This window comes from Spinacia oleracea, chromosome 1, assembly GCF_020520425.1.
Source record: "Spinacia oleracea cultivar Varoflay chromosome 1, BTI_SOV_V1, whole genome shotgun sequence".
In the NCBI taxonomy this organism is placed as follows: Eukaryota; Viridiplantae; Streptophyta; class Magnoliopsida; order Caryophyllales; family Amaranthaceae; genus Spinacia; species Spinacia oleracea.
In genome coordinates this window covers 132,627,506-132,882,766 of record NC_079487.1, presented here as the reverse complement: position 1 = coordinate 132,882,766, position 255,261 = coordinate 132,627,506, and the positions used below count along the sequence as shown (strand labels likewise).

The following is a 255,261-nucleotide window of genomic DNA, read 5'->3' as shown; positions in this document are numbered from 1 at the left end:
AGATATCAATTATCTGTTGGTTCAGTGGTTATTGGGGCTGATACTTCTTATCTCCTTGATATACTTCGTATCTCCTTATAACCAAATCTCCTTGATATAACTTGTTCTTGTTGAACCCTATTGCCACACACACACAAAAATAAATAAATCAAGGAGCTGATACTTCGTATCTCCTTGATATACTATCCTTAATACAAACCTCTACTAACCAAACACTCATATTAATTAGCTTATGACCAAATCTCTAATTCATCTCAAAAACTATTTTTCTACAAACCTCTCATAATCAAATACCCGAATGATATGGGTCCCACCTTCTTAATTCAAAGTTGATAATGTGCGTGATGCAATGTGTTTTGCTGATTATTAATTTATTATGGTCCCCTCGTTGTGTTTATAACTAGGGTGGGGGTGTAATCAACGGCTGTGATTTAGTCATTGCGTTGTAGCCTTGTAGCCTTGTAGGACAGGTGGATTCATTAACTTTTGAGTGTAAGGTAAAACGATATTGTTTTTCTATGAGCCTCACATATAGATCATCTATCATAGTACGGTAGGTAAGACAATAGAGTCCAATATTGAAAAATAATTTCAATTAAGGTAGGATTGAAATTGAATGTTTTTTTGATGCTGAAGAGGGTTCAAAATCCAAAAATTATAAACATTAAACTAATCAGGACGTAGAGATGCCAACTAAATCCTCGAACAGCAGACTGGTGATTTGGGAGGGGGGAGCCTCGAAATACACTAGTCTGTCTTAAGGTTGACACCTACATTGACAAGCTTGTCCGCCACCTTATTGTCTTCTCTATAACAATGAACTATTTTAACTTCCCAATCTACACAATTAATTAAAGAACGACATTTATGAATAATGTGAAAGCATTATCCGCCTTGATATTCTTGATTCTTGAGGGCTTCTACACACGCTTGGTTACGATTAGACCTGGTTATTGGACAGGGTAGTCCAATGGATATAGGGTTAGAGTCAAGTTAATAGGGCTTTTATTGGGTATGGCTCTTATTGGACAGGACCTTTATTGGACAGGGTCATTATAGGGTCAAACTTATACTACAATTATTTTGAAAATAAAAATAGTAATGATACAAAAAATTACGTGCATAGCTTCGTATTTAATTGTACTTGCACATGGCTCTTTTGTTTTTCATTTTTCATTGCTCGTTTATTGACCCGCCCACTAATGACCCGCTATTGACCCGCGACCCGCTTTTGACCCGCATATTATCGACCCTCTAAAAATGACCCTTTCAATACCCGACCCTCTTTTGACCCGCACCGACCCTGACCCGCCCCGCCCGATAACCAGGTCTAGTTACGATGGAGAAGTTAGAAATACGTGATGCATGTCTAATTTCAATCTTCAAATAAATGTGTTATTTGAATTGTGTTGAGGTGTAATTTTATAATCCATATTTTTTTATTATTAGTACATTACACACTTATACTCCGAAGTTATTGTTTGAACCGTTATTGACAAATTTAAAGGGTGAGAGAGGTTGATTATTAGATTCACATTTTAGCTTAAATGTAACTTTTAATTAGATAGACCAGGACTCATGAGGGATAAAAGTGTAAGTGTTTACAAAGATTCAAAAGAACGAAATTGAAAATAAAGATCGACAATTTAAAAGAACAAATCAAGTACTATGTAAGTAGAACTATAGATTCTCTCTCACGGTGACAAAAAGAAAAAAAGAAAAAAAAAATAACCGCAACATCATAATCACATGTAATACTTTTTGTATGGACCAATAACTGATATTTGTTTTTAGTGATTAATTGATGGTCTTTTCCACACAATTGTCCTTGATTAATCTAATCTAATCTAATATACATATATAATATATATAAAGGAGACATATTTGTTGAAATATTAGAGCGCCACCTAGGATAACTAATGGCTTCGGCCAATGAAAAATAAGATTTTTAATTTATTTTTGAATTAAAAAAATCGATTTTTCATGTAGATAATTAGGTGACATGTAGATATTTTAATTAATTAATTGTTAATTTACACAACTCCATCTAAAATCAAACACTCTAAAAATTAAAAAATAAATCTAAAATAAAATTCATCCAAAATCAAACACTAATCTAAAATAAAATAAATAAAATTCAATTTAAAATCAAACATTAATCCAATATTAGAGCGCCACGTAGGAAATATAATGGTTTCCGCCATTGAAAAATAAGAATTCAAAATTAATTTTGAATTAAAAAAGTCGAGTGCCACATAAATAAATGATTAATTGTAACTCTCATAATTAAAAAATAAATCTAAAATGAAATTCAATAAAAAATAAAAAAAACTAATCTAATATAATATATAAATTGGTATATATATATATGAGTTTTATTTAAACATAACAATTTAATAGAATTCGTGTATCACACGGGCTAAAATTTAGTCCAATAAATTAAAAGACGAAAAGGATGCACGTCGTACCTTAGAAGGGAAGTCTAATCTTTACATGTGAATTTGTGATTCTCCAATATTGATTGGTTGAAATTTGAAGGGCATGCGTATACACATTACATTACTCGGGCCCTGAAGAAAGTGTTCAAGGACATAAGCAACAATGAAGAAAATGTTCAAGGACACAAGCAACAATGATCATGTTGTGGGATTCACTAGCTCTTAAAACTTAAAAATAATTACCTAATTAATTATCAATGCTTTAGATTACCTCTTTTAAAGGGGTTTATTTCGTTTTTCTTTCCTTGTCAAAAAATAAAGTTAAAAGAATTAGACCATAGATCATATCAAATTGAGGCTTGCTAAAAGGAATCGAGTTAAGTCGTGGATTTCAATTACCTTAATTAGTGAAGTTTTGAGGGCTGGTACCCAAAAATCTTAAAATCTGATATTGAATTATGTCTACATCATTTCCCTTTGTTAGCTGTTTGTAGGGGTGTCAATTCTCAATCCGACCCAATGAATCCGATGAGTTTGTCCGACCGTTTAGAATCCGAACCGTTTAGAACCCGCGAGCTAAGATCCGAAATCCGATCCGGTCTGATTATATTCAACCCGAATCCGACCCAACCCGTTAATATTGATCCGATTAAGATCCAAATCGATAACAGGCCGATCCGTGACAATCCAAATCCGTTTAAACCGAACCGAAGCGATCCGAAATCCCTTTTATGATCCGATCTGTTTGAACCCGAATCCGTTCCAACCCGAGGAAAATCCGTTTAATTCGAATCGTTTCAACCCATGACCCGTTTAATCCGAAGCGTTTCAACCCATCACCCGTTTAATCCGAACCAATTTCGATCCGAACCCGTTTAACCCAAACCGTTCACAACCCATAAGAGAACATTAATTATGTTGCACTACCAATTAAGCGTATGACTATTAGTTATCCGATGTACTTGTACTTCATTCTCCCTTTATATACTCTGCTCAAATGAAACTTGTAATTGATGTAGATTTAAGGCGTAAAGAACTTTCAGGAACGGATGTAGTATTAAACTAAGTTTTATACTATATACTCAATAACTTATATTACTGATCTTAAATTCTTATTACTTTTAAATGTTAGTTATCATTTTCGTCTCCTACTTAAGTCATCGATATTAATTATAATTATATAAATTGGAACCAAATGGACCCTACCCGACTAGGCTAAATCCGTTTCAATCCGACCCGTGTTAGTCCGTTACCCGATTAATCCAATCCGATATGAATCTGAACCCGTTATAGTTCGGCTAAACCCGTTAACAATCGGTCATGTTCCAATCCGATCCGATCCGACCCAACTCGTTACAATCCGACCCGTTTACAATCCGATCCGATATGAACCTGTTCATAAAAAATCCGACCCGATTCGATCCGTTAAGTTTTCAATCCGATTCGATCCGACCCGTTAACCAAATTAATCCGTTCCAATCCGATCCGTTTCAAGCCGAATCCGATTCGTCCGACCCAAACCCGATCCGTTGATCCAATTTGACACCCCTAGCTGTTTGTATTGGCTGGTTTGACTAGCTGCTTGTGTAAAAGTGTTTGGTAAATTACCATTAATATGTGAAATGACCATTAAGGATATTTTGTTGTTGGATACTTTGTTTCTTATTAGTATTAGACAATAGATTATTATGTTAATTATCTTCTCTTTATTTTTTAAATAAGCATAGAATAAATAAATATTTTCCCTCATAAAAAAACAATTTTTAAAAAAAAGTATTATTAGTTTAAAGTGTTAAATACATACATTATTGATATGCAAACACTACGCCAGAAAATGCTTTTAATAGCGTTTATTAATGCTTTTTACAGCGCTTCTTGAAGCTCACTCTATTGATGGCTCCGCTATTAAAAGTAAAAGGTAATTTTAATAGCGCTTTTAAAAAATGCTATTAAATGTACTATTAGGATAATTCAAAATTTTCTTTCATAGCATAATATAAGCACTATTAAAGTTGTGCTATTAAAAATTTTGCCGCCAATTTTTAAATTATTTATAATAGCAAATGTATATGAAGCGTTATTAAATTGATATTTTTTTAATTATATCGGTGTTTGCAATCTATTACATTTTACACCACAAAATAACTGCACATTTCAAAATAACACCATATATTGAAGAGTAGAGTAAATAATTGAATATTAATTTCTAAGCCTTGATGAAAAGGATTTTGCAATTGTCACCCTAATAAAAACAATTACATAGTTATGTTCTAAAATAAGACCAAAAACATTAAACTAGCTAGGCAAAATACATTAATTAATTTAGTTGTTTCCTTCAACGTACATAACCTAGCTTGCTAATATACAGTTGTTGAACAACATGGCGTATCCACTGAGTTCTTACTTCGTCAATTAATTTGCTTTTTGTCAACTTGGAAAGTGATAATCTGAAAAGTAATGTGAAACATGTATATATATATAATATACTAAAAGAGAGGAAATCAATGCAGTGATGACAAATGTCACTCATTGATTGACCTCTCTTATAGATATTAAAAAAAAAAAAAAACTTGATGTTATAGTTATTTGTGTTAACTTTTAACTCGAAAAAAATATTTGATTCTCTTTTCCTTAAAATAAAAAAGATTTCAATCTATATATAGAGAATATTTTTTAAAACTATAAATATTTTTTATATTTGGTAACAAATATAACCAATATAAGAATAATAAGATTATCTTTTTTATATTTGGTAACAAATATAACCAATATAAGATTATATTTTTGTAAAAATTTAATCCATTGTACGGAGTACGCATTATGACTTTTATAAAAAATTAAAAGTAGTCTATTTATTTGTATTTCGTACTTACATAATTTGAATACAAATAAATTAGAAAATCAATCAAGTATGAATAAGAATGTATTAAAGAAATTACAATAGTACTCTATAACATTTTAACAACTAAATGCGATAAATATAACCGTCATTGATTGTACTATTTTGTACGTAGTATATTTAGCAACTAAATTAGATAATTATCACCACTATTGATAGTAATATTGTACTACTTAAAAACAAATATGTAACTTCTTTAAACATGAGCAAAATTATTTGTATAATCTAATCTATCTAGTATTTTACTACGTAACTCCTAGCTGGTGTCCAGGTCTTGCCCCGCCTCAAAGTCATCTCTAGCTCAATAAAGTATCTGGTCTAGATAGATGTTAAGTGATCGGGTAACCAGGTTGACGAGTGATTGTGCGAGTATTAAGTGAGTATTAATAACGAATTGAAAAGCGGGTGAGATAACTTTATGCTTGACACAAGTGGTTAATGAGAATGAAAATAATTTTATCTATGTACCTTTATTTGTTTTAATTATTTTAATAAGCAAGACACCGAATGATCAATAACAAATTTATCCATTATTAATTATTTTTTATTTAAAAAATATCTATAAACTCTGTATTGATCATAATTGTATACCAGATTTCATGATAATTTATATTTAGATTATAAATCGTGCATCGCATTCTAGTTGATATGCCTAAAATTAAAGTGTTACAAGCATAAACAAACATAAAAACTGAAGTATTGACTGCCAAAAATCAAACTGCATCGATTATTTTAAAACAGAAAAAACAATTCACAACACCGATTACTACATGAATCAGGAAAATAAGAAAACGAGCTTTTTTTTTTAATTTTAATATAAATAGGTGAGATATTACCCTAGATACCCTCTAATTGGTAAACAATTGTCCTCGAAATATCGTAAAAAAGTCTCTAACCCTAGCTCAAATCAACACACTCGCGTTTTCGATATTGTTACTTTCAATCATCATCAATTTCAAGTAAGCCTTTTCATCTAATTATTTTGTTTGTTTATGCTAATCTACAAGCTCATCAATGTTTTTTTTTTCTTTTGATTTATTTATTTAGTCGTGTGTTGGTTGTTGATTATTTGAGGTCTGGAGTGTAATATCTGTTTTGTGCACTAAATTTTATGCAGATTAGGTTTTGATGGAATTAGTATTATGTAATTCAGTTGAATTTTCAACGAATTCCGAAGTAATTTGTGATTTAATGTTGTAGTTGATGAAATTCACGGTCTCTCGTAGTGGAATTTATTATAAAGTTTGTCGATGTGATATTACCATGATTGTCGATTTGCTTTTGATTGTCATACCTTACGTTATGAATTTGATGATGCATCGAATTAGGAGTAATGATGCATTGCCGCATAGTGATTTAGTGAACTTGTGCATATTAATATCTGCCTTACTCTAGCTCAGTATTCTCTAAAACCTTGATTTAATTTAGAATCTGCATTGTTTTTGAGGTTATAATGTTATGTTTCAACCGAAAGATTGTCAATTTGTTTATTTTGTGTGTGTTAGTTTATGATTGATTTCAATTCATAGATGTGTTGGTTTGTGTATTCTATATTGTTTGCCTAAATAATTAACTATATTAAAGAGTTCTATCATGTAATTAGATATTCCCTAATATTTATTAGCACATGGTGATTGTTTAGGCCCGAAAGATCGAATCGTACCGAAACATGTAACTTGTTTCCGTAAAATTACCCTAGATTTGTGCAGATGCGAAACATAAATAGCTTTTTTTTGGCACTGTTTGAATTCATTGATTTTTGTGGTCTCGTGGTAAAGCATTGGTTCTGTATTTTAGGAAAGCATTGATTTTTCATTTTTGTGGTCTCTTATGGATGATTTTCAATTGAAATAATAGATTTTCTCGTTCTGGTTTTGTCCAAAAATCTATCTTATTGCGTTCAAAGAGTTTGGGTTTTTGTAGATTCTAATGGTTGTTTGATCAATGAAGTCATGGCAGGAGTTGCACCTGAAGGTTCCCAGTATGATGCTCGCCAGTATGACAGCAAAATGAGTGAATTGTAAGTTGACTAGTTTGCTGTAATACATAATCTGTGAAAGTTTTATTGTTTTATCACTGATTTTCATTTACTCCATGACAATGAAGGCTTTCTGAGGAAGGAAGTGATTTCTTCACTTCATATGACGAGGTTTATGAAAGCTTCGATAAAATGGGTTTGGCAGAGAACCTTCTTAGAGGAATCTATGCTTATGGTAAAATTTCAATCCTACATTCTTTTTTTGGTGTGTAGTGTTTACACTATTGTTTTAGTTATTTGAAAATGGAACTCTGTACGTTATCAGGTTTCGAGAAACCTTCTGCTATTCAACAGAGGGGAATAGTCCCATTCTGCAAGGGTCTTGATGTTATTCAGCAAGCGCAGTCTGGTACAGGAAAGACAGCTACTTTCTGCTCTGGTATCCTACAACAGCTGCATTATGAATTGTTGGAATGCCAAGCTCTTGTGCTTGCTCCAACCAGAGAGCTTGCTCAACAAATTGAGAAAGTTATGAGGGCCCTTGGAGATTACTTGGGCGTTAAGGTTCATGCTTGTGTTGGAGGAACAAGTGTGCGTGAGGATCAAAGAATCCTTGCTGCTGGTGTACATGTTGTTGTTGGTACCCCTGGACGTGTCTTTGACATGTTGCGCAGACAATCCCTTGGCTCCAATCAGATTAAAATGTTTGTTCTTGATGAAGCTGATGAGATGCTTTCTAGAGGTTTCAAGGACCAGGTATCTATGCTGTACAATATGTGTATCTTCCTTTGTTATTGTGTTCTCTGCATTTCCTAGATGGGAAGAGACAGAGCTAGCTGCCCCACTCTCTTTTAGTATTCCTTTGTCATCATGAATTCCTCATTCACTGTTAGCTCTTTCATTTTTCCTAAAATCAAGGACTAGTGATGTAACATTAATTCTTCATCAGAATTACATGTTGATTTTGCTGTATGTTAAATATTTTTGTTAACTTGTTTCAGAATAGGTGTTTCCTTGTCTACATGTCCTGCTGGCTGATGAATGATGATTTATGAGTAGATGATGTTAACTAAACTTAGATTCATTGAGAACATATTGATTAAAAGTCATGATGTTTATTTGGAGTAGATGATTTCTTTACTTCTATGGTCTGTGATGACTGATCAAGTCAGCCAATATTATGGTTAATAGGACTGATTAGTGATTTTTCTGCAGATATACGACATATTCCAGCAACTACCACCCAAGATCCAAGTGGGAGTATTTTCTGCAACAATGCCCCCTGAGGCACTTGAGATCACCAGGAAGTTCATGAACAAACCTGTGAGGATTCTCGTGAAGCGTGATGAACTGACTCTTGAAGGTATCAAGCAATTCTATGTTAATGTTGACAAGGAAGACTGGAAGCTCGATACACTTTGTGATCTGTACGAAACTTTAACGGTTAACCAAAGTGTTATATTCGTAAACACGAGGAGGAAGGTCGACTGGTTGACTGACCAGATGAGAAGCCGTGATCACACCGTTTCAGCCACTCATGGAGACATGGACCAGAACACTAGGGACATTATTATGAGGGAGTTCCGTTCTGGTTCATCCCGTGTCCTCATTACAACCGATCTTCTTGCTCGTGGTATTGATGTTCAGCAAGTCTCCCTTGTGATCAACTACGATCTGCCAACTCAACCCGAGAACTATCTCCACAGGATTGGACGAAGTGGTCGATTCGGAAGGAAGGGTGTTGGTATCAACTTTGTTACCAGTGATGATGATAAGATGCTCTTTGATATTCAGAAGTTCTACAATGTCACAGTGGAGGAGCTCCCTGCTAACGTTGCCGACCTTATCTGATGATTTTGGTTTGTGTTTTCAGGGAACAAGTTGTTTTGTCTGTCAAATTAGTAAAAATTCCACTACTTTTGTAGGAGACAAGTTTAAAATTGTACTTTTGTATTTTAGGTTAACAAGAGTTTTACCTGTTACCATTTTTGCTGTTCTCTTTCCTGAGAAACCACGCGTTGTCGGCATTGTAGATGGTTGAAATCGTTGATCGATCCGATTGTCAGTCTTGAGAAGTAAGTTTTATTTATTTATTTATTTTAATAAATTTTAATAGGGGTTAGAAAGCGCTATTATAAGTATCAGATATAACAGCGCTTATTTTATAAGCACTATAATATGTTATATTTAATATCTTTAACTATAATATGTTATATTTAATATCTTTAACAGTGAAAGAGATAAAAGCGCTATTAAAAGAACGCTATAAAATGTCATCTCTGTAGTAGTGAAATAAAGAAATGTTAGTAATGATATTACAAGTATGATTGCAATAGTTTTAATTAAATACTTTAACATACTAATATAAATTTTATTACACCAGTAACGAGTAGTAAATAGGGTAAATGAAATAATGAATACTAAGGTTGTTAAGTGTTGTAATTTTAGGCAATATTAGGACAAAGTACTAATTTTACATTCACTTTCTCAAACCTCTAATTGCCAAAAGTTCCTATATTGAGCTTTTTGAGATTTAGCTTTTTCACCCCAAAACTCTCTTTCAAACCTCTCCTAACCAAACACTGAAACACTTCCAATTAGCTTTTTGAAAAAGTCAAACCTCTAATTCACCTAAAAAAGCTCTTTTTTCCTCAAACCTCTCATAACCAAACAACCCAAGCCTAACGGTGGAGTCGAGTCCAATATGACATCAACTATACCATTAACATAGGCGCTTCGTGAGTCCAATATGCTATCGTTCGGTTCTTTGCTATCGGTTGGGTATTCCGTTGTTCTCTGATTCGACGTCGTGTTCTGCTAGCTCTCGGGTTTTCGACGGGGACATTTATGGGGATCATGCCGTGTCTTGTGCTGGGATTGTGGGCATCAAACATCGACATAATGTTGTTCGTGATACCCTTTTGGATATTTGCTATCGGTCGGGGACACTACTAGAAATAAACACATTAACGACAACCAAATAACGACAATGTGGAAAATATTGTCGCAATAACTAATATATAGAGGCGCGGTTAATCTAATTTTAAATTTTATGAAAAATAAAAAAAGCGGAATTTCATTTGTTTTCCCTGTTCGTCGTCTTTGCTTAGATAACAAAGGCTTTAAAGTTTATTATAACCCATTTCTAATCCTTCTAGAGGTGAACCCTAGCCACCGTATCCATCTCTCCTCTTTTGCACAACTTCGTTGATTTTTTCAATCTCAATCTTCTTCCCCAAAATCGAGGATTTGAGGATCTAATATTAAAATTGAGAAGGAAACAGTAATCGAATTCCATAGTCACCTGATCCAGGTAAATCAATGGTTGTCTTGATTTCTTTCATTGCTTAACTCTTTCGAATTCAGATTGTTGTTGATTCCGTTAATAATTTCCTATTTTATAGGATTTGGGTTTTGTGTGTTTATTTAACCTGATTTGTTATCTTTTTCCTGTTTTGTTGGTGGGTTCTCCTTTGAAGTTTCTTGTAAGGTACTGTTTTGAGTTCTGGTAGTCTCTAATTCCTGGGATTTAATTTGAATTTCTTTTACTGGTTTACGAAACCGTATTCGGCATCTCAAGTTATGAGAGTTGTTAATCTGGAGTAATTTTTCCCCAAATTTTGTGGGTACTGTTCAATCGAATTTCTAGAAATTTCGATTGAGCCTCTTTTCTTCATTTGCGACTGATTAGTCGTTCTCTTTGTTCGTTACTGCAAATTCAGATCAATTTGCAGCTTGATTCTTGTTCCATATTTTTGAGGGTTTTCTTTTGGATTCTTGATCGATTTGTAGAATTTTATTGAAGAAATTGGTGAGCTCTTTAATGGCGACTTCGTCTTCTGAAGAACAAAGTGTTCCGCAACATCATGTGCAGATTACGGGTAGTGGTGGAGTTCATGTTGCTGCATTTGTTAATAGTGCAGGTATCAATTCTAATTGTCCTACTTCTTGCAATTTGGCTTATGGTGATAGTTAGATTGTTGAATAAGAATTGTTGATCTTCTTCACAAGTTATTGCTGTAAACTTGGAATTGTTGTGAAATTGAAATTAGTATATGAATATGATGATCAGTAGCTCATGTTAGAGTCATGATTGTAAAAACCTATTGGTATTTTCAAGGAGAAGCCATTAAAGTAGCAGACATGAGAAAACTGGTATGTCATATATTGAATTTCGTTTGAGTATAATTCCCATAATTCTGTTTATAAATTCAAACAATGTTGTTCCTTAAAACATGTTTATTTGAATTTTCCAATGTAGAAATTTATTATTTAATTCTGCTAATTGTTAAGAAAGTCTGGCAAAGTGTTCATTACATATCCAATTCGGGCGAATTCCACCAATATTCCCCCCAAATTAATGTGTCGTATATTCTAAAAAATAATACTTAGTACGCAATTGATAATAAAGTTTGAATGACATTTAAAGTTCTATATATCTAATTAATCCTTATCAAGAATTTTTAATTTTGTTAGATTCTAATACACTCCGTAGAAATCGAGTTTACCAAAACCTATAACTTAACTCAGGAAATAAATAATTTTGATATCATGATTTTCATGTTCTAGTCATAACTAAATATGCTGCTATTTATGTTCTGTTCCATAAGTTAAAATATTTTTATTATTCGATAATCAGAATGGTGGTGAATAAGTTTTATGATTCTAGAGATAATAACCATTATGATTCTAGGGAGGTTCTTTTGTAATCAATAGGGAGTTAAGTAACTTGCTTTGTTGCAGGTTGGAGATGTCAATGTGAAGTCCGGATTTCTAGAATGACAATGACAATAATTCTACTGGGCTACTGATAATCTGCTCAAGTATTTCTCCTCAGGTCTAATGCTCACCATTCAGAACCTTTTCTTCCATTTTTTAACTTCCAAGCGTGGAAAAATTGTAGACTTTTGGGCATCATTGGTTAATTTTGAAGTCTAAAACAGAGGAATACATGATGTATTACTTATGCTATGGTTTATATACAGAGTATATGATCTTATATTTTATTTCTATTAACATTACTACTTACAATTTCCGATTTCTTTTACATTTGTAGGTATTTTACATTTTAACAAGGGAGCTGACATCAAGCCGTCAACAACTCGCTTTTTTACCACCAAATCATTTGATGTACTTATTATGTATTTTCGGGCTAATGTAGGAGAAAGAAGTCTATGTCAAAAGTGTCTTGTGTTCAAAATAGAAGCAAGTGCCAATACTAGTCATTTGTGGTATTAGTATTGACATACTCTATATAGGTACTAAAAATAATTGTATTGGGTGATTTGTCCAATTTGATCACAAGACGGTGGAGCTAACAGTAGAACTAAGACTGGGTGTTAGATCTTTTTTTTTCTTTCTTCGATTAGTGAAATGGAGCGAGATCTTTAATTTGTATTTCCATATTTTGGCTATTAATAAAAATATTATTTTTTCTATTGGTTTTATACGAATCGTTTAAATTTGTTACTTTTGATTTGAATCAGTAATGAAATATTTTAAGCGGTGTTATTGTTTTTAGATGCTAATTCAATTTCGCTTACTATTTGAACTTCTTTTTACGTCAACTTAGTTGGTCATTATTTTCTATTTGTTCGACGTTATTTCATGATTAATAACGGCAAGAAATTGAGTCGTCGTAATAAGTTAACGACGGACGAAGTATATTGTCGTTAATAAGTAACGACGAACACATGATTTCGTCGTTTAAAATTCACGACGAACATCGTCGTTATAACTAATAACGTCGGAAGCTGTTACGACAAAACCAACGACGAACTTGGTTCGTCGTTAAAGGTTTTAACGACGACTTTTTGGCCTTATAACGACGAAAAAGTTCGTCGTTATAAACCCTTTTTCTAGTAGTGGGATTTCTGCTCGCAAGGAGGTTGATGTTGGGCTGACTAGTGAGAGTGATGGAGCTCTTCGTCCTGCAGATATTTTGCTTTACTCATGGGATGGCGGTCTAGATGTGTGTGTTGACTTGACTGGGTCTTCCCCTATGACGCAATCGGGGTTGTCAGGATTCGTTCCGGGTCGGGTCGTGGCGGTTGCAGCGCAACGGAAGCAGGATAAGTATGCGGCACGTTGTAGGGCTTTGGGTTACGGTTTCTTTCCTTTTTCCTTCTCTTCTTTTGGGGAATTAGAGAAAGGGGTTGTTTCTTTGCTGAAGCGGGTCCAGACGTACTCCAGGGCTCAGGACATTGGGGCGCGGGCAGCTGCCCACATTTTCAGCAGGATCGGGTTCGCCATAGCTAGAGGAGTGGGGGCCCAGATTGTATCTCGGCTCCCCTCCAACTTCTTGTAGTTCACTTGTTCTTTGTAGCTTATTAAGCTTGTAACGTTTTGGTGTTTTCCTATAATAATAATAATAAAAATAATAATAAAAAAAAAAGTACAGGTTCTTCTTCGTGAGGTCCTCCCCAGCGCTAATTCTTCTTCGCACCGCCATGGCTAGAGGTAGGGGACGACCCAAAAAAGCAACAACCTGCACCATCAACATAGAAGACGAAATCGGCATATCTTGTACATGAATATATCGACATCTTTGGGCTGTCGTACAACCCCTAATGTTCCAATTTCACCGTTGCGAGTTCGATTAATGGATCGATTGTTGGTGATGCTGATGAACAATCAGTTAGAGGGGCCGATTATCTCTTCTAGGCACAGTTTGGTGATGGAGATGGAGCCAATTTCAGAAATTCTAATCGCAAAGCAGCCTTCATTTGAAGATTTTTTTTTTTTTTTTAATTATTCCAGTAATTTGCCGCACACAATTGGCTGCACCATATCATGGTGTGCCGCTCAGAAATGGGGGCAGCCACCATGGCTCAACTGCATATCTTGGGCGGCTGAGCCATGGTGGCTGCCACAGTGCCACCATTTCTGAGCGGCACACCATGGTATGGTGCAGCCAATTGCGGGCGGATCTATTTATAAAAAATAAAAAATTAATTTTAACTATTTTGTTTATAATTTCGATATTATAAAAAATATTTCCCAATTTTAGAATTTCAAATATTTTCTGAATTTTTTAATGAAATTAAATATTAGAATTGAAAAAAAAATTGTAAGAATTTTTTTAAAAAAATACAAGTCAAAATTTGAAATTTACTTATTATTTTCAATTTATAAAAAAAAATATGAATTTATTAACAATTTCTTTATTTTTTTAAAAAAAATCTTTGTTAAAATTTATTAATTTCATTTTTAGGTAAAGGGTATAATTGTCACTTTACTAGTAATACGCGGGCTTTATTAGCGAAATAGGACGTCAATTAAAAACCCCTTTTTTTTGGCTCAATTTCAATTCCAGTCTTTATTTTTCAGTTAAATTCAGTTAATCCCCGGAGTTAACTAGCTTGCTAACCTATTAGCACGCAATTAAGTGATAGTTCACTTTATCGCATGTTGTTATGCATAATTATTGTTAATCTACTCCACAGTTGAGAACTGAGACTTGAGAGGAAGAACATCACACTTCTTCATACATACTCCAACTCCTAAACCCCCTCCAAGTCTCTAACTCTCTACACTCTCAGCAATTGTGTGGATTGCCCTTGGTCCAATTCTTTGGAGTCCACTAGTGCTTTGGGCTCAGCCCACCACCTGTGATACGTTGAGCTAGAAAGCCCAGGCCTATTTCACAAACAAAATAAATAAATTAAGGCAAATTTGTTAAAAAGGACCTTTTATAATCCAAATTTTGCGAGAAAGGACCTTATATATTTTTTTTTGTGAAATAACACCTTAATGTAAATTTTTTTGCGAGAAAGGACCTTATATTAATTTTTTTTTGTGAAATCACACATTAATGTAATTTTTTTTGCGAAAGACAACCAAGAGTAAATTTCCGGCATTGACTGAGTTTTTTCCGGCCATTGACTTGCACGTGAGAAGCACGTATGGCATTATTTTGCTAATCACACCCAATTTTCCTCCAAAATTCTAAGCTTTAAAACCTAAAGTTGAAAAGAAAAACCGAAATAAAATCAAGTTTGAAAATTCAAGAGTCAGGAAAATCATTGTCTTTAGCCAACGTAAGCCACACGTGCTGCTCACGTGCAAGTTAATGGCCGGAAAAGCTCAGTCAATGCCGGAAACATTCCTTAGGTCCTTTCTCGCAAAAAAAATTACTTTAAGGTGTGTTTTCACAAAAAAAATTATATAAGGTCCTTTCTCGCAAAATTTGAGTTATAAAAGGTCCTTTTTGGCAAATTTGCCATAAATTAAAGCATGAGTAAACTTCTTTTGTCCAACCAATTATTTTTGTATCGTTTTTTTTTCACTAAAAAAGAGAGAGTCTACTTAACAAGTCCAACGGGGTTCCACCTTAAAACTGTTTGTCAATAAGGGGAATAGTCCATCGGCTTTATTAAGTGATTAATTCTCTCATTTTTTTAACAATGTAGAACACTCACATGTGTTGTTTGGAAAGATTTGCTTCAACACTTCCCCTCACGTGTAACTGTGTAAGGTCCCTTTTTTTTAGTTCGGTCACATGTGATGTTTCATGGGTCAGAGCGCGTTTCTCGACACTCTCACCCGTGACATTTTACTTTGACCTAGAGTATTAACGGTCCAAGGTCCAAGTCATAGACCTGGCTCTGATCGATACCATGTTAAAGTACAGAGAATATTATTCTCATTAATTTCTCATTAATAGATCTCGGACAGATTAAATAGATCTCATTAATTTCGATGCTTATTTATAACAATTAGTAAGAAAACAAGAAAGTAAATGAAAATGCAAATGCCATATATATATATAGGAAGACTTCTCAATGGCTCGTTCTTCGTAGTTAAAAACGAAAGGAATTAAACAGGTAAATTCCGTCTACATCATTTGTCATAAAAATACAGGAAATGATACTTCCGATCCGTTGGTTGTTTAGGTATCAGAAGTAGACTTATTGAAGGTTTCTCCAGTAAAAAAGAGGCCTGGCTCGAAAACAACAGCCATAGGGTATGTGGCATTAACACCCAATATCTGTCCAACATAATAGTCATAAACAAGACCAATACCTCCACACACAAGATCACTACTACAATGTTTGATCATATAACCAACCTCTTTATTATGACGTTCAATGGTGAATTTGATGTGCGAAAGAATCTTGGGCCGAACAACTCCGATCTCTACCACCCATTTGGCACCATCACTACCACTACGGACCACCTCCCAGTTACTATTTCCGTACTTTTGTACGGCCAAAGTACTGAAATTGACTTTGATATTGGAGGAAATACTTATTATAGTAGATGATTTTGAGGGGTTAATAGTGTCGAAATTAATAGGGTCGCCAAAGTTTGTGCGTTGCTTTAACTGTTCCACGTAGTACTTAGGGTACTTTGGCCATTTTGGGAGGCGTTTCCATGTAAAACCGCCTCCTGTGGCCTTTCCGCTAGTAGGCACGATATAGTAATTCTGCCCGGCTTTTAGTGGCTTTCCGTAGGTGTCTAAGACGGCGGTTGTCTTGCCGCCATTGCCGGCGACGGCGGCGGCGGTGGTCATTTGAATGGAAAGGAAGAGGAGTGTGGTAGTGATTACTAACGCCAGGAATTGGATAAGGTGTTTCATTTTGTGGTTTTTTGTATTAATCTCTTTGGTAGTAGGTTGAGGTTCTGTATTCTACGAGCTCATGGCTTTAATTTATAGACAATGGTCGAGTTGCTACGTACGCGTACTCCCTTCGGAGGAAGTCCAAATACATACCTGACATGTATTTGCAAAAACATGTCAACCCCAAATAAAAAGGTAAATGTAAATGTTAAATATTTTTGGGGGGAAATGTATAACGGAATTGTAAATTTGTAAAACGGGGTGGTGACTTGGCATTGCTGGGTTGGTATTGGTATTACAAAAATGGTACTAAACTTTTTTTAAATGAAATTCATTTTCCTTAAATGGTACTCGTTTTGTACTAAATTTTATAAAGTGGTATTAATATCACAAAAATGGTGCTAAATATTTTAAAATGGTATTCATATTACAAACGGGATTCAAGTTGGCAAACGGGGTTGACTATTCAACAATTTCAAAATGGATGGGAAATTACAAACAAGCCCATGGCATGTATTTCATAATACATGCCTGGCTGCGATTTTGACGCCCTCCTCCCTTCGTGCTTTTTCAACCACGGTTGCTATACGCAACCTTCAATTACTTTGGCGCACCCCTGTAAAAAACCAGAAATAGCCTTTTTAATTCTTTGGTTTCTGTATGAAATAGTTAACTATATTTTGTTCAATCTGTATGAAATAGTTAACTCTATTTTGTTCAATCTGTACGAAATAGTTAGTTCCACTATGTTCGATCTATACGAAATAGCTAATTATGTTTTGTTCAATCTGTACAAAATGGAAGTGTATATTTCATATAAGTTACATGAAGTGACTCGAAAAAACAGAAAAAACGGATATTACCTCAATTCCAAGGTCTTCCAAGTCAAAAAAATCGTCCATGTCAATCCAAATACGTATTATAATTTTATCACGTACACGTTACACTAAAAAAAATCAAGTTTATGTAAACAAAAATAATAGGGGAAAAGGTTGAGAGAAAACAATAAAAGTGGGAGTTAGATTTTTTTTTTTCAGAATGAAACAAATGAAAGAAAAAAGGGTTGCGTCAAGTAAAATCATGCTGCATTTAGCAACCCCCTTTTCACCTCTTGTGTACGTAGTTTTTAGCGCAATTTGGATTATACATCCGGGTGCACAATGCTCATTCTGCACCCTGTTGAACATTTATTGGAAATCTAATGAATATTGAGAACGATTCCAATTAACATGTATTAGTGAAATATTTAAACTATATGTTCTATGAATTTGAACTATATGTTCATTGGCTATATGTTCTTTGGGTGTGAACAATATGTTCTTTGTAAAACAGGGTGCACAGTGAGCATTGTGCACCCGGGTGTTTAAACCATATTTTGATTTTTTAGAAGTGATAACTGATAAGTTGACCGACATTTTTTTTTGTGTTAGTACCCGGTTCACCTTTATGGCTAATCCGAATTCGAGCCAATTCTGCGTGGTTAGGTTCCAGTCCCCTCCCAATTGTTATTGCGGGGGTTCGAACACAGATTCTCTCTATCAAGTTCAACCCTAATCACCACTAAACAACCAAACAATTGGTATATGTTGACCGACATAAGTATTAAGGATTGTATTTGTGTTCTGGGTTGTGGTTAATTATATTCTCTTAGGTAGGTGTTTCAGAGCTTTGATTTATAGACAAAGAGTTGTTACGTGTACTCCTTTCGTGATTTTTTATAAGTTACTCCTTCTAACTTTGTAGGAGTCACATGCTGACCGTCACAAGTATTAACGAATGTGAGTTGATTTTCTTATAATAATGATGCAAATGGTAGATGGGTAAATTTTTTATTTTTTGGTGATGATAAAGGTCGCAAGTTGCTACAACATTTTAGTTGTCGCAATCTTACGTGTCGGATTCTATTTGATACATATAGGCGTCATGTAGATCATGCGTTATCAAAATATTTTACCAAACCAATATTTTTACTATGAAAATATTTAAATAAAGTAGTCGGTATAAAAAAAGAAACAAATATTTATATATTCATATTAATTTAGAATATTAATTTAGAATATTAAAATTTTCCTACATTTTTTATAACATGTATAATAGGTTAAATATTTTAGTTTCCAATTACGCTCATTAAACATAAGTATGTCATGTCATCATTGTGGCACAGATTAAAGATTTCAAGTTGGGACCTTTATTGATTATTTTAGTTTATTTTAATACGGAGTACTTGATAGTGAAATAATAAATTATTATGAGAAATGATGATGTGGGTACATATTTGGGAACCATAGAAAAAAGATTTTAAATAATTGGGGAGTGCAGCTGGAAATGGTACATATAACTCCCAAAAATAATACGAAGGGAGTACATTCTATTTCATTTTTATAAGTTTTACATTAAAATATTATACCTAAAATCACCGCTCACCCATTATTTTCCCATGGATCTCATTGATATTATAAACTAAATTAGGTCCCGTACACGCACGGTTATTTAAAGATTATAATTGATCATCTTTTTTAACTGAAATATTTATCTCTTAAATTTATTCCGTAATTAATAAATCTCGAACGAACTCATTTTATCATACAGTTCACAATTTTCGCTCTATTACGTATTATATATTTTATATGTTTAATATGATGATTTGACCAAATTAAATATTTGATATGCTTAATATAAACAAAATATTGAGTAAGAATGTTTTCTATTATTGATATGACGATCTGACTAAATATTACAAAAATTGTCTAATAATGTCATATTTAATAATCTTACTAGATTAGGTCCCATGCACGCACGGTTATTTGAAAATTATTAATTGACCATTTTTTTTAACTGAAATATTTATCCCTTAAACTTATTGCGTAATTAATAAATCTCGAACATACTCTTTTTGTCATATAATATACAATTTTTTCTCTATTACGTATTATATATCTTATATGTTTAATATGCTGATTTGACCAAATTAAATATTTGATATGCTTAATATGAATGAAATATTGAGTGAATTTTTTTTTTATTATTGATATGACGATCTGATTAAATATTACCAAAAAAAATTCTAATATGTCATATTTAATACTCCGTAATCCTATTTTTTTTTTCTATTTATAAACATTTATACAAAAGGAGAGAAAATAAAAATAGAATAAAGTAATTTGTTTTTTTAGGAAAGGGTTTTTGGCGGGAAAAAATAGCACCAAGAATTGACACGTGTCATTCCTATGTCTCTTTTAGTATATAGTAATAGATAATTTTTTCTATTTATAAACATTTTTACAAAAGGAGAGAAAATAACAATAGAATAAAATAGCTAGGTATATTGTTTTTAGAAAAGGATTTTTAGCGGGAAAAAATCGTACCAGGAATTGATACGTGTCATTCCTGATGTCACTTTTAGTATATAGTAGTACTCCCTCCGTTCCTAAATAAGTGTCACATTTGGGCTCCGGCACGGTAATTAATTAAATTGTAAAGTGTGTAAGAGTTAATGATTGTGAATGTTTTTTTTGGGGAAGGGATAAAGTATATAATTGTTTAATTGAATAAAGTACAAATAAAAGTGTATGTGGGGATTGAAAAGGGGAAAAGTGTAAAATGTGTAAGTAAAAGTAATTATAATTTATAGAAAAGTGGAAAAAGTGTATGAAAAAGTGTGAAAAGTGTATGGAAAAGTGGGAAAAGCACATGTTCAAAAATAGAAATGTGACATTTATAAGGGAACGCCAAAAATGGAAATGTGACACTTATTTAGGAACGGAGGGAGTAATAGATAATTGTCCACCAGTCCATTTCCATCATTACTAAAAGAAGATCAATTTCACTTTCCTTAATTTTTATAGTGGTCAACGTAACACATATTTAATGTGCTTTAACAGTACAAATAATTATTTTTTTATTTTTTTTATTTTTTTTTGACAAAGGCTAAAAAAAAATATTATTTAGATAGTGAAAGAAACGTCGGTTCTTTAACTTGTACTCCGTAGGACCTAGCCTTGCTTAATTATATTCACGTGTTACACGCACAATTGGAATTGTACGAAGAAATTGAATTTGGGTACAGTCTACAGTAATGTACCCATGTGATTCAATTCATGTGCACCTTCCTGTTACACAATTAGCAAAGGACAAAGCCAAGTAAGGTTAAGGAAATTGAAGAAATGATGAACAAATCAGGCCCGTTCCTGAGTTTTGCGGCCCTAGGGCGAAATAAGGGTTTAGGGCCCTTTCGAAATGATATGTCTAATAGCTAACTGAAATATATCGTTTCATTGTTGAGGAAAAAAAAGATGCATAAAATTTTTCGTCTAATCCGCTTCTAGAATCCCCCGGCCTGCTCTAAGACATTGTAAATTATTAGTAACATAGATAATCACTTAAGTACGGTATTAGGTAGTCAATATGAATTTATTTTTTTTGATTCAAATGAGGAATAAATCCAAAGATAAAGAAAAATACAAAGAAACAAACTTAAGAACAAGAACTAACGCACAATTAAGGAGGAATTAAACGTGGATGAGCCACATTTCTAGCGTCCTCTCCTATAATCCTACCAAGTTCAGAAGGTGCAAAAGAAAATATATAGTTGTCAATGTGATGAGCTGCTCCATGGTTTACAAGCCAATCCGCTGCTCTATTACCCTCTCGATAGACATGGGTAATCTTAGTTATCCATGAGGGACTATCTATCAATTCCAAACACTGCTTGAAGATATAGGTTTATTATTAGATACAAGAAAATAGATTTATTTTAGTACGGAGTAGTTCTTTATTCTTGTTTTCAATAAATAAAGTTTGAAATTTCATTTTTCAATACTTTCTAACATAGACTCATAGTCCATCATACAGGTAAACTCGCCTACAACTATTACCTTAATTACAACTGAATATTAAAAGTTAAACTAGATGTCAAGCATACAAACAATATAATTAGAAAATGAATTCCTCATAAGTAAAAGTGAATTAAAAAAATAACAAGGTAAAACGTAAAACAAAAGAAAACAAAAATAAATTGAGCGAAAGAGAGGGTGGAAAGTTGTTAAACAAAAAACATAGTTGCAGGCATGAGGAATCGAACCCGCAAAACCCCAGTAATATTCCACCGCTTTTCCACTAAGCCAAAGGTTTTTGTTTTGATAGATAGTGCGTTTAATAATATTATATCAATAAACTGTGCAGATTTCTATTTTGGACCCCTTTTCACCTTAGGCCCTAGGCGGCAGCACTCCCCGTCTATTCTCAAGGCCGGGGCTGGAACAAATTATAATTTAATTATATATTTGTGATGGTTGTATTACCTCGTTATTTTTCTTCTAAAGTATTTCGGAATGGATATTACGTTCTCTTATTAGAATTTGAGAAATTCAAATATTCAATTCTTGTACACAGTTTTTTTTTTTTGTTCTACTACGAGGAGTTCCCACCACCTTCGGCGAGTGGAATTTTTTTTCCGCGGGATTTTGCAAGGGTATCTCGATGGGCAACATCCCACCCAGTTAAGGATTTTCCATTCTCAATGCTCGAACCTGAGATCTTGATTAAATGACATTAACCACTCATGCCAACCACAATTGGTTCAATTCATGTACACCGTCGTGTTACATGATTAGCGAAGGACAAAGGCAAGTATGGCCTAAGGAGATTGATTAAATGATGAACAAATTATAATTTAATTATGTATGTGATGGTTGTGTTTAGGGGTGTTCAAAAATTAGTCCGGACTGAAAAAATCGAGTGGGATCGGACCGACCCAGACCGTACCGGACCGAAGGCAATCGGTCAGATCTTCGGGTCGAGAAATATCAATTTTCAGTATTCGGTCCGGTCTGGTCCGGTCCAAAACACGATTTTGGACCGGACAGATTTTTCCTTAATAAAATAAAATATAATCTATTTAAAGATTTAATTATCTCCTTTAATATGTTGTAAATATCACTATATTGTGACGTATTTTATTTTAGATTCCGGAAAAGGAAACCCATTCTTCCCACCACCCCTTCCCTCAATCTACAACCACCACTGAACTTCATCCTGCCCCCTCCATCGCCTACCCACCCATCGTGAAGCATACTACGACACCCCGCATCCACCACCTGCTTACATTGTTTCATTGTTTTCGCGCCGCCTCCCCACCGCGAAGCAACTACGAGTTTCTCCTCCACCGCGAAGCAACTACGGGTGTCGCCATGCCCTCGGCCGATGTTGCCTCGCGCCCCTTCCCCCTCTATTTTTCATCTCTCTTTAGGATTTAGTTTTCCGGCAAAATTAGGGTTTGTGTTGGGTAGTTGGGGTCAATTTCGGGGGTTGGATACTTGGTTTTTGTGTTGGATAAGATGCTTTCAGTGGTTGTTTTGCTTGTGGTATGGTGGTTTTGGTGGCGGTAGAGTATTGTTGGGTGGTGGTATGGTGGTTGTACGGTGGTTTCGGTGGTTGTAGAATGGTGTTGGGTGGTGGTTCAGTGATTGTAAGGAGGCTTTGGATTTGGGGGGTTTCAGTGGTGGCGGCACAGGTGGTGGTTTGGTGGTCAAGGATGGTCGAAGTGGTAGTTAAGTTGGTTGGGTGAAGAGGAGTTTGGGGGTTAGGGTAATTCCTTGGGGGGGGGGGGATCATGGTAGAGGGATGTTGGGGAATCAAAGGGAATGATTGAATTGGCTAACAAACAACAAGAAAGGGAATGAAGGTAGTTGATTACCTTTCCCTTTCCTAAAGACCCCAAACCAAATGTCTACTTAAATTGTTAGTGTTGTCAACCAGAGCTAGCATAAGCATTAAATAAAGATATTGTACACATATGATACTCCCTCCGTTCCTTTTTAATTTTCCCTGTTTCTATTTTTGAACATATACTTTTTTCATTTTTTCACAAATCATGATTGTTTTTTCTTACACAAATTTGCCTTTTCTTAGGAACCCAATCATCCCACATGACCACATCCACGTTATTTGTACCTTATCCCCTTTCCCATAAAACCACTCTCATTTACTTTTTCTGCCCACTCTTCCCATTTCTTAACAGCCGTATTTCTCTCCAAACATAAAAACTAGTAAGAAACGTAATACTTCCTCCTTTCCGGAAATATTGCACCGTGGTTGACTTTTACTCCTCTAACCATTACTTTGGCTCTTACTTGATATCTCAAATCGCGTGCAAGTAAAAATTATAAAAAATTAATATTTAAAAAAAATATATCGATACGAATTTAACATGACCCAAATGACTAAAGTTTCCTTACGTACGAATCACAAAAAATAATCAAAGTCGTAGTGTGAATAGTGTAAAAAACAAATGGTGCGATATTCTCGGAACAGAGGAAGTATATATCTTTTAATCAATTTTTTATAATCTCATTGATGCATATTTGCCAGGTTTTCAACGGTCAAAATAGGTTGAAATAATCCCTGTTAAGCATAGTACAAGACAACAAGATTATGTTCTTCACACGTACAAATTAACTACACTCCTAATTCATCATTACCATTGTTAATCTCTACTCTAGCTAACACTAACATAAATCTCAGTGAAAGATCACAAAGAATAGTTAAATGAAATTACAAGTTTTAAGATCTAACAAAACCATTACACTTACTCTAAGCTAGGACGTACGTACACTTAATTTGCTACGACAAAGGTGGTGCACAATCCCACATCAATGGTGGCAATAACTCCGAAATCGGAATCGAACCAAGGCTCTCAATTCCATCCCACTGATGACCATCATCTTCAACATACAACATATTATTCAAATTTCCCAACAATGTATATTCATGAATTCGATCATCATCTTCAACGACGTTAACACGTTGCATATGTTCTTCTGCCAAAGTCACCGGTGCAAAATCATGGCATTGTACATTTATATTAGGTAACATACCAAAATCCACGTCCCCGTTTATGTTAGACGACATGTTTAGCAACATCGATGAGATATCGATGTTGCTCGATTTAGATGATGGTTCAGATGATTCCTCGAGTTGAGGCAATGTATAGCAAGGTGGAAAATCTAACAAGTTCCCAATATTTGGGAACAAATTAGTAACGTTATTAGTTGTTATATTATCGACGTTATTGTAATTGTTAGATGTAGGGTAAATTGGTTTGAAGGTTGGTATGTTATCTAAGAATGAGAAATTGTTAGAAGATTGTAACAATTTCTCTAACTCATTGATGCTGAATTGTTGCATGGGAGATGATGTAGTAGAGTTAGTTTTTAGTAGGTTTTCAGGGCTAAAGTTAGGGTTATTGCAAGATCCAGATGGTAGTGGATTAGAAGAATGGTTCGGGTGAGTCGGGTCGGGTAAAGAAGATACCCAAGAGTGGGAATGGGTTCTTGAAGTTATTGGGCCTGTTTTCTTGAATATCCTGCATATAGCCCATGAATCCTGCAATGATGTTTAAATCAAAAGCAATATTAGCAATTTGAATTAAATAAATAGATTATTTATGTGGAAAGATAACACGGATTATTATTACTTTTAACTAAATAAACAGATAACGAACATATTGCTAAGAAGCATGATCTCTAATTTCTTTTTGAGATCCATAAAATTAAAACTATTTAATTAGTCTTTCAATTTTGAATTGTGTATTTGAAAGTTGAATAATAATTTTGTGTCAACCAAGAAGTTTAGGTGAGCATAAAAAGAGAAAAATAATTATAAACTCGTATTTGTTCAAACTCAAAGCTACTTCCATGATTTTTCTTGGCATTCTTGGTTTTTGCTCCATGCAAGGACGATTGCGAGATCTATACCATAACATTAATTTATAACGGTCCTTTTTTTTCCTCCCACACATGAATAAACCATTACCTATAGTTAGGTATGTTATCGATAAAATACTAAGTTAGGGTGTGTTCTATTCACGTTATTTTCACTGAATTTATATGAAATCAATTGGAATAACTGAACTTATTAATATTTATATCGCATAACTTATTTTAGTTGTTGTAACATGAAGTTATCTTTCCTTGAACTTATTTTACTTAACCTCAACTTATCTTGTCAAAGTCGATATAAGGTGAACATAATTTCTTTAATAGTTTGTAATTGCATGTATTACTCTTATGTGGGATAAAAGTTTTAATTACCATACATTATTTTTTTATTTTTTAGGGTTTTACCATACAAAAAAGAACAATGGAATTACTCTTAATTATGTGGGATATGATAAATAGTAATTTCTAGGGTTTTCACCATACATTTTTTTTAATTCCTTAGTTACAACATTAGTAGAAAAAACTTAAAATGTGTAAAAGTTTAAAAAAACTTACATTAGTAGGAAGGGTTTTATCAACGAATCTTTTTAAGAGTGTAGAGTCACCAAGAGAAGGAAGCCGAAACTCATGCATCATCCAATCAGTCTTGACCCCTTTGGCAGCTCTACCTTGATAGAACACCAATGACTTCTTCAAACCAATGCATTTGTTCCCTTCCGACGAGTAGATCGGACGGTCTGTTCCCGTCGCTTTCCAAAACCCGGCTCCGGTGACCCGATTTGGCCGTGCACTATTTCTGTATTTTCTGTCCCTTGGACAATAAAAGTACCATTCTTTTTCTCCGGTTGATGCAAACTCTACATGCAATAAAAACATAACGTAACGTGGATTAGTTCCCTCTTATATACTATACTTTTTCCCCAACTGAAAAATATACGAAATATATTTATTCCATATGCGAAGTAGAAATGATTAACATACTTACTACCTTTGTTTTATAATGATTTATTTCAGTTACTATATATTTACACAAATATTAAGACTAAAAAGGTAGAGTATATGAAAAAGATGGATGAGTATAAATAATTAAAATATTGATAAAGTAAGAGAGAGTGCGTAAAAAATATGAGAGGGTGTAAGAGAAATATGAATAAAATTAAAATAAACTGAGTGAAATATTGTAAATATTGTGGGGCAAAAAAAAGTATAAATTACAATGTAAAAAACATTGTAAAATGAAATAAAACGAAAAGTGTAAAATAATTTTGAAACAGATGTAATACGTAGTACATATTTTCTATCATTTTTCAGCTTCCTAGCCAAATAAAAAAGACTCTCACTTCACTTTATAAAAAAAAATTAAAACACCGTAAATTTTTCTTTGAAGTAAAAGTTATAAAAGGTATAATTATATCCCTTACAAAAGCGAAAACATAACTTATTTAGAAACAAAATAGTACTAAGTACGCTATAAACCGAGTATTATCATACGATATATACAAAAGATATATTGAAAATGCATCTATCGCTATTATATTATATCAAGTTTAAAGGCTTTCTATTATTAGATCTAGGTTTTTTTTTTTCTTCTTTATAAGAACAAGAAAGGTGCATTATATTATGTAATATAAGTTGTTTGAGAAATCTTACTTGGAAGATCCCATGGATCAAATTTATAAATATCAAGTTGCTTGATGAGCTCAATAGAAAGAGGACGTTGTTGAATCTTCCTCTTCAAATAAAACCCTACAAGTTCTTCATCAGTTGGATGAAACCGAAACCCGGGAAGAAGAACTTCATCTACCTTACTCTCTCCTTCATTAATCTTATCATCCATAACTATATAAATTCTCTAATCACTTTCTCTTGCACGGTTTACGCCTCGCAATACGTTAAACTTTCCTTAATTAATCTCTAATTAATCTTTAAGGTATGAGAAATTTCAAGTCTAGAAATGGGAAAAGGCAGTAAAAAGTGAAAGAAAAACTAATTAAGAGGTTGAGTTCTAGAATGAGTGAAGTTATGGCAAAGTTTGAAAGCCATTATATGCTTCCTTGAAAGGGAGCTGCCCCCGAAGTATGAGCCGCCTTTCCTGGTGACTTTCATGAAGTATTTTTATCAAGTTTATTTATCGTACTTGTGAGCTCATTGAGTTGTGTGACAACTACCAAGAAACCGACTTTTAGTCAAATGAGGTTGAAAATATAATTTGTAGTTGTACTCACTTATTATTTCGATTGTTGTTTTAAGGGTATGTTCGATAAAACTAGTTGTAATTCTTGGTAGTTATGGTCGGACACTCGGACTAGACATGCAATGCTTGCTCAGCTCTAAAAGATCACTTTAGCTCCTGTAGATTTTTATCTCAATCTGTCCCACATTATTTGTATTATTTTTACTTTTTTTATTGACTCTAGTTTTTTTACTTTGCTGATACATGAAAATAAATGTTGCGTGGTATATAAGATGTTGGATGTTTATTTTCGCAATTTAGAAGGTGGACCATGGTGCACATAGAGCATGGTGCACCTTAAGAACATTAGTATATAATTAAAAGAACATCTGGTTACGTAAAAAGAACATGGACATATATTTTTTTATATTTTTAATAAATTGTGATTTTTTATAACAAAAAAGTAAAACATTATATTGCATGTTCTTTTGTCATAGTGTCATATTCTTTTGTTTATGCACATGTGTTCTTTTGGTGCACATGGTGCACCATGCTCTATGTGCACCATGGTCCATAGTCCACGGATTGGTTTATTTTCAAATTAAAATGTGTCCGTTCACAATTAATTAATGGTGCAAGTAGTATGGGATGGAGGGATTCACCATTAGTGTATATAACCAAAAAAATTCCATTCGATCACATCAACCATCTATTATAACCCACTGAACTAACATCTATCTCGTATTAGTTAGTCCATCTACGCATGTCCAAGATTTAACCACTAAGCAGGTTTACGTTTGAGTCAATCACAAACTAGTATCATAGTAGATGGGGGTCGACTTTGTAACAAGGTACGTTATTCACCAACTTTTGTGTTGGTTTCATCCATCTATTATCTATACCCATCCATATTAGTTTATGTAGAATATTGATCATATGTAGTACTACTATACGTATGAACTATGAAGTAGTACTACTATACGTAGTATGTATTTACAAAAATCAGTTTTAAAAAATTAATAGAGGGAATCTTATGCTTGAAGTTTACATCATTACCATGCACATATGTACTGTAAGTAAGAACCTATTTAATTTTTCCCTTCATCATAAGCTAAGGTAAACAAAAAAAAAATGTAATAAATATAAATGGTCGAAACAAGAAAATAAACAGGTCATTGAAAAAAGCATAGTGTTAGTACAGTAATTAATTTTTACATTCAAATTGTCTGATTTACCATTTAAGGTTGCATCAAGACAAAGCAAGGTCAGATTAATAAATAATATAATTAATTACCCACATAAGTTGAGTTTTGAATTGGTAGATATAAGTGTGAGGGACGTGGACTTTGAGACACAAGAAGCCAAACTCATACTAATGTTAATCAGCTTAACTATACTAAATAACAAATTAAGATTAATTAAATAATTAATTAAGGGGATTAATTACATAATCAGAATTAATAAGGGTAGGTAGCTAGAAAGAGTATGAGTTTCTCAAGATCCGATCAGATAATCTCCATTTCTATTCCATTCTTTCAGAGCTTCTATTCCACTGACTTGTCAGCTATTTGACCACCTTTTTTCTATTTTTTTTGACAAATACCTTTTTCTATTATCTCAGATTCCTTGCAATATTGTTACTCAACTCTATCACTAGACACTGTAATATAATAAAATAATCATAACTATTTACTGGCCCACTAATTACTCTCTAATTAAAAATTATTAATTAATCATAGTATTATAAAACTTTTAAGACTAGTACATATTTTGCCAACTATATATGGCAAGTGGATCTTGAGCTATATTGTCCTCTTCGTCGGACCTGCCATCTTTACTTATTAAGGAGTACTACAGATAATAACTTAGGCTTATAGAGTTAATAGGTGTACACTTATACTTACCGGTGTACAATAGGTCTCAGGTTCGAATCCCCCCGCCCCCATTTGTAATTTATATTGCCCTTGTGGCTCATTCGCACCAAAAAAAAAAAATATTTACCACTACTTTTTAAATGGATCTAGTTCATACTAATTTATTGTGGACCGTGATTTTAAAAAAGTCAATAACTTGATTCTAACCTATTTTCACGTGTTTATTAGAGTTATTATGAAAAATATATCAAATTGGTGTCATTAGTAAATGTTATGTTTGATTAATGTGATTTTAAGTCACGATTCTCTTTTAAAAGCATAAGGCTACTTTGATTCAAAAAATGATTATTATATAATTAAAAAAAATGGTGTTTAGTTTATCATAGTAATTACGTGAACATTAAAGATCATTATGTATGCATGTAAAATAGGTGCTAGAGTAAATTGTTGGCTTTACCCTGTTCTGTTCACTTTATTTTTACTTATTTCGGGAAAAATAAGTTCAGATAAGTTAAGTTCAGATAAGATAAGTTCAGGAAAAATAAGGGTTGACCAAATACAAATTACAACTAAAATAAGTTTTGATAAATTCAGATAAGTTCAATCAGTTCAGATAAGTTCAGATAATATAAGTTCAGAAAAAATAAGTGAAAATCAGGTAAATATAACAAACCTAAATCCACAATAATAGGATTATACACAGTGGCATATGTATGTTGCACGTTGGGTAGACAACTGTCTACCCTCCCAAAAGAAAGAATAAAAAAAAAACATAAAGGAAATTAAAGCAGTAAATAAAATGCATTAAGGCTTCGTTCTATTGGACTTATTTTGACTGAACTTATCTGAATTTAACTGAACTTATCTGAAAAAAACTTATTTTTCTGAAATAAACTTATTTGTGTGTCAAAATGTTTGAAAAAAACTTTTTTTTTCTGAACTTATCTTTTCTGAATTTATCTGAACTTAAGTGAACTTATCTGAATTTATTTTGTCTGAAATAAGTCAAAATAAGTCGAACAGAACAGAGCCTAAATATAAAATCATGAACAAATAAAACTTATGTGAACTTGTATCCTAGTGGTTTGTAGTAAGTTACATTTTAACTATTAATTTTTCTAGTCATTATAAATTTTTATCAAGGCAACATCTAGAAAAGGATTTTTTTATATAAGGCAAATACTTTTTCAAACATAATTACTAATATGATTAGATATTATATGCTTTATGGACATCATTTTTTACAAACTCTTTTTTATTTATGCAATTTGAGCTGATGTCAAAAAGAAATTTCAAAAAAACTTGCATGTTAATTTATTTATTTTCAAAGAAGAACTAATTTTATTTTACTACTTTTATTTCAAAATCCTGAATACGACACTGATTATACACCAAATCCACTCAAGAATAATCCTATACTTACTCTATAAACACTACAAAATTTTGTATCTTTTACGACAACCTTTGATTTCTTTTTATAATTTATACATAAAATAATACGCAGCTAGCCACGTGGGATCGATCTTAATTGTTAGATTTATTTTGATTTATATTTTCACCTTATTAATGTTTTTTATAACTTTTATTTAAATATAATTAAATATGTTAGTGGTTAAAATTATGAATTAACAAGCGTGAAAGTCAAAACATTGCAACTTAAAAATAATAAATGAAATATTAAATATAAGTTTATACGTAGTAAGTATACGTATCATTTTTCTTTAGAAGTAGAGGGACTAATATCATTTTTGTTTTCGTGGGATTTGGGATAGTAACTCACAAGCTAAATTGTAGGTTCCAAAACCATATACTCCGTATTTATTTTTAATGAATAAAAAGTTAAATGATTCACACCCAAGGTCTTGAAAATGGTTGACAAAGTAATTTATATTAATTCAAATTGTTGATTTGTGCACAAGTCAACTAACTTAAACTTAATTTGGTGGGCTTTGGAAAAGGATCCAAAACAAAACATGGGATTCCTCATTTTTTTGACATCGATACTACCAATTTTCACTTAACCCACATCGTTATCGATTAATCGTACAAATAAGTTTGAAATTTCATGGTTGATCAATTATTATAGTTTTAGTTTGAAATTTTGTGTTTTTGCACTACAAATTGCTCAACAATCACATTTATTTCACCAAATTTCTAGTAAAATGGGAATTTTCCAAGTAATAAATTAGACCCGAATTAGTCAAATGGAGCCAAAGTTGGGAACTTCAAATAGTATTATATTTGCAAAAATCTATGTCCCTCGTTTGCAACCCTTTTTGTCTGTTAGTCTTGGGTTTTGTGGCCCAAGCGTGCAACCGAACTTTAAATATTGGGTCAAACTTTTGAAATCCAAGCATTTCCCATTCTCAACCTCTATGTAATTCCATTGTCGTACTTTTTATATTTCAAAGTCCAAATTATATGTCCAAGTCCATTTACATTTACATTTGACATTTCCATACTTGGTTCTTTCTCCAAAGGACAATAATAGCATAAATAAATAAAAACTACTCCGCAGTTAGTGTCTTGAGCGATTTCCCGAATAACGTCTTGTTGATCCTAAATTTTGATGATGACAATGCAAACTTCCTGATTATTGTTTAAGTGTATTATTGTAAGGACCTGAGATCCTTTAATGAACAATACTAAGTTAGGGAGTGCATGTTGGACAAACTAAGCTTATTGAACAAATACAAACAACAACAGCAATATAAGGAGTTACTGTGAAAAATCAATCAATTTGCAAAAGTTGGAACCGGAGATCCTCAGCGAGATCCTAAGGAATATCCTATGGGAGATCCTAAGCAAGATCCTAAGGGAGATCCTAAGCGATTTCCTAAGCGATTTCCTCGTATATTATGAGGACCCTCGATGTTCCGGAGAAGGAACAATGTGTGAAGCCTTCAAGTGGAGCTTCCAGAGGTGCAAGCATGAAAGCTACAACATATGAGTTTATGTTAAGGTTTTATGTAAGTATTTTAATAATGTTTATGCATTATGTGGAACAAAAGGAACACGTGTATTTTAATATGTTTTTGAGAAAATATTATTTGTAAATAAAATAAAGTTTTATTAAGAAAAATCTTTGGAAAAAAAATAAAATAATTTTAATAAAAATAAACGTTGAATTCTGTTTCAGAACTCCTTGTTTTCCAAGCAAAAGGTTTTCCTTGTTCCTAAAACTACTCCCATTATTTTCTCTAACTAAACGTGTTAAAAGTGGTTTGAAATGGTCTCCTTGTTTCTCTCAAGTCATGTTAACGTTACTGCTCCCGGTAACTGTTAGTGGCAGTTGAAAGGAACTTGGGAAACTAACCTAGGGAAACTCCTCTATAAAAGGAGAAGTGTTTTCATTAATCAAATCACAACTGACAACACATATTATTTCTAAAAGAGCTTAAGAGCTTTTACATAAGTCAATTTACAAAAAGAGCGTGTTCCTCAAAGTTCCTTTATTATGCATAAGCTTTATTAATTGCTAGATTTTCATAATTCGAGTTGTAATTGTGGGGTTTGAGGGTTGAGTGATCCTTGAGTTGTGGGGTACATGTAAGGATTGAGTGATCCTTGAGTTTTGAGTGTAAGGATTGAGTGATCCTTGAGTTTTGAGTTTAAGGGTTGAGTGATCCTTGAGTGACTTAGAGTTAAGTCAGTGAGAGAGTGTGAAAAGAGTAGCACGGTAATCAACGGGGATTGCTGTGAGGAACTCGTGTTCGAGAGAACTTGGGTTATTAAGTGTATTGTATTCAAGGCATTACAATATATAAAAGAGGCTGAGGTTTTCCTTCTTGATTAGTGTCAAGAAGTTTCCTCATTTTCATATTCTACTTGTTTATTGATCGTTGTTCCTTTAACGTTGAAATTCCGCAAGGAACATCCCAAGTTCCTCGAGACAATTCACTCCGCCCTCTTGTCAGTGTTCCTACTGAAATATCACGTCTAGTGATAAAAAAAGTTGACATGTTAAGTTATTGCATGATATTTGAAAAAACGAAAAACGAAAAGTTATATAAACATGGGCTTGGGTCACGTTTGTCAGGAGGAGAGAGAGTTAACTTCACAATATCGAAGAGTGTTCCACCTTAGAAGTTAGAGCTGCACATTGGGGCTCTTGGAGTGCCTCTCCGAATAGCTCTCCAACTATTTTTCAAACAAGAACTATCTCTTGGCCAATATTGGGCCGGGGCTCTTGAGTAGATCTTTATGGAGAGCTAATTCAAGGCAGCTCTTGCCCAATAACTCTCCAGGAGTTGATTATTGTTGAAAATGGGGAATAACTTTGAAAAATGGGTAATGTTTGGGTGCCCAATTGATTCCCAATGGGCCTACTGGCTAAAAGCCCAATAGACTAAAAACACAACATATGCTTCAAACCCAACAATGACTCCACGCCTTATCCAAGCGGCCCACAACCCATCGACAATAAACGCCCGTACATATCCCTATTTACATCCTCCACATGTACAAGTGAGATTTTAATGAATGTGGGTGCACCTTAATTATTAACCATCTCCGGATTTTGCAGTTGTAAAACTAGAAGTAACATGCATAACATATTGCCAAAATGAAATCTTCTTCCTCAAATATATAGTTGCCAATATAATAAAGTTGGACTACATCCGTTTCATAAAGTTTTTTACGCTTTAAAAAATGTACCTAAAAATCAAAATTTTGACCATAAATTCTCACTATTATATCTATAAAAAAATTATCATGAGATATCTTAATAGATTCGTCCCAAAATGTATTTTATAAATATTAAATTTTTATAATTTTTTACCATACAAAATTGAATATATTAACAGTCAAACATTACACCGGAGTCCGTACACATAGTAAGTGTAAAGATTTTTTTGAAAAGGAGGTAATATATACGATAGGTAACAGATTTATATGGAGTAATTTGTATTGCTTTTTTCTTTGAAAGAAAAGCAATACTATAATACGGAGTACGTACTTACTTTTGTTGCTATGTACACCTCGACTCTCGTAGCATCATTGGTGTCCTTAATTAATTTCAGCTAATATTTGACACCTAAAATTAACATCCCAAAACACTCGTCAATCTGCATGCTAAGTCATGCCGTCATACACAAAATGCTAACACGTCCTCCCTACCACAACTTCTCTATAAACTTCCGCACAATTCAATTCCACACTTCAACTTTAATTCACGCATCACAATATCAAACAAAATAAACATATATAAAGTTTAAATTTATATATAATCATGAATTTCAAATCGAAGGTGACTTTGTTTTTGTTATTCCTTTCAATTATCGTAACATCAACAACCTTAGCAATCCGCCTTCCTAATCCCCTAAGGGATTGCCAACAGTGGTGCGAGAGGAAAGGACAAGGCTTCGAATGTCACGTGAGGTGCCACGAGGAGTTCCCAGATCAGCGGCAACAGAGAGGCGGCGGCGGCCACGGCCAAGGAGGACAGTTCGAGGACGAGGACTGCCAGATGAAGTGCGAGAGGTTAGGAGATGGACAAGGATTCCAATGCCAAAGGATATGCCAAAAAGAGTTCCAACTAAGGCACCCTATTTTGGCTAATTTCTTCATGGAGTGACTAAGACCCTGTTCCGCAAAACTAGCACTAGCGTGGATAGCGGTTGAGTAGCGGGTAATCGTTAGGGTAACGGTTAACGCTTAATATAAGTGAGTAACGGTTAATTGTCAAAGTAGTGGTAATGTTAAAATGTTAATCAAGAAATATTTAAATAATCTAGAATGTACTCCACAGAAATCTAGTAGTAAAGTGTGTGGAAAAATATAGATAAAATAATATCTAGAATTTACTTAAGAAATATCTAAATATAGATAAGTGTTTAGAAAAATCCAGAGGTAGAAAATTCGATCTAGAGAATGAAGATAACCTATATGTATAACTATAAATAGAGCTTTGTTGTATGGCCATAATGTGTGGAATGAAAAAATATAACATTTTATCTTCGCACTCTTGCTCTCTATATTAAACCATAAACACCAAATACCCACCCTGTGAGTATTGCAAAAGTACCGGTTGGTATTTTAAATATAATTAAAGCTATATATTGTACTATAAAATTTTACTACATTAATCAAATGTTACCCGCTACTTATGAAGTTACTAATTTTCTTTAAACACTACCGACGAACGCATCTGCTTTCTAAGTTCTAAGCAATTAGTGTTACAACCTATGCTGGTGTAATGCTGATCACCTTTTACGTTTTTGCTATGAGACATTCTATATTTCTTATCCGTCATACTGACTCCATTTCAAAATGATATTTAAAGTTATTATTTTACAAATACAAAGATCAGATAGAAAAAAAGTGAAAAATAGATGTGTAAAAAAGTAGCGTGAGTGTAAGAAAAAAAATGAATAAAGTAAGAGAAAATGAATAGAAAGTTGTAACGGCTCTGTTTGGTAACTTATTTCAGTTAACTTAAATAATAAGTTAGCTGAAATTTAAGGTATCTAAAATAAATAGATGTGTTTGGTATCAACCTGAAATGATATTTCAGGAACTGAAATTGAAAGAAGTTGACTGAAATTTGGATGCTATCTAAAGTAGCGTCTGAATATCAGTTACCTAAAACTGAAATTCATATTTACATTTCCTCAATATAAACCTTCGCTTCTCAGAGCCACGTAATTTATTTGGCCATAAATCGTTAGTCAACTGAGGCTAATCGATCAGTTTCAATGGCCAAATGTCAAACTTTACCTGAAATATGATACTATAATAAGTAATACTCTAGAATGGTGTAATGATATATACGAGTATGCAAATATGACGAGACACTAGCAACTTATATAATTGAAACATGTTAAGTGAGTTCCTCAAAAGCAAAATGTAAAGTGATTTTCAGCTAAATTATTATTAGGATTTACGGGTATGGAAATATGTAAACTATAACAATTTTACAATATATTGTCAATTCAATGCATATTTCACATTTCACCGAATAATTACAGCTAATTAAACATTTATTTTTACTAAACAGTGGTTGTAATTAGGTAGCTTATAAGTTTCAGCTACGTATCAGTTTCAGTTATCACCCATTCACCTTATTTGTTTCAGACAACTTATCAGTTTCAGCTTCATTTCAACTATTATTGCCAAACAGAGCGTAAATGTTGTGGATTAAAATGGATAAGATAGTAAACTTTTATATCCAAACATAGATTAAAGCACAATGTAAATAACATTGTAAAACAAATTAAAACAACCAGCGTAAAAATGAGGTAGTAATCAGATTACTGGGTTAGTAATTACATGTCCTTATGAATTCGAATCCCCATCCCACTATTGTATTTGTATCCCACACATAAGTAATGTGATGAGTAATATAGGGATGGGGCATTCGAACTAGATATGACAATAGATCGGATTCGGATTGGATGGGGCTTTACTCATATCCATCCGTTTATCAATTTACTTCATCCGTCACCCGTTTAACCCATCACCCGCATCCACCCACCCGTCATCCGCGTATGAAACAGGTGGATCGGGTGAATAACGGATGAATATTTATTTTACTATAAAAAATCACATCAACTTTTATAGTCATTTTCAACAATTAAAAAAAATTTGTTTAAAAAAATAACAACAAATACTTTAAAAAATATAATCTGCAACAAGAATTAAAAATATTTTCTTGATTGTAGAATATTTTTGTTAAAATTTAGGTGAAAAATATATTAAGCGGATGGTGGAGGATAAACGGATGGAGCGAGGGTCATCCGTATCCGACTCGATCCGTCACCCGCATGTCATCCGTTTAGTCCGGATATCTATCTATTTAATAATTGCGCATGGATCGAATAAATGGATATCCATTTAACTTTGCCATCCCTAATTCGAATTGATCACCCCTATTGGCCGAGTTTACAATATATCTTGGAGTTGCTCTATTATTGATACGACCTCATCCATATTGGGCCTTGAACTTGGGTCTAATGATAGGCACTTGTTAACAAGGTTGCCTATAATCTTTGCTGAACTTGAAGAGTACTGCCCTTTAATTTTAAGGTCCATGATCCTGCTAACTTTTTCCTTCTGAAGGTAAGGCATTGCCCAATTAATAAGGTCCCTCTCCTTGGTTTTTAGGGCAGAAATAGCCAAATTTCTAATTTGGTTTTTTCCGACCCGTTCTCTTTAATTCTATTTTGTTTTTGGCTTAGATCTCAATAAAACTACATATTGTTGTGTAATAAGTACCCCTATGGTGAGTTTCATTCTAGTTAAGTTTTGTGTGTTTATTTAGTTCAGGTTATTTTTTTGGTAAAGCTTTGTGCGGGATCGAAGATTAGGTCAATCTTTCGACTACAATCAGATGAATCAGACTAAAATCATATTTGTCACGACTACAACAGATCTATAGACCCCCTTGCAGAAAAAGGACAACCATATAAAAGAGGGTATACAAAATGTTTGATATACTATGATCATAGCTATGGTGAAAAGAAGTTTAATTTGATTCGTTTTTTATGTACTACCTCCGTTTTTATTTACATGATACAATTGGGTTTTGGACACTATTCACACAAGCTCCTTTGACTTCCTTTTGCGGTTTATACTTAAAAAAAACATAGTCGTGTGAGGTCTTGTTAGATTCGTCTCAATAAATATTTTTAAATATCAAATTTTATGTTTTTTTTTCTTATCTATAATTAGAGATAAATGTTTGAAATCATGCGTTGACAAACGTGCCTAAATAATTGTGTCATTTAAAAAATAACAGAGGAAGTATTTGTTAAATCCAAATCTTTATATAAATGTCGTATGACTTCTTATGAATGAATTAATTTGATTATCAAAAAATAAGAAGTAAAGCCTTGTTTTTTTAATCTGAATTGGACTGAACTAAATGTTACTGATTCTGAATTGAAAGTCTTGAAATTCAACCAAAAAGAACCGGACTTAACTGAATGTTACTGAACCTGAATTGAAAGTCCTGAAATTCAACCAAAAAGAACTGGACTTAACTGAATGTTACTGAACCTGAATTAAAAATCCTGAAATTCAACCAAAAAAACAGAGCCTAAAAAGAGGAACTCTTCTCTTACCAGTACCAATATATTCAGGAGCTGCATAGCCATTAGTACCTATGACGACTCTAGTGGACCCATTACCCCGGTCATCAAATTTCCCATTTTTAGCCAAACTGAAACCGTAAATCCTTGCATTGAAATCCTGTATTACGTATTAAAACTGTAAAGAAATGCAGAAAATTGTCAATTTAAGTAGCTTAATACTACAGAATCGGGCTTGACATACTGAATCAAGGAGTATCTTAGAAGGCTTAAAATCTCGATAAATGAATTTGATCTCTTGGTTATTGTGGAGGAAAGCAAGCCCCTTTGCTGCGCCTAGAACAATCTTCAATCGAAGTTTCCATGATAGTGGAGCCTCATCAGAAGTTGACCCTATTAAAAAAAGAAAACAATAGATTTCCACATTATAGAAGACATAATAAACCAGCAATCTACATCTTCACTCCATTGAAGTTGAAGATTATAAAACTTACTCTTAAACAGATGATTCTCCAAACTACCACACTGCATGAATTCGTATACCAAAAGGTGGTGCTTATCCTCAAAGCAGTATCCGATCAGGTGTACAAGATTAGGATGTCGTAGTTGCCCCAAGTAAATGATTTCTGTCTGTATTTCAAAACATACACACAATGATTTAAGCTTTGTTTTGTTCCTGATTTTCACTTATTCCACGAAAACAAGTTCAGATAATTTCAGTTAAGTTCAGATATGATAAGTTCACTACTCAAGGATAATTTATAGGAACACTTTTTGATGGCTACAATAAAATTGTAGCTATTGTATTTATTTTAAATCCCAGCTCTTCACTTTTTGGAAACTAATCTTGTCCATCCAATTGTTTGACTTAATATTTTCAAAAAGATAATTTTTCTTTTTTTAGAAATCACAATTTAAAAATAAAATGCATTCATATTTTTACGTGTGAAGAAACTGCTTTATACCTCCAGAATCTTGGATTTCCGTTAATGCATTTCCTAAATATCCCCATTAATACTCCACACCTTCTTCAATATTTCTATCACTATTTATCTTTCTCTTTCTCTTCCTCAATCTATCCTATTTGTCAAATCCAATTTAGGCTATTTGTGAAATCGGAGTAATGTTTTAATCTAAAATTTAATAAAATTAAGACTTTGAATCACATGAATAAGAATGGAGGCAAGGAAAAGATGGGGAAGAAGAACTCAATTACACCAACAAAATGAACGAAAAAACTTAATTTTTTTTTGTTACTGTTATTTTTTTTTTACAAAATATTTTATTATTAAAATATTTTATTGTTAAAATATTTTGAATACTCCGTATAAAGTAATCTCATCAATGTTCCTGATTTAATATTAATAATTCAAACGGATCTGATCAAAAAATTACAATAGCTACAAATAGTGTAGCAATTGTAAAATCATCTTAATTTATAAGTTATGATAAGTCTTAATAATAAGATAAATTTAATAAAAGTAACTGAAAATTAAGTGGATAGAACGCACCTAAATCAATCAGAAATATCAAAATGCCTTTTACACAAAATACTAACCAACCAGTCAGTGTGACCTTGGGATCTCTTGACAGCAATAGCCTGTCCAGAACGCGGCGTAGCAGGTGCAAAGGTGTGCACATCAATCCACCCCTTGTACACAGAACCAAACCCACCTTCTAAAACAAGACTATCATTATGAAAATTCTTAGTTGCTAAGCTAAGTTCTTTGTAGGAAAACATCTTCAAGTTCGACGATTGCAGCACCTCCTCCTCTGATCTTTGGTTTAGTCCTTCATATTTAACCCTGTCACTGCCTTTAATAGAACACACCAATAACTTAGAAATAGAAATAGACACACTAGCTACTTACTTTACATTAAACTAAACAAACTTAGTTTAAAATATAAAACATACTTCCTCCGATTTTTAATACTCGCAACATTTGTGAATTTTACACTATTCACCTATTATACTTTGATCATTGTTGGTGATTTATACGTAAGATAAAACATAGTCATGTACTCATGTGGGATCTTGTTAGATTCGTCTTAATGCATATTTTCAAAAAATGAACTTTTTATAGACTTAAAGATATGATCAAAATTATGCATTGGCATGCGTAAAAGTGACAAGCGTTGCGAGTAAAAATGATCGGAGGAAGTATTTAATAAGTGATAACTTACTATTAGCATGATGGAGAGAACTCTGATCAGCCTTAAGCTGAGTACTGGAACAACACCCCATCAAATTGAAATAAAAACTCTAGAAATTTCTCCTGCTAGTTTAACTTGAGCTAGAAGCTCCTCCTCCTGAGAAAATCCTCTGAAAAATAAACAGATTTGTAATAAAAATGGGATGAACAAAATCTATTTGAATGAGAGGGGAAATTGGATGTGAAAACAAAAGAATTTTCAACTAATCTAATAGTCCAAAATAATTCATTAGTAGACCTTTGACTTTTAACTTTTGACTTTTGACTTTTGAGTTGACTTAAAAGTTTACTAATATTTGATAAGTACGATGGTAATGTAATAAAAACATACGGAGTACGAAGTACATATTAATACTAATGGAAATATCAAGCAAAATAGGTAACAAAAGTGTGATTTTTTAATGGTGGGTAGGAAATGAAATTACAATTTTGAAATTGTATGATTCCACCACTTATCAGACATTAATTCAGTGGTTGATCTATTCGATGTGTGTGAATGTGTGAAAATGAAATAGAAGGAAGTGTTGCAAAATGCTGTCTGAAATCTGCATGAGTGTTGAGAAAAGAAAGATTTCTGAGTAGAGTATCACTGTGTTCTACAGTAGTGTAGTAGACCCATCAGAAATCAACCCGGACCTAACCTGATCCAATACACTCGTAAAACAGTTATGAGTTGGGACTATTATATTCAGACCTTAAACCTCATAACATTTGGGTCACATCAACCCGAACTATTGACCGACATAATTATCGTGTTTATTACTCGTAAAACCAAATGAGAATATAAGAACTTTCCGAACAAAAATTACTTTTGGTTAATACTAGCTTGTAAGGTTAAATTGTTTTTTACCACCTAAAAAAATTGATAAATTGTTTTTTACCACCTAAAAAAATAAAAGTTGTTTTTTACCACCTAAAAATAAAATAAAAAATTGTCTTTTACCACCTCTTAACCGCAAATATGGACGAAAACGTTATGCAATCCCATTTCAATGACTATATTTTTTATTTTATTCTCTTCTCCCACAATTTTCATGTATATAAGCTACTATTTTCCCTTCAAATTAATTCACATAACGTTTTCATCCATTTTGTAGTTAATAGGTGATAAAAGACAATTTTTATATTATTTATAGGCGGTAAAAAACAACTTTTATTTTTTTAGGTGGTAAAAAATAAATTGTCAATTTTTTAAGTGGTAAAAACAGCCCCCAAGGTATACAAAATGTCTTCTAAAAATGCTACGTAAAATAATCCACTAGTGGACTTTTGACTTTTGAGTGAGTTTTGAGTTGACTTAATTATTCCCTTTGTTATTGTTTGCTTGGGTAATAATCAAAGGGAAAGGGAATGGATGATATCATTCCCTTTGTTATTGTTTGTTAGGCATATTTCGCCATTCTGTTTACCCATTTTCGTTATTGAGTTTACCCCAAAACACTCTCACTCATTTTCCACCCCTCAAGACTTTTCCATTCCATTCCATTCCCGCCTTCACTTCCCGACCCCCTCTCTTCCTCCTCTAACCCTAGATCTTCAACCCACAACCAGACCACCAACATCTTTGCCGCCGCCGCCAGACTATTCACCACCGCTCTGGCTTCCTGCTCCAGCTCCTCCACCACCTCCGTCCAAAGAAATATCTAGCTAGTAGCTAAAAATATCTAGTAGCAAAAACATTCTAGATAGATGAAAGGAGTAGAAGAATCTAGAGCATATTAGAAAATGTAAGGTCACTTGCATGTTATAATACTACTCCTATATATATACCTCACATCTGATATGCATTGTGATGAAGTAATGAGAAAAGCAATACAAGCTATATAGTATTAGGGAGTATTTAATACAAACTCACTTCTTCTCTCCTTATTAACCCATCAACCTAAATACCTAATACCTAATACCTAAATTCTTATTTAAAACAATAATATTGTACATCGGAGTAAAATTTAAGGTCAAAATGTTTAAAAGTTACTATGCCATAATGCAAAAGATATTTTTTTTAGTACAATATTTTTTTTGCTTTAAAAAAACCATCTCTTCAAAATCATATGTATAACAATATCTATTTAACTCTTTAAAATGTTCTTTTTTTTTCCGATTACAAAAGAGGCAATGGATTCCAAAAGAAGAAGAAAATGACAAAACTAAAACAAAAGAACATGTTGTCCTCCTCTAAAATTCTAGCTAGTTCAGATGGAACCAAACAATCACTTTCAGCGGGCTCGAGTGCATTGCTCCTTGATTGGCCAACCAATCTGCTGCACGATTACCCTCCATGTAACTCTTTAAAAAGTTCATGCATAAAAAACTGCACGCAGAGCTAATTATAAAGAGTCATACAATCGACATCCATATATATATATATATGTAAGCAAGGGCACGACATGGCCCAAGCAAGGTAAGCAAGACCCAAGAAAGGTAAGCAAGGGCACGACATGGCCCAAGCAAGGCAAAGCATGACCCAAGAAAGGTAAGCATGACCCAAGCAAGGTAAGGCATGACCCAAGAAAGGTAAGCAAGGGCACGACATGGCCCAAGCAAGGTAAGCATGACCCAAGAAAGGTAAGCAAGGGCACGACAAGGCCCAAGCAAGGCAAGGCATGACCCAAGAAAGGTAAGCAAGGGCACGACATGGCCCAAGCAAGGTAGGCATGACCCAAGAAAGGTAAGCAAGGGCACGACATGGCCCAAGCAAGGTAAGCATGACCCAAGAAAGGTAAGCAAGGGCACGACATGGCCCAAGCAAGGCAAGGCATGACCCAAGAAAGGTAAGCAAGGGAACGACATGCCCCATACAAGGTAAGCAAGACCCAAGAAAGGTAAGCAAGGGCAGGGCCATGTATATATATATATATATATATATATATATATATATATATATATATATATATATATATATATATATATATATATATATCTAACAAATACATGAAAATTTGAATCAAAAAGTTTAATGTTCCTGTATACGAGTTGGGCCAGTCCAATACATTGCAACCCAACAAAACAAAGAAATAGGGTCAAATTGTCATTACAACCCAAACCCATATTTTCCCAATCAACCTATAAACCTAGTCGGCTCAACTCAAATTAGGGTTTTTATTCATCTCTGCATTTCTCACACCCTCTCCATCTCTCGTCTCGTCGGCTGCTGCAATTCTACCGAAATGGTCGTTTTCTCTCTCATCTCCCTCCTTCCTCTATGTTAGTTAGTTAGTTTGATGTCAATAGATTTATCGGGTTATAGCTTCGATTCAAACGTGTTTTAGGGTTAGAAACCTCTGGTTTTAATGGGATCTAAGCATCCCCGATCCTAACCTTGTTTCGCCTTGGCCTTGTTCAAAATTTCAATTTTAATTAATTTTTTATTTTTCAACAAAAACACTACGCAATAAGTAGTATGTATGTTTGAATTACATTAATTACCAAAAGTGAGAAAATATAGTTTTACAAATTATGAAAAGATGATATATACATTTGTATACATTTAATTTACTCTTATACTATATGATCATCTTCTATAAACACAATGCTATTTTGATTAAGAATATAAACAACTAAAATATTCACAATATACTACTCCCTCCGTCGTAGGCTAGTCGTTACACTATTTTGGGCACACAGTTTAATGTAATTTTATTAAAAAGTAGTTGTGATGGAAGTTAGCGGGGTATTTTAATATTAAAAAGATAATGTATGATATTTTTATATTGAAAGATTGGAAAATTGAAATTAAAATATTTGTGTGGTGAGCCAAAGTGAGAAAAAGGACATCTATTAAAATATAATAAAACTTTCCTAAACTGGGTTGGAAAAAAGTGTAACGAGTATAATGGGACGGAGGAAGTATATAAGAAAAATATTTACTACTAGAACCTATATTTAACTCGCTAAAAGGGAAATAAAGTTTAAAATGAGATTCTATGTTCCTAAATATTTTCAATTCTTAATTTGAATATCAATGTTTATAAATAAGTATTGAGTAATATAAAATGTTTAAAAAATGGGAGTGAATTGTGTGAATAGAATATTAGTAAAAATAAAAAGTGGAGTAAATTAAATTACTACCAACCCATGCAAGCTTACGTGGCAGTTATATATGGAAAAGAAACACATCAAAAACAATTTTTTTTTTTCAAAAATATGCTAGAGTCAAACCTGTGAGGCTGTGACCAGAGTGAAGTACTCCCTCCGAACCTAAATGTTATTCCCGTTTGTCATTTTACGCGGTTATTAAGGAAAAAAAACATTATAAAATTAAATATTATTAATGTAGTTTTATGGGGAATTGTTGCTTTTTGATTCCATTTTCACAAGAAAACAAAATAGTTGAACCAATAGAATTTAAGGAATAAAAATGTCAACTCATTAATCCATCCAAAGTTAAACCAACCAATTAGACTACAAGATTTTTTATTGATAAACCAATAGAATTACAAAGCTAAAATTACAAGGAAGAGATTAAAAAGGAAATAAAAGAAATGGGAAGATTATTTTGGGACACTAAAAAAGAAAACGGGAATAATATTTAGATTCGGAGGCAGTATGACTTTATAATTGTCACAATAACCATTGAGCGCATCATTTATTATATGTTCAATAAGTTTGTGGACCAATTAAGATTTTGGGCACCTTTCGGTCTTGAGCCTTATACTGTCGCATTTCTCGTCTATGCCCAACGTCGGGTATGGATTAGGGATGAAAATGAGTGGGATTTGGGTCGGGCTGAGCATCACCTGCATCTATCACTCGCTTCCATTTGCTCCACCCGGTCCACCCGGTCCATCCGTCACCCGCAATCCGTTTATCCATCATCCGCGGGTGAACCGGGTCCGGGTGAAAATTATTAACTATTAAAAATTCACCGTCTAATATTATGCATGATAATTAAGGAAAAGAAAAAGGTTACATACGTAGCTACACTTATTTCCAAAACATATGATCAGTTTTTATCACGCATAACTTATGACCAAAAAAAGAAAATTAAATAAGCACTAATTTTAATAAATAATGGATTTATTGATTAATACGGAGTATTTGTTTTGGAGATCATTTAGTCAAATAAGTATACCAATAATGAAAAATATATTTACTTTACATTTTAATATTTTGATCAAATTAGAATATTAAGCATATAAGAGCAACTCCAATGGTGAACTACAAGATGCTGTAGTTAAGTTTGTCGCATCAAATTTCTAACTATAATAGATTAAAACTACAAATTATCTAATTGGTGTGCTACAATACTTTGTAGCTCGCTGTAATATTTAATTTAAATAATTTATTTATTTGAGCTATATTTTTTTTGACCTACGTAGTCAAAAATAGGTGCAAGGTTTTAACAGCTCTTTATGTCATTGTTGTATCAATGGTTGACTACTTGCTCACATGCTCATTTTTTTTGTGAGCAGGTCCATTTTGTAATCATTGAAGTTGTTCTGAATTTATGTAGGACAAAATTTTCATAATCGATAATTAAATGAATATGTTCAAAATTTATTACTCCCTCCGTCCCGGAATACTTGACCTGTTTTCCTTATCAGGCCGTCTCTTAATACTTGACCTGTTTCTAAAAATGGAAATACTCTAACAATATAATATTATTTCTCACTCCATCCCTATTAACCCACCTACCCCCTACTCCATACAAAAAATAATTAAAAATTCAACACCTACTCTCATTTCCCACTAACTACATTAAAATAATACCCCACTATCAACTAATACCTATTAAATTAAATAAGTCAATTCAAGTCCCTTAAACTCTGTGCCGGTCAAACCGGGTCGAGTATTCCGGGACGGAGGGAGTAATTATGAAATTAACTTTAAGGGGAGAAATATTTATAAAAAATATGATCAAATAATAATTTTAAAAATATCCGTGTATGGGTCTTATGGGATATAATATAGTTGTTTTAAATGAGAAACACACTGAAAATCAATAACAAATTTATCCATCATTAATTATTTTTTATTTGAAAAATATTTATAAATTATATTTTGATGATAATTGATATTTATTTATAAACCTGCATTAGGGTTTTTATTCCGTTCTTCTCTACATTTTTCACATCCTCGCCCGCTCTGGTGTCGTCGGCTGCTGCACTCCTACGAAATGGTAATTTTCTCTCTCATCTTCGTCCTTCTTCTATGTCGTCGTCTCATCTTCCTCCGTCGTATCTTCCTCCTTCCTCTATGTCGTGTTTTAGGTTTTAAACCTCTGGTTGGGATCGGGATCTAAGGTTGCTTTAAATCTAGCGGTATATAGGGTTTTACATTAACTCCTTTTAAACCAATGCAGGCGCCAGAGAAGAAGTTGTCGAACCCAATGAGGGACATCAAGGTCCAAAAGCTTGTTCTCAACATCTCTGTTGGCGAGAGTGGTGATCGTCTTACCAGAGCTGCAAAGGTATAATTTCTTAAATGATTTCTTTTTCTGTATGTTTGATCTTAATGTGTCGCAAATTTTAATCCGGTATTTAAATCTTGGGTTTTTATTTTTTTAATTCATTAGGTGTTGGAGCAACTCAGTGGCCAAACCCCTGTTTACTCCAAAGGTACATCTACAAATAATTGCTCGAAATTGAATGGTTTAGTTTTCCTTATTGGAAAAATTGTTCAAGTGAAATGAATGTTGTTTGAGTGTTTAAATTGCGTTTATGTATATTCTGGTTTTTGGTATCGAGTTTTGTGTATGGCTTGGTGAATTTATATGATACTGATTCTATGTCTTATGATGATTTAACGGAGTTCTTATTTGTTAACTTTATAAATTTTTATGAAAGCCCTGGTATGGTGTTCCCAGTTTTGCTAAAGATAAGAACGGATTATTGGAGTTTGCCGTTTTCTAATTTATATATAAATGAAGGTTAACATTAGTAGTGCAGACATATATTCATATCGTGTTGCATGAATTAAGTCTTTGATGAAGAATTATTATGATACGTGCTTGCTGGGCTGATAAAAAGAATGTGATGGAATGTTTTACTTGAGTAATGCAGATGCCTTGAAATATCTTTTTGCTGTTGTTATTTATAGGCTAACATATGATGTTGGATTAAAGCAAGAAATGTAATCTTTTTTATTTTGGTAATGATGTTTCATTTGGGTGGTTTGTTGCTGTTCATAATGTGTTTGGTTAATTGTTTAATGGAAGAATGTGTATCATTTGTGAAGAAGTCTTGTTTGGTTTGCTTATGATGAACAGCAAGGTACACTGTCCGATCCTTTGGAATCAGGCGTAATGAGAAGATTGCTTGTCACGTGACTGTTAGAGGTGACAAGGCAATGCAGCTACTTGAAAGTGGTTTGAAGGTCAAGGAATACGAGTTGCTCAGGAGGAACTTCAGTGAGACTGGATGCTTCGGCTTTGGTATCCAAGAGCACATTGATCTTGGGATCAAGTGAGCTTTCTTGCTTATTTAACTTTCTGATTCTCTGTTTGTAGAATCTGTTTTTTGCTGGTTGTTTTATAAGCTTATTATCTAGAGGTGTATGCTATTCATAAGCTTGTAATTGTCTCCCTAAACCGTAGCCTTGTTTGTTAGATTATGCTTTATACAGCCAAGATTGTATGCTTTAGATTGTGCTGCCATTTTAGAGTATGCTTTATATTCTAAACAACAAATGCAGCTTTATACAACAAGATTATGCAATGTTGCATTTGTTGTTTAGAGTGCAGTTATTACTTAAAGCTTTAGGTAAAGTATCCTTCCACTGTTCCATTTTGGCAGTATGAAGATTTTTTCAGTTGATCACTTATTCACTTGTTAATCTTGTTGTGCCTATTGTTTTGTTTCATATCTCATTCTGTGACTTGAGTTGATTAGGCAAGTCAGTTATAGTTCTTTAATCTGTTTTTTTTCCTTTTTCAAGGTATGATCCTTCTACTGGTATTTATGGTATGGACTTCTACGTCGTGCTTGAGCGCCCTGGTTACCGTGTTGCCCGTCGCAGAAGGTGCAAGGCCCGTGTTGGAATTCAGCACAGAGTGACCAAGGAGGATTCAATGAAGTGGTTCCAGGTCAAATATGAAGGAGTTATCCTCAACAAGGCCCACAACACCGGTTCTTAACTTCTGTTCGAATTTATCCTAAACTTCTGTTCCATCTTTTAGCCTTTCCCCATTAGGGTTAAGTTGAATTACTAGTAAAAAGGAGTTTTTACCATTTTTGTAGTTTTCTTTGTACTGCTGGATCGTAGTGGTTCAAGAATTTTGTTCTCTGATGCATCGCGTTCCTTGTACAGTTGTCATTACCATGAATGCTCCATCGTGCTTTTATTTGACATCAATCGTGTTCTGTAGTTAAAGATGGCCGTGGGCTGGGCTGGGCTTTGTGCTGAGCCCACGTGCTGTGGGCCTGAACGGGCAGGGCCCAAGACAGGCTGACTCACCTTCGTGCCTGGTTGGGCCGGTTGAAAAGTTCAAAACATGTCCCAGGCCCATGGGCTTTTTGCTGGGCCGGGTCGAGCCACAGTGGCTAAGCATAGTTTTACTGAATTTAGTGTGCTGTGTCTTGTGCTTTTTCCAAAAAAATTGGCCCAGGCCTGGCCCATGACCTCGTGCTTGTGCTGTGCTTTTTTTGTACCTGTGTCGGGTTGGGCTTTTTTCGTGCTTGGTCGCGCCTTGTCCTGGCCCACAGCCAAATATCTGCTTTCCTTAATTCTGAGATTGATTTGTGGGGATGTGAAGAGGTTAATTAAATATTGGGGAGGCATTTCATTTGGTTGTACCGGTGGTTTTATGTTTGTTTGGGGAAAAGATGTTGTGCTGGGTTTTGTTTTCCAGTGCAGACAGTGGCAAGTAGTTTTACAGTGTAATTTGTCAAGGGTAAACACATGGTTGACTTTTGAGTACTCCATTCAAGAATGGCTGAATGGGAAGTTTCTGTTAGAGTTGGCTGCTTTTGGTTTGGGATTTTGTTTTCGCTCTTTCGTATGGTGTAAAAGGAACTAATAATCGAGAACGGATGGAGTAGTTAATTACGACCAAAATAAATTTGTTACTTTGTAATAAAAATTCGTATTGCAATTATTTTAATGTTTACTTTTTTCTTTGGAGAAATTCTACAAATAACTTTTCCTTACAAATAATTTTACTTTTCTAGTACTCCATATATCTTTGCACGCATAGAGTACATATGAAGACTAGTCATTATGAATGGGGTTTACTAAACCATGCCCCACCATTACTCACCCGCCTTATTAAATGTCCTAACTACCCCTCGTAATATTTATCCTTCACTTTTTACTTTTATCTTTCACCCACCAAAGAAACTTTTTACCTTCAACCTTCTCAACAACCATCTGACCCATTTCGGCGGCCACTAGACTTTCGACGGAAAAAACTCCGGTGGACTCAAAACCGGCTGCCACCACTCCGTCGAGGGTCCGACAAAACTTAAGGAGACTTCTTCATTTTGAGCTTCCACCATGGTGGTGACTTTTTCTGTTTGAGCTCCTACCATGATAAATATAGTAAGGGTAGTCAGAACATTTAATAGGACGGGTTAGTAATAGACTAATAGTAGAGCGGAGTTTAACGCTCCACTTATGAATTGAACTCGGAAAGAAGTAGAAGAATCAATATTTGGAAGCTATTCGAATAATTAGAGTAAAATCATCATGGATGACGTCAATGATGGCCTTAACATCTCAATTCCAATTTGTCCTCTCCTCTTTTATCTCATCTGATTCCATATTATCTCTATCTCTATAAATCTGTAAAATAATCGATCTTGACATTAATCTAAGTAACCATAAAGACAATGGCTGATTTGTTTATAAAGCAAGCACAACAATACGCAAATGCGAGGCCAACATACTCGACGGAGTTGTTTGAATTCATTGCCTCAAGAACTGAATCTCATGATCTTGCTTGGGATGTAGGCACGGGCAGCGGTCAAGCTATACCTCCGGTCAGCTCTTCCTTTTCTTTTCCTTTTCTTAATTCATTCTTAATTTAGCTATTCATGTTTTTATCCATAAATTAATTTGTTCCTTTGGAGTTGTACCATGCATGAGCCATTTGAAATGAACTACAATTAATACTTAAAGTCATACTATATCCGTTCCTAAATGATCTTTACGCTTATTATTTGCACGATAATTAAGGAATTTTGGTGAACATGTAATAATGGATAATAAATGGAAAATGAATGACTATAAATTGTCCAACAATGTGAGTGGGTGAAAATTAATATTAAAGTATTGTGAGTGGGCAATTAAGGAATTTTGGTGAACATGTGATGATGGGGTAACAAATGGAAAATGAGTGGCTATAAATTGTCCAACAATGTGAGTGGGTGAAAATTAATACTAAAGTATTGTGATTGGATAAGTTACGGTGGGCCAAATAAGAGTAAAAATTGAATAACGTAGAGTGTAAAGAACTTTTAGAAACGGACTAAAACGGAAAATGTAAAGAACTTTTAGGAACGGAGGTAGTATATGAAATTTGACTATGAAATTTGACTTAAAACTCAAAAATTTCAAAGCTTTCACCATTTACATATACTTATGCAAAATGATACAAGCTAAGCCAGAGAGATCCCATGAAATCTCTTTGAAATTGCACATAATTCAAGGCTTATATCATTTTATATAGTACGGAAGTATGTTCATATGAAGTATGTGCCTAGATGGTACTATGGACTGTATGAAGTGTGGAAATTACGTTGATGGTAAGAGCCTAGTATCAAATTTTCTGCTTCAGATTACATTCCATACAAATATGATGTTAATAGTCCGATTATACGAGTAGTAATGACTAATGAGTACGCATTAGGCCACTAGAAATTGACATCATTATTTGGTCAAATACGAGTAATTAGATGTGTGGATTGTAGTTTAATCTAAACATAAACAATTCTAGAAACGAGTAAAATTCGAAAAAAATTAAGGCCTAATGATCCATTATACGCGTTTTTTTTTTCCCAGTTAGCAAAGATCTACAAGAATGTGATAGGCACAGACACAAGCCAAAAGCAACTAGATTTTGCACCCCAAATTCCAAATGTGAAGTACCAACATACTTCTCCCACCATGTCTATTGAAGAACTCCAACAAAATGTAGCCTCTCAATCAACCTTGGACTTGGTAACAATTGCACAAGCAATGCACTGGTTTGACCTTCCCAAATTCTTTGACTTGGTCAAGTGGGCCTTAAAGAAGCCCAACGGGGTCATTGCGGCCTGGTGCTACACAGTTCCCGAGATCAATGATGAAGTGGACGCGGTCTTTGGGCCTTTTTACAAAAATGATTCAGGCCCATACTGGGAGGAAGCCCGAAAACTTGTGGATAACAAATATAGAGATATTTACTTCCCGTTTGAGCCATTACACGGGTTGGATCATACGGGTCCATTTGAGTTCAAGGTTGAAAAGGTGATGACTTTTGACGATTATATGATGTATATAAGGTCGTGGTCTGCGTATAATACTGCAAAGGAGAAAGGTATAGAACTTTTGACTGATGAAGTGATGGACAAATTCAAGCATGCTTGGAATATAGGAGATGGAGGAAATGAAAAGGTTTTGAAATTTCCTATTTATTTGAGGATTGGAAAAGTTGGGGATGCCAACAAAGGATAATTTTTACTCCGAACATGTTTCCGGTTATGGTAATTGTTTCGCAATGTTCTCAGAATAAGAATTAATGTATGGGAGTACTCCGTAATATTTTCGATTATGGTAATTGTTTCACAATGTTCTCGAATAAGAATTGATGTACACGAGTACTTCGTAATGGTGTATCAACTTTTTATTCTTGGTTAGCCAGTTTGCTACCAGTCTGTGTATAAATTATTTAACAAAAAAATTTAAATGCTGTTAAGTTTATTGAGAGATATGGAAAAGAGAATCAAATTACTAACAAACTATTTAACAAAAAATTGAAACGCAATTAAGTTGATTGAGAAATATGGAAAAGAGAATCAAATTACTAACAAAAGAAATCAACTTCCGTAACTTCCATAGGAGAAACGGAGAACACATCTAAAAAACTAGAAAAATATACTACTATAACCTTAAAAGGTTAATTATTGAACTAAAAATTGTCTGAAAAACTAGAAAATATATAACCTTAAAAGGTTAATTATTGAACTAAAAATTGTTAAACCTATAACATATTTAATTATATTTAATTGAGTCTCCGCATCTCCATAATCAATGTAAATCTTATAGATTGAACATGACTTTAATTGCATTGCCACCACGTGCGCTAGTTTCAAATGCCTCCACAACCTCTTCTTGTGTGAATCCAAACCTGTGAGTTATTACTTATTAGTGGCTTCACATCAATCTTTCCGCTACTAATAAACTCCAAGCATTGTTCCCATGTATTCTTGTACCGGAAAACTCCCAATACATCTACCTCCCTGAAATAAACAAAAATAAATCAGTAAATAAATACAAAATAGCTAGTTAAATCAATCTATTTATTTATTTAACTCTTTTAAATCTGGTTAATTTTTTTTTATCACCTTAAAATTTTCACAAATTGTTTTTTACCACCATAAAAAATAAAAAATGTTTTTTATGACCTAAAAATAAAATAAAAATTGTCTTTTTGGAAGTAAATAAATAAGTACAAATTAGCTAATTTCAATCTATTTATTTATTTTAACTCTTTTAAATCTGGTTAATTTTTTTTTTATCACCTTAAAAATTTCACAAATTGTTTTTTACAACCTTAAAAAATAAAAAATGTTTTTTATGACCTAAAAATAAAGGAAAATGGTAATTTAGGAGAAGAGAAGGGAAATAAAAAAATATAGTCGTTGAAATGAGATCGCATAATGTTTCCATCCTTTATTTTTAGATGGAAAAAAAAAAGTTATTTAATTTTTTTTAGACAGATTTGAAACTACGGTCGTACCAACCCTCGAACCCATAACCATTTTTAGGTGGTAAAAGACAATTTTTATTTTTTAAGTGGTAAAAAACAATTTGTTAATTTTTTTTAGGTGATAAAAAACAATTTATCAATTAAATCTATTTATTTGAACTCTTTTTTACCTTGAGGCAGCAGGGGTTAAGGGAACAGTCATGATGGAATGACCCATCCCAATTAAGCAAACTTTGCCACCATTACGAGTAGCACCAAAAGCAGTTGAGACAGTTTTTTCAAAACCAGCACAATCAAGAGTAACATCAATGTCTTTTCCCATTGCTTTCTTAAGTTTCTCAACTTCTGAAGCAACATCATCCTTATTAGTAGAAACTTTGACAACAGCATAAGCACCAAGACTTTTAGCAACAGACAAACGATGTTCATCAACATCAGCTACTATTATCCTTGGTGCTCCAAAAGCCTTGGCTGACAACAGTGTAACTAAACCAATTGGTCCTGCTCCGATGATCAAAACTGTTGTCTCTGCCCCGACCTCGGCACGACGGCAACCGTAAACACCAACGCTTAGTGGTTCACACATTGCTCCTTCTTCCAAACTCAGGTTATCAGGTAGTTTGAAGCATAAACTTGCTGGGTGCACAATCTGTAAAATCAATTAACCAATTAATAAATAATTATTATATCTTGGAAATTTTTTGTTTTAGCACCTACAAAAATCCGAATTTGTGTTTTACCACCTAAAATTCTCAAACTTTCATAAAAATGCATTTTATCACCTTGGCCCGGCTCAAGCGAACATAGCGGGCTGATTTTTTATGCATAGGCCCAGCCCAAACCCGGCCTGGCCCGCTGTTTGATCAGGTCTACGATACAACAAGGTTGTTTCTAATGAAATTTTGTTTACCCTTACCAGAAATCCGGTTAGTTACCGATAAAACAAATAGGTAAAATATAAACTCTGATTAAAGTTCATAACTGATAATCCCATGTCAATATGTCATAGACTCATAGCATTACATCAAAAGAGCAAAATATGTGGCTACCACCATGAAAATTTCATGTAAACCCCGACTTCATTGCAGTATCTACTTGTCCATTTACAGATTGTAGCTTGAATAAAAATAGTGGCTGCCTAATAGTCTCACAACATAACAGGATCTAAGAAACATGTTGAACCCACAGATCGAAAAACTAGGGCATCGTGAGTTGAGGTTGGAATTGGCTTTAAAGTCATGGTATAGTTGATCTGTTTCCCTACTGCAACAGTTCTTTGATATCATAGCCCTGGATCTGCAGAAAATAAAATAAAAAGTATATTACACGAGCGTGAAAATATTCAAGATCCAGGACTAAGAGGGTTATTTCAAAGCAACTTTACAAGTCATTTTATTGCACATCCTTCTTTTTCCTTGGGTTTTCCTAGATCATTCTCCCTCCTTATTTGCATTTAAGTAACATTAAGGCTCCGTTTGGTTGGGTGTAAAACATTTTCAGTGTAAAATGATTTTCATGAAAACAATTTACAATGGAAAACACAATTCCAAAATTAGTTTTCCGTTGTTTGGTTTCATGTAAGAAGAATGAAGAAACAAAAGGAAAATGAAAGGTAAAAGTAAGCAAGTAGTGAGAAGAGTGTACACGAGAGATAAGGCAAAAGGAAGGAAAACAGTTTTCCCTTCATTTTGAAGGAAAAATGGTTTCCATCCATCATTGGGAAAGCAACTTTACTCCTAGGGAAAATGGTTTTACACTCCTTCGCAAACCAAACAATGTAAGATTGGAAATAGAGGAAAACTGTTTTCCCGGAAAATGTTTTACGCCCTACCTAGGTGCATTTAGCTTTGCATATGCATTCTTTGCTTGCCTTGTGGTTTTCAGACACGACTGTCTCAGTACGTGTCAACAGGCCATGTCTGTGAAGAATGCGACTTAAATGGGGACGGTTTCCTCATTGCGGGAACTCCCTCTCTCTCTTTGTATAAATAGGCTTCTTTGTTCTGTTTTTCCCTAACTTCATAACTATTGGAAGTTCACTTTATAGAGTTCCATAGAATAGAATTTGCCACTTTGGAGAACTCTCCTGATAAAACTTAGCTCTATAATTGTTGGAGGTTTTAGTTTCTCTTTCCTTGAACTAGTTAACTACTTTGTTGTTTCAAAACTTCCAATTTCAATAGGATGAATTTGATGTCTATTTCAATTAGTTTCTTTTGCTTTCTTGCATTTAGCATGAGTGGAACCCCTCATGTGAGGGGGTGAATTGATTGCTTTGCTTCTCCTGTTGTGTTGGTAATTAATGGTAGTTTTTGGTTAATTGAAAGTAGTCCCAAAACCCAATTAGTTCTACTTGCGTTTATTGGTCATGATGTTTTAAGAGGTAATTGAAATGCTCAAGAACGGGTATAGATAGTATAATACTATAATTGCACTTCAATTGTTGTGCATTAATGTCCGAAGACCAATTGGAGTCGGATTTGGGTAGAATTAGTAGACTCTCTCTCAAATTTAACGTATCTATGCCATGATTATTCAACTCGCGGCCAGAGTAGGATAAGAATGGGGAAGGAAATTTACCGACTGGGCTGAATTTTGAATATATGAAATGCACAGATATACCAGTGGTTTAAAAGAGCCAATTACAGATTAAACTTAAAACATAAAAGAAGTGGGCCTACAAGAGTTACCTGGAGGAATGTAAGGAGCAGGATTACGCCAGAATTCCAAAGAGCATGAATTGTGATGGGAGTCAGCAAGTTGCGAGTTTGAGCATATGATAAACCCAAAGCAGTACCTGCACAAATTTGCAAACGAGTGATGAATGAATACTCAAATGCGTAACAAAACAGTGTCTCGAAATAATACAAGTTTCAAATAAGTTGAACTCAAAGAAGGCCAACACAAATACAAAGAAAAAATGTTGATTAACGTAAAGAATTTTCCTATTTGATCACCTAGAACGCTACATGTCTATATGTATGTGAATATATAAATGAGAGTATCCACGACACATCAATGTAAAGCAGCATAGGAACTAGCAAATATAATTGTTTCAAATGTTAGAAGAGCTGAAGATTGCAATCTCCCCGTTAAATACATTGTAGCCATTTTCTAGAGTACTTGGCATTGATGCTACCATCTCAATCAATTATATAAGGAGACAACCCATTTACTTTTACATGATACATGAGTAGTTGAACATAGAATTGAGGATAAAACAAGGCATACCGAGAACAAACAATTGTGGGAATTCTCCAGGAGTCAGATGAGCAAGCGCAAAGACAGCAGCACTAATTACCACAGCTACTGGAGTCGGAACCCTGCAGACCAGAAGAAGAAATATAATTGTTGACAGCAAAAAACTCTACACAAAAATCAGTCAAAAATATGTTACAGCCTGCAATAATATTATTTCTAGATTTTTATGTGACGGCAAAGCAATATTTTGTTGCAGAGTGGAAAATCACATATAGGAATGATGAAGAAGAGAATTTGGGGGGAAATTGATAGTTGATTGAAATTTAATGTGAATAAATCACCAAATGATGGCTGCAACCCACATCACCTTCAAGAGGTTGGACACTTCCAACTAAAAGCTAATCAACATAAAATAAAACTCACTCAATATTTGTAGCTTATTCCCTCCCTAACTGATCACCTCTATACATACCTTTCCTCGTTTCCTTTCCTCTCACCTCAAAGGGCTCTAGCTAACTAGTTGCCTTCCTCCCCAAGCTAATTATAACAAACTAATGCATTACGGAAAGTGCCCCTTCTCCCTAGTCTAGTCTATTACAAATTTGCATGAACCTAGGAAGTCTATTCTCTTTTCTTATAGATGTTGACTTTGTCATTAAAGGCTACCATGTAAAATTATCCGTTAAAAACCTTCAGAAAACTTTGGAACTCGAGATGAGTGCACAAACAATATGCAAACACAACACGAGCACCCAAAACTTGGCTGAGAAGAGATAATCATACCAGCAGCGAAAAGATGAAAGGAATATCCTAGACAGAGAAACAATCACAAAAGGAGGACAAAGTAGACCACATTTACTAAAATATAAGTTGAAAGAGTCAGTAAAGAAGTTGGATTTATTTTTAAACAACATTCATAATCTGAAATTTTTAGTTGCTCAAAGATAGTACAAACAGTACTTGGAAGAGTTGGAACTTATATTTTCTATGATGAGTTGATGACTCCCAACAATTCCCCTAGAAAAACTCATAAAAGTTCTCAACTTAACATCTATTGCATTGCTTCAATATTTTCCATCTAACCAATTAGCTCATAAACCAGTTGTGATCATATCTTAATTGTGTGAATTTCGGTGTATCATTTTAGATAAGATTACTTCTGTAAATTGTCAACAGAGTAATACAAGTGGGGCCAGAAGCCGCAGCGTGGAACAAAGAACAAACCTTCCAAAACTCATATGGAGTATAATATACCAGTAGGTTCACCAACCCACCTAATTTCAACAACACTTGATAAGCCCAAAGTAGACTAATCACCGTACAACTTAGAGGAGCATTACATCCTCACTTTAACAATTCAAGAATAACAATGAAGCACTCATCCAGCAGTATAAACACTACATCAAATCATTCCAAACACAAATTCAAAAAGGGTATAGATTTCTCGTGTACAAAAGAAGCTTGAGTTTCTAGAGAAATTATTCTGTTTTGAGCATACCATTTTGTCATGGATGCCATAAAAAATCCTCGAAATACTGTTTCTTCAAGTAACGGAGCAAGAACTCCAGTGATTCCCAACAAGCAGAGTGTGCTGAAAACAAGTTTAAAAAAAACACTGAGCGTTTAAATAGATGCTCAGGACTTAATAATAAACAGAAATTTTATGCCTAGAAGTACAGATGATGGGTCCATAGAACATAGTAATAGCTTACATTTGTACCAAAAGACAGCATTACTGAATCTTGATAGCACAATACATATAGTAAAAAGAATCTAAAGTAAGGTGTACTTTCTAAAAGATACCTGACTTCTGATGACCCAATCAATGGCATCAAGCGAACCAGAGCATCGGTCTGAAAAACCAACAAAAGTCGGTAAGCATTCCCTACAAAAGGCTAGAATTTAAAAACAAAATTCGCAAATTCCTCTTTTCCACTATGTCCAAGTTGACTTTTTAGGTAAAAACAAAATTCTTGAAATTATTTGTCAGATAATAAATTATGTAATTTGCAATATTTTAATGTTGCAGCAGAAATTAAGTATAGCAGAACTTTTAGCTTATAGTTATGAAAAAACATGAAGTTAAATAATATGAGAAGAAGAGAAGAAATGATCAAGCAAGCATCGTGGACACAATGAGAAATCTACTGGGACAAACATAGTGGGATGAAGTGGAGAGAGTACAAGTTAAGATAGCACTTCACTTGGAAAGACATAAAATCTAATAATTCCATCAATATCCAGCATAGCATATAATTCTAACCTCTCTTTGTGGTGTCTCGCCGCTAAAGAAGGACAGGGCTACTCCTGTCAAAGCAATGGCTCCAAGAGCCCCAGCAAAACCAATCCCAGCCCATAACAGCCATCCTTTCCGTAAATTGAATGGTTCCCTCAAATCTATTCATTCACGTAAAGCAAATACCAGAATATTATAAACTCATTCCAAATTTAAACTTCACATAAAAATCAGTAAAGACAGTCTCAATCTAGACCATTTGTTTGAAGATAACAGTTTTCAGAACATGTAATTCCCTTTTTACTATTTCTACGAGAAGCATTTGCAAATCCAAGGAATAGCCTAGATTTTTACTTTGTTAGATCGACTAGAGCCGAGTGGAACTTGAAAATGGCAAAAGAAAGTAATTAAATAGAATACCATATCGGTAGAGGTCGTCGGGAAGTGGCTGAAAGGACTTGGTAAGACTAAAAAGGATTCCTAACACAGCTGCTGTTGTTATGCTGCACAAGAAAGAAAGGTCATACACATTAGATTCGTCCGCTCAATAATAAATCTGAGGTAACAAAGAAAGACTAAAACTACAATCTCTGGGAAGTTCACCCAATGTTCATTTGAACCACACAGTTTTCAACTTTTGTTCTTTCACAATATCCCTATTTCATGAAGGCCCACTGCTGGTCATACACGCACGTACCAAGACCTACAAAATATCTCATCCGAGAAAGGAAACCCCTAAGAAACCACTATGCATTGAACCCTACGACACCAAAATGCTGCTTACAAGTGGCAATTTTCAATGATCAATCATTCTAAGTTGTACAATTTGATAGTTGCTCCCATCTAATTACAACAGGGCCTGACAGCATTTTGGTCAACAAAAATCTTGTAACATTATAATGCTACTTACCAGTCAAGAGCTTAATGTGCAAGAGGTCTAAAATGACATTTATATAGATGGAAACATTATTTCAGAATGATAAACAGGAAACCTGTTTTATGGAACAATTCAGGAACTTTCTACAGTACCTAATCTTTAGTAACATCATGGGATCATAGATGTTAGTTCAGTAAAAAAATATTTAATAGGAAAGATATTATTAACAGCAAGAGGACAAGGTAGGATATTGTCTATTACCCCATTACATACCTAATTCATTAAAAGTTCATAAGCATCTTAATTATACATTACACTCCTAATTCATTAAAAGTTCATAAGCATCTTAATTATACATTACACACCCAATTCATTAGAAGTTCATTTCACAATGTTTTTTTAGATCAAACAAAGATTGACATTCTTAGAATACAAACAGACTGAAGATGTTACACCAGCATAAACACTTTTCTTCAGTGAAGCATCAACAATAAAAACACGCAGGATACCTCAAGTTGACCCTTGTTTACTCAAGTAGCCGAAAGCTCACAAGTCACAACAGGTTTTACCAAGTTGGGGAATTCTACAAAGAAGTATCCCAAGTTTTACTTTACAATTCTGATTCAGGGTTTTTTTTTATCAAAAATCATGACTCCAGTCATTTGTCCCCCGAGCTTGAAGCTGCAATGACTAACTGCTAATATTTTACTTTTCAGCAATGGAAGCAGCAAGACAGTGACCTTCTATTAATAGCCATACTTCACTCGATGAAATGACGCTAAGCAGCTCATGGTGATTTAACTTTTGCGTGTTTCCAAGATACCCTCTGGTTTTTTTGTTTCTTCCACTAGTTTCTTGGAAAAACAAGAATTGGAAATTTCAACCAAACGTAAAATACAATACAAAGAGTAGATAGCAGAAAATAGGGTACAACCGTACAAACAAATAATGAAACTTTTCCACATTCTTACCCTTGATCCAGAAACAGTAGTTCTGCCTTTTCATCTAATGACAAATCCACAACGTTAATTCCAAGATATGGCAATGCTTGATTCTCTATCAAACCTGTCAGCACAAAACTGCCTGAAAATCAGTTAGTGACGTAACCTATTTTAGCTTAGGAACCTCTTTCCTGATGAAAAGCCAACACAAATGCATATGTGCACCTTAATTAACATTTAACCGTCACTCGCTCATTCCTCCCTTAAATAATATGTCTTCCATAATGGACACTATTACTACATTTTACAGCCACTGCAACAATCAACAAGCACATACGGTTTACATAAGATGACGTTTGAAGTGTGGAAATTACATTTCCGAGAACTACTTTAAACAGGTTTCCAAAAGAAATATTATTTCAGTCAAAAACCAAAATATATTTGAATTTATTAAATTGTATTTCAACTTTCTACGAAGGAACTAGGAAGGTCAATAACTATATAACGATATCCCTTTTTGCTCCAAATAAACTAGTTTCTGTCAGTCTTTTTACTTTCTTCCCCTTCCTGTAAACATTAACTATCCCCAAGAATACCAAGAATTTTAATCACAAATTGTAACAAGGAACTTCTCCAAGGATCTCTCACATAATCACACTTCTGATTTTCATGCTCGCAAAAAATGTTTATTTACTGATTTACTCTACATGCACCCTCCAAAGCTCCAATCCTCTATGTACTAAGCATTCAAAAAAATTCAACAATGGCAATGAATTGTTGGGGACTCGGACATTCTATCACAGTTCCTACTTGAAAATTATTCAACAAAACGAAGACTTCCATGCTACTATACAAACCTAAACCCAAGACAACAAGCACTTTTTGTCAGGGTCCAATTAGATATCAGTCCATCACATTCATCTATCTGCGTTTGAGGTTGAATCATAGCAAGAACACAATGGTCTACCAAATTAACTTCTTCTCAAAACAATATCACTAATATTTTTACTCTTCTTTTTTCTTCTCATACACCCTTGAAAATAAATGCAACAACCCCACCATACAAAAAACAATAAATAAAAATAACCCATTTTTTAGTTGAATCATAAGACGAATTGCAATATGCATGAAGAAATGGGGAAAAAACAACCTTAATCCACAAGCAAGCGAGGTAAGCGAAATGGTTTGCCATGGCCAAGGAACATCCCAACGCTTCAAAATTGGCCAGTCCAATCCATCTCCCTACATACCAATCAACAACAATAGTTAAATTCCAACTGAAATGAAGTCTCAATTCAAATCCCATCGAAATCGACAATCACTCCCAAGGTTTAGAAACAAACAATTCTCAAACCCAGAAACAAACACATTAAAATAACCATATATAATCCACAAAGCAAACAATTAAGCAATTAGTTCATAAGGGTAAATTAGGGTAAGCATACCTTCGGTTGCGGAGTTCCATTTTTGGAATTGTACGAGCATGCAACTGATAGTGAAGAATCCAGCTTTGACTTTCCATTAATAGTATACTTATGAAGTAGAAAGTTGTTAGGGTATGCATAAGAGGGATGTGGGGCCAAGAAGGTGCGGAAATTGCGATTGATTGCTGTAATCTGGAATGTTGGTGATAAGAGAGTTGACGCCATTGTTGGTGGAAAGAGTAGAGGAAAAGGAGGAGGAGAGAGAAAATTGCGAGGGAAGAAGATTGAAAGGCTGATGAAGTGATTGAAGATTAAAGTGCAAAGGGGATGATAAGGGGAAATTCTATGCTATTTTTTTAAAAAATTAATTAACTGATTTTTCTAAATCTTATGGTCAAAGTTTTTGAATTTCCCCATTTTAACCAATAAACTTCAATAAGTATTTGGAATAGTAATTAATTAACGAAGTATTGTTGAAATGAGGTCGTGTCTTGAATGGTTAATATTGTGTAGTAGGTTGAAAGTCGTGAGTACATATAAAATATAAAATGTGTGTATTGAAGATTGTGAAAGTTTTAATGTATTAGTAGCTTTAAATCGGATGGAATATGTTTTTGCGAATTGTAAATTTCAAAAAATCAAGCTCAATTAAGTCTTAGAACTATGAAAATTCAAGTTCTTTCTTGATTGGTATCGTATTCATATATCGTAATTTTTTCAAAAAAAGAAAGATTCAGAAGTGAAGGTCTTTATACACTCTGAAATTTCTAAGGTTTTAAACTAGTATCTCAAACTAGATATGGTCAAAGGTTACATCAAACTGGGATTTTGGCCTCAAATTGACCCATTTTGAGCTACTCCGTAATAAGGGATATGATCATGCTGAACTTTCGAGGAATGTCATTTTTCACGAGAAAAACATAAATAATGTTTTTTTCCCCAAATACCAAGTCAAACTTTCAAGCCCAAGATTTAGGTATATTATGGTTGATTAGTAGGTTCATCTTGATCAAGTTTATCTCATATTAGTTTCATTCTTAATGTGGTATTTTTGAGTAATAAAACTAGTGATTCACCTCGACAATGCCTTAAGGTTTTATTTACTAATACAAACTACAATCAAGGTTTTAACTATGTTATTATTCTTCATGCTATCAAATTCGTATTCAATTAACAACTTACCATTATACGAAAGACACATAATTCACATGCATATGTATCATGGATTTATATATGCATAAACTTATTATGGCAATGCATTATTATACCATCTACTAACAAATGAAAAAAATTGACAAAAAGTTAAAGAACTCTCGGTACCAAAAATCAAGTGTTTATCTTAATGGTATACTAGATTAGATCCTGTACACGCACGGATATTTAAAAATTATTATTTGACCATCTTTTTTATAAAAATTTTAATTGAATTATTTATCCCTTACGTAATTAATAATCTCGAATGTACTCATTTTATCATATTTTAACATACTACGTATTATATATTTTATATGTTTAATATGATGATCAGACTAAAATATTTGATATATTTATTATGATAATTTGACCAAAATATCGAGTAAGAACATTTTTTATTATTGACGTGACAATTTGACTAAAATTTTACCAAAATTTTAATAATGGCATATTCCATAATTCTATATTTTTTTTCCATATATAAACATTTATACAAAAGGAGATAAAATAAAAAAAGAATAAAATAAATATGTCTTTTTGAAAAAGAGTTTTTGACGGGAAAATTTTTCACCAGGAAATGACACGTGTCATTCCTGGTGTCTCTTTTAATATATAGTAAAATATAGTAATAGATGCGGAGAACAAATACCAAGTATCCACAATTGTAATTAATTTGCCGAATCGCAACTAAATAACTTATGCTTGAAGAAGGGATAGTGTTCTAGACTACGGATTACAACCAATCTAATCATATTCCCTAGTTGAGGCATGTTGCAATAGAAATGAAAATTTCCCAACAAATTTGGATTCACATGGAAATCATATGCTATCAACATTTTGAAATTATCACAGAGAAAATGCTAATGCAAGTACTTTTTATTTTTTTTAAGCAAGGGAATTAATTTGTCTATTACCATTTCAACTTAGTTATAAATAAGTTGGATTAGTGAATACATAACACTAAAACCTATTGATTGACCGCTTATCAATACCCATATTTCCAATTAAAAAAAAAAATCAGACACGTACAATTGTGGTATTACTCATTTTGATAGTTAACATTTCAATTAGCAATTAATGGGTGAATTAAGCGCCTAATTTTCTGAACTGATCTTATCTTATATTTACGAAGTAGGGAATATGAATTTATCTTATCTTAACTTAGTTTAACCAGGAAAAATAAACTTCTTTGTCTAAAATAAACCTATATTGTGTGTAAAGTTGAAGATGAGTAGAAGCTATCTCACTTTTGATCTTGAAGTACAACATACTGCAGTAGCTTGCAGAAAGGAAAAACATTCACAACATTTATTTGGAACGTGTTTTTCATAATCAGGTTATGGCTGGTATTTTGCTCCAAAGGAACAAGAAACTTTCCACCGGTGCTTGTGAGAGAGTAGTACACTCCCTCCTGAAATACTTGCACCGCTTTCCTTATAAAGTCGTCTCGGATTACTTGCACCGTTTCTATAAATGGTAAACTTTTATTAATATTATATCAACTACCCCTTCACATGTCGTTTTGTGGTCACATGCACCCTCTAGCTACCTTCTTTTAAAATTTGACACATATCCCATATCTATATTAAAAAATACCCAACTATCAACTACCATCTAATTAATTAAACAATAAGTCAATTACATTATATAAACTCTGTGTCGGTCAAACCGGTTCAAGTATTTCAGGACGGAGGGAGTATAAAACTATCCTCTTTAGGGGTTCTTGTCGATGTGACCATGTAATGAAAGAGAAGTTGATTAGGTGATATTGGCTAATGAAGTTCCTACTCTTAACCCTTCCTAGAAGGTGGAGTCACTGTGGGGAGCTTAGAAATTGAAGCCTAAGTTTTATTTTGTAGTTTGTTGACAAATGCGTTTATGGTTTGTTTTGTTTGGCTTTCCTTTGGTAAGTAATAAAATATAAAATTTACTTGCCAATAAAAATGTCTAGAAAAATATACTTATTTTATCTGATGTTATTTTGTTTGAAATAAGGCAATGTTCATTCCTCCATAAAAAAAATGTTCAATAGAAATAAAGTCAAACTCAGTTTAAGTTAAAGAAAAGATAAATGAAGTTCAATAAAAATAAGTTAAGTTCAACAAAGAAAAGTTTAAATCAGTAAAATTCAGTAAACGTACTCTAATGAATCCAAATCAGATCTATATTTCTTTAATTTCAAATTAGGGTTCCCGATTATCCATGAAAAAAGGGGCATGTAAATAGAGGGAGAAGGAAATTAACGTGTGGGGAAGCAAGTTGCAACAGTTGAAGACAAGGGCAAGGGCGGCGAAAGTTATTAAAGGAGGATGGTGCATGGTGAAGGCGGTTTTGGTGGTTGTCACATAGTGGTGGAGTTTCAGTGGCTTATAGTAAGTGGGAAGAGAGGAGAAAGAAAGGAGAAGAGAAGGTGATAGTGGTGGTGGCAATGAAGTTGATGGAGCCATGGAGGTGGGGGTTGGGTAGGGCCGTAGGGGTCTGGTTTTGTGGACGAAAGGTATGAGAATGAAGATGGTGAAAAAAAAACACTAACGAAAACTTGACGAAACCAATTCATTATTGAAAATATAAGGATATCCTGTACACTTTTATAAATCCTCACATACATATCTGTCGAAAAGATCGGTAATAGCGGTTATACCAATCAAGTGACCCAAATAAGATCATTACATTATTTTCATTCATAGAGTAAAATAGAATTCATGATATAATAATAATCATAATACACACTAGTAATTAAAAAAGTGAGAATGAGAATTAGAATGAGAATTATAATTAAGTTTGTCTTACAAAGAATTAAACATACTCCAAATGACAAAAATCTCCTAAAACATCCCTAAAAAACACAAGTTATCTTGTCTCACGCCGTTCATTCCGATGCCGCCAATTCTCTCTCCTCTATCTCTGTGGTTACCGCGTGGGACCCACATCAGATCTACTTCTTCAACTACTCTGTAATCTTCACCTGTAAGCCACTATAATTGCACACTCCCATCTCACTGCAGCTCCCCACTATCCCTTCTACTATTAGTAATTCCTATAATTATACTTCTAGGGAACAACATTATACTTCTAGGGTTTTCAATCATTATTTTTAATTGAATTTGATTTATTTCATTGATTAAAGCTTCCCCCTTTTGGTTCTTTCCCACTTTTTTTCGATCTTTTCGCATCATTGTGTCGATCTCTGTTTCTTTTAAGCTGCAGCAGAAGTTGAAGAAGAAGTCACCAATTGGAATTGTTCATCAATTTTCGTTTTGACTGAGTCTCTCTCCCTTTCTTCCCCGCTTTAATGCTTTTGGTAAGTTTTATTTAATAATTTTAATGATAATTCTTGCATAATTCTTTTCAATTCTTTTTTTATTTTTTATTTCTTTATTTTGGTTCTTTCGACAATGAGGTTTGATAATTTGCTGCATTGTTTATTTCTTTTTGATGGGTTGTTTGTTGATTACATATTGCAAGATTGGATTATTTTAAATATATTTGTAGTTTAGATTTGGATTGATGTGATTTTCCTTGATCTCGATCTGGTGGGGTTTTGCTCTAATTTGGGTAGTTATATTGGTTAGATGTCAATTAATTTGGTTAGAAATAGAAATCGAAATAAGAATTGAAATCGCAATAATTGAGTTAACTGATTGCTTTTGTTGTTTTCTAGATTTGATGAAGAAAATTCAACTTATTTTTGTTTACATTATGTAATATTTCTGGGATCTTATTAATGTGGATAATATACGTTTGTCTTATAATTAGCTACTGTAGCTTGATTAATGTTTCATGAGCCTAAAATCGAAACCGACACAGGATCAGTAGTGTGTGTATGCTGTTATTCTAATAATAGCTGATCTGATGATGTTTCTCAAAGTTGTGACTGATTGAGAAATTGAAATTACATGGGAATAATTGCAGGCGTAAAATGGCAAACAAAACGTCCGGTGACAATAGAACCAGGAGTTCTTTTTCTATATTTATCGTAGTCGGTTTATGTGGCTTCTTTTATCTATTGGGGGCATGGCAGAGAAGTGGGTTTGGGAAGGGAGATAGTATTGCTATGGAGATTACAAAAAGTGGGGCGGATTGTGCGGTGCTCTCAAACTTGAATTTCGAGACTCATCATGGCGGGGAGATTAAAACCGGGGATTCTAGTATTAACACGAAAGTGTTTGAGCCGTGCAAGGCTAAATACACCGATTACACTCCATGCCAAGACCAAAAGCGTGCAATGATGTTCCCGAGAGATAATATGGTTTATAGAGAAAGGCATTGTCCACCCGAGGAAGAGAAAATGCATTGCCTTATACCAGCACCAAAGGGATATGTAACTCCATTTTCATGGCCTAAAAGCCGTGATTATGTACCATTTGCGAATGCTCCTTATAAAGCTTTGACAGTGGAGAAGGCTATTCAAAACTGGATCCAGTATGAGGGAAATGTCTTCAGATTCCCTGGTGGTGGGACACAGTTTCCTCAAGGAGCAGATAAATATATTGATCAGCTAGCTTCTGTGATTCCAATGAAGAACGGGACTGTCAGGACAGCTCTAGACACTGGATGTGGGGTATGATCCGATTTCTCTTCTTTCACTAGATCTACATTGTCATCAGTTAGTTCTTGTTTATCCGCTAGAAACCCTTAACGGTCCTTTCGATAGCCGGTCATAAATGGTGTCAATGGCAATGAATTTGTATGTAAATTTGTAAGGAAAATCAATATCCATTTCCACGGTAATGCTAGTTCACTCAAAATTATCTATTTTTTTCCATAAATTTTCATTACCACTCATTAAGGGAGTGGTATTTGGTGGGAATGCAAATTTATGAAGAAACACACCAAGTTTGAGATAAGGTTTCATTACCATGGACATTGTAATGTTATTTTTCTTGCCAAATAACACTTACATTTATTCTCATTGACCATTTATTACAGGCTACCAAATGGGCCGTAAATGTTAGTATTTCTATGCTGACTTTGATATCTGTGATAGGTTGCAAGTTTGGGAGCATACCTTTGGAGCAGAAACGTTATTGCAATGTCATTTGCGCCTAGAGATTCTCACGAGGCTCAAGTTCAGTTTGCTCTTGAAAGGGGAGTACCTGCTGTTATAGGCGTTCTTGGAACAATAAGGATGCCCTATCCGTCAAATGCTTTCGATATGGCTCATTGTTCTCGTTGCTTAATTCCATGGGGTGGAAATGGTGAGATTTTGGTGTCTGAGCTGTCATTTAGATTGATAAATGATCTCTATTTTTGTAGCTTTTGTTTTCTTTTGAAGGGTTTATGTGATTGAAATATACTTTTGAAGGGTTCTTGAGAATCTATTGAGTTATGTTTGTTTTCATTTATACGACTTGCAGCTAATCTGGAACATTTTTGGTCTTTCCTTGTGCAGCTGGTATGTATATGATGGAAGTTGATCGTGTTCTTAGACCAGGTGGCTACTGGGTGCTTTCAGGTCCTCCTATTAACTATCAGAATAATTACATATCATGGCAACGCCCTAAGGAGGATTTGAAGAAAGAGTATGATAACATTGTAAAAGTGGCTAAACTTCTTTGCTGGGAGAAGATACACCAGAAGGGTGAAATAGGTGTGTGGCAAAAAAGTCAAGATGCTGATTCATGTCGTAGTAAACTAGAAGAGTCCCAGGCTACCGTTTGTAAATCCAATCCCGATGAAGTTTGGTACGCTTCTATCTTAAGATATTTTACTCGTAATCCTTCCCTCCTTTTTCTCTATCCTACTTTTGTTTGTATGTCTCAGGCCTTTCAGCTTTTAATATTTGGAACTAATATTTGATTTAGGCAATGCATGGTGCTTTCAAGCATAAGTTTTGTGACTCATAGATTTGTGTGCTATTACGGATTTGTTGCTATAAGTGTGTTGTACGATTGTACGAAGAGTCTTGTAAATACTAAATGATGCTCTGTATTAACATTCTTTGTCATAAAACAATGAACTCTTTATGTGTATAGAGGTGGTTGGTGCATGGATTTTGGAGTTAAGGTCAAAGGTTCAAGGCTTACCAAAACCGTCATTATTTTGAAGTATGAGAAGCACTAAGAAGAAAACTATAAAAGGTCCTTGATACAATATTACAATGTGATAATATTTGTGCAAAACAGGAGTGGCACATGGCAAGGTGTTTTAAAGAAGAAGCCTTATAAATTAGATGCTGTAAAAGTCATTTCCCCCTTGCCTATTGATTTGTGTTTGATGTGTTCTGATCTGCTTTGTTGCTCTATTAGTCAAGAGAACAGGAATCTCGGGGATTTTTCTTGTGTTAAAGCAACAACTCTCGTAGAAAATCCCTTCTCAGTGCTCTTACTCTCACCCATCATAAAACATGTTTTTTCTTTTGAGGGGTGGGTTGGGGGTTGGCTGTCAGGAGGTTTTCCTTTACTGTCACTAAATACTCCGTACTATTTAATACAGACTTACAATTCGACAGTTTAGCTCCCAAAACTAGTATAAAACCTTTGTCATTTACTGTGGGAGAAGTCCTTGTCTTCACAATTTTCTTGATGGAGAGATCTTTCATGTGCAGCTTATAGTCCATTTCAAGCAGCATAAGACATGTCACTATATCAGCAGGTCCTTGCTTTCTGTATCCTCCCTTCTTATCTTGTTTATTCCTCGACGAGAGATCGTTAGCGAAAATGTTGACCGTCAACTACATGTGGTCTTATAGTTTTCACAAATGTTGAAAAATGGGGATCAATAGAGTTCTAAATCAATAACTCGTATAAATAAGCATTCATTGAACCTCTTATCAACAAAGCTGACTTTTCAGTCTTGTCAGATTAATGAATATGTGTTATTTTTAAACTGCTACTATATGCAAGCTTTGACTATGCATAAATGTTGAATAGCGGCGATTAAAAATGTTTTAAATCATTAGTATGTGTACTAAGCATTCCCTGAACCATTTTGCTGCAATGAACCCTTGTTTAGTTGGCTTGGTTTCTTAGCTTGGTCCTTCTCTTTGTTGTTTTCAGGTATCAGAAAATGGAGACTTGTATTACACCGTTCCCAAGTGATGGTGCTGGTGATCAACTGAAACCATTCCCTGAGAGGTTGTATGCAGTACCTCCCAGGATAGCTAGTGGATCTGTTCCTGGAATTTCTGTTGATGCATACTTGAAGGACAATAGTATGTGGAAGAAGCATGTAAAAGCTTATAAAAGAATCAATAGCGTACTTGATACCGGAAGATACCGTAACATTATGGATATGAATGCCGGGTTAGGAGGTTTTGCTGCTGCAATCTATTCTTCCAAATCGTGGGTTATGAACGTCATGCCGACTATAGCTAAAAAGAATACCTTGGGTGTTATTTACGAGCGAGGACTTGTTGGTATCTATCATGACTGGTACGTGCTGATTTCCAGCTTTTTAACAAGCATAATTCTGTGAAAACTGATTATGCTATAGTAATTTCTCTGTACATTCTAGGTTTCCGTTAACATGGTTCCTCTTTGCTGTAGGTGTGAGGGTTTCTCTACATACCCGAGGACATATGACTTGATTCATGCTAACGGCGTCTTTAGTCTATACAAGAACAAGTAAGTCTTTCCAACGCTGCCATTGAATTAATTCATTAAAGCTACATGTATGATAAACTCTTCTTATGCGAACACTTAAATTTTGGTGCCTGATCATTTGCTTATAATTTCTTTCTTTACAAACCTGATACGATGAATATGTCTTTCCTTTATTATAACAAGGTGGATACGTAATCGTTCTACTATATCAATTTTTGACATGGTATTTGAGATTGTACGAGGTACCCTGTGGATTACTAAAGTCTTTTGATGAATTATGTCAGTCAGGAAAATGAGACATCAAAATGTGGTTTATGCACTCTGGTGCCCATCCAAATGAACATATAGTTCAAATTCAAAGAACATATTGTTCATACGCAAATTCAAAGAACATATTGTTCATACGCACCCTGTTTTTAAATGAACATATAGTTCAAATTCAAATAACATATTGTTCATACGTAAAGAACATACAGTAAATGTAACATACTACCTCCGTTTCAAAAAGATCTTTACGGTTACTATTTGCTCGGACTCCAATGCAATATTTAACTACTAATATATCCAATTTCGTATGTGAAAAAATTATAAAAAATTGATATTCTGAAAATACATCCCGAGACCAATCTAACAAGATCTTATATGTAACGTTTTGATGTATATAATGGTGAGAATTTACGGTGAAAGTTTTTATAATTTGGACACATTTTCCAAAGCATAAAGAACTTTCTGAAACGGAGGTAATATAGTTTAAATCCTAAGAACCTATAATAAAATGTTTCACTTGGACGCGTACATTGAAATCATTCTCCGTGTTCATTAGGTATTCAACTATTCAATGTTGAATGTTCATCGGGGTGCACGGTGAGTATTGTGCACCTGTGTGTATAATCCAAATTGCATTTTCCATTTCTTACTGTTCTGGTGGTGCTCGGATGAGTCGATGAGTGTTCCATTATGTTATTGCTGTTCCATTCAGCAGAACTTGAAGCCCAGTACTCACAAACTTGCTTAAGGTGTCTGAATGAGATTGAAAGAAGTCAAAATTGCTGTCTTCACCCCGTGCCCCAATCACCAGGACAGTGGTGGTCCAGATTTACTGTAAAGTCATTGTCTATTTTGTCCTTGTAGTTTTTAAGAACTGTTTTTGATCAATGCAGATGCAACTTGGAAGACATACTTATAGAGATGGACCGAATTCTGCGTCCTGAAGGAGCAGTAATAATTCGGGATGAAGTAGACGTGCTCGTAAAGGTGAAAAAGATAGTATCTGGGATGAGGTGGGACACGAGAATGGTGGATCACGAGGACGGACCATTGGTTCCCGAGAAGATACTGGTTGCTGTTAAACAGTACTGGACTGTTGATGGAGGTAACACTACATCCAACCAATAATCATAAACCGAAAACACAATATGTGTGTCTCATGCTTTACCCTCGGCATCTCATAAGTCATACCGGTAACAGACATTCTGAACTGAAAATTCATATTTTCTGTTACTAAATATGTGTTTCTTTAGCCAATGATATTATTCTTCAACACCCTTCTTGATGGCTTCCCGTGCTCGTCTCTTTTGACTTATGGCTACCCTTATTAGCAATAGATAATTATAGTACTCCGTTGTCGGGAGAAAGAGATTAATTAGTATGGAGTATCAGTTATTATCTGTCTCATGTTCTAATCTGTACTCCCCTCATTTTTTTGTTGAATCTGTATTACTTATTTATAATAGTTGCTCATCTGAGTTATCTCTGTATTTTAACTGTGTCCTTTCCAATTTTCATTTGCACACATTATTATTTTGATATTAGTATCCTAAAAAAGAAAAGGAAATAGAACTCTGTTTTCAGTTGAGAGTCTTGATACTGTTATACTTTGGCTGGATTAGTCCATTTGAGATATGCTAAACTTCAGTGAGCCTTTACAAAGTGATAGGCCATTAAAAACAACGGATTTACAGTCTGTTGCTTTTAACCATTCGGCCTATAGGACATTAACGAGTTCATGCAGTCTAGTCAATGCAGAATGTTAAGTTATCATTATTTGAGAAAAAAATATTGTACAGCAATCAGCAATGTATGGTTAAAAAAGATGGTAAAAGGCGCTCCAACGCCTCAGTAATCAAGTATGAGACTGTCTCATAAAAGATTTTGCTGAAAATGTACCAAGGATAGAACACACTTTGATCATGTAGTTCTGTAATAAATTTGATATACAATGGTTTGATTCTAAACCAAGCATTGAGCTTGGATCTCTTTTCTGATACTCTGTTTATTTGGGTTGAACTTGAATGGCCAAAAAGATCGAGTGCGGTGGTCTTTTTTACTCTTTAGAGACGATGTTTATCTTACCGTCTCAAAGTTATGCCTTTGTGGGTGTTCCTGTACCCTAAAGATGGCCGTGGGTCGAGCCGGGCCCACTCTGCATTGTGCCGGGCTGAAAAGTTCAAAACAGGGCTCATTCCCACTGGCTGGCATGTCGGGCCAGGCTGGGCCGTGTGCCTAAGCCTAAATTTACTAAATTTAGTGTGTTTGTCTTGTCGTGTTTTTCCAACAAAAAAATGCGGCTCAAGCCCGACCTTTGTGCTCGTGCTGGACTGTGCTGTTTTCGTGCGAGGCCCGGCCAGAGACCATCTTTACTGTACCCTATTCTCCTACGCCAAAAGGGTCTAGCATGTAAGATGAGATGGACGAACCCATATATATCCACAAAGATTTTTTTTGAAAGCGGCTTGTCAAAAGACCACATACTCAGGCAATGTGACCTTGTCGGATAATTGCTAGTTGCTACTCATGAAAGAACTTTCCAGGAATCAATTTATTACTGAATGCGGATAAATGTGTTCATCTACGTTACCCATTTTATGTTATTAAGTGGTGTCTTGGACGCAGTAAAAAGCCAAATAGAACAATCTTTTAAGGATGGAGGGAGTATATAGTGCCCTGTTAAAGTTTGCAGGATCTTTTCCAATTTTGTTTCTCCTATATTTTTCATGTATTGATTACACTTAGCTAACAAAAGGTAAATCCTCTTGTTTTCTCATCATGCACACGGCACACCCGATCATAATGGTAACGATAAATCAACTTTACAACAAAATGTCGTTCCTACCAATGAGAACCACAAGATCAATTTTGGGACTTGAGGAAGCCAACAAAACCTTAAATTCTCCATGCCCAATCATTTTGTGACTCAAAAACCCACTTTATTTTTTGCATAGTACAAATAATTATTTTGTGACTCAAAAAGCCCACTTTATTTTTACGTAATAATTTATGTCAAACTTTATATGATTCTCTCAATTTCTGGTCAAAGAAATTGTTTGTGAATTGTGATGTGTTCCTTTTAGAGAGAATAGCAACAAGATTTTGCGCATAGTCTTTTGTCATTTCTTTTGCCACATGAATACATTATCATGTGGAACTTGTTAATATAGTATTAGTCATATTATACTCCAAAAAACTTTAGTTCTTTTGTTATTTCATTTATCCCTCTTCTAACTATGGGTACATATGGGGATATTTTCTAAACCATTCCTATTATCACAAGTGTTAAATGAAGAAAAACGAGGGAGAACTGGAGACGCAATTGCTTAACTCATAAATTTTGTAGGAAGGGAATAGGTTGTGTTTGGTTGTACGAAGTATCTTGTAAGGTATAAGTAAGTTATGTTTTATTTAGTTATTTATTTTTTGTTGCACATTTGTTGATAAGTACAAGCTCATGCACAAATAGAATAGCCTAGCTTAGATATATAGTTTTGATGGTACATGGTATAACCAGATATGCATAAAAAAAATTAAAAAAAAAAAAATAAAACGAAAAAAAGAAAAAGAAAACAAGAGTACTATCCATAACAAAACGTCACAAAAGCAATGTAAATCAATATAATCATTAACCAACTATTAGTAGTTACTCCAAAAAGCCAACTAATACAAATTGTAAATTACTGTGAAACTAAATTTGTAAAATAACCGCAAAAATGTAGCTTGTAGATTCTATTATACACTTGAGTGTACCGTAAATTTAAAAGTAGATAAACTTAAGACCATTTTCTTGCTCGTTTGTAGCTTTAAGCGTACCATTCGATTGATTTGGGTAACAATAGAGAATTATAAACTTTGCTTAGCTAATTAAGTAAGTAGAGTTTACAAAAGCAAGTTAATAGAGTAAGAGAAGTAGTAGTAAATTAGGAATGTGGCTCATGGAATGTTCCTTGGGATGCAGAAGACCAATTCTAGAATAGTGATGGTGTTTGTTCCACTAAGAAACAAAGATTTAAGTAGACAAGGTCCTGTAATTTCTTCCAAGAATGATGATAAGCCAGCCAGTCCCACGTATCACGGGCAAATTATTTGGTAAGACTTCCTTGTTGTAGATAGCAACTTTTGTCGTCTGAGATAAACTTATTTGATGAAGTATATTTTTCTAATCGTTGAATGAGTAAAAATAGTACGTAATAGTAGAAAACAATGGATGTACTACTTCTGTTTCATAATGTTCGTAATAATTACTATAATGGTGTGGAGAGAAAAGGTAAGATAGTAAATTTTCATGTCAAAAAATAGTATAAAGCACAATGTTAAGAACATCACAATTGTTTTTATCTATGTGTGATGTACAATAAATATTGGACGGTGGGTTAAAACAATACTTTAAATGCTTAAAAGTTAACCTGATACGGAGTATAATTTAACAGTTATCTATGAAGTATTTTCTAGTGATAAATTGTTACTTTTATAAAATTATTCTTTCAAATTCACAAGTAATGTATAAAGGTAACCAACCCTTTAAAATGTTTATCTTTCAATTTTTTTTTCCATAAAATCAAAACATGTTAAATGTTATCAAAAATTGGGTAAAAGTTACTCTGATGTACAATCAATGTAATGTACGCGAGTACGAGCAAGATTTTTTTGTAAGAATATTATGAAACGGACTAAAACAAAAAGTATTAAAAAATTATGCGATGGAGGTAGTAATTTTCAGAAAAAATTACGTGTAGGTCGATTGTTTAATAGTGTCGAGGGAGACATACAACTTTATATTGGTCATCCAAGTTAAGATAGATCAAAATATGTGAATACTTAAGTAGGGACCAAAGTGTATATGTAGTTGCATTCATTCATGTGATTAATTAGATCATGCTTTATGATAATAACATCAATAATATAATAATTAGGAAATCAACCAACAAGTTTGTAATCTCATAAGGTATGGTCATTTTCATGCATGGTAAAAGAGAGCAACATCGCAATCCAAGTATTAAAAGCTCGAGTCCAACATCAAATTAAAGTTTTCAATAACTTAAATGTTTCTTGAATTTTCGTAAACTTCCAACTGTCATGAATTTGATGCAATTCATCAACAATCCAACATTTACTGGCTCTTTGTCATACCACATGTTTATCCGGGTTTTTTTTCTTTTCCCCATTGAATTATAACCATAAGGATAATACATTAATAATAAAGTAATAAACGGGAGATATGCGATTATATGATGTAGGGGAACTAATTTTGTCACACTAAAAATTGTTTTTGCCACAGTCGCTATGAGAGCACGGTTTTCTGCGTTCTACTTACTAAGTGGTGTGCCAAAATTAGTTTCTGATATAGGATATACAAAACGCTTATTTTAACCATTATGCCAAAACGTCAATACAACTTTTTCTCACCGTATGTTTATCATGTGATATGTAGTTGGCTCTTTCTTTTAAAAGAAAATAAAATATAAGACTAAAATCACCAATAGTCCAATATGGTTTGGAAAAGACAAGAGTCACAATTCACAAGACCCCTAGGCCATATGTATCACCCAATTGTTTGGCTACTACAAGATCAATTCCTTTTGGCATGTACCTTCATTTTGAGTATGTTGAAGGCAAGGCTAGTGGACCTAGCAAAACATATTTGTATTCATCCCACTCCAATTACATGACATCTAAACTCTTTTCGAAATGATAGATTTTACACGGCCTGACCTGAAATGATCCGATAATTAATTTGTGTAGTGATGGGTTATTTTTATAGCAGGCTATTTTAGGCATTTTAAATGATAAGCTTCTGAAACTTTAAATCGTTTTAAATGAATAGAGTTGTTTGACAAGCAGGTAAATAGAATTTAAGGTCCATAAATGAACTTGAACTGAGAAGTTACTTTGACGACTATCATCTCAATTTAGCTTCTAAGATTTTCATGTAATCTATTTTAAATTAATATTTAAAATAATTATATTTTAAAAAATTACTTTTTAAACAATTAATTTTACCGGATAAGTCATTCAAATAGGGACCTTATCAGTTTAACATTTTATAAGTTTCAGCTCTATTTTAGTTAGCTAGTGTTGTCAAACAAAGCTCAGATTCATTGACTATAGCTGAAGAACTTACGAACCCGAAATCAGTATGAATCTATCACCTGGACATGACCAAACTCGTTCTGAACGACCCGATTACCCTAAATCCGATCAAAACAACATGAACTTATCGGGATGTATCATATTAGAAATTAATACGAAGTATATAATTTAATAAAAGACTCCATCCATTAAATTTGATGGGAACCAAACCCTAACACTTATCACCACTCGAAGATGACCGTTACAATTCAACTGAACCTTTTGCCAAACATTCACACAATGTCAATTTTTTTTGACCTATGCTCATTGTCTATATATAGTCCACAAATTGAGGAACTTTCTTATCTTCTACTACCCCCGTTTCGCAATAGATGCATTTTTTTTCCACGTATTTCAACGTGTTTATTTGAATATTAATATCTCTAACTGCGTGTAAGTAAAACTTATAAAAAAATGATATTTGGAATCCTCATATTGATACGAATTTAACAAGATTCGTTTGACTATGTTTGTTTTTACATAATGTGAAAGAATAATTGTCAAAGTTAGTTAATGAATAGTGTCTAAAAGAGAAACGATGCATCTATTGCGAAATGGAGGAAGTATGAAGTACTCTGTACTACAAGTACCTAGTAAAATTTAGAGGCTTTACTCACCAATTCCATGTCTTCTTACCTGAGATAGCACCAAAAACAACTTATTAGAAAAAACTTAGGTGAAATTGACAATTCATTTTGTTGTGTCAACTGTCTAATTAACTCCATACACAAAATGTACAAGCCAATTCACTTAATCTTCCAAAAAAAACATCCACGTACCGTTAATATTTTGGGTTGGTGATATTTTGCTCCATTCTTGTACATACTGTCTACTCTCTAGACATATTCAGAGTATAGTCATTTTCGGTCTCTTGGTAGCTATCTTCCTGCAGCCCTGCTGTAATTATACAAGTGTATGTCTCATTACCCCTTTATATAACGAAATTCTCTTCTATTGTAAAGTCATTATCTCCAAACTTTGAGCTCTCTTTAGCTTAATTAAGATCTTCAAACCACAAATCCTTTGAATATGGCTTCATTATCATCATCATCTACTAACACCCGCCTCAGCCTACCGCCTTATTGGTCCTCTGAAATCAATAACACCAGTAGCCTTCGCGAAGCTTCCTTTTCTTCTTACCTCAATCCCAGTGAGGAAGCATACATCCGTAGCCTCGTTGAGTCCACACAAAACCAGCATGATCATCATCTGCATAAGTCGAGGCAGAAGAAGAAGAAGAAGGCGGAGGATGGAGAGATCGATGTTTTTACTGCTGATAAGTACTTCAGCAGTGGTGTAATAGATCAGGAGAGTGATAAATTCTCAACAAGATCAATAAGTGGAAGGTTTCAACAACAACAACAACACAGACATGATGTTGAAGACCGTACTGATGATGATCAACAGCAGGTTGTCAGGGTTAACTCGAACAATAAGCTGATAGTAGTTCAGTCTCGAGGTTCTAGCAGTCAGTCAGAGGTGAGTTCGAATAGCCAGAGTGCACTGTTAAGACGGCGTTTGAATAGGACTCCGTCTAGGACGACGAATGAACGTAAAACAAATCAGCAGCAGGGAAAGACAATGTCATTACTGGCCTGTTCTTGTTGTGTAGGGAAGTCTGTTGATACTGATCAAGAATTCACTGATCATGGTAGCAGAGGCAGAGGCAGAGGCAGAGGCAGAGGCCGCATCAGTGATGGAACTCAGACGAGATCGATCAAGACAAGCCTTGACACAGCTGAAATTGCAAGGATGAACAAACTGCGGCTAGATAACAATGTTGACCCCTTTGTCTTTCCACTCTCAAATTCTGCTAGCCTTACAGCAATTAACAAGGTTCAGGTACCTTCACAGACAGACAGACCCATTTTGTGATTTAAATTTGTTTTGGCTCAAAACTGAAATTTGTCAATTATTACCCATGCCTGTCTTTAGTAACTTTGCAAATTTCTACCTAGCTTGTTAAAAGTTACCAATTACTACCAGGACCGGCTAAAGGAGCACCGGGCACAAAATTTTGGGGCCCAAAAAAAGAAATTAGGTTGGTCAAACCCCCAAGAACAAATATTATATATTTAACAGCTGATTTACTATGCATTATCTAATCTTTGTCCTAGTTGATAAGGACTCATAAGTGTGGTAGTTGAGACCAGAGTTTGATTCTTCGCCTGCTCCCCCTAATTACTACTTATGTGTTTAGTTATTGTTGTCGATTATTAACTTAGGTCATATTCCAGCTAATTAGTCACTAATCATATCATATTATCATAATTAACCTAATAATACTTTTATCATTTTAATCAGCAATTAACAAGGTTCAGTTACATTCACGGGCAAAGCCATTTTGTCCCCTACTCCCAACATATTCCCTCTGTCTCATTTTACTTGCCCCATTTGACCAGTTTTTGTGAGAGTTTTTTGGTCAAAACGAGGGAAGTAAAATGAGACCGTTGGTTCGTTGTAGTATAATTTTTTTAAAAAGTTTTGTTTTGACTCAAAATAGTTAATTTTCTGTTGGATTCGCCATTTCAGTTAGTAGATGTCGATGAAGATGATGCAAGGAAGTCACTAGAAGTGTTTGGCAGTGATCTAGATGAAGGAAGCAAAAGGTTCACCCTACAAAAGAGGCTGAATATGCTATCATGGGATGCAATCCCAAGAGGAACTACAGAAGATCAGATTAGCACCACCTCAGACGCGCCTAGTGAGACGTACAAGGACACAGAGAGCGATGCTAGCTCCGACTTGTTTGAGATCGAGTGCCTTTCATGTACTTCCAACCCATTCAATCAGACACCAACTACAACTCGATATGCACCTAGCGAGGCTAGCATTGAGTGGAGTGTTGTAACTGCCAGTGCTGCTGATTTCTCAGTTGTTTCTGATTCTGAGGATTATAGATCGAGGAAATTAGCAGCCTCAAAATCTGCTAAACGGTCTATGAATAAGGAGGTTCAGAAACAGGGTTCTGGTGTTTTTTTAGGGTGTAAGAGTCAGAAAGCTGTGAATGTGGCTAAGGAAGTTCATCGAAAAAGTCCTGTTAGGGGGAAATCTGAGAGTCAGAGAATGAATAGGCTGTCAGATTCGTTTAATCCAGTTACAAGGTTCCAAGCTGAGGCTAAGTTGCCTGGATTTGGTTATAGACAAAGACATAGCTTTACTTCTGATCTTTTGTACATTCAATAATAGGGTCTTTTTATTATTATTATTATTATTATTATTATTATTATTATTATTATTATTATTATTATTATTATTATTATTATTATTATTATTGTTATTGTACAAGCATGTAGTACTGTATTATTTTTGTCAATCATGCATTTTTCTATTGTAAGTTTTTATAACCCATCGATTTTGAGGAAAACATGTTAATATTAATCCAATCTTTGGTCGATTTTCTTTTATTAAGATGTATTTTTTAATAATCTCACATTTACTATCCAACGACATTTATTGGGCCCAACAGGTCATAAACTTGTTGTAAGCGGTAATATATCTCTTCGTGGAAATACTCCCTCTCTTCTCCCTCGATATATTCAGCTAGCCATCATCATCAATTCATCACCATCTCGTTGACTTTTTCACCGGCTACCGATCACTTAAGCCCAAAAAAAATGTCGTTGGGTAGTAATATGGGATTATTAAAAATAATGTTGTAGGAATAAAAGAAAATCGGCCAAAGGTTGGATTAATATTACCAAATTTTCCTAAATTTTATTCGTCATTATTGGTTCTACGGGGTGGGAAGTTGGCTAAAACGGAAAGTGTTAGACCCCTTGCATATAGGTTGTGAACATAATTTTAACTTAGTAAAAATCTGATGAAGAGAACTGGGTTGCACCAAAGGTCATGATCGAGAGAGTCAGGGAGACTAGTTGTATCTGTTCCTAGCCTCCTAGGCTGAGTACCTAAGAGAAGGTAGGCCACTAGGCCTAAATCTTGTGTACTAAAAATATGGGATAAGTATACAAAAATTCATATGCTTTTGGTTGAATCAGTAGTGTAGTGTCCCATAAGGCCATAATGTACGGATGATTAATTAGTTTACCAAACTGAGTATAAAACAGCAAAGTGATTCATGCAGCTCAGCCCGTACCAGACTACTAACCACCTCCGAAAGGAGTAAACCAAAAAAAAATAAAAAAAAAGGAGTGTTACGAGTTGGTATACCATCTATCTTGTTCCCGGGGTGTATTTAAAGGTGTATTTATGTTTGTTTGATCAATTTTGCTAGTTTTAAGCTCTTTCCACTTGTGCAAAGCAAAAAAAAGAAAAAACACTTAAATACACCTAATTCTAAATATATCCGGAAACCAGAAGATGAGATCAAATCCCCAAATTAGGTGATATAATTAAACATTTTCATACTTTGTCCCCAATTCCAATCAATTAAAGATGGAATAATACTAAAATCTTGAGGAAGCAATGGATTTACGTGGAGGGAAACTAAACCATTTAGGAAAAACAATTATAGGCCATGCAAAAACGTCGGCATCTAATTAATAAATTTAACAAGGACTCAAGCTTTTATAAAAGAGAATATTTGTCAATGTTAATTGTTAGGGTACTCGTAGTACCTAATATAATGATGCATGGACAGCTTTCGATTACACATGACAAATGCGGTTGGGTGTGGGCCGTGTGACTATCAGGCTTGATGTATATATCATCGAATATGTTCAATTACTGGCTATTAGTAGATACGTAGTACAAGTTACAACTATACAGTTATAAAATTGAGGTAGTTAAGAATCGAACCTTATACCTCCTTACACCTCTAATTTTTAAGGAAAATAATCACTTGAACTATATTAGACATGTGTTTTTATAGTGCATATTTAATACTTGAACATATAATGTAGGGGGGCATGGCCCCCGCCAGCCCTCTCCTAATTTCGCCCCTGCAACCCCCCTAATTTTGCCCATGTAACTATACAAGTGGTCTCGGGCTATTTTCGATGGAGTTCAGACCACACTAGACAAGATCATGCCAGAATATAGGCCGGAAGTGCGTATAACCAACTATATATGTAAAGGATGAACGATTGAACGGCATGGTTTTATGCCGATCAAAGTTTATAGAGGTTGGCCATGGTCATTAATGTAAATTGGAGCCTATGGACATGTGTAGAATGCTCATTGTACACTTGGTTCAGCATATAACTATTATTGGCTATTTTTATGAGTTCTTATTCCTTTTATAATAATATACACATTTAACGTTAAAAAGACTATAAGATAATTGAATTAGTCTTTTGGAATGACTTTTCACGTTCTTTTGAATATATAAATACTACTTCATCCGTCTTTTAATACTCGCAATATTTGGACATTTGCCACTATTCATACCAAGTATATTTCGTACTCCGTTACCCATGTGAGAAAGGATGGTTTTCCCAAGTTAAACTTCCTCCATTTAACCGATTAAAACATTGAACAACATGGTGGTGGCATAGCAAGAATCTCGCAACGTGGCAATGATATGCAAAAGAAGAACACGTGTCCTTATCTCTTTACCGGAATATACCGGTGTATTTGTTTTTTGTAATAACCGTTTCTTCATTTGACGGTTGAGCAATTTTGTGAATTTGCAGAAACGCATGCAATCAGAGAAAATATGGGGCAAGGTGAAGAAGTAAAGACCAGGAGTGATCCACAAGTCGAGATTCAGGTCTTCTCTCTCTGTCACACTTATACACACTGTTACACGTACATTTCTAGCTTAATTGATTCATGTCTTACTGAGAAACTGTTTATTGTGCTAATATTGTTGCATGTTAAAAAATTAAAATAAGTCCAGTCTGTCCAGAATGTGAATTTTTCATAAGATAGTAGGTAACTGATTGTTTCATGTCTTATTGAGAACTCCATATTGTTATATGTAGTAGTATGTTGTTGCGTGTTAAGAGATTTCTAACTTCTCATAAATGATATGAATCAGAGTATGTAAACGTGTATTCAAGTTAAGAGATCTATGTTGTCAAAAAAAAATAAAAAAAAATTAAGAGATTTAACAAACGAACTTGATTGATGGTTTATGGAAGATTGAATAGATAGATTTTGGAAAATGGAAGGATAGATTTTAAAAGTCGAAGTTTTGAGTACACACAAATACACCATGCAAGCCTTATTCTTATGGCTTACTCCATATTAGATCAGACCAGAAAATAACTCAGGTCAGACCGGACAAAAATAAAAATAAAAATAAAAATAAAAGCACTCATGGACTACTTTCAGACCGTTCTGAACAGAAACTAGAAAAATCAGATCAGATCAGATAAAAGGAACAAAGACTAATGCCCAAACCTAAATAGTAAAAGCTCTATAAAAAAAAGTAACAACCAACAGTTATAAGAATTTAGACTATCAAGTGTTGGGGAACATTTTGAGTTTAAGGACAAAATATGGGAAATTGATTTTGACACACTTTAAGTTGATTTTGCGATCTTTGAGTCCTGTACATGGATTTGATGGGTTATGATGAAGCTACTATAGTGTGTTAGTGACACAATTAGGAATTTTGAATTAGCAAATTGTTGGCAAACTGGAAGTTGCAAGTGGTGATTTTTTGTCATCAAGCTAGGATGCAGGATCTTTGAGTGCCTTCAATTCTATTTAGATTGCAACAAATTTGTTGTGGATTGAAGGAGTGAAATATGAAGAAAAAAAATGTTATTACATGTTGCAGGAAAGAGGAGAAATATTTTTCTTCTATAGGCCGAAAGTAAACAGAGAAGAAGCTCACAGTGCAGACGATGTTCAAAGAATGTACATAGTTTTACGCCCTGAATCCGGTGAAAGGCAAATTGAAGAGAAGCAAACCCCTGATTCCGGCAAAGAAGGTGCCAAGTCAGAGCATAATCCTAGCTCAAGTCACGAGGACAAAGGCGAAAATGATGATGAAAATCGCCGTCTCAAGAAACATCCTGAGGGTGGTCATGGAACAAAGGTCCAACACTTGCATATATTTTCTATTTTGTGTGTGAAAACTTGTTACATGAAGTATTTTGATAGTTGGAACTTGATTATGCAGGAAGTTAACATAGAAAAGGAACCACTTTTGCGATTTATCGTCATGGGAAAGAAGAGTCTTCCTGATCCTGGTAAGAAAAGTAGGCCTTTCTGGGGATTTGTCGAATTGGTCACCACAAAGATTGATGATATCAAGGATGCTCTTCGCGGAGGTATAACCATCTTTCTCGTCGTCTTCTTGCTGGTCTAGGTCTGGATGTTTTCTCGAGTGTTTTTTGCTTTTTCTGGTCTATTCTAATAAGCAATAAGAATTAAGTGAAGAGAACAAAGTCTAATTGGTTAGAGAAGTCTTTCTTTAGTACTACAATTAATTCTAGATTATGGTGCATTGTGATGAGCAGAAGAATATGATACTGCAACAAGGGGACATCGGCACAAACCCAGTGCAAGGGCCCTAGGAGAAGGTGTATACCGCATCCTAAGACACAAATACTCTGAAGGAAAAAAGATGCACACTCATTTAGTATACAAACTAGAACTTCCCCCAAAAGACAAGGAAAACGAACCTCAAGAAGAGCTCAACGTAGAGCGTGAAGGCTCTTTTATCATCCAAATAAAGAGTCCAGAACAAGGAGGTGGAAGGTCTGAATTCCAAGGGGTTGGAAACAAACGCAAAGCCGTGTTTCCAGCACACTTTCAAGGGCAGTTCGGAAGTAAGCGATTTGTGCCAGCGGATCCTCCTGATTTTCTGAACTATGAAGGGTGTGAGTTCCTCTTGATTTCAGCATCTGATGACATAGAGGAAGAATTGGGTTTGGAGCTTTACACTGAAACAGAGGTACCAGATCCTAAGTGCTCGGATTTAGTCAAGACTTTCGGAGCAGATGTAACTCCAACTGCTCCGCTTTTTGAAGGTACCTGGTGTTGATGGTCTCATACAACTCTCCACCATCTTGGCACTTCTCGTGCTCGTAGACTCGTAGTGTAAACATGTAGTTATAGAAGGATGTATAGTATTTAGGATGTTTTGTGACTTGTGTTTAGAATCTGCAAAATGGTTTGTAATATGTTGCCATGTTGAATGAGCAACAGGAAATCTACTCAGATGTTTTGGTGTCTACTCCGATCCTCTATCAACTGAACAATGATGTATTTAAGCTGTGACCAAATCTTAACTCAGGAGATTATGGAACACGAAAAGCCGATATCTGTAAACCATGAAATACCCAGACAGCCCAAGTGATTTCGACTACAATTGAACAATCATAATCACCAAAATATACAGTTCTAGTAATATTGTCATTCAACTAATATCCAATCATCAAATTCATCAGTATCCCAACAATTGAACAATTATAATCACCAAAATACACAGTTGTAGCAATATTGTCATTCAACTAAAATCTAACCACCAAATTCATCAGCATCCCAACAAATTCGCCCTTTCATCTAAAATCTAACAACTATTATCAGCAGAATTTATCATCATTCAAACAATTTTGCCCTTTGTCTAAAACCTAACAACAACAACCATTCATCGCCATTCTTACATTCCTCCATTCAGCTAAATACAATCAACAAAACTCACAATCATTCCCCCTCTTCGTCTAAACCTAACAATTACAATTAACCTGATTAAAGAAAGTAAAAACAATCAAACTGGCAACAAAAACACGAATTAAAATGAAGATATATCCAAAAAAACCTAAAATTTTGTCATAAATTTCTGAAGTTTCATAACAATTTATGATAGTATTATAACAGCTTGATTAACCCAAAAAAACATAATACATGCTTTAAAAGGAGAGAGAGAATACATGCTTAAAAAGGAGAGAGAAGCTGAGAAAGAGTAGGCTTAGGCTCAGAGTTCATCCCGATGTAGATGATCAGAGGAATTAAACCATAGTGAGTGATAACTTTAGCCTTCTTCAAACTCCAATTAGTCCAATCTTGCACGCACTTCAAGGTATTGCAAGCTTCTTCTTCAACTCGAGCTTTTCTTCCCTTTCCTTTCGGCATCGCCATTTTTCTCTCTCCTCGAGATCTTGATCAACGATTCCTTAAACCCTAGAATTTGTCTAACCCCTTTGATTTTCTTTCTGAGGCTATTTAAATCTGGGTATTGCCACCCGTATTGCTACTTTTTTCGGGTCCATGTTTTTGGGCTTCACTTTTTTTGACAGCATTTGGGCTTCACTTAGTAAACCCAAGTGAGGATATTTTTTTGGTTAGGATTTGTGAAACTCAATTACACAGACCTTTAGGTGCCGTTTGGTTGGGGGTCTTCAGGAAAGGGAAAGGGAATGAGCAGGATTCATTCCCTTTGTCGTTATTTGTAACTCCATTTTAATCATTCCCATTACCCTCTCTGTTCCCCCAATCTCCTCTACATTGATTCCCCACCCTCCCAAGGGTTTGGTATTCCCTTTCCCCAGTTACCAAATCCATCACTTGCTGTCCCACCCACCCACCCAACTAACCCCGCCACCCTCCCAATCACTCGACCACCACCACCTCCGAGACCTAACAGCCACCTGACCCACCACCTCCACCTAACCAAGAACCACCGTCATTGGGCGGCAGCGAGATAAGTTGGACGGCAATCATTGCGATCTATCTGAATTTACGCGGATTCGATGTGAGCCGCATCTTATGCATGAGCGAACTACCTCTACCTTCGCCGCCGACGACCACACCAGTATGTTGCTCAACGAGAGAGATTTCTTTAAGGGCGGCAAGGGAGGTGCCCTTAACATGAAGGATCAAAGTGGTTGGCAAATTGCGAATTCAATCTGAAGAATTAATGGGTAGCTGTTGGTTGGCGGCGGCGACCACGGGTTGAAAATCTGGTGATGGCGGCGACCCACGGGAGGCGGCGACCCACGGGAGGCGGCGAGAGATGTTGGGAGGAGGGAGAATGAGAGAGGAGAGGAACCGTGGTGTAGCAAAGGAGGGTGAAGGAGAGAGAAGGAGAAATACGTGAAATTAAAATCCCACTCAAACAACCTAAGAAATCAAAGGGAATTCCTTTCCTTTCCCCCTCTTTTCCATTGTTGATTCCATTCCCTTTACCCCGTTCGAATCAAACGCCCCTTAAGATATTAATCCATACATAGATGATAAAAAAATTTATACGGAATATTATTTTTGTAGATTTGTTAGGGTACAGTGTTGAGAGTAAACTATCTTAAAATTTGTTGTATCTTTTCCTTTTGGACAAATTGTTTTTACCATCTAAAAAAATCGATTTTTTTACCACCTAAAAAATTAAAAATTGTGTTTCTCATCTAAAAAGTTGTTTTTTACCACCTGAAAGCAGAAAAAAAGATGAAATCGTTATGTGAGGCTTACTAATTCAATTTTCCTTCAATTTTATACACTTTCTCTGCGATTTTATTTAACTCCTTCACCCTCTTCTCTTCATTTCCATTGAATTTTGTTAATGTTGTAAATTAATAAGACAAAAAAATCATGTGAATTCATAAAAAAAATGAAGTAGGAGAAGATAATGGAGCTAAATACATGAGTTTGTGGAAGAAGAGAAAATATTAGATATATTACCCTTATTGTGACCCTCTACATAACGGTTTCATCTATTTTTTCCATTTTTAGGTGGTAATAAACAAGTTTATTTTTTTAGGTTGTAAAATACAAGTTTTAGTTTTTAGGTGTAAAAAACAATTTTCCCTTCCCTTTTCAAAAACAAAATTGCACAAACATCATTCAAGTCCACTTGGGGTGGGTATTTCGGATTTCCGATCCGATTCGATTAAATTTTATCCGATAATTTTTGGATTGTAAAATTTTGATCCGGATCTGATAGAATTTTTTTGAGATTTCCAATCCGAAGTATCCAATTTAATTTAAAAGTATTCGAGTCAAATATCCAGCTTTTCAGGATATTTCGATAATCCGATTTTTTCGGATATTTCGAAATCCATTTTTTTCGAATATTTCGGGTATCTGTCTTTTGCCGGACATTCCGGATTATCAGGAGCAAATAAAGTTGATTGTTTGAAATATTCTAGTCTTATATGCACGTTATGCGTGCTAGATTATATAAAGACTAAAAATGGTGTTATGACAACTGATGACAACAAATAATATGCTAGAGAAATTGTTCAAAAAGTTCATATGAAGAAAATTAGATATAATCACTAGTGAAAAGCATTTACATAGTTAAACAATGTAATACACATTATATGACGAAAAAACTAAATTGTAGTACTAAAGTAAAGGAAATTAACATATAAATAGTGTGTTTCTTAGAGAAATTGAAAAAAATGATTTCGAAAATTGATTGACTTTTTTCTTAGAGATCGAAATTGGAAAAAATGATTTCGAAAATTATGTTTTGATAGAGAGTAGAGAAAGAATATCGTTTGGTACGTGGATTATTTGGACCGCAACATTGAGCGTCGTTCCACCATTAATTAATTAAGCTTAGTAGGGCGAACCGCGTGTTCGATCCACCACAACACTTGGAGAGAACTACAACCTATCCACCCAGAACTCGCCCCAAATCCGGAATAACCACTAAGGATGAACCGGGTGGTAACAAGAAAAAAAAAAAAAAGTCTTAATTAACTACCCACAAAAAAATAATTAACTACCCTAAAAAAAAAAAAAATTAAAAAGATATCTCCATTCTTAACATACTCTTGGAAGACTTCGGTTAAGAAAGTGGTTCGTTGTTTTCTTCATGACTTCATTCCTTTTTTCATTCTTTCTTCTTTCTTTCCATTAAAGTCCCTTTCCTTTTCTTTCCCTCAAACCAAAGAGCCTCTTATCTTACCGGTTATGATTCCGTGAGAGGATTTTAAATTTTCTTTTTCCTCTTTGTAAATTTTTTAACTCAAAAGAAGGGATATGAGTAAGATTTTTAGAAGTATGAAAGGAAGTTAGAAAATTAATGGAGATTAGCTAGTTATAATTAGGAGTATTTGAATGTGATTAGAGAACCAGAAATGGGGGCCTCTACAAGCAAAGTTTTAAGTGACATTGGTTCTCTGGCCGGAAACGTAATCGCAACTCCATTTAAATCCATCTTTGGTCGATCATGCCAGTAAGTTTTATCCCATTTTCCGCATTTTCTTTGTGTAATACTACGAGTAGATCATCAGTTGATGTAATATGGTTTTTGTTTTTGTTTTTTGAGGGAATGTAATATGGTTATTTTATCATTAATTACTTTGATTGTACCAATGAGTTCTTACTTCCCTCCTTACTAAATTGTTTGGAAAAATTAATAATGATTGTTTTTCTTTTTGGGTGAGAATGAGCCACAAGGGCAATATAAATCACAAATGGGGGCGGGGGGATTCGAACCTGAGACCTATCGTACACAGGCCCTCAGTCTTAACCACTGGGGCAAGACATCATTGGTAATAATTATTGTTTTGATGTTACAGAGACGTGTGTGATGGAAGATGGGACGTCGTTTGTTTTATCGAGCACATCTGCATAGCCGACTTGGTGAAATTTCTACTTGCTTGTTGTCTCTTATACATATGTACGTAATATCCTTATTTTGTATCCTCTTCACCTATAATCGCTATAGATTAAATCGTCCTTTGAAATTATAAGTTGCATGTTTCAATTTTCTTTAAAATGTCTTACCTTTTGATTAATCCTGAATAGTTCCGATTTTGAGGGTCTCAACTAAAATTAAGTAACTTGAAGAGTATAAGAATAATACTCCGTAAAACATGGGTAAGTTTATATCATAATATCGTAACGTTAACTTTAAGAGGTTGAATTAATAATGGATTAAGAGTTAAAAGAGAAATGTAATTTACAAATGGGGTGGGACATTTGTATATGAGACTTATCGTATACAGTCTTAGACTCTTAGCCAATAGGTGAAGTCCTCATTGATAATGATGGATTAAATGTGACACCGTAACTATTTGTTTGTTTACATCTAATTTTGTACTTCTACGTTCATGTTTAAGTATTACCACATGTAAAGATTGTAACTTTTTTATTGTTGCAGGCCTAGTTTTCGTGTACTTATTATATAAGTTGGGATTATGCCAATGCATAGCAAAGACCCTATGTAAGCTATGTTGGGCTGTTTGTGAAACTTCATGGTTGACACTAGACTACATTTGTTGTTTCTGTTGGCATAAGATCCGGTACACCAAACGAGTTTATCGTGGCAGACGACGTCGTCTAAGGCGACAACTAAGTAGGGATGTTGAGTTGGGCTACATTAGTACATCCTCTATTTCAGCTGACGAGGGTGGTGGTTTCAATGACTATGGTTCGAGTCTTGGTCGAAAGCGTAAGTCGTGGAGAGAGACAAGAAGACGGCGAAGAATGCACCATTGTAAGAGTGTAAGGTTGAAGAAAGGACAAGTTTCTGTTCATTTGAAAGGTAAGTCACGTAGAAGAAGGAGGAGAAGGAGAAGAAGAAGGAATCAACTTAATGAAGTTGAAATGTCAAGTTTGAGAAAGAGTAGAAGAAGAAGTAATACTATCAAGTTTAAGAAGCAAAGGACAAGATGATAAATAACATCTTTGGATTATTATTTAGTTAAATTAATCTCCAAATGCTTAAGTCAAAACTTCATGGGTTAGGGGAACTGATTTGTAAATAATGGGAGGATTGTTCATGTTTTTTTTTTGTTGCGTATGAGCCACAAGGTAATATAAATTTTAGGTTTTTGTATGTGTTTAATAACAGGTATTGGAGTAAGGATTGATTGTGATTAAGTCAAAACCACAATGATATAGACAAAATTCAATATCAAGTCCCTAGTTGGCTAGTTTCAAGATTTTATCCAACTAAACTAGACAATATTCAATAATAAAGTTGAATTTAGTTGAACCAAATATTAACTTCAATCTGTTTGTTTTGACGGAAAGCATATTTCTAAAAAGTGATATTTATGTGTTTTTGTTGAGGGTGGGAAGCAACTTTTTCAAGGTGGAATACATTTTCCTTTTTAGAAAGAATATGTTGATTTTTCTTTAAAACTGTTTTAGAATTGCGTTTTTCCTTAAGAGTTATTTTCCATATAATTTTTTTTTCATATTAAAATAGGCAAAGCCTGAATGATTAAAAACTACCCTCTAAGAGTCTAAGCCTCTTACACCTAATAACCTGAAATGACAACCACTACAACAATCAACCTCTAAGATGCTTACTATTATGTCCATATGTTTGTCTAAACAACTCTTAATCACACTTAATTTAGTCCCTTTTGCCTTTTTTTTACACAAGTACACCCTAACCCCCGTAAATCTGTGATCATACCCAAGAACAAAATAAGATGCGCATAAAAAAGATAGAAAACCCTTTCTTTGGGTGCCAAATGACCCTATCCAGTTTGACCTTAGGTAACCACACAATCCACAACCCATATAAGTCAAAGATCATAGATTAGACCATAAAAGAACTCACTTACACTATCAAAACCCAAATGCTACTACTATAAACACCTTTATTGGAGGTTAAACAAAAGTATATTAATCTCTCACCAAAGAGGACCAATTTTCTACGTAATCTCTCCTCAAATACAGGCCTGAAGTTTATCTCGGAGAATTATGACCCTATTTGGTTAGGAGCTGTTAGCTGATAGCTGGTTTGACTAGCTGTTAGCGGTTAGCTGTTTGCATTAGCTGATTGCATTTAGCTGTTTGTGTAAAAGTGTTTGGTAAATTAGCTGATAGCTGTTAGCTGTTTAATATGTAAAATGACCATTAAGGACATTGACATACTTTGTTTCTTAATAATATTAGACAAATATTTTACCATGTTAATTTTTTGTCTCTATATTTTTCTAATAAACATTAACTAAATAAAATAAAATTATTTTTTTTAAAAAATTATTCTTTATTTAATTTTTTTAATAATATATATTTTTCAAATAGATAAATATTACCAATGAAATTTTAAGCATGATTGCAATATACTTCAATTGCTTCAAAGTACTAATATAAAATTTATTACAACAAAAAAGAATCTAGTAAATATGGTGAAATGAAAAAGAAAGTGTGATTAATGTTTTTAAGAGAAAAATATAGAGTACCAAGGTTGATAGTGGTTGTAATTATAGGCAATAATAGAACAAAATAGTCATTTTCATCCACTTTCTCAAACCTCTAATTGCAAAAAGCTCATATATTGAGCTTTTTCAAAATTAGCTTTTTAACCCCAAAACTCTCTTCCAATCCTCTCTTAACCAAACACTCACAATTAGGTTTTTCCAAAAGTCAAACCTCTAATTCACCCAAAAAGCTCTTTTTCCCTCAAACCTCTCATAACCAAACACCCCAATACTTGATTTTGGAGCAAAGTCAAGTTAGATACTCTTACGGTCATACCATCACAAAGTTGAAAGGTAGCCCAAATGCCCGAAATACCCCTTAAAAAAATGTGCTATGTTAATCATTGTTAACCCAATCTTGCCATAAGAAGAAATTCAACTAGTAATGACGAAAAACTAACCTCTCATTTAACACTAGTACTATTTGGATTAAGTTATACGGCAAAAACAGAAAAACTGCAAAAAATCCTACCCTTTTTTTATGAGAAAAAGACAAATTCAACGTTCTCACAGACTTATCAGACACCAAAAATTCTCCCCCTCTCTCCCTCTCGCTCTCATTTTCTCTCTCCTCGCGAGGAGTTACAGAACTGACATATACAGCCATTGATAGCTGCAGAAGCTTCTACGATATCTTAAGATCTCATCTCACATTTCATTCATCATCTTTTTGTAAGTTTTCATTTTCAATTTTGTTCCATTTCGACTTTCTGTCCTTGTTTATTTTTTGAAACTTTTATTTGGATCTCCGTTGATGTTTTACAGCATTTGACTCGTATGATTGTTGATCGAATTGAATTTATGAATACCTGATTTTTGATTTGTAATTCCAGTTTCTGTTTATTGATTTGATACTTTGCGATCATTTTTATTGGAGTATTTGTAGCTGAATTCGAATTTCTAGGGCTCCGTGCCTCGGTTGTTTGATTGAGATTCTTGTTTATGAAGCTTGATATTTGCTTAATCATGTGAATGTAGCGTTAGTAATGTGCCAGTATAAAGTAGTTCGTCTTTTTTGGTTAGTTACGGATCCGAATTTTATATGATTATTTTATAAAACTTTAATTTAAAAGAAAAAATATTAATGTAGAAAATTTTCCATGTAATTTTGGGGCAAGAACATTTTATTTGGTTTTAATGTGAAAATGTGATTGACGACAAATGACAGTGATGTTTAAATGAAAATGCAGTATGTTTTCTAAGAGAAAGAGCAATGTTCATTTTGTAATTAATGTTTTGGGCTTGTAGAATTTATTGGAGTGTGATTCATTTGCATCAGAGGTGTTAGTAGACGAGGTAAAAAAAAAGAGCGGAAGTCTTGTTTGGACTTGTAACTTGCTTGTAAGTGAGAAGAAGCTGGACCGGAGAGTTGATAAGGTTTCATAGAGCAGGTCATTTTGGAGCTTTGTATCTGAGGGAGGTGCCTCATTACAAGGGTCTGTGAGTGGGCGCTCGGGGGTGTTAAGAAAGGCATTTCAAGATACAGCGACCAAGTTCAGGGGGTGAGTTCCCCCAAAGTGGCGAGTTCAGTCCATTTCCAGTGGCTAGGAGGGTGAATTCCTCTCATTCCGTCATGATGGATGATATGGAGAGTGGTTCTATGGGGTCTTATCAAGATAGGCCCCGCACTTTCCCTGACATGCGCACCAAACCTTATACCCCTTTGGTAAGATTTCTTTCCCCATAGCTTGGCAATTTTTTTGGGCAAAGATGTTTTGATATAGTTTGTTTGTTTGGTACTTGATTGGGATCATTTCAGTTTTAGGTCTGATTAATCATTTGATGATCTATAGCCAAGAAAAGATACGCCATTACACGGTCATGAAAACTCTGAGCTGATGATGCGATCAGAAATTAGGCCTCAAATCTCAAATGTTATTTGATGCAAACCATGCAATCAGAAATTTGGTCTTTAGCTCTCAAATGTTATATAAATTTAATGGGCTATTTGTTTAAATGACCGTGGTACATTTTTTGGATGTGTATCGTGAAGCCATCTAATAGGTGTAGTTGCATGCTCGGGATAACCTTTTGTAGGCATTGGCAAAAGTTAAGTTTCGAGTATGGAGTGTTAAGCAAGTAAAAGTGGTAGATCACGGGTTAGGGAGTCTAGGAAAAGATCAGGTTGTTACCCTTGACTTCTTGAGCTTGTAATACATGTTTATGTGTTTCCAGTAAGAGAGAAAGACAAAAGGTAGAACTTGAAAATTGCTTCATACACAAAGACTCATGATATGAAACAAATGTCATACAGAGTATATTTAAAGATAAAATGGATGCTTTTAAGAGTAGGGATTCGGTAAATATGGGGCACAAAGGAGAAAACATACAAAAAGAAAAGCTCGGTCCAAGATATAAAATTCTGCTTTTCTAATTGGAACTTGAACCTGATTGAAGAAGTTATGTACCATATAAGGCTTACATACTATAAGTTCATAAATGTTTCGAGATTTTCAACTTTGAAAGAAGTAAAATCTCAAAATCTTCACCCCCAAATCCCAATGCATAGTATGTGAAAAATGAAAATCCATGTTGCGGAGCAATACCGTGCTTTAAGTTTGATTGTGCTTTTAGTTGTGAAATTGAGATCAGTGACTGACCTCTGCTGGCCTGTTAGGGAACAACTGCAGCACCGTTTTCTACTTTATTTTGGGTGATACTCCGTAACTGATAAGGCCATAAGGGGCTGAAACTTAATTATGTATTATCCTCAATGCATCTCACATTGTTTACCCCATTTCCTAGTTGTGTATCCTCAGTGTTCTATAATGCACTTATCACTCAAAATGTATTATTTTAGAGCTTGATGTTAAGGAAAAATACTATAAGGAGTACATAGGAGCTAGCAGGTGATTAGTAATAAACAAGCTTCTTCTTGTATGTTACACTTCTCTTTTGAAAAGATTGTGAACTTTTCAAACATTCTAAATTTCTAGTTCCAATAGGGATAGATTAATCTAATTTAGGCTGTGGAGAACCAGAAATATTATGGGTCGATGGACGCTTTGGGTGGAGAATGTGAGCAAAAAGATAGTAGCCTAAATTCTGGCGTTGTTTATCATGGAATATAGCATGCCAGAATCGTTGTTTTCTTGTGTCTTTACCTGTTGGTCATAATTCTGAAGTTATTTTAGTCTATAGTTTTCAACTTATGGATATGACTAAGAACTGCTTTCTGCAGGTTTTTCAAATCATTATGGGGCTAAACACTCGGTTTCTTTTTGTTCTTATGCTTCTGGCCTTCGGATTTATCTTCTATATTGGAGCTAGCACTTCTCCAATAATTGTTTTTGTATTTTCCGTCTGCATCATCAGCTTCCTTGTGTCAATATATCTCACAAAGTGGGTTCTGGCAAAGGATGAGGGACCTCCAGAGATGGTCCAGGTGCATATATAAACTCTGTATATTGTTAATATCTCTCACATATGCTCATTTTGTACACTTTACAGTTTTCAGTGCATTATATGTTTAGCTAGGTTGTCTCACTGTACTGATTAAACAGGTAATTTCTGTTGCTATTTTTGTAGCCATTAATGAGTTCCACTCAAAAGAAATAACTCCGGGGTTTTTTTAATTTCACCTTTTCTCCTACTTGATTATTTAAACAAAGGCTTATATGGAATTAGGGAGAACAGGCATTTGCTGAGAGACTTATATGTCAAATTTACCGCCATCACTGTTATTTAAAGATAATAGGGTCAGCCTCCTAATTTGATTTCTTTGTTTTAACATGTCCTGGGCTAATGTTTCTCTTGCTAGATATCATATGCTATACGTGATGGAGCTGAAGGCTTTTTTAGGACCCAGTATGGAACCATCTCTAGAATGGCTGTTCTGCTGGCCTTGGTAATTCTCAGTATATATTTGTTGCGGGAGAGAACACCACAACAAGAAGCTGCTGGAGTTGGGAGGTAAAAATGTGTTTCTTTTGGTATGATTGAAAATAACACGACTTTTCAGCACCATTTGTTTGTGCTTAATCATTTGGTTCTTTTCTCTACATGTTATGATGCAGGGTTTCATCTGCTTTTATTACTGTTATTTCTTTTCTGCTGGGAGCTTTGTGCTCAGGTATAGCTGGATATGTTGGGATGTGGGTGTCTGTTCGTGCAAATGTCCGGGTTTCTAGTGCAGCAAGACGGTCAGCCAGAGAAGCTTTACAGGTTAGTGGTGCCTCTAGCTTTTTTTAGCCTAAAGCATCTCTGCATATTCATGGAAATGTGATAAAATGTGAATACCAAATCCAGATAGCTGTTCGTGCTGGTGGTTTCTCCGCCCTTATTGTCGTAGGGATGGCTGTACTTGGCATCGCCATTCTCTATTCTTCCTTCTATGTCTGGTTGGGCGTGGATTCACATGGTTCAATGAAAGTCACAGATCGTAAGTTTTCTCCCCCCTACCCCCTACCCCCTACCTACACCTTTTTCTTTTCTTTCGCTTGTATGTTTGAACACAAGTTCTTATTAGATAAAGGATGTGATCTTTGACCTCCAACAAATTGTAGACAACTTCTTGTTTCATTATATGCCTTTGACCACCTTATGTTTTGTTGTTTACTTTTTCTTGTTGATCGAATTTTCAAATCAGTTACAGAAACTGTTTATTTTTCTTCTATGAAAATTATACTCCTTTTTATCCTCAATAAGTGTGTGAGTTATTCACATACAAAGGTGTTGATTAATGTTTGGAAAATCACCTCTTCAAAGTTATATTTGGAAGTGTACATCCTCTTAACATAAATTCAGAGGAGATATAAATAAATTGGAACTACCAACTGCATTTTAAAAAGAAATTAAACATCTTCGGTTTTTACCACTTGTTTCAGAACAGAGGGATAAAAGCTCTTCTCAAAGTGTGAAAGTTGGGTTTACCTTCTCATTTTTATTGTGATTTAGTATCTTTTCAATTGATGCAATCTGTGGGTTTATCAGTTCCTAGCCCAATATTTGTAAGAATTCTACATTATCGTATATTCGTATCCACTTATTGTGCTTCTAGCTTACATATTGCTTGACGGTCAAGCTGAATACTTGAATATGACTCCATAATGGAAGGTTGCCTAATTTGATGGTTGTAGAGTTTGTTCACTGTCCTTGTTTGATTATCTAACAACAGTTTTCATTATCTGCTCCTACTCACCCAACTACAAGGCAAGGGTTACTGTGAATATTCATGTCTTATCTTGAATTTCTTCTAATACAGTTTACAATGATAGTATTGTAATGTTGACTTGACGAGCTGTCTCTCACCCTCACAAACTGTACCTTTTGTTGTCCACTTGTCTTGCTATGTAGTATGTACTCCCTTGTTTCCTTATTTGTCCTCCCAATATTTTGATTTGCCCTAAATAAACTTTTCTTTTTCTTATTTTGTATGGTTCCGCCAAAGAAAACCTTATTCAGCCTTCCATCCTTTTCATAAATAAAATACAAACAACTCTCTTTCATATGTTAAGTAGTCCCCGATTTCTCCCTCCAATAAGAATGGAATAAACTATTCCCACTTACTTGATTTTCTTTTTCATTCTCCTAAATGGATATAACAATGAGCCCAGAAGTTTTGGGAAGCCTATTAAGTATTAAGTGACAGAGGGAGTATTTAAGTGACATAGGGAGTATTTCTTAAGCAGTTCAGAGTTTCAGACCATAGCCATAAGCGCTATACAAGGCGATTGAGGTGCCGCATACTCATCTCATTCTCGGTAAATTGGATGACCCCGTTTTGAGTTTGTGATGCCTATGACAACAACACTCGTGCTTCCAGTGCCGGTTACTACTTTCCAGTAGTTAGTTGATTACCACCACAAGTTTGTAATACCTATGACGGCCATGAGCTTTAAATAGATACTGCACCTTCAGTTGCAAACTTCACTATGCTTGGCTGTGGAAAAAAAGTTAGAGACTGACAAATCCTTCAATTAGGTTCAAACATATGGCACAAAGTATGTTTCTTATCATTTCTAAGCTCCATATTTTCTCTGGAATATCATTCCTGAAACATGAGAAGCTATTTCACTTGTGGAAATCTTCCAAATCTGGACAAAAAGTTGGCAAACATTAGAAAAGTTGTTTGACTCTACCTGCAATGCCAAGTTCAAATGAACTTCCAGTGATCTTGCTGATTGACACTTTCAATATACCAACTTAAATAACTTTCTATTTGGACATTCACCTTTTGATGGTTTCTTCATAGTTCACAATTATGCCTCCACTTGAAGAGTCAGAGACATAGATAACTGTAATCTTGTGTTGCAATTTTTATATCCCCTCATGCCGTCACCAATTTATCACTGTACGTACTAGTTCATTTATTTTTGTTTGGTAGTCAATGGAGTTTGAGAAGTGGGTTTGTATGTTGTTTATTCATGTTCCCCTTCTTTCTTAGATGGCTTTCGCTACTTAATGGAGGTGTACAAGGAAATACATATCTTCTGTGTAATTGATTCCTGTGTATGGTGTTAAAGTTGGCATGAGGACTGACCCTCCGCAATTTTTTTCCCATCCCAGTTCCTCTTCTACTTGTTGGTTACGGCTTTGGAGCTTCCTTTGTTGCTCTTTTTGCTCAATTGGGTGGTGGAATATTCACAAAAGCAGCTGATGTTGGTGCTGACCTTGTTGGAAAAGTTGAGCAGGGAATACCTGAAGATGATCCTCGTAATCCTGCTGTCATCGCTGACCTGGTATTTTTATTCTCTTTCTCTTACTTCTGAATTTTAGCTTTTAGATTGTGTAGTGTCCCTTGTAAAGGTAATATGTTTGCACATAATCACTGACTGACTGCAAGTTAGCTCCAATTTGTACTTGTCAGCTAATATGAAATCTTTCAAGTGTACCAGTTTTCAATTAAGACTTGTGTAGGCATATAACTCCAGACACGCGAAAGAAAAACTGAAGAACGTGCCGCCTTCCTTCCCCATTCTCCTCCAGTGGATTGCAATATATCATTGTTTCTCTATCCTGTTGCTCATATGTGATATATGATGATGAGGATTAAATTTGTGTTTTTGTTTCCCTCTCTTTCTTCATCTTTCTCATCTCTGTTTCTGTTGTGCTTCTTTAGATTAAGGGATTTAAAAATAAACATAATCATATTACACTTAACTTTGGAAGACCTAAGACCTTCCAGAGTCCAATGGCAAAAGAAGACTTTCCAGTTATCAATTTAAAATCTGTCACTAGTTATTGGCAGTTGCAAGTAGTTTGAAACATAAATTACTTTATACATAATTTAAGAATAAAAGTTGGTTAATCAACAATTAGTGAACTAAATTTTCTAGTAGTTTACTTGATTTGTGTAAAATTTGAATTTTGTACTTCACTCATAACTGATAAGAAGGGTCTTAAATTACAAATTGTACATTGAGTTACAAAGTCAATATATTATTTGGAAAAAAAACACATTTTGGTTGGCTAAAAAGTGCAACAACTTTTAATTCTTTTCTGTTACCTATTTTTAACAACTTTATGTCTAAATGAATGAAGAAAGGTTAAGTAAACTTTTGTTATCGTAGATTGCTACTAAATACTACCTCCGTTTTCATAAGTTCTATTTAGTATTATAGTAACACAATCAAAGGAGAACTCAAGAGGGCGACCACTCATGTGGGTACTTTTTCTTTTAGTTGGAGAGAGGTAGAGAGTAAGAGAATAAATAAATATAATTAGGTTCCACAAAATGAAAATCCTAATAAGAGAGTAAGAGAATAAATAAAATATAATTGGGTGCCAAGTCATGGTGTCGCGTGGAGAGATGACATGTGTTGCCTCAAAGTTTTAATAACAGTAAATATTTTGCGATGAAAATGGAAATGCTTCAACTTTATGTTTTTAAAGGAGAAGTACCCGTTTCCCCCTTCTATTTCCCTGTTCTTTCACTCAATCTGATATTTTTTGTTTGGGGCTACTTTTCATGTTTATCATTGTCAGCTGGTGGACTTTGTGAATTTTGAAATACCAAAGTTTTCTCTGCCCCCATTTTAATATTAAATATATTGAGCAGGACCTAAAATACAAGTGGCACTTTGAATGCTGAAACTAATGATGGTGAATGTGTAATTTGCAGGTTGGAGACAATGTTGGGGACTGTGCTGCTCGTGGTGCAGATCTATTTGAAAGTATTGCTGCGGAGATCATAAGTGCCATGATATTAGGTGGAACAATGGCACAACGTTGTAAAATTGAAGGTAAGTACACGGCTGTAGCTTTTGTTATTCCCTCACATTTATAGCAGGACATTTCTCTTGTGCATAAGATCCTGCATATTATCTGTGGTTATCTCTTGAAATGGAACTCCACCACTCAATGCACTCAACTCGAAGTTGCATATAGAGTGTTATTCTTACGCAATGTTTGGATAGCACTTGTGGAAGGAGGGGGGAGGGGGGGGGGTGAGGGGGGAGGAAATTAACTTGCATTTCCTTCCTTTCCAACATTTTAGGCAACATTTTAAGGATTTGGTTAATTAAAACAGAAATAGAGTGGATTAAAACAGAAGGTAAACGTTTTAAGGATTTGGTTAATTAAAACAGAAGAGGGGGTGGTGAGGGGGGAAGAAATTAACTTGCATTTCCTTCCTTTCCAACATTTTAGGCAACGTTTTAAGGATTTGGTTAATTAAAACAAAAGGAGAGTGGATCCTTCCAATTCCTTCCCCCCCTCATTTCTTCAAGTCATAATCAAACAAGGGAAGATAAATCCCTCGCTTTCTCTTCCGCCCCTTTCCATCCAATTACCCTATCCAAACACACTATTAAGGAACAAAATGTATCATTGCTTCTCTTTTGTGTGTGTGTGTGTGTTTGCAGTTCCTTGCTTCTCATAGACTAGCTGTTTTCTGGTTATACAGATCCATCTGGCTTTATCTTGTTCCCTTTGGTGGTTCACTCCTTTGACCTTGTCATATCTTCTGTGGGTATATTTTCGATAAGAGGCACAAGAGGGGCCGGCGTAGCTGCAGAAGATCCAATGAGAATTCTTGAGAAAGGATACTCTGTCACAATAGTATTAGCGGTTCTAACCTTTGGTGCGGTAAGAGCAGTTTATCAATTTCTTCACTGTCCCCCTTGCTGTTTACTGGTCATAATTGAATTCTTTTCTTCCATCTTTCACGTCAGTGGTGTATTTTGTTTTCTTTGGGAATTTGATGATTGAGTTCTAGGCTTTCTAACTGCTTGTTCCCCTTTCTGGTAGTTCCATTGCCAAAAATAATTTAGTTGTTTTGATTTTGTTTTTATGTCTTCATTTATGTGCAGTCAACTCGTTGGTTGCTTTACACAGAGCAGGCACCTTCAGCTTGGATGAATTTTGCATTGTGTGGTCTGGTGGGAATCATAACAGCATACTTATTTGTATGGATCACCAAGTATTACACTGATTATAAGTATGAGCCAGTACGTACATTGGCTCTTGCAAGCTCATCAGGCCATGGGACTAATATAATTGCTGGTGTCAGCTTGGGACTGGAATCAACTGCACTTCCAGTTCTTGTTATCAGTGTATCTATCATTTCTTCTTACTGGTTGGGTCATAGTTCTGGATTGCTAGATGAAGCTGGAAACCCTACTGGCGGACTGTTCGGAACAGCAGTGGCCACAATGGGCATGCTCAGTACTGCTGCTTATGTCCTAACTATGGATATGTTTGGGCCAATAGCAGACAATGCGGGTGGAATTGTGGAGATGAGCCAACAGGTATCAGTGGATTGTTGAGTCTAGATATTTTCATATGCAGTATTCACTCATGCTAACGGATTATCATATGCTTTTTTCCAGCCTGAAAGTGTCCGAGAAATTACTGATGTCCTTGATGCAGTTGGGAACACCACAAAAGCTACCACCAAAGGGTTTGCTATTGGATCTGCAGCACTTGCATCTTTTCTTCTTTTTAGTGCTTACATGGACGAGGTGGCTTCTTTTGCTCGTGTACCTTTTAAAGAGGTTGGTATTAATTTGCTCCTTGGCTTGTTTGCACATGTACTTCTGATATTTCATTGTTCCTAATTCTATTAAGCATTCTGCGTTTCAGGTTGACATTGCAGTTCCAGAAATTTTTGTTGGTGGCTTGCTAGGCTCTATGCTAATCTTCCTCTTTAGTGCATGGGCCTGTTCAGCTGTTGGTCGTACAGCTCAGGAGGTTGTAAATGAAGTGAGAAGGCAATTTATCGAAAGGCCTGGTATCATGGTAAGTATTCATCTCCTTAATCTGATTGGTATCATGGTAAGGCCTGGTACCAGTTAATGACTGTCGTTCAACTACAGGATTACCAAGAAAAGCCCGATTACGGCCGTTGTGTAGCAATTGTAGCATCTGCCTCATTGAAGGAAATGATCAAACCCGGTGCTTTGGCTATTATATCACCCATAGCGGTTGGTAAGTTATTTGCTCTTGTATACTGATATTTGTCACTGGAAGAAACTTTCTTTGTTACAGATATATGTGTGTTGCTCCAGTAATTGAATTTGTGGATACTTTAGTTTTCACTTTGCGTTATCATTATTAACTAAGTTTGTGTTACAGGTATTGTTTTCCGGATACTTGGACATTATATTGGACACCCATTACTTGGTGCAAAAGTGGTGGCTGCAATGTTGATGTTCGCTACTGTTACTGGCATCCTTATGGCTCTTTTCTTGAATACGGCTGGTGGTGCTTGGGATAATGCAAAGAAGTATATAGAGACTGGGGCTCTTGGAGGCAAAGGGAGTGAATGTCACAAAGCTGCTATTACCGGAGACACGTAAGTTTTTATAGAAAATATATTTTATATCTCCTTTGCCCATTTTTTGCAGCTCAACATGGTGCTCACATATATTAGATTTTCTTGTAACTGTGAGATCTGCTGGTTGGTGTGTTTTTTTTCTTCTTCTGTTCGACCCTCTTCCTGTACATCACATGCATATGATTGCATGCACTTTTAATGCTCCATGCTCCCTAGTTTTCATCAGTTGTAGGTTGTAGGTTTAATACTTTAATGGGGATACCATTAACCTTATTTTCTTAGGATGCATTCTTCGTTTTTCTGCTGTTTATTGAAGATTACAGGAAGAATAAGAATGCAGGTTTATTTTGTAATTATCTTCAATATAGACCTTCTCATGTGGTCATGGCTTGGAGCAATGCATCATGTTGTTCATATATCCTGACTATCCACACCAAATGATAAGATAGAAGGGAAATAGCTTCTTTAACATAAAAAGCTTTTCTTAAATGTATTGTCATATTGATATCCCTAAATTTCACAAATGAATATAAAGAAGTCCCCATGAGTTGTGCTATATTTAGCTAAACATGGTAATATGGTAGTATAGCTGTATAAAAATTGATCTCCAGGTTACTAGACACATCCAGAAACTTCTCATATTACTGTATAAGTGTATTTGTTTATGATAAATCTTACAACATATGACCAGCTACGAGGATTGATACCTTTCCTCTTGCCATTGTGGTCTTACAAAACTGTTCAAGTTGTTATGAGCCTCTATGCGTGATACAGATTAGAGACAGTAGTTTTTTGTAATGAAGTAGGCATTGGTGATTTGGTGTGGTTTGGTTCACACAAGGGAAATTTAAGAGCTAAAGAAAGGGTAATAAATCCTTATGCTAGGTTCAAACTGAAACTAAATTATCATTTCTACTAAACATGTTTGGACACCATTAGATAGGAGTTATTACCTTCTCGCCCCCTCCGCATCCTTTGTCCCAACTGACCAACTTCCAGCACACCAACCATTAGGCATTAGCATGCCATCCGTTCCACTCACTCTTTCTCCAACCCCTTACATCCCACTGTCAACTCTGTTCCTTCCACCCATCACTCTTCATCCCATGACCACTGCTCATACGACCAAGCAACTTCATCTCGGTCCCTCCATCTCTTTCCCTCTTTGTTAAATGGGTGCCTAGATCTAGTCATTTGATGTGAGATGGTGCTCGAATTCAACCAGGGTTTGCTCTTTGGCCATCAATGCTGAACAAGTCTTCCTTCCTTTTCTCCCTGTTGGTGGGTCTGATGGTTTATGTAGCGGTTCAGATTTGAGATTTTAGATTTGTATTGTCTCAGACGTAGGCACTTTTATTTGTTATTTGGCTTTGGCCACAACCCTTGTCATGATGCCTCAGTGTGTAGTCATTGTTGCAAAAGGTGGTATTGGTGGTATGGTGCTTGCGAATGGTGGTTGTGGAGGATTTCGGTATGGAGACGTACGTGGGCGATGAATTGATGTCAGGTGGTGGTCTAGGTTGTCGTTGTTACTAGAGGTGGCGGGTGCATTGATGTCAGGTGGTGGTGGTCAAGGTGATTATATTAACAGTAAATGAATGAAGGTGGGCTCAATGTTGGGTTGTGGAGGTATCAGGTATGGTTATGGAACACTAGCCTTGAAAACCCAAGTTAGGGGTATTGAATTTCCCAGGTGGGTGAAGGTAATCAATTTAACTCAGTGATCTTAAGAGTAACTATTTCGAGAGAATTTCAATACCCGTTGGTCACCGCAGTTCTAGCTGTTGGGGGTGAGATCAAACTTCTATCCTTTTCCGAGGCATGATCTTGTTTTCGGGTCTGCAAATTTCCTAATTATTATTCCTGTTAAAGATATTAGTTGTTCATCGGGTTTGTTTGAAATTTAAAACTATCTAAAGTTCTACACAAGTTTCATGATTAGTGTTTAGAGAAAACAATGATATCCTTATCTGCTTAAACTCATAGACTTGCAAGTCATTGAAAGCTTTAAATCTTGTGTTTTCTGCTGAACTAAAGTAACTTTAAATTTTGATTTACTTGCAGTGTCGGAGATCCTTTTAAAGACACGGCTGGACCTTCAATCCATGTTCTGATAAAAATGCTTGCGACGATTACTCTGGTTATGGCGCCTATATTCCTGTAGAGTTGTTAATACGAACGTGCAGATTTTAACTAGACAAACACCCCTTTCCTGTCTCCTTTTGATGTAGTTAGAGGGTGCCAAAATCATTTGCTGAGTTACTTTAGTCACAGAGGAATTTCTTTTGTTTTTCTATTTTTGAATAAAATATCTCTTTAGGCAGAATCTCGAATATCCTCTTTGTATTGGTGCTTTTTCTGTTGAGTATATGACAAGAAAAAATATCAAACAGTAGTTGGCCAGAGGACAATAGTAAAAGGTTTATATGAAGAGGTATGATAACCCAAAAAAAAGTTGCACCTAGACCTTGAGTTTAAAGCATAAGCTTTTACCACTACAATATGACATGTTTTATGTTATCATTGCCCAAAATAAAAACAAAAAAAGTAAATGTGAATGTTATTAATGTATTAACTGGGGCTTTGTTTGAGCCCAAAAGCTACTTTTGGTGTTAAATATTGTCATCTTAATGTTGCACTGACATTCTTTCCTACTCATAACATGTTAGATTTACCTTACTTTCCTTAATTTCATAAAAGATAAACGCAACAACTTGAAAAATGCAACAATTTGAAAATAGGAGGTCCTCGGCCCGGGAAGGGGAGAGTGGCTGAAAAACGTCCGCTAACGGGATAAGATCTTTTTTAGATCAGCTTCGTCGCTGACTTTCGTCAAGCAGGCCACGTGGATCTACCAGGGTCTTCTTCGGCTAATGAGGATTTACCTGGTGTGAGATATCATATTGTTCGAGGAACCCTAGATGAATCAATCACGCGGTTTTGCAATGTCCTCCAACTTGCTGTCGCCGAGTAAGAATGTGGAGAAGAAGCAAAACGAATGGTTTCGCCGACTCAAAACTAAGAAGAAATGCCGCCCCATTGAGTTATTTTTGGGGCATCTTTGAGGGTAAGCGGTTTCAACTATCCCTTAAATCTAAATTTAGTGCAGATATGATTGAAGAACTAGGTTAAATCCAGTCTATGTTAAATCCAGTGCTCCAATGAACAATAGTTCTCCGCTTTTTGAATCCTAGAGTTGTCAAGGCCCCAAGCAATTCTACTAGACAACTTTCCCCTTTCATCCGGAGCTGTCGTAACTTGGGTAAACAAAATTGCTTTACCTTAAGCTTTGGCTCAAATGCCGACGCAGAAATGAAAAGAGTCGCGCCATTCAAAGCGGAATTCTTTTAAGATCCATTGCTCTATTTTGCATGCTCTGCTCTCAAAATGCAGAGAGATTTTCGAGGGCAGATACGCGTTGGTCCAGAAAGCAGCAGTCCATTGCTTAACAATCAAATGCCTGCCTGGATTACAGACAACCTGGATTGTCCGATCTTATCTTTTCTTCTCGTTTGTTTTGAGTAGCAAGAACGGTTGTAGCTCAAGACAAACGGATCTCTCAAATAAGATTAATTAAAGAAAATTAGATAAAACAAATAATTACTGTAACAATATGGATTGTACTGTCAGTTTTTTCCATTGGCAAAAAACAACCCCAAATCATCCTCTTCTTTTCTCAAAACTCCCAAAAAAAGAAAGAAAAATCTTATCTCTAAATTCCCAATTTTCTTCCTCCTCCCAAAACCCCTCTTTTTCAAATATAGGGTTTTTCTCCCCTTCCCATCCCATCCCAAAAAATGGAGCAACCACAATTCTCCAATTCCTCAATTTCTTCGCCGCAACAGCCACCCTCAAACACCACCGGCACCGCCAAAAACACCGGCACCAAACAAAAAATAAAGCTTCCGACACCACACGAGCTAATAACTCACTATGAATCACAAGGAATGAACTCTCAGGAAGCCTCCATTAAAGTGATTGATGACCTCCAACACATGCTTTTTAAGGTTGTGACCTCGGGAAGAGGGAAGAAGGACAAATTCATGGCCGAAGCTTCTAGAAAGCTTGATACTGCCAATACCCGCCTCGCTATCATTGAAATGAAACTTGACTCTAAACCTGGTTACCCTGAAAGTGTCGCCATTGGTGTTGCTTCTGCTGCCGCCTTTCGCGGTGTCACCGCTATTTGGCCACAACTTGCTGCTGCTGCTTCTAATCTCTGGAACTCTGTTAAGGGCTCTACCAAAACCTAGGTATTTTTTGTAATTGTACTTGTTGTAGTTTTAATTTTGGGTTCATTTTGTAGAGAATTGAGAAATGAGCAATATTAATGAATTTTGATTGATTATATTTTCATTCTTTTTGGGTATTTTGTTGTTGTTGTTGACTAATTGGTGATGATGATGATTGATGAGTCCAAAGGTTTCAATTTTTGTTTAAATTAGTGTATACAAATATGAAATTGTCTTGTCACATGCACTGCAACAAATAAAATAGAATTCTGTATATGCATGAGTACGAGTGTTGAGTATCCAATACGGGTAACTGATGGCAAATGGAGAATTGGAGTATGCAAACAATCAATGGGCTGATCAACCTTTCTTCTTCATGTCAAGAAGAAAAAAACTTTCTTCTGCAAGTAGAATGGTGTTTTGGAAGTTGACTAACTAGTTTTCTGAATGGGTTGCCAGAGTCTAAGAAGTTATATCAAGTACAGTGTGAATTACAGACATTCAATTTGTTGATAATGAACAGAAAATGTATTCGATTTTAGCAGAGCAGAATACTTAGATACAACACATAGAACAAGATCATGAACATGAACATTACGGCGACTTTTGCTGTTTCTGCAAGTAGAATGGTGTTTTGGAAGTTGACTAACTAGTTTTCTGAATGGGTTGCCAGAGTCTAAGAAGTTATATCAACTACAGTGTGAATTACAGACATTCAATTTGTTGATAATGAACAGAAAATGTATTCGATTTTAGCAGAGCAGAATACTTAGATACAACACATAGAACAAGATCATGAACATGAACATTACGGCGACTTTTGCTGTTTCTGCAAGTAGAATGGTGTTTTGGAAGTTGACTAACTAGTTTTCTGAATGGGTTGCCAGAGTCTAAGAAGTTATATCAACTACAGTGTGAATTACAGACATTCAATTTGTTGATAATGAATAGAAAATGTATTCGATTTATCAGAGCAGAATACTTAGATACAAACACATAGAACAAGATCATGAGCATGAAAGACTATCCTAACTTTTATTGTATCTTTCTGTTTAAAAAAAAAAAAAAAAGATCATTAGCATGAACATTACGGCGACTTTTTTCTGCAAATAGAATGGTGTTTTGGAAGTTGACTAACTAGTTTTCTGAATGGGTTGCCAGAGTCTAAGAAGTTATATCAAGTATAGTGTGAATTACAGACATTTCAATTTGTTGATAATGACCCATGATTGAGCATGAGCATCTCATTTCTTGGTCGATAACAGAAAAGTATTCGATTTTAGCAGAGCAGAATACTCAGATACAAACACATAGAACAAGATCATGAACATGAACATTACATCAACTTTTGCTGTTTCTGCAAGTAGAAATAATGCCTTTGGAAGTTGATAACTGCCCAAACCAAATTCCACAACCCAAGCTCTGGCCATAAGGCAGAAGGGTTATACAACAGGCATCTATCAGTCTGCCAAAGAAGGAAGTTACTGAGTCTCGTCTCCCCTGAACTCCGGATCAAAATATCCGGCCTCGGTCCTACTGACATGTACATTTGTTTCTCTAATTCCGCCAACTCGATACTAAAATCATCAAAGGTGTTTTCTTGTTTCCTATTCTTTCCATGGTGAGGAAGAGATTCTTCAATAGCATGAACAATCTCATCTGTTGAAGTATAAGCAACACATACTAGCAGAAACGTTGTTGTATTCTTTGCTGTTGCTTCCATTGCTTTATTTGCTGCAGCTTGCAGGTCTTCACTTAACCGTGCCAAGTTCCCTACAAAGTATAATCGAACACCATACTTGTTGATGAAACTATCATCTTCCAGAAATGTTTCGATTTTTTCTCGCATCCAATTCATCAACCTCACAATTTCTTCAGGTTTTCTCCTGAAATTGTCTAGACTGAAGGCGTAGATTGTGATGTATCTTACACCAAGTTCATAGCAATGCTTGATAACAGACATTAGGGCTATGAATCCTGGTCTATGACTGTCCTCTGGTTCGATGTTGTTCCTCTTTGCGTACCTTCGATTCCCGTCCATGATGAAGGCGATGTGTTTCGGGATTGGACCGACTGACAGAACACGGTAAGTGCACTTGAGAAGAAAGTTGTAGGAACTTCTTAGCAGTTGTTTTGCATCACCTTGTTTGATTCTCGCAGCCATTTTTAACTCTGCAACAACAAGATCATAAAGGTTCTACAATACAAGATTTCCAAAATGAATGACAGGAAATCAAGAGCAATGAAAAGTTGAAAACCCAACTAAATAGTCACACTCTTTGCACAACAGAGAAAGTTGGAGATCTAAAGTGTGTTCCCAAAAGTAGCAGATTCATCGGAGATTTGTGCGTTGGAATGGCATACTTTAATCTTGCATGCATTTTTCATGGTGACATGACCCCAAGGTCTGTACCTGCATATATTATCATTGGAAATTGGAGTGTATAATTTCCCTTGGCAACTTTAGGTGCTCTTTGATGTAATCCATCAGCTTGGGACTCATCCAGTATGCTTAACTTACAATATCTCTATCGCTAACTAACCGTGTTGTTGATTTGGTGCCGGGTGTGGAACAGGAAGTACTTAAAGAATAAGTATTTGGGTGGGGAAGTATTTCGTACCCAATGGCGGAGCCGGATTTGATCTTAAGTTAATAGTACCCAACATTAAACACTCAACCATTGGGGCAAAGACAAGTTTGATAGTTTTTATTGGCATTTAATACTATATATATCATTTTTTTTTTTGGGGGGCGCCCCACCCCCTGTCTCCGCCTCTGTTCGTACCTTATAGCAATAAATGAGGTCCTCTTATATCGACATGCTCTGTAGGAACGGGTAGCCTTTCAGGACAATGACTTGCCTGATAGTGACCCCTTTGTAGGATATGATGACGTGCTTTGATATGATTTAGCCGGTTGGAGAATAAGATTAGGCCGGTAAGGTCGATTACCTTAAATTATTGGCTTAACTCTTATATAATATTTGCCACCCCTACAGATTCTTATAAACTCGGACTTTCAAGTATTCAACAACAGTATCTTGTCACAAATTCCCAATTTTTAGTGTATTATTATGTGATTTCTTAGGGGTAAAATCATTAATACGGAGTATGAGTATCTTCTAATATTTTCATTAATAGAAAAAGGCATAAAATGAAACCTCTTAAAATTAAAGTCAATGACATGTTTTCTCTCACAAAACCAAAGATAAAGTGGCTAAATTTTGTCGTAATTGTCAAACCTATAATGGCTAACAATCTAACATACATACTTTCGAATATAAAAAAGAATATCAATTCAATTGATGTTCATTGATGCTTTGATACTACATCCTTTGTCAAAAAAAAAAAAAAAAAAAATTTACATTTAAGATCAATAGATCATGATAGCGCATCATGCAGTCATGCTCAAAAATACGGTTTAAAATAAAACAAAGGGAACACCGAACCGAACATACAATAAAGTACGGAGTCCGGGTAGACTAGTAGGAGACAAAAAGAAAGGGGCGTAAAAAATGGCATTGACGAACTTCATTCTGACGGTGGTAGGGGTTAGCGCCGCCGTACTCATCCTCCGCAGCGACGTCAGGCATTCCTCCGCCATCTTCCGCCGCAACATCCGCCAGATTCGTAATTGGCTTGAAGAAGAATCTGTCTCCTCTTCCTCCAAGTATATCCTCCCCTCCCTCTCTTTTCAGCTTCCTATTTGATTTTTGTCAGTTAACTACGTTTTCTTCAAAATCAACCATTCAATTCAACTAGAAAAGAACTAGGTTTTATGCAATGTCGTTAATGTAGCTCAATTTTGAGAACATTGTTACAAATTAGCGTCGTGTTTCAGTGATGGGTTAGTTTATAAGATTTTTGGATACCAAATTGATTGATGATTTGTTAATTCACAAGAGAGATTGTCTACTTGTCGATTGAAGATTTTTAGTGTTGAACTATAAATTAGTGTAAAGTTGCGTACATTTGGACCTCCTCGTGCCCTTTCTTGATGGGAGGAGCTGTTTTGTGTTGTTATTATTGTTGATTTGGTGAATTGGTTCATGCTCATGGATGTGATAAAGTTTTACACTGGTTGCCACGAACTTAACACAACCCTCATTCTTTGTCCGGGCTTGGAACCGGCAGTGGCGGAGTTATTAGTTTTGAACATTTATTGTTGTTACACAGCTTGTTAATCGATCATTATAAAACCTTTTGATCAAATACTATATACTATATGTAGTTCATGTTTGACATCCTTTGGGTTCATGAGAAGGGGAATTCCCTGAGGCTTTTGCTACATAGGCAGAGAGTAGCAGGAAGCCATCTTTTTTTTCAAGTGAACCATGTTGACCCTGTCCCCTGCCTGTTTCGCTTTGAAATTAGCATTGCTCCATCCACAATTCTTGTCTTCCTTGGTATATGCTTTGTTGTAGGTTTGCTCCATCCGTGAATCTTGTCTTCCTTGGTATATTCCTTATTTCCTTATATATCCATGATTCTTATGTGTTTGCCTATACGGCATTGTAGTTATCTCAGACTTCGAATATGAAAATGTTAAAAAGAGGCACATTTGCTTATAGTGGAGAGAAATTTTTTCCCCCTCTGAAGATTGTAAACAGTTAAATCACTAGTTAAACATGGGTGGGCAAGTGGCCCATTTTTGAGTTGAACTCAACACCTGCTAACAGATACAAGTAAACTCAGGAAGAAAAATTGCTTGCTTTGATTAAGGGAAGAACTTAGAACAGAGTTTAGGGTTACAAAAGTAGTAGCTTGAGGCTACAAATCTCCATGTCAGTAGCTTTAGGCTACAAATCTCTATTCCTAACACCAAAATTCCCTGCCTTTCTCTTTCCTTTTTTTTTTTTTTTTTTTTTTTTTGGTACTACCAGATTACTACACATTTAATGCTCTGCTGTCCTCCTTTTGTCAGTTAGCTCCTACAGCCCTTGCTAGTGTTTCCACTTCCTCTGCTGTGTTGGGGGTGGTGTTGTGGTGCCTGCCGTGCTTTTTGTGGCACCTGCAGTAGACCAGTAGGGGTGTGTGGGCGTGTCAAGGTTGTGTTGGTGCATAACAATGTCTCACCAATGAGCAATTATACACTGTTTCCTTGCTCGTTGTCACCGAGTATTCTTACGTCTCTATGAATATGATGTTTGAGATATCACAAGTTTCACAGGCAAGTGAATGACCCTAAAAGGAGGGTGTGACTATCACATCTATGTCACTGCACGTCTGCAAACACATTATTCCTTGCTCTTAACTATATAATCTCTGTTACTAATCAGGCTGTAACATATTGGTTTTATCTATTCCCATCCAAGAATTTACAAGCTTTAGTTCAAATACCTGGCTCACTGTCAAATTAGTCATCATTTAGTCTTGTGTATTTCTGATGTAAAATGGTCCAAGTGACACAAAGGGGTTGAATTAGCCTTAGCTCATTCTTCATTGACCTGGAATTAATCAATATTTCAGTGATATTAACTAGTCTCCTTTCATTGTAAGACCATGTCTGGTGCACTTGATAGTTAGTAATAAAAGGCATGATCTAGAAGATTTTTTGTTCTTCGTGTGTTTAGTTTGTCTCTCCTATTGTCTTCACTTTGTTCTTTAAACTTGTTGCTTGACTAGGGTGTAACTTTTCTGTAGGGCAGCAGAGAAAGTTAAACCCAAGCAAGTGGAAGGACAGGTTAACCAGAAGGATGTTCACAAGGACAATTAGCACCAAAAAGTCGTCTGCATGAAAAACACAGATCTTTCAAGGTTCATTTTTTGAGAGTTGACCTGGTACAGGCCATCACAGTTCCAGGATTTCCAGCTAATGTATATACCTGGATTGGGTTTGTTTCTTGTAGCATGTTGAGAATTTTGAAATTTAATGGTGCTGCGAGTTTGTAGAAACTGTATGCCTGTTGCTTAATCGGCAGTTCTGTTGAGAATTTCAAGAGGGGAAAACTCTGGTTGGTTATCCTTTCTGGTAATAAGAGTCAACAAATGTACGAGTTGATAATTAGTCTTCACAGCAATGAATACAGAAGAAATGGCCAATGTTCATTTTGTTTGATTATGCATTTTAACAAGGGGAGAGATGAACTGTCTAGGTTATAGAGACGCCGAATGCTGGAGAATTCAATTTCACTGGGTCCATGTGAGAGACAGCGGCCGTAAGTCTCATTTTTTGTTTTGGGTCATAGGACGGCCGGGGATTCGTCTCTTTCGGCCGGCCGGGTTGACGAGACGGGAACGTAGTCGCCCGTATCCGGTTTGGGAACTCAAGTTTAAGCAAATCCCGTCTACCTCAATTTCGCTTTCAAAGGCAAACTAAGAAGGAACAAAGTCGTTTAACCTAAGCAATCTTTTTTCATCGATTTTGGAGCTCTGGCGGCAGTAGAAAGCAGAAGAGCTTTATTTCCCAAACCAGGCCCCCCATGGTGGGTAGGAGCAGGTCGAGTCCCTATCGCCGTGGGGAGAAGCTCATCTGAAACTAGAGTTAGAAAGTACTTGTAAAGTACGAGTTTTCAACTTGGTCTGAAATTCTGAAAAAAAGTTTTGGCTTTGAGTAGGGCTTTCAAAAATTGACCCGATCCAACTGATTTCTAACAAAAATCGAAGTGATCCGAAAAACAAAATTTTCACATTCAATCCACATAAGCATAATGGCTCCGCACAACTACAATATCCGATTATACCCGAATCAATTATACCAAACCCATAACCGATTGATGACCCGATTTAACACCCCTAGCTTTGAGCATGAGTTTAGGCTTGAAGGCCCAAACCAACCCTGCCCAATTATATCGGGTTTGTGCATAAAATTTGGCCATTATCGCTCATTTTCTGCTAAAGCCGACCTCAAATGCGTGCGGTGTTATTAATATTGATGATGCTTAACGGCTTAGCCTAAGCGGCTTAGCCATAACACCCGTAACTTCATAAGGGCCGCAAATATCATTACCCTTAAAATTTGGCCACTAAATTAATTCTAAAATTTTCCTCAGAAATCCAGAAACCCCGAATCAACAAAATTCCCGGCAAACAGCTTTCTTTCTTTATCCTCTCCACTCTCTTTTATCACACTGAAAACCAGCTTAAACTACAACCCAATCGAAATTTAGCAATTTCCCTTCCTTTGATCCTTTATTCATGTTATCCGTTGTTCATCACCCACTCTTGTTTCTACTTTCTGGCAACTATCTATCTGATTTTGTAGATTTTTAATCAAAATTTAATCAAACGGGTGAACTCCCAGAAATCTGTACGAAAATTGAAATTTAAAGCAATTCCCAGAATTAATAATGTGGGTTGCAGCAACCCCATTGAATTACTCGCGCTTCTTCATAATCAAACGCTGCAATCGTTCTCAATTTCGTGTTCAATGTTCAGATAATCCTCGTGGATTCGGCTCTCAAGATGATTCTAATAGTGTAACCCCTTTACTTTACTTTTTATTTATTAGTTAAAATACTTCAATCATGGGTACTTGAAATTTTGCTGATTGCATTTTTTTCATTTTCTTGGCTGAGTTGGGTGTTTAATCTTTTCAGACGAAAAAATGGAGCACTTCAAAGCAAAGGTTAGTTAATTACTCCGTAGTTATGGTGAAATTTCTAAGTCTAATGATGTATATGTGCTTTTGAGTGGGTTGTAAGTTGGTTAATGCATGAATGAGTTGTAAGTTGGTTAATGCATGAATCATGAATAAGTTGTAAGTTGGTTAATGCATGAATGAGTTGTAAGTTGGTTAATGCATGAATGAGTTGTGTGCAATTATAATGCTGTTTCAGTGGTTTGTTTCCTACTACTCTACTAGAATGATTAAAGAAGCGAATGCACAAAAACAATATATGAGGAAGTCTAAACCATAATGCTTGCATCCTAAATAAACGCGAGTGACTCTTATTGATAATATTAAGTGTTTTACTGGTACCAATGAGTACCAAATAGAAGTGTATTTGTATCGTTAAAACATACGAAGTAACTTTAAGTTGGTACCAATAAAAAAGTAATGATATCTGTCTCAATTTAGGTGTTACATATGCTTTATAGTTTATACTGAAAAAGTTGAAGGAAGAAAATTAGTGAGTGAATTTGGGGATCAACTACGGAGAAAAGGAAGAGAGAAAAGTATGCCATAAAGAAGTAACAACTGAATTCAGATGTCCCGAATAGGATTGTGTAGCGAGTAGTTTGGGTCGGAGGGAGTATCAATGAAGAGTTGAAGACAACTTCTCTTGTATCATCTGAGGTTTTTGATGTTTGTTAGAATGTAAAATGTTGGCAACGTGGCATAGGTGAGATTCACAATCCTTGTCTACTCTAAAGAAACTTAAAATTGTTTTGAAATGATACTAGGATATATGTGACGAATTTTATTTCTTGTTATTATGCTAGTTATTACTTGGACTCGGATTGAGGGGGCAAGGATTCGGTCAGGTGGACGTGTGGTTTATTGTTTTGAGTATTTTGGCACTACTATATTCTGGGAGTTCTATGTCTCTCAATTTTGAATTTAGGTGTTTTCTTATTCTCATACATTCATATGTTTCTGGAAGTTTCAAGGATTGGACTTATGTGTATAGTATAGAATCTGTGCAAAGTATTTTTGTGGAAAGAGAAGAAACAAACAGTGTCTTGTAGACACCAAAGTCTATTTGATGATTTGATTATGAAGATTATTCCCAATAAGTTGCTTTTATCTTTTTTGATAATGTTACCTGTGGATTTTTCATAGCACTTTCTTATCCTTTCTATCTTCTTTGATGCAGCAAATCAGCAAATACGAAACCTAGCTCCATGCCTGGTCGTAAGTGGGTCTTACCTCTTTACTTGTTTTGAATAGAAGCATTTACCTATTACAAAAGATAATTGCAAGAGGATTTTCTCAAAGTCGGAGCTTTAATTGTATGATGCTTCCATTTTGAGAAGTTCGGTGTCTTTTTTCCTGTGTCGGATTATTTTCCTTTCCTAGGTCATTATATGAGGACTATTGTGTAGACATCTTTTTGCCAATAAACATATTACGTCCTTATAATAAATTTCTATTAAGAAGTTAATCTAATTATTTACTACGTGGCGTACTTTCTTTCCATGTTCCTTTTTCTACATTGCCTTCACTTAAATCATAGGTTGTGGTTTTTGTAGAAGCACCAGGAGTGGGTTCAAAGCCTGAAAAAAAGTATACGCAAACGTTTTCTGATTTGGAGTTCGAGGGAAAGCTTCAAGCTGTCAAAAGGTGCAATCTTCTGGCATTTTACCTACTTTTACAGTTGGTGGTTGTTGGAAGCATCTGGACTTTAGTTTCAAAAACAATTTTGGTTAGTTAATTAATATTAGAACTGCATCAGTGATATTCAGCATCTGAAAATGAACCTTGTGTTTTCTGAGCCAGTAACGTCTTGTACTCCGCAATGCATCCTTGTAGCATATGGGTTCTCTGTCTTGAGTTGTGATTGTTTTTTATCAAACGTTCTTAGTACATATGTCCAAGTTTCCAATTAATAACCGATGTAATAAAATGAATACTTAGTTATTTCTCTTAGGAAAATTTATTTAATTAAACCGAGTCTTAATTTGATTTTTTATACTGGGACTCTGGGAGTACATCGGAGGGAAATGCACTTCTGAAGTCCAATTTTCTGATTGTGGTTGGTACAAATATTGTTATTCTCATCTCTCCCGGTCCCACTTTTTGGAGCACTGTTGGATTTTCTACGTAGGTGTCAGATGATGAGGCTTGGTTAACCTATGTTCCTGAAGGGGTATCAACTTTTCTCTCTCTAGTTCCTCTTGTTGCTATTAGTCTATTACTAATGTTTTCAAGATCTAGCAAAAGTTAACAGTTGCATTCTTGGCATTGCTAGTTGACGAAAAAGATTATTCTAGACCATGAAATGATGACTTGTGTGGATAATGAATTATCGGGAGTGAAATCGTTACTATGGCAACTTGTCGTTCCTCGGGAATATACAATGTGATTGTTTTTAAGTTATTTTTAAGATTTTAAGCTGTAATTTAAACATAATTCTGAATGTCTAAGATAAAAATCTTTAAAACCTTACTTCTTAGACTTTCAGTCTATGCTGCCACGTATGCTATGAAGTACAACAACTTTGTTCCTTTGTATTGATGAATTAAAATGTTGTCAGTTTCTGTTTGTGATAAGATAATGCTTCTTTCCTTTCATTTCTGGGGTTCTCTTTCCCATTTGCTTCATCCTGCGGAAGAATCTTAATATGTAGTTCTGATTTATTATTAGGTCAGCTCTTGAAAAGAAAGAATCAGAGACGACGATAGAGTATGGGGCAATTGATTATGATGCACCAATGGAGCCAAAGCAGAAAACAATTGGGCTCGGGACAAAGGTTTGAGTTGGAAAATTGTCTCATGCATTTGTTAGAGCATTGGTAGAGTTCCCGCGAGTGCTATGCTTTTTCTGAATGAAATTTGAAACTATGATAGATCGGAGTTGGAATTGCTGTTGTGGTCTTTGGCCTTGTTTTTGCTCTGGGAGACTTTCTACCATCTGGAAGGTACTAATACTATAGCATCATTAAGATTTGCTCCTGTTATTGGAAGTTGTGTTTTGTTTAGGTGTGGGATTTTTCTTCATTTTGTCTCAGAGAAATTTGAGCTAATCAAGTCTAAAATCCTTCTTTAGTTAGAGTATTACTATTGGTTTTTCTTTGTACATTCACATTCACATCCACATTCTTTTAGTATCTGAACAAGTCTACTATTATATGCTGTTTAGCAATTTATATGTACTATTTATACAGTGGATTAGTGGAATGTAGTTTTCTGTGTGTGTTCATTCTTTGTGCTAGATGGTCTCAAGAAGTGAATCCAGACATCTATTGGCTTTGATTTCATGATGCTTATGCTCTGTATGTTTTGGCTTCTTTGATATACACATGTGTGCCAATAGATATGTATACATCTGTCTTTTGTGGATACTGTCCATTTAAATTTACCATTAGTGCATCTTAGTGAATTTTTTTTGTCTTGGTGTTTTTTTGCTTCTCCCTAATTTTGCAGCCTAAATTCCAGTGAAGACAATGGCCCAGTCAGTAAAAAGCTGTCTAAAGAAGAGACAGCATATCTTCAGGTAAACAGCGAAAGGTCATTTTCAGCTTACTGTCCCTTGTATAACTTCAAGTAAAATAATGCAAGGCTATAACTTAATGTTCATGAATATCCTTGAGCCAGTTAATTGAATATTGATATTTCTTGGCTTGTTGATAATTATGAGTTGCTACTGCTAGTCCTGGCTGCCCTAGTTAAGCGTTACATATCTGGTTTAAATCTAAGACAGCTCTTAGGAATAGTCATTCCAAAAGTGTTTGTGGACCCTTGGGCCTAAGGCCTGCACTCTATTTCTAGCTTGTATCGTACTCATTTATCAGGCCATGCCAAAGCTTCTGAACTAGGTTGGTTACCAGTAAGTTGTTAGTTGTCAAATGCCAAGGCTGACATGGTGCAACTCTTTGTTTCAACTTTCAAGTTAATGCGTCACTAGGCTACTAGGTGGCCTTTTTTTTTCTGGAGGAAGTGGGCTCTTCTGCGGTGCTTACTTCAAACGCAACAACCTGTTATATGTCCCTGTCCCTTCCTCCTCCTAAGCTCCAACTTGCCAAGGCCTAATCTGAGTTGCCAGTCTGTCCAAATTACGCCATGGGAGTGTTTTCAGGGTTTGATCTTTTGGTTCAGTTGTGAAACTGGCAATGATAACAAGTGAGGCTAATGCTCATGTTAGTAAACTTTCAATTTGTTTGCACTGTAGTAAAAGTGGCATATGTTACAATGTGTTCTTGCTGTTCAATCCAAAGCATGTAATCATCTTTCTGACTTATATTTAAGCAATCCAAAGCACGTAATCATCTTTCAAGTTAACGCGTCACTAGGCTACTAGCTAATCAATCATCTTTGGGTGGTCCCTTAGACCCTAAACCCTAAAACCACGGAGCAGATTATAAGATTTATAACTGTATAAGCAGTAGCTGGTTGTCCATGGTTTCTCATGATTGCTTTGCCCAAGGTTTATGCTTCGCCATGGTTTAACATTATCTTGTATTCTTGCCACAACCTGCTTCTGTTGATCATGTTGAAACTGTTTGGAGGAATTTATCAAAGTTTCTTCCCTCTTGACAAGGGTTTATTTTTGTATGTTGGCAGAGTAGGCTTCAGCAGTATGAGGCAACCCTGAGCTCTTCGCCTAAAGATCCTGTTGCTCTTGAAGTGAGTGATGAATTCTTCTAATTTTTTGTTCCTAATTTAAAATTTCCGTCTTATGTGTATATGCTTGTCTTTTCCTGAACTTGTTATTCTTGATTCTGGACATTTTTTAAAATCGAGTGACTGTTTTTCTACCAAAAACCTTACCATTGATTTTATGCCAAGTTTTGTTGGCTTCTTATGCGTTCTCCATTTTAATTTGGCACAAATTTGTGGGAGTTCTAGTTAAGGAAAAAGGTTATTAAACACATAGTTCATTTAATCAGGTTTGACTTGTCAGCCTTTGCAGCCGAACGAAATCTTGATATTTTCAGCAAAATCAGTCACTTATTTTTGCATTTCAGCCTAAAATAATATCTGGCAATTATTGTTATAATCCTAAGTTGCTGTTCAGGGAGCTACAGTGACATTAGCAGAACTTGGAGAATATGCTCGGGCTGCTACTTATCTCGAGGATTTGACAAAGGTTGTTTGTTAGTTGTTGTTGATATACTCGTTAAGTGTTTCAAATGACTTTGACAATTTGAAGTATGCACTATGTTGTTCTGACTCTTCAGGAGAAACCAAGTGACCCAGATGTCTTTCGCCTGCTGGGGGAGATAAAATACGAGCTCAAAGATTATGATGGAAGTATTGCAGCTTACAAAAGTTCAGCAAAGGTTTTTATGCTTAAATATTATTTTTAGCTTTCTTTTGGTATTTCCTGTTAGCTGTAGGTTGTACAAATAATACAAAATCCTTTTATCTAGCAATTAAATTAAGGATAGCTACTTCTTAAGTATTCCTTCCCGAAAGGACTTCGCACACTATATTGGGGTGTTCCTCTAAAAAATATTCAGTTTCCGTCTTAAGCTTTATTGGTTGATAAGGCAATTTTCTGTTTCAGTATTTAAGAGTTAAGATGCATGCATGAACGTTCACTTCTGGTTGTGAATTTTCTTTTTTCTGCACTCATTTATAATTAGTTTAATTGGAGAAGGGGTTCTTATATGCTATGACACCAGCTATTCCCTCTCTAGGTTAACTTAAACAATGTATAGGGAACTGGAATTCAATTCTCTACTTCTCATGAAACGGAATACATGTAGTGACGCCATAATTTATTGAGCCCTGAACTATAACTTAATATAAGTTTCAAAGTGTAACGATGATATATGAAACCAGAACTGCCGAGCATGCTTCTTTTGTAACACTAACTATATTGCATTATGCTCATCAACTCATCATAGGTGAAAATGAGTCTCTTTAGATAGAGAGTGCTGGAAGCCTAGAAGGAAAAACAATGTGCTATTACAAAACATCAACATTTTTCTAATAACGTAGGAAAATTAATGGCTGTTTCACTTTTATTGTTCTGGGTACTCAGAGAGTCAGAGATGCAACCTCCTTTGTATTTAATTTAATTTCAATGAAGATTTATAATTGTCTTATATAGGAAATACCATAATACGTTTAATTTTTGTTGGTGCTATTTAGCTATATGCATGCTGACAGTAAAAAGCTCTGTTTCCTTAAAGGTGACCAAAGGTATAGATTTTGAAGTTCTGCGCGGCCTTACGAATACGTTACTTGCTGCTAAGAAGCCAGACGAGGTTTGTCATCTGGTTCAATCATATATTAGTTGTTTCTTTCTGTTGTGTAGAGTAACTCGATATACAGTATTCCATGACGGTCTTACTTCAGCATCTTAAACAATATTAATTGGAATAAATTTTAAAATCCCAGGTCTTAAAGATGGTATTGTTACGCTAAGATACCCAATCTTCCTCAATTTGTACACACGAGTGCATCTAGCCATCAATTATTGGATGGAGATTCATGGCTTAACTTATATACTTTATCCTTCGAGGAGTTGTAGGTTTTGGTGTAATTCAATATTGGAGAAGGTCATCTAGAGTGCTTGATTCAAGACTTTGTAGTATACAGTCTGCAGTCTTGTTCAATATTGGAAAAGGCATGTTCCTATCTTAGTGATCCACAATGCACACTGATATGCATTTTTTGGACATTTGTGAAAGCATTCTTTAGCCAAGAGACCCTTGATTTATGCATCATAATCCAAACTTAGATTTTGCTCAATCTGATGTTTGTAAGGATTATTGTATAATTTGTTACTAGTAATTAAACTGGATTTTGTTATTATGCATCATTATTGTTGTAGCTGAATACATGTAGCTAGCACCATATTTTGTTTCTGAATATTTAAGTGTCTTGAGCAACGAGACTTTGATGTTAAAATCATTGCATGAATCATTTCATTCGAGACTTTGTCAGAAAAACTGAATCGTTCATCTGTCTTTTGTTTTTGTTTTTGTTTTACTTCTAATACGTAACTTATATCTCTATGTTGACTTTGTTTTATTTCTATTTCTGGATGTAGGCTGTTCAGGTCCTTCTGGATTCCCGTGAACGTCTCAATAACGGAAAATTAAGTGATAGCACTATCAAGACTGAAAAGACTTCAGAGGGAAATGACACCCTGGATGTGGATCCAATCCAAGTTAGTCTGAATTCATAATTCTTTATGGACATAGAATTTTCGTAAACTTCTAACTTTTTATGGGAGAGTATTTCCTATTTGCACATGCTAATTGCTCTGGAACTGAGAATTAGGATGCTAGTCTGTATTTCAATTCTGTCCAAGGTGAGGCCTTCTTGGTGTGTCTTGCACAGAGTATAAGTGAAGATCTATCTGATATAAACCTACCATGAGCACTGGTTTGTTTTCTTCTGGGATGAGTGTCTGAATTTCTGTTCTGTTTGTTGCCTTTATGTGTTTTTAATCTTATTTTATGTGCTCTCAGAATTATGATCATTTTCTGCATCTTGGTTTTTTCGGTCCAGCTCTCAGCTTGCTGATTCAACTGATTTTTTTTTGGGGGGGGGGGTTATTGCGTTCAACTGTTCCATTTTCTTTTTAGCATGAGAGCTTCTTTCCATTCGAATTGGAATCTACAGTTTTTACTTTATAGTGACTTTACAGATTTATGATATCTGTTGTTCAGGTTGAACTGCTGCTTGGAAAAGCCTACTCAGATTGGGGTCATATCAGCGATGCGATATCTGTTTACGACCAATTGATTTCTAGTCATCCTAGTGACTTTCGGGGTTACTTAGCTAAGGTGATACTTTCAACATCTTCCATGCATTTTGAGAAAGCTGAAATTTATAGACGGCTTTAATTGAACAGTAATTTCTGTTTGTTTTCCTGGTGATTGACTCGCTAAGCGTGTTCTTCTAATAATCTAACTCCGGAATTAAGTCATAATTCGTGGCTTTCATAGTATATTTCTGTAGCTATCTGATTGTTACTCTATCTCAGTTGTTAAGTAATAAGTTGCCTAGTGGCTTCCATGAGCATAAATGATGATGGAAACCTAACACTTGTTATCGCTGGGAAGTGGGAAATGTTATTACTTATTAGTCATGCATGGGATAACCTTGTAATAACCTTATAGCATGTCACTAGAAATTAGAAGTTTGTGGAAAATGATGTCGGGAAGACTTTGCAATTATCAAGGAGTTTCTTAGGGATGCTAGGATCCTGATTGACCATTTGGATGGTATGTTGCGTGAGATTTGGTTATCACCACTGAGAAGCCTACTTTACAGGCTACAACTAGGAAAAGCTCATATCTATCAGTTGGTAAAAAAATGTCATGCTTATATTTGTCTTCAGAATCATCAGATTTCTACACCTATTTACTTTCTCAATAGTAAAAGTACATCAATAAGAAGAATTCATGTGTTTGCAGGGGATATTATTGAAACAAAATGGCATTGTTGGAGATGCAGAGCGGATGTTTATACAAGTAAGACATTTAAGTCCTCTGGTTACATTCTTCCATGTTAGTTGTTTTCCATGCTTATTACCTGGACAGTTTTGGTGCAGCTTTCACTTGAGCATTTTAATCGTGCATATGATAGAACTCTTTAGTCTAACCAAAGACTTTGATCACATAGTCTTTTCATAGTCCCTTCGGAAAAAAAAATCTAGGTTTACTATTCAAAAATATATATTTGTTAAACTTTTTATTTTGGAATTAGAAATTCGACAAGAATGGTAGATGAAAATTATCTTCATTCTAGTGAGCTTTGTGTTCGTGCTTTCCTAATCACTCTTCACCTATGTTTTTTTTTCAAATGATATGGTTGACTTTGTTATATGCAAGTATGATTTGGTTGATCGATCATCAGGTTAAAACCCCTACTAAAATGATATGGTGGACTTTGTTATATGCAAGTATGATTTGGTTGATCGATCATCAGGTTAAAACCCCTACTAGCTCAAAGGTAGTAAAATATACAGAATGCTCTTTAGTTTTGTAGCTAATATGAATCGGCCATGGACAAGGCTTTCCTGATAGAAATTTGAGGACGCACGCGGAAGTTTTGATGGACCTCAATTATATAACAAAATTGCATTGTTGTCATTGATTACATTAATAAGAATTGTACACCACTATTTGTTTTGGTAGAATATTTGTTTCTACCCCTCATATTTTGTGGGAGCTCTATTGATTAGCTCACCTCTAAACTTATGCAAATACAACCTATTTATAGTTGTTGTATTATAGTTTCTAGATTCTTCTACTCCCCTCATTTATCAAGATTTTTCTAAGTATAATTCTAGACATTTTAGTTACTAGATTTTTCTAGGCTAGCTCCTTGATATTTACTAAGATTATTCTAGATATTTACAATCACATATTTCTAGATTTTTATAGATTAATATTTAACATTTCCCTCTTTCAACAGAATGCTTATATATAAATATCACTTTCTTCAAATCAAATGTCTGCAAATTTTAGCGTTCAGGCCAATCTATGGTTTGTTTGTCGTGATTGACATATGATTAAGAGTTTTACCCTATTGTGTTGTCATATGCAGGCACGTTTTTTTGCTCCTGAGAAAGCAAAGGCATTTGTTGATCGTTACTCAAGAAACTAAGAGTAGATGTGAGCACAAACATCTTTTTTCTCTCTAACATAATGCTATCATGGATTCGTGGGTTGTGTTTCTTAATTTATTTCTTTGTTTCCCAGAATATCCTTCGGATTGCATAACGAGGAAGAAATGGAATCAAAGAGATACTCCTTTGTGTCCTAACATACAAGTCAAAAAAACTGATGGTAGAAAACTGTGTGCGCTATGTCATATTTTGGCTCTCACAACAATTATGGTACACTAAAAAAAATCACTACATTATTAAACATTAATGTGCCATGATCGTAATCCTTTCTTGCTCCTGGCCAACCTCTCTGCTCCCGGTGCTGACCACCTCCTCGATTGCAGTGCCAGCAACCCCCCTGTGTTCTTCAACGTTGTTGATCTGATATCTGGTAAAACTTAGTCAGAAGCATTAGATAGTGTTCATAATAAGTGACAATCCTATGTTTTTCATCTGATTTCCAATGTTTTTTGTTTTTATGAATTCTAGAATGAAGATCTATATATATTATGGAATGAATAAAGTGAATGTAAAATTTCTAACCTCGTGTCGCCCGCATTCTGTTTCTGGTTTTGGATATGGTTTTATGAATTTCAAAGCACTTAAACATAATCTCCTCAAAGTCATCCTCTTCACAGGGTATCTTCAGCCCACCCTGTTGCTCAAACCCGAATTCCTCAGCCACTTTCTCCACTAATCTTATGAAATCTGGCATCGATAAAAATGACATTGGGATGATAAACCTCTTCTCGGCTGGACCCACATAAACAGGTAAGGATCCTCTCGGTACCTTTTCTGTATGTGGGTTGCACCATCTTTTATAGGATGGCTCATTGTAGCTTATGTTTGGACCCTTGAATTTCCTGTATGAAATTAACGATCTACGATGATGATGATGAGCTCTGAGTAATACTAGCCGTCGGATGTTCCTACCCCGCGCTACGCTCATGGCTTTCATCGTGCTCGTGCACGAGGTTGGCGTAAGAAGAACAGGGGAAGGAAAAAGAACCCTGTTTAGAGAGATCAAATCAGATTTTTGAAAATATCGGCACGCATCGCGTGCATATAGTACTAGTTGGTTTATATCTTCATGGTAAGGGAGGGTGTTCGGGGTTGTTGAATGTGTCGACAAGGGTGTAGGAGAGGCTTCATTATGGAAGAGATTATAGACTGTGAATCTGGGACGATTACTGAATATGGTGATCTCTATGCAGAGGTTGATCTTCAACCATGCAAATCCCTTGAAAAGTTGGGGAGGCTAATTAATCTCTGATACACATACATTCCTTTACTATTTTTGGACTCAATACCAGAATCATAGAATATTGTTAAAGGTTTAATTTTGCTATATTAAAAGAGGTCTACCGAGTTAATCTCATATTCTCAGTGATAGATTGGAAAGTTTATTTTTGTAAATAATTGATGGTTTTATTATAAAAATGTTATTAAATATGGGCATCAAGTACAGTCATATGAACTTAAATGTAGGCCACATGAACAGTCAATGTTGTATTTTCATTATACATAAACAACTATATAATTAGTCAATGACTAGAAATATACAATAAACATGCATCTATTAATGAGTACGACTATAGTAGTTTTACTAAATTTGCTATTGGCAAATTCGTACAACCGTAGTAGTTCTATTGTTTTACGATGTTAATCTTTTATTGATAGTATATGAGGAATTTAGGAAACACACATATAAAACTGTTCAGAAACTTGTTTCTTGCAACTAAAAAAAAGTAAATTTATCGAGGTCGTCATATGCTTAAAATTGGTAATGTCAGTATTAAAATATATAATCATTTAACTAGAAACTTAACTATGTATTTGATTTAGCTAGAGAGCAAAAGTCAACCCTAATAAACACATTTTTTTCACTCAGCTTGTAATTTGCATATATTTATGAACATTTAAAGACATTTATGTGTTACACCAAAAAGAAAAAAAGAAAAAAAAACATTTATGTGTATATAGGCTCAGATTAGTTGCATGCCTTTCTTTATTTGTTTTCTATGAAGCCACTGTAAAGGATTCACAACTGTCGTGAATTGTTATATTCTTAATAAATGTGGGAAAAAAAAACAAAGTTATCCAGTTTTCTGACGGGGTATAGATAAATAGATAATAGATTATCAGAATTGTATGGAAGTGTGGCGATTGGCGAATAGTAAAATAGCAGCATGATTTAAGCTGCATGGTTGATGTTACAACTTGCAACAAATAATATGTCACGTAAAAGTAATGCATGGAGATGGAGTCGGTTACATTCAATTTAATTGGTTCTTAATCTTAACCCACCACTTTCCTCACCCTATCATGCGACATTTATACTACAATTTTTTAAAATTTCTAAGGGTTTCTTATTTGAGAGGTTACGTATTTATTCTGACCCGTTTTCAAAAGATTGTCCAATTACTATCTTACAGGTTAAATATGAAAAAGTAAATTTTTTTAGTGATATACTACGTACTTTGTAAATTGTAAGAAGTAATATAATCTTGTTAGAATCTTTTCGATTTATATTTTTTGTAATCTCAACTTTAGATCCAATAAAAGGTCTTGCGCGCACTAGGTGTACAATAAATTTATTGTACACCAAGATAACTTTTACCCATTTTTTTGTAACTTTAACCTAGTTTTGATTAACTTTTATATTAGTAAAAAACGTTGATAAATAAACATTTTAAAGAGTTAAATGATTAATTTTATACATTATTAGTGATTTTGAAGAAATAAGTTTTATTAAAATGAAAAAAATTATCAATAAAATTTGATAACTTTTACATATATAAGCTTAACTTTTAAACATTTTGAGTTAACTTTTACTCTGGTGTACAATATTTATTGTACAACCTTTGTAAATAAGAATTTGTGTAGATCCAGATATATTAATGTTTTAAATTGTATATCATGAAATATTATAATTTAAAAAGTTTTATGGGGCATCTTTAAAGGACAAAAGAGTATACTATATAATCTCATCACTAGCACACATTTGAGCCAATCAAAAGTGACTTGATCATACTTAATTAAAGGCGTTGGTTTCAGACAAATACCCAACTTAACCAAAAGCTTAAACTGATGGTACGTTGAAACCCAAATGTGGATGCAGCATGGACCTCTACTTCAAAAGAAGGAGTGGATCGATGAGATTTGAACCGATATGATGGCTCTGATACCATAACAAAACACCAACTCTAGCTATCAAAAGCTTATTAAGCTGATGGTTGAAGCCTAAAATTAATTATACACTTATCAATTTCAAATCTTGAAAGGATATATATAAAATTTAATAACTCTGTAAAGTCCCAGCCTTGCCCTGTTTCGAACTGATAGGTTATGAGATTATCTAATGAAGTAGTACTGTATAAGTGAATTTCAGACGATCTGATAGGTTCTGATTATCTGATGAAGTAGTACTGCGGCATGTCTAAGTTCGAGAACGTGAATTGAATAAAACAGTTAGAAATATCTCCTATCATATATCATATCCTACATCACTCATCAGAAAAATAAGCAAATGGCATGCATGCATGGGAAGTTGAGTACGTGTTGTTCTGGCAAAGTAATTAACTAACATTGGGAAGCCAATAATATGCATAAAAGTTGCAGGATGACGACCCAGGGACGGAAGCTGATACACATTTACCCTGGGTATGGAACAGTGGGATAATGATAGAGCTGGAGTAATCTTAAGGGTTGGTAACCCTTTAAACATTGAATTATGATTGGCTACAAATGCATTGAAACTCACCTTACAACACTTTCTCTCTCCAATTAATTACACTCATATATTATTTTATGTTATATGTATCTTAAGGGTTGCTAACCCTTAGGGTCAACCAAATATTTTCCGGAACAGTGTTATATCCTGGGTTCCCATTGGTTATTTTCAAATAAGCAATCTCACATGAAATTTAAATTTAAATCTAAAATAGCAAACCCATATGTAATTTATAAATCTAAACCAATTACAGCCCAGTGTATGACACTATTCTATACTCAGGGAGTATATGTAGCCTTTTCGCCCAGGAACTGAGGGAGAGCTTTATCCACAATTCAGTGATGTTCGGGAAAGAACAACGTACTTTCGACAACAACGTTAATTTTTACTGATTACTTCGTCTGTGTAACTGTGTTTGTTACACATGTTCTGTTTTGATATATATCTCATGCAATGATATTATCCCTGTTTTATAATATACGTACTATAACTCGATCTACAAAACTTGATAGTTCCAACTTTCAAAGATGGAATTAGTTATACTATATAGTTTTTGCAGTTTGCACGTACAATAAGAGATATATATTCACGATAATGATGGACTAGCTGTACCAATTGTTTTAATTTACGGCCTTGGGCAGCAGCCAAGTTAGAATATAATCCTAAGTTTTAAGGCTATGTTCTGTTCTGTTTTGTTCGACTTATTTTGACTTATTTCAGTGGCTATTAAGTTTAGATAAGTTCGATTAGTTACGTTAAGTTAAAATAAGTTCATATAATATAATTATCATACAAAATAAGTCGAATAGAATGAAGCCTAAGAGCAACTTCAGTGGCTATATAAAAAAGTATATGTTTGCAAAAAGTTAAAATGAAGTATGAGCAGTTAGCGTACCGTTGGTATAAAAATTACGTATACAACTATCAAGATATGATATATATTATAGCTCTTTTGAGCAGGTATGAAGGGGGGAAATTGAATAAAATTGTATATTAAGGGAGCTATAAGTTATTATAGCCAACGAATGTGAACCTTCTTAGATTAAACGCATCACATCGTAGCTAAAAATTTGTTGTGGCAATATTTAACTTAAATATTGCCATCTTGTAGCTAATCTTTGGATCGAGTTGCTCTAATAAGATCCAGTAAACGTACATATATACTCCCTCATTTTAATTTTAGTGGACCATAAGGAGTATATACAATCGAACTCGTATTTATCGGTAAAGATAACAATGCCTGTACATACTACATATTACGTACCTACGTTTCAAAATGATCTTTAGACTTTCCGTTTTAGTCCGTTTAATAATGTTCTTTAAAACTTTGTTTTATTCTATTTTTTGATATTAAAATTTACTACCTTACCCTTCTTACCCCACAGTAGTTATAATTTTTCACTCACTTTCTCTTACTTTATTCATTTTTTCTTACATCCACCCACCTTTTTACGCATTTCTCTTACTTTATCTATATTTTATTATATTCAACCAATGTTTCTACTTTTATCTTAATATTTGCACAAATAATAACCATAAATATCTTTATGAAATGAAAATAATACATAGTAGTAGCTAATTTAATGTTATCCGTAATATATTTTTTTATTAGGTAAGAAAAATAGACCCTATTAAACCATCATACTCAGGTTAGTTAGTCCATATATACCTCCTCCGTAGGAATACATAGGAATACTGTAGAAGGCTCTGAAATTGGGTCCACATGCAAAATGGGCCCAAAATGTTTTCAGTTGGTAAAGATAGTAGTTAACGTAAGAGCTGCATGTGAGCTGATGGTATTATGTAAGTTTAATCATCCACTTTTTTTTTAAAAAAATGTACTACGGAGTATTAATTAAAGAAAGTGTTTAAAATTAAATTAGTTGATTTATAATCCAACAGTTACCACTATCTCAGCTCTGCAGCATAACAGCCTGCCTTGCGGCCATTACATAAGCAAATAATAACTACTCATCTGAACATATCTCATGTGCCAATTTTACATCTTACACTCAAGAAATTAGAATAATTAATTAGTTATGTGTACGAAATACTGCATATAACACTATAAGAAATTGTACCATTAACGATAGAAAATCCCGTCATAAAAGGCCAATAATAGTTTATTAATGACGGGATTTCCTGTCGCGAACCCGTCATAAAAGAAGGCCGTCGTTAACCCGTCATAAAAGACATTTACGACAGTTGTTCCCGTCTTTGTTTGGTTGTTAGCCCCGTCGCAAAAGGCTTTTGCAACGGAGTTTTTGACCCGTCGTAATTAAATTGTCATTAAAGATACAAATTATTGTAGTGTGTTATTTATAATACAGAATATACATATACAGAGTAGTACTTCTTCACTGCATAAATTTCCTCACTAGCTTGTTTAATTTTTGTGTTTTCTAATGCACTACTTTAACGGTTAACTGTCAGTGAAAATAATTATAAAAATTTGATATTTAGAAATTTTAAATTGAAATTAAAATCCAATGATGTCTAACAAAGTAACAAGATACGAATAAATGTTTGATCTAATATCTTAACAACAAATTATGGTAAATATGAGAAACTTTATGGAAGGGAAGAAGTACCTTTTTTTTTTTTTTTTTTTTTTGAATTAAGGGAAGAAGTACCTATTATCCGCAATTTAGAAGGTGGACCATGGTGCACATAGAGCATGGTGCACTTTAAGAACATTAGTATATAATTAAAAGAACATTTGGTTACGTAAAAAGAACATCGACATATTTCCTATTATCACTCATAATGAAGTTTTGCTCTAGTGGTTAATGGTTAAGACTGAGGACATGTATGATGCGCAAATTAGGTTTTAAATTTGAACAAACCTCTTTTCCATCGTTTGTACTTTATATTGCCCTTATATTCATTCGGACCCCAAAAAAAAAATGCGGATTACTATTATAATACGTACGGAGTATATACATAACTTAAATACTTTATTGCTTTTCTTCAAATTATATCTTGAGCCAGCATTATTCTTTATGAATGATGGTTAATATGTATCGTGCATGCACTTTCTTCATGATTCATGAAGTATTATTGTTTTGTTAATTTTGACTTTCTGATTAGGAAATAATTCATGTTGCACTTAAGCTTCTATTATTATTTATTAATCATAATCTACCAATAATATTGGCTTAATAGCTAGCTGCACTTGAGCCAAACATATTATGTCAATTATCGGCCGGGTTCTTATTTGAAAATGATAAACTACTCAAGGTCTAAGATACGTTTTTTTTTAATAACAACTCAAAGTCTAATATTTTGACAATTCAAATTGTACATAAACTTAATAATACAGAAAAGAATAAATTAAAATTACATTAACATTCTTAATCCTCAACAAAGTGGTTCACTCAATATATTGATTCTACAACATTACCTAAATTGTCGTTTTTATCCGAAAAGGGTTCTCTTTTCCTTTTTTTTCTTTTTGGGGTTTTCTAACTCCATCTAAATCTTTATGATCCCCTCTCATCTGGTCTAATTAAAAAAGAATAAATAATAATTTATCGTAAATTTAAAGTGAACAAATTAGATTGAACCCTAAGATATCACATTTGTTAATATTGTTATGCGACTATCATGGGATGCTTAGCTTGTCTCGTGGTGTTTGTAAAGAAAATTACAACATGATTACCATTTACTCTACTCTTATTCCAAATCATATGATTTGATATCATAATTCATAAAATAAATAATGTCATGTGAAACTTTTACTTTTATTGCTTAGAATGAAAGGACAATTCAAGGACAATTCTCAATTCTCAATCATCTATTCTCACCATATGTCACGGATTGTTGATTGACAATAACCAAAGGGAATTGATTTCAACACTTCTAGAATCCAAATTTGTTTCTCGTATGAATATTTAACCATCTTCGCTAAAACTAGATAAGTTGATAAAGTATTCTAAAATCATTAACGATTCAAATATTTATTCAGTTGCGGTTCTTTTTATAGGTTCTTATTGAACAAAGTAAAATAAAATGTACTCTCTTTATGTTTTTTTTTTTTTGGTTATCCTTTAAGTTTTGTGGTCAAATGTTGAAACTTTAACCATATATTTTCAATCCCCGTATTACAAATAACGTAATATTATGTTTGAGATAATGTTAGGATTTTTATCAACTTTTTAATGTTAAAAAAAATATGCATTGGTAACCGTGAAAAACAAAGTGTAACAGAAAAAAAAATTACGATAATTAACGCGAAAAATGATGATAATAGTACATGAATGACTGATCTACTAAAATCTAATCAACCATTACAAACAGAACAAACATTGTAAAATTTGTTCTAATGAGGAAAAATCTACCTCATTCCCCTTAAATACATTTTCCTCCAACAAAAAAAATAAAGAGGGGAAGGGCAAACCCATTAATAATAATAAAAAAAAGAAAGACATTGTTAAAAATGATGGATCATCTGCACAATTGAGGAATAGAAGGTTGAAGAAGCTGTTCACAATCTGGAGAACAACAACCACTTAAAGTAGAACTCATAACATCAATATCAGATGCATGGAATTCAAAGCTTTCATGGAAGTAAAAAGACTCTTCTTCTTCTTCCCTTTGATTCTGGTTTTTATGATTATGTTTATGTTCCACCATTTTTAAGATCTTCTCAAACACAGCAACTTCGCAAGGGATTTTAAGAACACCTTCTTGATGAAATCCAAATTCTTCTTCAGCTTCTCTTAATAAAATACCAAATGCTTGATGACCTAAATATTCAGTTGGGATCACATATCTTTTAAACTCTTTTCCTACACAAACTGCTAAGTAACCTTTTGGTACATACTCTGTTGTTGCTGAAACAGAGGAAACAGAGTAATTGTCTGAAAATGAAAGTGTCTTTTTTAAGAACTTTATGCCTTTGTTTCCACCGCTGCTGCTGCTGCTACCACCGTTGTTTATGGTGGTTGCGGCGGCGTTTTGGGTGGTGAAGACGGTGGTGGTGTTGTTTTTTGTTGATGCATTTGCAACTTTTCTCCATTTCTTGAGGATTTGTTGTAGCCTTACAATATCCCTAATTTTGTTAGACTTTTTTGAATCCATAATTTTATTATTTTTTGTGAGTTTTTTTGTTTTTGTATTTTTGGTAGTGAAAAAGTGTGGTGAGGGTGATTGGTGAAAGACCATGTTAGGGGGGGATTTTAAAGGGGATGGGAAGAGTAAAGGGGTTGAATTATTTTATTTTTTGGATGAATTTTTTAAACATATATACCTAATGGCTAATACTCCCTCCGTCCCGGAATACTTGACCTGTTTTTCTTATCGGGCCGTCCTTTAATACTTGACCTGTTTCTAAAAATGGAAATATTCTAACAATATTATATTATTTCTCACTCCACCCCTATTAACCCACCTACCCCATACTCCATACAAAAACTAATTAAAAATTCAACCCCTACTCTCCCCCAATCCCACCCCTTTACACATTTCCCACTAACAACATTAAAATAATACCCCAATATCAACTACTACCTATTAAATTAAATAAGTCAATTCAAGTCCCTTAAATTCTGTGCCGGTCAAACCGGGTTGAGTATTCCGGGACGGAGGGAGTACTCTAATAATATTATTTTTTTATATGAAAAAATATATTTTTTTAATAAAATAATTAATTTAATGATGGGGAGAGTGGAAGTTTTGATTAGTTTTAGCAGTTGGTGTTGCAACTGCCTCAAGAGTCAAGAGTCGAAAAAATGAACGAGGGGTGTTTAATTTAGAATTTCGATGTAAGGAGAGCTTCCAGATTTTTCAACAACTTGACAGTTGGCTTCCCCAAGGTAGGTATACTTCCTTCTCTTTTTCATTTTGGCTGTTTTGGATAATTTCATGTATGATCATTGTTGTTTTTCTATTTCCCAAATGATGGATATACTATATGCTCTTCTATTTAGGATATCTACTAGACTCGAACTCATAACCTTCAGATGAAAATGTGAAATCTTTACTATGTCAAATATTGGAGTACTCGGTGAGGTTAAAGGTTAGTCAGTTTAAAAACACTAATAGTATGTTACGTAGTATGAAGTATATTAGACGCTGTTATATTCAATTTTCTAATTTAGTGGCCATAAGGCAAAGTCATCACTACCTAGCCAATCTCCCCGTTAAAGAGCCCCTATTGAGATTTGATCGCACAAGTTCAATACTTCATGATTGTACACATTTCACTAAGTCAAACCTTACTTGGCAGGTTTGATATAACGGTTACGTTGGAGACTTGGAGCGTTATGAGATTTTTTTTTTTTTTGGGGTGATAGCACCCGATTCACCATTAAGGCTAATCCGGATTCGGGGCGAGTTTATGGTGTTTAGGTTTCATTTCCCTCCCAATTATTATTGCGGGGGATCGTTACGAGATATTTGGGAGGCTCTTCCCACACTAATGTTAGTAAAATTGGAAAAATTTATATAAATCAAACAAATGTATAGTAAAACTTCACAAAATCTTAAGATTCTTAAGCTATATTCCGTATTAAACACCCACATGATTCAAAATTTCAGCTAATTTTATATAATGACATGTTGCATTTTCATATTAATACAATCATCATCAATCTATAATTGGTTAAACAAAGATTAACTCATATTACTTTAAAGTTTAAACCCTTTGATAATATGCATGCAACATTATTTATCTTGTTTCACTATCATATATACAAAACAACTACTTTTGTGTAAGACCGTCTAACTGAAAAGACCAATTTGATTGTTTAACTAATTGGTTCCATTACTTAACTAATTGGTTACATTTCTAAATTAATTAGTTACATTGGATAACTAATTAGTTCCAATGCATAACTAATCGGTTTCAGTGCTTAACGTATATGACACTAAAGTGGTCTTTTGTGTAACACCGTCTTATGTAAAAGTTTATACTTCATATACAAAATGCGTTTAAGCAAAAGATTATCGAAACGTGGATTATGAACACATGTGCACATGCATGATAACACCACCAATATATGAGTACTACTACTCCACATATTGATTAGGTTTAGAGTAGCTAGGCAGAGAGAGTGTAACAAATGTTGCATCAAATGTACCGCTTACAAATGTATGATCTCCCCGGATTGCATGGCAAAGTGCCTCCCATACCGGGGGAGCTGTATTATTATTATTATTATTATTATTATTATTATTATTATTATTATTATTAATTAGTCAAAAACCAGCAAACGCAAACCCCTCTTTCTTCCCTTTTCTTTGCATTCTTGTCCGTGACTCCAATTGCCCTTTATTGGACGATGATGAACACAAACACAAGTTTCGATACGATATAGATACGGGAAAATCATAGTATGTTTGTATGATCTACTTGTACTACGTACTCGTATTTGTTAATTGGATATTTTGTAGGATTTTTTGGTATTTATTACCTTAAAAATACACCACTTTTGTATCAATTTTTTTTGTATTTACTACTCCATCCGTCCCGGAATACTCGACCTGGTTTGACCGGCACAGAGTTTAAGGAACTTGAATTGACTTATTTAATTTAATAGGTAGTAGTTGATAGTGGGTTATTATTTTAATGTAGTTAGTGGGAGCTGGGTTAAGAGGTGGCGTTGGGGGAGAGTAGGGGTTGAATTTTTAATTATTTTTTGTATGGAGTAGGGGGTAGGTGGGTTAATAGGGGTGGAGTGAGAAATAATATAATATTGTTAGAATATTTCCATTTTTAGAAACAGGTCAAGTATTAAGGGACGGCCCGATAAGGAAAACAAGTCAAGTATTCCGGGACGGAGGGAGTACCACTTTAGAGTTTTCTCATTATAAAATTGAGATATCTATTTCGTTTCTTAATCAATTTAAGTGATTCAAAACCCATTTTTTCATTTATGTGTAAGGATTCAATTGGGATATTGCTTTTAACAATTTGTAAAAAGGTAAAACGAATTAAATATTATTTAAAAAAATTTAATTTTTTTATGAATTATCAAATGAATTATTTTGAAATGTCTTTCTCAATGAAATTCATATTGAAAAAGGAAAATAATGAACTTTTAATCACTTCAAACAATTAAGAAACAAAAGAGATATCTTAATTTTAAAATGAGAAAAATGTAAAGTGATAGTAAATAAATAAAAAATGAAAGTTTAAGGTAGTAATTTAAAATAAAAATTTCATACGATAATAAATGCAAAAGTGGTATATTTTTAAGGTACGTATTAAATACCAAAATTTTCCACTTTGTACTACCTTAACTTTATGAATGTCTATCCACATTTGAAATATAGTAGTAGTAGTTGTACTTAAGAAGCTATGAACCTAATAACCATACTTCAAATCTTTCGATACTCTTAATCAAGTTGGAGCATGAATACGACTACAAAAAACCAACTTGTTAAACGAAGGACAATTTAATAGTCTGGTGAAAATATCGGCTAACTGAACAAGTACTATTGACCAATCGATATGTGCACATAATGATAATCGATCTCAAAGCTATTTTGGTGCTAAAGACAATTACAAACCACCTACTAATCTCTCCATCTCTCTCATACAAGTAGTATACATGTACATACCAAAATTGTTTTAAAGAACACCAAATTTTGGGGAATTGGCTTTGAAGAACGTGGACGAAATGGCAATAGAAAGGGTTCCATGTGAGAACCCCTTACTGTGCTGCCGTGAGATAATACAATTAATAATTAATTAATAAAATTAAATAAACAACAAATTGAACCAAAAATTAATAAATTAATTAAGCAACAAATTGAAACAAAAATGATAGATCGACCCACCTTAGACTTTTTGCAAAATGTTTAAGGTGGGTTATTATTGTTGGCATGTGATAATGTGATTTGGTAGTATTACGTACTTCTATTCTATTATTAAGTACTACCATTTTCATCTTTTTTTTATGTTTTGTACGAACCCGTCCTATTAAAGGTGTTTAATCATTGATTAGAGAGAATTACGATTAATTATACTAATTTCCTATTTCTATCGTCCAAATCGCTCCGTTATCGATAAGATAAATGATTTGGTGTTGGTTTAATCTTAAGTTAAGGAGGCAAGATAGAGAAAATCATGTGATCTGCTCAAATGTTAATTTGCTCTATTAAGTTACTGTTAAACAAGTTTTAAGTGCAAAACAAAGTATTAAGTGCCCCAAAAGTCAATAAAAGAGGAAATCTTCTAGGGATGTCCTTAAGAATCGATCATGCATGTTAAATTTCTAGGGATAACTTTTTATGTTAAATTTCTAGAAGATGTGTAAAAATCCTGATAGGAATTCTCGTAGCGGGTCAAGGAAAAACATGTATACATCGATTTGTGTGTGTGTGTAATACTCCCTTCTATTCTGAATAAATAATGTTCTTTACGATTTCTAAGAAACCGATCGACTTTGATAATTTGTAATGCGTTTTAAGAATTACTTTTATGATATGATTTTTTTATATCTATTTACTAAATATATTGAGAGACATTAAGGTCAAAGATAAATCTCAAAATACAAAAACGACAATTATTTAGAAATCGTAATATACGCAAGTATGCGACTAAATGTGGGGACCATAGAAGGCCTTTCAACTTGACATTAACCAAAATAAAAAGAGTTGGGTTAATTTTAGTCAAAGGTGAAAGCCTTCAAAGGAGAAAACGGATCAAATGATTCTTAAACTGTATGTGTTCGTTAGTTTAATGACAACTTGAAAGTTGAAACCCAGGTGAAAATAGGTCTTCCTATAGGAAGTTATCAACTGATGGATGTCTTTGATGCCTCTCAGCGGAGATTAAGCAACAGAATTAAACATATCATGTGCACCAATTTTCTCACAATTGTATTCATTTTCTCAAAGCAACACAAATCTTTACTTTCCAAATATGTTTTCCAATATTTTAAGGTTAGGATCATATAGCCATGTAGAGTATTGCCTTAAAAATATATATACACAAAATTACAAACTAATGGTATTAGTTTGATTTAGTCCAACATGATTTTTTGTTATACGAAAGTCATACAATCAATAGGTCTTGCACATCCCTGTGTACGATAAATTTATTGTATATAAGGATTATTTTTACCTATTTTTTTGATAATTTTTACCATGTTTTGATTAACTTTTTATACTTATGAAAATAATTTTTTTTCAAAGTTACATAGTTACTCCGTAACTTTTACATGAAACAGGGTTACTTTCAAGTGTTTTTGGGTACCTTACTGCCTAACAATATTTACTCCCTCCGTGTTTTTTTTAAGAGTCACAAATTCACAATTATTATTTCCAGCAATATTTTTTAGGCGTCATAACCCATTTTTGGTAACTTTTACACTCATTCCTCCATTGTTTATTATTTTTTAACTTTTCTACGGGCCACTTAAATCATAAATAATTCCGTTTTTGATAACTTTTACACCTCACTTGTGTTTTTTATTCAGAGTATTTCTTTATTGTCAAATACCACACTTGTATTATTATTATATCAAATTCAACAATGTTTCCTTAATATTTGTGCCGATCAACATGCGACTCCTACAAAAATACAGAAGGAGTATTATACAGTAGATGTAAAACATGTTGGACAATACGGAGTAACTTACTATGCAACAACTTTTAGGGGGTAGTGTTATGCAATCAATACAAAAAATATTTGTTGGCATTGTTTAAACTACAACCCTACAATTAAGGTTATTACAACAACACACTAATTCTTATTTTCCGAACAAGTGAACAACACTTTAGAGTTTAGATCGAACGTCAAAATTGTTCGATCGCATAGAAAATCATTTCAAAAAGGATAAACCCTCGCTTCCATTGAAAATCGGTTCAAAAACCTAAAGTTATGAGTGTGAAAATAGTAAGAGAGTGCAAGTTCAATGTTTAGAGTGTAGAAGCGTACATTATGTGGGTAGCTTCACTAATAACAAGAGACATGTTCAATGTTTGGAGCCTCTCTTATTTTGCATTGGAAACATTCATAAGGATATTCACTTTCAACCGTAGATCCTTTCATTACAAACTCCCTCCGTAAATCATAACGCTTCATTAGTCTAAGCATCAACTTGGTTCTAGCTCTCACATGGTTGTTGATCCCAAATCACACTTAATTATTATTCCTTACCATTCTGTTTACACATGTATTTCAACATCTTGCTCAAATTTGGATCTTCCCTCCTCAATTATCTTCTCAAGAATCACTCTTTCTAGAATGTTACTGGTCATCAAATCCTGTTTCAAAAGTTGCGTTCTGCATATACGTCTCAAAAAATTGATTTTGCCACATCTTTAATTGATTTTAGCGAAACTCGTAGTGAGAACACATAAAAATGTACATTTTAATAAACCATAAAAATCATTGATTTACTCCATAAATTGGGCTCTAAACATATTTTCCCGTTTCTTTTTACTTGCAATATTTCCTTAAAACGGAAAGATCATAATACTTGCGACACAATGTGAGTTTAAAACTATTTTGTATACAATGACATTTATACTCTCACTTTTTTTCTTTTTGTAACTTCTACTCCGTAACAGCTCATCCATCAAATAAATTAACAAAGCTTTCCATTTATGGCCTCATATAAAAAGACTTGATTCCTTTTTCTTTTTCTTTTTCTTTCCCTTTTTCTTAAAGTGTGTGAAAAAAGTGTATCCCATATGTTACAACTATATAGAAACGGAGGTAATATCTGATCAGTCCCTTATTGACTGTCAATCAAAATTCACTTCAGTAAGAATTGTGTGTGACATGTGCACATAGATTAATAAATAGGATCAAATAACCATTGAAGCAATCTCAAATAGACACGCCAAAGAGGAATAACTGAATAAGGGACAATAAAAGAGTAAAGAGGGAATACGTAGTAATAGGTGCAACCATTGGGAGAAGCAAAAATACAACCTAAAGGCTAAAACATAGAACATTTATTCTAAAAAGTATCAAAGGTGCAGGTGTTAATCATTTGGTACAAATTCAATGTACCACAGAGGCAAAGGGAATGGGTTCATGAATTGCATATCTTACTGCTGCTCCAAATCTCCCCTTTCAATTATATAATCCATCAATAGTGAGCTACCCCAGCTAGGTGTCGACGAACACAACATAAATCCAAACTGTTTTGGTGAATCAATGGATTTTATGGAATCCGTAGAGAACAGTCTATTCACCATATAACCATCAACTTAAAAGACAACAAACATAGCACACCGATATACAACAAACATAGCACACCGATATACGTAGTCCGTGTACAAACTACAACACATAATACTCGTCCAAATAAGGTGTCTTTTAAGATTATGCACATATATTAAGGAGTTGTTAGTTACAAAGATGATGTTCAAGTTTTAAATAGTTATATTTCCTCGGTTCTATAAATATCACATCATGGTTGACTTTGACTCTTCCAACACATTGTTTTGACTCTTAATATCTCAATTCGTGTGTAATTAAAAATTATAAAAAACTGATATTTAGAACATATATATCGTTACGAATCTAACATGACCTCACATGACTACAATCTTCTTACATATAAATCACAAAAAATGGTCAAAGTTGTAGCTTGAATAGTGTAAAAACCCAAAATAGTGTGATATTTACGGAACGGAGGAAGAACCTTTTTTTTTTTGTGAGAGGTTGGGACAAAGTTACAACGAAGTCCTAAAAGATGCATTCAAGCATTTTCTAAATACAGGATGAAGTAAGGTAAAAAAGAAAAGCTACGGCAACAAAAATAAAAAGACAATTTTAATCCAACTGGGGTAATTAAGTAAGTTTATTGTATATACAGTAGTAGTACATCATCTGTTAATAATTTTAGGAGAGGTTTAGGACAAAGTTACAACGAAAATACATCATCATTCCTAATCAAGACACCACTTGTACATAAAACCTCCGTATCCTTTATGGTACACTAGTAGATAGGTCCAGTACCTAATCTAAAAACTCAAGTGTAGGTGAGTTGGTGACAGATTCCTCGTAGCTACCCCCATCATCCCACACAAATTTACAACTTTCAGCGACAACTTCAAGTTGAGACCAACGAAGACAGACAACTTTTTGGTATTAACAAAGTATTAACAAAGTACAGTTTTTTCTTTTGTATACCCAAAATAAAAAGCTTTCTTTGCTTTTGGATTTTCCGAAAAGGTACAATTCATTGAATTCATACTATTGTTTAATGGTCCGGCTAATGCAAAGCACTAATTAATCATGTAATTGCCAGCCAGAAGAACCTACTTAACTTGGAAATACTATGATTAGTAGCTTGACCGAAAACGGATGGTGCCGAAATAAATATTCAAGAGAGAGAAAAAGAACCTCCACGGTGCGCCTCCCATGGCCCATCTCAATCACAACCAAGCACACACACGGTATAATTCATTTTTCCTCAATCATCACTTCTGTTAGAGCGTCAGAAAGCAACCCTTTACTTGCTCCGCCAACCGCATTGCAATCATTTATGTATCAATCAGAATTCAGAAATCACCCTGCATCTGTGTAAAATAATTAGTTTGGTTAATAATATATATGACCCAAATCAACATGTCATCTATCAGAGTATCAGCAATTGATCACAAAGTGCAGATACACAAAATCTCTAGCCACTACAACCCAAAGTTACAGATTTTCTGAGCAAGCGAAAAACTGTACTCTGTATTTGATATTAATAATTAACAGGGGATTTTTCACTACTGGCTAACAGTAGGTATATCAAAATAACAGAGTATTGAAGATGGTGACATGGAAACAGATCTAGAAATCAATTTACAATTATACATACAGCTGACCCTGATGCTGTTTCATTTTCTCAGCCATGTTACAACTTGTGTCATTGGAACTTGGAAGTAACATCCAAATCATATACAAATAATGAGAAATCTCAAAGACCCAATTTAAAGGCCAAGACATGGTAGAAATCAATAGAATCCATAGCTGGAAGTTCGATCTATGTTCATAGATGCGGACTAGGAAGCAATGGTGGAAAGTAACACTCAAAATGGTATATTGTCTGAAAGAGAAAATCTACGGATAATCACCCCATAAACACATCATTACCGTTCTAGAAAATTTTCTCGTTAATTCTTGGTACCACTCGAATGATTGCTCAACTTTCTGAATCATGTACTGTAAACATATACAGATACATTATTCGGCAATAAATGCAGCATCATTACTTTCCCTTTTCCACTTTTAGAACTTGGCAATTTTGATGGATAAATCACCGGAAGTAGTTTAATATTACAAGTCCACTGCACACGGAACTCAATGTTAGCCCTAGAAGTTGCAGTATCGATAATGATTTTCTGTTTCTGGTTTTTAGAGAAATCAACCATGATTTTCTAACTACAACCGAGTAATTCAGAAGCACAAAATCCTGCAGCGGGGTTTTCTTAAACCAAAAATGTTTCTGACCTAGGAGATTCCATAACAAGCTTGGTTAACAAGATACGACAAGGTCAAAAAACATAGCCACTACTAGAATGTTTTCCACGGAAGATAAGTGGCCAATCTGAGGTTACTGTTAATTGAAAAATGTAAGACTCAGAGAGGTTCACAAAAAGAACTAACTCAATACCTATATGACGACAGGATCTTCATCCTGCTCCAGAGTACATCTCTAACTACTAACAGAAATGCTGGGTGCAAAACTGGATCAGCAGTAACATGCACGAGTTGAGCTATGTTGGTTCAACTATGAAATGCCAATATTTTCGATATGAACACAGCTATATCACTAGGATAGTGGGATAATTAACAGCAAGATAGAAGTAAGCATCTTAGCAGTTTGGACCGATCTTTGGCATAAAGGATGTTAACATCTTTCTTGACAAGTACACCAGAGAAGAACAAGGCCAGACTTAAAGTACTCTTTGCTGCTGGGGTTCAAGAGCCTGCTAACGAAAAACAAAAAAGGTGTCAACCAAGAGCCAGCTTATCAAACAATTAACTAGCTCCAAGCGATAATACATTTATACCTAAAAGGTAAAGGAAAAAAAGAAATATACCTTAACTTTTATCATGCTTTGATATGCCAAAAAGGACAATGGTTTTCTAGGAAAACATAAACAGATAGTCATCAGCTACAGGGAAATCTGAAAAAATGTAAGAAAATCTTAACAGCAAAAAGAATCAACATTGACAAATATCAACATCTACTCAATTGTGAAAAAAGAAAATTCAAAGATTGTGCATGAAATGGATTTCGTTAACATACAAAAAAGAAGCAGAACCATGAGATTTCAACTCTCTGAAAGTACTCAATACACTTGTATAAAAGTTCATGAAGAGTACAACAAGGCTGAAATCTATTACTTAAATCTCAATATATTCTACCCAAAAAAAAATCTCAATATACAACGTGAAAACTTGTAATCGGAGGTTCACCAACATACCTATATGAAGGCCATACAATCTGCATAGAAGGTTTTCCCTTCAATAATGGTTCTGCATGGAGGTTGTTTATCAGGCTATTTGACATGCAGAGCCTGGGAGACTTGCACCTTGTTCACTTTCCAGCAGCAGCAGCACAGTGTTCTGTCAAGTGATAGATATTTAGACAGCCCCCTTACACAGCAAATGACTCCCATAGTCCCATACCTGGGAAAGCAAAACAAGCTCAGATTACTAGAATTTGATAAACTATTACAAGGATACACAAAAGTTGAGCAAATCCCCTCAAAGGGCAGCAGTAAAGCGCAAGCAGATGGAAATCAGTCACAAACCTTATACAGTCATACCAATGGCAATCTTCCTCCATAGAATGATTATGAAATTGAACACAAAATCATTTCCTTTTACTGGATCTAAGAGATTACACATTCCTGTCCTTTTTCTTCCCTTGTTCAGCTTGTAGGCCTACCAACAAAACAGTAAAAAAAAAACACAAACTTGAAAACCCATCAGTAACTGACAGAATGACATCATCTTTCCTCGTAAAGAGGCAGATCACATAGAGGAATCTCCACTTCTTAAGAATTGAAGAAACAGAGTATAAGAAACACCGTACTGTATTTTAAATGCCCTTGTAAATATTATGGTATTAATAAGATTTTAGTTCATCCTTCAGATAGAAACTAGGTAAAGCATGTATACAGCTTATTGAGAGACTTTCACGAGTTTCAGCTAATCTTGCACTTTAAGCTACAAGATAAGCCATATTCACTAGATCAGACTCCCTAGCACGTTGTTTGAAGTTTTACTCATGTACTACCTCCGTTTCACAATGATCTTTACGCTTTCTGTTTTAGTCTGTTTCATAAAGTTCTTTACATTGTGCTTTCTACAATTTTTTGACATGAAAATTTAGTATCTTACCCCTCTTACCCACAACATTTACATCTTTCCACTCACTCTGTTTTACTTTCCTTAATTTTTTTTCTTACTCTACCCACCTTTTACACACCCTTTCTTATTTTATGCATATTTTATTATATTCACCCACCTTTTTACACACACACACACTTCTCCTTTGTCTAAATATTTGTGCAAATAGTAACCGTAAAGATCGATATGAAACGGAGATAGTATAAGAATGAATGCCTCGAAATACAAGACTTAAGGAAAGAAAAGGAAACTCATTCTTAATATACTTTCTCCATTCCTTAGTGTTCAACTCACTAATTGTACACTCTTGTTTTTAGGAAAATTTGAAAAAAGATAAGCGGGTGTAAGAAAAAAAAGTGTTGAGAGATGTAGTAAAAAAGTGGGTAGGTGTAAGAAAAAGGGGGATAAAGTAAGAGAAAGTGAGTGAAAAAATATTGTTGGGAAATGAGGGTAAGAAGTGTTCGCTTAAAGTAGAATAAAATAGACGTGAGTAGACCTTTATGAAATAACTCAAATTCGAAAGTGAGTAGAACATTAAGGAACGGAGGGAGTAGTCATCCTAATATCTTCATAAGTTATCTTGTAATGAGGACGATTGGTTTTTTAACACAGAAAAAAAGAGGATAACAAAAGAGATAGATGTTAATTAAAGGCTTTATAGCATCACTAGAAGACAACTGTACCTCTTTGTTGCTTGGTGGGTTTAGAAACGCCACCTGTAGATGATGGAGAATGAGGCCTTTTGTGGGCCTTGGCTCTGGCTGAAGTTTCGGATTTCTTAGAAGGTAAAAGGGATGAAGAAAGAAGGGCGTCCACGGCTTCTCGCTGTTGCTTTCTTTTGGAAATCATGTCCTTTGGTTTCTCAATCTCAGCAGAAAGCTTCCCGCCAGCATCCATGTCTTTACTTCGTACCTTGCAGCTAACATGTGACCTTAGACCAGCTTTATCTTCCTGGTTTTTATTCAGTGCAGGTTTTTCAACTCCTTTTGACTCCACTGTATCAGATATGTTCTTAAGGCCACTATTTTCACGCTCAAGCTGGTGTACATCACTAGTTTTTTTAACTGTTTTCCCACTCCTATGAGCATCCTCACTTGACCCTGGTGGATTTGAGATTTTCACAAGACCACCTTTTTCTTGTTCAGGTAGGTCGACACTCCTACTTTTACTTTTTTTCATTCTCTTATGATTATCTTCTGAAATTCTCTGCTGCTCAGCCTTCTTCTTACATTTCTCAGTAGTCTCAACTTTGCTTTTGGTAGTTTCCAAGCCTTCACTTGTAGAAGGTTTATTGTGTTCACGTCCATGCTTCATTTCCTTGTTCTTACTCTTCCATCTACACCCCTCACGATTACTTTCTATTGGCATCACATGATGACTTTTCTTTTTTTCTTCACTCAGCGTCCCACGATAATCATCAGAATATTTAGTGTCGGGGTTTTTACCCAATATGTTCTCACATATGGACTTGTAAGGCCTTCTCACAGAAATAACCAAATTCCGCTCCCTGGCATCCTTCAGAAGAGCAGCCCAATCACTATTTTTCTGCAATGTCCTCCCATTGCCCAAAATCCACAGAGAAAGCCTTGCCCTTGTGAGAGCAACATTCATTCGCCTTATATCAGCAACAAACCCAATACTGCTAGAGTTCATTTTGGGTGCTTTAGAATATGTATCTGAACATCTAACTGTTGAAAGAATTAGTATGTCAACCTCCCGACCTTGGAAGCCGTCTACAGTATTAAACTCCATTTCTGAAGAAATAGATGATCCAAATGCACGGGAAAATCTTGAGCGTAAGAGGGAAAGTTGGCTCTTGTATGGCGTAATAATTCCAATTCTTTCACCAACAAACTCAGAAGAATACCTGAACAAAGCATTAAAAAAATACATAACCAATTTCAACTAAGTGGATAGACCGATAGATATCCAAAATAAGAAGCTCCCTGATACCTTTCCTGAAGAAATTTCACTATTTCAATAGCAGCATCTGCCTCACCCTCATTATAGAGGGATGAGGACCCAGCATTTTTGCCATATAACTCCTGACCATCACTGACATCATAGAAGACATAAGGTCCAAGACCTGGAGTCTTATGAAAAGGTGCTGATTTACTTGATGACTGAACACCGTTCAGCAACTTGCCCTCATAAAAATGCAAGGATGGAAAACAACTTATCTCGGGATGCATCCGATACTGCAAACAAGTGACATAAATATCTATAAGCTACAACATTAGAAACTGAACAATTTAATGAAACCGTCTGAAGGGGGATTTAGATAACAATCTGCAAAAACGCTATGTACTCCTATCAGCAATGAAAGCACCAAAAGTATCATAAATTTAATAAGCAGTTGAGTTCAAGTTACTTGTTCAGTGAGCATGATGACTGGATAACCAGCTCTCTGTAGGCGCTCAAACATGCTGCATTCGTACAAATATCTGCTGGCAACCTTAGAAAGGACTGTTGCAGGAAGTTGCTTTGGATCACCAACCTTCAAGAAAAAATTTAGATGTTAACATCAGTTTCTAAATAAGCCAACAGATTCTTCTCCAAAACAAATAAGCCAACAGATTCTTTATTAATCACCATGATGCATTTTGTGCCACTTGATTTTAAAAGTTGAAGAGGTATAAGAGTGGCTGGTTCCAAAGCCTACAATAAAGAATTCCAAAGTTTAGCAGACATCAGAAAGAAATCAGGACGACCCAGGCAAACTTCAACAAACAACTACACCAAAAGCAGCATTACTTACCTGAGCAGCTTCATCAATGACAACAGCATCAAACAAGTTATGCTCAGACAGGCTTGCAATTTTACTATTAGACATGGGCTCAAAGCATGCCGAATATAGATCTCCACCGCAGCCACTCAAGGTTGTAACCACTATTTCAGCTTCCCTTAATATTGACCTCCTCAGTTTATTCCTTAACACTCTAATTTCTTCACTAGTCTTCTTTTCCCGTGCTTGTATTGCTGCAAGCCTCATATAGATCTCCTTTTTCTGATGATAAAGGCTTCTCAATCTAACCTCCAGCTCTGAATTAGATAATTTCTTTCCATTATCAAATTCAAGATGTTCATTATCGGGAGCACCATTTTTATCTGCACCTTCATCTTTCAAATTAGCACGTTTAGATTCGTAAAATTTAATTCGGTCTACTGTCTTTTCTAGACTATCACGTAGTGTTGTCGAAGATTCTACAGTCGAGTCATCTTTTCCATCTCCCACAGCCATCTTTTCTTCAGCGAGACGATGTTCTACTAGTGTGTCAATGAAAAAAGGTAATGAATTTGGATGTATTGTTTTTGCATTGCCAACACGTACAAGGTATGGTTTGTACATGTTTCCATCAATACCATATAGACCTTCACCAGCTAACCTTGAGACTAATTCATCAACTGCAGCATTTGATTGAGCACAAACAAGCACCCTCTTTCTCATAGAGGTCCTTGGCATTTTCATATCCTTCCCAGCATTATCATTCAGCTGCCTAGCCAAGGCAGCATCCTGCCATGCCCTCGCAACAGCAGCAGACTCGCTTATACTTTTCCTGAAATTGGTGAATGGAGTAGAATGGAGTTTCAAACTGCTACTCAATTGTTTTTCCGTGGTATTTGGCCGTAATGATACTGCAAGCAACGCACTGATAAGAGCCACAATAGTGCGTGTCTTCCCAGTACCTGTATATAAATATCATCACATAACAAGAAGTAAATCGTTAAAGTGCAAACTAATGTTAGATAGGAGAGCCACAAACCTGGAGGACCCTGAACAAGAGACAAATCGAAATCATTTCTAGAATCAGGGGTTTCTACAACTGCACTGATTGCTTGAATCTGACTCCCATTGAAGGTTGACTTAAGCACTTGCTGCATTGGTCGTGACAGCTTGCTCAAATCTACCTTTCTATTCTGACTAGAAGCATGTGAATGGTCAGCAGGATTCAATATAACTGGTACAGCAGGGATGACCTCAATTGAAGAAAGTGCTTGAAATTCTCGAAGTTGAGGTGTAATGCTCATAATACGACTCAAATACCATTTGCTTCTCTCAAGAAGCTGTTTTCTAGCCCGATTCAAACGTGAACATCCACTTACAAGATAAAATCTTATCAGAAGCATGTTTAGCCTTCTTTTGTTGTCTTTCTCACGTCTCTCCACCTGCAAAACATACCGAAGAAGAACTATATAAAGTAGAGGCAAGAATTGAGAGAAACTGAAACTGACAAAATGCAATTATTTAAGCATATATAGAGCATTTAGATTATTAGTCCATACCTTTCCTACCAAGTGAACGTTATGAGGAGAATTCTTTATGGGTTGTTTAGTGAGTAAAACTAAGTCATTCTCAAGACAACTGCTAGATACTGAAGAACCATGCTCGTCATGGACACATCGAACAAGATGGAAGTCATCAACTCGTTCAACTGAAACCACAGACAAACTGCCACAAGACATCTCCTCTAATAAAGACACATCTTGGAAAGAACTACGTAATTGGGCTTTAAACTCTTCCAAGACCAAGGGCTGGAAAATGTCCAGATACTGCTTAGGTGACTCAAAACTTACTGGAATCTCCTTTAAACCAAGAGGGGTCTTAATCTTCTCTTCTTGATCAGTAGCTATTCCGACGGCAGCAAAATAGTCCATCTCCAGTATTTCCCTAAACCATCCATCCATCATTGGAGGCTTCGATCGTCTGGCTGCTGCCTCCAGCTTCCGTAAGTATACAGATCTGCTATCAACAGGATCTGCAAGTTGAATGAGTTTCCGTTTAGGAAACGAGGAACTCTGTGTTTTCAGAGATGAATGATTACGTCCAGCAGACTTCAATGCAAATTCTAATGGATCTTCAGTATCACGCACGATTTTCTTTAAAATTGAGTCATTTGAACCAGAAACTATCTTTTTCTGGGCATTAACCAAGTGTTTGTTTTTGGCTGCTTCAGCAGGGGATGCTCTAGCAGTTGCTTTGTCAAGAGATAAGATGGGTTCATTTGCAATACTCTTTAAAATGTCCTTTTCTCTAATCTCCTTGTCATTTATTTTGGTTAGAGATGTTGGTGTCAAGGCATGTTTTGTCACAACAGATTTCTGAGACATTGAAGCAAGAGCAGCATCTTTTATGGAAACTCTTTTCCCAAAAGCATCTGACAAATTCTGTGTAGTGCTAGATTCAGAAGTCTTCTTTCGAATGTTGGATTGCAAAACAGGCTTATCGGCAGAAGGAGCCAAAACATCTTCCTTACTTGGTTCTATAAAATCACGAACTGAAACAGGAGATTCAACATCTTCTGTCTCTTCATCTGACAAAAGAATTACAGGGTCGTAATTTCCCTTGCTTCTATTGTCCACAGTGTCCAAAATTTGCACAGAGGACTCAATATCGATAGGCGAGCTCTTCTTCCCAGCTTCCAATCCATCTGATGGTGGTTTTGACTTCCGATTAGATTTATCAATATATGAAACTCTATCTGACAATGAAGCAGAAAGAAGTGATACTTGCTCCCGCAACGAAGCCATTGGAACCGCATCTGCTCAACAAAGCATTTGACATAGGCCAGCAAGGAAACAAAGTGAATAGTATCAGTTAACATAATTGCGAAGTCGTAAAAGAAAGGCCAAAAAGAATTAATAACTTACCTGATGCAATTAACTTTTCAATAGATGTGACAATCGCCCCAGATCTTTCATTGCATGAACCCTTCAGCAAAGCAAGCAAAGAACTCACTGACTGCTTCCAGTATCGAACCACCACTTCCAGTGCAGACTTTCCCCAATCTACAAGATCATGGAGCCAGCTAAAGTCGGAAAAGCCATTCATCTTCCTCGAATATTTCCAAAGAGACCCATCAGATGATTGTATAAATTCGCCAAACAAAATGGGCAGGATTTCAAGCAAACGGACACAAGACATCTGCAGAAAGAAGTAACAAAACTGAGCACATTAGTCTAACCATAACAGACAAGATTTGTATTGAGGACGCAAACAATTAAGGAAGCTCAGAACATGGAATTTAGAGATTGATGATTAAGGCAAAATCTAATATAATTTTGAGCTTTGGAGCATTATCAACTAAACCATATCTCACTAAAATGTTCTATACAGTTTCACTCATATACATAGATGCCTCATCCTCATACATCATGTGAAAAGGTACGTCTTAATGTAAGAAAATTAGAACAAAAGCACACATGCACGATTTTAACACATAACACACTAATTCCTTTGCTGCTACTGAATTTTCTCATGCATCTCCAAAAAGACAAAGGGATGGGAATAAAATAGAGAAAGAAATTGATGATTTGGTTCAACATTTAACTGTTCACTTCCCATGTACCCTTGACTGTAAAATCCTGGCCCAGATTCCAGAACTGTGCATACACCTGATTCTGTTCCCCACCCTCCTATCAAAGAATCCTGCCATCATTGAGGTGAAGGTGATGTGGACCATGGAGGAACTGTGGAACTCTCTTTCACCTCCACCCAACACCATATCAAGATTATGTAAAAAGAAAAATGGAAGGAGAGGAGAGGAAAGGTGAAAGGAAGAAAAGAATGGCGGAACTTGGAAGCTGCAGAATGTGGATATGAATCATCCCGAGAGACACCCACATCAACATCTAATCAGCGAATCCTGACATATATCAGTATTGTACAGACTGAACTTGGTCTGAGGTCATGAAAGGCTCCCCATGGCTACCCTAGGAAACATAAGTCAGGACAATCATTTAGGAAACAACCTGTAGATGAAGTTCAAACTTCACAACAGCTAAGTTAATAATCTGCTGACTGCTGAGCTCAGGTCAGAACCCAATGAAATTTCACCATATCAGAATGAACAGGAAAAAAAAAAAGCTGATCTTGAAAAAAGTTTAAAGCTCTGCAGAAGTTTGCAAAAGTTGCAGGCATCCATCTCACCTATGGAAAAATAAACACTGCCTAGTATAGTAGTATCCTTTGTATCCAATACCTTCCAGAGATCAAGAAAATTTACACACTTACGATACGAAAGAAGTGATGTGAAGTAAAACAAGATATCTTGTCTCGCATCACATGTAGTCGATTTAAAGACCAGAATGGACCTTACCATCCTCCCTTGATTCCATTCTTTCTCTTATCTAAGAGGGTTCAAGGAAGGTTAATATGCAGGAAGATTGAGCCTAGTTAGCTAGTTGCTACTGAGTGCATATTCTTCCACGTTCATGGAGGCAAAAAAAATCATGCACTGTGTACACAGCCCACATTGGTCATATGAATACTGGTAAGAACACTCTTTCATTCTTTTAACAGTAATTATGCCACAAGTCCACAAAATAAATAAATAAATCCAACAAAACCCCAACAGCATTATAGATAATACAGCGAAATAATAAAAAAGGAAATCAGCAATAATTAAACAACAAGTGAAGTTTGTGTAGTATGAGGTATGTCGAACTGGTAGTCAGTGAAACATGGTTATACTGTTGCTATTCTACAGTAGATATAACAGAAAAATCTGACTTGTCAAAAGAGTCAACATAGACAGAACTTTTTTAAGTTTCTGAGAGGTTACACTCTATGTATCCATGTCCATATGATATAAGGAATGTTTCGAAAGTTTTCAACAGCGGCAAGAGCCATGGTGGAACCATAATTTTTTGTATTAGGGGGCCAAGGAATTTTTTTTTTATATCAACTTTCTAAAAAATATAAAACATACTTTTAAATAAATATTTATTTTACAACGACATACTCCAAAAAAGATCGCATTGTTTGATGGAAAACTGAGTTAACAACTGCTTCTTCCAACTAAGACAATGTGAGGGAAAAAGAGGATTGAACGGGAATTGAACCCCTGACCCCTTACAGTTGATGGAGGAAGCTTTTGCACACCTAAAACTTATCAGCCAAGCTAGATTTTATATCTATCGAAAGCATGTAATTAAAAGGTTTTAAGTTTTTAACCAATATTTGGGTTGGTTGGGGAGGCCATGGCCCCCACCAGCCACCCCCCCCCCCCCCCCCCCCCTCCCTCCCCTATCTCCAACCCTGGGTAAGAGAAGACAATCAGAGAACTGTCAAAACTCATAGGGTGTGAAGTAGCTGATTATATAAGTGGTTATGCTTCTTTCTTACTGTGTAATAGTAGACAGTTATTATGACCCAAATCAGGGGTCAACAAGAAACAACCTTTCTTATAACAAAAGACCACATTTATATTTTACGCTGTCCCATAAGAATAGGTCACTTTCTAATATTTAACGTTTAACTTAGAATTTTACATACTTAATGTTAACTTAAACAAAAAAGGTCAAGGAAAAAGTATGTGTATATTGATATGATGATGTTAAAACTTAAATAACAATAGGATAGTTGTGGTAATTTAACTAAATCTCTCTTAAAGGACCTCCAATTACATGCGGCATGTCATTTAAGGACAAGGGTAGTAATCAGCTAGAGATTTAAGTGTCGGGCGTTCCAAAAATGCATGTCCAACGAACAGGGTATGATAAAATGCAACCTGCCATATTCAGAACATAGCCTATGCTGTCTATTGTTCAACATTAAGAAGTTCTACACAACTCTGTATTATATAGTACCAAAACAGACATCCAGAGGCATAATCATACACAAAAAGAAGGGAAAGAGTTAGTCGAGATTACATAATCGGATATTCCTTTCAACGAATGGCATAACCATCTAAAAAACTTAGTAAATAAAGTGGGGTTGCAAAAACCATTGGAATCGATTACGCACCTGTGAAATTCTGAAATCCATGAAAGTCATTCCTTTATGCAAACATTTCTTCACAGGAGCCCATGCAACTTCAGCAAGCTCAGAGCTGAAACTCTCCCAAAGTTTCTTCTCAATCTTGAAGAACTGTTTTCTGTCATTCACTTGCAAACAGTTCAGGGTTGTCTGCTGCAAGAACCCACCTTGGGATGCAAACTTAAGACTCATCTCATCCGATGAAGTTCCCACTGGATGAGCAGGAGTTGAAAATCCTTCTTTAAAAATTTTGCACAGGAGAAAAAAGAAGTGATGAAGACTCTGGAAATTGACAAGAACGGAATCCAACTGTACCTGAAATAGTCGAAGAAAGGACTTCCAGTTTAAGGAAATGGCTGTAGTCATAAATTTAAATCTCAGCTGCTGAAAGCTCCCCAGTTCATGATAAAATAGAACAGTTGAAAAATGTACATCTACAATGGTAGTTATGTGAGACCTTTGGTGAAGTTTTCTAAGGCACATCACTAGATTAGCATCCATAAGATCATAACTGGTAGTTAAATAACTAAATAACAGAATATAGCATGGCATGAACTTAGAGAAGAATGACCTGAATTCGAATAGAAAGAACTTATAGCAAACCAAACAAAGTCAAAATTTTACCAGCTTCAAAGCATGCTTCAAGCCTTGAAAAAGTGCAGTCAATGAAGATCCTGAACTACAGAGGAACTGTAAACCAGAAGCTAGGCCCCGCGTATTTGAGACATACTCCAAAATACGCCTTCCAACTTGCCTGACATTCTACATCAAGAAGTGAGCTCTTCAAAAATCAGAGAATTCAAAAGAATGTATAGTATGTACACAAGTCTATGTTAACATCATAGATATTGAAACAGAAAAAGGAAAAAATATAGTATTAGACACTACGCAGATAGCCAATTAATATATTTCTAATTTTGGGGGCACACTTTGACCTCTTTTCACAATGCACGTCCATGTGTTGTACTGTGCGAAACATAATACTCCCTCCAGGTTTTTATTTTTATTTTTTCTGCACCCAATACTGTAGACTCTTGTTTCTAGAAGAGGTGAGCGAGAGTAAGAAAGAGTAAAAGTGGTAGTAAAATTGTGGGCGGGTGTAAAAAAGGTGGGTAAAAGTAGGAGAGAGATAGTGAAAAGGTGTACGGGGTAATTATTGTGGGATAAAGGGGTAAGATAGTAAAAAAAAATATGTTTGTAAAAAACCGAGGACAAAAGAAAAACACCCCTTTTTAGAAGTGAGTACAAAAAAAAATACGAAGGGAGTACAAGAGTTAAATAAAGCGATTGTGAATAAGGAGATTTAGGCAATTTTAGGGTGTGTTCTCTTTGCCGAATGAAACCTGATCTTATCCAAACTTATTGGAATTGATTAAACCTGATTGAACACACCAATGGGGGCTTCAAATAGGGGCTCAAAAGGAGAAAAAGTGTTGCGAATCTGAATACTCCATGAGTGATAACGGAAGGAAACAACAATAAGAGAAAAGAAATATCACTCCTTCAGTCCTTCCCTCCCATAACTCCCACTTTAGTTTGAGCCAGTACAAAGGAAAGTTTGTTTAAAAAAAAATTGAAAAACATTCCTTCATTAATAAATGAAAAATTACTTTTAAGAGTCTCAGCATTGGATGTTTGAGTTTCACAAGGGTCTCAGCATTGGATGTTTGAGTTTCACAAGGGGTTTCAAAAATAAGTACTCACAATTGTAGGAAAAGAAGCAATTATGAAAGGTTTTTGAGCCCCAAATGAAGGCTCACCAATGGTGATGCTCTAATAGAGGTGTGTATGTGTGGTGGGGGTTTCTGTATTAGGTCAGTAAAAAAATGCAACAAATTCTTATCAGGCAGTTCCCCATAAATTTCTACAATGAATGCAATTAATTCAACAATGGAAGTTTCGAGAAGTACATCATTAGGGTCTGAAAGCAAAAGAATCAGGCTTTCACCCATCTGTGGCTCCCAAGTCCACTGCTTTCGTAGCTCTCTTTGCTCCAATTGAATTATGAATTGTGCAGCTAACCTACATGAATAAATTGCATAAGAGGCCAGTCAAAAAAAATTCCACAGGTAAGTTCAACATGAAAACTCTAATAGCACCAACCTCCGAAAGGTTCTTATCAAAGGGATACACATAGTTGACACTCTTACTGAATTTTTTGATGTCTTCCCATCTCCACTATCATCAGAGCCAGTAGGGGATTTCCAGCCCAAAAAAGCTGCAACTTCAACAGCCCCTGATGAAAGCCAAGTTTTAACAGGAAGTGATAGCTCAGAGCTATTTTCAGGCTCCACCATGGAAAAACGAGATAAAGCCCACAGGACAGCTTTGGCAATTGATATTGGTAGAATAGAAGGTTCAATGTCAGCCAAAACATCAAACCACAACATAGGAACACACATCCATTCAGTGTATTCCTGACAGACAATATTGCTCTGAAAAGTAAATTCATTCCAGCAACAAACATGTTTCTTGTCATCCGGTACAGCGCATGAAGTGACATCATCACTTTCTTCACTCAGTTCAAAAAAATTGCTACAATCTGATGGAGTTTCGCAGTGCATTAAGGAAGACAGCAATGCAGTACCATCGGATACAATAATCGTTTGAATAAGATCAATGGCAGGTTGCCGCAGAGAAGTATGGAGTGTCGAATCTTTCAAAGAAGACACGAGAGGAGGGCCCCTGCAGAGAAATAGCACCAAAATTACTATTGATGATGTTCAGAGGAAAGAAAAAAGAACATATCCAATCAGGGCGACCACCTTAACAACCATATACATGTAGTATTGCAAGATGAACAACCACCATTGAAATATAGAAACGACAATGGTATACGCAATGATAGTCAAAGGTCTATTTTATATTTGATGCACAAGAAAATCATGCACAGCCAAAAATATAAACTGCGTGGAGAATCTTAATTTTGCATATTTTCTACATCATAGAAAATAAATTATGCAGAGAATATATGCTCCCTACCACATGTGCGCACACTCAGAGGGTGGGCTAGGCGGATTCATTTTGTAACCACGAAGGATAATAAGAAAAGCAATCTGCGGTGGACATAGCAAACAGACATATGTTACATATCTAGCCAGACAGAAATTAAAGGGCCAATATATTCAACCTATACAGGATAATAACGCAAGCGTGATGATTGGGTTTTGGGGGGAAAACCTGGCAAGCCTTTTTCCTCATCAGCATGCTAAAGTTACTACTCCTTGTTACTTGATGCAAGAGAAAATATAAAAAATGTCTGCGTTGCTTTTCGAATTCTCCATCGTGCAAAGCTTCCAGAGACTGCATAGAGACAACCCCCATAGATTACAGCTACCAGAAAATAAAGGAGATACTGTGATAGCTATGGTGAAAGTGATATATAATCAGTTACATGCCTGCAGAAATGGTTGGAAAAGATCAAATATTTCTTTATGAGTTTTCTCATTTCGAGTATGAAAACATTGGCTAAGTAGTGAGTCGCGCATAACACTTGGAGGTAATGAAGTTCTCAACCAAAGCTTACAGCCTTGAAATAATTTAGGAAAAATCACAAACTGGTTAATCCATCACCAATAAAAACAAAAGGGGGAAATATCAACAACAAAAATCAGCTAAAACGTACCCAAAATCTCAAAGAGCAACCTCATGCAATTGACTGCATGAGAAAACTCAGGAGAATCATCACTGATGTGATCCAGCACAAAATTGAGAAATACAGGATGTGGTTCCAATATTCCGTCTTCTAGTGCAGGAGGTTCCAAAAAGGAAAGCCTTCAAAAAAACAATATGAGGACATAATTAACTAATGAGTACAAAAAGTGGAGTCCAAAGCTTTAAATAAAACCATTAGTCCAAAACCACATTGATTACATCCTTAGATTATTATTATGAATTCATCATTACAATGATAGAAAGCTAAATGGGTTACATACAATGCTTTGAGTCCCAACCATACAGTAATATGATCTATCTGCACTCTTGGCCTTGAATTTTCAGAAGTTGGTTGCATCACATCACCAGTCAGAAAGCCAATGCATCTCTTAAGGAAAGGCTGAAGAGGTTCCAACTCTGCCGCAGACCTAATAATAGAAGATATTGATGTAATTTTCCATTATAGAGAATGGACTCGATCGCCATGCAACTTATCACCAATGAGAAACTGTATCTTACAGAATATATTTAGGAGATATACTAAACAATCATCAATTTGCAGCTCCTAGGAGCCCTACCTATCAATATAGCATATATCTAGTGGACTACAGAGACAATGCAGATAAAACAACAGTGTGTTTACCATACAGAAACAACAGTGTGCCTACCATACATGCACTCACTTCTTAAAAGCACCAGGAATTTGAACAGAAACAAGAATTAGCAGTTTATCTTAATAAGGATGAGGCTCCGAATCCTATAACTTAATTTCGAATTACATTTTTACCATAAAGATATCAATCCACATGGAAACACACATCAGAAGCTTAGCCAACGAGATTGCCACCAGTGATCTTCATCTCTAATAATATTTTGTAAATATAAAATAAATGACTTTGGCCACGCTAGACTGTAATGATTTGACAGGAACATTGGACATGCCTACTGTATTCAGTCATTTACAGTTTTACACAACAACAGCAACACGAATATCAAATTACTTATGGAGAAGTACTACAATTTAGTTCTCATCCCAAGTCCTAGACATGCTTCAATCCAGATCTAAGACTCCTCAAAATAAGCATCAAAAGACACTTCTCACGGCAGTAATTTTGTTAAAAAAAAGAAGAAAAAAGGGCCAAGATCCAAATTAATTCTCTTGGTTGTAACGGGTGCCTCACATTTCATGTTACATGGGTATAGCAACATGTAGTACTACGTCGCCTGTGGCATTTGTCACGAGATTTTAAGTTTCAACCAAAAATACATAAAATGATAGAAACCAGAGCAATACAAAGGATGAAAAGTTGCAATCAGAAACGTAACATATTTATCAGAAAATATGACATATTTATCAGAAAATATGACATATTTATCAGAAAATATGACATATTTAGCAATATTACTCCAGAGGTCAACAGTTAGCTTGGGGTACCACGTTTAGCAAATCGCACAAAGCAATTCCCCTAGAAGGATTCAACTACTACCAAAACATAAAAAGATTCAAAATGACAGGATTCAATACCTCAGCTTTCCCAAATTACCAGCTAACCGATGGCCAATAGATCGTGATTTTCTGCTTTTGAAAAAAAGCAACGCGTAGACACCCTAATGACAGCCAGAAGTATATTCATAATCAATAGAATCACATTGCCACTTCAAAAATTTATGCACACCAGACAAAATATCAGACTTAAAACTAAGAATACCGGAAAGTGTTGTTGCTTAGCTAGTGCTAATTCATGAGCATCATCAACTGCCTCAATCAATTTTTGGAATTCGTTGACAATGAAGTCATTATCCAACAATGTAGGAAAGGTTAAGACCTGCAAATGAAGTAAAGATGGCGACATCATCACAAAGCATAAAGAAAGAGCTTCCATAAATTGTCAAAAAAACCTTTCCCAACCAAGACACAATCCTACTTAAAAAAATAATGGGAAATAATTTCTTGAAAAATAAAGTAAGAGTTACTAGAGAATTATATTTGCATAGGACGGCAATATAAACAAAAATAATTATACAAGGTTATCAGGTCAAGACAAGGGATAACAAAAAATCATATTCAAACAGGATCTAACCACAAAATTAAGGTACAATGTTCCTTGTTGTATTCATGCACTCAGATAGACAAGCACGCATGTCTACAATAACCATGAGAACAGACAGGCAAAGGCATGCAAGCAAACCCATAAGAGTTGTTTTCATGAGGGGAAATTTTCTAAGTGGACGTTACAGAAACACAATTCTCAACCTAGAGCTGGAAAAGAGGACATAATAAACAAGTGTGCCAGTGTTCACATATAAAAGCTATAGAATGGATGGAATAGAAAATAAATGAACTAGAGAAATTGTTCCTCTATTGGAACCAGATATAGAATACAGATACAAAATATAAAATACTGTACCTTAAGTTTAAGATCCTCTAAATAAACCAAAATCCACATTTCAATGTCTTCTATGCATAATGATCAATCCAGAAAAACCAACGCAGCATACCTCAAACATTAGACTAACGATCTCAGCATTGTCAAGATTATGATACCCTCCATTTGCAAGTCTTGAGTTAGCTTCTTTTAGGTGTTCAGAGACTCTTTCTTCATCAAGGGACTGTAATGTATTAAGTAGGGGGGAAATAAAACTTGACTCATATTCAGCTTTGTACATCTCTTGGGCCTGGTGGTGCCGAGAAATGCACTCCGTACACTTCCTCATATCTCGAGATATTTTTTTCCATAAAATTTTAAGAAGTGAATCATCGCTCTCAACCTTGTAGTAATTAAAAAATGTCTCTAGGAAAGGACTCATTATATCCCAAAACCCACACCAAGGATGACTCTCTCCGGAAAGAAGAATCAAGAAATTGTATGCATCTGTAAACCTGAATCAGACATACAACCAAAATTTTAGAAGAGATAAGAGCAAGAAGACGCCAGTGCCATGCAAAAAAAAATTATGGAACATGGAATAGCAAACTCAGTGGACAACCTTATGTATAATGAGAATTTTTTTACTAATGAGATAAGAAAAAATCCTTGAAATTTTTGTAATGAGCATTTTTAAGAAAATTCTTCAGTATCTTTTTGTCCAAACTTCACAGTGCATATTATATGACTTGACCTTTCACATTTGAGGGGTTTGTTAAATCCGGAGAAAAACAGCCTCATAACATCAAATTTATGCCACACGAAAAGCATAAACAATATGAAGAAACTAACACAAACACAAAACTGAAAAGCAATCCTACCTCAACAGTGTTTCAGCTGTCACCTTTTCAGCTATTACCTTATCAATACTTCAAAAGTGAGTAACCTAGAGAAACCAAGCTTATCAAAATTATCACAATTTCAATCTTTCCTTCTGTTAATCAGATTCCGATGCCTAAAGTAACTAAGAGCTGAATCAATCAATGTCAGTCTAAATACAACTATCCCTCTATTAATACCATAGTCTCTTTTACACAAATTAGTTTTCTTAACCTTCATTATTCACCAGTTTTATGCATTCGCAATATTCGGCAATCATACATACATAAGATTAAACTCAACACACACATAATAGATAGTTTAGTCTATTGAATCCTTGAAGATGTGAAATTCATGAAACATTGTCACAAGCCCTCGTAATTTCAAAGGTAAAATTCATGCCATTTCACTAAAATCGCCTGTCATAATAGATGTTTTCTTCAATTTTAAGAAGCTGCACATTAGAAAATCCAATCATAAATCGTTTCTACTACAAGAAACACTGACAACTTTGTCCGAACATCTTATATGGAACTATTATTTCCCGAAGAGGGAATTCATACCTAACTAGAAATCAGGACAAAAACGAAATTAATCACTTAATATAAAGTGTCGACTATTAAGAATTAATAAGCAAATCAACTGGCATTCATAATCATCAAAATTAGACACAAAAAAAATATCAACAAAACGAACCAAGTCTCTTTAGCTTGTTGAATTCGATTAAGCCGTGAAGAATCATCACAATGATTGTGATCATCTTCTTCTTGCTCTTGTTCTTGTTCAATAGCTCTCCATTGATCGAGAAGTTCGTTTCTGGCAATCGCTCGTCTCTCCATTAATTCGGGCTTTGCAACTCTGCAGCGGATGAAATGACGCGGCGGTGGATTAGAAGAGAGAGAATGGCAGTGACGATTGTTCTAGGTTTCCGACGCCGGCGATGGGAGGAGAGAGAAAGGTTTTCAACGCCGGCGATAGGAGAGAAAGCGCGGGGAATGGGGATTTGGGGGACAAGCGAGAGAGGGAAGTAAGGAGTTTGATTTTTCCCCAGATATTTTGTTTGCCACTTACAAAAACGATAGGCTTGCCTGCGTAGCAGTTCAAGCTCAACCTATTCGGTTTATTTCCCTCTAAGAAATATATATATAACTACTCCGTTATAAGTACATTGCATTAATTCAATCAAAAAAAAAAAAAAGAGTACATTGCATTCATCCTACAAAGTTGCAAATTCTGACTCCGTCCTAAGAGTATATCAGCGGACGATTACTGCGTGGTGTGAGGTGAGAGAAAGACAAAAGAAATTATAAACAATAAAGAGAGATGCGTTGGTGACTAGGTCGTGCTCACGACCCAAGCAAACTTCTTATTGGCATGCAACATGAGCCTGCCACGTGTAAATTATGTTGGAGCAAAAACCAAAAAGTTCTGCCACGTGTAACATTTGGTTCCTCAAACCAAAAACAACGGTCGTGATGGATGAAAATCAATGGCTTTGATTTTATGCAAATTATTAACATTAGAATGTATAAAAGGCATTGTTGGTCATAGGATTTGGTCATGGTTGAGTTGGAAGAGTAGAAAATAGTTATTTATTTGATGATCAAAATATTTACGTCATCCATAGCTATGTTATAAAGATGGTTTAACGGTTTTATTTCGGCACACAGTGTATAGTTACATAAAAAGGTGCTTTGACTAAACAAGTAAAATTTGCCACGAACAGGTTCAATTGTTCAAATGTGGTTTACTTTGCCAAAAAGTATTTGGTCAAACTACCTAACAAAAGACATAGTTTTTAATTTAGAAAAATAGATAATTCATGTATCAAGTTCTTAATTTCACCTAGTATTATTTACTTCTTCGTCTTGTAATAAAAGTTATTCATCCAATCAACTATGATGTACCGATAACCACAATTAAAAAAGTTAATGTGTGCACACACCAGGTATGTACAAGTGACCTATTATTGTCATCCAGTCCTCGTTGTTTGGTCCGTTTAATCATTTTCCAAATAGAGCGTTCTCCCCTTTCCCCCTCCTCTTCCTTTGATTTTTCTTGTCTCTTTAACTTTATAAGGAACTACTTGGGTGAAACTTGATTTTTGTAGGCATATGCCTTTCTTGATAAATACAAATCAAATCAAAATAACTGTGAATCATCAACACCCTAATGATTATCCATTTCACACAAAGTACTCAAATTTTTATACCTTTGAATCATCAACACCATAATGATTATCCATTTCACACAAAGTACTCAAATTTTATACCTGTGGATCATGATAACTTCAACTACATTGACCTTAAAAAATGTTACAGATTGGATTTCTGTCTAAACATTCTATACAAACTGGAATGAGCAGCATAACTCACACCAAATAAGAGGACATGAGATTCCAACTAATTTTCATGTGGGAAGGCATTGATGCAACAACACGGAGGACATTCGGCTTTTCACTGAGCTTAGGACGATAATCTGAAGACTTCTGTCCCAAAACTCCGAGGAACTTAGCAACATTAGGGAGAACAAGCTCTCTGCAATGGAGGTGTAACAATGGAACTTTAGATAGAACACTTCCTTTTTGGACATCCAAACCGTCTGGCCGCCGCAACTTGTAAGGCTCGCCACTTATTGGCTCGATGTTAACTTGAGGTGTCTGCTTCCACTTCTGATGCACAAACCAACCATACTTGTAGTCACCCACAATAGGTGTGCCAAGAGCTTCAGCACAGTGGACTCGCAGCTACAGTTGGCAGAAAGATAGCACGAAATTACCACCATTTTAAATTTGCATAAAATAAATGCTTCAGTTTCAACTTCAAAAACTGAACAGTTAAAAGCTGAATCAAGACATGGCACTATAGAAAAGAATTTTCTTTAGTCTGAGAAGAAGAAGAGTTGAAAGTACTGAGCTCTGATCCTTTCTTAAATGTCCTTTCAATGACATTTTATCCATATTCATCATGTTGTTATCTGCATTGTTCCAACTACAGCATCAAAAGAGACAGAACTCTAAAATCTCAACTGCATGGTGCTCAATTCCACTGAGTTTCCTCAGCCCAGCAATTTAAGCTTCTACCACAGCTAATTGTACATAAGTTTTTATAAGCAAACATGGCACAAAGTAGTATTTTACACAAAGTGCAGCAAATAATACGGCTTGCTTCTTTACTACTTACACAAAAGGAAAGAAGTTCCGCATTCCTAATTGTGGAGGTGGCATCAAGAAAATTCCTCATAGCCAGGGAATTAAATCAGCAATACGAGTGGCTTAACTCTTATTCCATGCATCACTTTTAAAGGCCAACAGATTTAACAGCTACAAAATGAATAAGAGATACGTAAGAGAGTAAATTTTACCTGATGTTTTCGGCTGGTATGTGGGCGTAGCTCAATCCATGAACACCCATTTATCATAGGGCCAAGTACCCGATATTCAGTCATAGCTTCTTGAGAAGCTTCTAAACCTGATGGATGAGCCAACATTACCCTCTCGGTTTTTCCATCATCGAGAAGCACCTATAGACAAAACTTTTGAATATAAATAAACTGCAATGTGTTCCAACAGCACATTGCAAACTTTATATTTTTTCAAGGGAAAAATAAAATAAAAAAAATGTGTTCCAACAGCACAGGGGGGCGATGTATGTATGAGAGAGAGAACCTTCGTGAGAGGAGCACATATTACACCTTCCTTTTCTCTGGGAGATCCAATCACTAATGCCCAATATTTCATGAATGTTGCTCCACATGCATCATTCCAGGCCTGTGTTGGCACAAATACTCCGAAGTTAGATTTTAAGATTTGCACCTTCAAACATAAAATATAGACTAATTATCACAATATTTGTGACAGATGGATAAATATTAATACCAGACATGATGTTTTTGCCACATTCATGTTGCTGAATAGTTGTTGAAGATAAGAAGTGCTCTCCTTTGTCCTTCCCATCAAGAGAATACCACTACTTTCTCTGTCAAGACGATGTACCTGAAAAGAGACAGCGCTGGTAAATGATAAGATGGATCCACTAATCCAAAAGAAAATCCATATTTTCTACCATGGAAGCAACTGGCAAGAGGGAATATAAAAGGCACTAAATGACATAATAAATATGTCAAGCTAAGGAGCGAAACTTATCATTGATAACATCACGTAGACTATAGTACCCTAGACCCAAAAGGCCACAAACAATGGCAACGATGAGCAACAAGCTTTCGCTTAAAGAACAAATAACCTACTCAAACGAGCTAGGAATCAGATTGCCTACTTGAGGTACAGGTGAGACCCTGAGAATCGTAGCACTCGTTTACCATTCCCTTAACTATGACCTCATATAATGCAAGATGGACAGAGCGCTAGCATACTTAGATAGCATGCTATAACAAGGGGTGGTACACTACATTAAGAAAGGCCGAGTAACTCCAAAAAAGATTTTCTCTAATTGGTTGGACCATACAAGTGATGGTCTACGTTAGTGCTAGATCTCTAGTTCAAGTTCAAAATGCCTTGGTGAAAATCCTAGATTTGATAAAGCGCTCCAATAAACCATGAGAATCACGGACAATAAACAAGCAACAAACTGTTTTGTGCAATGGCCCAAATGAAACTGATTTGTTTTACAATTTTGCGCAAGTGGCTCATGATGGTAGAAACCTAGAGGTTGAAGTATATGCTTTTACTCAGAGGCCAAACTCCCTCCAAAACACAAGCCAGAAATTCTATCTCAAACATGTACCTCTCTAAAGTTACCTAAATGCTTCAGTTATAACAACCTAAGACCTTAAAAACATAAAACCATGAGTAATTTTGGGCTAACAGTCGGCCTGGGACCCTTGAGAGCCATAAAGTTGATTTGTTAACAGGAGACTCCAAGTATCATACAAAGAGTAAATGACATAAAAATAGTTCTTACTTGTTCAAAGTAATTGTACATGGAGACAACAATCAAATGAACACTGCCGAGAGGCCCGAGATAATTTTATCATCTGATTTCCAAATCAGAGAAGCATTAGGGTAAAGATGGAACAGAATACTCGCCCGTCAGTTACCATAGTCTGACCCCCAAACATAGACTAGATATGACTTCTAACTCATAAAGGTACTCATACTACTGAAGAAATAAGCAGGCGTTGGTCATAAATAATACTCAATGCAAAGCATTTTCTAAATACTACATGCAATTTGACGCAAGCTTACCAACTGAGGACCCTCCTCGTAATCATAAGATAATGCAGCAGCAGCTAGAGCATCCATGCTGTTATGAATTGGCAAATTCCCCTGCCACGATGCAGTAAGTGAAAACATGAAAAACTTTTACAAGCCAATGTTATTAGTGAAGTGTAGACATGTTTGCGTATGTAGTCACCTTCACAGGTAATTTTGGAGGCTTGTTAAGCACAATAATAGCAGAATCCTGAAATATACAACAGAAGGGGAATAATCAGAGATAATCAATACCAAAATATGACATAGAAGAAAGAAAGAAAAAACTCCTAATATAGACAACTTATGAAACACTACAAGGCTAATATATGCATCGACAAAGGAAAAACATCTCACAAGTAATTCTATAATATAAAGAAAATATGAAAACTGAGGACGTGCCTTGTACATAACAAGCCTCTGCAAGTAAGCTATTTCATCAGCATTTGGATACAATGTTCCACATGGTATAGGATCAAATCTCCTGGAAATCCTACTTTCAGCAATTGACACAGGTACATGAATTTTCGCACCTGCCTTCATGGGTTCGTTGTGCTTAATCTGTAGGTTAGCTGTAGAATTGTAGGGAAATTAAACCGACATGGGAAATACGAGCAGGAAGGAACTGCAAGTGTTCACATAAAAGGACAACATTTGCAAACAAACAACAATGTGGAGAATTACCTTCCTTATGGATTTCTTCCCTTGGGTGCTCGATGAGCCTTTCATACTCGGATATTCTATTTGCACCTATAACCAAAATAGAACATGAAAGATTAGCACGATTTGATTTCCAAATGCTTGATCAAATGCCCCCATTTTAATTTCCCGGCTCATAGATCAATTCCCTTCATATAAAACCTAAAACCATCATTATACTTCGTATTATATAGGGATGCAAGCAAGCAACAACTCTCAATCTTCACTCTTTTTAGCTACTAGATACTTTCATTGATATATTTGGTAAAATTCTAGCTAACCTACCGCTAAAGGAGCTCCTAAGAGTTAAATCGTTCAGATAAATGATTAGTTTTTAAAAAACTATACTTTGCCCCAATAAGTTTACCTGAACAATACCCTGAAACCTAAAGTTTATTAATTCAGATGAATGATTAATTTTCCAAAAAACCTGTAATTCACACCCCCAAATTCTACTTGAACAACACCCTGAAGCCCAAATTTAATTATACTTTCGCACCGTTCATTATCATGATTGAACATGAACAACGCCCGAGGTTAATTCATTGAAATGATGATTTTCTTAAAAAACTATACTTTTCCTTCGAATGATTTTTATGAGCAATACCCTGAAACCTAAACATGATAATCACACAACCAAAGCACATTTCAATTCACAAAAACAAGAACTACCAAATCAAATAGAATAAACCAACAAATAGGAAAACAAACTAATGCACTCACAAGGCCTTTATTAAAATGGGATTGGATAACGGAATCATGAACTTCATCAAAATAATACTTGACCCAACTGATTGCAGTGACCCGGGTACGCTGATTCCCATTGAGGCATTTCGTCGAACTTTTGTCAGGCAAGGGGTCGGACGGGAACGGAGGCAGAGAGAGAAGCTGACGGGGTTTAGGACCCTCTTTCGGGCTTCCCAATTGGGCTATATTATTCACCACCCGAATCACTTGGTCCGGTCCGGTGGGCCGCGGCGGCGATATCCGGGAGTAGTGTCGTATACTAGTTATTAGTTGGTATGGTAAGCGGAGGTAACGGTGGTTCCGATGGAGAGCGATGGACATGGTTTGGTATGTGGATGATTTGATGTGAAGAATGTGAAGGGTTGTTAGTTACCACCGGAAGACGGTACCAGAGACGGAAGAGAAGAGAGAGGATGAGACTTTAGCAGTGACGATAGTTCTAGGTTTTCGACGCCGGCGATGGGAGGATAGCGAAAGGTGTTCAACGCCGGCGAGAGGAGAGAAAGCGCGGGGAATGGGGGTTTTGGGGACAAACGATATAGGGGAGTAAGGAGTTTCGCGGACTGAAGCCGGCTGCAACTGCAACCTTCTCAGCAGAATAGTTGCCTCGTGACTACTCCAGTCTTGACTCTTGACCTGGACTGAAAAATTTACAAGTTGATCAAGTAATTAAATTTGTCTCGAAAAGTAAACATGTTTGAAAGTTGCAATGATTTTTGAATGTTTTAAACTTGACACTATTGGCATGAAATTCAAAACGAAAACGACAATTTCGGGAAAAAATTTGTCTACTCACCGGGTAAACTGCTCACTACTAATAGAGAGTAGTGTTAGTGGAATTCACGTCAGATTTATTAATTGTTTTTTCAGCGCGTCTCATATGTGACCAGTCACACCATCAATTTAATGGTGCGACGCGCGTAGGTAATATGGAGAAAGTTTTTGACGGGTGTTACTTGACTTTCTATTATAGTGTTACTTATACATTATATTCGCTGTAACTTTTTTGTTTTTCTGCAGTTTCTTGAATTTCATGTTAGAGGTTCCTTGTATATAGACCGGTGTTACTTGACTTTCTACGATAATGTTACTTATACGTTGTATTCGTTGTTATTTTCTTATTTTACTACAATTTCTTGAATTTCATGTTCGAGGTTCCTTATATAGACTGGTGTAACTTGACTTTTTATGTTGGTGTTACCTGTTAGTTATTGCAGTTTATTCAATTTCATGTTATAGGTTTATTGTATAACTGATGTTATTTGACTTTCTATGCTAGTGTTACTTATACATTTTTTTTTCCCTGATACTTTTCTTGTTTTATTGCATTTTCTTCAATTTTATGTTAGAGGTTCTTTGTATATACTGATGTTACTTTATTTTCTACGCTGATGTTATTTTATATTCTTTATTGATGTTACTTAATTTTATGGGTTTTAAAGACGTTGGGCTTATAAGTGTGAACATGTCACACCATCAAGTTGATGGTGTGGCTGGTCACATATAAGACTTGAGGTTGTTCTTAATGTTCTATTACTAGTGGTTGCCTACCCAGTGGGAGATGTGGCAATGTCCGACAATTTCATAATAGTAATAACAAACTAATAAAGTAATAGTCACCACAATTCATTAAATCTCAGCCCTTGAATAAAAGTGAAATAATTATTTTCATTAATTTTGTTGACTTTTAATTTATTATAAAACACTTTTTATTTTCAGTGTCACTCTTATTCACCAATAGATTACCAACAACTATTTTCTTTCAAAAGTCAAGACTCATGTACATAAGAAATTTCAGCCTATCACAACCAAGCAATTACCCATTTAACCAATCGAACTAATCCACCCTATGTAAAGTTAACTATTTAAGCCATTGTCTTTAAATATTGTATAGGAACTCTCAAAAAAGACTAAAATTTAGCAAAATTTATAATATCTTGCCACAATCATGAACAATTTTATCCTTTAACTCCTTCAATTTCTTATAAATCTCCCGTTTACCATTCAAAAACACGTCTCTTAAACTTGTCAACCAAAACAAGCATACACCAAACTCATACATACATCAATTACATTACTATAAGAATCAATTTAAGCACATTACTATCTTTTTTTTCAAGTTTCACCCTGGTAAATGCTCAAATCATCCGCATTCAAAAGTTCTATATCCAACCAAAGTTATGTAATTTTTTTCTTTTCTTGCAGCTAGGCTTCCACCTTTGAATAAAAAAAATATATTATAAAAAAAATAACTACTCCCTCAATTCCTAAAGAACAATATTTAAAAACATGTATTTGAATATTTATTTGTTGTTCTACATATCCCGTGTTTTTTTGTTTAATATTTATTTGTTGTTCTAATCAATATCCGTATTTTTTATTTGCAATGTTCTACATATCCTGTGTTTTTGTTTAATATTTATTTGTTGTTCTAATCAATATCCGTATTTTTTATTTGCAACATTCTATGTATCCCGTGCTTTTACACGGGTATATTCTAGTAATTTAAGAACATAGTAGTAGAAAGTTGTGACAATTATATGGAAACACACATAATACTCAATATAAGTATTTGTGGACATAGATAAATCACTTTGTAACTCATAGAGAGTCAATAGTCGTAGACTTGGTCACAAATGACCCATGAATAAAATAAAAAATATCCATCCTAAACCGCTTGTAAATCTACTTTCGAGCATTAGATTCATTTTTATTATATTTCACCAATTTCATATATTAAGATGGTAACATTTAAATTATTCCCTCCGTCCCAAATTAGTTGTTACACTTTCTTTTTTCATCTGTCCCAGATTAGTTGTTACACTTATAAATTAGGAATGATCCCACAATTATTATATTGTCTCTTTCTTCTCACTATTTTTTTTGTCCGCACACCCTCTTTCATTCAATTAAAAAAACTTTGTGCAAAGGTAAATGTAACGATTAATTTGAGACGGAGGAAATACTTTATTTTAGGAACTAAAAGAATCCAAACTCCACCGTTTGATATTGACAAATCCGTTTGAAACTCATCTAGAATCAACCCTCATAGTAGACTTGAAGTAACAAGTTGTCTCATCTTGTACAAAATCCATAAAATCAAAGCATCAATCCAACTAAAAAGAGAGAAAGAAAAACAAAGAATGAAAGAATTAGTGAACATAAACAAACTAACAAAAGTGCACAAAGATGCTCCTCACCCCTACTCGTGTGACGTGTCACTCTAATACACACTTTCCAGTTACAGACGTTACACACACTTCAAACTTCTCAGAGACCGCGGCACCTCGACCAAGGTCGTCGGTCCCACAAGACTCCTCAAAATCCGCCAAACTTTTTTCAAGATTTCTCCCAAAATTATTAAAATCCCATTCCAATTATTTTTTATTTTTTTTTGAAAAACCCATAAACCCTAACAAGAACAAATAAGAATTGTTTCTTTGACATTCTTCTCCTCAATTTCCCGCACCTCTTCAACTCAGTGAAGAGGGAGCGACCAACAAATTAATATCTTCCCGAAAATTAAAATCTTTTTCAAATGATCCAAAAGCCCCCAACTCAGGTATGCCCTACAATCTTTCAATTTTCCCGAAAGTTTGATTTTGATTGTTTTTTGTTGGGCTTTTTCTCGGGTTTTTTTGGTCTTTTTTTTGTGTGTGTGTTTTCTGAACTGGGTATTTGTTGAATTGCTTGATGCTTTCTGAGTTATTTTTTTAATAAAAAAAATGGGTGTTGAATTGAATTTGCAGAATAACAAGCAGTTGGTGTTTGGGGATGTCTATGGAGCTGTTTTGCTTCCTAAACAGGTGGAGCTTGAAAAATCCCAGAATATGGACCTTAAATTCCAAGTTCCTGATGTTGGCAAAGCGTTTCAGGTATAATTTGTAAGTTCAAGTGGTTTGGTTTGGTTAGCTTTCAAATGTGCGTGATATATTAGACTTTCAGACTACGATTTTATATGCTCTGTGGTTTTCTGTGGAAAGATTAATTTGTCCGAATTTATTGTTTCTTTTGCTGCTAAATTGTTGGCGGTTTTGTTTCAATTGATTAGCATCAGATAGCAAATTCGTTGTCTAATTGGTTGAATTGATGTGTGTCTAACTTGACTGAAATGCTGCTCTAATGTGGCTCAGGATTTTATTGGAACCAGAGAAGTAGGGGAGTTTCTTAGTGGTGCTTTGGCCGGGGCAATGTCGAAGGCGGTTTTGGCACCTCTTGAAACCATCAGGTCTGCTTTCCTTCTGAACCACCTTCATTGTTTTTTAGTCATCTTGGCTACTTCTCGTATATTGCATCTACATCAACTTTGTTGGTTTTGAATACAATGTAAAAGTTGGGAATTGTTTCCTTTATCTGAGAAAAGGATTTCCCCTCTTGATTCAACATGGCCTGGTGTACCTTCGCTTTTGTTTCAAGAATTTTGGAATTATATGATGCGAATTAGCTTGTCCTACATGCTGAAACATCGCCTTGCTGTATGGTCTATTATTTTATTAATTTTGATGCCACTCCATGTGTTTCACTCTTCATGAACTTGGGCGTATGTAGTCATTGTGCTGAAAATAACATCATATAGTTATGGTTGCTCTTACCACCTTGGTTTCAGTGAGTGTTTTCTGTTTTAAATTATCAATACACCTAACATGGCTGTGCTTTGGCATTTTTACATCATGACAACAGGACAAGAATGGTTGTTGGTGTTGGATCAAGAAGTATAGCCGGAAGTTTCATAGAGGTCTTTCAGCAGCATGGATTGCCAGGTCTCTGGGCAGGGAACACAATTAACATGCTGCGCATTGTCCCTACTCAAGCTATTGAGCTCGGAACATTTGAGTGGGTCAAGCGAACAATGACTTTAAACCAAGAGAAATGGAACCGTGATGGAAATCCTAAGCTCCAATTTGGCGACATTACTTTGAGCATTCCTCTTTCATGGCTGTCCCCAGTTGGCTTAGCAGGCGCTGCTGCTGGAATTGCTGGAACACTTGCTTGCCATCCTCTGGAAGTTGTTAAGGTACTTAACCTGCAGATTGCCGTCTGTTTAACTTCTTCCCTGTTCTTTCTTATTTGGTTCCCGTCATCAGCATGAAAAGCCATCACTTTTTTTTTTTTCTTTCCTTTGATTTTATTGGAGATATGGTGGAGATTATAGTCATTCTTGAATACCTGGGGATTTGTTCTATGTTTTCAATATGCTATAGATTCTTTTCTGTCGTTTTCTCTTTAAAAAAACATTGGTTGCTGGCTTCTTCATGGCAGGATCGATTGACTGTGCGACCTGAGGATTACCCTAATTTAACAGTTGCTCTTAGTAAAATTTACAAAGATGGCGGTGTTGGTGGGTTGTATTCCGGTCTTGCTCCTACCCTTGTGGGTATGCTCCCATACAGCACATGCTATTATTTCATGTATGACAAATTGAAGACGTCTTATTGTGGTGCAAAGAATAAGAAAAAGCTGAGCCGTGTTGAGATGCTTTTGCTTGGAGCTGTTTCAGGTGAAACACTAGATTCCATATTTTATTTGTCTTATATAAAAGCCCTTGCCCTGCTTTCTGTGCTTCTCTTACGAAATCAATCTTGTTTCTGGGTACACTTCGGACCAAATGTATTGAAGCATGTTATTTTGCTCATTTCATCAGTTCTGCTGATTTAAATTTTTCAAATGAGCAAAACTGAAATGATAAAAAGTACATCCATGTAGGGTTCGTCCCTATACCCGGGAACAAGATGGAGGTTCTCTACTTCTTTATTGTTAAGAGATCACTCTAGCTCAGCGTAACATAATTCCCTAATCTCCCTGCGAATTGCGATCCGAAAAGAGCGAATTATGGTCGGTTTTCGCCTATATTTGTCCCATTTTGGGCGAACCGCGAATTGAAAAAGCGAATTATATAGCGAATTATGTTACACTGCTCTAGCTTTATAAGCTTAAGCTGACTTGTGGCTTTTTGGATTATACCTCTGTTTGTTTTGCAGTCTGAACTTAAGCCTTTGTTAATCCTAGACACATTCATATTACTCCCTCTGTCTTACTACTTTTTTACAATGTGTGAAATAGGTTGTCACCTTTCTTAGTGCATCAAATTAGTAATAGTTTATTGCTTTTCCATTATGCCTCTGTCTGAATTAAGTGATAAGAATTGATCCAACTATTATCAAGGTTCATTTTGTAAAACTATGTGATAACTAATCTCTGACAGAGTGAGTATTAATATATATGTCTGGTAATGATATTTACTTATTTAGTCTTGTTTATTATGATAAAAGTGCTGTTTGTTATATATGGTAGGTCTTACAGCAAGTACAATTAGCTTCCCACTCGAGGTAGCTAGGAAAAGGTTGATGGTTGGAGCACTGCAAGGAAAATGCCCGCCAAATATGGCTGCAGCACTAGCAGAAGTAATTAGGGAAGAAGGTATAATGGGGATTTATAGAGGTTGGGGTGCAAGTGCTCTGAAAGTCATGCCAAACTCAGGCATCACCTGGATGTTTTATGAAGCCTGGAAAGACATTTTACTACTCGAAAGACGTCATTTATAAACGTCCTAAAAACCCTAGTCCCCTGTTTTATGATGGGATGAAACTTGATAATGATGACATTTTTGGTTTCCTTCAACCAGAATTTTGATACAAAAACCATGATATGAGGCTGTCAGGCTTCATCAAGCGGGAGCGAAAGTTAATTATGAGTGAAAATAGATACTTTCATGTTCTTTGGAATTTAGAAGTTCTAGTTTACATTGACTGATATACTAATCTTGTTTTAGCTACAACTTCTTTGTTACTGAAGAGTATCTGTGATGCTGTTCTAGTCAGTTCTGTTTCTTGAAACACATATTCTGTCATGGTGTCTGGTTATTGACAATAAACTTTCCGCCTACTTAAATTTCTCTGCCTTTAATTTGTTCATCACTTTCGTTAACATCATTAAACAATGTAGTTCAGGGTCGTATCTAGATCTGACAAACGGGTTGGTCGGGTTGGGTTGTAAAAAATTATTTGTGGGTTCGGGTCAAATTGGGTCGGTCACTTCGGGTTCAGGGTTGTAAATGCTTGTTCAAGACCTATAACTTTCGGGTTCGGGTTAACTCAACGGGTTGAGAGACTTTGAAATGCGTATTATATTTTCATTAATTTATATACATAATACAGGCACAAAATTACAATTTTTTCTACATAAGTTTATTAATAGTCAAATTCAACCATGAAATGACATAATAATTAGAATCATATTACACCCAACAAATAATAAGAGCGTGTTTAATATGCTTAAAATTCCTTATAACTTCATTTATTACTATAAATACAATGATCCCAACAAATAATAAGAGCGTGTTTAATATGCTTAAAATTCCTTATAACCTCATTTATTACTATAAATACAATGATTTTCAATCGGTCGGGTAAAAAATGGGTGATCGGATTTTGATCCATTACTTTTCGGGTTCCTCGAGTTCGGATAAAATTCAGTTATGGATCACAAAATCTCGATTAAGACCAGTACTTTCGGGCCGGGTTTGGGTTGGTTTCCGGGTCTGTACGATTTTGACAGGTCTAGTCGCAGCATTAGAAAAGTTAAGAAGATTGCCAAATATCAACAAGTTTCTGGCTGGAAAATTTTAAGAACACATACAAATCCACAAACTCCTCCAAAAATTACAATTCAGCGCAAGCTTCTTGAGACCATGTAACAACACTCGTTGATTTGTTTTCTCATAAATCTGTTCAATTTACCAATGACTATCGTATATCAAATTGAAACACATACATCTAAAATTAAATGATAGCTACAAAACACGAGTAGACGCTACAACTAATTTGATTTTCATGTACAAGTATGGCAGAGGGCACGATGACTGCTGTGTACATTAATCTTGTGCTTCTACTGCATTCTCTCTTCTTGCTAAATACTGAGATAGTCGACTACTGAGTGGCAGTGAGCTCTCCACAAACATGTAGAGACAAATTAAGCACAAACCTGAGTGAAAACAGCACCATAAGTTAGTCAAGTACTCAAATACAAGTGATGTTTTTGATATACTTAAATCTGGGTGTAACTAGTACAAATAAAATGGTAATTGTGACCAGTAGTTTAGATACTTGTATTTCAAGCACTGGATTGGTAAATATAAGCAATAGGGAAGAGCATAAAAAGGGATGACAGAGGAAAAAAAAGTAGTTGGACACCATGCACAGAAATCCTTCTGCACATAGAATACAGATTAAAGGGGTGATATGGAACTGTATGCTGAATTTAGCTAGTATGGTGCGAAATCATGTTCAAACAAACAAACAAGCACACATTCTAGTCCTGAAAACCTTTTAAAAGTCTTCAACATGAACCTAAAGATTTAACTGTTAAAGAAGTATGGAATCCAAGTGAATGCAGATCCTGGAGAATGAAACTTCAATCGAGGGAATTAAGAATGCATGATGAAAGGCTACTCAAAGATGTTCCCATGCCACAAGTGAGAAAGAGACCACAAACACCATACGGTCTGCAAAAATATTTCCCTAATTACCGGGATCTACGTTTCATAATGTAGCTGAAAAGTACAACCATGATCTAATCGATTTAAACAGCAATATGAATGCATTAAGAAACTTATTACTTTTTGATGGAAAACAGCAAAATAAGGCACACACACTCTTAACTGGCCACAAAGAATCACCATTAACTCTGATCATCGTAACCAACTGAAGCACGTAATACAGAAGGGAAAAGGTAAACGAAGGTACCAGCATAAGCAACTGTCACCCCAGAGACGATCCTTCCAAGAACAGACAGCAAATAGAGGCAGATAACAACCTGCAAAACATACAAAACGAGAATGAAACATCAATCTGAGACACCAAAATCTTCTTCTATACATCCACATCAAATCATAAACAATGCTTGGGCCATTACACAAAATACTAATTAGAGCAGCTTGAAAACATAGCTTCCATCACAATTCAGCTATGACAATAATTTCGAACACAACGAGACAAGCATGTTCAATGAGTAAAATTCACAAATATCATGAAATTTCTGTCATAAGGTTTGCATCATAGATGATTAGAGTCACTTTAATGAGAACGCAATTAGTCAATTACCGTTAATTATGTCAAACTTTTCTGTCTACACTTGACTTTGATACTCATCCCCACTGTTGCATACTCCCTAACAAATAGCCTTATACTCTAAATATGCACATCAATGTAAATCAGCAAAATCATGAAGAGGTATTAGTGATGTAGCCTAACAAATAGCCTCGTACAATATTACAATGCACATCAATGTAATTCAGCAGAACCAAGAAGAGTTATTAGTGATGGCTAAAGTGATGGAGTATACCCTAACAAAGAGCCTCTTATCGTGACCGGTAGCCGCAACTCGAAGAACAGACTCAGCAGCTCCAACAGTATTAGCCAAACAGGCGAAAATGTTGTTAGCAGTATCTTGTGAAATCTGCCATTCTAATGGATCCACAGGTGCCCTGCATATTCAATCACAACCAAATACAATCATTCTTTTCGTAACCCCAGCAAAATGAAACCCAATCCATACCCAATAAACATAATTTAATTACTCTATATTTCTCCAATAATTCCAATGCATATCATATCAAAAACACCGATTACTAAATTCAAAATTCATCAAAAACCCAAAAAAACAAAGAAAATCCCATATAATTATAGTAAAAAAACTGAAAGATAAACCCAGATTCAATTTTGAAACCGATAGAAGCAAACGAAGATTTGGGGGAAAGTAGAACCCTAAAAAGAAATGGGGAAATCATAAATATAAAATAAGAGAGAAAATAGAAAAATTAAAGGAGGAAAGAATGCATACGAAATGTTAAAGTGACGGAAGAGGAGACCGAGGATGGCAAGAGAGCAGAGGATGACGAGGAAGACGTCGGAGAGAAGAGAGAGAAAACTGGAGTTGCGGAAGGAACAGTGGTAGTATACTAATGTTCCGCTTATCAACATTACCATTGCCTTTCCTCCTTGTCTTTGCGCTTGTTCTTGCTCTTGCTGCTGCTGTGCGTCGTCTTCCATTTTTGAGTTTCTGTCTCTTTTCTGTGATCAATGTGTTGCAGTTTTTTTTTTTACAGTTCCTTTCTGTTGCGGTTTGGGGTACTGCATTTTTTTTGTTTTATTTAATTTTATTTTAATCCTTCTCTGTTTACAAATCAAGCAGCGATAACCGTATGTGGATGTCTCACGAGTTGGTAACATTTTGAGGAGGTGGTACTTGAGTCTTCTATCATACCTCGTCCAGAAATTTCAAAACAATCCCCTTGATTGACATATTAAGTGGCATTTTCGTAATTATAATAAGCAAATATACAATCTAGAAATTGCAATGTACAACATATTTGATATTTAAAAAAATTAAAAATAAAAGAAAATAATGTTAATATAAAAAGATATTGTACACTTAAATAAGTAGATTGTATATTTTGATAGTTATTTACGAAAATACCCCTTGATATGTTTATTTGCCAATCAAGGGGATTGACCGGTTGGAGCTCATACCTCGTCTGCATCATATGATAACACAAATTCTTGTTTACAAAGGGTGTACAATAAATATTGTACACCGTAGTAAAAGTTAACTCAAAATGTTTAAAAGTTAAGCTTATATATGTAAAAGTTATCTATTTATTAGTGATAATTTTTTTTCATTTTAGTAAAACATATTTCTTCAAAACTACTAATAATGTATAAAATTAATCATTTAACCATTTCTATCAACTTTTTTTTTTTACTATTATAAAAGTTAATCAAAACTAGGTTAAAGTTACAAAAAAATGGGTAAAACTTATCTTAGTGTACAATAAATTTATTGTACACCTTATGCGCGCAAGACCTTTTGGTATGATAATTAAAGTTGGATCACATCGAAATTGAACTACACCTGTTTTAGAAAATTTTCTATAATAAAAAAACATTAATGATAATTCAGCAAAAAAGAACAAATAAATAAAGGCTAGCTTTTCTACGTGATGTTTCTTTCGGTCTCACCTCCTTATCTACACCAGTGTATAAAAAAGCGCAAAGCGCACTAAAGCGATATGAGTCCTAGAGATTAAGCGCAAAGCGCAATCGCAAGGCACGCGCTTCATCGAAGTGAAACGCACTTTTTAAGAATTAAAGGTTTTTACTATATATACGGAGTATCTTACTAAAATAACCATAGACATCAGATTTGCTTCCAAAAATATATTACTCTTTGCTTTAACAAAAATAAAGCATATAACATAGTGTTTATCCAGAAGCTAGGATCGGCTGTTGTGATTGTTGTCTTCTTCTGCGCTTAAGCGCCCTTCGGCGAGCTTAATCACAGGAGCTTCGCTCAAACCTAATTAAGCGTTTTGCCCGTTTGCCCTAGAGCTTCGAGCTTAAAAGCGCGCTTTTTGAAACACTGATATTGATTAGTGATTCGTTATGATAACGATCTGCAACACATTTAATATTGATGTTCTCATCTTTTAACAATACATACCATTAAAAAAACGATGATTTTATAACGAATATAGGACACATGCCCACATCTATACTACTCCCTCCGTCTCTTTTTGTTTTTTACGTATTCCATTTTGGGTGTCTCATTTTGTTCTTTACATTTCTTTTTATATTATCACATAATACATTAATATTCTATCAGAATTTGTGCCCAAATATTATTTTAACCAATTAAATCCATTGGATATTAAATATTTCTCATTTTCCCAATGTCAGATTTTTGATAAAAGTGAAAACATTATAAATTAACGTAATTTTTATTGTTTAAATAAAAAAGTAGAGTAATTTCAATGCAAATTAATTAGTCATTAAAACGCGTGTAAAATACCAAACGTAAAAAACAAAAAGAGACGGAGGGAGTAATATTTAATAATAAACAAATTTTAATAAAAGTTGTACATGGCACAGGATCAGTGTTTGTTTTGTTTCATTTGTAAGGTCTTGCATTAACCACTACAACAATTTTTTACATTTTAGCAAACTTATCAGTTCCACCTTTATTTCAGCTAGTGTTGCCAAACAGAGTCAAAGTATTGATCTAGTCTTTGAAACTGAAGGTCTGTGTACATAGATTACATAGATTACAAGTCCGAACCCCTTATTTACAATACCTTTTGAAAATATCTTGACATAGCACCCAAAGCAACTCCATAAAAAATAGGATACACCACAAACACCATAGTAATTGTGGTAACCATTCCTATGAACATCAGGGCATTCCAGTGCATATCTGTAAATACACAAGTTAACCCCGCAGAAAAACCGACTGTCATGCCCACGAGCCCTAGGTAGAGGAAAATCCCTCCTGTATTCACGGTGAAATTTCTGTGCTCTTTATGTTCCATAAACATGGTAACAATCAGCAATAAAGCCGATGTTATTGCACAGAAACAGGCTAGACTGTTAGCCTGTAAAAACACTTTGAAACCTCTATTTGATGACAAAAGTGGCAAGCCTGTGTCATGATTGTAGCCACCAGGAGGGTGTAATGTCGCGGAAAATGTTGCGCTGATTGTTAGTGTTGCTACCACCAACAGGAAACTCGCTTTCTCCTTGATAGCCTTTGATTTCATTTCCATTTCCGTGGTGTTGTTGGATGATGAATCGTTGTTCTTATTAGTTGCTACACTTGCTTCAGCTTCCTGCTGCTTGTTTAAGTTGTACTTCTTTTCTTTACTTTTATGTCCATGCTCATCATTTCTTGTTTCTATAATAAGACAAGTTCTTTTCCCATCGACTCTTCTCAACAATGAGTCCATACGTTGGATCTGCATTATGATCAATTCAATTCTTGTAAACTTGATCTACTCATGTATAATGCTTCTTCATTTCTTAATATTTGCAACAATTCGAGTTTTGCAATATGTGTATACTAAGGGTGCGTTCTATTCACCTAATGATTTTCACTTATTTTTTCTGAACTTATCTGAACTTATCAAAACTTATTTTAGGTATAAATTGTACTTGTCAGCCTATTTCCTAACTTATCTGAACTTATTTTCCCTGAAATAAGGGGAAATAAGGTGAACTTAACAGAGCTTAAGTTATTATGTAAAATGTGAAGGTATATATGGGAGGCAAAGAAGGTGAGCATGTACCTTCCACTTTGGATATTCGTCTTCACAAAACATTTGTCTAGCTATAGACAACTCGTTGTTGATTGCATTGCTGTTGATATTATGTTTTTCCTTCATCAAACGAGCCACAGTTCTCAGATGAAAGCCTTTCACAGCCAAATGTAGTGGAGTGTTACCATCATCATCACCTGTATTGATTAGCTCCTTAAACTCTTGCAATTTCAGCAAATACGCAATAACTCTCCATTTGCCTATGTCTGCTGCTACATGTAGAATGTTTTGGCCCCTGTTAGTCAGCAAACATATTGTGGGATGAAGCAATTTGATGATCTTGACATGCCCCTCTTTTGCAGCATGATGAATTGGAAAGGATCCATCCTCATCTTTATCACGCTTAAATTTAATAGATGGAAATTTTGCTAGCAATAATTTAACCCCCTTAACATAACCAATGTGAGCTGCGTAAGAAAGTGGGTTCCTCCCTTCACTGTCGAATGAATCCACCAGCTCCGGAGCTATTTCAATTATGCTCTCTAATATAGCTGCATTATTTGAAAAGAATTTAGATTAGAATTCAATTAATCGCAATATGTCCAGCGTTTAGGAACGTGCCTAAAGTTCAATTGCAATAGCTACAGTTTCCTGGCAGCTATTGAAAAGTCATCCAAATTGACGACTTTTGGAGTGCACGTACACATTTTCCTGCTCACAAACTAAGCAACATAGCATATGATCAAGCTTGTCTATCTTATTTCTGGGTGCGCATACAAGAAATTTCACAAATAATTTGCAAGTCTAATTCACTTACCCGACTTCTTTGCAGAAATTCCTACGTGGACTACTGATTTCCCCCTTATCAGGTTATAAAGTTGCATATTGCCTTGCAGTCCATGGATCATACGGTTGACTAGATCGTTCTCACCCCAATTGATGATGGCCAGAAACAAGGGGCAAACCTCGTTCTTGTTTAAGCAGTATGCTGCTTGTGGACATTTCTCATACAAGTAGTTGGCCAATTCATTATGATTTCTTAGCACCGCAATATGCAGTGCTGTGTTTCCTTCCATATTCGGCCTTTTACATACGTGATCCAAAGGGAAGTTTGACCCCAGAAAAAGAGCTTCAAGGGACTGCAACTTGCCTGCCTTTGCAGCTGAATGAATTGGTAGGTTACCCTTATTATTTGCTTGCTCCATTAGTATGCCGCATCCATACCGCTGTAGAAGCTCACCTGCAAGCTGATGCTGATCCAAACTAGCTGCAATGTGAAGTATAGTATTGCCGTCTTCAGGGCATCCAAGGTCCTTCAGCTTAAACCCTTTGTCTAAAACCATTTGATTCAGTTCACTCAATTTCCCATGGAGCAAGACTTGATACATCTTGTCATCAATTGGAAAACTCTTAATTTTACTTTTAGCCCTTTCTAAGATCAAAGTTAGTCTCTGCGCCACATTTTTGTCTAAACCTTCAATCCTCAATTTCTTGGCCAAGCCAATTGCTGCGAACCCTTCCTTGTTCATCAGTCGAATATTGACCCGTCCATCTTGAATAATGAATTCAACAATCTCAACATGCTTAGCTAGAGTTGCCAAGTGCAACGGAGTGTTGCCATCTTCGTCTTTCTGATTGATTAACGAGTCCATACCAGGTAAGTTTTTCAGCAGATGAGAGACTAATTGAGAGTCAGCTGTCAATGTTGCCAAATGAAGAATATTCTGACCCTTCGCATTGAGCAGGAACATTGTGCTAGCTAGCTGATCGATGATACTAATATGGCCCCCAAGAACAGCCAGGTGAATTGGAAAGGATTTATCTTTGTTGCATATAAATGCACTATGTGGAACTTTTCTTTGAAATATTTCAACTTTCTTCAAATAACCCCTACAAGCTGCATAAGTTAAGGCTGTCCACCCTTCTTGGTCTGTTAAATCGATTAGCTTATCATCATCATAGCTAAGCAAGTACTCCAACATTTCTGCAGTGAGTTGGTATAAAAAATCGATCACCATAAAAACAATACGGGAAATGTTTTTAACACACCAAATGTTGATTTTGGCACACCCACTGTGAGAGTGCAGTTTTCTGTTCTCTACTCACATAGTCACATAGAGTGGTGCTGAAATCTTTATGTGATGTGCCAAAATCAGTTTCCAAACAACACATATATGAAAGCATGAAACTAGTTTGGCTCGGTGGTCAATAGATCCAATCCGATTTCAACTCTCCGCCGAGTAAGTATTTTGAAATAAATCAAACAAAATCCCTCATAAGTCATAACTTTAATTTTCCTTACATATCTCATCAAATAATATTTCAAATTAAGATTATAATATTCATTCTTCTATACTCTGGATTAGCACGAGAAAAATCTAGTTTACAAGTAATTAAGAGTAACAAACTGATACCAAATAATAAAGTGGAATAGTGCACCTGTTCTCTTGGCAGAAACGGCAGCATGTAGTACCGACTGACCTCTTGCCAAACAGCCAAGGACATCATATTTTAGAGGTTGCAGCCTCTGTAACATGTCCTTGACCAAATCTGTAAGCTCTTTCTTGATGGCTAGGTACAAAGGAAAAAATCCCTCTTTGTTCATAACATAAGACGCGGGTGGATACAGTTCAACCAAGTCCTGTGCTATTCGCTCTTCATCATATTCCAAGGCAATGTGCAGTGCAGTGTTCCTTCCACCATTGTTGTTCCACCCCAGTACTTGTTCTGCTTTGTTGTTTTTCTGTATCCAGCAAGTCAGGGCTTTGACAGCGGCGAGTTCACCCGTCTTCAAGGCCGAGTGAATGGGAAGATCTCCTTGAAAGTTCCCCTGAAGCATCAGTGCTGGCCATTTTCTTAGAATGTAATTAACCAGATCTACTTGTCCAAATCTGGAAGCAATATGAAGAACATTACTCTTATCCATTGCACACTGAAGCTTAAGTACATTAACTTCTGATGAGACGGTGTTGTGGAAGTCGTTAACTTTTCCGGTGACCACGTACCGGTACATCTCAGCGTTAATAAACGCATAACCCTCACCACCCTCATCTTTAGATATGGATGTCATTGTGTGCAAACTTTATATTTATGTTAATCAATTTATGTGTATGGTTTTTCCAGCGAGTGTTCATGGACACTTGTTAAACTTCATTTACGTCATATTTAAAGCTGAACAACATGGTTGAAGTCAACGTAGAAAATATTAAACCAACACTATTTGATTAGTTAAATCGACAACAGCATGTGATTTCTTGACTGGAACACTGGAAGTAGACAGTATTAATTAATTAGATTAATTAATTAATTAAATACTCAGTTAACAAACCACAGATAAGGCGATAATTTAAGTGATGCAGAGCGGCATTGGTCAATAGAAGTCGCCTATGTGTGATGGAGTAGGTAGCCATCTAAGTTATCTACTCTGTCTCTAATAGATTTTTTAGAGGGAAATCTAATTTAAATACATTGTTTGCCATCTAAAGTAGTGTTATTTGCAAGTGCGAGAACACATCACTCAAACGTGCAACCGGTTTTACCTTGAAAGGTATAACCAAAACTATTTCCAGGCACATTTGCTCTCAAAGTCCAAGTATATGGACAGGTAAATAGCTTTGCCTATACTATTCTCGTTGGTACAACCAGTGGATGATGGTACGAGAAAACTGCCACTGACTAGATATTTAATTACTATTTACTAACTGTTTATAAATAACCGAAAACTTGTACAATGTTTTATCCCTGATGTGGTGGGAATTTTCCCATTTCAAATGCATCCAAACCCTCATAGATAAAACCAATTCTTCATTTTCGGGGCGATTTTCGGGTACAAACACAAGTAGTAAGAGTACTACAAACAGTGCAAATTGGCAAGAAACACAAGGAGTAAAAGTACTACATAAAATGCACATCAATGTAAATTACTATTAGCAAAATCAATAGAGGTATATATGACTAAAATGATATACCTAAAAAGGAGCCTCTTATCATGGCCCGCAGCCGCAACTTGAAGAACAGACTCAGCAGCCCCAACAGTATTAGCCAAACATGCGAAGATGCTGTTAGCAGTATCTTGTGAAATTTGCCATTATGGATTCACAGGTACCCTGCATTTTCAAAGACAACCAAATAAAATCATTATCTCCATATTCCCAGCACAATAAAACCCAATCCAAACCCAATAAACAGAATTTAATTACTCTATATTTCTCCAGTAATCCAATAGACAGAATTAAATACTCTACTCTTTTAAGTATTTTCATCATAACAAAACACCATTTGCTGAATTCAAAATCAAAATTCAGCCAAAACCCAAATAAATAAAGAAACTTCTACAGAGAACGGAGTATTTAAAATCTGAAAAATAAACCCAGATTCAATTTTGAAACCGATTGAAGCAAACAAAATTGGGGGAAAATAGAACCCTAAAAAGAAATGGGGAAATCATAAATACTAGTATAAAACATTAAAGAATAATAAAAGTAAAATTAAAGGAGAAAAGAATGCATACGAAATGTTGAAGTGGCGGAAGAGGAAACCGAGGATGGCAAGAGAGCAGAGGATGACAAGGAAAACGTCGGAGAGAAACCATTGTCTTTCCTCCTTGTTCTTGTTCTTGCTGTTGCTGCTGCTGCTGCTGCTGCTGATACTGTACGTCGTCTTCCATTTTTTCTCTTTCTTCCCTGTGATCTAAGCTGGAGTCATACTAAGAATCAGTTTTATTGGACTTAGTTTGACTAAATTTATATTATCTAAATTTATCTGAATTTATTTTATCTAAAAAAATTATTTTGTCTGGAATACACTAATTTAGGTGTGAAAAATGTCTGAATAAACCTAAATCCTAATTCTGGAACTTGAGCCCAGAACCTCTGTCTAACTCGTCGTCTCTACCGGACGACTCATTAGTCAAGGATCCCCTATATTTGTACAGAAACACACGTAATCCAATGTGCTTCTTTGGACGCTAATATCTCTAATTGCGTTTAAGTTAAAATTATAAACAATTGATATTTGAAATCCTCTCATTGATATGAATTTAACAAGATTTCACCTGACTATTTTTTCTTACATAATGGTGAAAGAATGATTGTCAAAATTGAATAGTGTACAAATGAGAAATGATGCAATTATTGCGAAACAGAGGTAGTACTAGATTGTATTATCAGAAGAATATAATTGCGGAAGCGTATCTTTCTCCCTCGGATCGATGAATGATGGGTTTTAGATCTTCCAATTCTATATATATGAAGTTTATTTATTGAGAGACCATAAACCTAACACCTATATGCTATATATATAGGGATCTTCCATATCTCCTATTAAGCCAATCATAAAACAAGAGATATAGAAGTGAGTCTTTACACATATTGGCCCTTACCAATAAGATACTAAAAGGCTATAAGCTCGATATACTTAAATATAAAATCGATCATTTTTAGGTAAACTATATCTTTTAATTAAACAGGGAAAAAGTAATAGTTAAACAAAACTTGATTAAGCCGACAAGAACTAGATGGTCGGACGGGCAAGAGATGGGTCCGGCGAACGTGACTTAGCACGGGTAGCCAGCTGCATTGAAGGGTATTCCTTGTTGTTGGTTTGCATCTGATGAATTATTGTACTAGGTAATTTGGTTTTACGTGAAATGAGGTGGAATTGCGATAGACTATATGTCTATATCGGATAGTGAGTTTTGTTTATGGCCAAGAATCGGCAGCAACTTGATGAGAGGTACGTGTACTACGTATTTGCATTACGCATTAAACGAAGTGTTGGCGTACATAGCAGGGCCGGTTTTGGGGCGAGCTAAGGAATAGGGCCGCCAAATTTGAATTTTAAATATAGTGTAATTAACTTCCTAAATATACAAAAATACCAAGTTGGAGCATTGGTTAGGGTATTTTTTTTTTTTTGGTTCTACTACGAGGAGTTCCCACCGCCTTTGGCGAGGTAATCTCCCGTGGGAGTTTGCATGGTTACCTCGATGGGCAGCATCCCTCCCAGTTGAGATTTTTTCCATTCCCAAGGCTCGAACCCGAGACCTTGGTTAAGGAGCAAGAGACCCTTAACCACTCATGCCAACCTCAATTGGTATATTGGTAAGGGTATATGACAGCTAACAATATGTACATTGACTCATTGTTATTTTTTTTTACTTATTTTTATTACGGAGATCTATGTTCGACGCACCTAGCTGTACTTTAACTTTTTTTTAATTTTTTTTTTAATACAAAGATTCCTATGTACAATTGATTATGAGAGCCAACAATTTTGACACATTAACCCATTTTTCCCCATTTTTCATCCAACTATCGGAAAACTTTTCATCTTTAAATTACTTATCAAATCTCGTTTTCAACGGCTAAATTTTCAATATTACTATGAAATTGAGAATATTATATAATTGTTTCTCTCTCTAATTTCATTGTATCTTCAATTTAATTTTGCCAAAATTTTAATTAAATTATGCGAATATTTATTAACTTTTGCCAATAATTTTTTAACGTGAAATGGGTTGGAATTGTCAATAACTAATATAGATAAAAAAATTACTCTCTCTAAAAACCCCTTCTCCCAAAAACTCAAACCCTAGCCGCCGCCACCGCCCTTAGCACGCTCGTTGGTGGCCGGAGCACCTCTGCTCGCTCAGGTCGCCGGCGAGCCTGCTAATTTAGCGCTTCACCGTTCCTAGTGAGTTAATCTTTGTAGATCGTGTAGTTTTCCGGCCGAGAAGTGAAAGAGGAACCAAGCCGCCACCGTCTCGCAGTTTCCCCATCCTCTTAGTTCGTCGATCTCGCCGGATTTCTTGTTCAGAATTAGTCATCTCTGTCGTGTTCAAGTGTGGAGTTGCTGTGTTCAAATAAGGAATTATTGATCAGATCAAAGTTCACAACCTCGGCGTCCTATCTCCAAAGCTAACCCAAGCGCCGCCGACGATAATCTCGCCGGTAAAGGTAAAAGTTTAGGGTTAGGGTTTCTTGTTTGGGTTAGGATTTTGCTAGTTTAGAGGCTTATTTGATCTGATTTTGGATTGACTACTTTACCGGATTTAACCTTGTCGCCGTCGTCTTGTGGTGTCGGAGTAACCCGATCTTGACGGTAAAGGTAAAGATTTAGGTTGTATTGGTATTAGTTGTAGTCGTTTTTCTTGAAATCCTAGTTGTCCCTAATTGGTTTAGGGATGTGCGTGGCTTTCTCCATGTGTTGCTTGTTTTTCGACAGGGTTGATTCGTTTTTGAGTTTGTTTATCTTTAGTTCTTGTTGGTTTTGGTGGGTTGTAGTGTGTTGGTTCTCTTTATTTTCGTTGGATGTGTTCCTATATGAGGTTGTTGCATTTGTTGTTAAACACATGTTTTTGGTTGTGTGGGTTGTATTAAGGTGTCCTATGTGGGATAGCCTTTGTTGGAAGATTGATGGAGAAAAGTTGGGATTAGTTAATAGGTTGTTGGAGGCAGTGATAATAGATGTTGTTTCCTCTTTCACAGATTGGAAGTCATTATGTGGAGGAGAGGGGTTGGGATGTAAGTTGAGGGAAGAAGGTATGTGTGGGAGGGGGTTTTGGTATTCATGGGTCATGGTTGTCTGTTCGCTGTTGAGATTAACTAATGTTAATTCTCAATTTAGGTTAGCGATGACTTTGTTTATCGCTTTCAAAAACTTTTATTTCAACGCTGCTCCCCGTTCTACGGGGGTTCATAGCATGCTTTCCGAGTCACTTTTGGTGATTCTTATAGCTTGTGAGCAAATCTCAGGCTCTTTGCAACCGGCTCGTGTCGTTACTACTCTTCTACTTCTTTCCTTGTATGTCAAGTTTTACAGGTTCTTAAGGTCGCCTTCAATAGTTTACCTCCCCAGCAAATCAGTCTTCAAGGAACTCACTAAAAAAGGCTTTGGCACGCTATGTGTGGTCTGGCGTTGTAAACAAAGCCAAGTCAACAATCGAGGATCCAACGGAGAAGAGCCTATGCATTTAGTTTGTTTTGTAGTATGTGTAATGGTCTATAAAGACCCTAATACTTTGTTTAGTGTGTAAACTTTTTAATTTATGTAAAATTAAGCCTATGTCAAAAAAAAAAAAAAAAAAAAAGAAGAAAAAAGAAATGGGTTGGAATTACATAGCGATAGACGATATTTGGATAGTGAGTTTTGTTTATGGCCAAGAACCTTCCCCGTACAATCACGATAGACGATATTAAGTCAATCTCTCTACCAGTCTACCACCCAGAACCTTCCCCGTACAATCACGGAAGTTGTCAAGTCGGCACTCTCGATCCAAAAGTAAACGATTCAACAAAATGTGTTACTCCCTAGTCCCTAATGCCTAATTGCCTATATAAGGCTCGCTCTATCCCAAAACAAACCAAAATTATTGCAATGTATAATAAATAATTAAACCATTAGTTCTCTTAATTACTACTAATTAATTACTACTTTTAATTTCATTCTTGGTTTATACACAATGCAGTGGGGAACACTGGATGAAGGTGGTGCAAGGCCTTCCGAGAGCGAGGTTTTTGAATTCTGTGGCCCTCGCCACCTCACTTGTGTCGATTGGTAAGTCCATATTTTTTCGGGTCCAAATTACCATCCTGCAATATATATTTACCGTTGGTGGTGATAAAGGTCGCAAGTTGCGACAACATTTAGTTGTCGCAATCTTATGTGTCGCAGTTTAATTGGTACATATAGGCGCCACGTAGGCTATGCGTCATCCGAATATTTGTACTACCAATGCAATATTTTTATTTTGAAAATATGTAAATAAGGTAGTCGATATAAAAAAGGAAACAAATTAGAATATTAAGATTTTCCCACCTTTTTTGTACATATATAATAGATTATATATAAGTTAAATATTTCAGTTTCCAATTTAAATCATGACACGTAAACATGTCATGTCATCATTGTGACACGTCTTAAAGGTCGCATGTTGCGACCTTTATCATTTTCGTTTACCGTTTGTGTAACATTTCTTCCTATTGATTGGTATTATTGTTATTTCAGAAAAGAAAATAAAAGTAAGTGATTGACTAATTACAAATAGGAATTTTGGTTATAAATGACTTTTATAAGAGAGTTTTTGTGAGAAATGGCATTTTATAACGAAAGTGGTAATTTGTGACCTAAAACAAGAAAAGTTTAGTTGACTAGGGCCTTTGGCCGGTTTTTTGTAGCAAAACCAAATTCAATAGGAGTAAAACGGCTCTCCCAATTATGGAAAACCTTATCCCTCTTGTACATTCCTCTCACCATATGCTTACTTAATTTCCCTTTTATTTTCCTGTCGTTTCATCATTTTCCTAACCTGGAACCAAATAACGGAAAACTAATTTAGAAATTGTCATTTCCATTGTAAATCATATTACACCCAACCAAGCAGGTGTTTACGAGTACTCCATCCGTCCCATATTTATAGTCCCGTTTGACAAAAAATACGGATTTTAAAAAAAATGGAATATAGTACATGGAAAAGTGAAATAAAGTACAAATGATGAATGAGTTGCATGGAAAAGTACGTGGAATAAAGTACATGGAAAAGACAATATATTATATAGAAAAGTGGAATATAGTACATGGGTGGGATTTTCAATACATTTTTAATTAATATTTCCTCCGTTTTTAATACTCGCAACGTTTAGACTTTTGCCACTATTCATATAATCTACTTTGACTATTAGTAGTATTTTTTATATAAGATAAAACATAGTCATGTGGGATCTTGTTAGATTCGTCTCAGTGTGTATTTTTAAAATATCAACTTTTTATAATTTTTGCATAAAGAGAATTTAAGATATAAATGATCAAAGTTGTGCATTGGCATGCGTGAAACTAACAAACGTTGAGAGTATTAAAAGACGGAGGAAGTATAATACATGAGAAATTAAGTGGGGACCTAGATAGCCAAAATCAGAAACATGACTATAATTCTGGGACGCCTGAATTATAATTTTGGGACGGATGGAGTAGTATTTTGGTAATTTATACTTCCTCCGTTCCTAAATAGTTGCACAATTTTGACTTTTGACACTATTCACTTGTTTTGCTTTGACCTCAATTTTCTACTAATAAATAAAATTAAAAATTATTATACAAAGCATTATTAGGTTCGTCTTAATATATATTTTAAAAATATCAACTTTTTATAATTTTACTAATACATAATTATAAGTGTTGATGGTCAAAGTTATGCGTTGACAAACGTAAAAGTCAAAACGGTGCAACTATTTAAGAACGGAGGAAGTAGTAATTTCTATAATAAATAAACACTTATCATTACAAATTTGATTGGAAACAGGAGAAGACCACAACACAGACAATCTGTTGCGGCTAGTTTAGTTAAAGGGGTGTATGTTCTAGAAAGAGACTGCCAAAACAACCGAACAGGTGGCAATGAACTAGCCCCATGGTGGTGGGAGTTTTTCCATTTCAAACCCGTAAAAACCCTTCGAGATCAAGTCGATTCCTCCGTCATCGGAGTTATTTTCGAGTACAAACATGATAATAATTATTTCACCGGAAACCGATTCAACTCGTCCGTGACATCCGAAGATCACACACCTCCAAAATACGCGATTGCATTTCGAGGCACACTCATCAAACGGAAAACTGAAATTCGAGACTTGTATTTAGATGCAAAGATAATCCTAAACGAGTTGAATTGCAGTTCCCGATGCAAAATCGCATTCGAAGCAGTAGAGGGTTTAATAAGGGGAAACATTAAAGAATTATTAAACCCTAATAAAGATGTTTGGTTGATTGGGCATTCATTAGGTGCGGCAATAGCTTTACAAACAGGAAGAGATATGTTTAAATTAGGGTATAACTTACAAACTTACCTCTTTAACCCTCCTTTCGCCTCTTTCCCAATCGGAATACTCCCAACCCGAGTTTTGAAAAGTGGGACTCGTCTCGCTAAAAGCGTCGTAACAGCTGGTCTTTCTCTTGCTTTGAAACGAACAACAAATGGCGAAGATGACCCGTTTACTATACTCCGTGATTGGATTCCATGTTTGTTTGTCAACCCGAAAGACCCGATTTGTTGCGAGTATGTTGAGTACTTTGAGCATAGAGAGAAGATGGAAAGAAGGGGAATGGGAAAGATCGAAAGAATTGCGACCAAGAATTCGATCGTCAGCTTGATTTCGGGTGCATTAGGGAAACATAATTGGGAAGCATCTAGAGCTGGCAATGGGTTGGGTTGGGTCGAAATCAGGTCGACCCATTTATAAACGGGTTGAGATTTTCCCAACCCAACCCGACCTGTTTAATTAAACGGGTTGAGATTTTCAACCCAACCCAACCCAACTATAAACGGGTTGACCTGAAGTTGACCCGCTTAATTTTTTCCCCACTTTTAAGTGTAAATTGATTTGACTATAGAATTGCGAGGTGATTTTGTTATGGCATATCTCATAGCAAAAAGTAATACTCCAATATGTATTTGACATGAATCAAAACGTCAAATAATTATTCAATGTTGAAGAGAAAATGAGAAATAAAATCTTTCAAATCACATTCTACAGATCTATATTACATACTTGCTTGAACTTAAACGGGTTAGGCGGGTTGTTTTCGGGTTGAAAATTTCAACCTGACCCAACCCATTTAATTAAACGGGTTGGGTTGGGTTGACCCATTTAATTAAACGGGTTGAAAATCTTGACCCAACCTTTTATTATTGGGTTGGGTTCGGGTTGGGTTGGTGGGTTGGGTCAATTTTTGCCAGCTCTAGAAGCATCGTTTCTAATTCCATCGGCTTTAGTTACGAAGAATATGAAGAATATGATTGTTAGGGAACATGGTCTTTTGGTAGCTCATGGCCTTTGTCAATGGTGGGAACAGCATTCACGTTGGCAGTCTAAGACTTACCAATATGTATAACTAGATTTAAGCCCGTGCAGGTTAATTTATGTTTGTTGTATTATTTAACTAGACTTTAGCACGGTTTATATTAAATTGTTACGTTAAAATAAAACTCCTACATATATCAACTGCTATATTTTATATATTAGATTAAATTGGTTTTTTTTTTATTTTGGATTGAATTTCATTTTAGATTTATTTTTTAATTATTATAGTATTTGATTTTGGATGAAATTTTATATGAGAAATATTAATAATTATTTAAGAAAATATTTACGTGGCATGCACCTAATTATTTATCTACGCGGCATTCGACTTTTTAATTCAAAAATAATTTTGAAGTCTTATTTTTCATTGTCTGAAACCATTAGATTTCCTACGTTGCGCTCTAATATTAGATTAATTAATGTTTGATTTTGGATTGAATTTTATTTTAGATTAGTGTTTGATTTTGGATGAATTTTATTTTAGATTTTTTTATTTATTATTAGAGCGTTTGATTTTGGATGAAATTGTATATATTAGTAATTAATTAATTAATTTAAATATCTACGTGGCACTCGATTTTTTTAATTCAAAAATAAATTAGAAATCTTATTTTTCATTGGCCGAAACCATTAGTAATCCTAAGTGGCGCTCTAATAGTTCAGAAAATATGCCTCCTTTATATATGTATATTAGATTTTTCACCCTTTTCTCCATCCATCGACTTTCATGGTTTTGGCCGATACAAAAGTTTATGTAGTAATTAAATTTGACTCATATTTGATTTTAATGATAAAAAAGGAGTATTATCAAATTATATCTTTTATATATTTACTTAATCTTATCTTTTCAAAAATTCATATTACCTTATCCTAAACCTATTTACTTTATTTTATAATTGCTAAATTTTAATATTTAAATAGAACTAATGACTGGACAATCCTACGTGGACGCTCCCAATGCTCACCAAAAAAACCTCCCCTTTATATATATATACTAGATTTTAGTCCGTGTAATGCACGTTTCTATTAAATTGTAACGTTAAAATAAAACTTCAATATATATATATATATATATATATATATATATATATATATATATAGGGGAGGGATCATGTGAAAATACATCCTTATGTGAGTATGCACTATATATGAGAATGAATCTAATCCGCAGGATTAGATTCAATCTAATGGCTATGATTATATGAGAAAAACCATCCAACTTCCAGTTAAACACAATCACTCTTTCATTAAACCCACGTAACTTTCTCTCTCTAAACCCTCCCTATTCACTCTCTCCCTCTCACGCGATTTTGTGACTACTCTCTGTTCTCCCCGCAGTTTTCTCTCTCCTCTGAAGGAAACCACCATCACAGCTACAAAACAGCCAAGCGCTCCTTCGTTGCAGCTTCAATTGTTGATTTAAGGTAAATTTGAGTTCAATTGTTCTACATTTCTTCTCTCCTTCTACAATTTTTCCTAATTTTAACCTAATTTATTCAATTGAAGATGAATGGAAAAGAAAAACAATACGAACGACGAAGGTAAGCATATTTGTAACCTAATTTCGAACTTCTTTCGTTGTTTTTATACATTAATCGAAGTTACCTTTCGTTAACCTTTGATTTTCAGCAAAAAAAATAAAAATAACATGAAAAACCATCAAAAAAATCCAGAAGATACACAAGAGTAAGAATTCGGTGCTTGAATTTTAGCGAAATTTATTTATTAATTTTCGATTAATTTTTTATTTTTTCGAAATTTTCCGGAATTTATTTTTGTGATTATTTGGTCTGCAAAGTTTTGAATGTTTATTGCGCTTTTAAGATTTATTATGTTCCTTATATTTGATGTTTAATACAATCGTGAATGTTTCGAATTTTATACTCTCAATACTTTAGAACATGAAAGTTCAGAATGTAGAACATCATAGCTCACTGTGTAGAACAACTACACTGGATTTTCCCAGTTTATTGCTTTTGTGGTGAATTATGATCAAATTTCTAATTATTTCAGAAACAGAATATATATGATCTTATATTAACTAAGGTTTAGAACGAATCTAGATCATTTTAGTCTTATATCTTTCCATCTGTGTATTTGTCATCAATATTTTTGTCGTTGGTTATTGATACATAGTGCACTCTTTCCATCGTGTATTTGTGATTAGTTTTTTAATCTCATTATTCGGTTTATGATTGGACAATATATACCATAAGTTTCGCCCTCCAAAGAGTTTTCACCAAAGCGGGAGTTTGTTTTGATTTGATTTTCACTTAATACTAGAATTTATGATGTTTAATTGCGTTTTGTATGGAAAATGTTGGTATTTATTATATAAAATATATAATTTGGAAGTCAATCAAAATCGTATTTGTAGAATGCTGGTTGTAGATTAAATATGATTTGTTGCTTGTTTTGATCACGTTTGGTTTGTCAACGCATTCACATTTTAGATGAAACTGCACTGCATTCACATTTCAGACTGACTACGAGATTTTGTGCTCATGAATTAATGGAAGAGTGTACATTTGGATAAAGTTTCAATACTAGAACTAGGTAGTCAGTCATAGAATTGGTTTGTTCATTTCTTGTCGTCTTTACCATTTCTTTAGCACTTAGAAAGTGTAGTTTTGTTGTCTTTGTTGAATCGAGGCAGAAGTTGAATTCCTGGCACATATGTTTTTCTCTCCCATCACTCACGTTGATGGAAGCCTGACATCATATTGTTTATTTGTTTTCTTAGTTTAACTTTGAGCATCTATTACCATTTGCTGAAAAATTATATTTTTTTGAAGTAGCTTAGCATTATACTATTTTATACTCTCATGAACAATTTAGAGTAATATTTTATACTCTCAATACTATAGAACATGAGGGTTAAGAATGTAGAACATGATACCTCACTGTGTAGAACATCATAGCTTATTGTGTAGAACATCATAATTGCATATGTTCTAATTATAAGTGCACATGTTCTGAATTTGATGAAATTACTATTTCTCATTATGTTAGAACTTAGAACATATAGCTTAACTGCTTAGAACATGAAGTTTAACTGACTAGAACATATAGGAATAATGTACTTTGGTAACAATCCAAAGAAAGGTGAGAGATGCCATTAAGGAACAATAAGCCTATTGTCAACAATAACTTGATGTTCTAAATTATATAACTTCATGTTCTAAATTATATAACTTGATGTTCCGAGTTATATAACATGATGTTCTAAAGTTATCAGAAGGCAAACAAGCACCTGGAGAAACCATTGATTGTCAACAACCTGTTAAAGAAAGTGCCCTTGGTTGTGGGTGGACCACATTTAAAGTCCTCAATGTTCCAAAACACGATTTTTGGTACTTGATCATACTCAAACTTCTGGTAATATTTCCAAACACCTCTGGAAATATTCTTTTTTGCATTCCTTTACAACAATGACTTGAGTTCACATCTCAATAATTAACTATCTTCGTGACTTTATGATGCCTTCACTAGGGTTTGAGGTCTTTACTAGAGAAGGATACATTGCCTTAAAATAGGCGTTTTAGAACATATGCTATGGATTTTAAGAATATTTTCTATGGGTTTTTAGAACATTTGCTATGTGCTTTTGCATATTTATTCAATATTTGAACTATTTTGGTAGTTTTTGTTGGGCAGCTATTTTGCTATGTTTAGCTGCTACTAGCAGTTTTGTGTCTGTGGTGTTGTTGTAAGTAGTGGTTTTCAATGCTTGTTGTTTTGAGACATTTCCCATTAGCTCAATCGGTAGAGCTTTGTGCAATTGCACAATGATGTAGGTTCGAATCTTACATAGGCAACTCTTTGTATTCTGTTTATGATATTAATTAATTTTCATATTTGATGATTCTTTACTTATGAATCACTTCTGCTTAATTTTTAGTATGTTCTATTTATTTAAGAACATATGTATACATTTTTAGAACACTAGCCTTGATCTTTAGAACATGAAATCTTACACTTGAACGGAAGGAGGCGTGAAACTTAAGTTATCATTTTAGAGTTCATCTTGTGGGCCTGGTTTAATTCATGCAGCAGAACCCCGAGGTTTCAGCAGACAGGATCTCCAATGCCTATGCACGCAAAACACAATATCGGATTTCATGATTTTGATGATGAGGACGATGATATTTAACAGGTGCATTTGAGCATCTGTTATTTAATTTTGGTCACATGTGCCCCATCTCATAATATAAATTAAGCAAACCTTCTGTGGAAAAAACAAATAAATATGACTGGTTTTTATTGACTGACTGGCTGGGGGGGGGGGGGGCTGGATGAATATGTCATAGCGAAAGGGGTTAAATCTCTCATCGGACTTATCCCTATAAATACATCGGAGATAAGTGGTGTTTGCTCAACAACCTATGTAGGATTTGAACCTACATCCATGTGCAATGGCACATTGCTCTACCATTTGAGCTAATAGGTTTTAACAAAATATTCAAACAAGTTATTCATTGTTGACAACTACTTATGTAAAGAAATAGAAATGAAATCCCAAAACAAATATAAACCTTTAGAACATAAGCAACATTAATTCAGAACATATGCACCGCTAGTTTAGAACATAAGAAAAGGGCAAGACTGTGTGGGTTTTGATCTGATGCCACTAAGTAATATTAGCCTAACTCATCAAGAAAAAAGAATATACAGAGTAGTATGGTATTAACACTAATTGGTGAACACGGTTAATGTATACTACGGAGTATATACATACAGAAGCAAAAAAAAAAACATTACTGTTGCACATGAAGGCGCGTGATGATACAAGATTAGCAACAGTTACTTTAGAAGCAATATTAACAAGAAAAGAGACTTCTCCATGAGCCGAACCTATGATGGTACATGAGCAATCACAGTTACTACAACTTCCTTAGTAAGACCAGAGGAAGCCACAAAGATGCAAGAAAAATACAAACCTAAAGGATTCCCCCGCATTTCAGTATCAGAAAATAGTTAAGGTATCCAAATCGTCTACCGGAAATATTAAAATGTTGGTTTCAGGACAAACCTTAACATATCTAAAAGATGGTTTTTGCGATGTTCCTAGTTTAGAACATAAGCGAGGATGATTTAGAACATAAGAAGGGGTGATTTAGAACATAAGCAAGGGTAATTTCTTCCTCTTATTTCACGCCATTTTGTATTTTGCTGATAAAAAATGTACATTGAAGACCCCCATCAAACACACGCTTCTCTCCAAGTAAGATTGGCGGGGGACTCAAATCTCATATGTTGCTTCCACTATAATCTACCATCCAAGGGCACTCATGAGTAGACCTTCTGTTGGACCTTGTTGGCCTCAACCAAGCATGACGATTGGAGGAGGTGTTGTCTAGATACTAAACCAACTGATATAGGTCTTCCCATACAACCAAACCCAAAAACTAGCTCAAATATGGGAGAGTCAATAGCACGCACACACACACACACACCCACGCGCACACACACACGCGCCCACACACAAACACACACACACAATCTCGACATGGAAGTCAGAAGTATACACCTTACAATTGGAATGTAACGAAGGACCACTGCGAAGCTGATATTTAGGTTTTTCGAACTGGATAGTAATATAGGTAGGACTTATAAATGCAGTCGGGAGTACGCCATTAACTATGGGCTCATATTGAGTTTGTGTGTTCGCTAGCTCATTTCTACAACACAAGCACTAATTCTTGTTATTTCAACACGAAATCCATTCTCTCGTTACTCCAGGACTTAATATAGGAATTACTTCAGTAGTAGCAACTACATTTGAATTAGAACAAATTGCATATCGTTCATTATTCACAACAAAATCTAGAAAAGAATAACAAAAAAAAATTCAGAACATATATAACGTTTCCATAGAACATTGGGTTAAAAATGCAGAACATGTAAAGCAATAATTCAGAACAGCAAAAACAATGTCACGGGAAAATAGAGAAAACTATACAGAACACTAGAAGCAACTATTAAAAAACATGAGTATTACTCGGAACATTTTAAACGATTATGCATAAGATGTAAAGCAATAATTCAGAAATCACAAACAATTTACAACTTGCATATTGTACATTATTCACAACAAATCGAGAAATACTTAAAAAACAAACAATTCAGAACATGTATAATGTGTACATAGGGTTAAAAATGCAGAACATTTAAAGCGATTATTCAAAACGTTAAACATCAGACACATTAATAAGAAAACTCACTTGATTCCGTCAATGATGAGGACGAACTATGATGAACTTTCGATGACATTGCTCACAGAGAAAGAGTACTGATCGGTAAATCAAAAAGCATGAAACACACACATGATTAAATACGAATTTGAACACATAAATTAAGAAAACAAATTGTCATGAACCATTCGATAATAAAAAATCTAAAACAAAAAAAATCCAAATCAAAAATCAAAAATCAAAAATCAAAATAGAAAACAAATCAGAATATCAAAAACAAAACAAATCAATTATGAAATCAACAATCCAGTAATAAAAAACAACTCGCAAAATTGAAAATAAAAAAGCAGGTCACAAATTCAAAAAATCAAGAATAAGCAATTTGGTAATCAATAATTAGATAATTGCAATTCGATAATAATGAAATCAAAATCGACAACCAAAACTAGGTCAGAAATCGAAAAATTATCAAACACAATACACAAAGCAGAATTGCAAAATTGAACGAAAATTGATAAAATACCTTGGAATAAGCAATTTGATGAATGTATTCGAGAATATAATTGAATTCTGAAGCAAGTTGTAGATGAATTTGACCTTGATTAAGGTCCAGTAATGGCGGCAAAAGAAAAGAGAGAGGAGAGAAAACAGGGAGATCGAGAAAACATAAGTTAGAGAGAGAAAGAAATAAACGTGAAAAGTGAAGGATATGGGCTGGGTATATCTTGAACAAATTTACAAAAATGCCATTAGTAATCCCTTGATTTTCGGCTGTTAGATTAGAAATGATCCAAAGGTCAAGATTTATTCTCACATAGGAGAGTGTTCTCACATAAAGGAGGTGTTCTCACATGAGCCTTCCTCTATATATACATATATATATATATTTATATATATATATATATATCAACTGCTGAAAAATAGTTGGTTTTAGGCCCTTTTTTGAGCCACGTGGCCAATTTTACTTTCTTTGTGGGTTTTGGTGACTCATAAATTCAATTTTAGTCATAAAATTGCGTCAACCCAAAAATGACCAATAAGCCCAATTTTTACTCAAAATAATGGGTTTTGAGCATAAAAATTGGCTGAATTTTAACCGATCCAACATGATGGAATGGCCTTTTTATTTATTTATTTTTATCATAGCCTGACCCATATTTTGATTAAGTCTAGGTCAAACCCAAAAATCACAATAGTCTGACATAGACTTGCGAACAATTAAGGAGTAATTAGTGTTTAGGTCCGGGCGTCACCCCAGGTTATTGTATTAGTAACATTTATATTATTCTTATTTGAAAAATGTTATTAATCAATTCTCCTTTTATTACATTTATTAGTACGGAGTATTTGTTTTTGCAACGATAACATATAATATGTTATAGCTTAGTGATAAACACCTCATTATCGATCTAAACGTGAGGTAGGAGATTCAAGCCCACCTGTCACATAAACTTCTTCATAAACGCAAAATATGTAACAATATTTAACATATTATTATTCTATGATGACAAACAAGTCTTAGAGATGAACAGAGTTGGGAATAGACAACTGAAAATAAATACAGTTGGATAGTAAATTAAGGTAAAGATTGAAGAAGAAAACAGCAAAAGAAGGTTGGATTTACAAGATAATCTGCACAGTAATCAAACATCAGTGTTTTTACTTGATGATCAGAGTCATCAACCCCATGCATTATATATGTTCACACCATGGGAAAATAATCAAAGCCTGCCGTCTCAATTAAGTTAGCTCATCCAGAATTGCTCGGATTGTTGTCAGACAACTTCACAAACTGTTCTTTCCCCTGTTCTGAGCCCTCTGCAATTCAAAAATCGAGGGTAACGACATGCAGGAAAAAAATTTGGTAGAAGGTGCACCGGTTAAATGTATCTCTGCATGCAACCGGGTCATTTTGTAATATAATCTTTCAAAAATCACATTTTTATTGTTTAAAAACATATATTTACCGACTAAAAGCACATATTACAGACAAAAAACACATCCCTTTTCAACGGTAAAATGTGCTTTTAAATTCAAAAAAATGTGTGTTTATCCCGGTTGCATGTAAAGTTACATACAACCAAGTGCACCTTCTAATTTGTGCAGGAAAAATATCAACTGAATTTGAAGTAATAAATTAAAGTTTTAATTAAGAGTTAAGGTAGAGAGAAACTAGAGAAAGAAAGACTCCACCTGCTGCTAATTGCTCATAGCGAGACACAATGTGCTTCGCGTATGTCACTTTTTTTAGTGCAGGAAGATGTAATCGAATACAGTTTTGCAATATGTCCTTTTGTTTCTCAGAGCCAATCTCGAATATCTTCTGAATTACATAATTTGCATATTGGTCTTTCATCATCATCTGAAGTAACACAGTTCAACAACACAAATAAGTTTTTTTCAAATAAAAAAGTTCAGATAAGTTCAGATTATATAAGATGCAAACAGAATAAACCAACTTTCTACTTTGAGCATAAAGTTTCTGAATCATGAATAGAAATCTCTGCCAACTTAGTACTTACCAATAGAGATTCATTGTTGTCAGACTGTGTGATGATTTCCTCAATTATGAGATCTCGTTCTGAATCGTTGCCATAGATTATGCATTTTTCAACAACATTGGATGCAAACTTATGCTGGCTCAGCTGTACAAATCGACCAGTTAACTTGTGAATGATTTGGCTTCTTTGATATGGTTTTCCCATTTCCATAACATGCTGCAAGAAGTCAAAAGTTCAATCAGGATTTATAAAAACAGAAAATAAAGAGTAAAATTATGAAGATGCATGAAGTATTGAGGTACACATAAATAAAACCCTGAAGTGGACAAGGAATCACACAATTACAAGAAAAAGTTGGGAAATGATTCATCCAGGAGCGGCTTCTTTCATGAAGATGTTCCGTAGAGTAGAATTAACAGACAAAGCCTTATCCTAGGACATTTTACAGGAAATGAGAAAATGGAATTCTTGCTTTTTGGGGGAGGGGATGGTCATAGGGTGCGTTCTATTCACCTGATTTTCACTTATTTTTTCTGAACTTGTCTTATCTGAACTTGTTAGAACTTATGAAAGCTTATTTTAGTTATAAATTGTACTTGGTCAACCCTCATTTTTCCTGAACTTATCTTATCTGAAACAGGTGGAAATGAGGTGAAAAGAACAAAGAGTATCATGAAAGCTCCTATAAACACAAAAAATGAAAACAGCAACAAGGAAAGAGTGTTAATAATGGTAAGCTGTCAATACCTGAGTAACATAGTTACCATACGGGTCATGAGCGAGGGCAGAAGTAGAATCAAGGATTTCATCAACTATCCACTGACTTATCTCCAGATCTGAACAATGTTCCAGAACTCTCTATACAAACAAACTCATTAAAATCTTATGAAAAAGGGTGATTCTGATTCAAGATAACATCCATACAAACTAAAGTTCGAATTGAAGATACCTGAATGACACGACAACCATAAGGGTGACATGAAAGTGTTGCAACTTGACCAGTAAATGAAGAAACAATGAATTTGAGTTTCTCAGTTGGAACAGATTCAATACATTTCTGTATCACATGGTTTCCATTTTGGTCATGAACACATCTCATAACATTCCCATCAAGTTCCTTCATAAGCTCCACTTTCTGATCAAGCTCAATTACTTCCAGTGCCTGCAGCCATGAATGAAATAGTAATGCTAAATTTAAAATGACAGTTTTTGCTAAGCTTTTTGGTTAACAAGACAGATAATAGAAACTTAGTAATAGTTAGTAACACCCACAATTTCTTAGTATAGTTGGTGAATGTAGAAAACAAGCAATCAACCTTTCACAACTGGCTTACAAGTTACAACACAACATATTACCATTTACTCCTAATATACTATATTTTCCAAATTCCACATACCATGATTTGGTTGGTAAAAAGTAAAAACTACAGCTTCTACTGGTTTTCTGTATGTTATAACTTCAACCAACTTTTCACTTCTGAACCAAAAGGAAAGGAAGTTGCATGTGAATCATGCATATAAGATTATAAAGGCTTCAGAGTTTCATGCATAACGGATGTCAGTTCCGGTCATGGTAGAGACTGAACTACAAGAACAAGAAATTGGCAAAAAAAATAAAAATCAATCTGTATCCAATTATTTTATTACTGATGAGCACTACATATCATATTTGAGAATTGAGATTATGAGATGATACCTTTTGGATCACACGGCAGCCATACATTTGCAAACTTAAGGTCAAAACCTGTCCAGTAAGTTTCTGCCCTAGCTTTCTCCTCTGTTCAACAGTTCCATGCTCAAAGAACTGTAATGAGTAATTAACGACAGATGAAACACGATTCAGAAATCCTACACAAATAATTAAATATGTATGTTGTCATTTCAAGACATAGAGGTTAGTTCTGAAGTTTGCACCTTTTGAACAACATAATTTCCAAATACATCAGTCATTAATTTTGAAGCTTGTGGAAGAACTTCCTCGAAAACAGATTCCTTCTCTTTACTGCCACAGCTCTCTAACTTTTGTTGGATAAACCGACTACCATGTTGATCAGTGCTGCACCAGGTGAAACATCCAACCACATCAATTTATTTAAAAGGAGAACTCAATGTGCAAATTCATAGCAAAAAGGTGTTCTAAAAAAGTACCTGAACTCGACAATCTGGCCTGAAATATCTGATAATTCAAGCATCCTAGTGCTGAAGGATTTGAGCAACTCAAGAAAAGCTTGTCTTTTAGAATTAGTATTATTTTCAGAACTCTCAGATCCTCTTTGTTCTTTCCATCCAGGATATGCAACTGTGCTTTTTGATGAATGCTGTGATGAACCACTCAGATCATTTCCTAGGCCTTGATTAATATTCCTGGTTACAGAAGATCCTGGTAATGCAGAAGGAACTGCAAATTGTGGCTCCGCTAAGCTATGGGCGGGGAATCTCAGGTGGGTCCCACTTGTTATGTTCTGTTTATTTGCAAGATGATTTAGTTCCTTGTCACCTACTGAAGAACCTGCAACAGTGTCTTTTCGTGATGCAAGCGAATCCAGTTGGAATTGTTGAAAGGATTGTCCTTGAACAGGACTACCAAAAGAAGGCCTTAGAACTTGACTTGTATATGGGTTCAATCCTCCATGTAAAGCTTCCATTTGTTGCTTAAAGAAACTAGCCTTGGAATAAGCATCAATTGGGAATGGAAACGCACTATCTTGAAGAAATCCGCCAAAATGAGCTGATTGTGGAGTAGGGAAGACTGGTAGTGGTACACTTGGGTAAAAGAGGTTTCCTGAATTCATATAATTAGCAGCTGTTGATGTGTATAATGGTGGTACTGGTACTGGTACAAGTCCTGTGCTATGCATGAATGACTGATGAACTGGTAGTAGCTTCTGATGAACAGAAAACATTCCTCGAGGAACAGTATAAGAATGGAATCCAGGAAGCTGGTATGCCGTGCCTTGTGAAGGATGATGAGGAAGAAGCCTATTCTCCTCTATCAAGCGTAGATGATAGTCACGTCTCTTTTGGTCATCCTCTCTCAGTAATTCTCCTGAAACATCCAGTAATTTCATTCTTGACTCTACTACAGAATTATCTGACCCAATGTTACTTTGGATAGATGAATTATCCTCTGGTTCAACATTTCTGCAGTTTGAAGGAGTTAATACAGGACTGGTAGAAGAATTCATGGTGCTATGCACATCAGCAGAAACTGAAGATGGTGATTCCTGCATTTTTAGAATATCATCAGTTGTTGAAACAGCACCAGTATCATGATGCAGGGTATGGAGCCTGAATAAAGTCTCCCTAAACCACCAACAATAAGGGAAAACCATGAACACTGCATGAAAACAGGCTCCAAAGCTGCTAGCTAATACTACCTCCAATTCACAATACATGCATCATTTCTCATTTGTGCACTACTCATCAATCAACTTTGACAATCTTTCTTTCTCCATTATGTAAGAAAAAACATAGTCAAGTGAGATTTTGTTAAATGCGTGTATCATTGCGAGGATTCCAAATATCAACTTTTTATAATTTTTTCCTTATACGCATTTAGAGATTATTAATGTCCAAAGAAGCGTGTTGGAATACGTGCAAAAAGAAATGTTGCATGTATTGTGGAACATAGGTAGTATCAGAAACAAAGAAGCTCCTCAAAGCCTCTTTACCCTAACAAGTTCTTAAGAGTAAAGTTTTAACACAAAACATCACAAAATCAGTCAAATGAATCTCAACAAATATGGCCAAGTTTAAGTGACAAACCTCCTTTAGATCAGCTAATGTTGTCATCTTTTTACCATGGACAAAACTACCCTCCGGATCACCAGAACTTTGTTGTGGTGACACGGATTCTTCAGGTTCCTCCTTATGAGTAGCCAACAAACCTTCAGTTTTTTTACTGCCAAAACCTCCCATAAATTGCACCAAATGACGACTCCCTCGTGAGATTAAAGGAGGAGGAAGCCTTGGATTAAGGTTAACATTAGCGTAGTAGTAAGCAATGTATGCTGGATCAGTTCGCATTTGTTCTTCAGACTCACAGTCCAAAAACTCGTTGTTAGAGCTAGTTAGAGTTGAATTCCTTTGATCCATAAAAGCTTGAAATGCAGCAATGGAACCCTCAATTGTAGGTGGAGCACTACCACTTCTACTAGGCAAAGGTGAAGAAAACAATCCAGAGTCAACAGTAGGCAGCCACTTTTTGGAGTCATCACTTTCTAACATCCTGATTGGACTCTCAGTTGTCATCCTTGTTAAACTTAGGCTTTGTTTTGTTCCCTTATTTCCACTTATTTCAGCAAAAAATAATAAGTTCAGGTAAGTTAAGTTCAGATAAGATAAGTTCAGGAAAAAATATGTGAAAATCAGGTGAATTAGAACGCACCCTTAATAGGAAGCTTCCTCAACCCCTCAGAAACTACAATTTCAAAACTGCAGCCTGCCCTTTGTAGCCCACATTCTGTTCATCACAGAGTTAACTTACAATTAGTCGCATATTTATCAAACTATGACTAGTATGTGATAGAATGATGGTTAACTAGTGTGAATTCTGAAACCGCGGACTAAATTACAATCAAAAAAACTTCTGAAATCATACATGAAAAATGGACAAAATAGTTTCCACATGTGTTTATTGACAGAAATCCGAGAACCCGACATAAAGAGGTCAATCATCATCCAAGAACAACACCCTTCATCTTAAAATAGATGTCCCAATTGATTAGGGGCCACTGAAAATTACAGTTCATTTGCTTTTTGTAAATTTCTGTTCTTAAACTTTGGCATCCCTTGTAAATGGTCCAACAGACCAACAGTATACAAATATAAGGCATGCAACCCTTACTTGTCCTCCATGGATTTTTAACATGTTCCCGGGCGCGCCTAATAAAATTAACTCGTCCGATTTCAAAAACAAATTTCAAGGGTAAAAGTGTAAAACCCGTCCCCACACACGTCTCCTTAGACTTTACCAGCTAAAGTAGCTAAAATGTAAAAGTCCACTGTCCTTCATCAAATTTACACACAGGATTAAATTCCAACATTATTGAACAAACCAAAAGTCTCAATTGATCCAATAATCAGAGTTACATTGTCTCAGCAAGAACAATAAGAGCACAATACAAAATGTCAACAATCACTTTACTTCATCAACAAGCAAAATTCAAGCATGTTAATCCATCATAATCCAACTTTTGGCTAAGAAATTATTATAAATTAATACAAGAAATAGCAAAATGATGAGAAATTACAATAATTAGCAGACAATTTTTGTCAAAAAAAAAGGGTTGTCAAAAGAAAACTAACTTACCTTCCCACCAGAAAGGGCAGAGAGTTAAACCCCTTTAATTAGAGCAGTCAAAATCCCAACTTTCTGGGAATTTTGATCAGAAATTTGGAATTTGAAGGAGAAGAACAAGAAAAGAAGAACTCTTCTGATCAAATAATATCCAAAACTATAGAATATGAATACTTTTGCTGCTGGTTGTTGCAAGAACATAAATTAAAAATGTATTTAATGATGCAAGAAAAATAAATAATACCTTTTAATTTTGAATAGTAATACTGGTTACTTAATTTATTCATGAAGTCTTACACGTCACGAAATAGAAGTTTTGCCATTAACATTAAATAAAACTAAGATAAAGAAAGGTTCAAAAATGTCAACATGTTGGCTTCAGTTGTACTCTTAAAGCTTCCTCCTGATGTTGGACTAGCCTGACTAAGTACGTGCTTGACATTCTTTCCAATATTAAAATATTTTACGACGCCGTATACTCCGTAGTAAACTCATTTTGGTTGTGGCTTGTTTACTCCCTTCGTTTCTAAATAATTGTCTACGGTCGTTTTGACTGTTACTAGCATTTCTAAATAATTGTCTGTGGTCGTTTTGACTGTTACTAACATGTGGCCCGCGTTGCCCGTGGAGTGATAAGCATTCTTATTGTCATTATCTTTTGTAATAGTATGAACCAAGAAATCTATGACCATATGTCCTTCCATGAAACTTCATCTTAAAACTAGGCATAGAATGCTTCTAAATATAACATTTTTGTTGGCATGAAACCATCAATAATCTCAAAATACACTTTTCCTAGTCATATAGTGAGGAAAATGATTTTGGCACACCAGAAGTTGTTTTAGGTACACCGCTACGAAAGCACAGTTTTTTTTATGATTCACTTACAAAGAGATGTGCCAAATTCAATTTTCCTGGAATTCCTTCTTAAGCAGGAAATTTCTCTTACCTCAATTTGAAAACTTGAAAAACAAAAAATTGAAGAAAAAGGTGAAGACCTCCACTCCTCCAAAATGGCCAAGCAAGAACCTGTCAATACTTTCAGGAGAGAAGGGATCATAGCCATTGATTATGAAATTACTAGTAGCAGATCACCAAATATTCATGCCCATCTACATAATTACTTAATTAGTCAAGGGTGCCATAATCTAATGACTCTTCCAGCATATGATAAGTCAGAAGCCAATACATTTTATGCGATTATTTCTCGCGTACACCCAAGGATTAATCAGCATCTCAATGACGGTAGAACATACGAGTAACTACTAATTAACTTCTAATTACTTGCAGCATTCCACAAAATCTCCACCGCATTGTGCCTCAAAAGCAGGAATTGGAAAAAGGCTATACACGAAGAGTCCAATGAAGGAGAGTTTGAACATAATGGCGAAGAATCATCAACAGGGAAAGAGAATGGGAGAAGGATCCCTGTGTAGCTTCCCGTCTGTTAAATCAAGTTTTCTCATCTTATCTTCACACCAAAGCAATTGGTCTTTGGTTATCCTAGCCATTCTCAATACCCTTGACACAACTTTGGCATCAATGAGACTTAAGAGCAGAAACACTTCTTCCTGCATTGATGGCCATGCCTTCTTTTTAAAGCTTTTCTTCTTGCGCAATTCCTTCAGTTTCAACCCTTTCTGCAATCATTTGTCAATGATAAATGCATACATTAGACCTTTTTCCTTTCACCCTTTGATGTGCTTTTGACATTGCCACCACCAAAAGGAAGAAAAAAAAAAAAATCCCTCTAGGGCTCCGTTTGGTTTGGTGTACATGAAAACGATTGTCCCTTTTTAATCAGTTTACGTTGTTTGGTTTGACAATGGATGAAAAACAATTTTCCATCACCCCTCCAAAGCCGTAAAAACCTTTTTCATTTAAAAAGGAAGGGAAATCACTTTTCCACCTTACCTCTTCTTCCTTCTTCCCCTCTATCTTCACCCATTTTCTCCCATTTTCCTTTTTATATTAATTTTCTTTTAAGAAACCAAACAAAGGAAAACTACTTTGGAATTGTGTTTTCCCTTTGGAAAATGTCATTTTCACTGAAAATGTTTTACACCAAACCAAAACGGAGCCCTTACGCATTGATGCAAACTCAATCGCAACCTAGGACTAACTACTAAGGTCAGGAACAAACTGAGAATTGAAATGGATCACAGAATTTTCAGATGCACTAGACATGCTACTGTATGTATAATCATGCAGCGAATCAAACTATCAAGGACACTGACAAGAAAAAACCTGAATCTGACAACGGAATTACCTTGTCTGCAACTGACTGAACTTGTTGAAGAGGCGTAGTCATTTGATTCTGGTTTCCAAACAGATTGCGAACCCCACCAGCTTTTTTCTTGTCCATCCTCAAGAATGTGTAGAAGGTCAAGATTGATGTCTGAATCAACTTAAGAAGGTCAGGGGCAAGAATTCGGTACTCTGACTCCTCGTCTTCAACCACATTTTGAGAGGTACCTGAACCATTCAGTAACACTATAACTAATCATAATTCATTTTGACACATGTAAATTAAAATGATGACATGTCCAACTTAATTAGTACTCCCTCGGTCTGGAACTAGTAATCACACACTATCAGATTCCTAATAATTAATGGTTTATGATTAGATTTCCACATGACTCAACTATCATAAAGGATTAAAGGGTGTCTTTTGTAAATTTGTGGCATTTTCTTAACTATGAGTAGGAATGATGTGATAACTAGTTCCGGACAAAAGAAGCATGCCAGAGGTTCTCCTAAACGGGATCTTACCTTGCACCTTGGGAACCTGTAGTAGCTTGGACAAAGAATTTCGGCTTCGAGCATACTTTTCAACTCTTGAACCTTGCTCAAAAGGCTCATTTTCAATAAATCTCTGCAACAGCACCTCAAACTGCTGATATAGCTGTGCACAGTGGTTATAACAAGTAGGATTATCAGGTTGGCATGATATCTTCTGCCTCAGCTGTGTGTACTGACTGTGAAGGGCTTCCCATGTCAAGCAAATATGAGCTACATATGCAGTTTCGAGGTCCTGTGAAGGACTATCATCTGGTTGCTGCAGTTGCTCAGTGTCACTATCAGGTTCTTCCATCTTTTTAAGAGAGAGGCATCGGAAAGAAGATACAAGCTTTCTAGATGCAGCTCTTGGAGATTGTGTGGAAGGACTCCTGGGGCCTGCATCACGTACAAGAGCATACGAGTCAAGTTTAATCTTTTCCTATAAAACAGTTGGTGTTGGCAAGGATTTTTAAACTTGTAAAATTGAGTTAAAACACTAAGGCTAACCATTTCTGATAGCAAGTAAAAACTTTTAAGGATTATATCACTCAACATATGAGCAAAACAGTGTTGGATAGTCTGACAGAATCAGAGAACATGACTGATCAACCAACAAAACTAGAACATTTCCACCATGCATTATATTCCACTAATAAGTAATAACTGTAAATTGAGGACAGCAGAAGACAGTCATATTTACATTGACTTCATTCTCCCTAGTTATTGTTTAAACTTACATTTGACGGATTGTAAGAGGCTGAATTTTAGTTTATGAAATGTTTCCGTTTTCACCAAAAAAAAAAAGAAGAAGACAGTCGTATACAAAAGTGAAGCAGAAGGGCATTTTTAGACAGGAAGCAGTAACCCGTGTGCCATAATCAACCTAAGTGCAAGGTTTATGCGACTTGTTATATGGTATTGCCGGCAAAATACAACTTGATAAAATCCCAGTTAGCCACAGACTTGATAGGAGGACCATACTATATACTTGTATATACATTTGGCATCTGAGATTCAATATCATGTCTCTTTTAAACAGGTAAGAAGGGGAATGCGAATTGCTAAACAAACATATTTTAACAGTTAAACTCAAGCAAAGATGAGCACAAAGAAATGCAAGAGACGGAACAAATGGCTGGACGTACATGTTCAGCCAAAAGCCTTTTCTTTAAAAAAGAAAAAGGCCTTTTCTTACTATTTTTGACTGGGGTGTCAACATCCTAAATTTCAAATAACACTCCTATTTGAATGCTCTCAAGAGAAAGTGAGAGGCATGTAAATTAAATGTGGTCACCAACTTGTTTTCTTACTTCAGTGGCATTATTGCTAGGTACTGTGAAATAGTTCCTCAAAGTGCTGACTGCTGAGTAGGATGAAGGTACATTATGTAATAAGACCCAATTTTAGCTAAGTATGAAGGTAAATTATGTAGGCCCTGTTCTGTTCACCTTATTTCCACTTATTTCAGGAAAAATAAGTTCAGATAAGTTCAGTTAAGTTCAGATAAGTTCAGATAAGATAAGTTCAGGAAAAATAAGGGTTGACCAAGTACAACTTATAACTAAAATAAGTTTTGATAAGTTTTAATAAGTTCAGATAAGTTCAGTTAAGTTCAGATACGTTCAGATAAGATAAGTTCAGAAAAAATAAGTGAAAATCAGGTGAATAGAACGCACCCGTAATCTTTTAAGATCAATCAAATTCCGCTCTAACACCTCTTAATGCATAATCTTCAAGATTGCAGACTAAAACCAAAATCAATTTACACTCAGGAACATGTTGGAACAAGAAAGCGGATTTCAGGACATTTTTTAGCAGCCAACATATCATTTTAACAAGCATGATGCAAGGCAACAAAGATACCCCAAAAACAAGAGCAAATACAATCTAAAAGGCTAAAAACTTTGACATGAAACCCTTGCAAAGAAAAAGGATGATTATAACTTTTGAGCATATATAACGAACAACGCGTACCAGCCACATTGAGTTGCTGAGAACTCATCCGATCAAAGAAGAGCATCCTCTCACAATACTTCTCATATATAGATTCAAAATCACAATACAGATGTTCAACTTGAGTTCCCATATCTCTTCCCTCACTTGAGCTTGTCTCACCTTCTTCTTCGTCTTCTTCTTCAGCACCTTCCTCTTCAGGTATGAGCACCATGAAACTGTTTCTCCTCAATTCTTTCAACCTCCTTTTCACCTCATTTGTGATAAAATCATCATCATCATCTTCATCCACATCAACAGGTGCATCCATTGCAACTGATTTTCCATTAGGCTTGTCATTCTCATTGTTTGGTTCTCCAGGATGTGGAATTGGCTTCTCCTCTAAATCTTCCTGCGAATTTGGTTTTCGAGCTTTCCTAAACTTCCTTACTTTGAAGAAGTCCATCACCCTTTACAACCAACAACCAAACTCGAAAACAATACTACTAACTAGATTCTTCCAAGGTCCCAACTAAACAATAACGGTCTCACTTTGTAGTACCCAGGTTTCTTTCAGTAAAAAGCAACAATGTAGTATGTAGTTATCAATTTCCAATCATAAATAAAACCTGCATACCAATAAGCAAAGAAATTACCATAAATCAGTCCACATTCCCTGCAAAAAAGTATCCAAAACAAGAAAATGTTGAAGATCTATCGAACAAACATGTTTCCTACTATACACTATACAGAAATCTAATATAACCATCAAAAGAGTTAAAATGAGGACTGAAAAAGTGAAAAGGTTTAAAGTACTTCAATTTCATGGAAATGACAAGGAACTAAGAAATTAGCAAAAACAAACTACAGAACTCCATGAAACTGACTGTAAAGATCCCATCTTTAAACAACCCCAGGAAAAAAAAAATCAAACTTCAAAGACCCAAAAAGGTTTAATTCTCCAGAAGCAGAATATGCACAAAGAACAGTACAACCAAAAGGTAAAAACAGAAGAACACCAAAACAAAGGAAATGCAGCATTGTGGAAATGCAAGAGAGATAAGGCAAAAACACACTAAAACAGTACAAAAACTTACATGAAAATCAGAAGATCAACCCAAAATGAAACCCAAAAACCCTCTTTTCATGCTTCAGAAACTTAAAAATAACCAGAAAAACCCCAAAAACTGAGAAACCCAGAAATCTGAAACCATATAATTTAATAGAAAGACAGAAAACAGAGAGAAAGGAGTTGAGAAAGTACCAAATGTGTGAGTGAGTGAGTGAGCTAATTAGATACAAGCATTAAAAACCCATCTTCCATTTTTATTTTATTTTCTACTCCGTACTTTTCTTTCTTTACCTTTTATTTTCCTCTCAATTTTCTCGTGAAAGATAACAGTAGCCCAAGTACAAGAAAACCCCTTTTCTCAGTTTTTCTGTACTGCTTCCACTAATTATGTTTTGCTGTTTTTTTCTTCGGAGATTTGATTAGTGCTAAGAAACGTTTTAATTAGATGTTTTGGGGGGTTTAAAACTTAGATTATGAGAAGAAAGAGAAGATTATTTTGACATTTATTGAGGAACCCTAGGACTAACAATCAATGTCATTTGTGTTTTGTTTTTCATATTTTCTCTCTCCAAAATGAAGTGTTGCAAAGGAATATTGTCAGAGAAAACCCCAAGCTCTAAAACAGAAAGGCCGCGAAAGCAGAGATTTTTCGAGTTATTAACCTTTTAAATTACATTTTTGCCCTTTTTTGTTTCAATAAAACTCAGGTCTTGTTCTCTCTACCTTATCTTGTGGTCTTATTTTTTTACTTTTTGTCTAATCCGAATATTTTTTGTGAGTGTTTTTTCTTTTTCTGGTCTAATTTGATAACCTTCGATAGTCAAATTTATTAAAGTGAGGGAGAATGGTAAGGAAAATAGGAATCTCCACTTCCAAAGAGTTCTTAGCAAGTACTAAGAATTTTGATAAGGTCATAAACCAAATACTTCCTCTATTCTGATTTATACTCCGTATGACACAATTGGATATTTGACACTATTCATACAAACTCATTTGACTTCATTTTGTGATTTATACTCAATAAAAAATATAGTCGTGCGGGGTCTTGTTAGATTCGTTTCAATAAATGATTTTTAAATATCAACCTTTATAATTTTTTCTTATCTATAATTAAAAATATTAACGTTTAAAAATATACATTGGCGAACGTGACTAATTAATTGTCATATAAATAAAAACAGTGTATATATTACTAGGCCGAGCCTTGCTTAAGATATCACCAAAGCTGGTTCAATTTTTATTCTTAAGATATCACTAAAGTTTTTTTAATTTTTATTATTAATTGGTAATGTGTGCATAAGTGAATTGCATGGATTTTGCCATTTTGGGATATACTGAATGAAATGGGTGACCTTTTATTTTATTGTTTTTTTTAAATTTAAGTTGGTTGGGTACTTTGGATCCCATATTATGTTCTGAATTTCTGATCTAAGGATGTGTGGGTTGTAGGGCCCACATCCTAGATCCCAAAATTTGTTATTACTCCAGATGTATATAATTGATTAATTGGAGTAATTTATCATGGTCAAAGTAGTCAAATCCTTTTCTGAATCTTTATTCTTATTTATTTTTTAATAATAACGGAATTAGAAGGATTGCATATTTGCATGAGGTGGGTAGTGACTAGTGAGTTCAATGTGCTTTATGTCAATTGTCACATTGTCACCCCCCCTTCATATGCAACCATGTTTATTGAGAATAATTGTCCCTGTTTGTAGCATATGATTCACTTTCAGAGGTTTGGATCTAATCCAACGATGGAAAATAGACTACTCCGTACTAAAAGATGATTCGTTCGATCTGAATTTTTCTGTGATTAATAATATGCGATTGCTAGTAGTAAATGTTCATGACCCTTAGACCCAGTTCGGCAAACTAGCGGTAACTGGTAGTTTTTAGCGGTGAGTAGCGGTCAGAGTAGCGGGTAGCGGTCAATTAGTAGAGGGTAGAGGTTCAATGGAGACGGGGGAGTTGTGGAGGAGATGGGGATTTTAGAGGAGAGGGAGCAGCATGATATACGGGAATATGCGGAAAATAACTGGTACCGCTACTTATCAGGATGAAACGTTAATATTTCTAAAGTTTAACAAAAGCTCCTCAAACTCTACTTCTACCTCTAACACTACCTTGTCAAATACTCACAATTTTTTAACTAATATTTAGACTAGGTCTGCTACTCCAAAAATTACTGCCGAACAGGGCCTAAGGAGCTGAGGTTAGTTATACTTGTACTCACAAGTACTTTGCGAATTCTATACACCAAATTATAAGTCAGATCTTACTATATGTAAGTAAAGTACAAACTTGTGACAAAAATCGTGCATGTTCACGAGCACCCGAAAGTCTAGAACCATGGGATGTGGGTAGACATAAGAAGAATGCAAAAATTAATTGTTGTAAGTTGAAACAATAAGGATGACTCTAAAGCAGTGGTGTTGCCGTGTTGGTAGATGATTTTTTGTTGGCTTGAGAGCTGTGAACTTGGGTTCGACTCCTTGCAATGACAATTTCAACTAAATTTACTAAGCTTACTATCAACCCTAGAACCAACTAAAAAAAGAATTGCAATTGAACTTGCAAAGACATTTTATGAAGAGTAACTAGTGGGGCAATAGGACCCATTATTGGAACATTTTTTGGGTGACCCCTATAGCCCTACACTTTTGTGTCATGTGATCCAGTGAGTCCTACACTACTTCTATGAGTATGTACTATCAACAACAACTCTCAAATAAATCATATTTACATGACCAAAAATAAAAAGTATTGATGTAGTCATGTAGCAACCCCACCCAAAGAGTTGCTGTATTAACCAAGTTCCATAATCTGTAACAATGGGCTCACCATTACTTATTTTTACTGGCACTTGAACATTGATACAACAACAACAACCAAATCTTAGTCCCAAAATGATTGGGGTCAGCTAACATGAACCGTTATAAGGAACTGTCAGCATAACCGTCTATGCCGACATTGATATTTATGAATATATCAGATCAATCATCAAGTGTTTGAATGTCTACTTTACTAATCAGTTGCATTACTGACATTTCTACAGTTATTCTGCAGATAATCAAATACACATTGTGGCTGAGAGACTGCAGCAACATTTCTTACATTATTATTCTGTAATTTTGTATATGCCTATCAATATATACCACATAAGATGGGTAACTAGTCAAATACTATTGCTCACTTTGTTATGTAACAGAAAACAAGACAGCTGCATTTGAATTGCAGCACCATATACGCTTCTATATTCTAATCAGGTGAAACAAAGATTAGTAACCTAACCAAGTAGATGGTATTGGCTGAAATCTGGACTTAGCGCTCGCCAACAGGTCATAGTACTCGGAATTTTTCAAACAGTCACGGAAATCTGTGAAAAGCTTCTCAAATATCCTCCACAACACTTCGTTTGATCTTGAATATGGGAAAGGAAGAAATACCTGAGACACAAAATAAGAATGATCGAGGATAATCACTAAAATGCATCTGCATGTTACCATACTTAAGTACTTGTTTTGTAACCTAGAGCACAAATCATGATGATTTCTTACATTTCCCTCCAGTGCCAAACGCTTCAGTAAATAAAATGTCCTCTCTTCTTCGTCCAGATTGTCGATAACAGCGAGCCAAATCAGAGAAGCTAGCTCGTGAGCTCTTTCTCTTGTATTCCCGCATGATATGAACTGATCTGTTGACAAGAAAATTGAGAGATTGTTTTACATGCTTAACGTCATTAGATAGTCTGATTTCATGAGTTTTCCTAGTATATAATTAAGATAAAGGACCTAAACCATCAGCCTAACAGCACCAAGTCCTCATAAACTAAACAAGCTTTAACAGTTAGCAATGTATGGTGCTGCTGCTTCTTTTTTTTTTTAGGTACAGAGAATTTACATACCAGTAATGGGGGTTTCATAGAGCAGTGATTTAAGACCTTATTCAACCAAAAACAATAAAAAAACTGATAACGAATTAGGAAGATAGGTAAAGCTCTGATGTTAACCTATTATTGTCCCATGAAGAATTGTGGAAGGGGCTGGCATGGTAGATATTTCAAGTTGTTCCTTCAGAAAAAGGTACGTATGTCCAACAATCTCGTCCATCCCATTTTCTAGAGAAAATATGTGCCTACTGATATACAAAGCTGTGAATCTCCTGCATACACAAGCGGAATCGGTAAAAAGCTAACATATGCCATTTTTAGCATTACCATAGTCGTAATTAACACCAAATTTTGTTCATTCAAGTTCGTATAGACATGGAAATGTCAAGGATAAATCGCTCATTCAAGTTCCGCCTCACTCCAGAAAGACCAAGAGACCAACTCTACTTCTTATTTCAAAGGTCTCATTCAAACTGAGGATTGTGACAGCAATAAGATGCAACCTCAGATAAAGTGATTTAGAAAATGAAATGCTTTGGAAGTTCTTTAGTTAAGGGATAGTTATTCAGGGATCGCAAACTGTAATTTGGCATCTAAAATCCTTATGTCCCGAGACAAACTGATAAACTCGCCGGGGGTCCTAACACAAGCCCGTACATGAGAAGAGATTGACCGCATATAAGTCTCACAGAGTTCCGTCCTAAATCTTATATGATAGTCAATCTCTCTCTATTTCTTCCACGTGGGACAATTAGTCCCAACTCACATAGTCACAAGTGGGTTAATCTTCTCAACACAAACACAGTTGATGTTGGAAGACTTGACACTAATTTCATAATTAATTACTCCGTATAAGGCTATACCGAAGTACCTTTTACTTAAACCTTGAGGAATTGGTCCGGGCCACCTTTTTGCCAGACAAGCAAAAGGATATGTCTTCTCAAGAGCAGCTCGCCACAGAGACTCTCCTTTAAACAAATTGGCCCATTGTTTCTTGACGCAGGATACATTAGTCCAGTCACTCACAGGAACTAGAATAAATATCTCAACCAGCAAATGATCAGGAAGCTTCCCAACTGAATTATCATATGAACTTGCAGTTTCTCTGGCATTAGTCATTGAATATCTGCAGTAGAGTTGATTTTTGTAAATCAAGAGGCCAAAGATGATTAAAAGAGAAAATAAGCAAGCTCGGTATAAACAACGAAGAGAAAGAATGACGGAAAAGTACATGGGAGGAAGATCATTAACCAACAAAAGACCTGTTAAAAGTTTCCAAAATCAGGATTGAAAGTAGTGAGCAAAGCTGGTAGTCAACTTATCTGGTCTAGAATGTTTAAGCCTTTCCTTCAGTGTGATCAAACGTTCCAATAGTAATTAACAATATCTTTGAGTATCGACTACCATTTTCCACGGAAAGAAGCATAGAAAACTAATATATCAAGCTGTACATAATTTCACTGGACCAATTAAGAACAAAGATCAAATCCTCTATAAAACCGGTTAAACTTCTACATAAGTTCAACCACATTAGTCGAAGATTCAATAGCTACAAGGACCCAATTAAGTCTGATATCCCCACTAGTTACATCCATTAACCTCCAAACTTTACATCCACCATAGCAGCAGGCATGAAAAATGCCTTTCTCGACTGTTGCTTTTCTTCTTCACTTTGTAGTTTTTACAAAGTATTGCATCAACACCAAACCACCCTAGAAGCTAAGAATTTGTTCAACACTAACTAACACCTAGGTTATCTAAACAAACAGCTAATTTAGGCAAAATTTCCTAATCTGATTGATAAACCCTTCACCCTAGCTACCCAACCTGCCTAACCCCAATAACTTAAGCAAAAACAACGGTAATTTCATGGGAAATCAATTATAATACGTATTTGAGCATGAAATTTGTGATTTTTCTCAAAAGATTTCTAGTATTTGTAATTAATCATCAAGATTCACAAGGTAATTTCAGGAAAATCAGTAGTTATACTCTACTTGTATTGGGCTTGAATCGGTTGATCATACACACAAAATTACAAGATAACAGCAGGATTTACCCAGAAATTTGATTTAAACAAAAAATATTTAAGATTCTTCAGGAATTCATCAAAGAATAAATGAAGTCAACAGAGTAATTACTTACAAGTTGAAGCAAACTATGAAACAACAATTGGAAATATACAAAAATAAAATGAAATTGGTGAAGAAGTTAAAGAATTTACACCTGTGTGGAAAAGAAAGAGATGGAGGAATTGATGCTAAAGAAGAAAAATGAGGTGTGAGGTCACCGGCACCGCTGATTATATTCCCACTTTGGTAGTGGCTGCTAGTCTGCTACAGAGAACTACTAGTACTCCGTACCGTATAACAAGAAGATGTGGCAACAAAACAATTTGAGCTAGAGAGGTAAATGTTGTTTGTTGTCAAAGTTTTTTTCTACTTTGTTACGAGTGTCAAATCGGGTTTGAAGTCGGTTATGTATTGAGTCTAACTAATGCTTTTATTCAATTATTTCTCGTCCTTTTTTTTTTCTTTTGTCGTTTTAATTTTTTCCTAAAAGATTGCTCTATTTCTAAAAACGAACATGAAATACTCTCAAAGTAAGATGCATTGGTCTCATCACCTTTGTCATTCTCAATTTCACTCAACTCACTTCTTAATAAAACACTTTTAGTATATGGGGCAAACAAGAAGAGACAAAGAGAGTATTTAATGGTTTGTGATGGGAATATTTTGTCTGTAAGGATTGAACATGTCATATTTTCAATGTCATGGTCACTATAGTTTTTGTCAGGTTGCGATCGAATAAGGTTTATATTTGATTATCTTTTTGGTTGGGAATGAGAAAAGGATATTATAATTTACAAATGGAGAAATGGGGGATTTAAATATGTGGTTCTCGATCTTAACCTCTAGGTAAATATATAATTGGTAAATAACATTTCATGTTAGGTTTCTAAATACTACAATAAATATATTTAACGGGTTAAACAAGTGTGCTCTCTCTTAATAGTATCCCTATTCACTAGTTTTTCAGAATTGTATCATGTACCTCAAAGATAAAAGGGCTACCAAGACAAGTTTACAAGTAAAATAAGGGATAATTTGGTTGACATTAAAAGTACTCCGTAGAACTTCTAAGAAAGAAGTTTTTTCTATATAAACATTTCTTAAGAAGTAAGGAATGTTATTTGGTTGAACATGAAAAATAAATTTCATTGGAAGTTCCACTTGTCAGCTAGGGAGATGTCGATGACCTAGATAAGCAACTTTCTTCAGTTCCTCATGTTTGTGGGATGTGATACTTCCAAAAAAGTGTTGTTTTTATCAACCAAACAATACCATAACCTTCCAATTCCTAAGAAAGCATATTTCCCTTGATTTTCCATGGGAAAAATTGACATCAACCGTCCCAACTATGGACATTCTGCGTTAAAAGCTCCCTAATTCTTTTATTAACTCACGATGGTCCCAACTTTTAGAGGGTCATCTCCAAACGGTTCTCATGCATAACTAGCTTGTTCAATCGGTTAATAATTAATATAGTCAGAAAACATGACCCGACCGCCCTTGTTTCTTTTTCACTATATTCCCCTTCTCCTTGTTACTTGATTATATTAAGAATGAGCAGGTTAATTACGGGTGAGGATCGTTTTGAGATATTACTTTAAAAATTAAAATTGCTCCAAGTTAACTAATAGTTGATACCTTTTAAAGCGGACACGGGACTACCCATAACTGAGACTGTTGATGTCAATTTTCTCTTTCATGTCAACCAAACAACACTTAAAGTCGAAAGTTTGATAAGCTTAGCATGTTCAAGTATCTAAAATTCTAAGCGTAAGTACATCCCTTAGACTCAACCCAAACTCCAGACTCTGCAACATCAGTTTTTCACTAACTTTTACATATTTTTTAATCATTCAAACCCACATAAAATTCTAATTACATATTATCCTCATACTCACCTAACTCCTAAACACACATAATTAAATAGACGATGTGTCGTTATTTGATTTAGTTGGAGAAAAACGTGGAGTTAGTGTCTTGAATTTCCAAAACCACCTCATGACATGTATCCCAATAATTTGGGTGAAGACTTTACTCCAAAACTCCACTTTAGACTTGGGATAATCTAAGCCTAAAGATATTATTCAATAAATCATACTCTAATGTCTAATATGCAAAATATCAAAAGCTTAAACCAGTAAAAGACAAAAATTGCCTATAGAAAAATTCAAAACCCAAAAACGCAAAATGACACTTGGCAAGATTCTTAAGAAAGGGATTATTTTATATTATTACAATCTGCCTAATTGGCCATATTCTGATATTCCTCTTATAGGTTGGTAGTCCAACCTTCAAACAAATCATTCATTTTTCTTGTTTGGTAAGCCAATTAGCCAAAGGCCAAACACAACACAATCTTCAATTTTCTTCTGCTTCAGCTTCTGTTTCAGGTATGTATTCTACTCCCATCCCTACGAACTGAATTGGGTTAAGCAATCTTGTGTTTTTTCCAGCTGTGATTTCAGAGCTTTTTACTCAACTATGGATGTTTGCTTGATTATACATAAATGATAAATCACTTTCCTTTCCTTTCCTTGTGTAAAATAATGTTAAAATAAACAAAATTTTAGTCATTACTAGAAAGTAATTAGTTAAAGTTTGAATCTTTTTATATAGAAAAGCATCAAATTGATGTCAAATATGAAGTACCTGTTGTTTTGAGTCATCAGAAGTTTGTAATTTGAATTGGTTTGACCATTTTGCAATTTTTTTTCATTTGGGTATTGTGCAATTTTTTTCATTTGGGTTTAATCATCATTTGTGTTTTCCTAATAACATTAAAATCAACATCTGGGGATTTTGATTGGAGTTCTTTTAAAATGGGGTTTTGTACCAGTTTCCAACTTCACAAAATTCAATCAAGAATTGGCTGTTTCCCCCAGAAAATGCAGGAATATGAAGAATTTGAGGAAATTTTAGAGAGATAGGAATGCCTAAAATAATGAACAAGGATGAGTATTACTTTTGCAAAAAAGAAAGAATATTGGGACTTTGCTAGATGTTTTATGTTGCACAACCCCTTTTAGTGTATCAGATTCATGACAACTACAACAATACCTAGCCTTAATCTCAAAGGGACGGGGTTGGGCACACGAACAGGCATGATGTCACCCCTAAACCAATTGCTTGTTGGTTCAGCGGTGATTGAGGCTGAATTTGGTAGGGAGGACCCGTGTTCGATCCCCCAACAACAACAATCGGGAGAGGACTGAAACCTATCCACTCAGAACTCGCCCCGAATTCGGATTAGCCCTAAGGGTAAACCGGGTGTTACACCCAAAAAAATTGATGTCACCCCTAAGAGTCATTCGTGTGAATGTATTGAGGATATATTAGGGTGTATGAAGGCAAGTTCCAGTTCATCAGGTTGATGTCTTTCCATAACACAAATGGGACTTTCCATAACATAACTTTCCTTATCGTAACAGACTGCCTTTTTGGATTACTTATGGTCTTGTGGACACGATCTGATACAAATTTTCAGGATTGTAGCCCTTACTCTTTCCACATAAGTTTTTTATGAACATTTTAGGAGCTTTTATGTATATTGGAACCTCAATTTTGTATTGCAGCGACGAAATTATTGCTGTTTTTTGCTGTTTAATGATAATAACCTCCATATTAACTAGAAGTTTAGAAATTAGGGCCATTTCAGTCAAGTCATGGAGAGAATGGGTCACGTCAGCTGAGCTTAAGTTGATGGTTGAAGCCCCAAGATTAGTTTTATACTCTATCACGTCCCCTCACATGAGGCCCCTTTTGGGCTTGAAGTGTGGTTGCTGATAGAATATGTAATTATTTAATCAAAAATAATTAAGTCAAGAATATATTTTGCAAATATTCTAGTTTACCTTAGCATAGTTTGGTCAATAATGGGCCTCCCTATACCAGCGCTAAATTTTCCACTTGAAAAGGAGGTGTGGATGAGATTTGAATCCGTGATCTTTGTGCCACGCTGGTTCTAATACCATATCAAATGATCAACTCAACCAAAAGCTTAAGTTGATGATTGAAGCCCTAAGATTAGTTTCATACTCTATCACTCATCATTGTAGTCTTTAATTTCTTCAGATAACAATCCTGCCAGCTGCGTTTTTAACCAAAGCCATGCAAATAGACCTGAATGAGCTTAACAAGGTCTGGGAAGTTAAGCCTCTCAAGACGACTGGTGTAAATGAGGCTCGGAAAATTCTGGAGAATGTGGCAACACAGGTGCTGCCAATCATGCGTAACCGTAAATTGAAAGTTCGGACCCTTTCTGAATTCAGGTATACAAATGCACATGTTTTCTACTTAACCTTAGTTTTATTAACATTATTTTTCTGATAAGGTTAGTAATTAATGTACCAATCACAGCCCATCTAATCCATCCCACATGGGATTGAACATAGATGGAGGTGCAGAGATTAAGATACGGTTACGGAGGCCAGAAAAACAGTGGGATTTTTTCCCTGATGAAGAAATTATTGATACTATGCTGCATGAGCTTTGCCACAACAAACATGGTCCCCATAATGCTGATTTCTACAAACTCTTGGATGAACTTAAACAGGTTAGCTGTTGTTGTTTTGCTTGATTTGGTACTTTCGTGAACATCTTTTCTGCTTACACTTGATTCTTTGGGCTGATTTAATTGAATTTCTCCTCTTTACTTTTCTGTTTTGGCAAAAGTTGTCCATTTCAGCCGTAACATATAATGACTGAACGTATGCTGTTATCCCTTCGAACTTTTCTGGTCTAATATTGTACTCATTTAAATCTGTGGTGTCTCCAAATTCTATTCTGCCGGATTTTAGTTTAAACGTAACTTTTTTTCGTTGTCACTCCAATTGTGAGGTCTGCATATTCAGCAAAACCAAAATTATCTGTTGTTCATAGTAGATTATCTGCATCAGCAACTATTAACAGGACAGAAATATGCAGTGGCTATCATCAAACCATTCATAAGTTTGATTTGCATTCGGAACTTCTATTCAACATCTTGTTGATGAAATTTGATATTTTGGGCTCGTTTGGCATCACTGTCAGTTTCCGGTTATTGTTTTTGTAAGTCATATGATTTAGATTGAATGATGAACTAAAAAATAAGCATATTTATAGTAATCATGTTGATATTTTGAAAACTGGCAACAAAAAACTGGAAACTGCTTCTACCACGTGAAATGACTTAGAGTTTTTCCATATTCGATCTATCTCTAGGAGTATGAAGAGCTAATGGCAAAAGGAGTTAAAGGCATTGGAATGGAACTTGATCTATCAGAAAAACCTATGGGTGGATCCTCACAACCTGGTCCTTTGCCTTTTCTCCATCAAAAAGCATTGAAACCTGCTGAAAGAAGAGCAAATCGAGGAACTTTGCTGCCATCAGGAACGGGGAACACAGGTGGTGATTCTAGTAAGGCTAACCTCAACCCAGTTCAAGCTGCTGCCATTGTTGCAGAAAGAAGACGTCGTGATGAATTATGGTGTGGGACCAAATCCTTGGAGACCCATGGACAGGAAACAAGTAATAATGCATCCTCCTCAATGGAATCTCGAAATCCCATCTCGAGTACTCTACAATCTCGAAATCCCATCTCGAGCCTACAATCTCGAAATATCATATCAAGTCTGCAATCTCTGCCACAAAGTCAGGAAACATGGCAATGCTCTGTCTGTACATTGATCAATGAGGTAAACCTCTAAATTCTAAGAATCCTTAACGAACACTGTAAGCTAGATTTTGCCATCTACTGTTATAAGTTCCATATGCAGTATGCGTAACGTTATGCTCATATGATTTATGCCGATGTTGATGTTTCAATTACATATAAGCCTTACAAAAACTATGTTTGATGACTGATTTTCAGCAACTAGCGCTTGCATGTGAAGCATGCGAAACACCAAGAATCAAGGAAGAAAGTCCGAGTTTCAGCACCTGGTCGTGTAAATTCTGTACCCTGATCAACGACAGTGAACTACAAAGATGTTCAGCTTGTGAAGAATTGAGATAATCATATATGGTCACACACCTCAGGTTGGCACTTGATATGTCTCTCACAGAAAAAGTTATACTTCTACATACAGAAAACTGATAAAGTATCCTTTGTACATAACCAATTTGTAAGGCTATTTGCTTATACTTCCTCCGTCTTTTAATACTCGCAACGTTTGTTAGTTTCACGCATGCCGATGCACAACTTTGATCATTTATATATTAAATTCTCTTTATGCAAAAATTATAAAAAGTTGATATTTTGAAAATACACATTGAGACGAATCTAACAAGATCACACATGACTATGTTTTATCTTATATAAAAAACACTACGAATAGTCAAAGTAGATTTTATGAATAGTGGCAAAAGTCCAAACGTTGTGAGTATTAAAAGACGGAGGAAGTATGTATTATTCAAACTATGGTTTGTAAATTTCATACACTAAAATAATAAATAGCAGTGAGTTTGCTGAAATTATGCTCTTAACACAAAATCTTGGAAGAGTTATAGCTTGTCTATCAAATATTGACTTGGCAAAACTAACCCGCACCCAATTACCAGGTCCAAAACTACTTGACTCAAAAAATCACGGGACTAACATTGATCGATCATGACACACTCGAATATGATCCTACCTAAATAAAAAGTAAAACTGAATCAAATTACTCAAACTAAACTAATTAAACCCGAACAATCCATGTACCACCTCTAAACAATTCTTCGCCGATTAAGAGCATTTCTTAGGAGTGTTTCTCTTCCAGGAAATGGACTGTAAACCCCTGCATTTTGATCAGAACTCTCTTTTCCCACATCTCCTTCCTTAACCACATTGTTAAACCTATTATTATGATCATTATTCATGCTTAACAACCCTCTCTGAATCCTCAACCTCTCTCTTCTCTCAACTCTCTTATCCCTCACACCAACCTCTCTACTCCTGTCAGCTTTTTCTCTCTTCAAATTCTGCAACTCTCCATCATTCCTCTCCTTCAACCTTGGTATCCTCTTCCCTTTAGAGGTTCCAAGAAGCTGATAATCAATCTTACTCCACCCAACTTTATCATCATTATCCCACCCAAACCTCTGACTTATATCAAGCAGTTCAGCAACCACACCTTCAGACTTAGAATTAGCGGTTAAGACATCTCCATTGAGAAGCTTTTCAGCATACTCCCACTCTATACGGTCTTTGTATACATGGTCTTCGAGTACTTGATCAGCTAACTTAGCCCACTCTTCAAAGTCCCTTGCTCTGAGATTGTTGGACACCCATTTTAGGTAGGTTGAAGGTAGAGTTCCTAGCATTCTTCCTTTGAATTTACCAAAGTCTATGATTTTGTCTCTTGCTGGGAATGATGATGATGATGCATAGGTGATTAAGGTTTTGGGCTTTTGGGAGAATAGGATGTTGGATGATTTGAGGAATGTTTGTAAAGAGTTGTGGCCAAGAAAAGAAGCCATGAATGATGAACTAAAGAAATCAAAGAGTGATAAACTTTGTGTTGGAAGTGTGGATAATGTTAGATTGTTGGATGCCTTATCTTGAGGAAAGTCAAAGTCAAGCATAATTTTGAATTCTACCGGTTCCAAATTACTCCCTCCGTCCCTTAATGTTCTATTTATTTGGAATCTTGACATTATTCACAATGGAAGAGAATCTCTTGAATTACTACCAATATATAAGATAAAAAAAATATAGTCATGTGGAGTCTTGTTTGATTCGTCTCAATGAGCATTTTGACAATATGAAATTTTATAATTTTTAATAACACGTAATTAGAGATATTAATGATGTAAAATGTGCATTGGTAAATCTGTCAAATTGAAATTGATAGAACATTTAGGAACAGAGGGAGTACATTACAAGTACTTTCCTCCAAACGGTCTTGTTTAACTACTACGGAGTACTCTGTATGTCGGTTTGCAAATTAATTTGATAATTATTTCGGGGCAAATTTGCGAGAAATGATCTTTTATAGCTCAAATTTTGCGACAAAGGATCTTATATAATTTTTTTGGGAAATACTGAAATGACACCTTAATATAATTTTTTTTGGTAAAGACAACCAAAGGGAAGTTTCCGGCATTGACTGAATTTTTTCGACCATTGACTTGCACGTGGGCAGTACGTATGGTTTTATTTTGCTAACCACACCCAATTTTCCTCCAAAATTCTAAGCTTTAAAACCTAAAGTTGAAAAAAAAAAGATCGAAAAAAAAATTCAAGTTTGAAAATTCAAGACTCGGGAAAATGAGAGTATTTAGCCAACTTAAGCCACACGTGTTGTTCACGTGCAAGTCAATGGCCTGAAAAGCTCAGTCAATGTCGGAAACTTCTCTTATGTTGTCTTTCGCAAAAAAAAGTTACACTAAGGTGTAATTTCTCAAAAAAATAAATATAAATATATATATATATATATATATATATATATATATATATATATATATATATATATATATATATATATATATATATATATATAAGGTCATTCCTCGCAAAATTTTGGTTATTAAAGTTCCTTTTTGACAAATTTACCTTATTTCGAAGACTCTTAAATAAGTTGGCGTGTACAATACCTAAAGATAATTCCTCGTGATTTTATGAACATGCTTGATCACCAGTTTCTATACTTCTTATTTGATTTCAGAGGTGTTAATATTAAACCCAATATGGCAATGAGTTTCAGTTATGGTATATTACTAGATATTTATTTAGGAGATATATTATGTTATTGTACTCCTATTTTACGATTTGTATTTTAGGGATAAATTTGTTAGTATATTGGTTTCTCCTGAATTGTAATATTCTAGTAATATTGTGTTTCCTAATACTATGGCTAGGGTTAGGAAGTTGGGGTATATAAATGGGGATTTATATACCATTATTATTGATATGCTTGAGATCCTGAGCTTGAGCAAAGTTTGAGAGAAACACCTGTGAGGTTGATTGATTGTATTATTAATAACAGTTTTGATTAATAATACAAGTTGGGACGTGGGTATACCACGTTATTAATATTGTGTGTGCTTTGTCTAGATTGTTATCTCGTACTATTCCTAACAAGTGGTATCAGAGCAAAGGTTCGTGATGGAGAAATTTGGTGAAATGTTCGAGATTCAATTGTTCAATGGAAGGAACAATTTTGCCTTATGACAGAGCACGGTGAAATATCTCCTAATCCAACAAGGGTTGTATGGAACCCTTGAAGACAAGAAGCCTACCGAAATAGAAAAGGCAAAGTGGGAAGACATGAAGTTACGTGCGGCATCGACAATCCGGTTGGCCCTTGCACCGGAAATTAAGTATGATGTTCGTGAGGAAGATAACCCTAAAAGTTTGTGGGAAAAGTTGACAAAGAAATATCAGTCAAAGTCTTTGGCCAACAAGTTATTTCTCAAGAAAGATTTGTTCAGACTCGAGATGGAAGAAGATGGAGATTTGAGAGATCATCTGAATCGTTTCAATGGCTTGATAAACCAACTTAATAATTTGGATGAAAAATTAAAGGATGAGGACAAAGCTATTCTTCTACTTGTGTCTCTACCAAAGAAGTACTCCCTCCATTCCCTTTTGTTCTACCCCTAAAGAATGTTGGGTGTGGTTTAAAAAAACTGGAATCTTGGTTTGTATCGGGATATGAGTAATGATTGGGTGTAAGAATAATGATTGGTTGTAAGAGATTATATATTTAAAATAAAGTAAGGAGAGAGAAAATATTAAAGAAATAAGATAAGTGGGAGATATTTTATTATTAATAACCAAAAAAACATATTAAATTCAAACCAGAACAATCAACCAAATTTCGAACAAAAAAATCAAGAAAAATCAAACCAGAAAAATCAAGAAAATTAACCAAAAAAAACCCAGGAAATCGACAAACCAAACCAAAAAAACCAAGAAAATCGACAAACCCAGAAAATCGACAAGCCCAGAATACCAAAATACCCAAAAAATTGACAAACCCAGAAAATTCAAACCAAAAAATCGACAAAAAATCAACCAAATCAACCCAAAAATTCAACAAGATCAAGGCAAAAAATCGACCAAATCAACCCCAAAATTCGACAAGAAATTCGACCAAAATCAACAAAAATCAACCCAGAAAATTCGACCAAGATCAAGGCAAAAAATCGACCCAAAAATCAACCCAAAAATAATTTATTAACCCAAAAATAATTTTATGAACCCAAAAATCAACCCAGAAAATCGCCAAAATCAACCCAAAAAAATCAACAAATGACAACCCAGAATTCGACCAAAATCCACCAAATTTCGATCCAAAAAAATTGCCAAAAATCTACCCAAAAAAATGGAGCAAAATTACACCAAGAAATTCGACCACATTCGAGAAAATAAAACCCAGAAATTCGACCAAAAAACAGAAAATTAAACCTTGAATTTCGAGAAAATTATACCCAAAATCAACCACCAAATTTGACCAAATTTAACCCAAAAAATCAGCCAAAATAACGACCAAAATCAACCCAAATTTTCGACAAAAATCACCCAAAAAAATCGACAAAAAAACACACAAAAATAAATTAATACCCACTTGATCCTTAGTATCACTCACGATTTTGTGGATTTAGAGGTCAAATTCGACCATGAAAACTCTAGATCTAGAGTTTTTATGGTCGAATTTCACCATCTAAAGCCATAATACATGCGGTGGAGGTTTGGTTGCGGTGGTGGTGTCGATCTCGTTTCTAGATCTGAAGAACGGAGAGTTGTTTTGGAGGAGAAAGAGTGAAAAACGTTAGAGGCGGAGAGAAACGGAGTAAGAGAATGAAGAGAGAGACTGAGAGAGTAAGAAAATGAAGAGAGAGAGAGAGAGAGAGAGAGAGAGAGAGAGAGAGAGAGAGAGAGAGAGAGAGAGAGAGAGAGAGAGAGAGAGAGAGAGAGAGAGAGAAATCAGAAAGAGGTGAGATGGTGAAAGGGACGGGGAGTGGGTTTGGGGTATGGGGAATGGTTAAATAATTAAATAAGGGTGGTGGGGAAAAAGAGGGTGAAAAAAGGGTAGAATCTTAGGGTTTTTTGGTAAATAATGGGGAATCTTAGGGTAAATTGGTAAAAAAACAATGGCTAAAAATAGTAAAGATTCAGTGTGGGTAGAACAAAAAGAAATGCCAAAAAAGGAAATGAGAAGAACAAAAAGGAATGGAGGGAGTATAATACTGTGATTACTTCTTTGTTGGTAGGGAAAACGAAGTTGGCTTTGGAATAGACTATTGTTGTTCTTCTAGAGAACGAAAAATTGATGAAGCAAGGATCTAATGACTCATCGGATGGAGGAGCATTCGTGGTAGATGCACGTGACAAGAGAAAGAAATTTGGTAAGAAACATAACCCTAATATTAAGTGTTTCTATTGTGGAGAGTTGGGTCATATACAAACTATGTGTCCTAAAGCAAAATAAGACTTGAAGGAGTTGAAGAAAACTCGCGAGAAGGGACGTGTTTCGTATGCGGAAGGAGATGATGATGATGTTGGTGATGCTCTTTTGATGCAAGAAGATAAGGGGCCAAAAGACAGTTGGGGTTTGACTCGGGAAGTTCTCATCACATATGTGCTAGGAGGGAATGGTTCTCATCCTATGAAGAGTGTGAAGGGAAGATGGTTACTTTGCCGGATGGTAAGAAGGTAAAAGTTGACGGCATTGGTGAGGTTGTGGTAAAACTTTGCAATGGTCGTGTTCGAAAGTTAGCGGAAGTGAGGTACGTACCAAAGTTAGAACGGAATCTAATTTCATTGGGTAGATTAGATGGTTAGGGTTATACTGTTATGGTGAAAAACAGTAGTTTGGAGGTCACTAAAAAGGGTTTGGTGATACTCAAAGGTTGGAAGAATAAAAGAAATCTATTTGTGTTAGATGGAGATGTTCTTGTTCGAGGGGAGGCATTGTCGGATGGACGACGGTGTTTCAATAGTGACTGTTAAATCGGTTGTGGCCATATTGGGTTGAAGGGGAGGAATTGTTAATATTAAACCCAATATGGCAATGAGTTTCAGTTATGGTGTATTACTAGATATTTATTTAGGAGATATATTATGTTATTGTATTCCTATTTTATGAGTTGTATTTTAGGGATAGACTTGTTAGTATATTGGTTTCTCCTAAATTGTAATATTCTAGTAATATTGTGTTTCCTAATACTAGGGCTAGGGTTAGGAAGTTCGGGTATATAAATAGGGATTTATATACCATTATAATTGATATGCTTGAGATCATGAGCTTGAGCAAAGTTTGAGAGAAAAACCTGTGAGGTTGATTGATTGTATTATTAATAACAGTTTTGATTAATAATACAAGTTGGGACGTGGGTATACCACGTTATTAATCTTGTGTGTCTTTTGTCTATATTGTTATCTCGTACTATTCCTAACAAGAGGATTCCTATAGGCTGGTTTCGATTCTTATATTATGCGAAATTCAGGTATAATTATCATCTTTTAAGCTTATACACTAGAAGAAATCACCCTTTCTAATTGCATAAGCAGAAGACCTCAACTGTAGCTAAAATTGTTAAGATCTGACCCATGAAACATCACGTGTGAGAGTCCCATATTGACAAAAGAGAAGAGAGTTAATCACTTAATAAGGCCAAGGGGCTACTCCCCTTATTGCCATATGGTTTTAAGGTGGAACCTCCTTTGAACCTGTTAAGTGTGTTCTCTCTCTTGATGACGGGTGCGGCCCAGACCCGTATTTAACATGGTATCAGAGCCAGACCCACAGCTGGGACCTTACTGTACTGTATTCTGGGCCAACTGATTGAACGGGATCCATGTGAGGGAGAGTGATAAAGACACTCTAGTGTTAAGATCTGACCCACATTGACAAAAGAGAAGAGAGTTAATCACTTAATAAGGCCAAGGGGCTATGGTTTTAAGGTGGAACCTCCTTTGAATTTGTTAAGTGTGTTCTCTCTCTTGATGACAGGTGCGGCCTAGACCCGTATTTAACAAAAATCACTAGGCAGTAGGGATGGGCATGGTCCAGGACCCGGTTGGATCCGGCCCATTTTTAAGGTCTGGGTCAAATTATTTGAGACCCAATGGATTTGGGGCGGATTTGGATCCATGTGTTTAAAAATTGGCTGGGTCTAATATTCTCAGACCTAGATCCGGCCCATGGACCCGGTCAATTATTAGAAATTAGAAATAGTCTAATTAGATACATGCATGCATTAGTATTTTGGCACTAATTTACGAATTGTGATATTTTATGTATCAAATGTGAATATGTGATGGTATATGACGGTTAAATTAATGGCGCGGGATATTTCTAAGGCAACAATATTAAAATTAAAAAAATAACACTAGACCCATTTTTAAACCGAGACCCCATTGGATCTAGGTATGGGTCTGAAAAATTCAAACCCAATGAAACTGGGGCGTGTCTGGGCCCGCCTAAAAAATATGGGTATGGGTCTCACCAGACCTGGATCAGATCCGGCCCATGCCCATCCCTACTAGGCAGGTGACCTTACATTTTCTAATATGCTCTAGATTCTTCTACTCCTTTCATCTAGATTGTTATTGCTACTGGATATTTTTAGCTACTAGATATTTATGTAGATAATTTTAGACATTTTAGTTACTAGATGTTTCTAGGGATAGCACCTATATATTTACCGAGGTTGTTTTAAATTATAATTTACAAACATACATATCTAAATAACCTCTAAAATCATATATCTGTAACTGTACCTTTATGGCACCGCAGTCAGGGACAAAGGTACACTAGCTAGCCCACTAGGGCCTAGGGGGGCCTAGGCCCCCGTCAAATTTTCAAATTTTGTACATACTAGTTGTCGGCCCGTGCGCTGGCGCACACGGTCCCCCAAGACGAAAAATATGTTATGTAAATAGGTTTATGTAAAAGATTGGTGCAAAAATGTATGATAAATGCAAATATATTTTCAATGATCAAGTTTGGACTTGAAGGTAAATATGCGTACAAACGATAATTAGGCCCTTCGATGTATCATACAATTCCGTATGCACCCTTCAATGGAAAGTAGATCAAATGTATACTTTATTACTGAAGTCATTCTTCCTAAACATAGTTGATATAGTCTAACCATCAGATCACGTAACCCAAACTTTGGATTTCATAGTTGATATAGTTTATTATTGGAGTCATTCTTCCTAAACATGGTTGATATAGTTGATATACTAGTGATAGTACCGTATTTCATGCATGTCAAGCGAATTGAAGATGGATTGAGTGTGACTATCTGAGTGGCCATGGCATCAGTATTAGTATTAGAATGTGTTTTCATGTGTGTATCAAGTATATCTTCTATTTTTATGTCGGACGGGTAAAATTTGGTGTACTGGCTCATTTTCGTAATTAAATCGGTAAGATAAATTGAAAAAAATGTAGAAATAAAAAAGGGGACGAAAAAAGGGAATTACTCCGTAAATGATAAAACTTGATATTAAGTGAATAAAATTTGAACTTAAATGAATAAAATTGAGGTTAAAGGTATATATTAAAAGTCTATTTAATTACGTTTTATGCTATATAATTTGTACTATTCGGTAATAACCATTATTGATTTGGAATCATCCAGTAGAGTTTAAATTGACCACTAAGAATTGGAATAAAAGACTTACCATTTTAGCTATCAGATTCACTTTCTTTTATTCTAATACATATTAGTTGAATAAGGTTTCAGGTCAAAATATATTTTAAAAAAATTGAATAAAGTGATGTTGTAGTTTGTACTGTTTATAAGTTTCATGCTGCATTTCTGCATTTCGATTCTTGTTCTTCAGTAATTCTTGGTTTTTATGTTATTTAGAACTTTTGGCCCTTATAGGTAATGAGCATTGACCAGAAGCAGTATACACAACCAAGATAATTATCTCTCGCTGTGTTCCAGACGATATATCCTTTCTGCTCGAGAATATTCATACATTCAGTTACATTTATGAAACTGACCTCGAATGGGTACTTACTTATTTCCACTAGTATCTGAATTTTTATAATATTTATATATCAGGAAGGAATAGCTAAATCAACAGCCTCTCTAATACAAAATGAAATATGCGGTGGAAGGTTTTAATAATTTTTAATTATTGTTATGGTGAAGTTTGCAGAATCTCGTTTTGGAATGTTTTTATAATTTTTAACTAGTTTAGTACCCGTGCAACGCACGATTATTACTACTCCGTAAATATTTTTATGTAATACTATTAATAATTTCATAATAATTTACAGAAAAGTTAATTAAATAAAATATATTTCGTAAATGAGTTCATCAACACCAAGTGATTTAATTTTCCCTAAATAAATAATTAAAACAACGGATTTTTCATGAAATACCCCCGAATTATGGCGTAATTCACCAAATGCCCCTCGACTTTCAGAAATTCACCAAATGCCCCTCACAAATGACTTAATACCCAAAATACCCTTACTAATGACGCGCCGTTAGTCCTCCGTTAGCCTAATTTTTAAATTCACCAAATACCCCTATTTTATTACTTATTTCATATAATACCCCTATTCTGAAACTTAATTCACCAAATACACATAACTTAAAATTACCCATTTTGATGCTCAGCGGCTAGTTTTTATGTTTGAAAATTAGCCGTTGCTTATTGTTTGCTTATAAAAACCCCTTTTCTGACTATTTATTGTAGTTTTTCTATTGTTTTGTTAATTTCATATCATTTTTGTCATGAGTTTTCTTTCAAAATCATCATCCACACCCATGAATCCACATATGTAAGAGTCCCAAACAATTTCTAATATTATGGGAGGAAATTTCCATCTGAGGCTCCGATACAACACTCAGTAAGTTTCAATTATGATCCAATAAGTTCAGGCCTCATCCAGTAAAGACAATGCACTTTAGCTGAGCAAAAGGCCAAAAAACCCCATTTTCAAAGGGATCTTATGTAAGTGAAGCTGAAGTAATCAATCTAAAGCTAACACCTTAATTTTCTTATTGTCCGAATGGTAAAGAAACTAAGAAATCAAGTTCAATAACACATACATTTTTATCACAACCTCGATTTCAACTTGGATTCATGATGTGAAAATCTTGAGTTTGGAGGCAAATCTTTGTGCCAAGATTCATGTTTTTTCACTGGTTCATGAGCTTTGGAACATACCTTAGTTTCATTTTTTTTTCTTGTTCCCTCAAATCCAAAAATAGACATTTGTCCATAAATCTGACCATGTCAATAGGACCTAGCTCAAAAGAAAAGTGGGAAAACCTTTATGCCTCGACTGTAAGGTTGAGAGAAAGTTAGGAGATTGAAGAAAGATGTTTGGAGGCAGTAGAGACAGGAGACAAAAGGGAGTTAACGTTAAATATGTGGCATGGAAGCAATAGAAGCCGAGGTAGCTGGAACATATGCGTTAGAATAAAATTAATAAGAGCTTTATTTTTAATCTGTTTGCATATGTTAAAGATATTTCCCATATTGAAAAAGGAATACCTTCCGATTGCGTGGTAAATATAATTAATTGGTCACATAAAGAATAAGGTACAAAAGAAGTAGCTATTTTCTTGAAGAGTTGCGACGTTTTGAGGTGTTTTTAGGAGTGTTTTCTGTTTTAGTGTTGTACCGGAGCTTCAGATTGAGTGTTGTATCAGATATTCGGATGTCAAATTTTCTCCCATGATAACAAAATTTATTTGGGACTCTTACATATGTGGACTCATTGGGTGTGGATGATGATTTTGAAAGAAAACTCATGACAAAAATGATATGAAATTAACAAAACAATAGGAAAACTACAATAAACCGTCAGAAAAAGAGTATTTATAAGCAAACAATAAGCAACGGCTAATTTTCAAACACAAAAACTAGTCGTTGAGCATCAAAATGAGTAATTTTAAGTTATTGGTATTTGGTGAATTAAGTTTCTGAATAAGGGTATTTGGTGAAATAAGTATTAAAATAGGGGTATTTGGTGAATTTGAAAATTAGGTTAACGGAGGACTAACGGCGCATTATTAGTAAGGGTATTTTGGGTATTAAGTCATTTGTGAGGGGCATTTGGTGAATTTCTGAAAGTCGAGGGGCATTTGGTGAATTACGCCAAAATTCGGGGGTATTTCATGAAAAATCCGTTAAAACAAAATTAAATTATTTTTTTAGACATTTTAACACATAAATAAGTTTATTTCAGTCAAAATAAGTTTTTTTCAGATAAAATAAGTCGAGACAATATAAATTCAGACAAAATAAGTCGAATAAAACAAAGCCTTAAGTTAACTAAATTTATTTAAACTTATATTCTTTGAAATAAGGGTTACAAAGAACTTTAAAATGTTGTTACAAAGTTTTAAAAATTATTTCTTATTTAAGTTAATCAATAGAGAGTACTTTTTTTCAAATAATAATTTATATAATGCATATGAGAGATATGGACTACAATTAACTTTCTACAATAAGAATTCATAGCTACGAAAAATTATTTTCTCCATTTTTGTAAGCTTTATTAATAAACATTTTTTAAATTTAAAAAAAAACCTAAAGATTCATCAGGAGATGACACGTGTCATTTCTGGTGTGTCTTTTAGTATACAGTTAATAGGTTAGGTCCCGTGCAACGCATGGATGAGACTAAATTTTTTTTTCTGTTCTGAATAATTTATTTAAAAGAAGTTTTTAATAAAATAAAATCAATTTTTATCAACGGTTGTTGGAAAAATAAGAGAATATTATTATTTGTTTGGATTGTATAGTGATTAGTGCGATTTTAGGAGTTTAGCGTTTTGATAAAAATACTTAAGTTGGAAAACTATAAGAAAAAAAACTTATCAGACAATTATTAGATATCTTTTTCTTTTGGAATTGAATGATATCCGTAACCGTAATCATACCCGTACTCTCGATCTATCCAAATTTTTGGATATGGTATTGATTTGATAACCACATTAGTTATAATACTCTATTTTCTAGATTTGGTATATATAGCAGACTTTCAGGTTTATAAGTAATTTTGTTGGACCCACTTTTTAACACTTCTTTTACATAAAATAAAAAATCAACAATTGTTTTTTTGTTTAAGTGTAATTTGTTTATTTATTTATTAACTATTGTAGTTTAAGAGTATAATGCGTTTGTTTGAAAATTTTAAATGAAAATCAAAAAAATATTTTACTATTTTTCTTTTACGGAGTTTTCGTAATAGCTTACTATGTATATTATAGAAACAGTAATATAAAAAAAAACTGTGATTTTTTTTCCATTCCTAACATATATGTTCTTCAAATCAGTAATAATATATTTTTTTTATCCTTGTCATAATACATGAAATCTTTAATTTATTTTTTCATATATACTTCTGTTATATTAATAGAAGGAAAGAATAAGAAATAAAAAAAATCAGGAAATCAAATATTTTAAAAGATTGTTAAATTAATTTATTTTTAAAAAGAAAAAAAATACTAAATACTCACCAGGACGTGACACGTGTCATTCCTGGTGTGTCTTTTAGTATATAGTAATAGATTATTGTTATATTTACATATTGTTTTTATGTTGCTTCTTAATCTCTTTTTTGTTGCGTGGTAGGAACGCGTTTCGAAAGTACCCAATTAAAAAAATGTTAAAGAAATATCAATCAAATGGTATATATAACCGTTTCGCTACCTATAGGCACTGCTGGCGCTAGGGGAAGTAGAGGAAGGTGAGAATTTTGTGCTGTCCTGCATAATGTTTCTGTTTTTTTACTTACAAGTTTGTCAATTGTTAAATATTATATCCGTCGGATAATGTGATTGATCACAAAGAACCTTCAGCGTTTGATACCAAATCTTCTCAATATTTATGGTGAAAGCTGAACTCATATTGTTAGACTATGGAATAATTAATTGAATATTTTATCTATAGTCTATTATCTACTCCCTTTCTCCCTTAATACTTGACATGTTTTCCTTATCGGGTCGTCCCTTAATACTTGATCTGTTTCTAAAAATGAAAATATTTAACAATATTATATTATTTCTCACTCCCCCCATATTAACCCACCTACCCCTTACTCCATACAAAAAATAATAAAAAAATTCAACTCATACTCTACCCCTTTACACAATTCCCACTAACTACATTAAAATAATACTCCACTATCTATTAAACTAATAAGTCAATTCAAGTCCCTTAAACTTTGTGTCGGTCAAACCGGGTCGAGTATTAAGGGCGGAGGGAGTATTCATGTTCTTTAATTGTGGCATTTGCCTGACCATCACACCTTGAACTCTTATTATTTGGATTATCTATTGAGTTTGATTGTCAAGTTCATTATTTGGATTTGATTTTGATAAAGCTTGGTTTTCTATTTCACGTTGTTGATTATTTTGTTTTTGCTAATTTATTGCGAGTTTTACTTCAATATCATTTACTTTGTTTGGTAATATTATTTCTAATTATTGCGAGTTGAATTCAGAATTCTGGGTGTTTGTTTGTTGCATTGAATTTGTGTGTTTTTATATACTTTAGCTGATTTTTCTGTGAAAGTTAGTGTTTTTATATGCTATTTTCTGCTTTTGCTTTTTGTATATGGTAACAGCATGCTAGGACTATCTTATTACAAAGACTTATTTATTGAGATAGAAGGTTTAAATGACCTGCAGGCAAAATACTACCAGATGTGCATAAGGTGACAGAGAAAATGACCTTTCAGTTTAAGCGGAGGAAGTTTAAGCGGAGGAACTTTCCGCCTAGGAAAGTTCAGCTCTGTTGTGAGCAACCTGATGAAGACGTGCTGCCAGAGGTTGAAGAGTACTGGTTGACTACGTCGACGAAATCTGAATAGCATAAACAAACCCGATTAGTCTTTTTGTGAAAAGTTAGTAATAATATTCTCTATCCCTTTTTGTAGCAATTTTATAGGGAGATGCTACAACCCTGGGGGTAACTGGCCCCTGGTACCCTGCCATCTAAGTGGTCTGAGTAAACAATAAATATTTCAGTTTTAGGGGAAAATGTTGTGCTTTTAAGGGGGGGAAATTTTGGTGTAATGCGCCATCTAGGTCTGTAAGCGGGAGTATTACCGCCACTCTTACCCCTAAATTCTATCCAGCCCAAGCACGAAACCAAATTAGAATTGATCAGAGTTCAATTAATATACATGCGTGAAATTAGTCTTACTTTTTATGAACTTTTTATAGGAATTTTTTTTTAAAATGTATGCTTAATTGTCCAGATTTAAATTTTTAAGTCTAAACTTCACGCATTAATTGGTAATTTCTGGAAGAAAGATTTCTAAATTATAAATTTTTCTTAATTTTTCAGATTAATTTTTTTGTAATTTCAAGTATTTTAAGTTTGTATTGATTTTTAAAATAATGATTAATTGTCCAAATTTTAAAATCAATTTTTTTGTTGTTAACACTTGGTTTTGGATGAATTACTGGAACAATGATTTCTAAACTATAAGTGGTCTTACTTTATTGGAATTTTTTTAATAGTTATGCTTAATTGTCAGATTTTAATTTTTAGGTCTAAACTTCACGCATTAATTGGTAGTTACTGGAAGAAAAATTTCTACATTATAAATTTGTCTTAATTTTTCAGATTAAAATCTAATTAATATATATATATATATATATATATATATATATATATATATATATATATATATATATATATATATATATATATATATATATATATATATATATATATATATATAGGTTTTCCATATAATAGAGTCATATAACTAATAAAATAGGGTTTTAAACTTTCCGAAAATATTAAAGGGGACTAATTAAAACGAAAATAGTTATATTTTGAATAATAAAATATATTTTATAAAATTATAAAATATAGGACTATTACACCAACTGTCACGGCCCGGGTGTTTTGACACCAGATCGTGCGGCGTGCTCTTGCCTATGGGGCGGCAAGGGCGCAAGCCTTGTGCGGAAAGTGAATCTCAAGGCTCGGGACACGAGCAGGTGTTTGCTTCAGAATGGGCACTCTTGCCTATTGGCGACAAGAATGAGGGTCGAACGAGGGGCTTGTTTGCGCACAGCAGGACAAGTGGGACCGTCGACAAGAGTGTATCTGTTTTGAGGGAGACTTTGTTATGTCTTAGAAAGCTTAAAAGCATGCGACAACACAATATCTATAAAGGCTGGCAACAACAAATAAATTAAGCAAAGGCAACTTCTGATGAGAGGTATTGGTTCATACCCCTCATAGAGGTTTATTTTAAATTAGCTAAAACTTGCCAGTGAACACTGGAATTACAGTAACATAATAATTCTCTCTAAAGCCTAGAAAACTATTAGAAAGATCCTAGAAAGCAATAGAAAAGAGAAATACAAGTAAAAGAATGTTTTTTTTTTTTTTGACATAAGCTTATAGGAACAAACTAAGGGAAATTACTAAAAGACAAAAGTAAAGTAGATGCCGCCTTTTCCAGCTCGTGCGCGCGTTGAATAGGCTCTCGGTCCACCTTGTTGATGCAACACCAGTTAAAGGTCTTGCCAATCCTCCTAATTTCGTCCAGCGTCCAAATGAGTTGAATGTCAGTCACATCAGCCAATCTCAGCAATTCGACCAGTTGCTGGGAGTCTGAAAGAATTGTGATTCTTCCAAACCCTGCCAGTGACGCCCATCGCATGCTAAGAAGACAGGCCCTAACCTCTGTGTGAAGGGCTAAATCCGCAGAGCATGCCATTGCTCCGCCTAAAATTGTTTGACTCGGAAAAAGTTGGTTATCCAAAAACCAACCCACACCTGCATTCCTAGTACTCTTGTGCCAAGATCCATCAATCACAATTATGGTAGTCGGTCCTTGGTTTTCGTCCCCTGCTAAGATTACCCTGAAAAACCCGGAGGAAAGACAAGATCCATTTCAGGAGGATGGAGAACCCTTAAGAAAGGCATACGTTGTTGTTGCAAAATTCCATGTTGGTCTAGTCCTTGCTTAATGAAAGTGTGGACCATAGAAATAGTTGTCGCCTACCCTCTAAAAATGCGGTTATTCCTAACCAGCCACAAACCCCAAAGTGTGCTTATAAAATAAACACTTCTCGGGCTATTCTTACCATCCTGACGTTGAAATAGTCGGATGTAAAACAAAAACCATTCCTTGAAAGACATGGTTTCGTTATGTTTTGAATGGATAGCTAGTGATCCACTCCTCCAAACTTGTTGCGCAACATCACAAAATCGATAAAGATTCTAACAGTTTGGGTATAATATGTCTCAATGTTCATATCAGATAATTGGAAAAATCTTCAGCCACCATGGCAAATCTATGAAAAGCCATTCCCATATAAAGGAACAAAGGTGAAGAAAAATATCCAGAAATTTAATGATCAGAAACACCCAACATAAAGAAATATTCTACTTGTAAAATTAACTTGATAAAAATGTTCCCATCCCACACCTGGATGCAGAAATAGTTTGAACTCGACAGAGATGCAAGAGTGCAGGACAGTAACAGTCTCACGGTAAAATTAAGACAATATTTGGTACAAGGCTACAAGTTCTGATTACAGGAGAATTCTGAATACTAATCTTTAAACCAGAAACCTAAAAACAATTAACTGCCCAATGTACAGGAGTTGACATTTAACTGCTTTGCAATGTGAAAATAAAGAAGATACTTAGCCAGGGCCAACTTTAGGAATGTCATAATGCTCACTCAAGTTGGCTAAATACTGATTGAAATCATCTAGACGATCACGGTGGGAATTCTTAGACATTTTAGAATACTTCTGGACATCAAGCTGCTCTCTCTGCTCTATGTATCGTTTTTCAGCTGGAGTCAGATGATCAGCAAATTTTGGGGCCTTCCCTTTCCCGGTTGACTTGTCTGATTCGTTGTTACCGTTCTCCTCTTCATTAGTAAGAGTTAAAGCTTCGGCACTTCCACCTGCACCCGAAACCCAAATAAGGTAATGAAATCCAAAATTGAACATGTCAATCAATCAAACCCAAAAATACAATGAAACCAAGTCATAAGTAGAAAATAGAATATTCTGTCAAATTTTAAGGGAAGTGAGGAGGATTGAACACGTCGATCAATCAATCAAACATTTGCCAAATGTTGTAAGTCCGTAATAAGCTCAGGAAAGAGATTTTGTGACGCCTTTAGAAACAGGAGGGAGTTCATCATTCTCACAATTTCATTCTCACAGGAGGGAGGTCTAACTTTGATATCTTTAGAAACAGGAGGGAGTTCATCAGTCTCACAATTTCATTTACCTTGTTTATCAAGAAAGGACAAGAAAACTCAATAAACTCTATGAATCTCAAGTAGCAGTACAACAAGTTGTTATCTTGTCAGTTACCAGACAGAAACAGAAAAACATGTAATCATATAGCATCTCAAAAAGGCTGTGAGGCCATGGAAAGCAAGTTGACCACAACCTTATCATAATTCAGTAGCATCCCCTAGCAGGGCTGTTTACCTGAATTGAAATGAACTTACTCTTATGTTAGGTATTTAGGTTTCTTACAGGCTTACAGCAGCCAGTAGAACGTCTTTATGATTGTGATAATGTTCATGGAACCACTTTCACAGGCAATTCCGATGGTTCGAAGCTGCTGCGATTAAACTTCAAGGTCATGATAAGCAGAAAATGGACAATTGTTGGAAAGGTAACTCTCACTCTCTCAGGGAGTCAGGGTATTAGTGTAAAATGTGGTATGCAGTGTCTGAATCGAACAAGAATGCTGTCATGCAGCACATAACAAGTAGTAGTAAAGATTAAAAGAGAACCACAAGACGAATAAAAAATTCAGGTATAAAAATAAGATTTCTTCTTTGTTAAACCAGAGAAACAAAAAAAGTTAACAGTGGTTGCTTCTATTTCAGCATGACACATACTGGCTATGAGTCTAAGAAAAGCCTGTTAATAGAGGCTACCAACACAAGAAACCTTATAATCAAATGATGGCCTGAAAGGAAATATTAAAGCTCCTGAATGCAAAAACTGCAAAGACAATGATATTTAACAATACAAGAGATGGATAGCAAAGTTTAAGACTTCAAGCAAATCAGAAACGTAATTTATATACTTTAAAACTATTATGTTAACTAACCGTCCAACGTTTCATCCACTTTTGTTTCTGAAACTTCATCATACTGTTTCTTTTGTTTCTTCTTCTTCTTTACGCCACCAGTCTTCACATCCAAGGCTTTTCCTTTAAGTTTCAACTTACCCCCAATAACATTGTCATATGCTGACATTTTATCTGGAAACAGGTAAACCAGGTATCAGATTCCCATATTTCAAAATAACTTAAGCCAGACTTTTGTTCAAAAGTATCCAGGATTTGGTTAAGAACAAATTAATGTGGAAACATTTGCATCACATGTGCAAACTCAATCAGAAATTCCTTTTTACATGAACTGTATAAGCTCTTCAAACAAGCAAATTATTTTCCGTCTTCACTTCTTGTCACATGCGTAGTACTTCGTATATCACAGATGCATAGCTTATGCGTAAGAATTTGTTAGACGAGAAAGCCCTCAGTTTACAATAAACATGTAGGAGTTCATTAATAACAAACAGGAGGCTGTAACTCAGAAGTCAGAACATTTTAGGAGGAGGTAGGCAAGATTCATAACAGAAACATCACTTGTGGTGCCAAGAAATGAAGCCATGAGCTTTAATATTGTCGAAATCAAAGCCAAGAAAGGGGATAATAAGCCAAGAACTCAAGAAGGGTACCAAATATCTAAAAACGCCTTCGCACACCAGTCATCCAACGCTTAAACACAGACACAAGCACAGCCTTGTTCCACAAAGGGGTTTCTACTACATTTGCACTTCTTAAAACATAGAAAATCAATACGATTATGGTGCATCTTCTTCCAAACATACTGATTTAGAAAGGAAAACTAAAATTACCTATAAATTCTATACACACATTTGATCAACTCTCATTAAAACTGACCTCTAGTTTACGAAACATAGAGGAGTCAACTCTGTACTTGACAAAACCCATATCATAAACATGTTTTCTTTTTTTTATTTAGTATTCTGATAAAAGCATAGAACCAGGAAATCAATTAAAAACCCTAGGTTTGGGAATTCATATGCATCAACAACAACCAGGCACGTCTGTCCCAGCGGCGGGGAAGGAGGGGAGCCCGCCCTGGTCCAGAGGAGAAATGAACAGTGATTGTCGGAAAAATCGAATCATATCAAAAGGGATTATACGAATTTCAAGTAGAATTATTAATCAACACCAAAACAAACGCAACAGAACACATTTAACATTTTGAAACACATCATATCAGATAAATCGAATCATATAGAAAACAAAGCTAACAAAAAGAATCTAACAGAATATATTTAACAATTTAGAAATCAATAAAATCAACAGAAAAATCGATACAAAGTAGTTGTAGATAAATACCGAGAATAGCAGCAGCAGAGAAGGAGAGGTGGTTGGCAGAAGCGCCGCTAAGTAGAGATACAGCTACAACTAAAGATGCTGCTTTTGTTGTCAAATTGCGGGGATGGGGATGCTATTGCAGGAGGAAGGAGATGAAGATGCGAGTCATGCGACTTAGCGACTATGCGGAGAAGAGAGAGAGAATTCTAACCCAAAGAGGAAGTCCTTAGCTACTCTTAAACATTTTATTTTATTTTTGTGCGATTTTTTTTTTAAAAAAAACATAAGGAAATAAAACCTAGTGCCTAACATAAAAGTGATAGGACCAATCTTACCTAACTCATCATTCCCGATGATGGAAAAGAATAAATCATTACAAGAGTTAAACTAATAAAACATAATAGGGTAATTAGGGTCATGATTAGCCATAGAGTCTACCACCTGATTTGCCTCTCGGAAACAGTGGTGAAAAGGGATCGACTCGAATTTCGAAACATCCTTCTCCACATTGGCAATGAGGTTGAAAATCGTCCAAGGAACTTTCCATTGCCACTTAAACGACAAGGTGTTTGATCCCGAGAAAAAGCGGTCCTTTGATGCCTTCTCGAAGAGCCAAAGTTTCTGCTAACAGAATTCCCGATTTTGAACCAATAAATTTGGCGTCCGCTAGATTAAGGGTGCCAATATGATTTTTAAGAACAAAACCCAAAGTTGAGTTTCCTTTTGAGTGAAGGGGGCCGTCAAAGTTTAATTTCAAGTGATTAGGAGAAGAAGGGGCTTGTCAATAGACGTTTGTCTAAATAGTTGTCTTTTTGTGCGAATGAAATAGCAAAATGTAATTTTATGTATCGGGTGCAATGCTTATTACTTTATTAGGCGCTAATGCAAGTTCATCGGGCTGAACAGTGAATGCAATATACGGAGTAAATTATAAATGGGGTAGGAATTTGAATCTGACACCTATTATATAGTCCGTACAGACTAAGACCTTCGTTCTATTAGACTTATTCTGCATGAACTTATATTATCTGAACTTATCTGAATTAAACTGAACTTCTGAATTATCTGAACTTATTTTGCAAAAATAAACGTATTTGTGCTCTTGAAAAATTTAAGAAAAACTTTGTTTTTCTGAACTAATGATGCATTCTATTCACTTGATTTTCACTCATTTTTCTAAACTTATATTATCTGAACTTAACTGAATTTATCAAAACTTATTTTAGTTATAAATCGTATTTGATCAACCCTTATTTTTCCTAAACTTATCTTATCTGAAATTAACTGAACTTGTCACTTATTTTTTCCTGAAAGGTGAATAGAACAGAGTCTTAACTAAACTCATCTGAAATAAGGATTCACAACAAGGATGATACAACAGAAGTAATAGTTGGCTGCCTCGGAATAGTAGGGTTCATCAGCGACCTACCCTGGTGGCTACATTGAAGAGTTTGTGCTTATTGTGCCCTGTACTATTGTCTGACTTAAGCTTAAAATACTGAACAAAAACCCTCCAGGGGAGTGCCGCCATTAAAAGTTCCAAGGGGAAAACTCGAGCCACAAAGGTGAGGCTCGGTAATGTACTTCGGAACTAAGCTAGTAATCTCACATTCCTGAAGACATAATCTAAGTAAACATCAAACCTCGTATCTTCGGAAAAGAAACAAGGAAGAAGAAGAGCCCAATGTAAGGGGTACTACAGAAGTTGAATATTTACACATGATCAACAGAATACGCTACCAAATGTTTAAACTTTATAAATACAACATTGAGCGATGATATAACAAGATACATAGCAACGACTTAAATAATACAACACGTACAAATGACACTCTCAATAGATTCCTGGTATAATCCTGTAGCGAACCTTGTCACAGTAAGTTTTCCAGTACTTGCCGTACCTGCAAATTGTCACAACCATATTCATTTCAGAACTCCAAAAAAAGAAAGAAAATTCGATGCACTTGAAGCTTCAAACAGTAGGGTTTTTATTTGTTTATCAAGAGAAACATGCACGTAAAGTTTCACGTAATTTTTTTTTAACTGAGTAGAATAGTCTTACTTGGATCGGCAACGGTCATCATCCCTTTTAGCTCGGTCCACAAGGAGGACAGTGAGGAATATCACGTAGAAGTAAGGAAGAAACTGCAGAAAGAAATCACAACAATTTACAATACAACGGTTCAGTCAACGGAAACACAGACATACAAGTATGAGAAAAAATAATTAAATTTTCGAGACATGCAGGATCTGTAAAAAGAAATTTTCTTACATGGTTAAAAAGAGCAGGAACTGTCCAGAAAAAAGCAGCTAATATTTCTGGGACGTAATGGAAATGTCTAGATAATCCCCACCTGTGAATCAACGGTAAAATTGAAGTATTATGCAAAGGATATTATTATTAATATGTATAAACCCGTCTCTGAAAACTGTCAGTCAGCCACCCCATCATGGTTGAAACTTGAAACAATTAATTAACGAAATTTTATACTCCGCAACATGTACGGATTATGTAAAAAAACTAAAGAAAATGACAAAGAAAACCCACCATCCTGAGGTCAACAGAAGGCTAGTCTTGGTTTCCCCTGATGTTGTAGAGTATGAGGCTAGAATCTGCAAGAGTATTTAATTACTTTAGCATAATAGTGTTTGGATTGGGAAATGAAAGATAGTAATTCCTCCTTTTCTTAAATATTGCACTATGGTTGACTTTACGTTTTCCAACAAGTACTTTGACCCTCAATATCTCGAATTATGAATAAGAAAAAATTATAAAAAGTTGATATTTAGAAAATATATATCGATATGAATCTAATAAGATCCCACATGACTATAATTTCACAAAAAATGACCAAAGGTCTAGTGTAGTGTGAATAGTGTAAAAACAAGATGGTGAGATATTTATGGAGCGGAGGAAGTATTAGAGATGCGGGATTGCATTAGTTGGAGACGAAAAGGAACAAAAACGAAGGTAAAATCCATATTAAGGGTTAAAAACCAAGATATGGCAAGTGAAGATGCACCTTTGATGGAGGTTTCCCCCAAACCAAGCATTTGCCATTTGTTCGGCGAAATTCTTGTCTCTGTCTATCGCAGTCGTAATTGATAAAGATGCACAAAATACCGGCCACAAGAATATAAAGCGAAAGCTGCAGCAGGAGTAAGAAAGATTGTCAGCACCAGATAGTGTTTGCTTTTCTACAATGATGAATTACATATACACAAAATCTGCTCAATCTAGAATACTTTTAATGATGCAGTTACCTGAATTCCAAGATGTACAGGGTGGTTGACCAAATACATGCCCGGAGATGTATACACTGATGGGACCCACACCAAGCATCCCCAGCATATGTAGAACCCAGCTGCCAGTACCAAATTTGCAGAAATGTAACACGTTAAGCATCACAGAGGTAGCAGGTACAGCCACCCGACAACTAAAATGTGCTTTGAGAATATCTCTTTTTTTTTCTTTTTTTTTTGTGATGCATCACTCAACGATTACATAGTAGTGTCATATCACTTGATTAAAATTTATATAATTTCAACATTCTCTATATGTTGTGAAAATCAGGGAAATTGTTTTTCTGAGAGGATTTCAACCAACAGAAACAGAAAGGGTCCGAGGTGTTCAGCAAACTAGCAAAGACAATGGCTATTTCTTAGGCTATTTCTTCATTTAGGCTCAAACCCTAACTCTTTATCATCCTCAAGGATAAGACTAACCAATCAACCAGATAACAGTGAAACCATGAAGATTCAGAAACTACGAACCTCGATCATGGGCAATGTCCATGGTATTCCAGTACCCAGCTTCCCACCAAAAAAACTTTGTGACATACACTACCATTAAAATGGTGTTGACCAGCATGGAATCAGCAACCTTACCATCCAACTCATACTGTTGAAATTAACACCCAAAATAAGGAAAACTGGCTTTCAATACCAGCAAAACAGTCAATGTGAACATAAAACTACACGAGTATAATTCAATTTTTAGTTCCCTGCAATAGTGCTACTTCATTTTATTTTATTTTATTTAAATACCTTTGTGAAGTAAAACATCTTTGATACCCTTTGTCAGTTCTTCCTTTCTATAGCAAGTATTTCTTTAGTCAAAGAGGTTCTAAACCACATAACTTTTGTTTGGGAATTCATACAAACTTAGCACGCACGTAGTTGACATTCAGATTCGAAATACTCTCAGAGATATTACCTGCTTAATACAGTATGTCAAGGCCAAAACTGCCCAAGACATCATCCCAAATCTGCAGTTCGTGAAAACTTTTATGTCGAAGTTCTTACCAATTCTTGGATATAACTCCATACCCTAGAAAACACAGCAAACACAATATCAGCGAGGCATACATCTTCCTAAACAGGATAACCTTTCCAATTTTGCTCACCAAGGATAAAATTCAAAGCATCATGTAAAACGCACACGAATAGTGAAATCTGAGACATCAGAAAGTAAGCATGGCATGAAAACATTCTTCAGTAGATTATTAAAGGAGAAGATTCTTCTTACTTTTGTCCAGCAGAATATCCTCTAGGTTATGTCAAAAGTCAGAACTACTTTTTCTCTTTCTATTTAGGGGTAGGGGGTAAAATAGTGATGTCCCTAATTATTTAAATCCGTCTACAATTCCATACTCACAGCCCATACACATGGAATTTCTCAGTAAGGAACGTTAAGTTTCTAGTCCTTGTCAGATTAATTCCTGGGATGGGGTTTTCTAAGGGAGCTAAGATTCCTTAGCGCTATTAGTTTCAACATTCAATTTCAAGATAATAGTAAAGATACATTTATGTGCATAACGAATATTATCCACTCCAATGGCATTTATAATGTGTTTCCAGTTCATCACATCAAGTGAAGCATGATTGTAATACAAGAAAAGGCAAAGATGCGAAAACAACAAAAGATATCATGATAAATCAGTGAAGCTCACCCAATAGAAATCAATTATGAAGTTTCCACAAGAACCTGAATCAGATGAAGATGGTGCAACATGCCCCTACATGTCAACCAGCAATCTGTTATTAAAGACCATGTATAATCAGAAAACAGGAAAATGTCAATTGGGTTCTTTAAGAGTTAAAGATATCATACTTTTATGTACAATAAGATGCAAAAGATGAAGCTTCCAAATATCAGTGTTGAATATATTTCTCCCAAATGATCATAAACAATCGCTGGATTGAAGATATCAGACCTGAACGCAAATCAAGAAAACGAACAGGTTGGATACAATGTGATGCATATTACTGCCATGAATTAATAGCTATCCAAACAAACTACATACTGAGAGTCAGATGGCATAAGAAGTTCCCTTTCTAAACTAGTCATATTACGCATCCAACTTAAGAGAGCATCAGAGACAAACAAGGAACGACATGTCTTCCAAGAAAAATATAATTTAATTATGACATCTCAAACCTTTATAAGTTCCTGTAGTAAAGACAACATTTTCTTAATATTTCCCTTTCTATTTTAGCAAAATGAACATACATACAAGTAAGCTGCCCAGAAATATAGCAAACAACAAAACAAGTGACATACAAACAAAATCTCTAGACAACATGGACAAGATTGCGAGAACAAACTTTATTAGTCTACAATTGTTGTAAGGAAGTCATAGACTGCGTAGCAAATTTCAAACATTGTGCATTGGTGCGCCCAACAGTGAACTACTGAAAGAATAGAGCCACTAACTGCAAACAAAATTAAATCAAGCCGTTTGAACACCATTTGTGCCAGGCAGTATAATTACTATATTATATAACCAACGTTTTCTACTTCGTTTAAAAATTAAAAAAAAGGTTTTCTTTACTCTTTCGTACTTTATAGAAACCATCAAAATACAGGATTTGAATACAAATCAACATGAGTTGCATCTCAACTTACTACAAAAGTTAGATGTAAAGTTATCTACTTATTTGAAACAGAAGTGGTAGGTTTTAAGCCACTCGTTGTTGGGAGATATATCGGGCAATTCAAGAGTAGGTAGTTTCAACTCTGAACTGCTGATTTGAGAAGCTGGAAAAAGTGAGATCAGAAAAAATTACTCACCACCAAAGCCCAAGATAAGTGATCAAAGTGACAAAATATGCTTGCATGCCATTTGCCTGCAATAGACTCAACAGAAAGGCCGTGCTTTTAGTGAGAAAATGTCCAGCTAATCAGAGTCCAATAATCATAATTCCAAGCATTCTCGTAATATAAATAAGTAATTAAGATTAATGTCTGTCAACTACAAAGAACAACGATAACACACCTTGTAAACAGGACGATTCCCTGTGGGTGATATAGGGCCTTCCACCCTCTTCCCAGGTAACAATAGGTGAAGTACAGCCTCAAATGCTCCATAACAGAAGATGATTTTGCATGCAACTAATGTGGGTTTAGGCCATATGTTAACAAAACCTTGTAGCCCATGTTCCCTCAAGTATAACCAAGTTTGAGATATAGATCCATCAGCATGTACCATAGTGTACCATCTGCATTGAACAGGAAAATTAAAACTTAAATAAAAATCAATGTAGCATCTCTTCTACTATAGCTTTCTTATCCAATGTGTAGATCAACCTACCACTAATTAGTTGCAACTTGCAAGTAAATTTCTTAATAATACTGGCATCTGATATAGCCTCCCAAAAGAGGGGGGAAAATAAGTAGAAAGTTAAACAAGCATTCAAATAAATCAGTTCATCAAGGCAGATGGCCAAGGCACATATTGAGGGCCTTGCAAATGAAACTTTAGTGTTTGGAAGATTATAAGTCAGAGGATCAGAATTATCCTTTGACATGTCTATGTTCAGATCAAATTATTCTACTAATTGGTCATGCTTCGCAGTGACAAAGCGAAAAGGGATTTTATCATGTATTTTTTCCACCATGCGTTTATTTAAAGAATTCATTACGTCAAAAAGTTAATTTAAGAAGAGGTAATCAGACCAAAGAAACGTACAATGAAAGTCCAGTTGATGAATTTCACCAACAAAGATTATGCAGAATAGATTCAATTTTTACAGAACAAAGATACAGAGAGATCCTATAATCCAGAGCTCAGATAACATTTGCAGCATAGAATAATGATCACTGAAATAGGGTGTGGAAAAGGTCTAAACAGCTTGCTGATGTGTCAGAAATCAGAATGGGAAATTTCACTGGCTAACTGCAGCTGATCCTTTTACTTAAGATACTTAGATACCCATTAAGTCATTAGGTCAAAGCAAACCACAAGTTGAAAAGTAAAGTTGACATTGTTTCAAGCAGCAACTGTTGTTCTACAAGTTTCTGTTTCAACTATGGAGCATCTTCCTTTCACTAACCAGATCAAAATATTTCTAAGATTCCAGTGTTTCACGAGGTATGTTTAGGGTTTAGAGAAAAAAATGACATTTTACAAGTATACTAGAGTTACCACAAAATTCAACTGATGCTTGGGAAAGCTGATGCCAGAGTAATTTCAGCATTCTATAATAAAACACACTGACAGGTAAAACAGTGTTATTGATGATTCCCATACATGAATATCTAACAAAGAAATTTGCTTTTCAATGTCGTCGAAACTAATGTTCCAGTGTACTATATTTTTAAGTCTACCAAACCTCGAAGTCAACAATACAGTTTTCCATTAAGAACATTCAGTTATATACTCCTAGGCAAAGTGAACACGATGAAACCGTGTAAATGCCCCCAAGAGATGCGCACATGGGAATCAATTTGTTTAATACCCGACTCAGACAACGAAAGAAGGTAATTGCCACTTACGGGCTTCTAGCTCATGCTATCGGCGTAAAAACAAAAGCACTAAAAAATGTTCACAAGAAAATTGCATATGTCTCAGCCGGTTACTTAAGGCCATGTTCTCTTCAACTTAATAAAAAAACATTTAGCGAAACTAAAATTTAGTAACTTCAGATGAGAAAAACATTGGAGAATCATCAGAAATCAGTTCTAGTCAGTTAAATCCAGTAACTGCATGTGATATGAGAAAAAACATTGGAGAATCGTCAAAATGCAGTTTTACTCAGTAAAATTAGTTTAATTGGTAAAAGTCGATCCTAATGAATGAATTAAAAAATATCACTTCCGCAAAAATCAAGTGAATAGAACATAACCTAATAATGCGACTTCATTATTGACACAGTTTAACTTGAAGAATTCATATATTTTAATCCAGTATAGTAGTTGAATAGAATAACATTTTCTTTGAAACTTGTATGGATCATCCTCCATGTCCCTTGTCCAACATGTAAACCATTTAATATAGAGAAATACACTTCCTAAATATAAAAACCATGTCAAAGTTCAGAAGCATTAACTTCCTGATTCAAAAGAATCAAGAATCACCTGAAGAAAAGACAGCAGCAACAAAGCCAACAACATAAACATAAACAAAAACAAAAAAACAAGACACACCAATTAATTAACCACATACTATAATACTATATAGTATATAGTATATAGTATATAGTATAATACCATTGACAAATTCCTCAACCTTATTAAACAAATACAAATAATCAAACATATAGGAGTAGTAGTTTACCTAAACCCCATGAAACTTAAAACCCCATTAACAAATCCAATCAAGATTAAAATACTTCAACTAATTAAACCCAGGAAATCTAACTCAAAAATCTACCCTTTCCAGTTTTCACATCACAGTCCCAAAACATATAAAATTAACACATTTTAATGATCAAGGCAAGAATAATCACAGATCTAATCCGAGAATCACACCACTAAACAACAAAAATCAGAACTTAAAAAATTACGAATCAAAATTAAACAAAAAACACAAAAACAACTTTAAGAAACAGGGTAAATTTAGCTTACAGAAGAATGACAAAAGGAGGGCAAAAGGTAAGAAGTGACAACATTGACGAATAAGTGACCAGGGGAGAATGCACTATCTTTGTTTCCGCCATTTCTGTTTCCTCTCTCCAAAATCTTCACTCTCTTTCCAATTAACCTGTGGGTGTTGTTCTTAAAAACCCAACTATTGTAATTAATTGAAGTTATAAATTAATGAAATCCCAAAAGATGGCTGCTTTTTGCTTCTCATTTGAAAGCCTGGTCCGTCCTCTCTCGTTAGATTGAGTGTCCTTTTCTGGTGAGAGTGATCCTTTTAAGCAAAGGTTGTTTTGTGCACGGAATTTCTGAGTGTACTATACAACGAAGTATTCAACGATATCGGGTAACATTTGATAAATTTATATTCTGAGTTAAATTAATAATTTGTATTGCTTTTATCGTATTTTAATATTAATCATTATGTTTTATCGAATATTTAAATTAGTTATCCGCTACTATTCACTATTATAGGGGACTTTAATAGCTACAATCTACCCTTTACTGCTAGTTTCTCCAAATAGGAGTTAAATATTATTTTGGACCTGTTACTTTGTAATGAGGTAGGAAGAAGAAAAAGAACTAACATTAAGATATGTTCATCATCCGAGAAACTTACAGAGTACGTAAGAGTGAAATTAGAAATGATGGAAAGTAAACTTGAGTCGTTGGACTTATTATAAGCAACAATATCTAACTTGGTAGAGATAAGATGTCTGAGATGACGACATTAGCAATGCAATTTACCGCTCAGTTTAATTATCGATAAATGTGAAGAACTTGTTAGATGTTCAAAGAGTTGAAGATGAGACTTATTTGCGATTTGTCAGTGATGATATGGTTGATTTTCCATAAAATAGACATAAACCTTACGTAAAAGATCTGTATGTTGTTGCGCTTGATGATTATGATTATATTTTTTACACCTTAATTTCTAGAATTATGTCGTGATGAAGACAAATCTTGTTGCAAAGTCCAAATTATAGATATAAGCGTTGATAGTTATGAAAAATAGATATGGATTTAACTGTTTAAGTCACTCTCTTAAAGTTTGTTTACACATGTGAAAGGAGTAATCTTGAAACGAAACATGTCATATTGTATATGTATTTCAATTAGATCATATAAGTTAGTAAATTCTGGTAAGGTCCAATCAATTTAGGATTAATGATATCATATAAGTATTTTACTAGTGCGAATGAGGTATAATAGCAATATAAATTACAAACAGATGTGAGGGATTCGAACCTTATACATACACCTTAAGGTTAACCACTAGACCAAGATGTCATTGATATTGTATCATATAAGATAATGGTTAATAATTTCATACTTTGTATAAGTGTTAAATTCATACTATTAAGTTAAAGAGAACACTTCTGTGACAAGGGCGATCGAACGACCACCCAATTTTCTAGAAAAAAAAAAATTGTTTATTGCTTTTATTTTCAGAAAAAGGTAAATTAATACGCGTATTTTTTTAGCATGCCGGCAACCCGCTTTAAAACTTTCAGATGGGTTATTTTGATTATTTTATTTTTACTGAAAATTAAAAATAGTATTGTTGCATTCCTTGGAGGAAGTAAAAATCGCGGTCTGTTATGTTTTTGTAAAAACATAACAGCAAAAAAATCCAATGGAATGGTACATGTTGTAATCGAAATGGTACTTTATTTTTAATAAAATGGTACTCTTTTTAATGAAATGGTACATATTTTTATCGAAACGGTACTCTGTTTAATGAAATGGTACTCTTTTTTTAATGAATTGTACTCTTTTTAAAATAAATGGTGCATGTACGTTGTGATGTGTTTGCTCACACATCACAGCATGCCGCCTCTCCAACCTCCATTCCTTGTGAGTTACTGTACTTGTGAGTTACGGAGTACTGTACTAGTGTGGTTAATAATTGCAGAGACTAGGGGAGTAATCCCTTTTTCTTAATTTAATATTAATATTCTCATTGCAACATCACCATGGATTCATGAGAATGTCCAAAGCTTTCCAAATAAAATAAATAAAAATAAAAATAAAAATAAAATAATTGGTGTTGGTCTTCGAAACTTTCCGTGACAAAAATATTGAAACTTTGACTTTACGTTTACTATGACTCTGACTTGCAAAAAGGCAAATGGAAGTCTTCATGAGTGACTCCCACTTTATCATTTTGTGTGACGGATATTCCCATGCTAACACCGTAAGACCTTTTAAGGGGGCTTATATGACCTTAAAGAGCCCAGCGAGAAACCCCATCCAGATAGAGTTTGTTGAAGCTGGCCCAGCATCTCCAAGGCCCACCTCTACAATGTTAGGTGGCAAACGGATCTTTCGTGTAGGATCCATTTGAGTCGGTTCCAATTTGGGTAAGCGGGTCCATTCGGGTAAGGGTCATATTTGGGTAACCATGTTATCGACTTGGGTAAGGTTGGACAATCAGGACTAGCTTTTATGCACATGATGTGTGCTTAGAACATGAGCATTGGCGAGTTTGTGGAATTGTGGTTACTCACAACACATTATCTCCTTTTTGTGAGTGAGCTTATCATTGTAGATAGTGACTCTTAGCTTGTCCATGAGATAAATCTCTAGTGATTGTCGAGTCACTGACAAGTAACAACCTTGACACACGAGTCATGTTCTAATGGAAAAACAAGCAGAATTTCTTGTGATCAAAGCATAAAGTTACACTTGTCACCTACTTTTGGTTTTTCTGCCTTTTGAGAGTGGTGAGTAACCTCATTATTGTAGAGCAATAAAAGAGGTGACTCATAATAGTGACTCAAGATAGTGGAAGATGACGTAGAAGATAGATAACTTTATGCACATGATGGTGAACTTTATGCACATGACGGTATTATTTTATTCCTCTTTGATAATTTTTCTAGATTTAATATATGGTGATTTTAGTAAAAATCTTTTGAATTAATTCGATACAGGCTCTGCCCGTTGTTCTGATGATTCATGTTAACTCGACGAATCACACGACATTGTAATATAAAACATTTTTATGCTTAATTTGTGTTTATTTTTCTAATTTTAGTAAAGGGTAAAATACACAATTACTAATTACGCCGCTAAGACGTTCTCTTAAATAATAGAAATCAATTGAAAATTAACTTATTTTACTCAACTACATTTGATTTCAATCTGGTTAATATGGGTCAGGTCCATTTTAGGTCATCTAGTTTCGGTACAGGCTGGGTTCAGGTCTATGTCCATTTGGGTTAGTTTTGGGTATGTAATTTCGAATAAGGATTTTAGGTCTTATAAAACCGCGCGGTTTTGTTATGCAATTTTATAAAACCGCGATGTTTTATTTTAAAGCAAACCGCCATTTGAGTTC

At 34.9% G+C, this 255,261-nt stretch overlaps 32 protein-coding genes across 59 annotated transcripts; 14 read left to right on the top strand and 18 right to left on the bottom strand.

Annotated features, from left to right (window-relative positions):
• Positions 1–6,119: 6,119 nt before the first annotated feature.
• Positions 6,120–9,544, top strand: LOC110785606 (eukaryotic initiation factor 4A-9-like). The gene is made up of 5 exons (XM_021990084.2): positions 6,120–6,296; positions 7,288–7,357; positions 7,444–7,550; positions 7,641–8,071; positions 8,531–9,544. The coding sequence occupies exons 2-5, from the start codon at positions 7,290–7,292 to the stop codon at positions 9,164–9,166; spliced, it is 1,242 nt and encodes a 413-aa protein (XP_021845776.1). The 5' UTR covers positions 6,120–6,296; positions 7,288–7,289; the 3' UTR covers positions 9,167–9,544.
• Positions 9,545–16,205: 6,661 nt separating this feature from the next.
• On the bottom strand, positions 16,206–16,829 carry LOC110785638 (sporamin B). The gene has a single exon (XM_021990125.2). It carries the CDS (start codon positions 16,827–16,829, stop codon positions 16,206–16,208), a length of 624 nt encoding a protein of 207 aa, XP_021845817.2.
• A 7,369-nt stretch (positions 16,830–24,198) lies between these two features.
• On the bottom strand, positions 24,199–27,589 carry LOC110785534 (putative NAC domain-containing protein 94). The gene is made up of 3 exons (XM_021989986.2): positions 27,245–27,589; positions 26,150–26,451; positions 24,199–25,259 (listed from the first exon to the last, which is right to left on the bottom strand). The coding sequence occupies exons 1-3, from the start codon at positions 27,429–27,431 to the stop codon at positions 24,498–24,500; spliced, it is 1,251 nt and encodes a 416-aa protein (XP_021845678.1). The 5' UTR covers positions 27,432–27,589; the 3' UTR covers positions 24,199–24,497.
• An 8,006-nt stretch (positions 27,590–35,595) lies between these two features.
• Positions 35,596–40,992, bottom strand: LOC110785533 (probable serine/threonine-protein kinase PBL10). 3 transcript variants are annotated; one of them, XM_056834926.1, is made up of 6 exons: positions 40,855–40,992; positions 40,229–40,485; positions 39,165–39,300; positions 38,915–39,063; positions 38,704–38,830; positions 35,596–36,358 (listed from the first exon to the last, which is right to left on the bottom strand). In XM_056834926.1, exons 1-6 carry the CDS (start codon positions 40,913–40,915, stop codon positions 36,348–36,350), a joined length of 741 nt encoding a protein of 246 aa, XP_056690904.1. In that variant the 5' UTR covers positions 40,916–40,992; the 3' UTR covers positions 35,596–36,347. The 3 variants fall into 3 exon arrangements, with proteins under 3 accessions (XP_056690904.1, XP_021845676.1, XP_021845677.1); XM_021989985.2 differs by lacking the exon at positions 35,596–36,358 and adding an exon at positions 36,395–38,591; XM_021989984.2 differs by lacking the exon at positions 35,596–36,358 and having other exon boundaries at positions 36,394–38,830.
• A 5,878-nt stretch (positions 40,993–46,870) lies between these two features.
• LOC110785605 (60S ribosomal protein L11-1-like) lies at positions 46,871–49,169 on the top strand. Of its 2 annotated transcripts, XM_021990083.2 has the most exons (5): positions 46,871–47,001; positions 47,185–47,292; positions 47,398–47,440; positions 48,091–48,286; positions 48,759–49,169. In XM_021990083.2, exons 1-5 carry the CDS (start codon positions 46,999–47,001, stop codon positions 48,955–48,957), a joined length of 549 nt encoding a protein of 182 aa, XP_021845775.1. In that variant the 5' UTR covers positions 46,871–46,998; the 3' UTR covers positions 48,958–49,169. The 2 variants fall into 2 exon arrangements, with proteins under 2 accessions (XP_021845775.1, XP_021845774.1); XM_021990082.2 differs by lacking the exon at positions 46,871–47,001 and having other exon boundaries at positions 47,179–47,292.
• A 1,359-nt stretch (positions 49,170–50,528) lies between these two features.
• Positions 50,529–52,725, top strand: LOC110785604 (uncharacterized). The gene is made up of 2 exons (XM_021990081.2): positions 50,529–50,800; positions 51,822–52,725. Exons 1-2 carry the CDS (start codon positions 50,651–50,653, stop codon positions 52,473–52,475), a joined length of 804 nt encoding a protein of 267 aa, XP_021845773.2. The 5' UTR covers positions 50,529–50,650; the 3' UTR covers positions 52,476–52,725.
• A 384-nt stretch (positions 52,726–53,109) lies between these two features.
• LOC130465682 (sorbitol dehydrogenase) lies at positions 53,110–54,316 on the bottom strand. The gene is made up of 2 exons (XM_056834545.1): positions 53,901–54,316; positions 53,110–53,260 (listed from the first exon to the last, which is right to left on the bottom strand). Exons 1-2 carry the CDS (start codon positions 54,314–54,316, stop codon positions 53,110–53,112), a joined length of 567 nt encoding a protein of 188 aa, XP_056690523.1.
• A 361-nt stretch (positions 54,317–54,677) lies between these two features.
• Positions 54,678–62,723, bottom strand: LOC110785603 (uncharacterized). Its single transcript, XM_021990079.2, has 10 exons — positions 62,431–62,723; positions 62,136–62,227; positions 61,016–61,123; positions 59,588–59,670; positions 59,195–59,328; positions 58,735–58,784; positions 58,430–58,522; positions 56,962–57,053; positions 56,421–56,527; positions 54,678–55,026 (listed from the first exon to the last, which is right to left on the bottom strand). The coding sequence occupies exons 1-10, from the start codon at positions 62,632–62,634 to the stop codon at positions 54,991–54,993; spliced, it is 999 nt and encodes a 332-aa protein (XP_021845771.2). The 5' UTR covers positions 62,635–62,723; the 3' UTR covers positions 54,678–54,990.
• Positions 62,724–66,424: 3,701 nt separating this feature from the next.
• LOC110785602 (probable methyltransferase PMT2) lies at positions 66,425–72,904 on the top strand. The gene is made up of 8 exons (XM_021990077.2): positions 66,425–66,570; positions 66,805–66,904; positions 67,516–68,164; positions 68,591–68,801; positions 68,996–69,287; positions 70,602–70,976; positions 71,091–71,168; positions 72,308–72,904. Exons 3-8 carry the CDS (start codon positions 67,523–67,525, stop codon positions 72,540–72,542), a joined length of 1,833 nt encoding a protein of 610 aa, XP_021845769.1. The 5' UTR covers positions 66,425–66,570; positions 66,805–66,904; positions 67,516–67,522; the 3' UTR covers positions 72,543–72,904.
• Positions 72,905–78,326: 5,422 nt separating this feature from the next.
• Positions 78,327–80,895, top strand: LOC110785601 (protein PHYTOCHROME KINASE SUBSTRATE 1). 2 transcript variants are annotated; one of them, XM_056829492.1, is made up of 2 exons: positions 78,327–79,382; positions 80,079–80,895. In XM_056829492.1, exons 1-2 carry the CDS (start codon positions 78,576–78,578, stop codon positions 80,730–80,732), a joined length of 1,461 nt encoding a protein of 486 aa, XP_056685470.1. In that variant the 5' UTR covers positions 78,327–78,575; the 3' UTR covers positions 80,733–80,895. The 2 variants fall into 2 exon arrangements, with proteins under 2 accessions (XP_056685470.1, XP_021845768.2); XM_021990076.2 differs by having other exon boundaries at positions 78,332–79,388.
• A 2,028-nt stretch (positions 80,896–82,923) lies between these two features.
• Positions 82,924–85,641, top strand: LOC110785599 (uncharacterized). Of its 2 annotated transcripts, XM_056829484.1 has the most exons (4): positions 82,927–83,220; positions 84,238–84,498; positions 84,583–84,733; positions 84,923–85,641. In XM_056829484.1, the coding sequence occupies exons 1-4, from the start codon at positions 83,167–83,169 to the stop codon at positions 85,447–85,449; spliced, it is 993 nt and encodes a 330-aa protein (XP_056685462.1). In that variant the 5' UTR covers positions 82,927–83,166; the 3' UTR covers positions 85,450–85,641. The 2 variants fall into 2 exon arrangements, with proteins under 2 accessions (XP_021845767.2, XP_056685462.1); XM_021990075.2 differs by having other exon boundaries at positions 82,924–83,220; positions 84,238–84,733.
• A 572-nt stretch (positions 85,642–86,213) lies between these two features.
• Positions 86,214–86,911, bottom strand: LOC110785598 (mitochondrial import receptor subunit TOM7-1). The gene has a single exon (XM_021990074.2). The coding sequence runs from the start codon at positions 86,544–86,546 to the stop codon at positions 86,343–86,345; it is 204 nt and encodes a 67-aa protein (XP_021845766.1). The 5' UTR covers positions 86,547–86,911; the 3' UTR covers positions 86,214–86,342.
• A 1,321-nt stretch (positions 86,912–88,232) lies between these two features.
• LOC130466228 (uncharacterized) lies at positions 88,233–91,255 on the top strand. The gene is made up of 3 exons (XM_056834925.1): positions 88,233–89,586; positions 89,933–90,033; positions 90,517–91,255. Exons 1-3 carry the CDS (start codon positions 89,489–89,491, stop codon positions 91,029–91,031), a joined length of 714 nt encoding a protein of 237 aa, XP_056690903.1. The 5' UTR covers positions 88,233–89,488; the 3' UTR covers positions 91,032–91,255.
• Positions 91,256–93,018: 1,763 nt separating this feature from the next.
• LOC110785597 (pyrophosphate-energized membrane proton pump 3) lies at positions 93,019–105,695 on the top strand. Of its 3 annotated transcripts, none has more exons than XM_021990072.2 (15): positions 93,019–93,247; positions 93,855–94,241; positions 95,757–95,960; positions 96,336–96,487; positions 96,592–96,739; positions 96,824–96,956; positions 99,083–99,255; positions 100,638–100,758; positions 101,421–101,602; positions 101,827–102,264; positions 102,346–102,510; positions 102,599–102,754; positions 102,832–102,943; positions 103,091–103,310; positions 105,357–105,695. In XM_021990072.2, the coding sequence occupies exons 2-15, from the start codon at positions 94,149–94,151 to the stop codon at positions 105,454–105,456; spliced, it is 2,397 nt and encodes a 798-aa protein (XP_021845764.1). In that variant the 5' UTR covers positions 93,019–93,247; positions 93,855–94,148; the 3' UTR covers positions 105,457–105,695. The 3 variants fall into 3 exon arrangements, with proteins under 3 accessions (XP_021845764.1, XP_021845765.1, XP_021845763.1); XM_021990073.2 differs by having other exon boundaries at positions 93,063–93,247; positions 93,967–94,241; XM_021990071.2 differs by having other exon boundaries at positions 93,063–93,247; positions 93,824–94,241.
• A 1,275-nt stretch (positions 105,696–106,970) lies between these two features.
• Positions 106,971–107,648, top strand: LOC110785532 (uncharacterized). The gene has a single exon (XM_021989983.2). The coding sequence runs from the start codon at positions 107,090–107,092 to the stop codon at positions 107,543–107,545; it is 456 nt and encodes a 151-aa protein (XP_021845675.1). The 5' UTR covers positions 106,971–107,089; the 3' UTR covers positions 107,546–107,648.
• Positions 107,649–108,585: 937 nt separating this feature from the next.
• On the bottom strand, positions 108,586–109,770 carry LOC110785531 (dehydrodolichyl diphosphate synthase 6-like). The gene has a single exon (XM_021989982.2). It carries the CDS (start codon positions 109,686–109,688, stop codon positions 108,861–108,863), a length of 828 nt encoding a protein of 275 aa, XP_021845674.1. The 5' UTR covers positions 109,689–109,770; the 3' UTR covers positions 108,586–108,860.
• A 1,173-nt stretch (positions 109,771–110,943) lies between these two features.
• LOC110785596 (uncharacterized) lies at positions 110,944–113,582 on the top strand. Its single transcript, XM_021990070.2, has 2 exons — positions 110,944–111,194; positions 113,168–113,582. The coding sequence occupies exons 1-2, from the start codon at positions 111,040–111,042 to the stop codon at positions 113,238–113,240; spliced, it is 228 nt and encodes a 75-aa protein (XP_021845762.1). The 5' UTR covers positions 110,944–111,039; the 3' UTR covers positions 113,241–113,582.
• Positions 113,583–114,451: 869 nt separating this feature from the next.
• Positions 114,452–125,242, top strand: LOC110785595 (uncharacterized). Of its 4 annotated transcripts, none has more exons than XM_021990068.2 (16): positions 114,452–114,942; positions 115,063–115,091; positions 116,284–116,321; positions 116,660–116,750; positions 117,774–117,879; positions 117,977–118,047; positions 118,553–118,636; positions 119,695–119,752; positions 120,144–120,215; positions 120,307–120,408; positions 121,267–121,341; positions 122,130–122,249; positions 122,755–122,871; positions 123,505–123,561; positions 124,640–124,707; positions 124,795–125,242. In XM_021990068.2, the coding sequence occupies exons 1-15, from the start codon at positions 114,814–114,816 to the stop codon at positions 124,697–124,699; spliced, it is 1,209 nt and encodes a 402-aa protein (XP_021845760.1). In that variant the 5' UTR covers positions 114,452–114,813; the 3' UTR covers positions 124,700–124,707; positions 124,795–125,242. The 4 variants fall into 4 exon arrangements, with proteins under 4 accessions (XP_021845760.1, XP_021845761.1, XP_056685430.1 ...); XM_021990069.2 differs by having other exon boundaries at positions 114,458–114,942; positions 118,553–118,622; positions 119,690–119,752; XM_056829452.1 differs by having other exon boundaries at positions 114,794–114,942; positions 116,284–116,325.
• On the bottom strand, positions 124,880–125,824 carry LOC130461378 (auxin-responsive protein SAUR41-like). The gene is made up of 2 exons (XM_056829465.1): positions 125,244–125,824; positions 124,880–125,088 (listed from the first exon to the last, which is right to left on the bottom strand). Exons 1-2 carry the CDS (start codon positions 125,656–125,658, stop codon positions 124,958–124,960), a joined length of 546 nt encoding a protein of 181 aa, XP_056685443.1. The 5' UTR covers positions 125,659–125,824; the 3' UTR covers positions 124,880–124,957.
• A 6,861-nt stretch (positions 125,825–132,685) lies between these two features.
• Positions 132,686–133,605, bottom strand: LOC110785530 (auxin-responsive protein SAUR36-like). Its single transcript, XM_021989981.2, has one exon. The coding sequence runs from the start codon at positions 133,597–133,599 to the stop codon at positions 132,880–132,882; it is 720 nt and encodes a 239-aa protein (XP_021845673.2). The 5' UTR covers positions 133,600–133,605; the 3' UTR covers positions 132,686–132,879.
• Positions 133,606–141,187: 7,582 nt separating this feature from the next.
• On the bottom strand, positions 141,188–161,525 carry LOC110785593 (uncharacterized). 5 transcript variants are annotated; one of them, XM_021990063.2, is made up of 27 exons: positions 161,105–161,525; positions 159,663–160,044; positions 158,873–158,989; positions 158,689–158,771; positions 157,445–157,591; positions 157,135–157,283; positions 156,908–157,038; positions 156,690–156,812; positions 156,492–156,565; positions 155,613–156,194; positions 155,420–155,531; positions 154,134–154,271; positions 153,498–153,824; positions 150,401–150,674; positions 149,036–150,291; positions 148,516–148,918; positions 147,510–148,438; positions 147,344–147,409; positions 147,123–147,248; positions 146,705–146,949; positions 145,435–146,618; positions 144,151–144,283; positions 143,821–144,025; positions 143,434–143,479; positions 143,004–143,319; positions 142,484–142,677; positions 141,188–141,921 (listed from the first exon to the last, which is right to left on the bottom strand). In XM_021990063.2, exons 1-22 carry the CDS (start codon positions 161,245–161,247, stop codon positions 144,240–144,242), a joined length of 7,035 nt encoding a protein of 2,344 aa, XP_021845755.1. In that variant the 5' UTR covers positions 161,248–161,525; the 3' UTR covers positions 141,188–141,921; positions 142,484–142,677; positions 143,004–143,319; positions 143,434–143,479; positions 143,821–144,025; positions 144,151–144,239. The 5 variants fall into 5 exon arrangements, with proteins under 5 accessions (XP_021845755.1, XP_021845758.1, XP_021845757.1 ...); XM_021990066.2 differs by lacking the exon at positions 142,484–142,677 and having other exon boundaries at positions 143,004–143,322; positions 143,434–143,520; XM_021990065.2 differs by lacking the exon at positions 142,484–142,677 and having other exon boundaries at positions 143,434–143,520.
• A 1,066-nt stretch (positions 161,526–162,591) lies between these two features.
• Positions 162,592–167,707, bottom strand: LOC110785592 (RNA pseudouridine synthase 3, mitochondrial). Its single transcript, XM_021990061.2, has 9 exons — positions 167,040–167,707; positions 166,302–166,367; positions 166,020–166,178; positions 165,781–165,828; positions 165,612–165,692; positions 164,286–164,402; positions 164,076–164,177; positions 163,772–163,930; positions 162,592–163,154 (listed from the first exon to the last, which is right to left on the bottom strand). Exons 1-9 carry the CDS (start codon positions 167,382–167,384, stop codon positions 162,780–162,782), a joined length of 1,452 nt encoding a protein of 483 aa, XP_021845753.1. The 5' UTR covers positions 167,385–167,707; the 3' UTR covers positions 162,592–162,779.
• Positions 167,708–170,439: 2,732 nt separating this feature from the next.
• LOC110785591 (probable mitochondrial adenine nucleotide transporter BTL1) lies at positions 170,440–173,961 on the top strand. Its single transcript, XM_021990060.2, has 6 exons — positions 170,440–170,625; positions 170,813–170,938; positions 171,197–171,291; positions 171,744–172,077; positions 172,323–172,560; positions 173,355–173,961. Exons 1-6 carry the CDS (start codon positions 170,602–170,604, stop codon positions 173,603–173,605), a joined length of 1,068 nt encoding a protein of 355 aa, XP_021845752.1. The 5' UTR covers positions 170,440–170,601; the 3' UTR covers positions 173,606–173,961.
• A 740-nt stretch (positions 173,962–174,701) lies between these two features.
• On the bottom strand, positions 174,702–177,204 carry LOC110785529 (reticulon-like protein B23). Its single transcript, XM_021989979.2, has 4 exons — positions 176,901–177,204; positions 176,403–176,544; positions 175,805–175,874; positions 174,702–175,043 (listed from the first exon to the last, which is right to left on the bottom strand). Exons 1-4 carry the CDS (start codon positions 177,107–177,109, stop codon positions 174,934–174,936), a joined length of 531 nt encoding a protein of 176 aa, XP_021845671.1. The 5' UTR covers positions 177,110–177,204; the 3' UTR covers positions 174,702–174,933.
• A 1,735-nt stretch (positions 177,205–178,939) lies between these two features.
• On the bottom strand, positions 178,940–191,121 carry LOC110785590 (protein ACCELERATED CELL DEATH 6). Of its 4 annotated transcripts, XM_021990058.2 has the most exons (7): positions 190,986–191,121; positions 184,658–184,829; positions 184,116–184,253; positions 182,587–182,991; positions 180,965–182,131; positions 180,178–180,698; positions 178,940–179,847 (listed from the first exon to the last, which is right to left on the bottom strand). In XM_021990058.2, the coding sequence occupies exons 3-7, from the start codon at positions 184,135–184,137 to the stop codon at positions 179,182–179,184; spliced, it is 2,781 nt and encodes a 926-aa protein (XP_021845750.2). In that variant the 5' UTR covers positions 184,138–184,253; positions 184,658–184,829; positions 190,986–191,121; the 3' UTR covers positions 178,940–179,181. The 4 variants fall into 4 exon arrangements, with proteins under 4 accessions (XP_021845750.2, XP_056685398.1, XP_056685401.1 ...); XM_056829420.1 differs by lacking the exons at positions 184,658–184,829; positions 190,986–191,121 and having other exon boundaries at positions 182,587–183,038; XM_056829423.1 differs by lacking the exons at positions 184,658–184,829; positions 190,986–191,121 and having other exon boundaries at positions 182,587–182,977.
• On the top strand, positions 184,203–191,835 carry LOC110785589 (GDSL esterase/lipase At4g10955). The gene is made up of 5 exons (XM_021990056.2): positions 184,203–184,248; positions 184,670–184,797; positions 187,029–187,103; positions 188,615–188,703; positions 190,445–191,835. Exons 1-5 carry the CDS (start codon positions 184,203–184,205, stop codon positions 191,376–191,378), a joined length of 1,272 nt encoding a protein of 423 aa, XP_021845748.2. The 3' UTR covers positions 191,379–191,835.
• A 7,830-nt stretch (positions 191,836–199,665) lies between these two features.
• On the bottom strand, positions 199,666–206,206 carry LOC110785588 (pumilio homolog 5). The gene is made up of 11 exons (XM_021990055.2): positions 206,006–206,206; positions 205,082–205,156; positions 204,460–204,985; positions 202,843–203,918; positions 202,609–202,750; positions 202,391–202,498; positions 201,644–201,856; positions 201,442–201,552; positions 200,716–200,910; positions 200,387–200,555; positions 199,666–200,011 (listed from the first exon to the last, which is right to left on the bottom strand). Exons 3-11 carry the CDS (start codon positions 204,943–204,945, stop codon positions 199,944–199,946), a joined length of 2,568 nt encoding a protein of 855 aa, XP_021845747.2. The 5' UTR covers positions 204,946–204,985; positions 205,082–205,156; positions 206,006–206,206; the 3' UTR covers positions 199,666–199,943.
• An 826-nt stretch (positions 206,207–207,032) lies between these two features.
• Positions 207,033–218,076, bottom strand: LOC110785587 (uncharacterized). 11 transcript variants are annotated; one of them, XM_056829386.1, is made up of 9 exons: positions 217,816–218,076; positions 216,542–216,796; positions 215,791–215,942; positions 215,339–215,475; positions 215,073–215,227; positions 210,749–211,335; positions 208,766–209,170; positions 208,263–208,486; positions 207,033–207,633 (listed from the first exon to the last, which is right to left on the bottom strand). In XM_056829386.1, exons 6-9 carry the CDS (start codon positions 211,170–211,172, stop codon positions 207,391–207,393), a joined length of 1,296 nt encoding a protein of 431 aa, XP_056685364.1. In that variant the 5' UTR covers positions 211,173–211,335; positions 215,073–215,227; positions 215,339–215,475; positions 215,791–215,942; positions 216,542–216,796; positions 217,816–218,076; the 3' UTR covers positions 207,033–207,390. The 11 variants fall into 11 exon arrangements, with proteins under 11 accessions (XP_056685364.1, XP_056685358.1, XP_056685379.1 ...); XM_056829380.1 differs by having other exon boundaries at positions 217,897–218,076; XM_056829401.1 differs by having other exon boundaries at positions 208,263–208,468; positions 217,897–218,071.
• Positions 218,077–219,973: 1,897 nt separating this feature from the next.
• LOC110785584 (DNA-dependent metalloprotease WSS1) lies at positions 219,974–223,904 on the top strand. Its single transcript, XM_021990047.2, has 5 exons — positions 219,974–220,132; positions 221,814–222,010; positions 222,099–222,294; positions 222,942–223,415; positions 223,592–223,904. Exons 2-5 carry the CDS (start codon positions 221,850–221,852, stop codon positions 223,733–223,735), a joined length of 975 nt encoding a protein of 324 aa, XP_021845739.1. The 5' UTR covers positions 219,974–220,132; positions 221,814–221,849; the 3' UTR covers positions 223,736–223,904.
• Positions 223,905–224,126: 222 nt separating this feature from the next.
• Positions 224,127–225,241, bottom strand: LOC110785528 (uncharacterized). The gene has a single exon (XM_021989978.2). It carries the CDS (start codon positions 225,178–225,180, stop codon positions 224,428–224,430), a length of 753 nt encoding a protein of 250 aa, XP_021845670.1. The 5' UTR covers positions 225,181–225,241; the 3' UTR covers positions 224,127–224,427.
• A 14,892-nt stretch (positions 225,242–240,133) lies between these two features.
• LOC110785583 (uncharacterized) lies at positions 240,134–243,302 on the bottom strand. Its single transcript, XM_021990046.2, has 3 exons — positions 243,077–243,302; positions 241,754–241,906; positions 240,134–240,581 (listed from the first exon to the last, which is right to left on the bottom strand). The coding sequence occupies exons 2-3, from the start codon at positions 241,899–241,901 to the stop codon at positions 240,313–240,315; spliced, it is 417 nt and encodes a 138-aa protein (XP_021845738.1). The 5' UTR covers positions 241,902–241,906; positions 243,077–243,302; the 3' UTR covers positions 240,134–240,312.
• A 1,380-nt stretch (positions 243,303–244,682) lies between these two features.
• On the bottom strand, positions 244,683–252,188 carry LOC110785582 (7-dehydrocholesterol reductase). Its single transcript, XM_021990045.2, has 13 exons — positions 251,904–252,188; positions 249,334–249,556; positions 249,129–249,184; positions 248,169–248,271; positions 248,008–248,073; positions 247,272–247,385; positions 246,830–246,956; positions 246,320–246,420; positions 246,079–246,204; positions 245,604–245,668; positions 245,328–245,409; positions 245,118–245,200; positions 244,683–244,956 (listed from the first exon to the last, which is right to left on the bottom strand). Exons 1-13 carry the CDS (start codon positions 251,993–251,995, stop codon positions 244,890–244,892), a joined length of 1,305 nt encoding a protein of 434 aa, XP_021845737.1. The 5' UTR covers positions 251,996–252,188; the 3' UTR covers positions 244,683–244,889.
• Between the last annotated feature and the right edge of the window lie 3,073 nt (positions 252,189–255,261).

Coding starts and splice junctions, on each gene's coding strand:
- LOC110785602 (XM_021990077.2), top strand. CDS start 67,523: ATGGCAAACAAAACGTCCGGTGACAATAGAACCAGGAGTTCTTTTTCT. Junction 69,288..70,601: donor TCCAATCCCGATGAAGTTTG/GTACGCTTCTAT, acceptor TGTTGTTTTCAG/GTATCAGAAAATGGAGACTT. Junction 70,977..71,090: donor GTTGGTATCTATCATGACTG/GTACGTGCTGAT, acceptor TCTTTGCTGTAG/GTGTGAGGGTTTCTCTACAT.
- LOC130466228 (XM_056834925.1), top strand. CDS start 89,489: ATGGGGGCCTCTACAAGCAAAGTTTTAAGTGACATTGGTTCTCTGGCC. Junction 89,587..89,932: donor ATCTTTGGTCGATCATGCCA/GTAAGTTTTATC, acceptor TTGATGTTACAG/AGACGTGTGTGATGGAAGAT. Junction 90,034..90,516: donor TTGTTGTCTCTTATACATAT/GTACGTAATATC, acceptor TTATTGTTGCAG/GCCTAGTTTTCGTGTACTTA.
- LOC110785588 (XM_021990055.2), bottom strand. CDS start 204,945: ATGACAACTGAGAGTCCAATCAGGATGTTAGAAAGTGATGACTCCAAA. Junction 201,857..202,390: donor GCTGCCGTGTGATCCAAAAG/GTATCATCTCAT, acceptor TCATGGCTGCAG/GCACTGGAAGTAATTGAGCT. Junction 201,553..201,643: donor ATGGTTGTCGTGTCATTCAG/GTATCTTCAATT, acceptor TTGTTTGTATAG/AGAGTTCTGGAACATTGTTC.
- LOC110785591 (XM_021990060.2), top strand. CDS start 170,602: ATGATCCAAAAGCCCCCAACTCAG. Junction 170,939..171,196: donor ATGTTGGCAAAGCGTTTCAG/GTATAATTTGTA, acceptor AATGTGGCTCAG/GATTTTATTGGAACCAGAGA. Junction 172,561..173,354: donor TTTGCTTGGAGCTGTTTCAG/GTGAAACACTAG, acceptor TATATATGGTAG/GTCTTACAGCAAGTACAATT.
- LOC130461378 (XM_056829465.1), bottom strand. CDS start 125,658: ATGAAAGCCATGAGCGTAGCGCGGGGTAGGAACATCCGACGGCTAGTA. Junction 125,089..125,243: donor CAGAATGCGGGCGACACGAG/GTTAGAAATTTT, acceptor AAGTTTTACCAG/ATATCAGATCAACAACGTTG.
- LOC110785595 (XM_021990068.2), top strand. CDS start 114,814: ATGTGGGTTGCAGCAACCCCATTGAATTACTCGCGCTTCTTCATAATC. Junction 115,092..116,283: donor TGGAGCACTTCAAAGCAAAG/GTTAGTTAATTA, acceptor TCTTTGATGCAG/CAAATCAGCAAATACGAAAC. Junction 120,216..120,306: donor ATCTCGAGGATTTGACAAAG/GTTGTTTGTTAG, acceptor CTGACTCTTCAG/GAGAAACCAAGTGACCCAGA.
- LOC110785601 (XM_021990076.2), top strand. CDS start 78,576: ATGGCTTCATTATCATCATCATCTACTAACACCCGCCTCAGCCTACCG. Junction 79,389..80,078: donor CAGCAATTAACAAGGTTCAG/GTACCTTCACAG, acceptor TCGCCATTTCAG/TTAGTAGATGTCGATGAAGA.
- LOC110785584 (XM_021990047.2), top strand. CDS start 221,850: ATGCAAATAGACCTGAATGAGCTTAACAAGGTCTGGGAAGTTAAGCCT. Junction 222,011..222,098: donor CGGACCCTTTCTGAATTCAG/GTATACAAATGC, acceptor TACCAATCACAG/CCCATCTAATCCATCCCACA. Junction 223,416..223,591: donor TCTGTACATTGATCAATGAG/GTAAACCTCTAA, acceptor ACTGATTTTCAG/CAACTAGCGCTTGCATGTGA.
- LOC110785529 (XM_021989979.2), bottom strand. CDS start 177,109: ATGGAAGACGACGCACAGCAGCAGCAAGAGCAAGAACAAGCGCAAAGA. Junction 176,545..176,900: donor TTCCGTCACTTTAACATTTC/GTATGCATTCTT, acceptor TTGAATATGCAG/GGCACCTGTGGATCCATTAG. Junction 175,875..176,402: donor ATAAGAGGCTCTTTGTTAGG/GTATACTCCATC, acceptor TATGTTTTGCAG/GTTGTTATCTGCCTCTATTT.
- LOC110785603 (XM_021990079.2), bottom strand. CDS start 62,634: ATGGCGTCAACTCTCTTATCACCAACATTCCAGATTACAGCAATCAAT. Junction 61,124..62,135: donor TCGCTTGCTTGTGGATTAAG/GTTGTTTTTTCC, acceptor ATTTTCAGGCAG/TTTTGTGCTGACAGGTTTGA. Junction 57,054..58,429: donor ATGGCATCCATGACAAAATG/GTATGCTCAAAA, acceptor TCTGGTCTGCAG/GGTTCCGACTCCAGTAGCTG.
- LOC110785590 (XM_021990057.2), bottom strand. CDS start 183,217: ATGACATCCATATCTAAAGATGAGGGTGGTGAGGGTTATGCGTTTATT. Junction 182,132..182,586: donor CGTTTCTGCCAAGAGAACAG/GTGCACTATTCC, acceptor AACTCACTGCAG/AAATGTTGGAGTACTTGCTT. Junction 180,699..180,964: donor AATTTCTGCAAAGAAGTCGG/GTAAGTGAATTA, acceptor CAAATAATGCAG/CTATATTAGAGAGCATAATT.
- LOC110785597 (XM_021990072.2), top strand. CDS start 94,149: ATGATGGATGATATGGAGAGTGGTTCTATGGGGTCTTATCAAGATAGG. Junction 96,740..96,823: donor CAGCCAGAGAAGCTTTACAG/GTTAGTGGTGCC, acceptor TACCAAATCCAG/ATAGCTGTTCGTGCTGGTGG. Junction 102,265..102,345: donor TTGTGGAGATGAGCCAACAG/GTATCAGTGGAT, acceptor GCTTTTTTCCAG/CCTGAAAGTGTCCGAGAAAT.
- LOC110785533 (XM_021989984.2), bottom strand. CDS start 40,915: ATGGGGTGTTGTTCCAGTACTCAGCTTAAGGCTGATCAGAGTTCTCTC. Junction 39,301..40,228: donor AAGGTCACACTGACTGGTTG/GTTAGTATTTTG, acceptor TTTGAAATACAG/ACAGAAATCATTTACTTGGG. Junction 38,831..38,914: donor CTAAGATACTCCTTGATTCA/GTATGTCAAGCC, acceptor TACGTAATACAG/GATTTCAATGCAAGGATTTA.
- LOC110785596 (XM_021990070.2), top strand. CDS start 111,040: ATGGCATTGACGAACTTCATTCTGACGGTGGTAGGGGTTAGCGCCGCC. Junction 111,195..113,167: donor TCTGTCTCCTCTTCCTCCAA/GTATATCCTCCC, acceptor ACTTTTCTGTAG/GGCAGCAGAGAAAGTTAAAC.
- LOC110785534 (XM_021989986.2), bottom strand. CDS start 27,431: ATGGATGATAAGATTAATGAAGGAGAGAGTAAGGTAGATGAAGTTCTT. Junction 26,452..27,244: donor TGATCCATGGGATCTTCCAA/GTAAGATTTCTC, acceptor TATTGCATGTAG/AGTTTGCATCAACCGGAGAA. Junction 25,260..26,149: donor ATAAAACCCTTCCTACTAAT/GTAAGTTTTTTT, acceptor ACATCATTGCAG/GATTCATGGGCTATATGCAG.
- LOC130465682 (XM_056834545.1), bottom strand. CDS start 54,316: ATGTGTGAACCACTAAGCGTTGGTGTTTACGGTTGCCGTCGTGCCGAG. Junction 53,261..53,900: donor TTAACCCCTGCTGCCTCAAG/GTAAAAAAGAGT, acceptor TGTTTATTTCAG/GGAGGTAGATGTATTGGGAG.
- LOC110785531 (XM_021989982.2), bottom strand. CDS start 109,688: ATGGCTGCGAGAATCAAACAAGGTGATGCAAAACAACTGCTAAGAAGT.
- LOC110785638 (XM_021990125.2), bottom strand. CDS start 16,829: ATGACCACCGCCGCCGCCGTCGCCGGCAATGGCGGCAAGACAACCGCC.
- LOC110785599 (XM_021990075.2), top strand. CDS start 83,167: ATGGGGCAAGGTGAAGAAGTAAAGACCAGGAGTGATCCACAAGTCGAG. Junction 83,221..84,237: donor ATCCACAAGTCGAGATTCAG/GTCTTCTCTCTC, acceptor TACATGTTGCAG/GAAAGAGGAGAAATATTTTT. Junction 84,734..84,922: donor CAAGGATGCTCTTCGCGGAG/GTATAACCATCT, acceptor TGTGATGAGCAG/AAGAATATGATACTGCAACA.
- LOC110785582 (XM_021990045.2), bottom strand. CDS start 251,995: ATGGCGGAAACAAAGATAGTGCATTCTCCCCTGGTCACTTATTCGTCA. Junction 245,669..246,078: donor GGGGGAAACCTCCATCAAAG/GTGCATCTTCAC, acceptor ATACTCTTGCAG/ATTCTAGCCTCATACTCTAC. Junction 245,410..245,603: donor CTTCTGTTGACCTCAGGATG/GTGGGTTTTCTT, acceptor GTTGATTCACAG/GTGGGGATTATCTAGACATT.
- LOC110785530 (XM_021989981.2), bottom strand. CDS start 133,599: ATGGTCTTTCACCAATCACCCTCACCACACTTTTTCACTACCAAAAAT.
- LOC110785587 (XM_056829386.1), bottom strand. CDS start 211,172: ATGGACTTCTTCAAAGTAAGGAAGTTTAGGAAAGCTCGAAAACCAAAT. Junction 209,171..210,748: donor TCAGCAACTCAATGTGGCTG/GTACGCGTTGTT, acceptor TACGTGATGCAG/GCCCCAGGAGTCCTTCCACA. Junction 208,487..208,765: donor ACAGGTTCCCAAGGTGCAAG/GTAAGATCCCGT, acceptor GATTAGTTATAG/TGTTACTGAATGGTTCAGGT.
- LOC110785528 (XM_021989978.2), bottom strand. CDS start 225,180: ATGGCTTCTTTTCTTGGCCACAACTCTTTACAAACATTCCTCAAATCA.
- LOC110785604 (XM_021990081.2), top strand. CDS start 50,651: ATGGCTGATTTGTTTATAAAGCAAGCACAACAATACGCAAATGCGAGG. Junction 50,801..51,821: donor GCGGTCAAGCTATACCTCCG/GTCAGCTCTTCC, acceptor TTTTTTTCCCAG/TTAGCAAAGATCTACAAGAA.
- LOC110785606 (XM_021990084.2), top strand. CDS start 7,290: ATGGCAGGAGTTGCACCTGAAGGTTCCCAGTATGATGCTCGCCAGTAT. Junction 7,551..7,640: donor TAGAGGAATCTATGCTTATG/GTAAAATTTCAA, acceptor GTACGTTATCAG/GTTTCGAGAAACCTTCTGCT. Junction 8,072..8,530: donor CTAGAGGTTTCAAGGACCAG/GTATCTATGCTG, acceptor ATTTTTCTGCAG/ATATACGACATATTCCAGCA.
- LOC110785605 (XM_021990082.2), top strand. CDS start 47,179: ATGCAGGCGCCAGAGAAGAAGTTGTCGAACCCAATGAGGGACATCAAG. Junction 47,293..47,397: donor GTCTTACCAGAGCTGCAAAG/GTATAATTTCTT, acceptor TTAATTCATTAG/GTGTTGGAGCAACTCAGTGG. Junction 48,287..48,758: donor CACATTGATCTTGGGATCAA/GTGAGCTTTCTT, acceptor TCCTTTTTCAAG/GTATGATCCTTCTACTGGTA.
- LOC110785532 (XM_021989983.2), top strand. CDS start 107,090: ATGGAGCAACCACAATTCTCCAATTCCTCAATTTCTTCGCCGCAACAG.
- LOC110785592 (XM_021990061.2), bottom strand. CDS start 167,384: ATGTCCATCGCTCTCCATCGGAACCACCGTTACCTCCGCTTACCATAC. Junction 166,368..167,039: donor CCCATTTTAATAAAGGCCTT/GTGAGTGCATTA, acceptor TTTTGGTTATAG/GTGCAAATAGAATATCCGAG. Junction 163,931..164,075: donor TATGTGCTCCTCTCACGAAG/GTTCTCTCTCTC, acceptor TTTTGTCTATAG/GTGCTTCTCGATGATGGAAA.
- LOC110785598 (XM_021990074.2), bottom strand. CDS start 86,546: ATGGCGATGCCGAAAGGAAAGGGAAGAAAAGCTCGAGTTGAAGAAGAA.
- LOC110785593 (XM_021990066.2), bottom strand. CDS start 161,247: ATGGAGAGACGAGCGATTGCCAGAAACGAACTTCTCGATCAATGGAGA. Junction 157,592..158,688: donor GGTAATTTGGGAAAGCTGAG/GTATTGAATCCT, acceptor TTCTATTATTAG/GTCTGCGGCAGAGTTGGAAC. Junction 147,410..147,509: donor TCATTGATGAAGCTGCTCAG/GTAAGTAATGCT, acceptor TCTTTATTGTAG/GCTTTGGAACCAGCCACTCT.
- LOC110785589 (XM_021990056.2), top strand. CDS start 184,203: ATGCTGTTAGCAGTATCTTGTGAAATTTGCCATTATGGATTCACAG. Junction 184,249..184,669: donor TTGCCATTATGGATTCACAG/GTACCCTGCATT, acceptor GAAATGTTGAAG/TGGCGGAAGAGGAAACCGAG. Junction 188,704..190,444: donor CACCTCACTTGTGTCGATTG/GTAAGTCCATAT, acceptor GATTGGAAACAG/GAGAAGACCACAACACAGAC.
- LOC110785583 (XM_021990046.2), bottom strand. CDS start 241,901: ATGTCAGCATATGACAATGTTATTGGGGGTAAGTTGAAACTTAAAGGA. Junction 240,582..241,753: donor AGTGGATGAAACGTTGGACG/GTTAGTTAACAT, acceptor TTTCGGGTGCAG/GTGGAAGTGCCGAAGCTTTA.